The 270,943-nt window shown below is 43.7% G+C and overlaps 1 protein-coding gene and 1 pseudogene across 2 annotated transcripts; one reads left to right on the forward strand and one right to left on the reverse strand.

The window, feature by feature from the left end:
• Positions 1–38,319: 38,319 nt before the first annotated feature.
• LOC137374044 (U2 spliceosomal RNA) lies at positions 38,320–38,428 on the reverse strand (annotated as a pseudogene).
• Positions 38,429–106,819: 68,391 nt separating this feature from the next.
• Positions 106,820–227,450, forward strand: spred1 (sprouty related EVH1 domain containing 1). Of its 2 annotated transcripts, none has more exons than XM_068039405.1 (6): positions 106,820–107,507; positions 146,483–146,657; positions 189,346–189,514; positions 194,989–195,041; positions 221,085–221,246; positions 222,207–227,450. In XM_068039405.1, the coding sequence occupies exons 1-6, from the start codon at positions 107,482–107,484 to the stop codon at positions 222,864–222,866; spliced, it is 1,245 nt and encodes a 414-aa protein (XP_067895506.1). In that variant the 5' UTR covers positions 106,820–107,481; the 3' UTR covers positions 222,867–227,450. The 2 variants fall into 2 exon arrangements, with proteins under 2 accessions (XP_067895506.1, XP_067895507.1); XM_068039406.1 differs by having other exon boundaries at positions 194,992–195,041.
• Positions 227,451–270,943: the final 43,493 nt, after the last annotated feature.

Consider the following 270,943-nt stretch of genomic DNA (forward strand, 5'->3'; position numbering starts at 1 on the left):
GTTCTGGTTGTTTCTACACAGGTCCGACTGCTCTCCGCTCATGAAGGCTTATACGTGATTTAGTCTTCCAAATTCCCCTATGTCCTTCAAAAAGAATGTCATGTGCTAACCTAATAATCCCTGGCGATATTTAGGTGGTACCACTATTTGTTCAACAACTGTCCAGTCTTCATCCACAGATCTATGAAGCGGTCTCCATTTCCTCCTCAAAATCCCCTTTGCCGTATAATAGCCTTCTGGAACTCCTTTCGCCTCAGCTTCTGTCAGAGCTGTCTGTGCAATTCGGTATATCTCTGGATCAGCTTACTGTGCTGCAATGATAGAAGATCATTTGGATTATCTAAATCCCCAAATAAGGTTTCAGATACTTGGCTATCTGTTTGTGGTGCCACTTTATCTCCAACAATGGATCCTGTTTAGCCATTGCTCGGATGACTACACACACAGGAAATATTCCTGGAACTTGTTCCTGTAATTGCTCCATTTCCCCTATATTCCTCCGTAATTATAGGAGAAACTGATATTTTTGATCCATTTCATTTCCTAGAGTAGATCAATTCCCTCTACTGACAAACTGTGGACAACTCCTACAGTTACCATCCCACATATTAAGTCACTCTCGAAGTGTACTCTCTATAAAGGTACAGGTATATATACCCCGCCAATTCCATTAACTAAAACTTTAGTGTTCAAAGCGCTCTCTGGTGGTAAAGTTATATCTTTCCCCAGCAAGAGTGTTTGGGTTGCTCCTGTTTATCCCTGAGTATAATGATAGGTTTTCCTGCCTCACTTAAAGGATGTGGAATTACTTTCCCCTTTGACAAAAATTCATTATAACTTTTGGGTATTTTATTCTTAACCTCTACACTCACTTTAGTTTTTGTATCTGGATTTACAGCTGTCATTAAAGCTATAGCTGGATCTGCTATACTCTCAGTCAGAGTCTTTTCCTCTGCATTAGTTTTGCATACCCCAACAAGTCCTATGGGTTTACCTCGCAATTTCCAGCATTCTGAACGAAGATGACCCATTTTGTGGCAATGATAACACTTTGGCTTGTGAACCTCACTTCTACCCTCAGCACCTTCCTTTCTGGCCTGAGGAGGTGATCCTGGGGCATTCCCGGCTGTTCTTTCTTGTCCCCGGCTACTTGCCTTCCTTTCACTCTCCCACTTTCTAACCTTCTCAGGTTTATGGGGGTGACGGACAAAAGGTTTTGGCTTATTTACAAGCTTGAAATCATCAGCAATTTCCACTGCTTGCCTTGCTTTCAAAATATTCAGGTTATCTACATGAGTTCTCACTACAGAGGAATGGAGTTTTTAAATTCCTCCAAGAGAATCAACTCTTGATGGTTCTCATATGTGGTTTCCATCTTTAATGCTCATTTCCAACAGTCAAAATTAATTTGCTTCACCCTCTCAAATTCTACATATGTCTGCCCAGCCAATCTCCGTAAATTCCGAAACTTCTGATGGTAAGCTTCAGGGACTAACTCATACGCAGCGGGAATAGCCTTTTTTGCCATCTCATAATTTGCAGAAGCATCTTCATGAAGCATGGCATAAACTTCATGAGTTCTGCCTTACAACTTGCTTTGCACAAGCAGTGTCCAGCTTTCCTTCAGCCATTTCATCTCTTTGGCTATTTTTTCAAAAGAAATGAAAAATGCCTCTAAGTCCCTTTCCTCAAATTTAGGAAGAACTTGTATAAATTTAAACAGATTTTCACTGGGTCCTGAGCTGAATTCAGATTCTTCCTGACCCAAATTTTCCCTGGCGTCAAGACCACCCCTTTGTCTTAGATCCATCTCTGTTAGCCTAAATTCCCTTTCTTCTCTTTCACTTTCTCTCTGAAATGCTCTCTCTTTTTCCCTTTCTTCTTTTTACAATTCAAGTTTTCTTATTGCTATTTCTTTTTCTGTTTCCTGTTGAAGACTAAGTTTTTTTCATTTCTCGTTCCTGCTCAAGTTTTTTCATTCACAACTGAATTCTAGCCAATTCCACTGTATCACTCTCTGACTTATTATCTTCCTCTTTCTCTAATTCCAAATGTTGGGCTATTAGGTCAATTATCACTGCTCTTTTGGCACCTTATTTCAATTCTTTTAGTTTATTCTTAGTTAAAGTTATCAAGTCACTGAGGGAAACATTTTCCTTACCCAGAAACTCTGGTGCAACCACGAATGCCATTACAATGTTATAGACTGTACCTTACGATACAAGAAATCTGGTTCCTTTTATTTTCATAACTGGCGTTAGATTTGGATCCCAATAATCAAGTTTCCAATTAATATGATCCCAGACATGAGAGCAATTAATATGATGCCAGACGCAAGACCCCAATTTATGTGTTATCCCAGAGATGAGTAATTAATATGATTCAAAACACGAGCCCCCTAATTAATCTGACTCTGATCCCGGACAAGCCCCCAATTAAATATGTTACGACTGCAGCGGGAGTGACGCGCTGTCAATTCAGTCCCATCATTCCACAGGTCATAGCATATTATTAAGTTTTCACACCCAATCAGAAAACAGCCAAATTAAACACTCTAGTAACCCCAAAATGAAACAGACCAAACCAGATATCTTTAGATAACAACAAATTAACTATGTATTAAAAAAAACTAAATCTTAAACGCTATTAAGATAAACCTATGTCTAAAGACTTTTTATTTTAAGCTAACTCCTGCATTTATACACATACACTCAAAAACTAACAGTTAACCAGTTTTAAAAAATTTAGTTTTTAAAATTAGCTGTCTCTTATGAATAAATAAAATAAGTACGATTTTGTAGGTAACGTTCCTGATGGGTCTTCGAATGTGAAAATATAATCAAAGGTCACTCGACGTCTTCACATGGATTTGATGAAAATAGTCCTTCAGTAGATAGGCATTCAACTCTTCAGCTGCAGAAAGCACTAAACAGTTCTTTGAATGATGACCTCAGCAATACAAACAGTTTCTTGAAAAGGAAGGTTTTTCTTCTTTACTCAGGGAATTAACTGGCTTGTAGCTCCTTGTAGAATTTTCTCTGAGAGAGAATAAATAGCTCCTTTCTCTTCAGTTCGCCTCACGGGGAAGTCTCTCAAAATTAAATGGTTTCAGCCGGTCTCTGCCAGTTCCACACATAGCCAAGTGGAAACATTACCATGTGACCTCTCTTGCTCTCCTGCTGTTGCCCAGGGTAACAAAAATGCAGCTGCTGCACACTGTGTCTCAGGAATTCCAGAACCCTCTCCCTCTTAAAGGTGCACTATTTTTAACAGAGTCTTAAAGGCACACACACACACTGTTTTTAATGCGAGGAAAAAAATAATTACAGGTCCATGGCATTTATTACAGAAACCTGGTTGGTGAATTTTATTGTGAATAAAATAGAGTATATAATTGGCCCTATTGGTAACTGGGTAAACACTTAAATATATATTGTGACCTGTGGAGAAGTGGAATGAGAAAAAGACAGTGCACTCCTCCCGCCTTATAGAAACATAGGCACATAGGAGCAGGAGTAGGCCATTCAGCCCATTCAGCCTGCCCCGCCATTCAATACGATCGTGGCTGATCATCCACTTCAATGTCTTTTTCCCCACACTATCCTCATCTCCACTTATGCCATTGGTATTTAGAAATCTGTCAATCTATGCTTTTAACATACTCAATGACTGAGCTTCCACAGCCCTCAGGGGTAGAGAATTCCAAAGATTCACAACCCCCTGAGTAAAGAAAGACATCTCTGTCTTAAGTGGCTTCTCCTTATTTTGAAGTTGTGTCCCCTGGTTCTAGACTCGCCAACCAGGAAAAACATCTTAGTTGCATCTCCCCTGTCTATCCCTTTAAGTATTTCATAGGTTTCAATGAGATCACCTCTCATTCTTCGAAACTCTAGAGAATACAGGCCCAGTTTCCCCAATCTCTCTTCAGAGGACAATCCTGCCATTCCAGGAACAAGTCTGGTGAACCTTTGTTGCACTCCCTCTATGGCAATAATATCCTGCCTAAGGTACGGGTTCCAAAACTGCACACAGTACTCCAGGTGCGGTCTAACCAAGGTTCTATACAATTGAAGCAAGACTTCACTACTCCTGTACTCAAATCCTCTTGCATTAAAGGCTAACATACCATTAACCTTCTTAATTGCTTGCTGCACCTGCATGTTAGCTTTCAGTGACTTATTAACAAGGACACCCTGGTCCCTTTGTATCTACACTTTCTAATCTCTTACCATTTAAGAAATACACTGCACATCTATTCCTCCTACCAAAGTGGATAAGCTCACATTTTTCAACATTATATTCCATCTGCCACGTTCTTGCCCATTCACTAAGTCTGTCCAAATCCCCTTGAAGCCACTTTGCATCCTTCTAACACACATTCCCACCTAGTTTTGTGTCATCCGCAAACTTGGAAATATTACATTTGGTCCCCACATCCAAATCATTGATATACATTGTGAACAGCTGGGGACCAAGCACTGATCGCTGTGGTACCCCACTAGTCACAGCCTGCCAACACGAGAATAATCCATTTATTCTACTATCTGCTTTCTGCCTGTTAACCAATCTTTAATCCATGCCAGTATATTACCTTCTATCCCACGTGCTTTAATTTTGCTAACTACCTCCTGTGGGGGACTGTATCAAAAGCCTTCTGAAAATTCAAGTATACCACATCCACCAACTCCCCTTCATCAATTCTGCTAGTAACATCCTCAAAAAACTCCAACAGGTTCGTCAAACATGATTTCCCATTCATAAATCCATGTTGACTATGCCCAAACAGATCATTATTATACAAGTGTCCATTTATCACATCCTTCAGAATAGATTCTAGCATTTTCCCAACAACTGATGTAAGGCTAACAGGTCTGTAATTCCCTGTTTTCTCTCTCCCTCCCTTCTTAAATAGTGGGGTGACATTTGCTACCTTCCAATCTGCGGAAACCGTTCCAGAATCTATAGAATTTTGGAAGATGATCACCAATGCATCCACAATCTGCATAGCTACCTCTTTCAACACTCTGGGGTGTAGAATATTAGGTCCTGGGGACTTAACAACCTTCAGTCCCATTAATTTCTCCAATACAACCTTCTTACTAATACCATTTTCCCTCAATACCTCATTCTCCCTAATCCCTTGGATATCTAATTCTGGGAGTTTTTTGTATCTTCCTCAGTGAAGACAGACACAAAGTAATCATTTAGCTTCTCTGCCATTTCTCTATTCCCCATTATAAATTCTTCTGATTCTGCCTGTAATGGACCCACATTCGTCTTAGCCAAATGTTTCCTTTTTACGTATCTATAGAAACCTCGGTCACAACAATCTCCAGCAACAAGGTGCCAGATGCATAAATGTTATGAGCCACAGTCACCTTGAAGCTATATGTCCTTTCTCTGCTATGTGGTTGCACTTGTGATGGCTGTTTTCTGTCCTAACTTGTTTAATGAATAGAAGATTTCCCACTGAAGCTGAGGAGAATTGTTCCCTAAAGACTCCCAGTGGATATGGCCTCTTTCTAAGGGTCCTTCTTGCACCCTGCCCCCACACCCCCAGCTCTTCTAGTAGCTTGTCTTGCTATGTTTGGCATCTTTTTATTCTCCCATTCATGCTTGATTCCAAGAGAAAGACCTCCCACGCCAGCCATATCTGGAAACAACCTGTTTCAGCACAAGCTTTTAAATCAACAAAAAACAGTTCAGCGCCAGTAGACTATTGAAACTTTAGGCAAGTACAGAAAAGTTCCAAAGACACATCGAATTACACCACCAGCCAGAAGAGATAATCCAGCAACTAACTAGTACTCCATGATCCCTTTAAGCAGCGCTGGTCGGGTGTCCTTCATGCTATTTGATGTCATGTGCAGCTTTACGAGGTTAAGACAGAAAGCTGGAAAGCGGTGTTCAAAAATTGTAGTGTTGGTGTCAAATCAGCATTGCACAATGAATTACATCATAATCTGTCTGTTCTGCATGCTGCAGAATTTGTCAGGTGCAAGCACGCAAGCCCCTTTACCAAGAACGGCATTGAGTGCACTTCCTGTTGGAAATGTGCTCACACATCACAGATGCCATTTTCGAGTGTTATGGGGGCTGTGTAGCATCTAAAAAACTAGTGGTATGAGTACAATTTTGAGTCTAGATGAAGCAATGTCCTGGTTGAGGGTTTCAGTTGCAATGAGCTGAGGCAAGGATGGAGATGGACAATAAGTGAAGCAATAAGGCTTATCCTCAGTGCCAAAGAACTGAATTACAAGAAGAAATTATAAAAATATGGGCCTATAAACGGGTTCGCACTTGACCTCAGGCACAAGCCCAGTGGCAACTATGATCCACCACGCTGAAACAGATGAGCAAGAGGACCATGTGAAGTTTAGAAGATGAAGATAAGCCAGCAGGGATGCCAGCACCAGACCTACCATGAGTCTGGAGAGGGTGGGGGAGGAGATCAGGAGGGTGATGAGCAGTAGCCAGCAGTGCAACACAGTTCTAATGTGAAACCAGGAAAAGCACTCCTGCTCCTTCTAGTTCCACATTCAGGTTTACTTACCTTTTTTGTCACAGGTTCCAGTGATCCCAGCCCGGGCGAAGGGAACAGCGGGCCGCCCGCGTGGGCTGCATGTCGCAGAGCCAACGCAATCTTCCGTGCGGCGGTTCATTTAAATAGCCGGGCTGGCCGCCCATCTGATCACATGGAGAGGGTGGGTTGTCCATCCCCGGCAATGACATCAGCTACCTGTGTGCAGGCGCTGACGCCATTTTTAAAGGTCTTTAAGCCTGACTGGTAAATTTAAATATTTAAAGTGCAAGTCAATAAAAATAAATAAAGACAGTTCTTCTGCCCCTCTCCCACCCCTAATAACAATTTAATTAATTATTTTCCCTCTCCCCCAAAAACACTTGCCTGATTCATCTGACCTTACCCCCCACAAACTGCATGAACTTTAAATTATAACCCTTCCCACCATCACCTGCACCAAAGATGTCACTTTGAAGCCATTCCCCACCCCTCCCCCACCCTCCGCACTGAAAAATTTACCTCCTCCCCCTCCCCATCTATGTGGTGCCTCATTTCCCGGACGGGGATCCAAATGCACCATAAGTATCATTAATGCATTTATTTTAATTTATTTAAATATGCCAATGGGGGTCCCGTCGCTGAGCAGCGGGGGGGGGGGGGGCTGCCACCACGCAAGCTCGCCACTGCCGGTAATATCAGGCCGGGGCCTCCCAGCGTGGGATGCATGGCGGCCCCCTCCTGGAGGCATCTTCAGGCCACCCCACGTCCCCACCTCCTCCATGGACCCTGACGCCTGGAGGAGAACGATATCCATGTAATCTTCTGGGACAAACAAACAGGAAATAAAAAGGGCCAATAAGGGAATTAAAAACCTGGAAAACTCATCTCCGGTGTCCTCAGGTGATCAAAATCTGTCCAGGAGATCAAATTGACCCTGGGTACGTTAACCGTATCCCATTTATCTTCTATATAATGAGATCTCTGCCCCCGCCAAGAACCATCCAGCTCCCTTCTGAAGCTGTGCAGAGTCAGCACACACTGCACAAGACGGAACCATAATCCAGATGCTCACTGCTCCCTGAGAAATCGCCTAACATCTAGCCTATTCCAACTCTTGTGTAATTTAACTGCATGTCCCCAGTCTGCTCCTATCTGTTAAACCAAAATAATGTATCTATAGACCTGTCAGCTAAGAAACTGATTGCATTATGCATGGTATATTAGAGCATTTCCAGCATTGGAACGGGATCTGAAATAGGCATTAGGCTCTTGATTTGCAAAGAGAGTAAGCTGGTTTCAGGCAGGTCCCTAGACAACCACAGAGTGCTCTAAGTAAAGTATCATATGCAGCACTTCCAGCATAGGTTGAGCGTGTATACAGTGGACCTTTCAGTGCCTGTATTTTGCCTGAAAAATAGACACTACATGATCTAATTTCTGGGCCTTAATCTCTTCAGCCTTTTGAAGGGGATCTTATAGAGCTGTATAAAACACAGAAAGGGATTGACAAGGTTATTTTTAGGTGCTATTTCAAGTTAAACCATGACAGCAGAACAAAGGAACTTTCAAACAAATTGACAAAAGGCAAATTCAGGACTGATGTTAGAAAGCATTGTGTCATATAAAGATGGTTAATACTGGGCAGGAATAGTGAAGAGAAAAGCTCTGGAGTCATTCAAGAGGTAATATGCTGTGATGGAGGAAGGGGATTCTAGGTTTCAATGGATTGATGTGGCAAATGGAATCCCTCATATGTACTTACCTTTGTTAAAAAAAGTGATCATATGCAGACTAATGAACTAGCAGTTGCTAATAACAGCCCTTTGCAAGTTAGTTGCATGGTAGTGTTACAGTGTTCTATTTCTCCTTTCCTCACCAAAGTTCAACTCCTTGCTCACTGGTGCAATGTTCACTGCACTTCTCACACCACCATGCACTCACAAATCATCGACCAAAGCTCCAGCCTTCCCCTGCATCAATATTCCCTCCCATCATCAGACACAGTCCTCACACCCTCCAGATGAATGGTCTCAACATCAACACCATGATGGGCATTGAAATGACATCATTAGGCATGATCAAACAAACACCAATCCAAAAAAATTCTGCACAACAAAAAAATCTGGTTCAAAATGATTCATTTCCAAATTGGAAACTAACAAACTACAAATCTAGAGGTCAACATTGTGAAAACCCTTCGTGCCTGTCTTAACGTCTCTTTTGCCTAATTTGATGCTTCTATATGAGTGGTGGAAAGCTGCTGATCATCCACTGACGGCACTTGAAATGGCTATGGTGGGCAACCTTGAGGAGCTCCAGGTTTAGAAGGCCTGGCTGCAGACTGCAGTATCTCAGCAGCGGCCAGGGTGGTCTGGTCTAGCTGACGGTCTGGCACCAATGATAGAAATGATGAGAAATGATAACTTATGCTTCTCCAATGGCTCAACTGCCACTCTCATGGGGCTGTGTCTCAGCACTCCCAATATTCTGTGAGAACGAGGCCAAGTGTGAAGTGATGGTTTGGAAGCTCCTTTCCATGTTTTGCTTCAGGCTTTTCAGCTGGAAGAGGTGTTGGAACCCAGAACCACAATGGCAGCAATCTGAGATTCCATCAAATCTGTCAGTGCTGGCACCAAAGTGCTCCATGAATAAAGGCCCCACTGAAGTGTGCATAGAGTTGGCCACACACTCTGTGGTTGACTGAATTGTTTCTAGCCCCCTCACAGTGGTGCCACCTGATTTCCTCCCCCCGCACCCCCCCCCCCTTCCCACTGGCATTCTGTCAATAAGGAGAATAAGTGGTGCTGATGGTCGACCAATAATAATTCAATGAGACTTGAACATGAATCTGGGTCATGCCCCTCGCCAACATCATCAGGTGTGTACAGTGATTGCTCTACCCATCTCGCGCCCATTTTTGGCACAAACTGAATTCCTCCCCTTAAGTATTTTTCCATAGCAAAGCAACACTTTAATGCTTTGGACATAGAGATGTGGAAGTGGACAAATAGGGAAGCAAGTTGGTGCATGGGTAGGAACCTAGAACTTTAGGGGAGAGGCGGGACAGTAATTTAAAATAATGATATGCACTTACGTTGTGGTGGAGCATGGGCCCTTAAGTAATTCCTGGCACTTGCGGTCCAGTTCTTTGACATGGTTGGTTCGGCCTATGATGGTGTTTTAAAATTATAGACATGACATGAAGTGGAACTTAGTGGGACCAGGGTCAGGATCTCTGTTTAGGGATGTATTTGAGGTCCAAGGACAGTATGCTTGTGGTGGATGTTTGAGAGAGTAGATGGTAGACAGGTATATTTTATGTTTTTATGAGTTTAATAGTTATATTGTGAATTAAATTCTTTTTGTGTATTTATGCTACAAATTTTGGTTTTAGAAATTTTGCTGAAAAGATGTTTAAAGGGTAATTTGAAGTAATTGCATTGGTTTATCTTTTGGCATTTTATCAGTAGTTTTTACTGATTGTTCATTCTGAATTGGTTGCTTTTTTTATATCCTCAGTAGTTTGAAATAACTGAAACTTCATCTCCAGCATTCAATTGGTACACTGCCTGGAATCTGTTGTGGTTTTATGCATGTGAATTTTGGGAAGACAGGTGTAAGCACATTCCAGTTTTTACATAGTTAAAGTTTGATGCCTAAAGAAGAACAGACAAAATTCATGAAAAACTAGGATACAAAATTAATAATTTCCCATGAAGTTGCCAATGGTGATTTGGATAATATGGCCACTCCCTTAACTGTCTCTGCTGTTTACTGTTTATGGGTTGCTGTTTCACTCTGTATCACTGGGTCAAAAAATCTGCAACACCCTTCCTAACACCACTTTGGGTATCCCTTCATCAGATGACTGCAACTGTTCAAAAAGATACCTCACCACCACTCTCTCAAGGGCAATTAGAGACGGGCAATAAATGCTGGTCTTGTTAGCGATGCGTTGGGTTCAAATCCCACCACAGCAGAAGATGGAATTTGAACTCAATTAATAAATCTGGAATTTAAAAACTCGTCTAATGATGGCCATGAAACCATTGTTGATTGTTGTTAAAAACCCATCTGGTTCACTAATGTCCTTTAGGGAAGGAAATCTGCTGTCCTTACCTGGTCTGGCCGACATGTGACTCCAGACCCACAGCAATGTGGTTGACTCGTTCATGCCCTCTGAAATGGCCTAGCAAGCCACTCAGTTGTATCTAACCACTACGAAGTCAATAAAACAGAATGAAACCAGACAGGTCACCCAGCATCGACCTACGCACCAGAAACGACAAAGGCAGACCCAGCCATGCCAACCCTGCAAAATCCTCCTTACTAACATCTGGGGGCCTGCGCCAAAGTTGGGAGAGCTGTCCCATAGACTTGTCAAGCAACAGCCTGATACAGTCATACTCACAGAATCGTACCTTACAGACAATGTCCAGACATTGCCATCACCATCCCCAAGTATGTCCTGCCCCACCGGCAGGACAGACCCAGCAGAGGTGGTGGCACAGTGGTATACAGTCAGAAGGGAGTTGCCCTGGGAGTTCTCAACATTGACTCCGGACCCCATGAAGTCTCATAGCATCAAGTCAAACATGGGCAATGAAACCTCCTACTGATTACCACCTACCGCCCTCCCTCAGCTGATGAGTCAGTACTCCTCCATGTTGATCACCACTTGGAGGAAGAACTGAGGGTGGCAAGGGCGTAGAATGTAATGTACTTTCGGTGGGGGACTTCAATGTCCATCACCAAGAGTGGCTCAGTAGCACCACTATTGACCGAGCTGGCCGAGTCCTCAAGAACATAGCTGCTAGACTGGGTATGTGGCAGGTGGTGAGGGAACCAACAAGAGGGAAAAACATACTCGACTTCATCCTCACCAATCTGCCTGCTGCAGATGCATCTGTCCATGAAGTATTGGTAGGAGTGACCACCGCACAGTCCTTGTGGAGACGAAGTCCCGCCTTCACATTGAGGATACTGTCCATCGTGTTGTATGGCACTATCGCCATGCTAAATGGAATAGATTTTGAACAGATCTAGCAATGCAAAACTGGGCATCCATGAGGCGCTGTGGCCCATCAGCAGCAGCAGAATTGAACTCAACCACAATCTGTAACCTCATGGCCCGGCATATTCCCCACTCTACCATTACCATCAAGCCAGGAGACCAACCCTGGTTCAATGACTTGTGCAGGAGGGCATGCCAGGAGCAGCACCAGGCATACTTCAAAATGAGGTGTCAACCTGGTGAAGCTACAACACAGGACTATCTGCGTGCCAAACAGTGTAAGCAGCATGCAATAGACAGAGCTAAGCAATCCCATAACCACCAGATCAAATCTAAGTTCTGCAGTCCTGCCACATCCAGCCGTGAATGGTGGTGGACAATTCAACAACTAACTGGAGGAGGTGGTTCCATAAATAGCCCCATCCTCAATGATGGGGGAGCCCAGCACATCAGTGCGAAAGATAAGGCTGAAGCATTTGCAACAATCTTCAGCCAGAAGTGCCGAGTTGATGATCCATCTCGGCCTCCTCCTAAAGTCCCCAGCATCACAGATGCCAGTCTTCAGCCAATTTGATTCACTCCGCGTGATATCAAGAAACAACTAAAGGTACCGGATACTGCAAAGGCTATGGGCCCTGACAATATTCCAGCAATAATACTGAAGACCTGTGCTCCAGAACTTGCCGCACCCCTAGCCAAGCTGTTCCAGTACAGCTACAACACTGGCATCTACCCGGCAATGTGGAAATTGCCCAGGTATGTCCTGTACACAAAAAGCTGGACAAATCCAACCCGGCCAATTATTGCCCCATCAGTCTACTCTCAATCATCAGTAAAATGATGGACAGTGTCATTGACAGTGCTATCAAGTGGCACTTGCTTAGCAATAACCTGCTCAGTGATGCTCAGTTTGGGTTCTGCCAGGGCCACTCAGCTCCTGACCTCATTACAGCCTTGGTTCAAACATGGACAAAAGAGCTGAACTCAAGAGGTGAGGTGAGAGTGACTGCCCTTAACATCAAGGCAGCATTTGACCGAGTATGGCATCAAGGAGCCCTAGCAAAACTGAAGTCAATGGGAATCAGGGGGAAATCTCTCCGCTGGTTGGAATCATACGTAGTGCAAAGAAAGATGGTTGTGGTTGTTGGAGATCAATCATCTCGGCTCCAGACATCACTGCAGGAATTCCTCAGGGCAGTGTCCTAGGCCCAACCATCTTCAGCTACTTCATCAATGACCTTCCTTCAATCATAAGGTCAGAAGTGGGGATGTTTGCACAATGTTCAGCACCGTTCGCGACTCCTCAGATAATGAAGCAGTCTGTGTAGAAATGCAGCAAGACCCGGACAATATCTAGGCTTGGGCCGTTAAGTGGCAAGTGCCAGGCAATGACCATCTCCAACAAGAGAGAATCTAACCATCTGCCCTTGACATTCAATGGCATTACAATAGCTGAATCCCCCCACGAACAACATCCTAGGGGTTACCATTGACCAGAAACTGAACTGGAGTAGCCATATAAATACTGTGGCTACAAGAGCAGGTCAGAGGCTGGGAATCCTGTGGCGAGTTACTCACCTCCTGACTCCCCAAATCCTGTCCACCATCTACAACGCACATGTCAGGACTGTGATGGAATACTTTCCACTTGCCTGGATGGGTGCAACTCCAATAACAGTCAAGAAGCTCGACACCATCCAGGACAAAGCAGCCCACTTGATTGGCACCCCATTCACAAACATTCACTCCCTCCCCCACCGACGCACAGTGGCAGCAGTGTGTACCATCTACAAGATGCACTGCAGCAATGCACCATGGCTCCTTAGAAAGCACCTTCCAAACCTGCGACCTCTACTAACTAGAAGGACAAGGGAAGCAAATGCATGGGAACACCGCCACCTGCAAGTTCCCCTCCAAGCCACACACCATCCTGACTTGGAACTATATCGCTATTCCTTCACTGTCGCTGAGTCAAAATCCTGGAAATCCCTTCCTAACAGCACTGTGGGTGTACCTACCCTACATGGACTGCAGTGGTTCAAGAAGGCAGCTCACCCTCCACCCCCCCCCACCCCCCCCACCACCTTCTCATGGGCAATTAGGGATGGGCAATAAATGCTAGCCTAGCCAGCGACGCCCTCATCCCATGAATGAATAATAATAAAAAAGGGCCATTAACGACTGCAAGCTGTTTTTGGGTCGGCATTGCAGGGAAAATGTAGCCCTCAGCAGCTCTCTTCACATCTGCTGCTCCAATTACTTGTACCTTTCCTCGACTCCTCTCCACTTCCTACCACCCCTTCACTCCCACCACTACATTTACCTCTTCTCTTTTGATCTATCTACTGAACCCCAATGCCCTCCACTCCGTCTTCCTCCAATATTATTTACTGCCCCTTTAACCCTCCATCAACTCGTGCCCCATTCTCACTTGCTTCAAGAACAGGTGGCAAGTGGCCAGAGTTCTCATCGCCCTCAAGCTGTTTCCTTCCAATTCCTACCCTCCCTTCCTATCTGTTTCCATAAGATTCAACTTTTTTTTTTAAATGTCAAATTAGAATTAGGAAACTGCTCAACTGCTTTTCTCTCCTCCTGTCTCTTTCTCTGTCTCATCAGTATTAGAATCTGTCTCACAAGTGATCCAACTGTGCCTGTCTGATAGCTGCTTCTCATCCTCTCTCTCTGTATGACCCCAGTGTGAGTTTGTCTCTCTCACAGATATAAAAAAAAGTTTGATCTTTCTAACTGCCAATGAAACAGTTTGATTCAAAACCAACCGCTGTTTTTTTTAAATTGAATTAACATAAACATGAAAACTGCCTCTCTTTTGTCTCTCCTCCCAAATTTATATTCTTTATGCTTTGTCTGCCTTTCTCGCACACACACACAGACCACTTTCACAGTGGCTCTCCATTTTTTAAAAATTTAAATATAGATGATACTGGAAAGAATTTTTAAATTTGTCCTTTTGTTTAGCAAAACTATTTGAAGGAAACTTACAGAGTAGAAAGGGCAGGAACTTAAAGGAAAACATGTTATCAATACAGTTGACTGGTACTGATGCATGCTGGGTAATTGAGCAAATGACACATGATCAAACTTCACAATCCAAATTCAGCTCACAGAATCACAACTGAAGCAGTGTCACTTGGTGCGAGGGTATAATTACAGTGCGAAAAGTTTAGTCAGTGTATTTTATAAATGTTGGCATAGGTGCTTCTAATGGACAGAAAATCATGAGGGGTCTATACAGAGCAGATAGGGAGAAACTATTCCCATTGCCGGAAGGGTCAAGAACCAGAGGACACCGATTTAAGGTGCTTGGCAAAAGAACCAGAGGCGACAGGAGGAAAAATTTTCTAATGCAGTGAGTGGTTAGGATCTGTGTTACGAACAGATGAGAAAGGTGTCTCGGGGTCCCTTTCAGCCTTCACCTGGTCTTACTGTAACAGGGTTTTATTTTTAAACACATTGCGTTTGAGCTCCCCCTTAGTGAATCCTTGTTCACCACTTTCCAATGATAATGTAAAGAAATGAGCACAAGCAGGCTTTCTTAGGTTTAAAGAGGAAAGGTGAATTTTATTAAAACTTAAACTTAAACTCGAATTAGGTTGATGCCTACGGATACACAACCCACCCACGCTAGCATGCATACGCAATACACATGCAAATAGAGACAGAAAAGAGCAGAAGGAAGATAAAGTGGAGAGGTTTGAGGCAATATCTGAAGAGTTTGTTTTGGTTCTTCGAGTTCACTGTCGAGTCCTTGCTTGTAGGTAATTCTTGCTTTTTGTTGGGGCCCAGTATTCTTCTTGAACCTTTTTCACTGTAGGAGACTTTTCTCTCTTGGGGTTCAGGTGTCTTCAATGGATTCCAAAGCTGGTGAGAAAGAGATGGGAGCAGACAGGAGGAGAGGAGGTCTGCTTCGGTCCAGGAGCCAAGAGCTTTCTATCTTCAAACACTGTTTCTCCAATTTAAAACTCTCAGTTCAAAACTCTGCAACAGCCAGTTAGTCATGTGACTAAACTGGTCTGACCATGTCCGCTCTGTGTATTGGGAGCAGGGACTGGTTTCTTTGTTCCAACAATGTCTGCTAGTATGCAAAAATGTCTTTCCCGCTAGGGGCCTGGCAATTCCTTATAATAGACCTCTTCTCTACCCAGCAACAATTTGAAGATTAATGTCCATGTAGCGAAATTAATGTGCCTCATTCTGGGCAGGTGGGGGCCTGCATGACACCTCCACATCCAGGGGAATGAAATGCAATTTGGAAAAAAAGGCACATTTCATTAAAAGGATTGAGAGAAATATATATATAAGATACAGAATGCCATGCATTTCTCTCATTCATTTCTATTCATTCATGAATCCTAAAGCTTATTAAAATTATCTTTTCTGGGTGCCAGTGCTGCTTTAATTTCCCCTTTTTGGCATCCCAGTAACCATGTGGATCTTTGGGGAAGCTTTTCTTCAGTTTGCCCATTGCTATGACTGCCTAGCGTCTTGGTTCCTGTTGAGGTCATTTTTTTTTCAGGAGAGTTAGCAGTGGGTGGGTCTCTCCTGAACTCTCTTTCAGTGCTTTGATGAGTCATGCAAAGGCTTTTGACTTCAGGGGATGGGTGGTTCCCATTTTCTCTGACTGTGGGGGAGGATTCTTTTGTTAATCTCCCCTTTGTTCTCTGGGACATTCCTGCCTGCAGGTATGTGTGCAAACCCTTTCACTAGGTGAGGCATCGAACTCACAGTTTCTGTGCACAGTCTCTGCAGCTTCCTGTAAATGCTGTTAGCAACTCTGGCGGGGTGCTTCTAGTGTCTGCATTTACATAGGAGGATGTGGGGTCTAACTTTTCACGTTTTCCGGGGTTAGTTGACTGGAGAGTCAGGGTTTTTATCCGGAATTCTTCCTGGACTTCCTTTAGCCTGTCCTCTTGGTCACTTTTCCCCCTTCTCTTTCTAAACTTTTGCCAGCCATGTGCCTGCCTGTCCCCTTTTGTTCTCAACAGGATCCCTTACAGTCTTACAGTTCACCAGCCCTCTGCTGGAGGGTCCTCCTAACACTGGTGCAGGACTTAGAGGTGCTGGTATCACTGTAAGTTGGGGTTTCCCCTCAACTTAGCACATGTGGCAACTCTTGCAGTACTCCGCCACATCTTTGTGGAGTTTTGGCCAGTCAAACCGTTGTCTTATGTGGGCTTTGGTCTTTCATATACCAGCATGCACAGCCACTGTAATCTCATGGGCCCTTCTTAATATTTCTCCGTTGCACCTCTGTGGAACCACTAACTGGTGAATTACTGTCCACTCCTTGATCTCAGGTCCATGAGGAGAACTGTATTTCCTCATCAGAACCTCATCTTTTAAATAGGAGCCATCAAGGACCCTTTCTGCTTCACTTTCAGACTCGGCAGCCTGTGCTAACTCTCGCAATACTGGGTCGGCTCGCTGAGCCTCACCTAGGGAAAACCCATTTAATTAATTCCCTGTGTCTCCTAACTTTCCAAAGAAAGTCTCGAATAGGCAGACCTCATAGTCATCTGCCTGCAGTGCCAATGCAATCTCCTCTGGGGAAGCTGGTTTGATCATGGCCTGATCCACTACACATTCAGGGAAACTTCAGGGAACCATCTCCTGCCACTGCCCTGTCTCTCTGACCTCCTGCGGTCTGTCTTTCACTACTGGGGCGGCTACCACCTTCACCCCTACCAGATCATTACCTAGGAGTAGGTCAACCCCGTCCACAGGCAAACTAGGGACAATCCCTACTGTCACCAGTCCCAAAACTAGGTTGCACTCCAAGTGCACCCGATATATATGTTGAGGCAGACACTGCCCTCCAATACCATTTACCACCATTTTGGTGTTCACTGCACTCTCTGGGGGAAAGGTCAGGCCTTTTCCCAGTAAAAGGGATCTAGTGGCCCCTGTGTCCCTGAGAATTACTATGGACTTGCTGGCCCCATTTGAGTGGTATAGGGTTACTTTCCCTTCAAACACAAAACCCTGATAGCCTTCAGGAATCCTATTAGTTTTTCCTGCACTGGCCATAGTAAGCTTCCTGGATTGCACTCTTACTGCAGTTAAAGCCACAACTATTTCTGCTGTGCTTTCCATCAGGGTCCCATCTTCACTGAGTGGGTGTGACCTGATTAACCCTAAAAGTTTTCCTTTTAGTTTCCAGCAGTCAGCTTTCAAATGCCCTGCTTTATTACAATGGAAGCACACAGGTCTTGCTCACAGCACCTTCCTTTTTGGCTGGAGGAGGGCCCCCCTGTGTCTCCTGCTTTCCTTTCTCTCCCAGGACTGCCTGGGCAGATATCACCTTCCCACCCTTTGCCCCTTGTCAGATTTGTGGGAGTGATTAGGAAAGGCTGTCCCCTGGGAAACCAACTTATAAATTAAAGCAAACTCATCAGCCAGAACAGCTGCTTGCTGATTCTCTGGACCTGCTGTTCCTCTACATGGGTCTTTATTGAGAATGGGAGAGAGTCTTTAAATTCCTCTAACAGAACTACTTCCTGAGATTCTCACCGCTGAGCAGTATTTTAAGAGCCCTTAGCCATTGGTTAAAAGCCAGTTGCTTACTTCTTTGAAACTCCAGCTAAGTTTGATTAGCTTGCTTTTTGAGGGTTCTAAAGTTTTGGCGATAGGCTTCCGGTACTAATTCATATGCCCCGAGGATAGCATTTTTGGTCAGTTCATAATTTGATGAACTCTCATCTAGCAACAGGGAATAAACTTCATGGGCTCTTCCAGTTAGCTTGCTTTGCAGTAAAAGAGACCAGGTCTCAGCTGGCCATTTTAGCTGCCTTGTCAGTTTCTCAAAAAATACAAAAAATGCCTCCATATCTTCCTCATTGAATTTTGGAATTAGTTGAGTGAGTTTTAGCAATTTTGTACCCAGCCCTGAATTATGCTCCTCCATATTGACCATGCTTTCACTGGGGTTACTCTATCGCCCCCTAGTTAATTCAAGCCACTTCAACTCTCTTTCTTTGCATTCTTTCTGGATTATTCTTTCTCTCTCTCTCTCCTCCCTTTCATTTTCTTCACATTCCTTCTGGAAGGCTCTTACTTTCTCTTCCCGTTCCTTCTGGAAGGCTCTCTCTTTCTCCCTCTCCTGCCTTGTCTCTCTTTTTCTCTTTCCTCTAATTCAAGTCTCTTTTGTTCCAACTGTATGTTTGCTAGTAGTACCCTGTCTGGGTCTACTTCTAACACTGCTCTGCTTCTTCAGATTCAAGGGAAAAATAGTTGGCCACTAGCCTTAGGAGTTCAGACTTCCTAGCCTTGCCACGTACAGTGATCCCACACTGCTCAGCCATAGAGTCATAGGGTTATACAGCTCAGAAACAGGCCCTTTGGTCCATCATGTCTGTGCCAGCCATCAAGCACCTAACTATTCTAATCACATTTTCCAGCACCTGGCCCGTAGCCTTGTCTGCTATGGTGTTTCAAGTGCTCATCTAAATACTTCTTAAATGTTGTGAGGGTTCCTGCTTCTACCACCCCTTCAGCGAGTGTGTTCCAGATTCCAACCACCCTCTGAGTGAAAAGACTTTTCCTCAAATCCCCTCTAAACCTCCTGCTCCTTACCTTAAATCTATGCCCCCTGGTTATTGACCCATCTGCTAAAGGAAAAAGTTTCTTCCTATCTACCCTATCAATGCCCCTCATAATTTTGTATACCTCAATCATGTCCCCCCCCCCACCTCACCCCCAGCCTTCTTTGCTCTAAGGAAAACAACCCTAGCCTTTTCAGTCTCTCCTCATAGCTAAAATGCTCCAGCCCAGGCAACATCCTGGTGAATCTCCTCTGCACCCTCTCCAGTGTAATCACATCCTTCCTATAGTGTGGTGACCACAACTGTACATAGTACTGCAGCTGTGGCCTAGCTAGAGTTTTATATAGCTCCATCATTATCTCCCTGCTCTTATATTCTATGCCTCAGCTAATAAAGGCAAGTATCCCATATGCCTTCCTAACCACCTTATCTACCTGTGCTGCTGCCTTCAGTGATCTATGAACAAGTACACCAAAGTCCTTCTGACCCTCTGTACTTCCCAGGGTCCTACCATCCATTGTATATTCCCTTGCCTTGTTAGTCCTCCCAAAATGCACCACCTCACACTTCCCAGGATTAAATTCCATTTTCCACTGCTCCGCCCATCTTACCAGCTCAGCTATGTTGTCCTGTAATCTAAGGCTTTCCTCCTCACTATTTATGACACCACCAATTTTCGTGTCATCTGTGAACTTACTGATCATACCTCATATATTCATGTCTAAATCATTAATGTACACTACAAACAGCAAAGGTCCCAGCACTGATCCCTGTGATACACCACTGGTCACCAGCTTCCACTCACAAAAACAACCTTCGACCATCATCCTCTGCCTCCTGCCACAAAGCCAATTTTGGATCCAATTTGCCAAATTGCCCTGGATCCCATGGGCTCTTACCTTCTTAAGCAATCTCTCATGAGGGACCCTATCAAAAGCCTTACTGAAGTCCATGTAGACTACATCTACTGTCTTGCCCTCATCCACACATCTGGTCACTGCCTTGAAAACTTCAATCAAGTTAGTTTGACACGATCGCCCCCTGACAAAGCCATGCTGACTATCCCTGATTAATCCCTGCCTCTCCAAATGGAGATTAATCCTGTCCCTCAGAATTTTTCTCAGCTCCTCCATAGACAGTGCTTTTAACTTATCCCAAGTTACTTCACCCTGGCTTGGAGAGCTACTAGCTTCAGTTGCAGACATGTTAGTATTCAAGCACACACAACCACAATAAAACCTGTATTGAAACCTTGCTCTTTTTTTTTGCTTGTGAACAATTTGGCTTCCCACTTCCAATTTCTCTAATTTATCTGTGGGTCAATTCCGGACGCTATCACCCAAACTGCCTCTCGACGCCGCAGGTCGCGGTGCGGGGGCTGGTAAAATGCTACGGGGAGAGGCCCGCCTTGACCTGCGACGCCGAGACGGGCGCACCACATTTTACCGGCGGCGGCGGGACCTCGGTGCGGCCCCCCACGCCGCATGGCAGCGGCACCACAGTTAGCATATGGTAATGCTTAATTACTTATGCTGATTATGCAGCCCACCCCCTCTCCACCGATACTGCCGGATTTTTCGTTGAACGGGCGGCCGCCACATGCCAGCCCATTCATGATCCGAAAACCCGGAGGGTCCTCACTCTGCATTACAGAAGGGAGGAGGGAGGGGGGATACACAGGGGTTTAACTCTGCATTCTGGAAGGGTGGAGGGAGGGGAGATACACAGGGGTCTAACTCTGTATTCTGAAAGGGGGGGCATACACAAGGGTCAACTCTGCATTCTGGAAGGGAGGAGGGTGAAGGGATACACAAGCGTCATACTCTGCATTCTGAAAGGGAGGGGGTCTTGGATTATTGGACGGAAAGCTGTGCTGGCATGAAGGGAGGTACCATGTACCATCCCTCTGTTAACAGTGTACACTCTGTGTTTATGAGGGGACAATGGCACCCTGTGTGTGGGGAGGGTGCCAGAAAGGGCAGGAGCATTATGTTTTTATGGATGGTGGGGGCAATCGATTCAGCTGGTAGGATCTTGATGTGGTCATGTTGTGCCACTCTGAGTGTTGGCCAAGATGTGGCACGCCACATAGTTGATCCAAGAAAGCAGCTGATGTACCCGTCAACGCCAATCCCTGCCCTGTTAGGAACCTGCGAATACATGCAGGGTTCAACTTTATTTATCACATGGAAATAGTTGTGGCTCATCCTACATTGTGTGATCCTCTGCACGTGAGGATCCGTATGCGCCAGAGGCAATACCAACAGGCAGGTGCGATCCACGTAGAGGCCCCCGGTCATGAGCAGCAGCCCCCAAGGGGAGCCCACCATTATGGTTGCCGTGCATCTAAAGGCCCCACATGACATGCCATCGGATGTCAGAGCACCAGTGTCAGGGGAGATTGCTCATATAGGGAGAGTGGTGACACATCTCTGTACCCTGCTCAAGGATGACCTGCAGCCCATGGGCTCCAGTGGACATCCCATGTCTTTGTTCCTCATAGCAGCAGCAGTTCTCAAGCCTGACACCTCTGCAGTCTTTTAGGGGCCCACCAGAGACCTTTGTGGGGTCACACAGTCAGCAGTACACTGCTGCATCAGGGAGGTCACCAATGCCCTGCACCGGAGGGCCAGTGAGGATGTCCACTTCAGAATGGACTCTCACAGCCAGGCCCAGAGGGCCATTGGTTCTGGCACCATAGACTGCACTCATGTGGTCATCAGGCCTACTGCCAGGCTACCACCTGCAGACGTCACTATTAAAGGAGTCCTCTCAATCTAGGTGAAGCTGGTATGTGAACACCGCAGATGCTTGCAGCGAATGTGTGACCGCTTCTCAGGCAGCTGCTATGACACCTGGGTCTTGCACCAGTACCGGCTGCCACTGCTGTTCACTGAACTGGCTCAGATGGAGGGGTGGCTTCTTGGAGATAAGGGCTATCCTTTGCAGACATGGCTCCCGACACCAGTGAGAGACTCCACCACTGCTGCAGAGGAGGGATACAATGCCAGCCACTGAGCTACATGAGCCACAACTGAGCAGGCAATCGGCAAGCTGAAAGAGCTCCTTCAATGCCTGTATGGATAGGGTGATGCCCTGTACTATGGGTCAAAAAGGCCAGCTCCTTTCTTTGCTGCTCTGCACAACTATGCACCCAATAGGCCTGGCATGATGAGGAGAGATGTCAACAGGATTCCTCCTCGGACTATGAGGACGCTGAGGACCTACAATATGAAAGACGCATGGGAGGGCAGATGGCACCCAGGCTCTGCACGCAGGGCTAGCAGTGAGCTAGGGACGTACGGAAGTGGCTTATCAGACAAAGGCTGCCTGCTCCATAGGAACCGACATGAGCTCTGCAAGCCACACATCACCCTTACTCACCTGCTTGCACCAGTCCACATCTGCAGCATCCCTGTGCAAACCATTAGAGGCAGCAGCTGACTGAGCCAATGTCCATGTCACTGCATCCATGGAGACACTCATGTGTAATGGTGGCAAAGCAATGATGTTATTGCATGTGTTGGCTCTTCTGAAGGGCCAACGATCCAAAGGGATGTGACATTGGCGCTACATTCTGGCACACATCATTCGCACAGTGAAAAGGACACACATGTTGATGAGGAACATTTAGTGAAAGACGTATTTACATTGCTGTGACACCCGTGCATTCCCATTTGTGTCAGTGTGTTCTCTGTAAACCTCGGTAATACCTTTACGGTGTATTTAAGTCTCATGTCCTGGAATGTGCAAAATTAAGATTATTCACCCAGGTGTGGCAGGCCTACAAGAAGGAATGTTACACTTGAGTGGGAGAAGAGGATCGCAACTTCACAGGACACTGGGACACAGCAGGGTAAGTATCTGGCAGCAAAGCGGAAAGTACTGGGGTCATTCAGCAGGTCAGGCAGCATTTGTGGAGAGAGAAACAGAGTTAACTTTCAGGTCTGTGAACTTGGACAAGTTAACTCTGCTTCTCTCTCCACAGATGCTGCCTGACCTGCTGAATTTCTGCAACACTTTCTGCTTTGCTGCCAGATTGACAGCAGCCCCACTCTTCAGCAGTCAGGTAAGTATTCTTTGACAGCTATCAAGAAGCAGGTGCTGGGGCGCTTAAAATAGGGCCCCAATACCTGCTGCACAGCTGTCAAAGACTCTCTCACTGTGCCGAATATCCCACCTCTCCCCATGTAATATGGGGAGGGCGGCTTGGCACTGTGATTCTAATGAGAGCGAGCGATTAATATCGAGGGGGCTCGGCAGTGGCCGGCAAATGCAGACGCGCCGCCGACTTCAAAGAGCACTGCCGCAGACGGCGGTGCCCCAATAAAATTCAGCCCACTGTGTTTTGAGCTCCCCTTTATTGAATCCTTGTTCACCGCTTTCCAATTATAAAGTAAGAAATAAGCACAAACAGGCTTTCTTAGGTTTAAAGAAGAAAGGTGAAATTTATTAAAACTTAAACGTAAACTCTAATTCGGTTAATGCCTCCAGATACACGACGCACCCACGCTAGCATGCATACACAATACACACATGTGTTGTGTCGGCAGATTCAATCATAACTTTCAAAATGGAATTGGATAATTATCTGAAGAGAAAAAATTTGCAAGGCTACCAGGAAAAGGCTACACAGAGGTAAGATTATGAGACTAATGAGACTATGAGACAAATCCCTTGAGGAATATAAAGACAGTAGGAAGGAACTTAAGCAAGGAGTTAGGAGGACTAAAAGGGGTCATGAAAGGTCATTGGCAAACAGGATTAAGGATAATCCCAAGGTTTTTTATACATATATCAAGAGCAAGTGGGTAACTAGGGAAAGGGTTAGCCTGCTCAAGGACAGAGAAGGGAATCTATGTGTGGAGCCAGAGGAAATGGGCGAGGTACTAAATAAGTACTTTGCATCAGTATTCACCAAAGAGAAGGACTTGGTGGATGATGAGCATAGGGAAGGGAGTGTAAATAGTCTCAGTCATCTCATTATCAAAAAGGAGGAGGTGTTGGGTGTCTTGCAAAGCATTAAAGTAGATATGTCCCCAGGGCCTGATGGGATCTACCCCAGAATACTGAGGGAGGCAAGATAGGAAATTGCTGGGGCCTTGACAGAAATCTTTGCATCCTCATTGGCTACAGGTGAGGTCCCAGAGGACTGGAGAATAGCCAATGTTGTGCCTTTGTTTAAGAAGGGTAGCAAGGATAATCCAGGAAATTATAGGCCGGTGAGCCTTACGTCAGTGGTAGGGAAATTATTAGAGAGGATTATTCGGGACAGGACTTACTCCCATTTGGAAACAAACAAACTTATTAGCGAGAGGCAGCGTGGTTTTGTGAAGGGGAGGTCGTGTCTCACTAATTTGATTGAGTTTTTTGAGGAAGTGACAAAGATGATTGATGATGGAAGGGCAGTGCATGTTATCTATATGGACTTCAGTAAAGCCTTTGACAAGGTCCCGCATGGCAGACTGGTACAAAAGGTGAAGTCACACGGGATCAGAGGTGAGCTGGCAAGATGGATACAGAAGTGGCTCTGTCATAGAAGACAGAGGGTATCAGTGGATGGGTGCTTTTCTGAATGGAGGGATGTGACTAGTGGTGTTCTGCAGGGATCAGTGCTGGGACCTTTGCTGTTTGTAGTGCATATAAATGATATGGAGGAAAATGTAGCTGGTCTGATTAGTAAGTTTGCGGACGACACAAAGGTTGGTGGAGTTGCGGATAATGATGAGGATTGTCAGAGGATACAGCAGGATATAGATCGGTTGGAGACTTGGGCGGAGAAATGGCAGATGGAGTTTAATTCAGACAAATGTGAGGTCATGCATTTTGGAAGATCTAATGCAGGTGGGAAGTATACAGTAAATGGCAGAACCCTTAGGAGTATTGACAGGCAGAGAGATCTGGGCGTACAGGTCCATGGATCACTGAAAGTGGCAACACAGGTGGATCAGGTAGTCAAGAAGGCATACGGCATGCTTGCCTTCATCAGTCGGGGCAATTTGTATAAAAATTGGCAAGTCATGCTGCAGCTGTACAGAACTTTAGTTAGGCCACACTTAGAATATTGCATGCAATTCTGGTCGCCACACTACCAGAAGGACGTGGAGGCTTTGGGGAGGGTACAGAAGAGGTTTACCAGGATGTTGCCTGGTCTGGAGGGCATTAGCTATGAGGAGAGGTTGGATAAACTCGGATTGTTTTCACTGGAACGACGGAGGTGGAGGGATGACATGATCGAGGTTTACAAAGTTATAAGTGGCATGGACAGAGTGGATAGTCAGAAGCTTTTTCCCAGGGTGGAAGAGTCAGTTACTAGGGGACATAGGTTTAAGGTGAGAGGGGCAAAGTTTAGAGGGGATGTGCGAGGCAAGTTCTTTACACAGAGGGTGGTGAGTGCCTGGAACCTGCTGCCGGGGGAGGTGGTGGAAGCAGGTACGATAATGACGTTTAAGAGGCATCTTGACAAATAATGAATAGGATGGGAATAGAGGGATATGGGCCCCGGAAGTACAGAAGATTTTAGTTTAGGCAGGCATCAAGATCGGCGCAGACTTGGAGAGCCGAATGGCCTGTTCCTGTGCTATACTGTTCTTTGTTCTTTGACTATATATAGATACATATATATATTATATATAAAATATATATATAGATGTAATGTCAATCTATTAGATCTAATGCTACTCTATTTGCTTATAGCTGATTGAACATTATAACCTGGTATATGAGTTGAGAGCTGGTAGTACTAAAAGCTGTTAATTGTTTGGATGAACTTCAGGCCTGGCAGCACAATTCATCTGACATGTTATAGGTATCAACTTGTCAGAAAACTTTGTATAATCTTCATCTTTCAGATGGTCCACCAGATCATTTATCAACAGAACAAAAAAAGTAAATGATCTGCAATGGATAAAACTAAGACATAGAATATATGCATACTTGGTGTGTTCATCGTAGTGAGGAGAATGAAATATTCTACTATTTGAAATCAGAATCGATATTAACCAGTTCCATAGCCAGTCATACACAGGGTAAAACTTGTGTTTTGCTATCTCAACATGTTCATATATGCACTCAATTTGACAGCTACAAACGTGGAAGCAAATCTGCCTTCTTGGTAAATTTGAAATATTTTGGTTAAGAAATAATCTTGAAACGAAAGAAAAGTACATCATGAAATTCAGCTCTTGACCTTTCAGAAAACAACAATTCAACATGACTTTTTTAGGAAGTGTCATATAACACAACACAGGAAAAAGTTGGGATTCGTCCTTTGCAAATGTTTTTCTTTTGTTATCTCCATTTTGTATAAATGTAATGCTTTGAATAGTTTGGATTGTCTTCTGTAAGTTTACTGTGTATCTGGTTTATTTTTTCAATAATAGTGTTGGGAAGTGTCATATTTTTCATTTTATTGGAAATGTTTTTGTTCTTGCTCTAGTCACATTATGAGAACTAGACAACACAACATAATTAAAGCAGAACATGATGCAATTGCAAATATCTGTGAGCCTCTGTAAACAATAATAATAAGTTAATGTCAGGTACAACCCCTTCAGCCTTTCTTAATCAGCGCTACATTTGCAGGCTCATATTTTCTGCTTCAGCATAATCAGCAGTGGAAGTGAGTTGGGTGCGACTTCTGCCCAACTGACTGACCCACTGCTGACTGCGGTGGGGTTCTGCTTAAAGGTTTCAGGCAGGCCTCTTGTGGTATTACCTCCTGCACTTAGGAGCTTCCCACAAGGGAAGGCAAATATAGCTCCTGCTGCAGGATTCAAATCATTGCCCCAGTTTAAAGGTTCCAAGCAACAGCTAAGAAAAGCTAGTGTTGCTGCCTCTGATGCAGATCCAATAATAAAACATATATAGACTACATATTGATAATTTTGTTACTGACCTGAAGTCCTGATTTGGCTATTTGTGATTTTTCGAGTTTCCCACTGCGCTTAGGAATGCTGGGCGCTTGTTGTCCACTGGCATTCATGACATGCAGCATTGCCAAGGCAGTAATGATGGAAAATGTGAGTGATTACCTCATTTCATATTTACCATCTAATTAGGGAGTATGCCAGGCCATATTAGAGCAGGCATTGTTGGCGCTGCCTGGCATTTCAAAACAGAAAATACAATAAGCGCAAATCTGGGCATCGATCCAGTGCAGTGAGTCACCACCAAACTTTCCACTACCGCTGTCCCAGCACCAGCAAAAGAAACTAGTGAGGAATGAGAAGAAAATCCTACCTATTGTGCATTTCCTATTTTTATTTCATATTTTGGGCACTTACAATTATCAATGACCACAATGTATTTCTATACAATGACAGCACCATCTTGACTGATATGATACCATATTTCACATGGCCAATAAACTTCACCCCACAGAAAGCTGTCAACTCCAGGTAATTCCAGGTTATCTGGGGCTGGTGCAGACATGATGGGCTGAATGGCATGCTTCTGCACTGTGACATTTCTTTGATTCTGTGATCAACCAAATAATTTTTTTTTACTTTTGGTTCACACCATAAAACAGAAACAATTATTGCTGTAATAAAGCTATTCAAATGTTGAGTAGTTTTATTATTGTGATATTGCCATGTTATTGGAAAAATTAAAAACATTTTATCCTCGTTCTGTCTTTGCTATGCTTTCCACTTATTCTATCTTGCTCTCTCCTTCTCTCACCTTTACTTTCTATTTTACTCTTAATCCATTCTTATTTTTGTTTCATTCCATCCCCTCCCTTTTTTTAAGTTTGAATTATTTTCTCCTCCCTGCTGGTGTTTTTCTTGCATTCTCCAATTTGTATGCAGTTCCATATCACCTAAGTTTAGACAGTTCTTGTTGACTGCACAAAAAGCTTAGAAGGCTAGTTTCCAGCCATGTTAAATTCATTGGCCAGACACCGATTCATAACCAAGACTGGTTGACAATACTGAAGTCTCCTGTTTTTTGTAAAAGACCCAATGAACAAAATCAACTTTCTGTAATGATTATCACTATTTATGGCCTTGAAATAAATCTTTAAAAATGGTCATTCCAGATAATTGTTCTTCCTGTTTTGTTACATTGTAATTTGTTTTAGTCAGTCTGAGTGCTTGAATTGAAGACTTGTTACAGATGTTATTTTAGGGCAATGTTAAATACAACCTCCAACAGTCACAAAAATAAAATAGTCTGAGGCTTTTCCTTGTCCATTCTAATGCCCTCCCTAAAGAAGATTTCAGCATTCTAGAGTGCCAACAGTTTTCATCCACAATGTTTTAACTGCTCCTAAACCTCCAGAAGTCCATAAAAACATAACATTTTGTTCAATCATATCTGAAATATTCAGTCCCTTAGATCTCTTCACTGCTAACTATCTTTACCTGATATTTTTATCCATTCGTCCAATATATACAAGATATCTTTAACCTTTCAGAGTCAGAATAAGTTAAGAGAAAGCATCAATAGAAATGTATTGTTACAGTCTGAGAGTTTGAGAGATTTGACTATTTTTTGAAAAATAACTGGGTAGCAATGAAAACTGGTTCTCTGATGTGCAATTCTAGTCAGTTACTAGTGAAAATAAACAGAACTATACCTTCCATTATGTTTTACTAAGAAGGAAGCATTTTTGGTATTTTCTTCAGTTGTCACAGATTGAACCCCTTTGCTCCCACACCCGTTATTTTTTAAACTGTTTTTCTTCCTTCATCTCTTAAAGGTCTGTAGTCATTTAACAGTTCACACGGTACGAGGTGCTGTCCTTCCTTCCAGCAAAGTGGTCATTCTTCATCTGTGAGCCTAGACAGTGGAAACCCCAACTGACTTTATTCCCCCCTTTTCTGGGAATGTACCTTTATCTTTTTCTGAGACATGCGGCACAGAAATGATTTAGTCATTGGATTAACAATGATCAGAAAGTTGCCTTTAACTGATTGTATAGAAATTCATTATATTCAACTTGCAGAAAATTCACTTATTTCTGATTTCATCGCCTATGGTGAACAGTGAAAAATTTCACCCAAACTGTTTACACATTACATGTTGTCAAGAAGTAACAATATTAGCATTTTTCAGCACTTTATTAACTCAAACCAATTTTGAATGTCTTTCTAAATTACTGACAATTTAGTGGAGTATAATGGGTTTCTTTTTGGTTCATGTTTGAATCTACTCTACCAACCCATTGCATTGTTTCCAGATATTTTTCATTAATGTATTCAGAGGAAATGGGCGAGGTGCTAAATGAGTACTTTGCATCAGTATTCACCAAAGAGAAGGACTTGGTGGATGATGAGCCTAGGGAAGGGAGTGCAGATAGTCTCAGTCATCTCATTATCAAAAAGGAGGAGGTGTTGGGTATCTTGCAAAGCATTAAGGTAGATATGTCCCCAGGGCCTAGCATACTGAGGGAGGCAAGGGAAGAAATTGCTGGGGCCTTGACAGAAATCTTTGCATCCTCATTGGCTACAGGTGAGGTCCCAGAGGACTGGAGAATAGCCAATGTTGTGCCTTTGTTTAAGAAGGGTGGCAAAGATAATCCAGGAAATTATTGGCCGGTGAGCCTTACGTCAGTGGTAGGGAAACTATTAGAGAGGATTATTCGGGACAGGATTTACTCCCATTTGGAAACAAACGAACTTATTAGCGAGAGGCAGCATGGTTTTGTGAAGGGGAGGTCGTGTCTTACTAATTTGATTGAGTTTTTTGAGGAAGTGACAAAGATGATTGATGAAGGAAGGGCAGTGGATGTTATCTATATGGACTTTAGTAAAGCCTTTGACAAGGTCCCGCATGGCAGACTGGTACAAAAGGTGAAGTCACACGGGATCAGAGGTGAGCTGGCAAGATGGATACAGAACTGGCTCGGTCATAGAAGACAGAGGGTATCAGTGGATGGGTGTTTTTCTGAATGGAGGGATGTGACTAGTGGTGTTCCGCAGGGATCAGTGCAGGGACCTTTGCTGTTTGTAGTATATATAAATGATTTGGAGGAAAATGTAGCTGGTCTGATTAGTAAGTTTGCGGACGACACAAAGGTTGGTGGAGTTGCGGATAATGATGAGGATTGTCAGAGGATACAGCAGGATATAGATCGGTTGGAGACTTGGGCAGAGAAATGGCAGATGGAGTTTAATCCAGACAAATGTGAGGTAATGCATTTTGGAAGGTCTAATGCAGGTGGGAGGTATACAGTAAATGGCAGAACCCTTAGGAGTATTGACAGGCAGAGAAATCTGGGCGTACAGGTCCACAGGTCACTGAAAGTGGCAACGCAGGTGGATAAGGTAGTCAAGAAGGCATACGGCATGCTTGCCTTCATCGGTCGGGGCATAGAGTATAAAAATTGGCAAGTCATGTTGCAGCTGTACAGAACTTTAGTTAGGCCACACTTAGAATATTGCGTGCAATTCTGGTCGCCACACTACCAGAAGGACGTGGAGGCTTTGGAGAGGGTACAGAGGAGGTTTACCAGGATGTTGCCTGGTCTGGAGGGCATTAGCTATGAGGAGAGGTTGGAAAAACTCGGATTGTTTTCACTGGAACGACGGAGGTGGAGGGGCGACATGTTAGAGGTTTACAAAGTTATGAGCGGCATGGACAGAGTGGATAGTCGGAAGTTTTTTCCCAGGGTGGAAGAGTCAGTTACTCGGGGACATAGGTTTAAGGTGCGAGGGGCAAAGTTTAGAGGGGATGTGCGAGGCAAGATTTTTACACAGAGGGTGGTGAGTGCCTGGAACTTGCTGCCAGGGGAGGTGGTGGAAGCAGATACGATAGCGACGTTTAAGAGACATCTTGACAAATATATGAATAGGAAGGGAATAGAGGGATATGGGCCCCGGAAGTGCAGAAGGTGTTAGTTTAGGCAGGCATCAAGATCGGCGCAGGCTTGGAGGGCCGAATGGCCTGTTCCTGTGCTGTACTGTTCTTTGTTCTTGTTCTTTGTTCTTTGAATGTATGGCATCAGTCTAAACAAAAAATCATGGGTTTTTTACAGTGCAGCTTGAAATGATTTGGTGTATATTTTCCATGTTTGCATTCTCTGTGGCAATAAATATATTAAAATTTAACTAACCAAAGAGTGTGGGAGCAACTATATTAGTACAATTTGTTAATAGTCTATGCAACTATTAATAATCTGTGGCTGTATTGAAAAATATTGTACAAGAAATCTGAATAATTACCAAAATGGGCTTGTATATTTATTGGTGCTTGACTTGCATGAAAGTTATGTTCCCACAATGTGCGGGTTCATTGCTTAAATTTTATATTTTACCCAAAGTATTTGCATTTGTTTCAATTATATAAAAGCAACACCAGGAAATGAACAAAGTGGTTGATCTATTCAACTTAAATTAGATCCTGCAATACTGGTGGGTGAAATTGTGTTGTAAACTTAGCATTTGGATAAGTTTTGCCACCCCCACCCCTACCCCCCAAAAAATCTGTCAGCAGCACACTGTGGTGAAAGTCCCAAGCTGTGCAACCCGAATGTTCACTGCTAGCCCGTCAACTTGTGTGCCTTCAAGAAAAGGCTCCTTTATTTGTTTACTGTGGGCAAGTGCCCATGCCACTGGGGATCCACTGTAAAAAAAAATGTAAAAGAAAATTAGGTGGCAAGGTTTTAGGAGTACAGGCAACAAATCTGGCCTAATTCCCTGGGAATTTCCACATCGGCCTCTTGATAGAGTTCTGCAGAAACCATCAGTCACCAACAGTAACAGAGATCCAAAAGACTTGCAGGTGATAGGTAAATTGGCTGTTGTAAATTTCCCCTAGTGTTGGGAGGTGATAGGGAATATGGGATTACTGTAGGGTTAGTATAAATGGGTGGTTGTTGGTCGGCACAGACTCGGTGGGCCGAAGGGCCTGTTTCAGTGCTGTACTCTAAATAATAATAAAAATAAATAAATAATAAAAAAGATGACTGAGGGAACCAATAATCAAGGATGACTGGCAGAAGCTGATTAAGTGTAGCCATCTCTCTTTACAATAGTTCATATTCTGCAACTGTTCACAACAAAATCTGCTTTATCTTTAAAGATTACAGCTGGATCTGCATGAAGGGATTATAAATTTATAAAGACCACTCAGAGTTGCTCTTAATAATGGTTGCTCTAAACTGTGTTGCAGTTTTGAGCATTCATGTATTCACACCTGAAGGGCCCAGAATAGAAAAGGTGGCAAAAAAAAGTTGTGTCTGAATAAGTATGTCAGGTTCATTGTTTCAAATCCATCTAGAATATTACCTGTTCTCCCATGATATTGTTCACAGGTAGTCTAGGATCTGGAGAAAAGTTGTGAGATTTGACTTCTAAACTGGCCTGTTCCTTTAAAACTACTGCTCAAGTATCACCTGTAGGAAAGTGGTCAAAATAGATAAATCCATGTAGGTGCAGCTGCTTGCAAATTCCTGAGGTCATTGAAAAGACTGTTACTGCTTGTAAATTTCAGGTTCCAGTTTAGAAGCATTCATGTTTCTCTTTAAAGATTGTATTGTATTAATAATGCATGACCGAAGGACACCAGATAAAATACTTTTATATCTATACTAGTAGATTTCCCATGGGTTTGCTGATGGTGAAATTAGAGTTTACCCAGTTGCAAAGGAGTGGCTGCTCAGGTCTGAAAAACAGGTGCACATCTTGAGTAGAACAATTAGAAGGGTTTTTTTTTAATAGTTCTGCATAAAGACAGTGCAGCAAATGTTTTACATTACTTAGTACTTAGAAAATAAATTTTCAGTGTTTTGCTTATCTGCTGCAGCTGGATCATTTAGAAATGTCACAACTGCATAAATACCTTATCAACAATCATTTTCAAATTATGAATATAAATACAAAGGCAGATGTTGCAACAATTTGGAATAAATTAGAACATATAAATATTGGACTCTCTAGTCCAGATTTTAACTCAGGGCAGGAATTGGGCAGGTGGGCAGGGGCCAAGCAAGCAAACTGACCTTAGCTCAGCAGCGAAAGACCCTGGTGATTTTAACTGCCAGGCCTCAACTACATTTTTTTTTAATTTCCAAAATATACTTTATTCATAAAAATTTGTAAAAAAAATACATTGCCAAACAGTTTCAAACAGCACCAAGTCAAAAAATACAAATAGTGCAAAGGTGGTCAGTTTCCTTCAATACAATCATGAGTTGCCTCACAACCCTTCCATTTCATTTGTCATGCCAAATACATTTTTACATTTTTACATTTTACAGCACACAAAATTTTCCCGATATAGTTCGAGGGGTTTCCCATGGATCCAGCCCCTCAGTTCAGCTTGGCGGGAGGACCTTACACAGTGGTCTTTCCCCATTGAGCCTTTGTTGCGGCTGCCCCAAGCTTTAGTGCGTCCCTCAGCACGTAGTCCTGGACCTTGGAATGTGCCAGTCTGCAACATTCGGTCGTGAACAACTCTTTGCACTGGAAGACCAGCAGTTTCGGGCAGACCAAAGGGTGCCTTTCACCGAATTGATAGCCCTCCAGCAGCAGTTGATGTTTATCTCGGTGTGCGTCCCTGGGAACAGCCCGTAGAGCACAGACTCCTGTGTTACAGAGCTGCTTGGGATGAACCTCGACAAAAACCACTGCATCTCTTTCCACACCCGTTTTGCAAAGACACATTCCAGAAGGAGGTGGGCAACCGTCTCTTCCCTACCACAGCCACCGCGGGGGCATTGTGCGGAGGGGGTGAGACTTCGGGCGTGCAGGAAGGATTTGATGGGGAGGGCTCTTCTCACCACCAGCCAAGCTACATCTTGGTGCTTGTTTGAAAGTTCTGGTGATGAGGCATTCTGCCAAATGACTTTGGCAGTCTGCTCGGCGAACCATCGGACAGGATCCACCGTCTCCTTTTCCCGTAGGGCCTTGAGGACATTCCGTGCAGACCACTGCCTGATGGATCGGTGGTCAAAGGTGTTTTCCCGCAGAAACTGCTCCACGAAGGATAGGTGGTACGGCACAGTCCAACTGCATGGAACGTTCCGCGGCAATGTGACCAGGCCCATCCTTTGCAACACCGGGGACAGATAGAGCCTCAGCACGTAGTGACACTTGGAGTTTGCGTACTGGAGGTCTACACACAGCTTGATGCAGCCGCACACGAAGGTGGTCATCAGGATTAGGGCCACATTGGGTACATTTCTCCCGCCCTTGTCCAGAGGTTTGAACATCGTGTCCCTCCGGACCCGGTCCATTTTAGATCCCCAGATGAAGCGGAAAATGGCTCGGGTGACTGCCACAGCGCAGGAGTGGGGTATGGGCCAGACCTGCGCCACGTAGAGCAACAATGTGAGCGCCTCGCACCTGATGACCAGGTTCTTACCCACAATGGAGAGAGATCGCTGCCCCCACATGCTCAACTTGTGTTGTACCTTGGCTACTTGCTCCTCCCAGGTTTTGGTGCACGCCCCAGCCCTTCCGAACCATATCCCCAGCACCTTCAGGTAGTCTGACCTGACGGTGAAGGGGACAAAGGATCGGTCAGCCCAGTTCCCAAAGAACATGGCCTCGCTCTTGCCGTAGTTAACTTTGGCTCCCGAGGCCAGTTCGAACTGGTTGCAGATGCTCATCAGTCTGCGCATGGACAGCGGATCCGAGCAGAAGACGGCGACGTCATCCATGTACAGGGAGGTTTTGACCTGAGTGCCTCCGCTGCCTGGGATTGTCACCCCTCTTATGCTCGCATCCTTCCGAATAGACTCAGCAAAGGGTTCAATACAGCAAACGAACAAGACCGGGGAGAGAGGACAGCCCTGTCGGACTCCAGATTGGATCGGGAAACTTTCCGATTCCCACCCATTGATTGAGACTGCACTACTGATGTTTGCGTAGAGCAGTTTGATCCAATTGCAGATTCCCTCCCCAAACCCCATTTTGGAGAGCACGTCCATCATGTAGGTGTGCGATATCCTGTCAAAGGCCTTCTCCTGGTCCAGGCTGATGAGGCAGGTGTCCACCCTCCTGTCCCGTACATAGGCGATCGTATCCCTGAGTAGCGCGAGACTATCAGAGATCTTCCTGCCGGGTACAGTGCAGGTCTGATCAGGGTGAATCACCAACTCCAGAGCAGACTTGACTCGACTGGCTATGACTTTGGACAGAATCTTGTAGTCAACATTAAGCAGTGAGATGGGTCGCCAATTTCTGATTTCTGCCCTTTCCCCCTTCCACTTGTAGATGAGGGTGATGATGCCTTTCCACATGGATTCTGACATGCTGCCGGCCAGGAGCATACTCTCGTATACTTCCAGCAGGTCCGCGCCGACCCAGTCCCACAGGGCCGAGTATAACTCAACCGGTAAGCCGTCGCTTCCGGGAGTTTTACTCGTCTTGAAGGACTCGACGGCCTTTGTCAGCTCGTCCAGAGTTAGCGGCTTGTCCAGTCTCTCCCTCGTGCTGTCCTCTAAGACCTCTGTGATAGATGACAGGAAGGACTGGGAGGCTCTGCTGTCTGAGGGCTTCGCGTCATACAGCCCAGCATAAAAGGATTTGCTGATCCTTAGTATGTCGGACTGCGAAGACGTCACCGAGCCATCCTCTTCCTTCAGGCTGCTGATAACAGAGCTCTCTCTGTGTACCTTTTGGAAGAAGTAACGCGAGCACGTCTCGTCCTGCTCGATGGAGCGGACTCTGGACCGGAAGATGATCTTGGAGGCCTCCGTGGCAAAGAGCGAGGCCTGCTGGCTCTTCACCTCATGGAGGTCCTCCTTGACCTCTACCCCCATCGACTGCAGCCGGAGCAGATTTTGCATACTTTTCTGGAGTCAGGGCATTTCCCTCTGTCTCTCTCTCGCCCTCTGAACACTTTGTGGAGAAAGAACCTCTTGATGTTCTCCTTGATCGCTTCCCACCAGTGAACTGGAGACTCAAAGAGGGATTTCACGGTCCTCCAACCTTTGTAATCCCTTTTGAGTTCCTCAACGTTCTCTGGGGTTAGAGTGTAGCATTGAGCCTCCACGTCCCTCTGCCAACCTGCTGGTCATCCTGTAAGTGACAGTCGGCCAGTAAGAGGCAGTGGTCGGAGAAGAACACCGGCTTGACGTCGGTGGATCCGACCGTGACAGCACGGGACACAAACAGGAAGTCAATCCTGGAACGGGCAGACCCGTCCGATCTTGACCATGTGTATCTGCGCTGCGCTCCGTCTGCAGGTTTGCTGAAGACGTCGTGCAGTTTGGCATCCTTAACTGTTTCTATTAGGAATATGGACGTAGCGTCCAGTTTGCTGTCGTCACTGCCGGATCGTCCAGCTGCATTGATGATGCAGTTGAAGTCACCGCCTAGGATGACTGGCCTGGATGTCGCCAGCAGCAGTGGGAGCTGCTGGAAGACGGTCAGCCGCTCGCTGCGTTGTACCGGGGCGTACACATTGATCAACCGGAGCGGAGCGTTGTTGTACATTAGGTCTGCTACAAGGAGGAGACAGCGCACCACCTCGGAGATGGTGAAGTTACCTCCCCGCAGCAGAATACCCAGGCCGGAGGAACGGCAATCATTACCCCTCGACCAGATCGATGGCCCGTGGGACCACCATCGCAACCATTGTCTGTAGGTGCTGAGGTGTGGTATTCCACACTCCTGCAGAAACAGTAGGTCGGCTTTGACCATGGCGAGGTAATCCAAGATTGAAACACATCGCGTAGTAGATTTAATGCTACGCACATTAATGGAAGCAATCCTTACACCCATTTTTTTAAAGTTAGTTGTTGCTTCCCATACCATTTGTTCTTGCTAGTCCCAGTCCTTCGGGATGTTCCTGCATACCCATCGTGTGCGCAAGCTGTTTCACATTAGTTGGGCTCAGAAACCCCTCCTGATTTTTGATGCAGGGTTTGTTCCGCTGGGGTGACATCGGGGGGTTCTTGTAGGCAGCAAGGATTGGGTTGTCCTCTACTGCTTCCCTCTGTTCATCCTCGAAAACATCACTGCTCCTGGCTTCCCGCAGCTGAGGTGCGCCAGTCGTGTCTTTGCTCTCAGTGTCCCAGAGTTGGGATGCGTTGGCCGCGTCGTTACGTGTGGCGCTTTGGGGTTGGGACACGCCGGGCCCATCACAGCTTCCAGTGCCCGGGGGCTGGGGGACTTTATCTTCCATCTCCTTGGAGTTCTGCCGCCTCTTTTGAAGGGGCTGTTGTTCCAGCATTTCCCCGTCCAGTGAAGAGGCGCTGTTGTAGTCTGTTTCAGAAGGTAGCCTCCTCTTGCCACTGGTTTGGGTGGTAGCCTGTTCCGCTTTTGGAGGTTTTTTCTTTGTGGTTTTCCTTTGTACCACTTGCCACTGACCTGTTTGTCCATCTGCTGCCTCCTCCTCCATTGATACTGTCTGTGGAGGAGGGGTTTCCGGGTGCAGGGTAGGTGCTGGGTCACTGGTTTCAGCTGCCTCCCCTTTCTTCTCCTTCTCAGGTTGAAGTTCCTCACTGCGGAGAAGGTTGCTGGTCTCCTTTCGAACACCGGACGCCTTCGTCGAACCTTCTCCTGGCCTTTCCTTGGATCTTGCCGTCTGTGCAAAACTGAGGCAGCGTTTGGGGCAGGTTTTGTAGAGATGGCCTGCCGCACCGCACAAGTTGCAACACTTAGTCTGCTTACAGTCCTTGGTCTGATGGCCTTCCTCCTTGCAGTTCTTGCAAACAACCGTGCTGCAGTTGGCTGCCATGTGACCAGATTTGCCACAGGTGCGGCAAACTCTGGGCTGCCCAGCGTAGACCAAGAACCCTCGACTTCCCCCGATAGCAAAGCTGGAGGGAGGGTGGATGATGGCTCCACTGGGATCGACCTTCAAGGTCACCTTGACCTGCCGCTTGCTGGTCCAAATGCCAAAGGGGTCCTTGACATCAGTGCTGCTGCCGGCCACCTCGACGTACCTGGCGAGAAAGGTGAGTACATCCACCACTGGAACGTGGGGGTTGTAGAGGTGAATCGTCACCACCCGGTCCCGTTGTGACGGGAGCATGAAGAGCGGCTCCGCTGTGAGGATCGACAGTGGCGCCCGGTCCTCTTTCTCCTTGAACGCCTTCAGGAACTTGATGCACCCCGCCACGTTCCGGAACGTCACATCCACTGCTGAGGAAATCCTGCAGGCAGAGGACATCCATAGCTTGAAATCCACAGCAATCGAAGAGGATTTTCTTGATGAAGAAGGTGCGATCGACCGCTGCATCTCCTTCCTTGTCCTTCACGACCACCCGAACGGTGTTGCGCACTCCCTGGCCTGAAGCTCGAAGATTGGTTACAGCCATTTTACTCAAAGCCTACCCAGGATCAAAAGGCAATGATCATGGTCTCTTCTCTGCCAAGTAAGCACAGATAAGAACAGATACTACACTTGATCTTAGCCAAAAGGCCGAGAAGCGAGAACGTTTGAACTGCATGCCCTCAGTCAGTTGCCAATCTGAAACCACCAGGAAGTGGGAGGTGGCCAGCTGGAGTGAGCAGAATTCTGCTAACACTCTGATAAATCATGGTGAGGGAGTTTTGGGAATGCTGCACGAAGGAGGGGACAACCTAAGGCAGGGGAGGCCTAAACCTTCAATGCAGGCCCCAAAGAAGCATTCCTTTCCTCCTGTCACCACAGGGAGCTTCTCTAAGCCCCACAAGGAAAGTTTTTTTTTTAGTTTTAAAAGCATCTCTTTCCACTCGCCTGGCAAGAGAGCCACAATGGCTTTCCTGCTTAGACCGCTGATTAAAATAGTTGGGTCTCAATTGCAACATTGAAGTCTAATCTGCATATTTAAATAAGGTACCTAAGGGTGTCATTCCTGCCTGCCCAGAAGAGCAGGTTAAACTTAAAGACTGTGGAAAGGGAGTGGGTGTCGGCCAGTAAGTCTCCCTGGCAATTTTAACTACCAGCCTACCTAGTTTCTATCAGATGGGCAGGATTAGAATCGTCCCTATATGTCTCTCTCTTTCTTCCTTCTCTCTGTCTTACAGCCAGCCTCTCTCTCTCTGATGTAAAAAAAATACTCAAATAGATTTCCTGCCAAACCTTACCTGAAAAAGATTTTAAAGTTCATGCTCCATTCTGTTTTGAAATCATTTGGAAAAATTAACTATTTTTTACTGTTATGGCCTGAATAAAGGTTTTCGTCAAGTTGTTGCTCTGAGAGAATTGCATTGATTCATATGAGAGATTCTCCACACTACATATGCTCAGACTATAGTCAACTGGGATTTACAGGTGCAAGTTTCACACTTCTCTTCTGACAAAACGTCCACACCTAAAGCACTTAAATTAGCCTTTCTCTTTTCAGATGCTCATGGGACTGCTAAGTATTTGCAACACTCTCTAGTTTTGTTTCAAATTTTCAGTATTTAAAGTCTTATTGTGTTGCCATAAGGAAATAGGTGACAAATTCAAACTGCACCAACTTTTAAAACCTTGAATAATCTCCAACCCTAATATTTTACATATTTAAAGGTACAATGGTAGAATTTAATGATGCAATGTTCTGAAAATGGTGCTTGTTGCTTTCTGGCATGATTTCAGAAGATTGACAATGATGCCTTTATCAGAGCCAAGTTCAATCTGTCATCAAAACAATTACTTCAAGGTGTGGAAACAAAGTTATCCATAACATTTCAAAAATCACTGCTGAAACCAGCTAAGAATCACAGACAACTCTTGAAATATACCATATTTATCACTGCTGTACAAATCGGTATATTTTATGTTTGAACTGATCATCTGATGTACACCACAACTGCCTTCCGGCCTATATACTAACAAGGAAGGCCCATTTGTGAAGAAAATTGAATTATCTATGCTTTGGTTCATATCTAGGAATGTTCCTAGGGTACAAAGACATTTTTTAAAAACACCATCTTCTTTGTGTAGGCTTGATGGCACCCTGACCTAGCTGTATGTGCTGCTCCTCAATGGTGTGGGCTTCCTAAATTATCATGCAATGTATAGCATAGAACCAATTTCAGTGTCAGTTACTAAAAGCTACATTGGGATATACACTCTGGACCAAGTACTATCAACTAGTTTTCTTCCCCCCTGAAGTATTTTCTTTCACTTCCTATTTATGTTGTTGTTTAATTCACTGAAATTTCAGCATACACATGGCCATAAAATTCTCTAAACTTTGTGGTCAGATTGAAGTTATGTTACATTCATGATCTTGTATACTATACTGCTAAGCTTTAAATCTTGAAAGATCTTTATCTTCTGTAATTGGCAATGTTCCCACTGGGAACAGTTGGCGTCCGTTAAAAAAGGTTTGCTGTTTCTGTGGCGGGGAGAAATGCAGCTTGTATCACTGCATTTTTACATCGGCAGTGGGACGCTATTCCTTTTCCTTCCTGTAGTCTGTTCTGACCAGGGGACCACATGTGCTTAGTCAGGTTGCTATAAATAAATTTCTACAGGATTCAGCCTCTCAAAAACTAATAATGGTCGATGACACATGCTTCATGCTACTTAACAGAATTGTGCTTATGAGTCAACTCATGGAATTTGTGATTTAAAATAAAAAGTTGGGTGAGTTGGGTGAAACAAACTTGGCAAGGGGGATGGGAACTTGAGAGTAGATTCAGAAGGTAGAGAAGAAACATTGGAAATGGAAGGCATAAAATTAGTAAGCATGTTTGGAAGGCAGAGGAAACAAAGGCTAGAAAATAGACAACAAGGGAGTTTGGCAGTGCTAAATGGTATGTATTTCAATGCAAGAAGTCTAGGGAGTAAGGGAGATGAACTGAGAGCATAGATTGACACATGGGAGTATGCTATTATAGCTATTACTGAGACATGGCTGAAAGAAGGGCAGGAAGGGCAGCCCAACATTCCTGGTTACAGAGTTTTCAGATGAGATACAGGGATGAATTTTACCAGCCCCTCGATGCCGTGGGTCGCGGTGGGGGTAGGGGCCAGTAAAATTCTGTGGGGAGAGGCCTGCCTTGACTCTCAATGTCGACAAGAGCCCGCCACATATTACAGGCGGCGGCGGAAGGACCTTGGTGAGGCCCCCACCACTCCCTCGGCCGCCTGGCGCAGGCCCTTCATCTGTATATTTAAATCAACCTAAATGATATGTAAATAAACTTACCTGCAGGCAGAGGCCATCCCGCGCCAATTTTACGGCCGTCGTTTGTATCTCACATGCCTTCGGAACTTTGGAATTCCGAGGCAAGAACCTGGTGGGGAGGGGGGAGGAACAAAATTTACAGGGTGGGAGGGGTGGGGGAGGGGGAAACCAATTTTTATTGGCTGTGGGGATGGTGGGAAGGGGTTGAAGGGCAAAAGTTTGTAAGTTGGGGGGGAAAGTTAGGGTAGGGAACAATGTAAGCTTTGCAAATATGGGGTAGTGAGATGACCATGGGAGAGTTGGGGAAGGGCTTCCATATCATTACTATTTGTTAATAGTAACAAATACTGTACCTTTAAAAATTAAAATTACTTCTAAGGGCTTAAAGCCCTTTAAAGATGGTGTTGGTGCCTGCGCGGTGTCACCAGACACCGTTGCCAGCGATGCGACGGCCACCCCCTCTATGTCATTGGGGGCAGCCATTCCGCCCCCTCTATTTAAATCAGCCCCCGCGCGTAATATTGCAGGGGCTGTGCGGTGGCTCTTCCATGTCGGAAGGCAGCTGAGTTCAAAGTTCAAATAAAATCCAGCCACAGAGGGAGATAAAAAAGGAGGGGAGGGTGCTATATTGATTAAATAAATAATTATAGTTGTGAGGTAGGATGATATGGTAGAACGATCATGAAATGAGGCCATATGGGTTGAACTGAAGAATAATAAAGGGCAATCACACTGCTGGGAGTGCACTCTAGATCCCCAAACAGTCAGAGGGAGATAGAAGAGCAAAGATGTAGCCAAATCTCCGAGAAGTGCATAAACAGTTGGGCAGTAATAGTGGGGGATTTCAACTACCCTAATATTAACTGGGATAGAATTAGTGTGAAAGGCACAGAGGAAGCAGAATACTTAAAATGCATTTAGGAGAACTTTTTTAGCCAGTAAGTAGCAAGCCGAACAAGACAAGGTGCGGTTCTGGACTTAGATTTAGGGAATGACGCTGGGCTGGTGGAAGGGGTATCAGTTGGGGAGCACTTATGTGGGAGTGATCATAATTCAGTTGGATTTAGGGTAGTTATGGAAAAGGACAAAGATAGAACAGGAATAAAAGTTCTCAATCGGGGAAAAGCTAATTTTACTCAGTTGAGATGTGATTTAGCTAAAGTGGACTAGAAACAGTTACTTGAAGGTAAATCAGTGCCAGATTAGTGGGAGGAATTCAAGAAAGAGATAGTGAGGATTCAGAGCAAGTATGTTCCCTTGAAGATCAAGTGTGGGGCTAACAAATCCAGAGCCTCCAGATGTCAAGGAACTTAAAGGAGAGGATAAAGAAAAAAAAGGGAAGCTTATGACAGATACTGAGGGCTCAATACTGCAGAAAACATAGATGAGTATAAAAAGTGTGGGGATGAAATTAAAAAGGAAATTAGGAAAGCAAAGAGATGTCATGAAAAAATATTGGCAAGTAAAATAAAGGAGAACTCAAAGATATTTTATAAATACATAAAGAATAAGAGGATAACTAAAGAAAGAGTAGGTCCTATTAGGGAACATAAGGCTAACCTGTCTGTGGAGCTAGAGGATGTTGGTATGGTTCTTAACAATTCCTTTGCGTCTGTTTTCACAAAAGAGAGGGATGATACAGGCATTGAAATTAAGGAGGATAAATGTGAAATATTAGATGAAATTATTGTAGTGAGAGAGGAAGTATTAAGGGTTTTAACATCTTTGAAAGTGGATAAATCCCCAGGCCTGGATGAAATGTATCCTAGGCTGTCAAGGGAAGCAAGAGAAGAAATAGCAGAGGTTCTGACCATCATTTTCCAATCCTCTCTGGCTACCGGTGTGGTGCCAGAGGACTGGAGGGTAGCAAACTTTGTACCATTGTTTAAAAAGGGAGAAAGGATAGACCAAGTAATTACAGGCCAGTCAGTCTAACCTCGTGATGGGAAAATTATTAGAAAAAATTCTGAGGGACAAGATCAATCTTCATTCAGAAAGACACAGATTTGTTAAGGGAAAGTCGTGGCTGACTAACATGTTTGAATTTTTTGAGGAGGTAACAAGGAGAGTCAATGAGGGTAGTGTATTTGATGTAGTCTAAATGGATTTTAGCAAAGCTAAGGTTGAATAGACGATTTGCAGTTACTCCATGTGAATTGCTCTGAACGACGAGTCCTTACAGTTCTTCTAAGAACTCTTTGTTCAAGAAAACAACTGCTCTTTTCAGAGCAATTCACATGGTGTGACCATAAATTGTCTTACTCAACCTTACCGCTCTCACCATGAAAATCTTCAAACAACATTAGCAAAGCTTTTGATAAGGTCCCACATGGAAGGCTGGTCATTAAATTAAAAGCTCAGGGGATCCAAGACAAGGTGGCAAGTTGGATCCAAAATTGGCTCAGAGGCAGGAAGCAAAGTGTAATGGTCGATGTGTTTTTATGACTGAGTGGGACTACTTCCAGTGAGATTTCGCAGGGCTCAGTACTAAAGAACAAAGAACAGTACAGCACAGGAACAGGCCATTCAGCCCTCCAAGCCTGCGCCGATCATGAAGTCTATCTAAACTAAAACCTTCTGCACTTCCGGGATCTGTATCCCTCTATTCCCTTCCTATTCATGTATTTGTTAAGATGCCTCTTAAACGTCGCTATCGTACCTGCTTCCACCACCTCCCCCGGCAGCAAGTTCCAGGCACTCACCACCCTCTGTGTCAAAAACCTGCCTCGCACATCCCCTCTAAACTTTGTCTCTCGCACCTTAAACCTATGTCCCCTAGTAACTGACTCTTCCACCCTGGGAAAAAGCTTCCGACTATCCACTCTGTCCATGCCACTCCTAACTTTGTAAACCTCTATCATGTCGCCCCTCCACCTCCCTCGTTCCAGTGAAAACAATCCGAGTTTATCCAACCTCTCCTCATAGCTAATACCCTCCGGACCAAGCAACATCCTGGTAAACCTCTTCTGTGCTCGCTCCTAAGCCTCCACATCCTTCTGGTAGCGTGGCGACCAGAATTGCATGCAATATTCCAAGTGTGGCCTAACTAAGGTTCTGTACAGCTGCAGCATGACTTGCCAATTTTTATACTCTATGCCCCAACCGATGAAGGTAAGCATGCCGTATGCCTTCTTGACTACCTTATCCAGACGCGTTGCCACTTTCAGTGATCTGTGGACCTGTACGCCCAGATCTCTCTGCCTGTCAATACTCCTAAGGGTTCTGCCATTTACTGCATACTTCCCACCTGTATTAGATCTTCCAAAATGCATTCCCTCACATTTGTCCGGATTAAACTCCATCTGCCATTTCTCTGCCCAACTCTCCAACCGATCTATATCCTGCTGTATCCTCTGACACTCCTCATCACTATCCGCAACTCCACCAACCTTTGTGTCGTCCGCAAACTTACTAATCAGACCAGCTACACTTTCCTCCAAATCACTTATATATACTACAAACACAAAGGTCCCAACACTGATCCCTGCGGAATACCACTAGTCACAGTCCTCCATTCAGAAAAGCACTCTTCCACTGCTACCCTCTGTCTTCTATGACCGAGTCAGTTCTATTTATTTATTAATTTAGAGATACAGCACTGAAACAGGCCCTTCGGTCCACTGAGTCTCTGCTGACCATCAACCACCCATGTATACTAATCTTACATTAATCCCATATTCCTACCACATCCCCACCTTCCCTCAATTCCCCTACCATCGACCTATACTAGGGGCAATTTACAATGGCAAATTTACCTATCAACCTGCACGTCTTTGGCTGTGGGAGGAAACCGGAGCACCCGGCAACAGGGAGAACTTGCAAACTCCACACAGGCAGTACCCAGAATGAAAGCTGGGTCGCTGGATCTGTGAGGCTGCGGTGCTAGCCACTGCACCGCCCCTGAGTATCCATCTTGCCAGCTCACCTCTGATCCCTTGTGACTTCACCTTTGTACAGTCTGCCATGAGGGACCTTGTCAAAGGCTTTACTAAAGTCCATGTAGACAAAATCCACTGCCCTTCCTTAATCATCTTCGTCACTTCCTCAAAAAACTCAATCAATTTAGTGAGACACGACCTCCCCTTCATAAAACCATGCTGCCTCTCGCTAATAAGTCCATTTGTTTCCAAATGGGAGTAAATCCTGTCCCGAAGAATCCTCTCCAATAATTTCCCTACCACTGATGTAAGGCTCACCGGCCTGTAATTTCCTGGATTATCCTTGCTACCCTTCTTAAACAAAGGAACAACATTGGCTATTCTCCAGTCCTCTGGGACCTCACCTGTAGCCAATGAGGATACAAAGATTTCGGTCGAGGCACCAGCAATTTCCTCCTTTGCCTCCCTCAGTATTCTAGGGTAAATCCCTTGCTTTTTGTGGTTTCTATCAATGACTTGGACTTGAATGTACGGGTTATGAGTAAGAGGTTTGCAAATGGTACAAACATTGGCCATGTGGTTGAGAATGAAGAAGAAAGCTGTAGACTGCAGGAAGATATCAATCGACGAGTCAAGAGGGCAGAACAGTGGCAAAGGGAGTTCAATCCAGAGAAGTTGGGGAAGACTAACAAGGCAAGGGAATACACAATAAGTGGTACAATACCAAGTTTAGAGGAACAGAGTGACCTTGGAGTACATGTCCATAGATTCCTGAAAGTGGCTGGACAGGCAGATAAGATGGTCAAGAAGACATAAGGGATACTTGCCTTTATTAGCTGAGGCATAGAATATAGGAGCTGGGAGGTTATGCTGGAAATGTGTCAAACACTAGTTCGGCCAAAGCTAGAGTACAGCATGCAGTTCTGGTCACTGCACTATAGGGAAAGATGTGATTGCACTAGAGAGGGTACAGAGAAGATTTATAAGGATGTTGCATGGACTGGAAAATTTTAGTTATGAGGAAAGATTGGATAGAATTAGAATTAGAACATTACAGCGCAGTACAGGCCCTTCGGCCCTCGATGTTGCGCCGACCTGTGAAACCATCTGACCTACACTATTCCATTTTCATCCATATGTCTATCCAATGACCACTTAAATGCCCTTAAAGTTGGCGAGTCTACTACTGTTGCAGGCAGGGCGTTCCACGCCCCTACTACTCTCTGAGTAAAGAAACTACCTCTAACATCTGCCCTATATCTATCACCCCTCAACTTAAAGCTATGTCCCCTCGTGTTTGGATAGGTTAGGGTTGTTTTCTTTGGAACAGAGGAAGCTGAGGGGAAGCCTAATTGAATTGTATAAAATTATGAGAGGTCTAGATAGAGTGGCCTGAAAGGGTGGTAGAGGCAGAAATCCTCATAACAATATAAAAATACTTGGATATGCACATGAAGTACTGTAACCCACAAGGGTACAGACCAGGAGCTGGAAAGTGGGATTAGGGTGGATGGCAACTTGTTGGCCAGCGTGGACACGATGGGCTGAATGGCCTCCTTCCATGCTGTAAATTTCAATGATTCTATGATTTCAATGTTGTGGCCCAAAAGTTTGAAACCTTTCAAAGTTCAATCTCTGAGATACAGACAATAGTGAACAATCACAGAAAACGTCGCAAGCACTCAGCAGATTCATCAGGATCTGTGGAGAGAAGAGAATCACAAAATTCGGTTGCATAGCACAACGCCACACGTGCACACTTCTGGTCCGAGCCAAACAGCACACCATTTTGATGAAATCATTAGTACGGGCACCGAAATTGTGCAGAGTAGGCAAATGGTAATGTCAATCAACGTATAATGCTCATTTGACTCTAGCAGTGCCATTTTCAAAACAAAGAACAAAGAACAAAGAAAATTACAGCACAGGAACAGGCCCTTCGGCCCTCCAAGCCTGCGCCGATCCAGATCCTCTATCTAAACATGTCGCCTATTTTCTAAGGGTCTGTATCTCTTTGCTTCCTGCCCATTCATGTATCTGTCTAGATATATCTTAAAAGACGCTATCGTGCCCGCGTCTACCACCTCTGCTGGCAACGCGTTCCAGGCACCCACCACCCTCTGCATAAAGAACTTTCCACGCATATCCCCCCTAAACTTTTCCCCTCTCACTTTGAACTCGTGACCCCTAGTAACTGAATCCCCCACTCTGGGGAAAAAGCTTCTTGCTATCCACCCTGTCTATACCTCTCATGATTTTGTACACCTCAATCAGGTCCCCCCTCAACCTCCATCTTTCTAATGAAAATAATCCTAATCTACTCAACCTCTCTTCATAGCTAGCGCCCTCCATACCAGGCAGCATCCTGGTGAACCTCCTCTGCACCATCTCCAAAGCATCTACATCCTTTTGGTAATGTGGCGACCAGAACTGCACGCAGTATTCCAAATGTGGCCGAACCAAAGTCCTATACAACTGTAACATGACCTGCCAACTCTTGTACTCAATACGCCGTCCGATGAAGGAAAGCATGCCATATGCCTTCTTGACCACTCTATTGACCTGCGTTGCCACCTTCAGGGAACAATGGACCTGAACACCCAAATCTCTCTGTACATCAATTTTCCCCAGGACTTTTCCATTTACTGTATAGTTCACTCTTGAATTGGATCTTCCAAAATGCATCACCTCGCATTTACCCTGATTGAACTCCATCTGCCATTTCTCTGCCCAACTCTCCAATCTATCTATATTCTGCTGCATTCTCTGACAGTCCCCTTCACTATTTGCTACTCCACCAATCTTAGTGTCGTCTGCAAACTTGCTAATCAGACCACCTATACTTTCCTCCAAATCATTTATGTATATCACAAACAGCAGTGGTCCCAGCACGGATCCCTGTGGAACACCACTGGTCACACGTCTCCATTTTGAGAAACTCCCTTCCACTGCTACTTTCTGTCTCCTGTTGCCCAGCCAGTTCTTTATCCATCTAGCTAGTACACCCTGGACCCCATGCGACTTCACTTTCTCCATCAGCCTACCATGGGGAACCTTGTCAAACGCCTTACTGAAGTCCATGTATATGACATCTACAGCCCTTCCCTCATCAATCAACTTTGTCACTTCCTCAAAGAATTCTATTAAGTTGGTAAGACATGACCTTCCCTGCACAAAACCATGTTGCCTATCACTGATAAGCCCATTTTCTTCCAAATGGGAATAGATCCTATCCCTCAGTATCTTCTCCAACAGCTTCCCTACCACTGATGTCAGGCTCACCGGTCTATAATTACCTGGATTATCTCTGCTACCCTTCTTAAACAAGGGGACAACATTAGCAATTCTCCAGTCCTCCGGGACCTCACCCGTGTTTAAGGATGCTGCAAAGATATCTGTTAAGGCCCCAGCTATTTCCTCTCTCGCTTCCCACAGTAACCTGGGATAGATCCCATCCGGACCTGGGGACTTGTCCACCTTAATGCCTTTTAGAATACCCAACACTTCCTCCCTCCTTATGCCGACTTGACCTAGCGTAATCAAACATCTGTCCCTAACCTCAACATCCGTCATGTCCCTCTCCTTGGTGAATACCAATGCAAAGTACTCGTTTAGAATCTCACCCATTTTCTCTGACTCCACGCATAACTTTCCTCCTTTGTCCTTGAGTGGGCCAATCCTTTCTCTAGTTATAGTGCTCCTTATATATGAATAAAAGGCTTTGGGATTTTCCTTAACCCTGTTTGCTAAAGATATTTCATGACCCCTTTTAGCCCTCTTAATTCCTCATTTCAGATTGGTCCTACATTCCCTATATTCTTTCAAAGCTTCGTCTTTCTTCAGCCTCCTAGACCTTATGTATGCTTCCTTTTTCCTCTTAGCTAGTCTCACAATTTCACCTGTCATCCATGGTTCCCTAATCTTGCCATTTCTATCCCTCATTTTCACAGGAACATGTCTCTCCTGCACGCTAATCAACCTCTCTTTAAAAGCCTCCCACATATCAAATGTGGATTTACCTTCAAACAGCTGCTCCCAATCTACATTCCCCAGCTCCTGCCGAATTTTGGTATAGTTGGCCTTCCCCCAATTTAGCACTCTTCCTTTAGGACCACTCTCGTCTTTGTCCATGAGTATTCTAAAACTTACGGAATTGTGATCACTATTCCCAAAGTAGTCCCCTACTGAAACTTCAACCACCTGGCCGGGCTCATTCCCCAACACCAGGTCCAGTATGGCCCCTTCCCTTTTCGACTTGAATGTTCCGGCTATTGCCCTCTCTTAAACACGCACAGCTGAGCATGCAACAACAGGAAGGACCACCAGTGATGTTTAATGGGATCGCTGACCACTTTCAGCTTAGTTGTGATTGATTAGTAGAAGTGTTTGGCAGTTTGTACTGCTACTTAAAGTTGGTGAAGTTTACAGGGAATGGTATGGACGTGGTGAAGGTTTTGTTTCTTACTTGAAGGGTTCTGCTCAGACCTCTTGCTCCCAGTCATGGGTGCTGTAGTTTGTATCCCCTATCCTGCAGGATAACAGGAAGAATAAGCAGAATTGACACACAGTAGGGTAAGCTCCTTGAAGAGGGAGGAAGAGGAGGGGGAGATGGGCTCTCAGCCAAAGGCTACATCCAGACAGGGAGCAATTCTCCTATTTCAACCTCAGTGAGTAACAGTGTGTGTGACGTCTCAGTTTCACTAAGGAGGTGTTCATTGAAATCTGCCACCTCTTGCAAGCAAACTTGCAACTTCACAGCACGGCGAGGACGACATTGCCAGTAGCTGTAAAGGTGACCGTGGCCTTGAACTTCTTCGTCTCAGGCTCCCTCCAGGCTGGAGCAAGCAGCATCTCCAACATCTTTGGAGTACACCATCCATTGTTGTATAAGCAAGGTCACTAATGTTCTGCATGCAAAGAGAGGGGAATGCATTGCATTCCCTTTAACCAGAGAGAGGTATGCAGAGCGAGCATGCAGTTTCATGAGGACAGCAGACATCCCCATGATGCCATTGACTACATACATGTCACTTTGCAGGCGTAGCATCTCAATGTAGAGACATACTGCAATTGCAAAGTCTTTTACTCCCTCAAGGTCCAGCTTGTGTGCAGCCTTACACAGCATATCATGTAGGTCTCACAAACAACAATGTGACAATGATCAGATAATCTCATTTTTTAATGATGTTGAATGAGATAAATATTGACCCACCCCACGCCCTTTCAAAGAGCACCATGGGTATCTTTCAGAGACAGGGCCTCAGTTTGACATTGCATCTGAAAGACAGAACAGCTCTCCCTCAGTACTGCAGTGGTGTATCAGCCAGATTTTTGTGCTCAAGTCTCTAGTGTGGGACGTGAATGCACAACCTTCTGAGTCAGAGGCAAGGATACTACCAATTGAGCCACAGTTGATACTGTGAAGAAGAGGATTTCTTCACACTTGCCTCTAATCACTGCCAACCCTTATGCTACACGACATGATTGTTGTCAACTAAGAATTGGGGAAATAATGCAAGAAAAATTATGACTCCAATATTTTCATAAAATCTTACATTTTCTTCCCATAGGGAAAAGCAATGTAAATGTAACATTTGGCACTATTATTTTAAATAAAATATTTTTTCCCAAAACAAGTGACAAGTTAAATCTGCAGTATTTGTTCATCATTAAATGAATAAACATGGGGTCTTAGTCACTTGTTCCAATGGTGATGGATTGACAACAGTTGCACGATTACACAAGGATACTTATTCTGATTCAACATGTTGTGAGTTCCTCATGCTGGTGGGAAAATGTTTCTGATCGCTGTTGCTTGCCAGTTACCTTTGTAAGACTGCCAGTAAAAATATTGGATAAAAACAAATAGGCTTAGAAATTGGATCATAACCAAATTGGGGTTCAACCCCGCTGCAGCGCACACTGCACGTGCCTAATGAGGCAGTAGCAGGGCCATGCAGAATTGGTCCACTGGCTCATTTATTTACTAGCGGTGAACTGCAGGCGCCAAACACGGCTCTGAGACCCCACTCCGGAAGAATGAAAATCAGGCGGCTCAGACTCTGATTAAGGCAATAAGATGAGTCTAGGGGTTGGGGGTGTGTTGGGGGTTGTGGTGGGGTTCGTTGAATGGTATTTGGCAGCAGCCGGGATCATATGTGGACCCAGGAGGAGCATTGCTGCTCCTGTCGGGTTCACAATAAGGCAAGTTAAAAAAAAATATATATTTTGGGGTCCCTTAAAGGACCACTGGCTTAGCTGCCAAGCACCTGAGAACGTCTCAACATTAAGATGCATCCTGTGGTCAGTCGCTGATGATGTTTGGACAGGGGGTCCTCAAACAAGTGTTAAGCTACGTATTTGTATATGCAAATGACCCAACCCATGTTTCAGGAGTGGAACCAGCACACCTCTGCAGGAGCCTTTACCAATATGGAGGACAGTGCACTTCTGATACAGAACGTGCATGCAAACATATTGGTGCTTAGGTGCCCGTTTTACATCTGAAAATGGTGCGATGCTAATGAATTTCTTGCTATGTTGTGTAAATGGATAAATAATTAAACCTCACAGCCCTACAGCTGCATGTTTGCATGGTATGGAAAAGAATTCTAACATCGGATAAATTTTCCTAGTCCCCACTTTGAATAAAGTTGGCAAGTTCAAAGTACGTCTTCCTCCTTTAGTTCAGTATTTTCTCATTAGATCTGCAACAACTTAAAAGGGGCAAACAATTTTTTTGGATGGTGCTTACAGATACGGTGACAGCAGCCGTGAAAAATGTCTGGGAACTGTTCTGGCAGCAGAAAAGCACCTGCCTTTGAGAAAGAGATAGTTGACATTTTCTGCAGCAGGATTTACTCCTCTTTCCCCACCATAGCAGTCAGGTGAGCCAATGGGTGAGTCAGAGAGGCTGGCGGGGCAGTGATTGATCAAGACAATCTCATAGTTATGTCAGGCAAAAAGATTACCTCCATGAACTGTTCCCTCTTAATACATTCTTTCTTTTGGAAATTAGTTCAGATTCTCCACGGTTGTCCACAGGCTGTAATGTACAATCCCAGTAACTCCCTGGGTTGCAAATCTCGTCGCAAAAGGTGACACAGATCTGTGACCGCCTCCCTGGAGCAGCGCTACCTTCTTTGTAACTTGGGACTATACAAACTATTGCAAGGATAAATAGCTCTCCTCCTCTTCTGTGGTCTTCCTGCAGCTGCAACTCCATCCGCCTTCCACTTGTTGCAATTACTCTTCTTCCTTGAACCAAAATCAAATGTTCAGAAGGATTCCCGTGTACAGAAACAAGGGGTTGCCAGTGGACGGTTAATATTCCTGAAAGTTGTCCAGTTTTACAAGCAAAAATTAGCAATTCTGCACCAAAAGCAACTGGAAAAAGAACTCTTAGCATTCAGGTTCTGTATTTCTTGTTTCCTGTGATGGATATGGTCAGAGATTTATGTTTCAAGAGGCTAATAAGATGCTGAAAGAGGAGCTGATTTTTTAAGTGGGCACTCTAGATGTGTATGCGCTATAAATTATTACTTTGTTCCATAATATTTGCCTGATATTTTTCGACAGTAAATGAATTTAATTTTGTAACAATTGTATTAGAATCCCCACCACTTAAGCCAGTTACATATAAATCAGGCAATCATTTCAATCAGCCACAAAGCACTAACTATTCTTCATTTCCACTATAGTTAGTTACAAAGTTGCCGCTCTGTGTATTTTCGGTAGAAATGGGCATTTAATCAATAGTTGACTGCGACAATAAATATGTTTCTTGGATAATTGCTACAAATCATTGGTGTTGACTGTGATTTATTAATGATATTGTTTGATGAATTTATCGAGTGTTTGAGAGTGTTCAATTTCACTCCTCTAAGATCTCTTTCCCGTCTTCTTACTCTGAATCCTCGTCAACTGGCTCATTCGTCCCCTCCTCTCCAATATTGCCTCTAATTTCTCTTTGCTGTGTACAGACTGTTTGTAGCACTGCGTGGACCCTTTAATATTGCTGCGTGGCTGTGCATGGGCACATCTTAAAGGGAACGTTGGTTGTGCATGTTCTGTTCCCTGCGCATTACGTTCCAGAGTGCTGCACGGCCACGTACCCACACAGTTTAGAGGGAACATTGCTTCTTTCCCCGTACAGCTGTGACTTCCTTCCCTCTGAGAATCATTCCCCATGCCAATTATTCCTCCGTGGTCTAAATCCCAGTAAATCTGCAGTCATCTCAGTTGCCAGACACCATGAGGTTGTTGCTGGGCCTGTATAGTGCCCCTGCTGCAAAGCACAAATGTGTGGGCCTCAGGCGAGAACACTGGGATTTCCCCACATTCTAATACTCACTGTCATGCATTTCTACTTTGAGTTGCCCAACATGTAAAGTGGACAAATCAAGTTTGCATCAATGAACCTACTATAAGGGGTGGGGACTGTAGTAATTTCAGCCTGTGAAAGGCCAGTTTAGTGCATGATACAATTAATATATTATGTTAATGCTATACTCCCAGGGGAACTAAGCTCACAGGAAGTGCAGATGGGAGCCCTATCTCCAAGGCATGCTCCCTGTGAGTGTAGCTGACTTACTGGGAACACAGAATAGCAGAATGACCTTTATAGTGTGAATCCTGCATGAAGTAATACATCACAATTGGAGTTAAGTTTTAGAAACAGATTACATTTTGGTTCTGAAAGATGGTTTGCAATTTTACTTTAAAAAATGCCATCAAGCTGTTTGAGTGGAAAAATACTTGATTAATCCAAACAACTGGGGGGTTATTTTAGCCAAAGGGTAAAAACTGGTGCTAAGTAGGTGCAATGCGAATAAGACTAGCCTGTTTGAAAGTCTGGATTTAGTGCACACTTTTGGTCCTAACCTAATTCCTGATTGGCATAAATGAACTTGCCTGGAGGGGCTAAATGGCCCCCTGCAGGTTTAGCACTCAATTGCTGATTAGACACAATTGTTGTGGAGCAGTATATATGGGCTCCTTGAACTCACTTCCACTGAATGTGTGGACTGCTTTGACTGGAACAAACAGCTGTTGTGTCTTGGCTCAGGGAGAGCACGCACAGGTTCTCAGATGTAGCAGTGGAGGTCCTGGTGGAGGAGGTCTAGAGGAGGAGGGATGTCCTTTATCCTCAGAGGATAAGAATGCTCTCCTTGCCATTCTGTCCCTTTCTCCTGCAGCAATTGGTGTTGTTCTGCCTGGCCTCTGTCTTCCTCCCATTCCTTGTCCAGACAAAAGAGCTAGCAAGATGCCCATGACCAAGCAGTCCTCTTCTCCTGGTGACTCCTATAAAGTGTCCAATAGGATGTAGTGGCACAGCATTTATTCTTTTTATGTGAAGTCCTCAGAGAATTTCTGGAATAAATGTTGCTCAAGTATCGGTGAAGCCTTGACAAAGTGTCCCAGAAAGTCTCCTGTCTGTTTCAGAAGTCCTGTTCACAGCAGTAATAAGCAGTACCCCTTTAAGTGGTCAGTATCCCTTAGAGTTGCGCATGAAATTGATGTCAATACCATGTTTACTCCCAACAGCTTGTTGTTTTGTTGTTGTTAGGAGAGGGTGTTAGTTGAAGCACTGGCCATACAGTGTCCTTAATGAGGGCCGGAAGTCATCTTAATTGGCAATCAGCAGTTTAACAGGCCTCTGGGAAGCTGTTCCTAGCACTGGCTTCAACTCCTTTATAAAGATGTAATCTTGCACCTAAAGTAGGTTCAACAGGCGTTCAGCTTAAGATTCCATCTTGGACACCTCTTTATCATTTTATGGCCAAAAGTATTCGACGGAAATCGCCCTAACTTCAGCACAAACCTTGCAGCAATGCTGCAATTGGGTAGAAATGGCTATGCAGATGCTTGAAGTAGTGCCCTGACTCTCTATTCCAGCACCCAGCTGCATTCTGAACATCCCTGATCTTTTTGCCTTTACTAGATTTTTTTTTAAAATTACATAGCCATTTTTGCAAAGGATGCATCAGAACTGATGAAAGGTCATTGACCTGAAACGTTAACTGTTTCTCTCGACAGATGCCGCCAGACCTGCTGAGTATTTCCAGCATTTTCTGTTTTTATATCAAAATGGCATCAGTGCTAACCCGATGCTTCTTAATAAACAAGAAAGTTTTGGGGTTTTCCCTACACTCAGGAATATGGCTAAACAATATTTTCATTTTTATTTGAATGATATGGTAGACTGAAGCAAGGACAGTAAGATATGGAATGTGGGACAATACAACATTAGCAAGGACAGTGGATGGGAAAACAGAATAAAAAGACAATTCTGGAAAAATAATTTTTCTTTTATTCTTTCATGGGATGTGGCCATCGCTGGCAAGGCCAGCATTTTGCCCCATCCCTAATTACCTTTGAACTGAGTGGCTTGCTAGGCCATCTAAGAGTCAATTACATTGCTGTGGGTTTGGAGTCACATGTAGGTTAGACCAGGTGAGGAGAGCCGATTTCCTTCCCTCGAGGACATTAGTGAACCAGATGGGTTTTTACAACAATTGATGATATTTTCATGGCACCATTACTAAGAGTAGCTTTCAATTCCAGCTTTTTATTCTTATTATTTTTTAATTTATTCATTGAATTAATTGAATTGACACTGAGCGAGACCGGCAGAGTTTCAAAGAACAGCGGCAGCGGGAAGGAGGGAGACTGAGTGAGACCAGCAGAGTTTAAAAGTGCAGTGGCAGCGGGAAGGAGCAAGACGGAGTGAGACCGGCAGAGTTTAAAAGTGCAGCGGCAGCTGGAAGGAGCGAGACTGAGTGAGACCGGCAGAGTTTAAAAGTGTAGCGGCAGCGCGCCAGAGTTTTGAAAAAAAAAGCCAACAGTGATGTTACAGGAGAGCTGTAAGGTGATTGGTTGGTGAGTCACTGCTGTTAGGGAATAGCTCTAAATAGCTGGGTAAGTATATCAGGTAAGAAAAAAAAGGGGAAAGTTTTTTTTTGTTGAAAAAAAAACCTCTGGTGATAAAGGTGAGTACTACTAAAGTGTTTTTTTTAAATTCAGTGTAGCTTAATAAGGACTTTAGATTGTAGTGGGTAGAACAAGGCCCCGAGTGTAATTAGTATTTTTTAATTAATTGAGTAACTAATTAATCTAAGGGTAAGTCATGACAGGAGAGCTCAGCCCCGTGATATGCTCCTCCTGCGCTATGTGGGAAATCAGGGACACTTCCAGTGTCCCTGATGACCATGTGTGCAGGAAGTGTATCCATCTGCCGCTACTGGCTACCCGCATTATGGAGCTGGAGTTGCGGGTGGATTCACTGTGGAGCATCCGCGATGCTGAGGACGTCGTGGATAGCACGTTTAGTGAGGTGGTCACACCGCAGGTAATGGCTGCACAGGCAGAAAAGGGATGGGTGACCACCAGACGGAATAGTAGGCACAGGCAGGTAGTGCAGGAGTCCCATGTGGCCATCCCCCTCTCAAACAGATATACCACTTTGGATACTGTTGTGGGGGATGACCTCCCAGGGGAAAGCAGCAGCAGCCAAGTTTGTGGCACCACGGAGGGCTCTGCTGCACAGCAGGGGAGGAAAAGGGTTGGAAGAACTATAATGATAGGGGATTCTATCGTAAGGGATGCAGATAGGCGTAGTCTGTAGTCCAGTGGCATTACCACTATGCCACCATCTCCCCGAGAACTGAACATCGAGCAATGACTCAAGTTAAGAGAAGAACCAGAGTCAAAGTGATTGAAACATCAATGCTGCGAAAAGGGCAGGAAAGTGAATCAGGGACATAGAGAAACAGGTTCAGACAGGAGAACTAAAGTTGGAAAATATTCAAAAGGTTTAATAAAGGAAAATTAATCAGCAGTAAGGCCCAATGATTTGTTTTTTTTAAAGAATGAACAGTATCTTCAGCTGTGAAACCCCTTCGACAATGGTTCCTTTTAATCTTTGGAGATTACATTACTCAAAGGCTTTATAAAAATTGTGATAAAAATGTGGTACCAGTTTGTTTGTAAACAGTTGGAATTTATACAGATCTGAGTCATATTTAAACAGCATTTTTTGTTAGGAAAAAATTGGAACTAGAGATAAACTTAATTCACATTTATATTATCCAGCTGCCCTACAATATAACAGAAGCACCAGTGTTGGTTCAACCTGCCTGTAGAGCCCAACAATGTAATTTATGCATTTGTATTGCTAGCCTTCCTCAAAAAACACACGGGAGGATCTGTGAACAGAAAACTAAAGTTGCTGTTCCGACCAGGTGAGAAAGAGGTCTAGGAGTTCCCTTTCAGCCTTCGCCCGGTCTTACTGTAACAGGGTTTAATTTTAAACACACTGTGTTTTGAGCTCCCCCTTGGTGAATCCTTGTTCACCACTTTCCAATTATAAGACAAATAAATGAGCACAAACAGGCTTTCTTATACTTAAAGAAGAAAAGTGAAATTTATTTAAACTTAAACTCTAATTTGGTTAATGCCTACAGATACACGCCACGCCCCACGCTAGCATGCATACGCGATACGCACATGCAAACAGAGACAGAAAAGAGCAGAAGAAAAATAATGAAGAGGTTTGAGGCAATCTCTGAAGAGGGGATTTTGTTACTGTGCTTCGAGCTTGCTGTAATCCTTGCTTGTAGGTAGATCTTGCTTTTCTTTGGGGCCCAGTACTCTTCTTAAACCTTGTTCACTGTAGGAGGCTTTTCTCTCTTGGGCCATCTTAGCAGTCAACCTGGAATGCGTGCTCCTCCACCTTCATCCTCTGGTAATCAAAAGTCCATTGTGTATTGAATGTGTCAGGGCATGGTCTTTTGTCCCTTTTAAGCACTGTCTGTACATATGCAAATAGCTTTCCAGTCAAGGGTCTGGTGTGTGTTTTTTTTAAAGCAAGTTCTTTCTTTACTCCAGTGGCAGTTTAAAAATCAATGTTTATGTGGTGAAATTAATGTGACTCATTCTTGGCAGGTGGGGGCCTGCATGACAGTTGCAATCACAACTTTTCAACAACTGCATGAGTACAAACATTAAATGTCCCCATTAGAATGTTTTTGGTTTGAATGATAAAGTCATTAATGCAACTAGGTAGTAATTGCAGCACAGAAAGGTGGCCATGTGTCTCATCAAAGCTGTGCCAATGAATGCACCTGCAGATGCATAACTGTTCTAATGTCCAAATTCGTTTCAAAATAACATTCATTTGCTTAGTACATGAATCAGGAATGAAATCTTTGCACTGTTAACAGGGATTTACACCAGATCTCACTTTCTGACAATATTTGTCGCATGATTAGTTGCATGTGTCAGATAAGCTATCTGTGAGATACTGAGGAGAGGGGAGAAAAATCAGAGGCCAAACCAAGACATACTGTTCTAATGCAGTCCTAATAGTTGGTAGAAAAGAGATCCAGAAACATCTTTGCACCCTATATTTTCCTTCATGAATAGTGCATGGAATAAGGAGCCTAAAATGAATAAGGAAATAGATTACAAGACTGGGAAAAAATCACAAAAACAACTTCAGAACTGTGTTTCAATGCACAGAGGTCACAAAATCTGTTCTGTACAGTAATCTAGATACAACAAAGTGAAATCCTCATCGCATGCTTCAAAACATTACCTTCTAATTCCCTAATGTACCTCAACCTATTCCCAAAAGCCACAAACCCAGTCTCATCCTCATCCTGTTTACAATACCGGTGTGTGTAGAGTCTGAAAATAGGAACCCATACGGCAAAATTTGGCAGCAGTTGAAGCTATTTACTTTGGCAAAGCTAAAGCTTAGAGAGGATATGATTTGAGATTTTTTAAATGAAGGGAGTAGATTCAGTCCAATTAGATAAGTTACTTTAATAGATAAGGATGATAGAACTAGAGGTCATCCTGATTAAATCTGTGGGTAAAGAGTTAGGTTAGGTGCCAGAAAACCTTTTTTTTTGCAAAGAGTCTTTGGCCTCCGGAAGGAAGTTCTGAGACATGTGGGCCCCGATATTTACTCGGGGCCTTTAAGAGTGCAGGAGGTGGGGGAGGGGTGGGATAGTGGTTTCGGGACAATTTCCAAACAGGAAACCCGGAAGTAAGGGCTTCCTGGACATCCTGCAGGATTTAGCTGCAGGACATCAGTTATATTTGTTCAGTAGCTTTCCCTCGAGGATTGACAGGTTGGCTGCCTGCCGAGTGGAAAAGCAGCCGAGGGAATGCCAGGTAAGTGATGGGGAGAGTCGGAGATTGGGGTGGGGGTGGGTCACAGATCGGAGGTGTGGGGGGCGGGGGTCAGAGATCATGGTGGGAGGAGGTTATTGATCACGGGGAGGTACAGAGGTAAGTTTGTTGGGCCTAAAGGAAACACTCTTGCTCCTTTTAGCCTACAAGTAGTGCTATAAGTGTGCTTAGCTTATGGATATGGCCCTTCCCGCCTCCTTTTACCTGCTGGGATTCCTCAGCTCCAGGAAACATGGCCAACATTAGTTAAAATTTTAAAAACCTGTTAAAATAGAAGTGCACAGCTTCCTTAAAAGATTTTAGTGAAATATCGTGACAGCAGTTTGGTCACCGCACCCCCATAGTGTTTTATTTTCCTTATGCTTTCTATGACTTCAGAAATCAAGGCACTAACCACGCATCAGGGGTCATTTAACACTTAAATAGTGGGTTCCTTCATTGAGAGTAGTAGCATGACATTATATTGCAAGAGAACATCCGTACATGTCTGGTCTGTTTGGTGATCAGCAGCAGACTGAGAGTGAGACTCAGTCACATGGTATGTTACATCATTTCCTCTCTAGCAAGGTGTCCTGAAAATGTAACCACACCCCCTTAAAGGTGTACTACAACAGCCCCCTTTTTTGAACTAAAAAACTCCCCCTTATAATTAAACATAACTATTTACATTGTAAGAAAAATGTGTCTATCGATTGCAGAATGATGAGCTAGAAGACTCATAAAGGTTAAACATCTCTAAATCTTGTGCCGATTGGCGCTCACACTCTGACTTAGTAACAGTAATGTTGATTTGCGGTTGTTGGATCTCTGCAGTGATCCGTGGGAGTAGTATGCTTGGATGTCGCACAAAATGTTGTCTTGAATCTTGTCCTAGATGCAATGGAGTTACCTGGGTGTTGAGAATGAGGTACTCCTCTGATTTCCCCTCTGTTTCTTCTCACAGTTGCTCTACTGGGTGTAGTGTGCTTGTATGACCTAGGCTCTGGACAGAGTCATGTTACTTCAGCTCACTGCCACGTACCTTCCGTAGGAAGCTGAACTCTTATTTACTGTCCTATCCTTAGACCTGGCAATTCGTTACATGCTTTCTTGTCATGCATATCTTTCATCCTGCCCTGTTTTTCCAAAAATGCCTCTCTCACTTCTGGAATGGTTGAGTGAATGGAAGTGAGATCTGCCAAATAATAGTTCTGCTGGTGAAGGTATCATTGCGCTCAGAGGCGTGGCTCTGAGGTGAAACATAGCAACGTGTAGATGCTGCTTGCTTTTCCCACACTTCTAAATTCGTGATTTTACTGTACAAACCATTCTCTCAGCCATGTCTTTGGATCTTGGGTAGTGCAGAGATAATGTCATGTGGTCAATTCCCCACTTTTCGCACATGTACCTGAATGGCTTCCCCATGAACTGAGATTCATTGCCCAACATGATCTCCCTGGGTGCTCCAAATAGGCTGGAAATGGCACTTACTGTTTCGGCGACCGTTGTGCTTGACAAATTGTGCAATTGACGGATGACAGGATACTTTGAGAAGTAGTTAGTGACAACTAAGAAATCATCCCCATGGACATGGAATAAATCTGACCCGATCTTGTCCCATGGATGAGTAGGCATGGCATGACGAATTAGCTTTTTGCTGACTTGGCATGTTTGCTTGGCATGCCTCGCTGTGACCTTCACTGTGACCTCAATGCCATCGTGGTGCCTGGCCAACAGACTTTATCTACTAGTCTTCTGGTCCAATCAATGTCCATATGAGATTGGTGTAGTTGTTGTAACTTGTCACATCTTAATGCTTCCAGTATGATGACCTGGTTACCTTTTTTAAAAAAAAAATCACCTGGATAAACCAAGTTCATCTCAGTTTTTCCAAAACTATCTCACGTGCTCATGGACATCCTGAATCATGTCTGACCATGCTTCTATGATAGTGTTCCAAAGAAGCTGTAGTGTTGAATCCTTCGTTGTCTCAACCTGCAATTGTAGACATTACTGCTGTGTGAAGTTCGCAGATCCACATGGAGTACATCCTCTAGCTCCACGTCTATCATTTCGACTTGTAAATTGACGTTTACTTCTGCAGTCTTTGCCGGATTGGGTAACCTGCTTAGCATGTTGGACATAACCATCAGATTGCTAGGTTTGTACCGCACATCGCAGTCATAACCCTGTATTTTTACCAATAGGCGTTGCAATCTCATCAGCGTGCTAGTCAATGGCTTCTTCCAAATCATCTCTTCCCAAATAGGTATATGTGAAAACGCATAATTCCAAACACCAAGGCTAACATTTATCTCTTGATGTTCGAGTAGTTTGACTGCACTGCAGACAAAGATTTCGATGTGAATACAATGGACTTGACTTTCTGCAAGATACATGCTCCTTATGCTTTCTGAGATGCGTCGACTTCAAGAGTGGTCACCTCTCTGGGGTCATAAAACTGTAATAATAATACTTCTACTATCGACTTCTTGAGTTCCTGGAAAAGATGTTGGTGGTCTTCATGCCAAAGAAAAGGCACCTCCTTCTTCAGTAATTCCTGTAGAGACAACACTTTCTGCACAAAATTTGGGGTACACGGAGGTTAAAAGTTGAAGAGACCTAAACAACATTGGAGATCCTCCTTATCTTGGGGTGTTGACATCAAGCGAACATCCACAAGCTTGCTGGGGTCAGGACGAATACCTGCACTTGAGTATATTGACCCAGAAAATTGATTTGTACATTGATCTCACATTTGTGACTGTTAAATACCAGCCCTTCTTTACATGCTGCTTGCATCAGGAGATGTAGATTTCTGACATGCTCCTGTTTTGTCCTTCCCACTATGGCAATGTCATCCGCTATGCACACGCAACCTGGTACTGTGCAGCTAATATGATCCATATGCACCTGAAAGAGATCTTGGCTAATTTACAGCCCAAAAGGAAGATGTCGAAAACAATACCGATCAAATGGGGTGCAGAACGTAGTCCACTCTTGAGACTTCTCAGCCAAATGTACCGACCAATAGCTATTCTTTGCATCTAGCTTGGAGAAAAATATGGCTCCCATGAATTTCGGGTAAAGCTCTTCCAGTGTGGGAATCTTGTGTGGACAACACTTGAGCACTTTGTTCAACCTTCGCAGATCCAGGCAGACTCTAAGTGATCCCTCCTTCCTGACTACACTCATGATCGGGCTCCACCAATCCTTGTGTTCTTGTACCTTTCTGATGATCCCATTGGCTTCTATCTTGTCCAGTTCGACTTTCAACTTGGACTGAATGTGGATGCGGCATTTGCATGGTGGGTCGATTGATAGTACAGCAAAATTGCAGCTGTCTTAAAGCTGCCAATAACATCAACGCAATCTGGGTACTGTGCTATTAGATCACTGACCCTGAAGTGATGGGCATATCTTCTGATACTGGTTTATCTTCCGGCACCTGGTTGATCCCATGTATCGTCACCAAGGTTAGACCTCGGCACGCACGAACCGCAATCGCTGGACCTTTTGTCTCTACTGTTATGACCGAGTCCCACTTCTCCACAGGTCACAATATATATTTTTTAAATGTTTACCCAGTTACCGATTTTGGTCAATCATATACTCTACTGTTTATCCCAGAATAAAATTCATCAAACAGGTTTCTTTAACAGCAAACTTATTAGTTTATTATCAAACAATATTTATCCAGTAACGAAGCAGAGCATTAACACACACAGACTGAAATATGAACGTTCCCTTTTTAATGCCACACACACACACACTCTGGAAAAAATAGAGAAATTCTCTGCAGAGATCTGTTACAAAAAAGACAAAGAAAAGAATACTTTGGCCAAATATTTGTTAATTCTTGAAGAAAAAAAGAGAAGATATGGAAGGAAGTCAGTTGTCCCTTTTTTTGATCCGGCGTCTGGGTATATAGAGACGAGTCACTGGGATCTTTTCGAAAGCAGTTCCTTTCAGGTGGCGTTGAGAATTAATCTGGCAGGTTTTTCCAGCTTCTTAGGAGAGATGCAGCACCAGGGATTTTAGCTCTTCCACACTGGATCTTTGCAGGGTTTCTTCAAAGAGGTAGAGAAAGAGGTGAGCTGGATGGTTTTTCCTTGGTAAGTTGAAACACCAACTGTCTTCAAAACAGTTCACACCCCGACTGACTTGAAAACAATAATCAAACCCCAAAACAGAAAATCAACCTCATCGCCTCCATAAACCTCGACATGTGGCTTCTCTGTAAACATCTTCTCTGGGTCACCAAGGTTTATGTTTACTGTGCCCAAAGCACATGATTTCCAGGAAAGGTTCTTTTCCTTTCATGAGAGGTATAGACAGGGTGGATAGCAAGAAACTTTTTCCCAGAGTGGGGGATTCAATTACAAGGGGACACGAGTTCAAAGTGAAAGGGGAAAAGTTTAGGGGGGATATGCGTGGAAAGTTCTTTACGCAGAAGGTGGTGGGTGCATGGAACGCATTGCCAGCGGAGGTGGTAGACGCGGGCACGATAGCGTCTTTTAAGATGTATCTAGACAGATACATGAATGGGCAGGAAGTAAAGAGATACAGACCCTTAGAAAATAGGCGACAGGTTTAGATAGAGGATTTGGATCGGCGTAGGCTTGGAGGGCCGAAGGGCCTGTTACTGTGCTGTAACTTTCTTTGTTCTTTCAAACAACATCTCGGTGTCCTTTCAGTGAGCTGTCAACAACAAAGCAAAGTCCAGCATTTATGAATTTTTCAGCCTTCCAATGAATCCATCTCCACAGTTTAAATATGAGTCCTCAAAAAAAAATACTGAACAAAAAATATAGAAGCATCTTCATAACACTACGATGTAAAACGTTTGCATGGTCCAGGACGATGGATCCTAAGCATGGAATGGCTGATCTGTTGTATGCAGACAATTTTACAGCAGTTGGTTTTGCCATGGCCTTCCATTTGTTTGGGTACATTTCTTGTAGAATCCACAGAGGGAGTATGTTTGCACTTGCCCCTGTATCTATTTTGGTCAATAACGAATGTTTGCCAAATTTTTGTGGACAGATGATCTAGATCATGGCAAAACCTTCAGATGATGCAATGGCATCTATGTGTTCTGTGATATGAACAGTATGCAAAGTGTGCTCATCTCACCTTGCCTCGCATCAGCTTGGTCTTCATTGCCACTGTCTGCATTGTCTGCTACCTCGTATGCTTTGCCTGCCGGATCTGCTCTGGTCTTTATTGCTGCCTGAAGGTTCTGTCTGCTTGTGGTCCACTGCAACCTTTGCATGACAGCTCGCAGCTTTTTCAACCTTTACTCCTCTGCATTGTTTTTGCCAGCGACTCTTCATGCCGCATACTTTGCAGAAATCAAAGAATACTGGGCAACTCTTTGGCGCATGTAGAAGTCCACATCTCCTGCACGGCTTCCCAGGCTTAGATACTCTCGTCAGTATGTTCACCCTCGAGGTTGTACATAGACCTTGTAGACTTGTCGGCCCACAATAATGACGTCATATTTGCGTCTGCCCTTAAGCAGCTCATCAATGCTGTAACCTTTGGGTTTATCTGGCAGGTCTTTCTGAAATGCATACATCAGTGTAGATGCAATCATCAGCTTGGCTGCTAGCTTAGTGTCTGAAATGTCGCAGTATGCACCCTTTTTCCTGCACCTGCTAATAAAGTGTCTCTGGATTCGGGGGGTTGTTGACAAAATGCCATAAACTCTAGTCCATGGATACAAAAATTAATTTGGACTCTTATCTGGTCTTCTAGTATTGTTCAGATTTTTTTCAGATCCTCTTCTATGAGCCCAGATGTATTTAATCGATTGTAGGCCTTTGTTTCCAATCATAATGCAGATTTTGATAGCCTGCTTATCTGGCTCAGATCTTGTCCCAGGTCGACAAACCAAAGCTCTGTTCTTTGTTTGACCAGCCCGATCTCCAATAATAAATCGGCCGCTTTCCATTTGACATTCGGAAATTTTGCAGTCATTTTTCCGTTTTTTCAGGACTTTACTGCCGCTTTCTGTCTTTAAAAACAATATTCCTGTCATTTTGCTGCTCAGCATCTGAATGCTGCAGTCACTGTAGATGCTGTCGTTCCTCAGCTTGTCCTATTGCTGAAGCACTAGTTAAGATGGATGGCGCTGTTGTCACTTTCGTGTGGTTTTTTTTCTGACTCCTCTCATGAGACCCACCACAATGCTTGCAAAACCTGTAATGGCAATGTAAACTTTTCCTGAATTTTTTACTTTCGTTTTTGCTGTTTAACTTTTGCGACCCTTTTTGGCCCAATTTCTACAGCGGCTCCGATTTCCCTTGTTTGCTTGATCCGGCGGCCCATGTCCCAGTAACTCGCCTTCCCTAGCTGAGCACTGCCCATCTCTATACCTTTTGACGCGCTGTTCCAATAGTTAAATTTACAGAACTTGCTACATAGCAGTCTTCGGTCCATACACCACACACTTTGTCAACCTGAGCGGTTTTGACTTGGAAGTTCGTTAGTGCTTACCAGCCACTTCCAGTTTCTCCACTATCAATGGTTTCACGCTGCATATGGTGAGCTTGAATTTCGAGAAGCTTTGAGTCTTCAACTCTTCAAACTTTCAAAACCACTGGCTAGATTTCGCCACTGCCACTACATTATGTTTTCTTTTCCTTTGTGCTTACTACAACTTCTGACATCAAAGCACTAACCATGCGACAAGGGTTAGACAACACTTAAATAGTAAGTTCTTTTTATTGAGGGTAGTAGCATGGCATTACATTGCAAAAGAACATCTGTAAATGTCTGGTGATCAGCAGCAGACTGAGGAGTGAGACTCAGTCACATGGTATGTTACATCATTTCCTCTCCAACAAGGTACTGAAAATGTAACCACATCTCCTTAAAGGTGTACTACAACATTTTTACTGAATTGGCAACAATGTTTTTTGCTGTTTTTCTGCCTGTCCCAAAAGACAGCATTGCTTGGGCTGGGAGGACATGTGTGAGGTTATAACATTTATTGGATTGGGCAGCACTTGATGGGTTGAAAGGTCACTTCTCATACTTCTTTACCTATATTCATTAGTCCATACTTTTTGAAGATAATGGCAAAATTCAATCAACAAAAATGTTGGCATTAACCACAGAAATCAGTCAAAAAGCTATATTGGCACAATATCATTATAAAGTACATGTTATTTCCACAGTTTTATATAACACAACAGTTATCTTGGAGCATTTGCTCCTGTTTTAGAATTTTGATGACTTTCTAAATTCCTCAGGGTTCATTTCATTGCTTTATGGTAGCTGAAGACCTACTTAATTATGTAGCTGACTTATAATTTCATAACATCCCATCATAGTATCTGAGTGTGTGGAATATTTGCGGGAAAATTGTGACCCCATACTTTGCAACTATAGTAGAAATGCACCAGAATGAACACAGGAGATTTTGAATACTGAACCTTCCTCTTCTTTCTGTGACTCTAAGCAAATTTCTCTCTAGTACCCTTCAAGTGTTGCATCTCTGCCCTGATCACACTTAATAACACCCCACTGGAAGTGTTTAGTAGATTCTGCTACTTTGGGTCCATGGTGACAGACAATCTGTCCCTTGATGTAGAACTTGATGCACACATTGTGAAAGCAGCTATCAGCTTCGGCCAACTCGCAAAATGTACATGGGATAACACCACTCTGACCCTTAGGACCAAGTTGATGGTTTATAAGGCCTGTGTTCACAGCACCTTGCTGTATGGCTGTGAAACATGGGCGACTTCGTAGTAAGCAATCGGCTAACGCAGTCAGTTGCGTCACCACTAGCAACCTTGGAGCGCCTCATCTCCCTATGGTTATCATCCAATGGAGGTACAGTCAACATCAAATGCATCTACGCACGAACTCTGAGCACTAGCATCTCAGATAAAGAGCATCTCTATGACTGTCAAGGTGACGTTCTGAGGTACATCCCAAATGGAGAGAGGCTATTCATCCTGGGTGGCTTCAATGTAAGTGTTGGGGCAGACAGTGATTCATGGCCAATGTGCCTCGGTCATCATTGGTGGGCAAGAGCAATGATAACAGACAACAACTTCTTGGGCTTTGTGCCCTGAATGATCTCTGCATCACCAACACCTTCTTTCAGGGCAGACATCACCACAAGCTATCATGGCATCACCCAAGTTCTGGTCATTGGCACCAACTAGACTTAGACATCACAAGGAGATGTGATCTGCCCAATGTTCTTCACACCCGCACCTACCAGAGCGCAGTGTAAAGGCTGGCCCGGGTCTGGAAATGAAACCCGACCCGAGCCAGACAGAACCACATCCGAGCCCGAGCCGGCCCGAGTACTTTAATTTATTCCCATGCCTGACCCGACCCGACCATCAGTTAACCTACCTTCCATTTTTCACTTTGTTGCTTATCTGCACAAGCTTAAAAAACTGTAACTAAACCACCTTTCAAGTCCAAAAAGTATATTAACAGTGGAGCCACTTACCAGAGGTGATAGAGCGTGTCCGACCCAGTCTGATCTGACCCGAGCCCGAATGCCAGACCCGGAAGTGCGACCCGACTGGACCCAAACCCGACACATATACTCGGGTCCCATCAGGTTCGGGTCGGGTATCCAGTCTTTAGCGTAGTGTTATGACCGAGGTGGGAGAAGTGCACTGTCTTTTCTAGTTCCACTTCTCCACAGGTCACAATATTTTGTTTTTATTCATTCATGGGATGTGGGCGTCGCTGGCCAGGCCAACATTTATTGCCCAACCTTAATTGCCCTTGAGAAGGTGGTGGTGAGCTGCCTTCTTGAACCCCTGCAGTCCATGTGGGATAGGTACACCCTCAGTGCTGTTAGGAAGGGAGTTCCAGGATTTTGACCCAGCGACAGTGAAGGAACGGCGATATAGTTCCAAGTCATATATTTAAATGTTTACTGTTACCGATACCGTCAATCATATACTCTACTCTTTATCCCAGAATAAAATACACCAACCATGTTTCTTTAACAAACAACAAAATTATCAATTTATTATCAAACAGGACTTATCCAGTAAAGAAGCAAAGCAGAAGCACACATATTGAAATATGAAAGTTCCTTTTTTAAATAACCCACATATATACACTCATAAACATACTGGTTAAAGAAAAAAAAAGAAATTTTCTCTGCAGAGCTCATTTACAAAAAACAGACAAAAAATAATACTTTGTCCAAATAATTGTTAATTAATTCTTGAAGAAAATGGATGAGGTATGTTGTGTCCCAAAATGGCATTCAGTCTGGCGTCCGAGAACACGTAGACGGGTCACTGGGATCCCTTTAACAAATCTATTTTTGTAAGAAACATGGCACTGCCCATTCTGTCAATACAGTCTTCCAAGTGAAGAATTGGGTAGGAGTCTGCCGTTGTTACTGCATTGACCTTTCTGTACTCTATGCAGAATCTAGTGGAACCTTCAGGTTTAGGCACTAACACCACTGGGGAACTCCAGCTGCTTTGACTGGGTTCAATTAGGTGGTTTTCCAACATATATTGGATTTCTGCTTTCACCTGGGCCTGTTTCTCTGGACTTAAGTGATAAGGATGCTGTTTTATAGGAAAAGATTCCCCTACATCCACATCGTGTATGACTAAAGTTGTACATCCTGGTTTGTCCCTACAGCCTCCTTTAAATGCTGTGAGTAGCCTTGTTAGGTCTTCTCATTTAATATAAAATAAAAACAAGAAATGCTGGAACCACTCAGCAGGTCTGGCAGCATCTGTGAAAAGAGAAGCAGAGTTAACGTTTCGGGTCAGTGACCCTTCTTCGGAACTGACAAATATTAGAAAAGTCACAGGTTATAAGCAAGTGAGGTGGGGGTGGGGCATGAGATAACAAAGGAGGTGTTGATTGGACCAGTCCACATAGCTGACCAAAAGGTCATGGAGCAAAGGCAAACAATATGTTAATGGTGTGTTGAAAGACAAAACATTAGTACAGATTAGGTGTTAATGCACTGAATATTGAACAGCAGCAAGTGCAAACCTGAAAAAAACAGTGGGTAAGCAAACTGAACAAACTAAGATGAAATGAAATAAATGCAAAAAAAAATAGTAAAAAATGTAAAAAAGAATTTAAAAAAAAGAAAAAATAACTAAAAATGAAAGTAAAATGGGGGGCTGTCATGCTCTGAAATTATTGAACTCAATGTTCAGTCCGGCAGGCTGTAGTGTGCCTAATCGGTAGATGAGATGCTGTTCCTTGAGCTTGCGTTGATGTTCACTGGACACTGCAGCAATCCCAGGACAGAGATGTGAGCATGAGAGCAGGGGGGAAGTGTTGAAATGGCAAGCAACCGGAAGCTCAGGGTCCTGCTTGCGGACTGAGCGGAGCTGTTCCGCAAAGCGGTCACCCAGTCTGCGCTTGGTCTCCCCAATGTAGAGAAGACCACACTGTGAGCAGCTAATACAGTATACTACATTGAAAGAAGTACAAGTAAATCGCTGCTTCACCTGAAAGGAGCGTTTGGGGCCTGGGATAGTGATGAGAGAGGAGGTAAATGGGCAGGTATTACACCTCCTGCGATTGCAGGGGAAGGTGCCATGGGACGGGGACGAGGTGGTGGGGTAATAGAGGAGTGGACCAGGGTGTCGCGGAGGGAATGATCCCTTCGGAATGCTGACAGGGGAAGAGAGGGGAAGATGCGACTGGTAGTGGCATCACGCTGGAGGTGGCGGAAATGGCAGAGGATGATCCTTTGGATATGGAGGCTGATGGGGTGGAAAGTGAGGACAAGGGGAACCCTGTCACGGTTCTGGGAGGGAGGGGAAGGGGTGAGGGTAGAGGTGTGGGGAATGGGCCGGACACGGTTGAGGGCCCTGTCAACCACAGTGGGGGGAAATCCTCGGTTGAGGAAAAAGGAGGTCATATCAGAAGCACCGTCATGGAAGGTAGCATCATCAGAGCAGATGCGTCGGAGACGGAGAAACTGGGAGAATGGAATGGAGTCCTTACAGGAGGTAGGGTGTGAAGAAGTGCAGTCGAGGTAGCTGTGGGAGTCGGTGGGCTTATAATGGATATTAGTAGACAACCTATCCCCAGAGATGGAGACAGAGAAGTCGAGGAAGGGAAGGGAAGTGTCAGAGATGGACCATGTAAAGGTGAGAGAAGGGTGGAAATTGGAAGCAAAGTTGATCAAGTTTTCCATTTTGGGGCGGGAGCTTCTCATTGTTCTGTACCTAAATATGAAAGCATAATGTCCAATCTCCCTAACAATTCTGTATTAGCTAACCGGATAGTAGGAGGTTCAATTTGAGAATTGTCTAGGCCTCCTTCTGCCTCATCCTCACCATCCCTTTCATCCTTCATTGTCCTTAATGCCTGATATATTTGTGCTTGCTTATCGCCCTTCCAGCGATAATATTGTTTCAACATATTGCTATGACATAACTAATTCGTTTTCCGGCGATCTGGGGTGTCAATCAAATAATTTACTTTACCAATTATTTTGACCACTTTATATAGACCACTGAACTGTGCTTTCAGTGGTTCACGCTGTAAAGGCAGTAATACTAACACTTCATCCCCTGGTTGAAATGTTCGGGTCTTGGCATGCTTGTCTGCCCATTTCTTCATGGTTTTTTGGGAAACTTTCAGGTGTTCCTGAGCCACTTTGCAGGCTCTTGTGTGCCACTCCTGGAACACGGATACATAATCTAATATGGGAGATTCGTCCCTCTGTTCTAAAATCCTTTCTTTAATTAGTTTTAGAGGACCTCTTATCTCATGTCCATAAACTAATTCAAAGGACTAAAACTGGTAGACTCATTAGGTGAATCCCTAGTAGCAAACAAAAGAAATTTCAGCCCTTTATCCCAATCATGGGGGTATTCATGACAGTATGCCCTGGTTATCGTTTTGAGGGTTTTATGGTATCATTCTAAAGTCCCTTGTGTCTGTGGGTGGTATGCTGAAAACTTTAGCTGTGTTATACCTAAATTACCCATAACTTACTGAAAAGTTTTAGACATAAAATTGGAACCTTGATCTGACTGAATCTCAATCGGTAATCCATATCTAGTGAAGAACAGGGTTAACTTCTCTACCACTACCTTAGCAGTAATTGTTCTTAAGGGAATGGCCTCTGGGAACCGAGTAGCCATATCCATGATAGTGAATATATATTGGTGTCCCGCTTTTGTTTTCGGTAAAGTCTACCAACACCCTATGAAAGGGTTCCCCAAAAACTGGTATGGGAATCAGAGATGCCAACTTTATGGCAGGTTGCGATTTTCCCTCAATCTGGCACATATGGCACGTTTTACAAAACTGCACCACATCCTTGGAAAGACCTGGCCAGTAAAAATCTTGACCAATACATGATTGGGTCTTACGGATCCCCACATGTCCTGCCATAAGAATTTCATGGGCTATCCTTAATATTTCCTGGTGATACTTGAGCGGTACCACTATCTGGTGAACAACCATCCATTTTTCATCCGCAGGTCTGTGAGGAGGTCTCCACTTCCTCATTAGAATCCCATTTTTGATATAGTAGCCTTTTGGAACTCCTTTTGCCTCATCTTCCATTAGAGTCGATTGTGCCACTTTATTTCACTCTGGATTGACTTGCTGAGCCTTGATCAGAGAAGACTTACTGAACATTTCCTTCGGATTATCCAAATCCCCAAAGAAAGTTTCAGATATTCGACTATCTGTCTGTGGTGCCAATTTCACCTCCGACAATGGAACTTGTTTAGCCATTGCTCGGGTCATGACACTTGAAGGAGTGGCGCAGTGAGTAGCACCGCAGCCTCACAGCTCCAGCGACCCGGGTTCAATTCTGGGTACTGCCTGTGTGGAGTTTGCAAGTTCTCCCTGTGTCTGCGTGGGTTTCCTCCGGGTGCTCCGGTTTCCTCCCACATGCCAAAGACTTGCAGGTTGCTAGGTTAATTGGCCATTATAAATTGCCCCTGGTATAGGTAGGGAAATATAGGGACAGGTGGGGATGTGGTAGGAATATGGGATTAGTGTAGGATTAGTATAGATGGGTGGTTGATGGTCGGCACAGACTCGGTGGGCCGAAGGGCCTGTTTCAGTGCTGTATCTCTAAACTAAACTTTTCATGAAACCGTTCTGTCTTTTTGACTTTACTTGGTCTTTCCGTGACTACTGGAGAAGCTACTACCTTCGCTCCAGCCAAATCCTTCCCCAGGAGTAGGTCAATTCCCTCTACAGGCAAACTATAGACAATTCCTACAGCTACTGTTCCAGACATTAGTTCACACTCCAGGTCACCCAATACAAAGTTACAGGTATATACTGCCCACCGATACCATTTACTAAAATCTTGGCATTCAGTGCGCTCTCTGGTGGAAAAGTTATGCCTTTCCCCGACAAAAGAGTTTGGGTGGCTCCTGTTTCTGTAAGTATAACTATAGGTTTACCTGCCTCACTTGAGGGATAAGGAGTGACTGTTCCTCTTGACAAGAATTCCCTATAACTCTCAGGTATCTTATTCACGTCCCCCGCACTCACAGCAGTTTTTCTACTTGGCCTTACAGCTGCAGTCAGAGCTATAGCTTTCTCTGTCGTACTCTCGGTCAGGGCCCCTTTCTATGCATTGGCCTTGGGTACCCCAATAAGTCCATGGGTTTACCCTGCAACTTCCAGCATTCTGCACGAAGGTGTCCCAACTTGTGGCAACGCTCACACTTAGGCTTTCGTACCTCACTTTCACCCTCAGCATCTTCCTTTCTGGCCTGAGGAGGAGATCCCGGGGCATTCCCAACTGTCCCTTCTTGTCCCTGGCTACTTGCCCTACTTTCACCCTCCCACCTTCTATCCTTCTTGGATTTGTGGTGGTGATGGACAATGAGTTTGGGCTCATAAACAAGCTCATAATCATTAGCAATCTCAGCTGCCTGTCTGGCTGTTGAAACCTTCTGTTTCTCTATATGGGTCCTTACTAACAGAGGGAGTGAATTTTTTTAATCTTCCAGGAGAATTAATTCCCTAAGGTTCTTATACATGGCCTCTACCTTTAGTGTCTGCATCCAACAATCAAAATTAATTTGCTTTACCCTCTCAAATGCCATATAAGTCTGCACAGACAATCTCCGGAGGTTCCGAAATTTCTGTCTGTACGCTTCAGGAACCAACTCATAAGCCGCGAAAGTAGCCTTTTTTGCCATCTCATAATCTGCAGAAGCCTCCTCAGAAAGCATGGCATAAACTTCATGAGCTCTGTCCATCAACCTGCTTTGCATAAGCAGTGTCCAGCTTTCCTTCAGCCACTTCATCTGTCTGGCTATCTTTTCAAAATAAATGAAAAATGCCTTTACATCCCTTTCCTCAAACTTCGGGAGGGCTTGTATAAATTTAAACAGCTCTCCAATGGGTCCTGGGCTGGAGTCAGATCTTTCCTCACCAGAATTTTCCTTGGAGTCAAGGCCACTCTTTTGTCTTTGTTCCAGCATTTTTAATTCTAATTCCCTTCCTTCTCTTTCTTTTTCTCTTTGAAATGCTCTCTTGTTTCCCTTTCCTCTCTTTCATGTTCAAGTTTCTTTATTGTCAATTCTCTTTCTTGTTCAAGCTCAAGTTTTTTTCATTTCCATTTCTTTTTCTTTTTCCTTTTCAAGTTCAAGCTGCTTCATCTGTAACTGAATCCTAGCTAATTCAACTGAACTATCATCTGGATTGTCTTTTTCTTCTTCCATTTGCAAATGCTGTGCTATTACTTCAATTATGACTGCTTTCTTAGCTCCTGGTTTTAATTCTAACCCCAATTTTGCTGCCAATACTATTCGCTTAACCTCGGTTAAGATTTTCAAATCACTCAGGAATATGTCCTCCTTTTCCAGAAAGGTCATAGCAACTGACACATCCATTCTGATAATGGAAGCTTTACTCTAATGCACAAGAAACCTTTTTTTTAACTTTTCCTCTTTTCAATTACTATTACCCCACTTACAATTGCATGTCACCAACTTTGCGTTATCCCAGACAAGTCCCCAATTATAGTTACGACTGAGGCAGGAGGAGTGCACCAGTTACCGATATGATCAATCATATACTCTACTCATTATCCCAGAATAAAATACACCAACCAAGTTTGTTTAATAAACAACAAAATTATCAGTTTATTATCAAACAAGACTATCCAATAAAGAAGCAAAGCAGAAACACACAAATTGAAATCCCTTTTTAAATACCTTACATTCACAAACACACTGGTTAAAGAGCAAAAAAAAAGAAATTTTCTCTGCAGAATTCTTTTACAAAAAAACAGACGAGAAAAGACTTTGGCCAAATACTTGTTAATTCTTGAAGAAAATGGATGAGATATGTTGTGTCCCAAAATGGCATACAGTTTGGCATCCGAGAACACATAGACGGGCCACTGGGATCTTTTCTGGAGCACTTCTTTTCAGGCGGCATTGAGAATTAATCTGGCAGGTTTCTCAGGAGAAATGCAGCATCAGGGGTTTTAGCTCCACACACTGGATCTTTGTAGGGTTTCACAGAGATAGGAGGAAAGAGATGAGCTGGGTGTTTCTCTCTTGGCAGCTTAATCTCCAACTGCTTTCAACTACAGTTCACACCACAACTGAACCAAAACAATATCTCAGAAGCCAAACCAACTCCTGACCCTCATAAATCTTGACATGTCATTTCTCCATAAACATCTCCCCCAAGTCACCAAGATTTCTGTTGTTTATTTATCTTAAGGCATGTGATATCCAGTAAAGATTGTTTTCAAACACAACATCTCAAGTGTCCTGCCAGTGAACTTTCAACAAGAACAATGTCCAGCATCTATGAAATCTTCAGCCTTCCAAAATGAATCCATTTCCATAATTTAAATGAGTCCTCAAAAAATATTTAACAAAAAATGGAAGCACATTCATAACAGCAGATTGCAACACCGACCACTCTTTTATCAGCAGCAGAGTGAACGTGCACCCCGAAACGTTCCACAGCTCAAACATGACGGCCGGCCACGCATCAACATTCCTTGACCAGAGTCCTAGTGGAAAGGATAAATAGGGCCGCCAAAAGAACTTTAAATGAAGAAATAATAGGATGGGCTCAGGTGGAAAATGTAATAGAGATAGTAGTTCAAAAGTAAACAAAAGGAAAGCGAATAGAGTAACAGTCAGATATTGTGATTTGGGCACTACAAGTAATGGGGAAATTAAAGGATGTTAAGTAATTAAACCAGGAGAGAGAAATAGGAAATGTGTAAGTAAACCATTAGCGCAGAAGGGCAGGTTAGGGTGTGTGGCTCAAATAAGTGTTCTTTATACAAACATCTGGAGTATAAGGAACAAATTTAATAGATTACAGGTACAATTTCAACTTGGAGGGTATGACATCGCAGCCATTAAGCAGGCTGCAAGACGGTCAGGACTGGGAACTAAATATACCAGGTTATAAGGTTTACAGGAAAGACAGGGAAAATGGTAGAAGAGGAGGAGCAGCTTTCGTGATTGAGGATGAAATCACGTCAATGATAAGAGAGGATATAACAAGAGGTAAGCAGGCACAGAAGACTTTATGGGTAGAATTAAGAAACAGAAAAGGATTTAAGTCTGTAGTGGGAGCTGTGTATAGGCCCCTGGTAACACCTGTGAAGTGTTAGCTTGTATAAATGCTGAGATTAGACAAGCATGCAGCAAAGGCAGCATGGTTTATGGGCGTTTTTAACTTTTACACAGATTGGGATAAGCAGACCAGCACATCTCAGACAGTTAGCGAATTTCTTGAGTGTGTCCAGGATAGATTTCTACAGAAATATATCCTAGAACCAATAAGGGGATGTGCCATATTAGATTTATTAATGAGTGATGAGCTACATTTAGTTAACAGCCCAATGGTACGTAAATCTTTATCAAATAGTGATTATAATATGATCGAATTCAATGTAGTGTTTGGAAGGGAGAAACATGCAACAGATTCTGGATTTAGGTAAGGCTGCCTTCAATGGGATGAGATATGGTTGTCCACAGTAAATTGGGCAAGTCCATTAATGGGTGAAATGACAGAAGAATAGTGGGACGTGTTCAAGAAAAATTTAAAATGATGCAGAACCAGTTTATACCCTAAAGGGCAAGATTCTACATGCGAAAAAGATAGCCATGGACAAGTAAAGAGGTAAGAGACAACATAACACTGAAAGAAAAAGCATACAAAAATGCTAAATGTAGCACTGATCCTGGCGCCTTGGAAAGATACAAAGAACAGCAAAGGGTGACAAAGCATACAATAAGAGCTACAAAAAAGAGGTTTGAAAGGAAACTTGCAAGGGATATCAAAATCAACACAAAAAAATTTTACAATTGCATTCGGAAAAAGATGGTCAGAAGCAATGTGGGCCCCTTGAAAACTGATAATGGTGATGATGTTAATGAAAATAAGGAAATGATAGACTTACTGAATAATTACTTTGAGTCAGTATTTACAGTAGAGGAAGAGGTCAGCATGCCATGCATCCCAAGGAAACAATTATTGACTCAGGGACAGGGACACAACAAAATTAACATAAGCAAGGTAACAGTAATGGAGAAATTAATAGCACTAAAGAGTGACAAACCCCACGATCAGATGGTTTCCATCTGAGTAGCAAAGTGGATGTAAGTGGCACTGGCAAGCATGGCAACAGTCACCTGGAAGATGCACTTGTGGGCAGCAGATTGTGAAATCCTGCAGGTATTAGCAGCAAATCCCTGGAAGGAGCCGAAGATAAAGGAAATCAGGACTAGCATGACCTTGATCGCCATTGGCAATGCATGTGCACCTGGTCCACATGGCAGAAGGAGTTCTTGTTCCACAAGACCACAGATGTCAGCAAAGACCTGCTGAGAAATTCTGAGCCTCCTGAGGCACTGGTGCTCAGTCATGTCCAGAAAGCTGATCCACTGCCAGTAAACCCAGTGTTGGGGTATCACCTCTTCTGAGCTGCAGCTCTGTGCTCATCCCCTCTGCCCTGTGGAGTGGCAGGTGGCTGAGGGGAAGGCAGCTACTGCTCCTGCTGGTGTTGCTCCAGCTGCTGCTGGTGTTGTTGGTGCTTGTTATGTTGACGCGGGGCTGCTGGATATTTTTAGGCATATCTTCTGTGAGTTGTTTGAATACTTGCTGGCCTGCTGTTCCAAGGCAATGTACGAGTACCGCTTTCTTACGGTTTGTTGTTACATCTTGGTTTTCCATCCCCATAGCGAGCAAGTAGGTAGTGAAGCCTGAAATCAATCGCTCCCAGCACAAGGGAGGCTTTCCCGGCATTGAAACAAATGGTTCTCAAGCTGGGTTCCTGAATTTTTTTTTATATATATATGATTTATCTCAGAGCAATGCAGATATCACACTTGTATTAAATCACAAACTGGTTTATTCACAGTACTTTAAAACATCTCAGCACTTGCAAGATTTCAAAACCATGCCTTTCTCAGAACAGTCTGTTTTAGTTTCAGTTTCAACTAGGCTTAAACAATCAAACATAGTGAACACTGGACAGATTCATACAATCAAACCCAGATCAATCAAACACTACAGTATCAAACTCTACAGTGCTGCTCCTCTTGTTCCTGATCAGAAGTCCAAGGCAGAGCAGTATAAACGTCTCTCAAGCTGCTGAGAAGGCTAATAGCTGGAAAGTGCAGATTAAAATCAAGAAAGACCAAGGTAGCAGAAACGACCCCCAAAGTCTTGGACCTCACCTCCAAAGCACTGAAAGCATACTCTCAGAACATGTCTTGTGAACAAAAACCTTTCATTTAAGCAAAGAAGTTGGTATCCTGGTTCAGTATTTAAAAGCCTTCCAGCCTGTCAATTTCAGAGTTCCATCAATCGCCACTGTGCTCTTGCCTTGTTGACCCTGGCGAGTTTCAGACAGTTCAAGCCATGCACTGGCAGTTATAAGTCAGAATGCAGGATTAAATATTCAGTCAATTGGCTGAAGGAGCGCTGCAATGTTGGACATGCTGTCTTTTGCGTAAGATGTTAAACTGCGGTCCCATCTGCCTGCTCAGGTGGATGTAGAAGATCCCATAGCACTGTTTTGAAGAAGAGCAGGGGAGTTATCCCTGGTGTCCTGGCCAATATTTATCCCTCAGTCAACATCACAGAAAACAGATTATCTGATCATTATCACATTGCTGTATGAGGGAGTTTGCTGTGTGGAAATGAACTGCCACGTTTCCTACATTACAACAGTGACTACACTTCAAAAACATTTCATTCGCTGTTAAGCGCTTTGAGATGTCTGGTCATGAAAAGCACTATATAAATGCAAATTTTTCTTTTGTTTGTGAAACACAATTTCCCTTTCATAAATCCGTGTTTACTCGACCTTTATCATATCATGATTTTCTATGTACCCTTTTACCACATCCTGAACAATACATTCTAGCATTTTTTCTACCATTGAAATTAGGCCAACTAACCTATAGTTCCCTCTTTTCTCTCTCCCTCCTTTCTTGAATAGCAGGGTTAGGTTTGCTACCTTCCAATCCATGGGGCTGTTATAAAATCTAGGGAATTTTGGAAGATCAAAACCAATGCATCCACTATCACTGCAGCTACCTCTTTAAAACTCTAAGATGTAGGTCATCAGATCCAGGGGGTTTGTCGACTTTTAGTCCCATTAATTTCTCCACTACTGTTCCTTTACTAATACCAATTTCTTTAAGTTCCTCATTCTCACTAGACCTTTGGGCAGAATCTTACCAGTCCCGCTGAGGTGGCTTTGATGGCGGGACTGGAAGGAAGGTAGAATGGGAGGGCTTCAGGTTGGTGGGCCAACGAGTTCTCGCCTCCAGCCGATCTTGCCAAAAGCAGGGTGCAAGCAGTGAGGGCTACCCACGCCATAGCAACAGGTAGCCACTTTGCACATGTAAGTGTCCAATTGTGTCCAGTATCTTTCCGGCAGCAAACAGGCCCCCTGCTGAGGCCAAAGCCCATCTGCTGCCTGGAGGTGCTTTGCTGATGTCTGGCTGGGGTGCCTGTGGGAACTTCTATTCTTACCACGCCACCCCCACCACCCTCCCACTGCGTCCCCATCCTCCCCCACCCTGTCCACCAGAGCTTCAGGGATCAGTGGGCTACAGCTTCGGCTGCAGGCCATCCTGTGGAGATGTTTCCCTCCACAGTGGCCTGGCAGCTGTGGTCACAGTTCATTTTAACAAAGGTGAGATGTCTTCAGAAGGCACCTCAAGATGGAAGAGCCTTCGAGGTCTCCTCCTACAACAGCAGCGCAAACCTCGGCCTCTGATTGGGCCTGCAGCCTCTGGAAGCCCCTGCTGTTCTTAATTGGACAGCAGATGTGGAGGCAGACAATTAAGAGGCTGCCTCCTGGAAGATCTGGCGGGCGGGCGCACTGCCAGCAAATGCAGATTCAGGACCCAGAAATGGTCCCGACAGCGATAATTTTTAAAGTGCTTAAGATTCTGCCCTTGGTTTCATAATATTTCTGGAATGTTTCTTGCATCTTCTACCATGAAGACAGGTACAATGTATTTGTTTAATGTTTCTGTTATTTCCTTCTTCCTTATTATTATTTCTCCTGTCTTTGCCTCTAAGGGACCCATGTTTACTTCCACTAAGTTCATCGTCTTTATATAGCTACAGACACTTTTACAATCTATTTTTATGTCTCTTGCTAGTTTACTCTCATATTCTCTTTTGTCTTCCTTTATCAATTTCTTGGTCATCCTTTACTGAATTTTAAAATTCTCCCAGTCCTCAGGTTTACTAATCCTGTTGGAAACCTTATAAGCCTCTTGGTTTAATCTAACACTGAGTCAGTATTATAGTCACCACATGAGTCAGTGTCTGTAGACAGAAAGCGTGACCCAAGGGATGGTATCCCAACAGATCAGTGTTAGGACATTGCAGGCATGAGACCTTGATTTTCCATCCATTTAAATTAATGGATGAAAAATCAGGGATTGTGGACCTATAATTTCCCAACCAGCATTCCCTCCTGACCAAGAGAACCTAAACTGGGAAGCAGCCCTATGTTTTAGACTTTTCACATTACAAGTACCCTTCATGGTCACACAATGGTTCATCATATAATTTTGTTTTCTGAAGAAGCGCACAACTCAACATGTGAATAGACAGGAGTACTCAGATACCTTAAGAAAGTTCCATGCTCCACCTTTGCTCCACCCTACCTCTGCAAGCTTCCTCCTGCTTTATTTTTCAGCTCACACATTCTGCTCCTCTTCGTCTTGACGCCTGTGAATTACCCCTTCCTTCCTCTCTCATCATGGCTTTGCTGTTGGGATTACTCTATCTAATCCCCAAATCCTTAATTCATTTTTCACCTTCAGAAGCCTCCTCAGAACATATGTCTTCAATCACACCTTAGATCACCTCTACCTGCTACGTATCCTATTTTCCTCCTTTCTTATGAAGCAACTAACATTGAAAGTGTTATGCATAGTGTAAGATGACAGGAAATCCTACAAAGCCATAACTCATAGAAAACATATAAATTTCAAAACATTTGGTCATTACCTCAGTTTCACATTAGAGCTATCTAACCCATTTTACCACTGTTTCTCCATACCCTTTCATATCTTTCAAGTGTTTATCTAATGTCCGGTTAAATGTTATGATGACTTGGCTTTTGGTACTCGCAACAAAACTATATACACTAGATACTGAAATCAGTTCCCTTTTGGCAAATATCTTGTGTTTTTCCCTTTGAAATATATACTGTTATGACCAGGTGAGAAAGAGGTCTAGGGTTCCCTTTCAGCCTTCACCTGGTCTTATTGTAACAGGGTTTAATTTTTAAACACACTATTTTTAGCTCCCCCTTGGTCAACACTTGTTCACTACTTTCCAATTATAAGGCAAAGAAACCAGCACAAACAGGCTTTCTTAGGTTTAAAGAAGAAAGGTGAAATTTTATTAAACTTAAACTCGAATTCAGTTAACGCCTATGGATACACGAGGTGCCCACCCTAGCATACACACGTGATACGCACATGCAGATAGAGACAGAAAGAAAACAGAAGAAATAAAGTGGAAAAGTTTGAGGCAATATCTGAGGAGGCTTTTTGTGAGGAGGTTACGGTTCTTCGAGCTCATTGTAGTGTCCTCAGGTAGATCTTGCTTTTCATTGGGGACCAGTATTCTTCTTAAAAGCTTGTTCGCTGTAGGAGACCTTTCTTTCTTGGGGTTCATGTGTCTTCAGTGGATTTGGAGTTCTGTGAGAAAGCGATGGGAACAGGCAGACAGGAGAGGCAGTGGTGAGCCAGTTGGAGAGATCTTCTCAGTCCAGGAGCATTCTGCTTTCTGCCCAAACAGTTTGTACAAATTCAAAAAACTCAGATTGCCCAACATGTTAGTTATGTGACTAGCTGCTTTAATCAGGTCCGTTTGTGTATTCGGCCATCTTAGCAATCAACAAAAGAAAGAACAAAGAAAATTACAGCACAGGAACAGGCCCTTCGGCCCTCCAAGCCTGCGCCGATCCAGATCCTCTATCTAAACATGTCGCCTATTTTCTAAGGGTCTGTATCTCTTTGCTTCCTGCCCATTCATGTATCTGTCTAGATACATCTTAAAAGACGCTATCATGCCCGCGTCTACCACCTCCGCTGGCAACGCGTTCCAGGCACCCACCACCCTCTGCATAAAGAACTTTCCACGCATATCCCCCCTAAACTTTTCCCCTCTCACTTTGAACTCGTGACCCCTAGTAACTGAATCCCCCACTCTGGGAAAAAGCTTCTTGCTATCCACCCTGTCTATACCTCTCATGATTTTGTACACCTCAATCAGGTCCCCCCTCAACCTCCGTCTTTCTAATGAAAATAATCCTAATCTACTCAACCTCTCTTCATAGCTAGCGCCCTCCATACCAGGCAACATCCTGGTGAACCTCCTCTGCACCATCTCCAAAGCATCTACATCCTTTTGGTAATGTGGCGACCAGAACTGCACGCAGTATTCCAAATGTGGCCGAACCAAAGTCCTATACAACTGTAACATGACCTGCCAACTCTTGTACTCAATACCCTGTCCGATGAAGGAAAGCATGCCGTATGCCTTCTTGACCACTCTATTGACCTGCATTGCCACCTTCAGGGAACAATGGACCTGAACACCCAAATCTCTCTGTACATCAATTTTCCCCAGGACTTTTCCATTTACTGTATAGTTCACTCTTGAATTGGATCTTCCAAAATGCATCACCTCGCATTTACCCTGATTGAACTCCATCTGCCATTTCTCTGCCCAACTCTCCAATCTATCTATATTCTGCTGTATTCTCTGACAGTCTCCTTCACTATCTGCTACTGCACCAATCTTAGTGTCATCTGCAAACTTGCTAATCAGACCACCTATACTTTCCTCCAAATCATTTATGTATATCACAACCTGGAATGCAAGCTCCCCTACCTTCAACGTCTGGTGATCAAAAGTCCATTGTGGGTTGAATGTGTCAGGGAATGGCTGCTTTGTCCTTTCCAAACACTGTCTGTTAATATGCAAATGTCTTTCCAGCCAAGATCTGGCAACTTTCTTTTTTAAAGCAAGTCCTTTCTTCACTCCAGTAACAGTTTAAAATGAATGTTCATGACAAAATTACTGCGCCTCATTCTTGGCAGGTGGGGGCCTAGCATGACCATACTTATTGGGCTGCTAGCTGTGGGCGGCACAGTGGCACAGTGGTTAGCACCGCAGCCTCACAGCTCTAGGGACCCGGGTTTGATTCTGGGTACTGCCTGTGTGGAGTTTGTAAGTTCTCCCTGTGACTGCGTGGGATTTCGCCGGGTGCTTCGGTTTCTTCCCACAGCCAAAGACTTGCAGGTTGATAGGTAACTTGGCCATTGTAAATTGCCCCTAGTGTAGGTAGGTGGTAGGGAATATGGGATTACTGTAGGGTTAGTATAAATGGGTGGTTGTTGGTTGGCATAGACTCGGTGGGCCGAAGGGCCTCTTTCAGTGGGCAGCACAGTGGCGCAGTGGTTAACACCGCAGCCTCACAGCTCCAGTGACCCGGGTTCAATTCTGGGTACTGCCTGTGCAGAGTTTGCAAGTTCTCCCTGTGACTGTGTGGGTTTTCGCCGGGTGCTTCGGTTTCCTCCCACAGCCAAAGACATGCAGGTTGATAGGTAAATTGGCCATTCTAAATTGCCCCTAGTATAGGTAGGTGGTAGGGTGGATGTGGTAGGAATATGGGATTAATGTAGGATTAGTATAAATGGGTGGTTGATGGTCGGCACAGACTCGGTGGGCCGAAGGGCCTGTTTCAGTGCTGTATCTCTAAATCAAAATAAAATAAATAAAATGAATTGTCACACAGTTTCTTCTCTGAATTTATTTCATCCTCTCACACTATTTGTTTTAACTGGATTGTAAGGAAATGAATCTAATAACTTGATATTTTGACCAGTGCCACTGTTGCCTAAAAGAATGAAATTGAATACAATGGAATAGATAATGCCTATGATGTCACTAGCATGAAACCACTCCTAGTATCAGAAGGTGAATACAACAGTCAGTCAGACTGCTATTAAAAAATCTGTATTGTCCAAATATTGACTCTAAATCCTTTCATTCCTGGAGCCAATTGATAATTGTATTCTTATCCAATCAAATTCTTTGATGGATTCACTGATTCAGAAGGTCCACAAAATTACAGTAGAGACATGAAGCAAAAATATGTCTTCTTGCACTTGTCTTTTGACTCATCAGCTCTGCCCAGAAAATAGTTTTCAGTCATTCTTCAATAATCATATGCCTGACTTGGCAAATATACTATAATTAGGCGACTAGTTCAATTCAATGGCAGTGATTTACTCTGGAAAACTGAATGGAAATGTGACAAATCATGTAAACCCTCTCACTAATTAATATAATTTAGTGGTACAGAATAGCTTTTGTGCCGAAGCTCTGCATAAAGTCCAGCATCAGAAATCATGTGTAGTACAAATGCAGGCATAGCACTGGAGGAAAAGCTTAGCCCTATATAGAACATATGACTCATTATTTACAGCTTATAACCGAAGATGCAGAGACCTTTCCAGTGTGACACTACTCCGACAGCAATGTACAATTACACTCTGAGATCACTCTCTGACTAATATAATCTGCTCCAATAAGTCAGTGGGCAACAGTGGAAACTTTATCCAAACATATTTCAGTTTGTTGCATTCAGAATTCCAGTAGTTGCAGAATTTGTAAATTAAAAGATCGTTAACCTCCTGCACAATTTTATGGTATGTTCCAAAAATATAAAGCAGAAATTTTAATTCTTACTGGAAGTTAGTCCTCTGTAAATGATTTTGATCCTTGGAGGACAAAGGACTAAAAGAATTTGCATTTCTATCGCACCTTTCAAGGAAATATGAAGCATAAATCACAGGAGTAATTATTTTTTAAAATTCTCATTCTTGGAATGTGAGCATCGCTGGCAAGGCCAGCATTTATTGCTCATTCCTAATTGCCCATGAGAAGGTGGTAGTGAGCCACCTTCTTGGACTGATGCAATCTATGTGATGTAGGTTCACCCACAATGTTTTCTTCTGTAGCAATTTGATACAACCGAGTGGATTGCTGGGCCATTTCAGAGGGCAGTTAAGAGTCAACTATATTGCTGTAGGTCTGGAGTCACATGTAGCCCAGACTGGGTAAGGATGGAAGATTTCCTCCCCTGAAGGACATTAGTGAACCAGATGAGTTTTTACAACACTCCAGTAGTTTCATGATCATTAATGGGATGAGCATTTTAATCCACATTTATTCAGCCATGTTGGGATTTGAACTCCTGTCACTGCAGCATTAATCCAGATGTCTAAATTACTAGTCCAGTAACATTACCATTATACTACTGTCCCCTGTAATATAGGAAACGCTTCCATTTCCCCAACAAAAAATTAAAAAATTATAGAATTGCATTTTTTTTAATTAGTCAACGAATACTAAGGGAAGACTTTTTTGTGCTAAATGTAGTAATATTGTAAATCCATTTCTAATAACAATTTTGTAGCACTTAGCATACAGAGGAAATCTTTTCCCATATGCTTTGGTTCTGGTCATTTACAGAAATTTGATGAACCAGATGTTACATGAAAAATATATGTTTTGAAGCTGAAAATCATGGGAGATCCCATGGAACTATAATACCCAGAGCACATTGTAACCTAGGTGGCAAATTTACAAGCAAATAGGAGTCATAAGTGGTAGAGAAGTAGTTTATATTTATATTTCTGAGGATCCTTCTGGATGTGTGAGGTATATAACATTTTAATATTGAGTCAGTCAGTCTTCTGAGAATTGAACGTTGTATGTGTGTTTCCCAGAATTCTCATTTGATTTCTTTTCCCAAGTACATAAACTTCTAACAAGTGGAAAGTCCTTTCCACAATGACATCATCACAGCTGAAGAAAACTTCAATGTAACATGGGACATGCTTATCATATAACAAAAGGAAGTCTGTGTGTAATTTCAAATACCAGCAATAGTGGCATGCTACACTTTGGTTCCCCATTGAACAGAAATGAGAAATGCTCTATTTTTGCTTTACCATATCTTTTTATTGTTGTCAACTTTAAAATCAGTTATTCCTGTTTTGGAAGCATGATTATTAGTTCTGAGGTTTGGAAAGAAAGCACCTAAATGACTCATTGCACGCTTCTTGTAAACTTTTATCATTTTTTCAGAATCGTGAATGGGAAGACTGCTTACTCAGTGGCATCATACTGTGTATATTTGTCTTGCCATAAAAAGAGAAAAAGGACAAAGAAATTAGAACGTTTTTTGCTCATCATGGCGTCCGAAGAAATGGAACACTTTTGCACTCTTGGCACTATTTAAATTATACAATGGGTCAAGTACAAAACTAATTTAATACCAACTGTGCTGACCTATGGTTGATTTTGTGCTGCGCACTTGCACCAACAGTTGACGTCACTCAATTCCACTTCACTTTCAGCCATACAGTCACCAGAGAGGAGATTACATCCCGTTCGCTTCAGATAAATCTAGATACCTTTCGCAGAGTCAAAGGACAGCATTTAATTTATTATTTAAACTCGACATTCATTTTTCATCATTTAATTTGTCTTTTAAACAATGCAATTATTCAACACCATGCCATTCATATATAATATGGTTGTTAAAACCTACAAACAACTCCAAGCAATTACTAACCATAAAGAAGTATTTAATTGAAAGTTTTTGTGGTGGTATCATAATCCCAGAAAACAACTGGTTATTACTTATTAATTGACTTGGAGCAATTATAACTTTCAGCATGAACAATATTAAACAAGAATGATATGAAGTACAATAACCATCAACCATTGTCAAAAAAAGAAAAATAATGAATAAAACCCACAACCCAGAAACTGACAATATATATTACAAAATAAAACCCTGAGTAAATTTAAGGCTGAAATCACACCTCAGGGGTCCAGTTGCAAATGTAAATCAGTTGAGTTTCTATTTTGCAGTTTAGGATGGCATCTGAACACTTTGTGGTCAGATTCCATCTTTATGACCACTCCAAGATAACTATTATAAATTCCTCATACAAATGTTTACATCAGACCATCGACTGTCAATTATATGGCACAACTGTAATACGAGTATCAATGAAGGCATTGGTAAGGTTTGTTTTTGTGTACAGAATTAATATTCTGGCTTCTTTGTATCTGTGACAGGGGAATTTATACAATTTCTTTATTTCTCCTCCTTTAGGCCTATTAGACTGAATTTAATGAGCCTTTCGGTGTTGGGGAACGTGGCAGGGGTGCACGGACAATTCTTCTGGGAGAGGCCCGCCACGACCCCCTACGTCAAGAAGGCCCCACCGCATTTTACTGGCAGCGGTGAAGTCTTGGTGGGCAGCGGGGCCTTCATTTGCCGAATAAAACTTAAGCAAATACAAGGTAATTAACTTACCTGGACCTGGCAGTTGTCCCACGCTGATATTCCGGCCAGAAGTCACGTGCCCTCCGATCCCCATTTGGGGGTTCAAGGTGAGACACTGATGGGGAGGGGCAGGGAACGGAGGAAACTTACACCATTGGCTGGGGGGGATGTTGGGAAGAGGTTGAAGGGCAAAGGTAATGAGACTCGGTGGTGGGGGGGATGTTCGGGTTGGGAATTAAGTTTATTTTAGATGGGATAGGCCCAAAAACACACATTGGGGTGGGTGGGGGGTGGGGGGGGGGGTGGGGGGGGGGGGGTTGGTGGGAGAGGGGTTCCAGCTTTTATTTAGTTTTTATCACATGTTTGAAATGAATGTCACTTTACAGTTTCAAATGTTACTGCAAGGCTTGAAGATCTTTAAAAATGTCACTGGCACCGGCTTGGCACCAGACGCCATTGCCGGGGACGGAACAGCCCCCCCTGATAATGTAGAGGGGGCGGTTGTTCCGCCCTCTCCATTTAAATGAGCCCCCGTACAAAATATCGTGGGGTCTCAGCGGTGGCTGCCGCGACTTGCAGCGCACTAATAAAATCCAGCCTATTATGCCTAAGTATCCTGTGTTGCTGAGATGATTGGCTGAACATTTCCTTTCGAGCCTTTCCAGAGACACTAGGCTGGATTTTACCAGCCCCCTGACGTCGGGGGTCATGGTGGGGCAGGGGGCCTGGAAAATACCTCTAGGAGAGGCCCGCCACAGGCCTCGACACCAGGAAGGCCCTGCCCCATATTGCCAGCATTGGCGAGGCCTCATGGTGGACCCCCTGCCGTTCAGCGACTGAAACTTAATTTAAATATTGAAATAAATCTTAATCAATGCATAATTACTTACCTCATTGCAACCGCCGCCCCATGCCATTATTCCAGCCAGTTGTCAGGACGCCCGCGCCATTTGGAGATCTGAGGCAGAACACTGGTGGGGAGGGGGAAGGGGTGAAGTTTTCAGGGTGGGGGGGGGGTCGCGGAGAGCGGGGAAAACTCTTGCTATTGGTTAAGACGATAGTGGGAAAGGGTTGAAGGTCAAAGTTAATAAAGTTCGGGGAGGAAAGTTCGGGATCGGAAAAAAAGTTTTTTGAGGGGAGAGGGCAATTAATATTAGTCATTAGGGAGGTGGGAGATGGGATTGGAACTTCGAAAATAATTTAAATTTTTTAAAAACTCACTTTAAAAATTGAAATGCTTCGGAAGGGCCTGAAGCCCTTTAAAAATGGTGCTGGTGCTTGTGGGGTGGCACCGGATGCGTCATCAGGGCAGGAGGTCTGCTCCCTCCATGTAAATGAGCCGCTGCGCTAAATATCACGGCGGCTCTGTGGAACACATCTCTTGCGTGCACCACGCCATTTTTGAAGCTCACTGCCGAGATAGGCAAGATGGAAAAATCCAGCCCACTGTATAACCATTAGAAGGTCTATGGAGTAGATATGGTTTCCTGGCACTTAGATTCTATTTCTCTGTGTTGTTACGACCAGGTGAGGGGCATTCTCAGGCTCCCCTTTCGCCCCTTCTCTTGTTTGACCGCAACAGGGTTTATCCGTTTTGAGCACAGTGATTTTTATAAATTTGAGCTTACCTCCTCAGTGAGCATTTGCCCTTGATTGCAACGTGATTGCAAAAGAACCAATCAGACAAGTTTTCTTGAGTTAAACAAGAAAAAGGTAAGTTTATTACATTTAACACTCTAACCCGATTTTAAAGTACTAAAAATATGCTACACATTCATGTACACATTTACATGAGAGTCACACACACACACACAAATACACATAGATTACAGAGAGAAACAGATTTGGTGGTTGGATTAAAGTCCGGAATAAATGGAATTTAAATACAGTATGTGAGTCCAATAGTCCTAGTTGAAGTTGTAGTCTTGAAGTCCTCACTGGGCCACGTGCATAGTCATTGGCTTGCTTTGCTCAGGGCTCCTGAAGGCAGAAGGGTGGTGGTTGATTCTCATCCCTTGGTTGCTGGCTGTAGTAGTCTGTAGGCTTGGGGGGGGGGGGTTCCCAGTCGCAGCCGGATCTTCTCTTGATATTTTCTGGGGTGAAAGAGAGAGAGCTTGCTTCATTGCTGACTTTTCAGTTACTGCCTCTGCTGTCTGTGACAAAGCTTGTAGTTTCTTCAGAGCTGTGCAAGCAGTCGCATGGATCTATCAATCCCCTTTGTTTTTAATGAGATTTTTTCTGGAATCTTCTCTGAAATGCAAGGTGCTGCATACCATAGGATGACTTTGAATGGCTCGCTAATGAGGATCCTCTGGCTAATCTACTCAGTTAGCCAAAGCTTGTTCTGGCTGGGCTTCGTTAGACTTTTCGTCTCCAGTCCCACCTCCTGGTGTTTCCAATGTAAATTGCAGTGGCCATCTTGGCTGCCAGTTTTTTAAAATTAATTTGTAGGATTTTTCTATTAAAAGTCTAATGTAAGGTTCCAACCGATAAAATAAATAGTTCCCATTTGGCATATAGGGTTTTCCTGACAGTGGAAAGTACCTGGTTTCTCCTTATCTTTTGCTATAATCTCACAAAATAACATCAAAACATTTAGTAATGATTAATGAACCAGAATGAATTAATAATCTGACAGTGATCATTTTGCAGTGACCATAAGATAGAGTTTGACATCAATTTCGAGAAGGAGAAAGATCACACATTAACCAAGATTTTAAACTTAAGTAAGACTGGCTCTGAATGAATGAGTTGTAAACTGAGCATGTTAAACTGGGCTGCGCTGTTAACAGATAAATCTACAGAGAAACAGTGGTAGGCATTTACGGAAGTATTTCGAACAGCACAATACAAATACATACTCCTTAAACAGCAAAACCTCCACTTGTACAGTCACGAAAGCATAATCAACCTGGGAGGTAAGATGCAGTATAAAGCTAAAGAATATGACTTACACAAATGCCCAGAAAAGTAATAATCCAGAAGACTGAGAATGATAAGGGACGCACAGAAAATATTAAGAGCTACAAAAAGGGAATGTGGATAAATACTTGCAAGTAATATAAAGGCTAATAGTAAAAGATTTTTTATAAATTATGAGTACAGGAGTAACTAAGGGGATGTGGGCATATTAAAGACAGACACAGGAGATACGGTAACAGATAACATGGTAATGGCAAATTTATTAAATAAATACTTTGCATCCTTTTCACAATAGAGGAGCTGATAAAATACCAATGATAGAAAGGAAAGTAAATAAATCAAGGAGAGAAAGTTACTGTATTGGGTTATGGGTGCTTACATTTTTTTGGTAAATTTTGAAGATTTGTGTTTCAAAACTGAAAAGATTCCGTATATGCTGGAACTTTGTGTGTGTGTTTTTTTTTAAAGGGAGGTCACCAGAAGGTTTTTGGACTGAGCTTGAAAACAAATAATTACTGGATGGCACCAGCAGATAATTATCAAGCAGGGGTTGTTTTTGACTTGAGGAAAAATGTTTGCAGAGAAGTGACAGGTCAAGGTTTATAGGGGTCAGGAGGCTTGACTCTTGTGACATTGTTTATGGTTTTTGCTTTGGACAGTGAGTTGGGATATGGACAATGGTTTTAAAAAGACAGTTGGAGAAAACTTGCCAAGAAGCACAAACCACCCCAACTCAGTCTGTTCCAGCAATTTGGAAAAAGACTGCTAATGTTCCATCTCTCGGGGAGCAAGAGTAAGAAGCAGACTGAAACTATGGCTGCATTCCTCCTGTAAGGCCTCTGTCTGAAACCTCTGTTGCTGCATTTCCTGGAAGCCTACCCAAACTGATCTTCAATGTCGCCTGAAAAGAACTATTCTAGGAAGATCCCAAAGACAGCTGTCTTTACGCATTTGGGATGCCAAACCAAAACAAACGACATCTTTCCATATCTTCTCTTTCTTGTTCAAGAATTAGCAAGTATTTAACCCAAGTGTTTTTTATTGTCTTTTTTTTGTCAGAGCCCTAAAATGCAAATCCTTTTATTTTTCTGCTTAACCGGTATTTGTGAGTGTGTGAGTGTGAGGGGCTAAAGTGAAAAGGGAACTTTAATATTTCAATCTGTGTGTTTATGCTTTACTTCATTACTGATTAAGACTTGTTTTATAATAAACTGATAATTTTGTTCTTTATTAAAGGAACACGGTTGGTGTGTTTTTTCTGGGATAAAAATAGAGGCTATGATCAACCATATCGGTAAGCTGGAAAAAATTTAAATATATGTTGTGACCCGTGGAGAAGTGGAATTAGAATAAATAGTGCACTCCGCTCACCTCAGTCGTAATAGTATTCAATTTTAGTAGAAAAATGATAATGGAGAAAATAATGGGACATGGAAAGATAAATCTCCAGGACATGATGGTTTCCACCCCAGGGTGTTAAAAGGACAAAAATCCAACAAATCCCCTGGGCCTGATGCCCTACATCTTAGGATTTTAAAAGAAGTGGTTATAGAGCTAGTGGATGCATCGGTTTTGTACTTTCAGGATTCCCTCGATTTTAGAATGGTTCCCATGGATTGGAAAGTAGCTATCCAAGAAAGTAGGGAGAGAGAAAACAGGGAACTATAGGCCAGTTAGTATGGCATCAGTAGCAGGGACCATCATAATAGGGCACTTAGAAAATCATAATATGATTGGGAAGAGTCAACATGGATTTATGAAATGAATGAGTTTAATAAGTATGTTGTGTTTTTTGAGGGTGTAACTAGCAGGATAGATAAAAGGGTCCCAGTGGCTGCTGTGTATTTGGATTTTCAAAAAGGCATTCGATAAGGTACCACACAGGAAGTTATTACATAAAATTAGGGCTCATGAGATTGGGGATAATATAGTAGCATGGATTGAGGTTTGAAATTCAGACAGAAAACAGAGAGTAGGACTAAATGGGTCATTTTTAGGTTGGCCCATTGTAACTTTTGGGGTACCTCCAGGATTAGTTTGTGGACCTCAGCTAGTTAAAATCTATATTAATGACTTGGATGAGGTGACTGAGTGTAATATATCCTAGTTTGCTGACGATACAAAGCTAGGTTGGAAAGTAAGCTATAAGGCAGATGCAAAGAGGCTGCAAAGGGATATAAACAGGTTAAGTGAGTGGGGAAAAACATGGCAGATGGAACATGATGTGGGGAAGTGTGAAGTTATTCACTATGGAAGGATAAACAGAAAGCAGAATATTTTTAAATGGTGAGAGGTTGGGTACTGTTAGTATTCAGAGGGACCTTGATGTACTTGTACCTGAATCACAGAAAGCTAACATGGAGGTACAGCAAGCAATTAGGAAAGCACATGGTATGTTAGCCTGTATTACAAAAGGATTGGAGTATAAGAATTAAAGAAGTCTTACTGCAGTTGAGTAGGGCCTTGGTGAGCTCACACTTGGAATAGTGTGTAGAGTTTTGGTTTCCTTACCCAAGGAAGGATATAAATGCCTTTGAGGGCAAGGAAAGAGTGCCTTTCATGACCACCAGATGTCTCAAAATGTTTTACAGCCAATGAAGTACTTTTTTGAAGTGTAGGCACTGTTGCAATGCAGGAAACACGGCAGCCAGTACGCACAAAACAAACTCCCACAAACAAATATGTGATAATGACCAGATAATCTGTTTTTTTTGTGATGTTGATTGAGTGATAAATATTGACCAAGACACTGGAGCTAACTCCCCTGCTCTTCTGCAAAACAGTGCCATGGGATCGTCTACACCCACCCAGGCAGGCAGATGGGACCTCAGTTTAACATCTCCTCCTAAAGACAGCACCTCTGAAAGTGCAGTGTTCCCTCAGTACTACACTGAAGTGATTTTTGTGCTCAAGCTGTGGAGTGGGACTTGAACCCAGAACCTTGTGGGTTGAGGCAAGAGTGCCACCAACTAAGCCACAGCCTAATGAAGGCTTACTAGATTGATTCCCCGGATTGTCCGATGAAGAGAAATTGAGTGAACTAGGCTTAGATTCCGTTGAGTTTAGAAGAATGAGAGGTGATCTCATTGAAATATATAAAATTCTTAAGAGCTTACCAGGGTGGATATTTGGAGATGTTTCCCCTTGTTGGTGAGTCTAGAACTAGGGGTCACAGTTTCCGAATAAGGGGTTGGCCATTTAGGACTGTAATGAGGCAAATTTTCTTCACTCAAATGGTTGTGACTCTTTGAAATTTTCTACCCCAGAGGACAATGGATGTTTGATTGTTGAATATATTCAAGACAAAGATCAATAGATTTCTTGGATACTAAGGGAGTCAAAGGATATAAGGATAGGGTGAGAAAGTAGAGTTAACTATGACCTTATTGAATGGCAGAGCAGGCTCGAAGGGCCAAATGGCATACTCCTGCTTCTATTTCTTATGTTCTACTAGTATTGAAACGGAAGCTGGAACTGCAAAATTAGTGTCCATGGAAATACAACAGTCAGAACAGTTAGGTTAAAACTGCCCATAAAGCAATATTTTGTCTCACCAGACTGAGCAAGAATTGTGCCCTAACCTCCCTCCCTGACTGAACAAAAGTTCATCTGACATAACCATCCATTAGCCCTGCAAATTACAGCCCTCAAACAACTCCTGTGCAAAATTTCAACTTCATTTGATGAACAAGATTTTGAGCTCCTGCATTTTTCGTTTCAACCCCCCTGCTGGTTGATAATCACTTCCCTTACTTGGATTCATTTTCCCATTTACAGTAAACTATCCATATGCACTTTCAATCCATAGCACCACCGCCTCCAACCCCCCTCCCCCTCCCCCAATCCGCTGTACTACTTCTTCCCAATGGTTGACTGGTCCATACTACAGATCCCCTTCCCCCACTGAGATGAATGACTTAGTCTGAATACTTCTTCCTGTTCCTTCCTTTTCCAATATCTTCTCCCTCCCATCCTCTATTCCACCTCCCTCACTTCCCTTTGTCTCACCCACTTTCTCTCCCTCCTTTTCCCTTTCCTTCCCTCTCTCTCCTATTTACCTCCTCCTCCCTTTCCATTTTTCCATTTTCTCAACTCTAGTTCCATAATCCCCTCTAACTCCCTTTGACGTGAAAAATTAAAATTGGTTTGGCATACCCATGTGTGTTGCCATGGAGACCAACTCGTAGATTAGAAGTCTTACCTCCGCACACATTTCCTGCCAGTTTTTTCCATCATGAATTTATATCATAACATTTATAATGGAAAGTGCCTGTGTAAACTTTCCCTCAGTGGAGTTGCCCAATGGTACCACTGGCAGGATGAGGTATTTACAGTGTGGCAAGTTTACATTATTAGTGAGGACATGAGGATCTGTAATGTAAATATAAAAATAAGGACAGAATACCTAATTTTAGAATGGGGATTGAATTATATATGCATGTCCTGGTCCTACTGTTCCTGGGTCTCTAATATCCTGTGCCTGAAGGAGTGGCGGCAGGTGAAAAAAATGGCACACAAGGGCCACACGCCACCATACCTCCGCGATCTTGCATCTGGCGGCTCATTAGCATATGCATGGGTGGGGGCAGCTGCCAATCACGTGGCGGGGCGGCATTGGCGACCTCAGATGGGAGCTGGTGCTGGTGCTGGTGCTGGCGCCATCTAGGGCTGCCAGCCCTACGTTCATTCTCTCCCTGCATTGCAGTGACAATTCTGGCAGCAACATTGTAGGAGTGTGGAAGACATTGCAAACTCAGCAAGAGGCTCCACTGATCAATGCTTGTATGATGGCTGAGGTCTGACCAAGGGTGGCTCCACGGTTCAGTGATGCCTGCCTGCTTATTCTCCTCCAGGCTGCAAGGGAAAGGCGGGAGGTCCTTTTCCCTAGTGATGGCAAGAAGACATCCTCCCGCCAGACCAAGCAAGCCTGGACGAAGGTTGCAGAGGAGGTCAGCAGCCATGGGTTCATCAGATGAGACTGGGTCCAGTGACATAAGAGGATCAATAATCTCCTTCGCTCAGCAAAGGTAAGTGGTACATTTCCACATTGCTTGGTGTGATCTGGTTGTCTCCACATGGTATGCCACATGGGTGCCACTGCTATTTCATAGACAGGGAGGTCAGGGAGGGTTGATGTCACATGACTGGCTGCATATGTACGAACACACGAACATACAAATTAGGAGCATAAGTAGGCCATTCGTCCCCTCTAGCCTGCTCCACCATTCGATAAGATCATGGCTGATCTGTTTGTGTCTCAGATTCCACATTACTATCTACCCCCGATAACTCTTGATTCCCTTGCCTAAGAGGAATCTATCAACCTCTGTCTTAAAAATATTCAATGACCCTGCCTCCACCACCTTCTGAGGCATAGAGTTCCAAAGTCGCACAACCCTCTGAGAGAAATATTTTCTCCTCATCTCTGTCCTAAAAGGACAACCCCTAATTTTAAAACAGTGCCCCCTAGTTCTGGACTCACCCACAAGAGGAAACATCCTTTCCAAATCCACCTTATCAAGACCATTCAGGATCTTGTAAACTTCAATTAAATCTCCCCTCACTCTTCTAAACTCCAGTGAAAACAAGCCCAGTCTGTCCAACCTTTCCTCATAAGACAACCTGTCATTCCAGTTATCAATTTAGTAAACCTCCTCTGAACCACTTATTTACATCCTTCTTTAAATAAGGAGACCAAGACTGCATACTGTATTCGAGATGTGGTCTCATCAATGTCCTGTATAACTGAAGCATAACTCTCCTTATTTTTATTTTCAATTCCTCTCGTAATAAAGGATAGCATTCCATCAGCCTTCTTTATTACTTGCTGTACCTGCATACTAACTTTGTGCGACTCATGCACGAATCATTCGCTTTACTAGTGCAAAAGGAAAGGCTGAAGCATTTGCAACAATCTTCAGCCAGAAATGCCAAGTGGATGATCCATCTCAGCCTCCTCCTGAAGTCCTCAGCACCACAGATGCCAGTCTTCAGCCAACTCGATTCACTCTGTGTGATATCAAGAAACGACTGAAGGCACTGGATACTGCAAAGGCTATGGGCCCTGACAACATTCCAGCAATAGTACTGAAGACCTGCGCTCCAGAACTTGCCGCGCCCCTAGCCAGGCTGTTCCAGCACAGCTACAACACTGGCATCTACCCTGCAATGTGGAAAATTGCCCAGGTGAGTCCTGTACACAAAAAGCAGGGCAAATCCAACCTGGCCAATTACCGCCCCATCAGTCTACTCTCGATCATCAGTAAAGTGATGGATGGTGTCATCGACAGTGCTATCAAGCAGCATTTGCTTAGCAATAACCTGCTCAGTGATGCTCAGTTTGGGTTCCGCCAGGGCCACTCAGCTCCTGGCCTCATTACAGCCTTGGTTCAAACATGGACAAAAGAGCTGAACTCAAGAGGTGAGGTGAGAGTGACTGCCCCTGACATCAAGGCAGCATTTGACCGAGTATGGCATCAAGGTGCCCAAGCAAAACTGGAGTTAATGGGAATCAGGGGAATACTGTCCACTGGTTGGATTCGTACCGAGCACAAAGGAAGATGGTTGTGGTTGTTGGAGGTCAATCATCTCAGCTCCAGGACATCACTGCAGGAGTTCCTCAGGGTAGTTTCCTAGGCCCAACCATCTTCAGCTGCTTCATCAATGACCTTCCTTCAATCATAAGGTCAGAAGTTAGGATGTTCGCTGATGATTGCACAATGTTCAGTACCATTTGCGACACCTCAGATACTGAAGCAGTCTGTGTGGAAATGCAGCAAGACCTGGACAATATCTAGGCTTGGGCTGATAAGTGGCAAATAATATTCATACTACACAAGTGCTAGACAATGACCAGCTCCAATAAGAGAGAATCTAAGCATCTCCCCTTGACATTCAATGGCATTATGATCGCTGAATCCCCCACTATCAACATCCTGGGGTTACCATTGACCAGAAACTGAACTGGAGTAGCCATATAAATACCCTTCCAACAAGAGCAGTTCAGAGGCTGGGAATCCTACAGCGAGTAACTCACCTCTTGACTCCCCAAAGCCTATCCCCCATCTGCAAGGCACAAGTCAGGAGTGTGATGGAATACTCTCCACTTGCCTGGATGGATGCAGCTCCAACAACACTCAAGAAGCTCGACACCATCCAGGACAAAGCAGCCTGCTTGATTTTTTTCATTCGTGGGATGCGGGCGTCGCTGGCTAGACCAGCTTTTATTGCTCATCCCTAATTGCCCTTGAACTAAGTGGCTTGTTAGGCCATTTCAGAGAGCATTTAAGAGTCAACCACATTGCTGTGGGTCTGGAGTTACATGTAGGCCAGACCAGGTAAGGATGGCAGATTTCCTTCCCTAAAGGACATTAGTGAACCAGATGGGTTTTTACAACAATCGTCAATGGTTTCATGGTCGCCATTAGACTAGATTTTTTAATTCCAGATTTACTAATTGAATTCAAATTTCACCATCTGCCATAGTGGGATTCGAACCCATGTCCTCAGAGCACTAGCCTGGGCCTCTGGATTACTTGTCCAGTGATAATACCACTACGCCACCGCCTCCCCTTGGCAGATTGGCACCCTATCCACAAACATTCACTCCCTCCACCACCGACACACAGTGGCAGCAGCATGTACCATCTACAAGATGCACTGCAGCAACGCACCAAGGCTACTCAGGCAGCACCTTCCAAACCTGCCACCTCTACCACTTAGAAGAACACAGGCAGCAGATGCATCGGAATGCCACCACCTGCGAGTTCCCTTCCAAGCCACACACCATCCTGACTTGGAACTATATCACTGTTCCTTCACTGTCGCTGGGTCAAACTCCTGGAACTCCCTTCCTAACAGCACTGTGGGTGTACCTACCCCACATGGACTGCAATGGTTCAAGAAGACAGCTCACCACCACCTTCTCATGGGCAATTAGGGATGGGCAATAAATGCTGGCCTGGCCGGCGATGCCCATATTCTATAAAACGAATAAAAAAATTGCACTAGAACACCTCTGCACCTTGGAATTCTGCAGTCGTTCTCCGTTTAAGTAATACTCTGCTTTTTTATTCTTCCTGCCAAAGTGAACAACTTCACATTTTCCCACATTATACTCCATCTGCCATATTTTTGCCCACTCATTCAACCGATCTATATCGGTCTGCAACCTCCTTATGTCATCTTCACAACATACTTTCCTACTTATCTTTGTGTCATTGGCAAATTTTGCTACCATGCCATCTAATGTGTGAAGCAAGTCTCCCTTGTTAGTACCTCAGAGCAAGTCAGATCCATGGCAGGGTGAATCCATATGCCAGACCAAGCAACCCCCAGGTGTTGCTGACGTGCCCATGTTGATACAACAGTGATGTTGACATTTGGAAATGTTCATTATCTGCATCCTTACTTTTTCAGGAGAAGAGGGCCCATAACATCAGGGAATCGGCCAGGACCGGAGGCAGTGTGCCCGACATCAGGCTGCTGTCACAGGCCGAAGAGGAGGTGATGGAGCTAGCCAGGAGTCAAGGAGCACATGCCATTTCGGGCATGATGATTGGGGTCCCAGTGAAAGAGAGTGATTATCGCCAAATACAGAATGACTCAAAGTTACATCTCCTATGCTGTCATCATTGCGACATATGAACCTTAACACCTAAATGTCTGTTCTTCTCATCGTATCTTTCAGCGCGATGCTCGCCAAACCCCCAGGGACTAAGGGAATGATGACTACCTCTGAGGATGAGCTACACTTAAAGGATTCACTGTCCCATAATTCTCATGCACCTTCCACCAGCACAAATACTCTCACCTCGGTGGGTGTCTGATTAGCAGTAGAATCAGGGTCACAGGCTGGTGAGAACACAGTACACACACCCGAGCAGCTGGCTGAGGCTGACAGCCGTCTGAGGCTGAGACAGCTGAGGCCTCTGACAGTTGGAGGACTGTGGGTGTCCAGGCCCATGCTAAGCCCCAGGCTGATGATGAGCCTCTGGTGTCGGCAGGTCAGGGCATGCCGGAGAGATGGACGTTACACAGGCAGAAGACTTCAGATGAGATGCAGGATGGTGCTTTGTGCTCTGAGGAATGTGTGGAAATTCAGTGATTGTGGAAACACTCAGTATTAGTTGCCTTGCCTCCCAAGCTCGCTGCTCGCCATGTTGACCCTTCATCACTGCTCTCTGTGCTCCCATGAGTGGTTGTTCTTGGTTGCCCTCTGTGTCGTCATCGTCGGAGGATGTGTCCTGCTCCCGTACCTCTTCATCCTTCCCCCTCTGGACTGCGATGTTGTGCAGACTACAACGATGCACCCACTCTGGTCTGGTATATACTGTCGGGCTCCACCAGATATATCAAGGCAGCAGAAACACATCTTCAGCATACTGATGGCCTGCTCGATGGTTACTTAGGTGGAGCTGTGGCACGCGTTGTAGCGCTCTTCTGCATCATTGCTGGGGTTCCTCACCAGCATCAGAAGCCATGTCATCTTGTCCCCAAGAACCTACCCCTGAGGCTGATCAGGGGGAGTGAACAGAAGCAGCACCTGGAACAGCTGCAGTATGAACAAGTCATGGCAGCTGCCTGGGAAGCAGGCACACACTTGCAGGAAGCACTTCCTGTGGTCGTACAAGAGTTGGTGGAATGAAAGCCCTTTCTCTTTATGAAGACAGCTGGTTGCTCCATGGGAGCCTTGATGGCCACATAAGTGCAGTCGATGACACCCTGTACCTATGAGAATCCCGTAATGGCCCCAAATCCCATGGTCCTCTCGACTTGACTTTCAGGGTGCGTCCTGAAGTGAACATAGTCACCGGCCCTCCTGTACAAAGCATCAGTGACCTCCTTTATGCAGAGGTGCACTGCGGATTGAGAGACCCCACACATGTCACTGGTGGATCCCTGGAATGATCCAGAGGTGTAGAAGTTTAGGGCCATAGGTATGGGTGACACAAAGCCCACTGGTTGCAGGTCATTATTCAATATTGCGCATAGCTGTTATCTGGTTATCTGCAGTTGTCTCTGACACTGGCGCTTGGACATCGGCAGGTCTGTCATGCGAGACCTATAGACTCACTGGTGTATGTGGGTGACTGTGCCTTGGTGGTGGCTGCTGATGCTGCATGCATCTAAGGTTCCTCATGGGCTGCACCTGCCTCTTAGGCTCACCTCGGGTTGAGATGCCTTATGACAGCAAGGGGATCCAGGAAGACAGAGTGGATCATACCCATCTCTATGCTCCTTGTAACTGTGGGTTCCTTCACAAGGTCAATTTCACCTATCTGGGCAGAGATTTAATTCCTGCTTCAGCAGTGTTCCAGATTGAACTGTACGGTATGGCATGAAGTTGCGTGAACAAACTTTGAAAAAGTGCGAGCCAATCATTGCAGTTGCCTGCACTGGACTACCAACAACAGCAACCTATACAGTTTCCCAGTTGCTTCCCCCCACAACAGTTTATCCACTTGCAGAGCTGACCCTTTCTCCCCACTTCACGATAGAGCAGTGCAGAGTTCACCCCTTCCACCCACCTTGCCGATAGAGCAATGCAGAGTTCACCCCTTCCACCTCTTTGCCGATAGAGTAATGCAGAGTTCACCCCTTCCACCCACCCCCCACTTGCTTAAAGGATGCAGAGTTCTAAACCCCATCCCCCAACCCCTGCCCGCTTATTTCTGGCGAATTAAATTTAATGCAAATGACCCATTTCGCTGCAAAAACAGATAAAAGCAGGGTATTCCTTACCAACCTTTGCAGGCACTGAAGACTCTCGCCTTGGTGGCACCAACTTTTCAAGGACAGGAACGTGAAGGCACGTGAGTATCGCACATGAAGCTGAAGATTGGAAACGACTGGTCGGATTGTGGCGAATTCCATTAAAGTGTATCCCAACAGGTAATTTCAATATTTAAAGCATAGTCCCAACACAGAGCAGCTGCCACAGAGCTTCCCCGCCACCAGCAAGATTGGGCCCGGCAATACCGGCGTCGAGCTCCCTGGAGGGCCACTGCTGCTCCGACCTCCCAGCCCCCCACCCACCATGGAACATGGCGTCGGGAGGAGAACAAGATCCTGGCCTCAATGTGCAGTGTCATGGGGGATTGACTTGTAAGTTATATGTTTCCAAGAACGGTGCTGGGGCTCATTGTCAAATACTCAAACATAACTTGTTACAAATTATGTTCTGCCTTTAACAAATCTTTTACAATGGGTCTCATTAGGTTTGCAATCTTTCCTCTCCAATTCCATTCTTACTCCTCATCTCCTGAAGGTGTTGACTCACGGTGAGGTACAATATGATGACAGCCCTTTGGCACCTCACACAAAAGGTCCTTCTTCATGTGTATGGCTGAACAGTTAGTGTTGAGGATATTTAATTTTGGAGGACATGATAACTGAGCCTAATTCTGTCCCTATTTGATATATGCACCTGAACTTCCTAAAGAAATCATTACTTTTCCTTCCCTTTACTTACTGTCTCCGCACAGTAAAACATTTCAAGGTGCTTCAAATAACAAATTTAGATTTTTTGGGGGAAGTAGTGTGACCATTGTACGCAGACAGACTTACAGTTGAAAAAGGGCATGAGTTCTAGCCAATTGTTAATTTCCCTAGCTTGGTGCTTCTAGCCCTGACTGAAGATTGGCTAACGAAGTACAGACCATCAGTCAAATCTGCAGTCTTTATCTTGGTGGTACATTTGCAGTATAGGAGTGCCGGGATCACTGCTGCCTGGTACACCATGATCTGACACATTGAAGCTGGAGGCGGATTTTGTCATTTATGTCTGCCTTCGTTGAGAGGAGACTCCCGTGATATGGAAAATGGTCCATGTTTTTCAGGGTCTTACCATGGATCCTGATCAATGGAGGATGATGTTGTGCTCGGGAGTGGGTTAGAAAAGGACCTTAGTTTTCCACATATTTAAAGTAAGGCCCATCCTCTCGTATGCTTCAGTGAAGGAGTCAATGACATGAAGCTCAGTCTCCAAGTGAGCACATACACAAGCGCGTCCATGTACTGAAGCTCAGTGACTAAAGTTGGAGTGAACTTTGTCTTGCAGTGGAGGCAACAGAGATGGATGTTGTCCTGTCCATCCTGTAGGTTATCTCCACTCCGCTGGGGAGCTTGCTGGAGATGACGTGCAAAATTGCAGCAAGGAAGATGGAGAAGAGGGTTGGTGAGATGACACAGAATTGTTTGACACCACTCTTCACTGAGATAGGGTCTGTGGCGGTCCCGTTGGTAAGGATTACAGCTTGGATGTCACCATGTGGTAGGTGACAAACCCTGTCTCTGCAAACTCCTTCACATTCATTGACAGGATAGACGGTCTAATGTCAGCATCCTCTCCCAAACCAACATTCTCAGCACTGAGATGCTAATCACCCAAAACCAGCTTCGCTGTCTGGGCCACGTCACTCACAAGCCAGACACCAGGCTCCCAAAGCAACTGCTCTACTCTAAGCTTCGCCACGGCAAAAGGAGAACAGAGGAAATGCATTAGGGACGTTCTCAAGGCATCCTTGAAGAAATCCAACATACCCACCAACTCACGGGCGTCCTGCCCCTCGACCACTCAATGTGGAGAAGGTGCATTCAGGAAGTTTTTTTATATTACTCGCTTGGGGGATGTGGGTGTCACTGGCTAGACCAACATTTATTGCCCATCCCTAATTGCCCTTCAGAAGGTGGTGGTGAGCTGCCTTCTTAAACCACTGCAGTCCTTAGGGTGTAGGTACACCCACAATGCTGTCAGGAAGGGAGTTCCAGGATTTTGACCCAGCGACCGTGTAGGAACAGCAATATAGTTTCAAGTCAGGATGGTGTATGGCTTGGAGGGGAACTTGCAGGTGGTGGTGTCCCCATGCACTTGCTGCTTTTGTCCTTCTAGGTGGTAGAGGTCGTGGGTTTGGAAGGTCCTGCCAAAGGAGTTTATTTAGAGATACAGCAGTGAAACAGGCCCTTCGGCCCACCGAGTCTGTGCCGACCAACAACCACCCATTTATACTAACCCTACAGTAATCCCATATTCCCTATCACCTCCCTACACTAGGGGCAATTTACAACGGCCAATTTAACTATCACCTGCAAGTCTTTTTGGATGTGGGAGGAAACCGGAGCACCCGGCGAAAACCTACGCAGACACAGGGAGAACTTGCAAACTCCGCACAGGCAGTACCCAGAATCTAACCCGGGTCCCTGGAGCTGTGAGGCTGCGGTGCTAACCACTGCACCACTGTGCCGCCCATAGTCTTGGTGAGTTACTGCAGTGCATCTTGTAGATGGTATACACTGCTGCCACTGTGTGTCAGTGGTGAAGGGAATGAAATGTTGAAGCTGGTGGATGGGGTGCCAATCAAGCGGGCTGCTTTGTCTTGGATGGTGTAGAGCTTCTTGAGTGTTGTTGCAGCTGCATCCATCCAGGTAAGTGAAGAGTATTCCATCACACTCCTGACTTGTGCCTTGTAGATGGTGGACTGGCACTGGGGAGAAAGGAGGTGAGTTACTCGCTGAAGAACTCCCAGCCTCTGACCTGCTCTTGTAGGTCAACATTTATGTAGCTGGTCCAGTTCTGTTTCTGGTCAATGGTAACCATAGGATGTTGATAGTGGGGGATTCAGTGATGGTAATGCCATTGAACATCAAGGAGAGATGGTTAGATATCGAGCACCTTGGGATATTTTGACGGGAGTAAGCAGAAGCCAAGTACAGGCAACGGAAGGAGCACACAGCCCCCCAAATAACTCACCTATCCAACTCCTCATACACCATCTGCCCCACATGTGGTAGAGTCTGTAGTTTGTGCATTGGACTCATTAGCCATGTTAGAACACATTGAATTGGAGTGGAAGCAAGTCATCCTCGGTCCCAAGGGACTGCCTAAGAGGAAGATGACATTTGCAGCGCATTTAACATTTGAGCCACCAGTGACACTACTGGACCTCAATTGTAGTCAGTCAATGAATTCAAACCTTAATGAGATGAACCTTCATATAGTATGAGTTCTATCGGCCCATGAATTAGAAATAGTGAGTTTCAACTGGCAGGACTCATTACTAATTTACAGTTGTACTTTACAGATGTATAGGTAACCCAGAGAATTTTTCTAGATTTTACATATGTTCAAAATATGACCCTCATGCAGCCCTACATGCTTTATCATTAATGAGCCGATCTTGCCAGATAATGTAAAAGACTACTGGTTGTCTGTTGGGCGCTGGGTGATTTTCCTGCATGGGAGCAAGGAGTATGGGGCAGGGAGCACCAAAGTGGGCATCAAAAAAAGCAGGGAAAGCCAAGATTTGTATGCGGCTTCCCCTTCACTGCCTGTTTCAAATGGACCCTGTGCAGCTAGGGCACAGCTCAGGCACTCCAATTACACTATGGGACAACTGCCTAACTTAAATTAGAGGAGTCTAATGAACCTTGGACCTAGTTTATGCAAATGCTGCACCAACATTGGGCACCTTGGAATGTCAGGCCCCTCATTGTATTATCTAACCCATAATATAATATTTATCTATTTATATTATTATGTGAATAAAGCACAATACAGACTGCAGACTGGTACAGATTTCCATTTTTAGTAAGTTCTTTGTGAAATAAGTTTAATAATTTAAGAATTCCAGCAATGCAAAATAAGGTTAAAATATTTGAAACTTATAGAGTTCCTCTTTTTCATTGGACAACTTAGTGGGGCCTTTAACACATGCATGACGTCTTGGCCATATCCTGTATGTAAACTTTTACTGAGTCTACGTAACTTCTACCCATCAGGACAGGCCTGGGATCCATGAAGAACAAGAGAGAAACAGGAAGTGGGCACGTACAGAAGCTTCAGATCAGACATATGATTATTAAAGCCACTTCCAAATCTGGCAATGCACTTCCAATGCATCTTTCATTCTCCTAGAAACGATATGAGAAATAAATTGCTGTCTGATAGGTATTCCACTCTCATGCCAACTCTCTTGTCTCCCCACTGCGACCTTCCTGATTTTTCTCTATGTATTGATTCTACTTCGATCAATACTCCTCTGAACTTCCCTCCTATGATCCAAATGTACTACAGTGCACAATCTGTGGTGTTGAACTGAAGACTTATTGCACTACTTTTTAATTTAGTTCATTCTTTCCCAGATCAAAACAATTGACTTCACTCAATCTTACTTTCCCATATAACAATCTTCATGCTTTTAAAATCCAAGCTTAGCGTCACCCTTTTGATGTATTTCCTCTTTTTTTTAACCTGAATAGAGACCTTCAGCCCTTCACCACAGATTCTCAATAAATATAAAATAAATGAAACTTTCTTACAACTGTACAATTCATATCTTAAATGAAAGTGACTAAATACAAAAGATACTCCATAAAGAATATCACTAAAAATATATTCATGATAGGATTGTCAAGAAAAAGAGCTGAAAGATTTACACTTCTAGCTAGCTGACTTGATGGAGCAGTGTATGCTCTGGGATGGAAGGTTACAGCTTTGCAACTATGATTTTTTTTTTCATGTTTTGAATTCACAGTCTTGGTTGTGGAGGGATGGAGCAGATTCCATGTGCTTACCCAGAGAGGGAGATAAAAATTCAGAGGATATGTTATTCCAGAATCCAGATCACTTTCCAGCAGCTTGTTACCTTGTAACAGTGACAAACGTGAAAAAGCCAATTGAGCTAAATAAAGAATGCATTGAAAGACCTAACAGTGTAAGAAAGAAACCTGAATAAAAGGGAAGAACAATCCAAGTGATAAGTATTAGTTCGCTAGTTATTAATTGCTAGTTCTAAATGTTGGAATAGGATATAGTTTTATTTCTCTGAGGGCATTAGGATATTGGATCAGAATTGGTGCATTATTTCACGAACCAAAGCAAAATCATTCTTCAAAGAATAATATTCCCTATTATTTTAATTTACGTTTCTCATATTTTCTAATCCTCGTGCTCCCTATTTCTCAACTAAAATGGCAGGCAGGCCACTTGCTCCTCTCAATCAGACAGCTCCTGAACTGATTTTGAGGAAATGCACGTGAGCTGTGATGGTAGATGTACCCTACGTTTTCTCTCAGTTTCTGTGGTAAAATAGCCTCTATTAGAGGAGGAACTAATCATATAGGGAACCAAAAGAGAGAACCCACATCTTACAATCGTGTGTTACTGCACCAATTAACTCTACAGGCATTCGTGAAAAATATTTTTTTTTCAAATTTCTGAGTCAGTTACGTTTTATCTCCACATTGAGAGTTCCGTTTTCCCATTAGCTTCCGATTATTCTGTCATTCTAGGTCTATGCTTGGTAAGTTAACACTTTCACGTAGTATTGAGAATCAAGCGGCGACTTCTAGATATCATTAACATGCCCAGAAAAACTACAAAAATCAAGAATGTATAATCTATGTTCCCTACCTAATCAATTGCGAAGTTAGAAAATGTATTTTAAAAATTGGCGTCGTAGGCCACTTCAGCACTCAATGTATCTTTGATCTAAAATACACTTAAAACTTTTATAATAAAGATTGTGTTTGGAAAATAAAACAAACTTCAGCTCTCAGTGCTTCGGGCAAAGAGTTGTTTTCAGCAACATCTCTAAAATCCTGCAATATGATTTCAAAGCGAGCTACACAAATGAAATAGTTTAAAAGATGTGAATTTGGGGAGAAAGAAAAAGTTGTTTGCTAGTGAATGGATGAGGAGAAATATGTAAACTTGATCTGGTTAGTTTTGAGCCATGAGAATATGTCTCTGGTTTGGCTGGTTCACCAGTTGCTGAGCTCTCCCTGTACAGTGAAGCGATGCAACCTCACTCACATTGAACTCAGCTCCACTCTCTCTCTCTCTCTCTCTCTCTGCAGATAGATCAGTGCGCGCTCTCCCAGGGGAGAGACAGAGAGAAAAGCTACTGCCATTGAGCTGACTGTGAATAAAGACACAGTACTTCCTCACAGTCCAGCAGGGCGGATTTGTTTTATCAATGATCAAACCTGCCAGCCCGGCTCTGGGAGCAGACGTGAGCAGTTTGCAGTAAGGGATGAGTGGAGGGATACCACTCACAAAGTCTGCGTGTGTTGGTCATTGCTTCCGCCCAGATGATTTTTTTTCCTTCCCTCTTCTCTTGTCGAGTGAAAAAAATGGAGTGAAAGCGGGGATGGAGAGTCGGACCCGGAGCGGGAGCGGCACCCGGACCCGGAGCAGAGCAGCGGCGGGGCCGAGGAGCGGCCACTGAAGCCGGAGCGGAGTGCGGCCAGAGAAGCCGGCGCCGGGGGTCTCCACCAGCCCAGCCCGGAGAGCCGCCAGGCACCCCTCGCTCGCTCGCCCACCCACCCGGGGCTCGTTATCGCAGCCCGCATCGCGCTCTCCCAGCCCGGCCTGGCCGGGGCAGCTTCTTCCACAACCCTCCCCCCACACTCCGGCCCCCGGCCCGATGTGGATGCCAATAACAGCGGTCGAGCGGCTGCCCGGACGGCGAGGAGCAGCCGCCACAACATGAAGGGGATGTTGTTGCTGCTCAGGATTAACGTGGCCATGATCGGAAGCCGCTGAAAGATGAGCGAAGAGGCGAAACCGACCGAGTAAGAAATAAACCCCCGGCCGAGAGGGCAACTCCCCCTGTCGGGTCGAATTTACCCTCTCTACACCCTCCCCTTCACCATCCCCTCCCTCTCTCTCCCCCCCGCCCCCGTCCCCTCCCTCTCTCTCCCCCCCCCCCCCCCCCCCCGTCCCCTCCCTCTCTCTTCCCCCCCCCCGTCCCCTCCCTCTCTCCCCCCCCCCCCCCGTCCCCTCCCTCTTCCCCCCCCCCCGTCCCCTCCCTCTCCCCCCCCCCCCCCGTCCCCTCCCTCTCCCCCCCCCCGTCCCCTCCCTCTCTCCCCCCCCCGTCCCCCCTCCCTCTCTCCCCCCCCCCCCCCCCGTCCCCTCCCTCTCTCTTCCCCCCCCCCCCGTCCCCTCCCTCTCTCTCCCCCCCCCCCCCCCGTCCCCTCCCTCTCTCCCCCCCCCCCCCCCCCTCCCTCTCTCCCCCCCCCCCCCCCCGTCCCCTCCCTCTCTCTTCCCCCCCCCCCCCGTCCCCTCCCTCTCTCTCCCCCCCCCCCCCCCGTCCCCTCCCTCTTCCCCCCCCCCCGTCCCCTCCCTCTCCCCCCCCCCCGTCCCCTCCCTCTCCCCCCCCCCCCCCGTCCCCTCCCTCTCCCCCCCCCCGTCCCCTCCCTCTCCCCCCCCCCCGTCCCCTCCCTCTCTCCCCCCCCCGTCCCCTCCCTCTCTCCCCCCCCCGTCCCCTCCCTCTCTCCCCCCCCTCCCTCTCTCACCCCCCCCCCTCCCTCTCTCACCCCCCCCCCTCCCTCTCTCACCCCCCCCCCTCCCTCTCTCCCCCCCCCTCCCTCTCTCCCCCCCCCCCTCTCTCCCCCCCCCCCCTCTCTCCCCCCCCCCCTCTCTCCCCCCCCCCCTCTCTCCCCCCCCCCTCTCTCCCCCCCCCCCGTCCCCTCCCTCTCTCCCCCCCCCCGTCCCCTCCCTCTCTCCCCCCCCCCGTCCCCTCCCTCTCTCCCCCCCCCCGTCCCCTCCCTCTCTCTCCCCCCCCCCGTCCCCTCCCTCTCTCTCCCCCCCCCCCCCGTCCCCTCCCTCTCTCTCCCCCCCCCCCGTCCCCTCCCTCTCTCTCCCCCCCCCCGTCCCCTCCCTCTCTCTCCCCCCCCCGTCCCCTCCCTCTCTCTCCCCCCCCCGTCCCCTCCCTCTCTCTCCCCCCCCCGTCCCCTCCCTCTCTCTCCCCCCCCCGTCCCCTCCCTCTCTCTCCCCCCCCCCGTCCCCTCCCTCTCTCTCCCCCCCCCCGTCCCCTCCCTCTCTCTCCCCCCCCCCGTCCCCTCCCTCTCTCTCCCCCCCCCCGTCCCCTCCCTCTCTCTCCCCCCCCCCGTCCCCTCCCTCTCTCTCCCCCCCCCCGTCCCCTCCCTCTCTCTCCCCCCCCCCGTCCCCTCCCTCTCTCTCCCCCCCCCGTCCCCTCCCTCTCTCCCCCCCCCGTCCCCTCCCTCTCTCTCCCCCCCCCGTCCCCTCCCTCTCTCTCCCCCCCCCGTCCCCTCCCTCTCTCTCCCCCCCCCGTCCCCTCCCTCTCTCTCCCCCCCCCGTCCCCTCCCTCTCTCTCCCCCCCCGTCCCCTCCCTCTCTCTCCCCCCCCGTCCCCTCCCTCTCTCTCCCCCCCCCGTCCCCTCCCTCTCTCTCCCCCCCCCGTCCCCTCCCTCTCTCTCCCCCCCCGTCCCCTCCCTCTCTCTCCCCCCCCGTCCCCTCCCTCTCCCCCCCCCGTCCCCTCCCTCTCCCCCCCCCGTCCCCTCCCTCTCCCCCCCCGTCCCCTCCCTCTCTCTCCCCCCCCGTCCCCTCCCTCTCTCTCCCCCCCCGTCCCCTCCCTCTCTCTCCCCCCCCGTCCCCTCCCTCTCTCTCCCCCCCCCGTCCCCTCCCTCTCTCTCCCCCCCCCGTCCCCTCCCTCTCTCTCCCCCCCCCGTCCCCTCCCTCTCTCTCCCCCCCCCGTCCCCTCCCTCTCTCTCCCCCCCCCGTCCCCTCCCTCTCTCTCCCCCCCCCCGTCCCCTCCCTCTCTCTCCCCCCCCCCGTCCCCTCCCTCTCTCTCCCCCCCCCGTCCCCTCCCTCTCTCTCCCCCCCCCCGTCCCCTCCCTCTCTCTCCCCCCCCCCGTCCCCTCCCTCTCTCTCCCCCCCCCGTCCCCTCCCTCTCTCTCCCCCCCCCGTCCCCTCCCTCTCTCTCCCCCCCCCGTCCCCTCCCTCTCTCTCCCCCCCCCGTCCCCTCCCTCTCTCTCCCCCCCCCGTCTCCTCCCTCTCTCTCCCCCCCCGTCCCCTCCCTCTCTCTCCCCCCCCCCGTCCCCTCCCTCTCTCTCCCCCCCCCGTCCCCTCCCTCTCTCTCCCCCCCCCGTCCCCTCCCTCTCTCTCCCCCCCCCGTCCCCTCCCTCTCTCTCCCCCCCCCGTCCCCTCCCTCTCTCTCCCCCCCCCGTCCCCTCCCTCTCTCTCCCCCCCCCGTCCCCTCCCTCTCTCTCCCCCCCCCGTCCCCTCCCTCTCTCTCCCCCCCCCGTCCCCTCCCTCTCTCTCCCCCCCCCCGTCCCCTCCCTCTCTCTCCCCCCCCCCGTCCCCTCCCTCTCTCTCCCCCCCCCCGTCCCCTCCCTCTCTCTCCCCCCCCCGTCCCCTCCCTCTCTCTCCCCCCCCCGTCCCCTCCCTCTCTCTCCCCCCCCCCGTCCCCTCCCTCTCTCTCCCCCCCCCCGTCCCCTCCCTCTCTCTCCCCCCCCCGTCCCCTCCCTCTCTCTCCCCCCCCCGTCCCCTCCCTCTCTCTCCCCCCCCCCGTCCCCTCCCTCTCTCTCCCCCCCCCCGTCCCCTCCCTCTCTCTCCCCCCCCGTCCCCTCCCTCTCTCTCCCCCCCCCGTCCCCTCCCTCTCTCTCCCCCCCCGTCCCCTCCCTCTCTCTCCCCCCCCGTCCCCTCCCTCTCTCTCCCCCCCCGTCCCCTCCCTCTCTCTCCCCCCCCCGTCCCCTCCCTCTCTCTCCCCCCCCGTCCCCTCCCTCTCTCTCCCCCCCCGTCCCCTCCCTCTCTCTCCCCCCCCCGTCCCCTCCCTCTCTCTCCCCCCCCCGTCCCCTCCCTCTCTCTCCCCCCCCGTCCCCTCCCTCTCTCTCCCCCCCCGTCCCCTCCCTCTCTCTTCCCCCCCCCCCCCACGTCCTCTCCCCCCCCCACGTCCTCTCCCCCCCCCCCCCCCCACGTCCTCTCCCCCCCCCCCCCACGTCCTCTCCCCCCCCCCCCACGTCCTCTCCCCCCCCCCCCACGTCCTCTCCCCCCCCCCACGTCCTCTCCCCCCCCACGTCCTCTCCCCCCCCCCCACGTCCTCTCCCCCCCCCCCACGTCCTCTCCCCCCCCCCCACGTCCTCTCCCCCCCCCCCCACGTCCTCTCCCCCCCCCCCCACGTCCTCTCCCCCCCCCCCCACGTCCTCTCCCCCCCCCCCCCACGTCCTCTCCCCCCCCCCCCCACGTCCTCTCCCCCCCCCCCCACGTCCTCTCCCCCCCCCCACGTCCTCTCCCCCCCCCCCACGTCCTCTCCCCCCCCCCACGTCCTCTCCCCCCCCCCACGTCCTCTCCCCCCCCCCCACGTCCTCTCCCCCCCCCCCCACGTCCTCTCCCCCCCCCCCACGTCCTCTCCCCCCCCCCCCACGTCCTCTCCCCCCCCCCCCACGTCCTCTCCCCCCCCCCCCACGTCCTCTCCCCCCCCCCCCACGTCCTCTCCCCCCCCCCCCACGTCCTCTCCCCTCCCCCCCCCGACCTCTTCTCCCCTCCCCCCCCCCGACCTCTTCTCCCCTCCCCCCCCCCGACCTCTTCTCCCCTCCCCCCCCCCGACCTCTTCTCCCCTCCCCCCCCCCGACCTCTTCTCCCCTCCCCCCCCCCGACCTCTTCTCCCCTCCCCCCCCCCGACCTCTTCTCCCCTCCCCCCCCCCGACCTCTTCTCCCCTCCCCCCCCCCGACCTCTTCTCCCCTCCCCCCCCCCGACCTCTTCTCCCCTCCCCCCCCCCGACCTCTTCTCCCCTCCCCCCCCCCGACCTCTTCTCCCCTCCCCCCCCCCGACCTCTTCTCCCCTCCCCCCCCCCGACCTCTTCTCCCCTCCCCCCCCCCGACCTCTTCTCCCCTCCCCCCCCCCGACCTCTTCTCCCCTCCCCCCCCCCGACCTCTTCTCCCCTCCCCCCCCCGACCTCTTCTCCCCTCCCCCCCCCGACCTCTTCTCCCCTCCCCCCCCCGACCTCTTCTCCCCTCCCCCCCCCGACCTCTTCTCCCCTCCCCCCCCCGACCTCTTCTCCCCTCCCCCCCCCGACCTTTTCTCCCCTCCCCCCCCCGACCTTTTCTCCCCTCCCCCCCCCGACCTTTTCTCCCCTCCCCCCCCCGACCTTTTCTCCCCTCCCCCCCCCGACCTTTTCTCCCCTCCCCCCCCGACCTTTTCTCCCCCCCCCCCCTTTACGCACATCTCGGCTTTCCTTTGTTCAGGATTCGGGGCCTTGTGGGATTTTTTACCGGTCCGTCTCTCCTGAAGCGTCCACAGACCGGTTCTGAGAACGTGGGGGTGGGAGCTGCTCTGGGCCCCGGGCTGCTGCTTTTCCCCAGGGCTCGGGGCTCCATCCCATCGCATCGGGGTTTAATTTCCCGATGATGTTCGGTGTCAGGTTGTTAAATTTATTTTGTTTTTGTTTTCTGTTCCCCGGGTGGTTTAATCAATGACATTTCCTCATTGCGGTGATGCCAGTGACCAACGCCACCGCCGCTGTGCCTTTTATCATTCTCATTTGCATACCGTATTTTCATTCATAAAAATAACCCGATAGGTAAATAACTATAACTCCTCAAAGCTTGGGAAATGGGGCCCCTTCAGGCGGTGCATAAATTGCACGCTGCCCCTGGCACATTGGATGTTGAATGCGACGCTGTGTTTGTCAATGTTTGGTTTGCGGGAGATATTTCAGTCAGGGAGGTGCGGCCGTCACGTGATCGCGCCATTCATAAAATACCTGTTGTGCATTCAGAGCCTTTGCCTCCACTCGGCTTGTGCAGTGTGATCAGAGGCAGTGCAGAGAGAAACCAGCACTGGGAAAGCTTGCGGCACTTAGTTTCTTACAAAAAACAGTAGACAAAGAGCGGCGGCCAAGTTATATCCTGTAACTGTAGATGTGTGAATGGCTGTAGAGAATACAGTACGTCACTTTGACCTGTGCTGTGATAATCAAAGTAAATGAGCTTTCGCTTTGCACATTTATGCTTGGTGATTGATTTCCAAAATATGAAACATAAGTGACGGAAAATTGTTATTGTCGTCTTTAACGCACAGTACCAATTTATTGCAGCTTTTTAAAAAACAGTCTATGTTGTGAATATGCTGCATGTTTTAAAAATTTTTTTTTATTAAAGTGTTCACACTCTGCCCAATGCAAATATTTATTTTATTTACTTATTTAGAGATACAGCACTGAAACAGGCCCTTCGGCCCACTGAGTCTGTGCCGACCATTAACCACCCATTTATACTAATCCTACACTAATTCCATATTTCTACCACATCCTCACCTGTCCCTATATTCCCCTACCACCTACCTATACTAGGGGCAATTTATAATGGCCAATTTACCTATCAACCTGCAAGTCTTTTGGCTGTGGGAGGAAACCGGAGCACCCGGAGGAAACCCCATTTATACTAGCCCTACAATAATCCCATATTCCCTACCACCTACCTATACTAGGGGCAATTTACAATGGCCAATTTACATTGGGGGTGAATAAAATTGAATTTTTATCTTGGATTTAAAGGTCCATTTGAAATGGGATGATTTCATGAGCTAAGGATAAATATGGTTTAAACTCAAATCGTTGGGTAATTCACATACCTACTCTCCTCAGACACCAGTTGTTCTGAAATTGAAACAAATGGTTACTGCAGTTCAAAACCACTTCCACTGATAAATGAATGTGCTCAAATGTTGCATAGGATATCCGCTTTGATATCATCTGTGCGCTCTTAGTTTTGAGGTTGACTTTTCTATCAACATGACTAAATATGTTGAAGGCACTAGCAGTTCACAGCTACTTTGAGAACTGTGGACAGAAATTTTTTCAATTATTTCCTTGTTAAAGGGGAGAATGAAAACTGTATGTAGTAGATCCATTCATTTGTGGTCCTTATGTTTCTTTTTAAAATGTTAACTTCAAAATCTGAGGTGCAATATGGCTTTTAAAATTAAAACGTGCTTACAAAATTTAGATCATGCTATACCCACGTAACAGAAAATTTGTCTCATGGGATATATATATTTAACACGATTCACTTAAACAGGAATGATTCTAGCATGACTCATGCCCGCAAATAACTCCATCTTGCTGTTTACAAAGATATTACCAGTTCTGGTTTTGTGAATTAGTTCCTAGGACCCAGCCCTTTGGCTTGTTTTTTGTGCCTCCTTCTGCCAGCATTGAGTTTGCAGGCAGCTTCAACCTACATTCAGCCCAACTGCAGTTCCTATTTTAAAATTTAATTCATAACTGTCAGTGCTGCCATTTTATTATGTGTTGCACTTCAGTTTGTGTTTACATGGCCTATAATAGTATAATATATCGTTTGTAGCAAAATTGTAGGTCGCACACTTCCTAAGGAGCTTTGATTAATTTTCACTTTAATGTAGAAGTTATAGAATTCAGGATCTTCTGTCTAAAGAGTGGTAATTTTCCTTTAAATATACACATACACGCCTGTTCTAAAATGGGCTTATATATATAAAAAAATCTGTTTAGAGAGCCGATATGGTGAGATTCCCAAGGGCTATGAGTTTAAAACTATTACCCATTTGTTTTTAGAAGCAGTGAAAGAATGATGGCCTTTTTTTGTGCAGGAAATGTTTCAGTTGACTTTTGGGATGTTTCAAATGGTTTTTTAAAATGTTTTTGAGAAGATACAAAATGACGGCTGTGACTCACCCACTGTAGTCTTAGCTGTACTTGATTTGAATACTTGTATTGGGAGTTCTTTGTGATAGCAGACCAGTTATCCTGCATCTCAATTTCTGCATGATTTTCTCACAATTATGATCACTGTGAAAGACTTGTCTGCTTTCATTTACTAATAAAAGTAGATCCAGTATTTTCCATTCTATGAAACAAGTAGAAGTGCACTAACTCAGCATTGTTCACGGAACTGGAAATGTACTGTATCTTCCTCAAACTGAATTTTGCAAAGAAAACACAGATGTGCATTCTTGATTATCAATCTAGTGTTGGCTGATTTGCAAAAGCTTATATATTGTACTTGGAAACCAGCTAGGAGAGTTGTGTGAAATACTGTATTATAATGGCTGTTCCTGTCTCCAGTGATGCACCTGATATATTATTTATTAAATTGTACTGTAGTTGATTGCTGTGCACGTGATGGATTCAATTCATGTTTTTTAAAGGCAAATGTATTTATTGGGCTTGCAGACATCACATAGGAAGTAGGGAATTATTAATTTTATTTTAATCATAGCTAATCCAGCATTTCCAATTGTAAAATGTAATGTATAAATTGTACCAGTGGATTTCCTATATCACAGCAGTGACTACATTTCAAAAGTGCTTCATTTGTTGTAAAGTGCTTTGGGATGTCCTGAAGTCATACATGGTGCTATATAAATACAGCTTTATTCAACATAGTTTTAAGTTTTCTAAATATAGAAATGTAACTTGCACGCTGGTATATGCTATAATTTCTTTTGGTCAACTTGGTGACTTTTTATGTTCGATGAATATACCTATTTGCATGGTATTTGCCTTACAGGTAACATCCCAGTGAGAAAGAAATACTGCAGAATAAGACTCTTAACAAAAAATCATCTTCTTTGTCCTCCTTATCTTGAGAGACAATGGATAAGCGCCTGGAGGTGGTCAATGGTGTGTGGAGCAGCGCCTGGAGTGGCTATAAAGGCCAATTCTAGAGTGACAGGCTCTTCCACAGGTGCTGCAGAAAAATTTGATCGGGGCTGTTACACAGTCGGCTCTTCCCTTGCGCCTCTGTCTTTTTCCTGCCAACTGCTAAGTCTCTTCGACTTGCCACACTTTAGCCCCGCCTTTATGGCTGTCCGCCAGCTCTGGCGAACGCTGGCAACTGACTCCCACGACTTGTGATCAGTGTCACAGGATTTCATGTCGCGTTTGCAGACGTCTTTAAAGCGGAGACATGGACGGCCGATGGGTCTGATACCAGTGGCGAGCTCGCTGTTCAATGTGTCTTTGGGGATCCTGTCATCTTCCATGCGGCTCACATGGCCAAGCCATCTCAAGCGCCGCTGACTCAGTAGTGTGTATAAGCTGGGGATGTTGGCCGCCTCGAGGACTTCTGTGTTGGAGATACGGTTCTGCCACCTGATGCCAAGTATTCTCCGGAGGCAGCGAAGATGGAATGAATTGAGACATCGCTCTTGGCTGACATATGTTGTCCAGACCTCGCTGCCATAGAGCAAGGTACTGAGGACACAGGCTTGATACACTCGGACATTTGTGTTCCGTGTCAGTGCGCCATTTTCCCACATTCTCTTGGCCAGTCTGGACATAGCAGTGGAAGCCTTTCCCATGCGCTTCTTGATTTCTGCATCTAGCGACAGGTTACTGGTGATAGTTGAGCCTAGGTAGGTGAACTCTTGAACCACTTCCAGAGCGTGGTCGCCAATATTGATGGATGGAGCATTTCTGACGTCCTGCCCCATGATGTTCGTTTTCTTTGAGGCTGATGGTTAGGCCAAATTCATTGTAGGCAGCCGCAAACCTGTCGATGAGACTCTGCAGGCACTCTTCAGTGTGAGATGTTAAAGCAGCATCGCCAGCAAAGAGGAGTTCCCTGATGAGGACTTTCCGTACTTTGGACTTCGCTCTTAGACAGGCAAGGTTGAACAACCTGCCCCCTGATCTTGTGTGGAGGAAAATTCCTTCTTCTAAGGACTTGAACGCATGTGAGAGCAGTAGGGAGAAGAAAATCCCAAAAGGTGTGGGTGCGAGAACACAGTCCTGTTTCACGCCACTCATGATAGGAAAGGGGTCTGATGAGGAGGCACCATGTTGAATTGTGCCTTTCATATTGTCATGGAATGAGGTGATACTATTGGATAAATATTATTGGATAAAACTTAAGAATACATTTTTGTGAAGCTCTCACATTTAGGAAGCATTTTGTTTAATTGCTTGGCTTCCTTCTTTCAATTTCTCCATTTCATCCCAAGCTCAACCATTTTGTTGCTTTTATGGAACATGGGGGAGTAGGCAGAGACAAAGCTAAGCAACAAGATCTTTCCTTATATCTCATGCCATGGAGATGGATGTTCTGATTAGGTGTTCTGCTATCTTATGAATTTTTGGAAGATGAGGGCTGACGTTGCTGCTGAAGGCTAAATTTAGGCTTTTCTGCCTAGCTGTTGGTATAGAGCTATGAGTGCAGTGCAGTGAGCTCACTTAAAACACCATCGGTTTCTGCTCTCATCTGCTAAAACTGCTCACTATTCCAGGATCATCTTGGAATGCAAAGCTAACCCTCAGTTTCTTTTCTCTACTGCAGACTGTCTTCTTAAACCCCTCCCCTGTCACCTCCACCCTCAATACCAACAATACGTGCAAGGAGCTCATGGACATCTTTGTCACTGAGAGCGAAACCATCTAATCAGCTGCCTCTCTGTGTCCCTTCCTTCCACTGGTCCAACCTCCTCTCATGCTCCCCAGTGCCCTAACCCTGAACTCACCATCTTTCTCTAGTTCCTCTCCCATCTTCCCTCATGCTCTCTCTGAGCTCATCTGATCCATGAGACTGAGACCACCACCTGTTATCTCAATGCTAAACTGCTGACTACCCAACTTCCCCTCCAGGTCCCCATGTTAGCTGGTAATATAAACAGTTCTCTCTCTTCAGGTACTGTCCCTCCTTTAAATCTGCCATCATCACCCCTCTCCTCAAAAAAACTGCCCTTTCATCTCCCTTTCCTCTCAAAGTCCTTGAATGTGTTGTTGCCTCCCAAAATCGTGCCCATCTTTCCCAGAGCTGCATGTTTGAATCCTTCCAACCAGGTTTCTGCCCCTGCCACAGTACTGAAACAACTATCAAAAGTCACAAACGACATCCTGTGTGACTTTGACAAAGGTAAACTTTCCCTCCTTGTCCTTCTCGACCTGTCTGCAACCTTTGACGCAGTTGACCACATCATCCTCCTCCAACACCACTCCACTGTCATCCATCAGGGTGGGACTGCTCTCTCTGGATCCATTCTTATCTGTCTAATCGTAGCCAGAGAATCACTTGCTTCTCTTCCTGCTCCCACCTCTGGTGTTCCCAAGGATCTGTCCCTGGCTCCCTCCTATTTCTTATCTACATGCTGCTCATAGGCGACATTGGCATTAGTTTTCACATGTACACTGACAATACCCAGCTCTACCTCACTACCTCTCTTGATTCCTCCACTGTTGCTAAATTATCAGACTGCTTATCCATCATCCAGTACTGGATGAGCAGATAGTTCCTCCAGTTAAATATTAGGAAGACTGAAGCCATTTTTCTTTTGATCCCCACTTCAATCTCTGTTCCGTAGCTACCGACTCCATCCCTCTCTCGGGCAACAGTCTGAGATTAAGCCAGTCTGTTGGCAACCTTGGTGTCACATTTGTGCTTCAGATTTCGTATTCATGCCATTACAAAGACCATTCATTTCCACCTGTGTAACGTTGACCGATGTTGTCCCCGTCTCAGCTCATCTGTTGAAACCCTCATTCATGTATTCGTTACCTTTAAACTTGACTATTTCAGCGCACTCCTGGCTGGTCTCCCACATTCTATCCTCTGTAAACTTGAGGTCATCCAAAACTCTGTTGCCATGTCTCAACTCACAGCAACTCCTGTTCCCCTATCACCTCTGTGCCCCCTGTCCTACGTTGGCTCCCAGTTAAGCAGTGCCTTGATTTTAACATTCTCATCCTTGTTTTCAAATCCCTCCATGGCCTCACCCCTCCCTATCTCTGTAATGCCCATGTGACCTTATATCCCCTTATGTGGCTCAGTATCATACTTTGTTTTATAATGCTCCTGTTAAGCGCCTTAGGACTTTTTTGTATTATGTTAAGTATTATATAAACATAAGTTGTTGTTGGTATAAGGCTAGTCAGCAGTGCAGTGAACTCACTGTACCAAATTTCAATAGTCTGTTTGTTTGAATAATTATAGCTACCTGTGCAGCCTTGGCTTTGTTCAGTATTGTGAAAAATCTGGCCAGCAGGTCAAATGGCAGAAGGCTACTTCCATTGCAAATACCAGCATGCAAGATAACTGTAGAACTTTATTGTGGAGCTTGTTTCTAAAACAGTGACCTGTTAACTTTTTGTTTATTCATTCATGGGATGTGGGCATCGCTGGCAAGGCCAGCATTCGTTGCACATCCCTAACTGCCCTTGGGAAGATGGTGGTGAGCTGCCTTCTTGAACCACAGTGGTCCATGTGGTGTAGGTACCTAACCGAATAGGCAGTTAAAAGAAATAACCAAACAAATTGGCATTTATATAGTACAGTACCAATGAACAACTAAGTGTAGTCACTGCTACGTAGGCAAACAGGGCAGCCAGTTTGCACACAGGTCACATCAATGGCAATGATCAGATAATCTTGTTTTGGTGGTGTTGGATGAGGGATATATGTTGGCCAGACACGGTACACTCACATGCACTATTTTAAGTAGTATTATGCAATCTCTGTGCATCCACTTGAGCAGATGGACAGAGCCTTAATCTCATCTGATAGACCTCCAAAAACGTGTCAGTCTAGATCATATGCTGAAGTCCTGGAGTGGGCCTTAAACCCACAATCTTCTCACTTAGATAGGAGTGCTACCACTTGGGTAAGCTGACATTTGGCAATTTAAAAAATAACTAATCCTTTATTATTTAGTATGAATTATGGGGAAACTATTTTTGCAGACCAGATTTGATGACAATCTTCTAATACTGGACTATTCTGGCGTAAGAAGCTTTCGATCAGTCATCCCATTTTTTTAGCATGGAACAATTCAAATGACTTGTGTTATATATAAAAGAATGTTGCAAGGGTATTGCAGATGGAGCTGACCATCTGGTGATATTCATGATGCTTTTAAAGTTACTTTACATTGATCAACTAGAAGCAGTATGTTAATAGTGATCTGGTATATTAAACATCTCTCATGGGGCATTCTCAAGGTTATGGCTGCCACAGTAATTTAATTACTTCAAGTAATGTTAGAAGGCCATTGTATGCCTTAGTAAATCAATGGAATTGATTCCTTTCTGCAGGATAGTTGAGGAAAATGGTAGAGATGGGAGGAGTAGCCTTGGTGATTAAGGATGAAATCCCTTCAATTATAAGAGAAGATATAATGTGAGGTAAGCAGGCAGTGGAGACTCTAAGTGGAATTAAGAAATAGAAGGTTTAAGACTTTAGTGGGAGTTGTGTATAGACCCCTTGCTAGCAGCTGTGAAACGGTAGGTTGTATAAATGCAGAAATTAGACAAGCATGTAGCATAGGCAAAGTGCTTTTAATGGGCGATTTTAACTTTCACTCAGATAGGGATAAGCAGAATAGCTCATGCCAGAAAGGTGGTGAATTCCTTGAAGGCGTTCAGGATAGTTTTCAGCAACAATAAGATAAGCCATAATAGATTTATTGATGAGGGATGAGCCAGATTTAGTCAACAGCATAATTCTTTTGGGCCTCCTTATCTCGAGAGACAATGGATACGCGCCTGGAGGTGGTCAGTGGTTTGTGAAGCAGCGCCTGGAGTGGCTATAAAGGCCAATTCTGGAGTGACAGGCTCTTCCACAGGTGCTGCAGAGAAATTTGTTTGTTGGGGCTGTTGCACAGTTGGCTCTCCCCTTGCGCCTCTGTCTTTTTTCCTGCCAACTACTAAGTCTCTTCGACTCGCCACAATTTAGCCCTGTCTTTATGGCTGCCCGCCAGCTCTGGCGAATGCTGGCAACTGACTCCCACGACTTGTGATCAATGTCACACGATTTCATGTCGCGTTTGCAGACGTCTTTATAACGGAGACATGGACGGCCGGTGGGTCTGATACCAGTGGCGAGCTCGCTGTACAATGTGTCTTTGGGGATCCTGCCATCTTCCATGCGGCTCACATGGCCAAGCCATCTCAAGCGCCGCTGACTCAGTAGTGTGTATAAGCTGGGGATGTTGGCCGCTTTAAGGACTTCTGTGTTGGAGATATAGTCCTGCCACCTGATGCCAAGTATTCTCCGAAGGCAGCGAAGATGGAATGAATTGAGACGTCGCTCTTGGCTGGCATACGTTGTCCAGGCCTCGCTGCCGTAGAGCAAGGTACTGAGGACAGCATAATGGTGCGTAAGAAACATCTAGTAGAGATCATAATATAATTGAGTTCACCATAGTAGCTGTTTCACATTTCTCCCTTTCAAACACAGAATCTAGATTTAGGTAAGGCTGACTTCAATGTGATGAGACAGACTGTCCACAGTAAATATGTTAATGGGTAACCTGACAGGATCAGTGGGAGGTGTTCAAATAATAAATTATGTGGAGTGGCTGAGTGTTAAAATGTGCAGAGAGGTTGAGCAAGGACAGTGCACTATGTTCTTGAATATTAATTATGACTTTGGTCAGGGTCGTTGCAGTGCTGTGGGATGGATGGAAAATGGAATGGAGGAATTTAAATTGAGTTGCGGGAGAGATTGACATGGAGCTGAGAGGCAACAACATGTTGAAGAACTTTGGAAAGGAAAGAGATGTTGGAGGTAGGGCCATTGGTTGTTAGTGAGGACAGAAGTTGAGAGTGTTTTTGAAAAGTGGCTGATGATTTAAAAGGGGAGACAGTGCCTGAGGAGGAAAATCCATTTATGTTCTTGGTTAGCATAGGGGCTGGGAGGTGAATGAAGGGCTGGGGATATTTGGCTTAGTGGGGTGAAGGAAAGGCCTCTATTTTGGTGTTAATTTTGCAGTAACTGCCAAAAGGTGCACTGTTTCATATTTCTGAAACTTCTGTACAGATTTTTTTCTTACTTAGTACTTAGTCTATTCCAGTAACTCAGGTTAGACCATTTCAAATATATTAGCTAGATCAGCTTATATATAAGAATATTATTCCGTGATCTGACTTTTAATGTAACTTTAATGTGAAATGAGTGTGGCACTTGCAGTTCAGGTGCTTTCTTTAGTAAATCTTGCTTTCAACTGGCTGTTGCAGTCTAACGATAACTTAATAATTGTGCAAAGAGTAACTGTACAAGAACGGCCCCAATGCACGCACAATGGTATGCTTCAAAGAATGTAACTTTTTTTTAGCGTTTCTAAAAAAAAAAACTATATTATGCATGTACTGGTCTTTTTATTCTTTCACAGGTTGTGGGCACAAGAACACAAGAAATAGGAGCAGAGGTAGACCATAAGGCCCATCGAGCCTGCTCCGCCATTCGATAAGATCATGACTGATCCCCATATCTCTTGATTTCCTGCAAGACCAAAAATCTATCTATCCCAGCCTTAAATGTATTCAATGATGGAGCATCCACAACCCTCTGGGGTTGAGAATTCCAAAGATTCACAACCCTTTGAGTGAAGTAATTTCTCATCTCAGTCCTGAATGATTGACTCCTCATCCTGAGACTGTGTCCTTATGTTCTAGATTCCCTGACCAGTGGGAACAATCTTGCAGTTTCTACCCTATTAAGCCCTTTCAGCATCTTGTATGTCTCAATTAGAGCGCCTCTCATTCTTCTAAACCCAATTTACTCAGCCTCTCATCATAGGACAATCCCCTCATCCCAGCGACCAATGTAGTAAATCTTCACTGCATTGCCTCCAGTGCAAGTATATCCTTTCTTAAATGTGGAGACCAAAACTGCACACAGTATTCCAGGTGTGGTATCACCAAAGCCCTGTGCAATTTTAGTAAGACGACTTTATTCCTGTACTCCAACCTCCTTGCAATAAAGGCCAACATGCCATTTGCCTTCCTAATAGCCTGCTGCACCTGTATGTTAACTTTGTGCGTTCCTTGTATGAGTACGTCCAAATCTGTCTGAACATCAACACTTACCAGTTTCACACCTTTTAAAAAAATATTCTGCTTTTCTATTTTTATGACCAAAGTAAACAATTCACACTTCCCTACATTATACTCCATTTGCCATCTTGTTGTCCACTCGCCTAACCTGTCTATATCTCTTTGCAGCCTTTCTACATCCTACCCCAGCTTACCTTTCCACCAAGCTTTGTATCATCAGCAAACTTAGATACATTACTCTCTCTCTCTTCATTCAAGTCATAGAGTGTAAGTAGCTGAGGCCCCAGCACTGATCCTTGAGATACTCCACTATTCAATGCCTGTCAACTTGAAAACGTCCCATTTATGAATCGCTGGCTAGGCCAGCATTTATTGCCCATCCCAAATTGCCCTTGAGAAGGTGGTGGTGAGCTGTCTTTTTGAACCACTGTAGTCCATGTGGTATAGGTACACCAGCGCTATTAGGAAGGGAGTTCCAGGATTTTGACCCAGTGACAGTGAAGGAATGGCAATATAGTTTCAAGTCAGGATGGTGTGTGGCTTGGAGGGGAAATTGCAGGTGGTGGTGTTCCAATGCATCTGCTGCCCTTGTCCTTCTAGATGGTAGAGTTCACGGCTTTGGAAGATGCTGTCGAAGCAGCCTTGGTGAGTTGCTGCAGTGCGTCTTGTTTACGGTACATACTGCTGCCACTTTGCGTCGGCGGAGGGAGTGAATGATGAAGGTGGTGGACGGAGTGCCAATCAAGCGGGCTGCTTTGTCCTGGATGGTGTCGAGCTTCTTGAGTGTTGTTGGAGCTGCACTCATCTAGGCAAGTGGAGAGTATTCCATCACACTCCTGACTTGTGCCTTGTAGATGATGGACAGGCTTTGGGGAGACAGGAGGTGAGTTATTTGTTGCAGAATTCCCAGCCTCTGACCCGCTCTTGTAGCCACAGCATTTATATGGCTGGTCCAGTTCAGTTTGTGGTCAATGGTAACTCTCAGGATGTTGATGTTGGGGATTCAACAGTGGTAATGCCATTGAATGTCATGGAGAGATGGTTAGATTTTCTTTTGTTGGAGATGGCCAGTGCCTAGCACTTGTGTGGCACGAATGTAATTTGCCGCCTCATCAGCCCAAGCCTGAATGTTGTCCAGGTTTTGCTGTATACGGACACGGACTGCCTCTGTATCTGAGGAGTAGCAAATGGTGCTGAACATTGCGCAGTCATCAGCAGTTCACCACCTTCTTGAGGGCAATTCGGGATGGGAAATAAATGCTGGCTTAGCCAGCGACGCCCACATCCCATGAACGCATAATAAAAAAAAAAATCCTCACCTCTGTCTTTATGATGGAGGGAAGGTCATTGATGTAGCAGCTGAAGATGGTTGGGCTTAGGACACTACCCTGAGAAACTCCTGATAAAAGTTCAGTTTGTGAGCACTTTGGTTTGTAAATAAATTGTTGGTTTAACAGGGGCTTAAGTAAAAGGTGAATATACCTGACCAAGCGTAAGTGGTGAGGGACAAGAGGTCTCCCTCCCTCAACCTGATTCATTTCTCTTCCACTTTTCCTCCATTGTTTTTATCCCCTTCCGAGGCTTTGCTTGCTTTCAAAGTTCATCCGCTTTTTTAAAAAAAACACATTGGCAACTAGGATCTCTATTTTACAGCTGTAAAGAATTAGCCATTGTCCTTTCTAATTCCCACCAGAAAAACTTGTGGGAGTGTTCTTTTGAAAATTGAACTAACATGAACGTGGGGTTCTTTCCCCCTCCTACCCCCCACCACTTTCTCTTCTCTCTTTCTTCATCCATCCCAGCTTAATAAAACAAAAGCTCTAAGTGTGTAATCATGTCCTTTAAGCTCTAAGTGTGTAATCATGTCCTTTAGCCGGTACGTTGCAAGCCCAACAAGTGAAGGGGCAGTTCTGGATTTAGTTTTGGGAAATGATCCTGGGCAGCTGGAAGGGGTATCAATGGAAGAGCATTTTTGTGCTTGTGATCACAATTCAGTTAGATTTAGAATAGTTATGGAAAAGGACAAAGATAGACCAAGAGTAAAAATTTTAAATTTTGGAAAGGTCAATTTTACTAAACAGGCATGTGATTTGGCAAAAGTGGACTGGAAACAGCTACTTGAAGGTAAATCAGTGTCTGAGCAATGGGAGGCAGTCATGGAGGCAAAAACGAGGGTTCAGAGCAAATAAGTTCCCACTGAAATAAAAAAGGTGGGACTTGAGTTTGTCTTCTCAAAAGAGGGGGATGATGCGGACGTTGTAGTTAAGGAGTAGGAGTGGGAAATATTGGATGGGACGAACATAGTGAGAGGAGCTATTAAGGACTTTAGCATCTTTGAAAGTGCATAAATCACCAGGCCCAGAAGAAATGTATCTCAGACTGGAAACAGAAGGAAGGGAGAAAGTTTTGACTGTCATTTTCCAATCCATTCTGGCTACAAGCATAGTGCCCGAGGACTGGAGGAATGCTAGCATTATACCATTGTTTAAAAAGGGGATAAAGGGATAGACAGAGTAATTATAGGCCAATCAGCTTAACCTTGGTGATGGGCAAATTATTGGAAAAAATTCTGAGACATGGTATAAAATTGACATTTAAAAAAAATTAATCAAGGACAGTCGGCATGGATTTGTTCAATCATGTCTGACTAACTTGATTGAATTTTTGAGAAGGTAACGAGGAGGATCAAGGGTGGCCACTGCCCGAGGTCAAGAATACTGGACATCAGACTTGGTAGATCAGCAGCGTGGGGGGTGGAGAGACACCGTTGCGTGTGCAGGTCATCAGGGGCCTCCCATCCACAAGCCCGCAACAAAGAAATGTACCAGAACCACCTGTGCTTTTGAGTATAATGGATTAATTTCAAGTGGAAAACATTGATGAGAACAGCAAACTGAACTGAATCGCTGTATATTCCTGGCTAGTCATTGTCTTTTAGACTCCTGTATTTTGCGAGATTACGTGCATGGCTCTGTAAATGATTCTTCCATCCTAATCCTAGTATACTGGTACCAGACAGTGGACTGACAGGCTAGAATCTGGACTGTACGGTATAAAACTGGACGAATGACCACCCTAGGAAGATCAATGAGGGTAGTGTGTTTGTAGTCCACATGGGTTTTAGCAAAGCTTTTGACAAGGACCCACTTGGCAGGCTGGTCAGAAAATTAAAAACTCATGAGATTCAAAATTGGTTCAGTGCCAGGAAGCAAAGGGTAAGGTGTTTGTGTGACTGGAAGGGTGTTTCCCGTGGGGTTCTGCAGGGATCAGTACTGGGCCCCTTGCTTTTCATGATGTGTATCAATGATTTGGACTTGAATGAAGGGGGCATGATCAATAAGTTTGCAGAAGATTCAAAAATTGGCCATATGTTTGATAGTAGAAAATATAGACCACAAGAAGATAGCAATGGACTGGTCAGGTGGGCAGAAAAGTGGCAAATGGAATTCAGTCGAGAGAAGTGTGAAGTAATGCATTTGGGGAGGGCAAACAAGGTAAGGGAATACACAAATTGTAGAATACTGAAAAGTGTAGAGCAACAGAGGGAGCTTGGAGTACATGTTCACATATCCATCAAGGTACCAGGGCAGGCAGATAAGGTATGGTCAAGAAGGCATACGGGATACTTGCCTTTATTCATCAAGGCATAGAATATAAGATCAGGGAGGTTATGCTGAAACTGTGTAAAACAGTTGGGCCACAGCTAGAGTACTGCCTACAGTTATGGTCACTGCTTTACAGGAAGGATGTGATCGCACTAGAGAGGGTGCAGAGGAGATTTTCAAGGATGTTATCTGGTCTGGAGAATTAGAATTTTAGCTATGACGACAGACTGGAGAATTAGAATTTTAGCTGTGAGGACAGATTGGATAGGCCAGGGTTGTTTTCTTTGGAACCGAAGAGACTGAGGGGTGCACAAATTTATGTGGGCCTAAATAGAGTGGATAGGGAGGACCTAATTCCCTTATTGCATCTAAAAAATACTTGTATATGCACTTGAAGTGGTGTAACGTACAGGGCTATGGACTAAGAGCTGTGAAATGGGATTAGGCTGGATGGCTCCTCTTCGGCTGGTACAGACATGATGAGCCAAATGATGGCCTATGGTGTAACTTTTCTGTGGTGCTTGTTACATTTTTTTTTTCTCATAGGCGATTTAAAAAAAAGTCTCAATGCAATTTTTGGCTTGTTTTTGATATTTGCCCTCATTTTTCAAAATGTTTTGAAGTAAAGCTACTGAGCACAAAGCCCTGGAATATTTTAAAGAAAAATATTTCATTAGTAGAGTTGCTCCTCGTGCATCATGAGAAATTTAAATATTCTATATTATCCAAATTCAGCTCAGAGTGACAATTTTGGGGATATATATCAAGGGGCGGCGCAGTGGTTAGCACCGCAGCCTCACAGCTCCAGCGACCCGGGTTCAAATCTGGGTACTGCCTGTGTGGAGTTTGCAAGTTCTCCCTGTGTCTGCGTGGGTTTCCTCCGGGTGCTCCGGTTTCCTCCCACAGCCAAAAAACTTGCAGGTTGATAGGTGAATTGGCCATTATAAATTTCCACTAGTATAGGTAGGTGGTAGGGGAATATAGGGACAGGTGAGGATGTGGTAGGAATATGGGATTAGTGCAGGATTAGTATAAATGGGTGGTTGATAGTCGGCACAGACTCAGTGGGCCGAAGGGCCTGTTTCAGTGCTGTATCTCTAAATCTAAAAAATCCAAGTTTAGGCATTTGGAAGATGCTGAGGCCTCAAGTAAAATCTTCAATGCAGGTATTAAAAGACCCTAAATGCAATTCAGTGGATAATTTTAATTATGTTGGGAAATGTCTAATGTTTAAAAATTTTGTTTGAGCCCTTATTTTGGAAACTTAATTGTATTATTACTGGTGGGGAAAGGGTGGATGAAAACTAAATTCAGAAAGCATTTTGAGTGATGTATGGACCTCCAGGGCGGCATGTTTCGCAAATGCAAGGTAATATACTCTTGCTGTAAATAAACATCTGTAAGCATGGAAAAGGCCTATCACAGCAGTGGGGAACAGGTAAGGCAGGTATTTACTTGTACTGAGTTTTCAATTACGCCTGTCCCGTGTACAGAATGTAATATATAAATAGATATTTATAGATACAGTCAAGACTAGTGTAGTTGTCAAGTGAAGTGGAATTACAAAGCAGTTGGATAATTGGATAAGACAGGTAAAGATAACCCAGTCATCTTGAAGTCATGCATTCAGCTTTTATTTTTATGCAGTGCTGGTACATTGTCATTTATAAATAAATAATTTAAAAAAATAGGGCAATTTGGAAAGCAGTGAAGGAAAGTTGATTGGACCAGCTCATATTCAGGTGGAAGGAGATGCAAGATTGAGACACTAAGTGCCACCAGTGGCAGGAGAATGCAATTGTAGAGTGACAAGTTTGCAAAGGCAGTTTCCATTATATATTTATCACAGAAAGGTGGATACAGAAGTGTGTTATGAAATATGACAACAGGAAGCAAGAAGGTATGTGTGTGTGATAGATTTTTAAGGTATGGATAAATAATTAATTTGACCAAGCTTTTCGTCACTCCTAATATCTCCTTTGGCTCAACATTGATTTTCATCTGATTACTTTTCTGTGAAGCTGTTTGGATTGTTTTCTCACAGTAAAGGTGATAGATATATGCAAGTTTTTTTAAAAATAATGTCTGGGGGCCTTCTATCTCTGCTGGATGCTTTTTCTGATGCAGCAAAATATGGTTTACTGCCAAGAGGATTACAAGATATCTTACCAGTCTCGGCTCTAGTGTAGACCAAGTCTTAGTTTGAAAGGCTACGTATGTTGTGCTCAGATAATAAAAGCTAACTGCTTGTTCCTGACTTACTTAGGAAGCACCAGCTCTTTGTACTATATCATGCACGTTATGTTTGAATGGTATAGTTGTAAACTATGTGGGTTGTGATGCTGAAGACCAAAGGTTATATTGCACAATTAGTAATACGAAACTGTCCAACAACTTACCACTTGCTGCCCTTTCTTATTAGACCAGTTGAAAATCAGCAGGAGTCCAAAAAAACACAATAAATGTTCGCGTGAATGTGTGACATCAGTGTGTGAAAGCTTCTGTTTTTGCCGGCTAATGTCATTCTCGGCAATGGCAAAAACTATTTTTGTAACACATGATTGTCCTTTAGTCAGTCATGTTTGGGTTTTTAGGATAAGGGCGTGTCTATTTGCATAGAATACAGTACTAGCTATATGACTTGAGTTGGCAAAGTTGGCACTGGACTTTCAAAGTAAATGTCATCAAAATTCTTTGAGCACTTTTTATAGTTCCATAAATACTAATGGGTCACTCTAATTGAAATATTATAGGGCTAGTCCTCTCTAATTACATAATTCCATAACATGCAACAGACAGCCTCATTGTACTTTCCAGTGAATCAAGTTATAGTGGTCTGCTTTAGATATAGTCCACTACTATTACCCTTTTGTGAATGTCTGTGGCAGCACTTCCAGTTGTCATTAACATTCCCATGGAAGTCCTTTTCAAGAACGATGCATTTTTTTAACATTGCCATTTTTATCTCCTGTTGAAAATGTATATAATAAGCACCTGCTTGGCAGAAGTAATAACTCTGTAATCTGATTCCCATAAACCATATGAAATGTGCTTTTTTGAATAGTTTTTCAAAGCCAGTCAATTGAATTCACTTTTCATTCTGTACTGGACAATCCACCACTTTTTGGCCTACTGAGGAGTGCTTTTGTAAATGAAGATACTGGTACAATAAGAAATTAATTTAACCATATTTAAATTAGTTAAAGATGCGTTCACATGCCATATTTAGTGTTGCTTCACAGGGTACAGTAGTCTTGTGGTCATGGTATTGGATTACCAACCCAGAGGCTCTGAGTTCAAATGTACCATGGCACGTTTGAAACTTGAATCCAATAAATTTGGTAATTTGTGGATCAGCAGCAGAAAAAGACCATAAAATTGACCAGTTTATTATAAAAGCCCAACTGGATTACTAATGGAACCTGCCATCCCCTACTTAGTCTACCTGTGTGGGATTCTAGTCTCACATTATATGATTGATACTGAACACCTCGGTAACTGGAGATGGGCACTAACTGTTGTATTGCTAGTGCTGTCTATAACCCCAAGAACATTTTTCATAAAAGCACAATTCCCACTTTGCAATGATGCTGTAGATTGAACTGTCTAATCCAACCGCCTGATCATTACTGATCTGCGTTTGAGTCCTAAAGGAGAAAGTTCAGTGGGCTGGGAAGGAAATACCTTTTACTAATTCCCCAAAATCATTTCTTCATTGCTTGTTCCATCTGAAATGATGAAATTAAAAGTAAGTTTTTGTACCTTCAAAATTTATCTGTTGGTGCATGTGCTCCATGATATCACTATCTCCACTGGAGGAATCCCAGGAACTCGGACCAAGTTCAGGAGGTGCCTGTGCTACTGCGGCCTGGGAGTGATTTTTGTTCATGTTCAATCAGTGGAGCATGAATATACTGTAACTGATCAAATTTGTGAAGTTGTTAGCCCACTGTCATATGTTAACTCATTATATTAAAGGAAACTGAACATAAAAACATCACAGTTTGAATTCAGTGATTGTGATTTGCTAATAGCATTTCCCTTCTATTCCCTCCCCAGTACTCTTGTTAACATCACAGTAATTGTACACAATGCTAATAACCCACAATAATAGTATTTAAAGTGGCACTGACAAAAAAGCATATTATAATAAAGCAAATGTGTAAAATATTTGGATTCCTGTGGCTGCCAGGTCAAAAATTTGTCCATGTTGAATATTGATTTCACTCTCAAGTTTTTGACACCATTGCACTAACTCATGTGAAAGATTGTTCACTTTGTCTAGTCAGGCCAGTGTTTCTCTAAACTTAAAAAGTTTTTAAGAGTTCCTGATCAGACCCATAAGCTCTGTAGACTTAACCTTTGAAGGTGGCGGGACAAGTTGAGAAGGCTGTGGAATCCTTGACTTTATTAATCGGGGCGTAGAATGCAAAGGCAAGGAAGTTGTGCTAAACCTTTATAAAACGCTAGTTAGACCTCTGCTGGAGTATTGTGCTCAATTCTGGGCACCGTACTCTAGGGTTGTTAGGGCCTTGGAGAGGATGGAGAAGAGATTTGCTAGAATGGTACCAGGGATGATGGACTTCAGTTATGTGGAGAAACTGGAGATGCTGGTGGTGTTACCCTCAGAACTGAGAAGGTTAAGAGGAGATTTCATAGAGGTGCTTGAAACTATGAATAGTTCTGATGGAGCAGATAAGGAGAAACTTTTCAGTGGCAGAAAAGTCAGTAACCAAAGGACATATCGTTAAGGTGATTGACAAAATAACTAGTGGCAAATGAGGAAACATTGTTTTCACACAGCGAGTTGTGAACTGAACTGCACTGCACTGCCAGATAGGAAGCCAATTTAATAGTAACATTTAAAAGAAAATTGTATAAATACTTGAAGGGGTATAAGTTTACGCAGTTATAAGGAAAGGACAGGGGAGTGGGATTAATTGGATAGTTCCATCAAAGAGCTGGTATAGGCACAATGGACCAAATGAGCTCCTTCTGCTGTATCATGCTATGATTCTGACTGATTCCCACCATGTCAGTTTGTCGATGTTAATTCGTTTTCGAAAATCTGGAAATAAAACAAACTACTGGTATCAGTAAAAGTGACTATGAATCTTATTGGATTGTTGTTAAAATCTCAACTGGTTCATTAATGTCCTTCAGTGAAGGAAGCCTGCAGTCTTTACCTGGTCTGACCGATGTGTCAGTCTAGTCCCACACCAAAGCGGTTGACTTTTGACTGCCCTCTGAAGTGGCCTAGAAAGCCATGGAGTTGTGTCAAACCGTGCAGTAGTACAAAAAGACGGCCCACCACCACCTTCTCAGGCGACTGGGAATAGGCAATAAACACCGGCTGTCTCAGCAATGCCCGCATCCTGAGAATGAACATTTGTTTTAAAATAAAATTGGTGCGAGTGCCTTTCTAAAGTTGGTTTAACTATTCTCTCTTTAATTTATCACTAAATGATGTATGAAGATTGAATAATCTATAATCAATTCATAATGGATTTTGGGATCTGCCACTAACTCTGTTTATACAACATCTTTAGCATCATTGTCAATGGCAAGTCCCAGAAGGTTGATGGGAGATTCTGAGACAGTAATGCCATTGAAAATCATGGGGTGATGGTTTGGCTCTCTCTCTAGTTGAAGATAATCCTTGTGTGGCACAAATGTTACTTTTCAAGCTTGGATGTTGTGCAGATCTTGCTGCATATTGGCATGAACTATTTCATTATCTGAGGAATTGCGAATGGGGCTGAGCACTGAATCAGCAGCGAATAGCCCCATTTTTGACCTCTGATCTAAGTAAGGGCATTTATGAGGTAGCTGATGATTAAGCTACCCTGGGAAACTCCTGTTGTGATTTATGGGGCAGAGATGATTGGCCTCCAATAACCACCAAACAACAAATGAGCAATTAATGTGACCTTGTACTTAGTATATGGTACACTTTTATTTCAGCTAGTATATTTTAACGTGGTACAGGTGAATTTCCACCTGGCGGTATTCAAATAGAATATCGGCAGTGTATAGGTTAGGAGAAATATAGACTGCTTTTTAATTGCAGTCACCATCCTTCAATTGCTTAGGCTTCCTCAGAACTCTTGTCCATTAAGTTTAACTTTGTAGAAATTGATATTTAGCTTTGTTGTAAACTTGAAATTAATACAAAATTATGTTTCTTGTGGGCAGAGGGGGCATTTTTCAGTGGTCAAAATTGAAATTTCTTCAAATAACCACTAATGTAAACTGGTTTGCATGTTCAGGCTTAACCATTTTTCCACTCTTCATAGAATCGTAGAATGGTTATAGCACAGAAGGAGGCTATTTGGCCTGTTGTGTCTGTCGGCTCTCTGCAAGGGCAACTCGACCTATCCCGCACCCCCTCCCTTTCCCTGTAGCCCTGCAAATTCTTTCTCTTCAGGTGCTTATTAAATTCCATTTTGAAAGACTTGATTGAAACTGCCTCCACCACACTTTCGGGCAGTTTTTCCTGGTGTCACCTTTGGTTCTTTTGTCATTCACTTCATATCGGTGTCGTCTGGTTCTCGACCCTTTTGTTAGTGGGAACAGATTCTCTGTATCTGGTCTGTCTAGCCGCTTTGTGATTTTGAACACCTTATTAAATCTCCTCTCAAGCTTCTCTCCTCTAATCTAGCTTCTCCAATATATCCATGTAACTGAAGTCCTTCATTCCTGGAACCATTCTCGTAAAACTTCTCTGGACCCTCTCTGAAGGCTTCACATCCTTCCTAAAGTGCGGTGCCCAGAATTGGAGACACTACAGTTGAGCCCGAACCAATGTTTTATAAAAGTTCATCATAACTTCCTTGCTTTTGTGTGCTATGCCTCTATTTATTAAGCCGAGGATCCTGCATGCATTTTTAACTACTTTCTCAACCTGCCATACCTCCTTCAACAATTTGTGCACATGTACCCTCAGGTCCCTCTGTTCTGCACGCCCTTTAGAATTATGCCCTTTGTTTTCTATTGCCCTCCTTGTTCTTTCTACCAAAATGTATCACTTGACACTTCTCTGCATAAAATTTCATAGGTCTCATGTCTGTCCATTCTACCAGCTTATGTCCTCATGAAATTTATTACTATCCTGCTCACAGTTCACAATACTTCCAAGTTTCGTGTCTTCTGCAATGTTTGAAGTTGTTCCCAGCGCACCCAAGTCTAGGTCATTATGTTGGCAGTTGCTGGGAACTGCGAGGATGTATTGGAGTTTGGCAACACTGGCTCGACCTTGACTGGACAATTGTGTTGAATTCTGGGCACCACACTTTAGGAAGGATGTGAATGCTTTGGAGTGGATGCAGAGAAGATTTACAAGAAGGCTTCCAAGGATGAGGGACTTCAGTTACATGGATAGATTGGAGAAGCTGGGGTTATTCTCCTCCTTAGAGAAGAGAAGAAAAGCTCTCCAGATTTGCAGATGAGACAAAACTGGGTGGAAGGGATGAGTTGTGAGGAGGATGCAGAGAGGCTACAGGATGATTTGGGCAAGTTGAGTGAGTGGGCAAATACATGGCAGATGCAGTATAATGTGGATAAATGTGAGGTTATCCACTTTGGTAACAAAGACAGGAAGGCAGATTATTATCCGAATGGCTATAAACTGAGAGAGGGGAATATGCAACGAGATCTGGGTGTTCTCATACACCAGTCGCTGAAGGTAAGCATGCAGGTCCAACAGGCGGTTAAAAAAAGCAAATGGTATGTTGGCCTTCATAGCGAGAGGTTTTGAGTACAGGAGCAGGGATGCCTTGCTGCAGTTATACAGGGCCTCGGTGAGGCCACACCTGGAATATTGTGTGCAGTGTTGGTCTCCTTATCTGAGGGAGGATATGCTTGCTACAGAGGGAGTGCAGCGAAGGTTTACCAGACTGATTCCCGGGATGGCGGGACTAACGTATGAGGAGAGATTGAGTCGTTTGGGATTATATTCGCTGGAATTCAGAAGAGTGAGGGGCGATCTCATAGAAACCTGTAAAATTCTAACAGGACGTGAGAGAGTAGATGCAGGAAGGATGTTCCTGATGGTGGGGGAGTCCAGAACCAGAAGTCATAGTCTAAGGGTATGGGGTAAACCATTCAGGACTGAGATGAGGAGAAATTTCTTCACCCAGAGTGGTAAACTTGTGGAATTCGCTACCACAAAAAGCAGTTAAGGCCAAAACATTGTATGTTTTCAAGAAGGAGTTAGATATAACTCTTGGGTTTAAAGGGATCAAAGGATATGGGGCGAAAGCGGGAACAGGTTACTGAGTTGGATGATCAACCATGATCATAATGGCGTAGCAGGCTCAAAGGGCCACCTCCTGCTCCTATTTTCTATGTTTCTATGTTGAGAGAAGTTTTGTTAGAGGGTTTCAAAATCATGAGGGATCTAGACCATATGTAGAGTGAAATTATAGGAGTTGTGTAAATTTGGCGTATTGGCAGGAGTTTGAATTGACGCTCAAAAGTGAGTTTAATTTTATGTTGCTAGTTGTTAAACTTTAATTGTGATGAATGGCAAATAAAATTAGGTTTATAGAGAAAACCTGAGTATAATTATGCCCGCAACTGACCTAGAAGTGATGTGCAGTACAAAAAGTAAAGAAAGAAAAGTTTCCTGTCCATGGCACCATTCTAACTTGCTTTGGTGATCAAAACTAATTCAAAAGGAATGCTATTTCATGATCAGAGCACCAAGTATTAAGTGAAAATTCAGTGAAAAGGCCAGCAGCTGTGCTATTAAGTAGAAAACATAAGGGAGCTTTGTATGTAAATTGCGTATCACACTAAATTAGACAGGCATTTCTTAAGTGTTTAACAAATAATGGGGAAAAACCTAATCTTAAAGGTCTGTTATATATTTGTACAGTATTAAAGAATGTAGGAACTTTCTGTCTAAGAAAATATATACTGAGCATGCAAGGGCAAACCTCAGGCTCATTTGTGGTTATCTCATTGGAATGCTGCTACAGGTTTCAATTTACTGAACTGCTTTATTTTGGTTAAAAGCATAGCATTATCTACTAATGGATTCTCAGCAGCAGATGTGGGAAGAAGTAAGAGGACCACCTTTCAGTTTGAGGGAATGGGCAAAAAAACAAAAAGTCACTATAGTTAACTTGAAACTTACTGAATGCAGTTGTGATTTTACTGATATCTGGCAAATAGCACTTTAATATTCCCCAAACTCATTGCTGTCTCTCTTTTTTTTTAAAGTTATATGCCTTCTAACTTGTTTCTTGGATTCTGGTTAGTTCTAACTTGTAGTACAAAATCGTAATGTGCAGTATATCTAATTTATTTTGAGGTGAGAGTAACTTCTATAATACTGTTGTCTACTTGGTAGACTTTGAAAGTAGTTGAAAGCTTTGTGTATGTGTCTCTCTTTTCTTCCTTCTCTGCCATGCTCCACCACATGATTGGCTTAATGGATAAACTCTTAATTTGGTTTGGCATTGTGCCCTACAGACTAGGTCCTCCTCTTGTATTAGTTGTGTATCATGCTAATGTGGTCAGCTCCAATGCACAGGTCTTTTGCAGTCAGTGGTGCTCCCAAAGCAAACCTTTTGTTTTCATAAAGGCTAATGGCAGGAAGAGCCATAGTTTCCCAGTGGCTGGATTTGAACAGTCTGGCAAGTTTACTTTTCCTTGCTGTGTGAGACCTACCTATGTGTAGGGAACTGTGACATGTAAGCAGAGTAGCAGTTTTGGTTTTTATTTGGGAGGTTTGGGGTGAAGGCACATATGAGGCAGTTTTCCAGGCAGGGTAGAAAAATGTCGCCAAAGATTTCCATTGCTATTTGTTATCCTTGCTGGAAAAGCTCATGTATAAATGGCTGAGGAAAGGGAGGGGTTTGATCTTAACACCTTCATGGATAAACAGCATTTACTGCAATTCAATTGATGTGAGTTTTAACATCATTATAACCTGTAAGTTCTTCTCCCTTGCCCCATCATCTCAGGAAATGTTTGGGTAGAGTGCTGTTGAATTGTAAGGTATCTGAATGCTGCTGAAAAAAAATTCTTTAGTTATGAACCTAGAAAATGTGTAGGTGGTATTTGACTGTTGGGGCCACACCTGAGGCTGATCTTGTGCTTAGCGGGTGTCCATAGTTCTACACTTTCAAGCAAGAGTCAGTGGTAAATGATTAGGAATAGGAAACCTGGCTGAATGTATATTCCAGCAGGAAAGAGCATCACGACTGAAGCATGTGTTGTTTGAGTAATTGGAGAATGGGGAAAATAAGCTCATGAAGAAGCAGAAAGTGTGCAGTGGAACGCATGTCTAGATGAGAAGCTGTGATGCGTTTGAATGGGTACATAGGATCTTTGTCAATTTGCTGGAACAAAAAGTGTTGGTAGAGCCTGGTAGTGATTGGCATGATGGGTGTGTTGGCCTTTTTGTGAATGGCAAAATGAGCCATGACAATCTAGATGAGATTCAATTAGTTGAGGGAAGAGGAGCACATCTGGGAGAGGATTAGAGAGATCAAATTTCAAGGTAATAGTGAAAATAACTTGCATAAAAATGTTATCTTTTAGTTTTTTTAATAAAAGCATCCCCTGATGCTTCACAGGCATAATCAGACAATTTTGGATGCTGAGCAAAAGGAGGAGATGCTATAACCAAAAGCTTGGTCGAAGAATTAGATTTTAAAGAGGACCTAAAAGGAGATGGAGAGGCAGAGAAGTTGAGGGAATTAATTCAAAAGCATGGGGCTTAGATGGTTGAAGGAATAGCCACCAATACTGGGATTGGGAGGTGCAGAGGGGGCAGTGCTGCACAAGTAGCCAGAGTAATGGAGAGTTAAGGGTGACCTAGGACTGTAGGTTACAAAGATAAAAGGCATGAGGCCATAAAGAGATTGATATATGAGGAAGAGAATTTTAAATTGGACGCATTGGGTGGCCAGGAGCTATTAGAGGTCAATAGGAATAGGAGTGATAAATGAGTGGGACCTGGCGTTTTGGAAGAACTCAAGTTTATGGAGGAGGGGAAGCCAGCCAGGAAAAGTATTGGATTTGTGTAGTCTGGAGGCAACAAAGGCACAGATGAGGGTTGCTGAGGCAGGTGGTGACAGAGATGGAATTAAGTGACCTTTGTGATGGAGAGGATTTTTTAATTCTTTCATGGGATGTGTGCATCGCTGTCAATGCCAACATTTGTTGCCCATCCCTAATTGCCCTTGAGAAGGTGCTGGTGAGCTGCCTTCTTGAACCACTGCTGTCCCTCTGATGCAGGTACACCGATAGTGCTGTTAGGGAGGGAGTTCCAGGATTTTGATCCAGCGACAGTGAAGGAATGGCGATGTATTTCCAAGTCAGGATGATGTATGACTTGGAGGGGAACTTGCTGGTGATGGTGTTCCCATGTGTCTGCTGTCCTTGTTCTTCCAGATGGAAGAGGTCGCGGGTTTGGAAGGTGCTGTCGAAGGAGCATTGGTGAGTTGCTGCGGTGCATCTTGTAGATGGTACACACTGCTGCTACTGTGCATCTGTGGTGGAGTGAATGTTTAAGATGATGGATGGGGTGCCGATCAAGCGGGCTGCTTTGTCCTGAGTGTTGTTGGAGCTGCACTCATCCAGGTAAGTGGAGAGTATTCCATCACACTCCTGACTTGTGCCTTGTAGATGGTGGACAGGCTTTGGGGAGACCGGAGGTGAGTTGCTCACCACAGCTCTGGCCTGCTCTTGTAGCCACAGTATTTATGTGGTTGCTCCAGTTCAGTTTCTGGTTGATGGTAACCCCCAGGATGTTGATAGTGAGGGATTCAGCGATGGTAATGCTATTGAATGTCAAGGGGAGATGGTTAGATTCTCTCTTATTGGAAATTGACATTGCCTGGCACTTGTGTGGCGCGAATGTTACTTGCCACTTACCAGCCCAAGCCTCAATGTTGTCTAGGTCTTGCTGCATATGGACATGGTCAGCTTATCTGAAGAGTTGTGAATGGTCCTGAACATTGTACAGTCATCAACAAACATCCCACTTCTGACCTTATGATGAAGGGAAGGTCATTGATGAAGCAGCTGAAGATTGTTGGGTCTAGTATACTACCCTGAGGAACCCCTGCAGCAATGTCCTGGGCTGAGATGATTGGCCCCCAACAACCACAGTCATCTTCCTTTGTATGAGGTATGACTCCAATGTTTGGGTTTTCTCACGATTCCCATTGACTTCAGTTTGGCTAGGGCTCCTTCATGCTATACTCGATCAAGTGTTGCCTTGGTATCCAGGGTAATCACTCTCAACTCACCTCTCGAGGTCAGCTCTTTTGTCCATGTTTGGACGAAGGCTGTAATGAGGTCAGGAGTCGAGTGGCCCTTGCGGAACCCAACCTGAGCATTGTATTGCTGTTTAAGTGCCGCTTGATAGCACTGTCAATGATACCTTCCATCACTTTGCTGGTCGAGAGTAGACTGATAGGGTGGTAAGTGGTCGGAGTGGGTTTGTCCTGCTTTTTGTGAGTAGGACATAACTGGGCAATTTTCCATGTCGGGTAGATGCCAGTGTTGCCGCTGTACTGGAAAGGCTTTGCTAGGGGCTCGGCTAGTTCTGGAGCACAAGTCTTAGTACAACAACTGTTGTCAGTATCCAGTGCCTTCAGCCATGTCTTGATGTCACGTAGAATGAATTGAATTGGCTGAAGATTGGCATCTATGATGCTGGGGACTTCAGGAGGAGGCCGAGATGGATTCGCCACTTGGCACTTCTTGCTTAAGATGGTTGCGAATGCTTCAGCCTTTTCTTTTGCACTGATGTGCTGGGCTCCCCCATCGTTGAGGATGGGATATTTGTGGAGCCTCTTCCTCCTGTTAGTTGTTTAATTGTCCACCACCATTCACGATGGGTTGTGGCCGGACTGCACAGAGCTTTGATCTGATCTGTTGGTTGTGGGATTGTTTAGCTCTGTTGCATACTGCTTGGCAGGCAAGTAATCCTGTGTTGTAGCTTCACCAGGTTTACACCTCATTTTTAGGTATGCCTGGTGCTGCTCCTGACATGCTCTCCTGAACTCCTCATTGAGCCAGGGTTGATCCCCTACCTTGATGGTAATGGTAGAGTGAGGGATATGCTGGGCCATGAGGTTACAGATTGTTTTTGAATACAATTCTGCAGCTGATCCACAGCGTCTCATGGATGCCCAGCTTTGAGCTGCCAGATCTGATCTGAATCTATCCCATTCTCATTCAGCACGGTGGTTGTGCCACACAATACAGTGGAGGGTATCCTCCCTGTGAAGATGGGACTTGGTTTTCACAAGGATTGTGCAGTGGTCACTCCTACTAATATTGTCATCGACAGATTGGTTAAGACAAGGCCTAGTAGTTTTTTCCCTCTTGGTTCACTCACCACCTGCTGCAGGCCCCATCTGGCAGATATGTCCTTCAGGACTCAATCAGTAGTGGTGCTACCGAGCCGCTCTTGGTAATGGACATTGAAGTCCCCCACCCAGTTCCAGTGCCTAGGTCAGTTTTATTCCTTTTCAAGTTTTGTGTAGAGGTTTTGTACAACTGAATGACTTGCTAGGCCATTTTAGAGGACAGCTAAGAGTCAATCAATTTTCTGCCGGTCTGGAGTCACATTGAGGCCAGACCAGGCAAGAATGGCAAATTTCTTTCCCTAAAAAACATTTGTGCATGGTCACCAATATAGACTAGCTTTCAGTTCCAGATTTTCATTAAATAATGGAATTTAAATTCAATTAATAAAGTCAATCAGTTGTGGTATTTGAACCCATGTACCCTGTTACTAGTTCAGTGGCATTACCACTATGCCACCATCTCCCCATAAATTTGTAGAGTCAGAAGCTCCACTCAAAGTTGGGTAGAATTTGAAGATTTTTAACAGTCTGGTTCAGAGGGAGACTGTGGCTAGGGAGGGGATGCAATGGATTGTTAGTGGCAGTGGCTAAGGACAATGATTTTGGTCTTCCCAGTGTTTAATAGCTAATCCACGACTGGATATTGGCGATTAATCTGACAGCACAGGCAATGAAGGAGTCAAGAAGTAGTGGAGATGTAGAGCTGTGCATTGTCAGCATGCATGTGGAGGTTGACCTGATATCTTTGGATGATATTGCAAAGGACAGCATAAGGAGGAGAGAGTCCAAGGATAGGGCAACCCCACTGAGCTGGACAGAAGGGAAGTTGAGTATCCAATATTCAAAGGAAGGCATGGATTAGGGTTTTGTCAAGAGGGGCAAATGTAGGAGTGGAAGCAGTCAATGTTCAAGATAAAGGTAGTTGTAATCAATTCACTGAGCTAATGGGGAGAGGAGAGGAGGGGAGGGGTGGGGGAAGCCTGAGTTTGTGGTCAAGCTGTGTGGAAAAGTTTTGCATCTCTGGACTTCGCTGGTTGTGGCAACTGGAGAGGTTGAACAATATGAGCTGTAAGTACCTGACACGTGACTTGTCCAGCATTGCCAGTGTCAAAGCAAGTGCTGAAATGTTTCACTTGGTACGATTATAGTTATAATACAGCAGTGTGAAATATTGATTTTGCGATATCCTTAGCAACAGATGATACTTCACAAGTAATTTGAGCCTAATTTGTGCTTTTCACAAGTAGCCTGTTGGTTGCAAAGTTTTAACTGCTAAAATTTGCTATTAAAATGGGTAGACACTACAGTCTTGTAAAATGCAAAATATTGAAAATCAATTGTCAAACATGATGCAAACTATTTAGTTTTATGAGAATGAACCAAAATTGTGTCCATGAAATGCACAAATTGCTTCATTCAGCTGTTCAGACATTACTGCAAATGCAGTTAGGATATTGTGGGTAATTGAATGTAATGGTTTCATCAATAAACCTTGGTACCACAACACTGAAATAACAGTGCAATTATTTTACTTCAGTACTTCATTTCCTGGAAATCCTGAAAGCAGACTAAATTAGTGATGTGACCTTTTCATGCCTGGGTTTCCTAGTGGCCAGGTGGCTGGTGTGTAAAAGTCGGGTGTGGACAATGTTTGGAGGAGGATTGCCTCGTGCCCTTTTGGTGTGATTGACATGGCTTCTGGTTTCCTGGTCCTTCCTGTGAATTGAACTGAGGTATTGAAAATATTTGGTTTGCTTATGGTATTACTCGCTTCCATTGCAAGGACAGCAGCTGTTTATATTATTTAACCAAATACTTGAAAGGGAAGAAATGAGTTACCAGCAAAATGAAAAATCTATTATTAATGGTTATTGCTATAAATTGCATCAACTGCTTGATTTCTCCCCTCTAGACTAGCTGGATAGTGGATTAAGTACTGGTTTAAATCAACAAGCAGCAAATGTCAAAATGCCTGGATGAGTGCAGTTCCAACAACTCAATGTATACAAATAGGACCTTACGTAACATGAAAATTGCATATTATCACGGATCATATAATATGTTTTCAAAAGCAAAATAGTACGATTCCTGGAAATTGAAGTAAAAACAGAAAATGCTGGAAATACTCAGCAGGTCAGGCAGCATCTGTGTAAAGAGAAATACAGCTAATGTTTCAGGTCGATGACCTTTCATCAGAACTGGAAAAAGTTAGAAATGTAATGGGTTTAAGCAAGTACAGAGACCCAGCATACAACAATGAATGGTTACAGACTAAAAATTGAACTGATTAGATTTTTAAATAACTGACACAAATTCAGTTGAATCATGCATAGTGAAATGAGTTTACTACAGCTTTAAAATTCAAAGACACGTTCAAGAAGCACCACTGTTCATGTAAGTGTTCTATATAAGCCAACTGTTCAGCATTACTTCCACTATAGTACTGTGTTAAAATATTTATTCACAGAAATGGGTATCTAATGTGATATGCTGATGGGGGTTCTGTGAGGTTAATTTGGATCAGTGGCATTTATATAAAACTGAAAAGTAATGTTACTTTATTTTTAGAACATGGCAAACCTTCACTGCTGAGTTAACACTGTTTCCTACCTCATTAAGATATTTTGCTTCCTAAAGGTGATAGCATCTTTGCAAATAGCTAGAATGTTAATGTTTCAGGTCGATGCTCTTGAAAAGGTCATCAGGTTGAAACGTTAGCTGTTTCTCTCTCCACAGATTACTGCCAGAGCATCCTCCGTAGTATGCATTTGCAAATAGCTATATAGTTATTAGGACTTTAGAGAACAAAAAGATCAGTGAGGGAGATTTTGAATCTGTTTCTGTCCAGTGATTTCAAGACCTCTTTGTACGCCTAAACAATTGCATATTGTATACAAACCACTACCAATTTTGGAGAGAGAATCCTTTTCCATTCACCCATCCTGTCTCAAGCTTTTGATGAATACATTTTCTCAAATGAACACAAAAAAGTGAGTTTTGAGAGAAATATTTTTCTGTAAAGGGGCCTCTATGAAGCATTTTAATTCATTTCAGCAGCTACAAGGAGTAGAGGAACAAAGGAGTTTTAACTTGGGAAAGTGGAGAACTGCAGGAAGAAACAGGATCTTCAGTATATCCTCTCGGGTATCTCCCTTTGCCATCTTGTATAAACTAGTCGAGATTTCCTGTTTTTCCCCTCTTTTCTTCCTTCTGTCTCAAATGTTGGGAAATACTCTACACAAGTTTGGCATTGATACAGCAGGGGATAAAATAATCATGCTTGGTAATTAATTGACATAAAAGCATCAGAATAAACTGTTTGGGGTGAATGGCCATTTGACATTTGTGCATGGTCTCTCTTCTGCCCGGTCTCTTCGATTCCCACCAAGTTTCAGTCCTCTTGGTACTTTTTAACCCCAGTTTCACATTGACTTCTAGTTTTCACTCATGCAGTGGTCAATGTTTAGTGAAAAGTGCAATACTTTGAAGACAGATTTATCTGTATTTTTCTGACATTAACAAATTGAACCTAAGACAAAATGAGTTGGAGATGGAAGGATAGTTTTCCCAATAGCACTTGTGTATTCAAATATCATGATAGTCCATTCAGGTTGGGATAATAGTAGAAGCAGCATTTTGTCATTACCCAACATTACAGTAAAACCTTGATATTGACACAAACATTTATACAATTAGAACCTTCAGTAAGTTGAAAATTGCATATTATCTTGTCCCACCAACTTACTTTGTTGAATGCTAATTTTTTTTAATCCACTGGCTCGAGATCTGAATTTATATTTTTTGAAGAAATTTTAAAAAGAACAGGTTAAAAAAAATGACTTTTCTGGTAGCTTAGGATGGCCACTTAATTTGCAACATTGTACCCTTAATTGCAAGGCTTGTGAGGAGGGAGACAAAATGTCTGCTCATTTCTCAGCAAGAACCAAGACCCAGGAACTTTAAGGGAACTACTTGTTCTTTTTAGCAAGAAGGAGGAATACTGCGAACTGCTATGTTTGAATCACTGAGTGACAGTCATGTGACGAGCCCCTCCCATCTGTGGTTTGAAGCTTGTGTCTTTCTGCAGCAGAGAGGGGAGAAGTTTCTGGACTCTGTTATGAGCAGACCCAAGTGGGGGGGGGGGGGTCCTTTTCTCTCTCTCTCTCTCTCTCTCTTCCCCCCCCACCCCCACTTCCATCCATTCCAGCTTGAAAGCTTCAAATCCTGCTTGTTGACTGACCACCTTTGCATGCTCCAGCTACAATCATAAACCCCGTTGGAGGAAATCATCTGCATCACTGTCTCCAAGAGACCCACTGAACCAGTCATCTGCCTCTTTAAACTAAAAGCCTCAGGACTACTGAATTCAGCTAGAAGCTGGCTGAATCACCAAACCTCACAGACTGTAGACCCCTTTTTTTCTATGGACTCTAACTCAACCAATCTATCCTTCCCACTCTGTAACCCTGTTTGTGTGTGTGTATGAGTGAAAGTTGGCGCGTAGTTTATTATTTTCATTAGTTTAGGTACAATAAAGTTAACCCCTTTGTTAAACTCAAGAAAACCCGTCCAGTTGGTTCTTGTTCTGATCATAGCAAGTAAGTAATCAAACACCTACTGAATTGGCCAGCACATCCACTTTATGAAAGAATTAAATCTGTTATGGTCAAACAGGGAGAAGTAAACCCTTCAATCCCTCCTCACTTGACCGTAACAATCTCAAACCATATAAAATATTTTCAGATCACTGAGTAAACAATTGGTGTAAAGTGATTCGGCCTACAGCACAAAATAGAACTATATCTTCTTTGAAAACAAGCACAAAATGGTCCATTTGATTTTATTGTAACTTTCATGTAATTTTGGAGAAATAGCATAGGTTACTGTGGTAATGGGATACCCTTGCTCCTTTGATTACTATGGAGTCGATCAAATTTAGCCGTCAGTTAAATAATTTAAAAGCAGTTTTATTCAGCACGGGGATGAACATTTGATTTCTGGTTTGCTATTTTCACTATGCCATATAATTCTTTTAGCTATATTGTAACTTTGTGATGAAACTTTAAACGGAGGCTCCCGTCTTCCCTCTTGGAGGATGTAAAAGATCCCATGGCAGTATTTGAAGAGCAGGAGATTTCTGCCCAGTATTTATCCCTGAACCAACAGCACCTAAAACAGATGATCTGTTCATTATTTCATTGCTGTTTCTAGGAGCCTGATGTGCGCAAATTGGCTGCCGTGCTTCCTACATTCTAACAATAACTACACTTTTTAAAAAAAAAACTAATTCATTGGCAGTAAGTGTGAAGTGTTCCACTTTGGGAGAGAAAACAGAAAGGCAGAGTATTCCTTTAATGGCGAGAGGTTGGGAAGTGTTGATATCCAAAGGGTCCTGGGTGTCCTCCTTCATGAGTTTCTAACTGCTAGTATGCAGGTGCAGCAAGCAATTAAGAAGGCAAATGGTATGTTGGCCTTCATTGCAAGGGGATTTGAGTACAGGAGTAAAGTTGTCTTGCAATTGTATAAAGTCTTGGTGAGACCACACCCGGAGTATTGTGTACAGTTTTGGTCTCCTTGTCTAAGGAAGGATATAGTTGACATATAGGGAGTGCAACGGAGGTTCACCAGACTAATCCCTGAGATGGTGGGATTGTCTTATGAGGAGAGATTGCAGAAACTGGGGCTGTATTCTCCAGAGTTTTGAAGAATGAGAGGTGATCTCATTGAGACTTATAAAATTCTCTCAGGGTGCAACAGGGTAGATGTGGACAAGATGTTTCCTCTGGCTGTTGAGTCTAGAACCTGGGACACAGTCTCCGAATAAGGGACAGGCCATTTAAGACCAAGGTGAGGAGAAATTTCTTTACTCAGAGGGTGGTGAATCTGTGGAATTCTCTTCCCCAGTGGGCTGTGGAAGCTTAATCATTGAGCATGTTCAAGACAGAAATCGATAGATTTCTGAATACTAACGACATCAAGGGATATGGGGATAGTGGGGGAAAATGGGATAGAGGTAAATGATCAACCAAGATCAGTTTGAATGGCGGAACAGGCTCAACGGGCCTATTTCCTATGATCCTAAAGTGCTTTGGTACATCCTGAAAGTTACTATATAAATGCAAATTTCTTTTTTCTAACTCATCTCACGTTTATTTTTCCAAGTTTTCGTTATTCATTCAGGGGATGTGGGCATTGCTGGCATGGCTTATTGCCTATCCCTAATTATCCTTGAGAAGATGGTGTTGAGTCACCTCTTGAACCACTGCAGTCCATATGATGTAGGTACACCCACAGTGCTGTTAGGGAGGGAGTTCCAGGATTTTGATGGAGTGGTGATATATTTCGAAATCAGGATGGTGTGTGACTTGGAGGGAAACTTGCAGGTGGTGGTGTTCCCATGTGCTTGCCACCTTTGTCCTTCTGAGTGGAAGAGGTCGTGGGTTTGAAAGCTGCTGTTGAAGAAACCTTGACAAGTTCCTACAGTGCATTTTATAGATAGTACTGCAGCCATGGTGCACCAATGGTGGAGGGAGTGAATGCTTGAGGTGGTGGATAGGGTGCCAAACAAACGTTCTCTTGGGTGGTGCTGAGCTTCTTGAGTTCAGGCCCTTGCTGAATAAAACTGCTTTTAAGATATTGAACTGATTGCTAAACTTGATGAAAAGAGCAAGAGTATCCTGTTACCACAGTAACCCTATATTACAATATGCTGTGTATTCACTAAAATCTGACGACAAAGTTTCTTTGTAAAACTCTCTGTTTCATGGTATGTGTTCTTTAGTTGCTGCAAATTGTGTCTCCTAATTTTTAGAGATTTGCCTGGGCAGCAGTTCCCCTATGTTGCTGTGGGGAGTTGCTGGATGGGGTGTATAAGGAGGACAGTTGATTCTCATGCACTTCCTAGCCACTGATATAGAGCTGCATTGTTGGAGGCTTAGGAGTGAGTCACCTTCCCTCAAGGTTGATTTGTACGTAGGCTAGGAAGAAAATGTGGGTAGGGGCAGGAAATTGAATCTCTTCTGAGAAAGAGAAAAGTCTAATTTTCTGCCTCCTTTTTGCAGTGATAGTTACTTTGCACGTGTGCGAGCAGTGGTGATGACCCGTGATGACTCGAGTGGAGGATGGGTGCCACTGGGAGGGGGTGGCCTCAGCTGTGTCACTGTTTTTAAAGTTCATCTGGATGAAAGTGGCTGTGATGATTTTCTTATCCACGGAGAAAGGCTTCGGGACAAAACGGTAGGAACTCATTTTTTTGAATTATATAGTAATTTGCTTTAATCTGTAGTGATGTGTTGAAACAATAATATCCTACTTCAGATAAGTTATTAATAACATTATGGTGTCAGGAGTAAAGCTTCCATTTGCGGTATTACTTCATATATTTGATTTTTATTTTATTTATTTTGTTTGTGTATATATGTATTTATTGTGTGTTCCTAATGTAATATTTTGTTAGGTCTGGGAGGTTTATATTTCCTGAATGCAGTCTACTGATGGCAATTTGCTGTTCTTCGTTTAAAAAAAAGTCAAGTTGTTCAGTGTTACAGATTGGTCAATTTTAATAAAATTGTACAAAGATATTATTGTGAGATTTCATTTAAATTGCACAACTTTGAATTATGAAGAGTGGATTGTACTTCTAATGGCCTTGCCATTAAATCTTCTCAACTCCTGAGATTGGTGCTTTCAATGTATAAGGTGCTGTGACGCAATGCACCCCATAACCATCCCCCTTCAATTTCTTTTCTTTTTCTCCTTGCATGATCTCCTCCTATCCCTATCCTCAAAAAAAAAAACCTTGAATTTATATAGAGCCTTTCATGACTACTGGACATCACAAAGCACTTGTAGCCAATTAAGTACTTTTTGAAGTGTAGTCATTGTTATAATGTAGGAAATGCAGCAAACAAGTTGCACAGCGCAAACTCCCACAAGCAGCATTGTGATAATGACCAAATAATCTGTTTTAGTGATGTTGATTGAGGGATAAATATTGGCCAGTGTATGATAAAGCTATGTTAAAAAAAAATGCTAACAAGCATCTCAAATAGCCACAGCACTTAAATATGACTAAATTGTGACACATGAAATGTATGCCAGATTCAAAATTTTTGATTAGTTTCTACCAGATCTCTTCGAAATAGGGCCATGGGATCTTTTGCAACCATCTGACAGGACAGGTGGAGCCTCGGTTTAACGTCTCATCCAGAATAAGACAGCTCTGACGATGTAGCACTAGAGGTTTGAACTAGATTGTTGTGCTCAAGTTCTGGAGTGGGACTTGAACCCACAACTTTCTGACTCAGATACGGGCGTGCTGCCAACTGAGACGCAGCTGACGCCACACGTGTCTCAAATCTCATGGCCTCCCACTGATGGCCATTCTTCCAAACAAAACAAAAATGTGGTCTTCACATTCCATCACCTGAAAATGTAACCTCTTCCCTTGATGCACCGTCCAGCAGTCTGCAGGTCCATTCCCTCCCCGCCTTCCAGACACCACCTGAGGCCCAGAAGTCATCCAAACTGAGAGGGAGGGAAAAAAGCAGAATAAAAACTTAAAAGAAACACACAAAAAAGTAGAGGAAGAGGAGATGCAGAACCTTTTATTTCAAAAAACATCCAAAAAGAAAAAGCAACAAAAGCAGACATACGAACATATGAACTAAGAGCAAGAGTAGGCTATTCAGTCCCTCGAGCCTGCTCTGCCATTTTATAAGATCATGGCTGATTTGTTTGTGAGCTCAACTCCACTTTCCTGCCTACCCCCAATACCCTTTGACTCCCTTGTTTGCCAACAATCTTGTCTACCTCTGCCTTAAAAACATTCTATGACCCTGCCTCCACCGCTCTCCGGGAAAAAAGTTCCACAGACTCACGACCCTCCGAGAAAGAAAATGCCTCCTCATTTCTGTCATAAATAGGAGACCCCTTATTTTTAAACTGTGCCCGCTAGTTTTAGTCTCTCCTACAACAGGAAACATCCTTCCAGCATCCACCCCTCAGAATCTTTATATGTTTCAGTAAGATCACCTCTCATCCTTCTAAAATCCAATGAATACAGACCCAACCTGTCCAACCTTTCCTCATAAGATAATCCTCTCATCCCAGGAATCAGTTGAGTGAACCTTCTCTGAACTGCTTCAAATCCAATTATATCCTTTTATTATGATCAGGTGAGAAAGAGGTCTAGGGTTCCCTTTCAGCCTTCACCTGGTCTTACTGTAACAGGGTTTAATTTTAAACAGTGTTTTTAGCTGCCCCTTGGTGAATCCTTGTTCACCGCTTTCCAATTATTAGGCAAAGAAACCAGCACACACACACAGGTTTTCTTAAATTTCAATTTTTCTTCTTTAAACTTATTAAACTTAAACTCTAATGCGGTTAACACATACGGATATGCGACGCGCCCACGCTAATGCATATGCGATACATGCAGATAGAGACAGAAAAGAGCAGAAGAAATGAAGTGGAAAAGTTTGAGGCAATATCTGAAGAGTTGTTACGGATCTTTGAGCTCACTGTAGAGGCCTTGATTGTAGGTAGATCTTGTTTTCATTGGGGCCCAGTATTATTCTTAAACCTTCTTCACTGTAGAAGACTTTTCTCTCTTGGGGTTCATGTGTCTTCAGTGGGTTTTGGAGTTCTGTGCGAAAGAGATGGGAGCAGACAGCAGGGAGAAGAGGTCTGCTTCAGTCCAGGAGCATTCTGCTTTCTACAGGCGCTCCGCTCAAACTCCATAATTCGGAAAAAAACCAGACTGCCAAGCAGGTTAGTCATGTGACTAACTGGTCTGACCACGTCTGTTTGTGGATTGTATTGGAGCAGGGCATAGCTCCTTTGTTCCAAACATTGTTGATTTGCAAAAATATCTTTCCAGCCAGGAACCTGGCTTGTTACAGGCCTTCTCTTCTTCCCAGCAACAATTTGAAATTCAATGTCCATGTGGCAAAATTAATGTGCCTCATTCTTGGCAGGTGGGGGCCTGCATGACCCCTCCACACCCAGGGGAGTGAAATGTGATTTGAGAAAAGTGCATTTCATTAAAAGATTGAGCGAAAAATATAAAATACAGGAAAAATCTATGCATTTCTCTCATTTCCATTCATTCCTAAATCTTAAAACCTATTAAAATTACCCCTTTTTTGGCATCCCAATAAACTTTTTTTTGGGAAGTTTGTCTTCCGTTTGCCCATTTCCATGGCTGTCGAGGGTCTTTGTTCCTGCTGAGGTAATTTTTTTTTGAGAGTCAGTAGTGGGCGGGTCTATCCTGAACTTTTTCAGTGCTTTGCTGAGTCATGCAAAGGTTTTAGACTTCAGGGGATGGGTGGTTCGCTTTTTTTCTGACTGTGGGGGAGAATTCTTTGCTAATCTCCCCTTTGTCCTCTGGGACACTCCTGCCTGCAGGTATTTGTGCAGACTCTTCTGCACTCCCCTGTGACACTTGACTAGGTGAGGCATCACCCTCACAGTTTCTGTGCCCCTGGAAATCTCTTTTGTCTCTGCAGGTTCCTGTAAATGCTATTAGCAACTCTGGTGGGGTGCTTCCAGTGTCTGCATTTACATAGGAGGATGTGGGGTCTAACATTTCACACTTTACAGGCTTGGCTGACTGGACAAGTAGGGGTTTTCATTCAGGATTCCTCCCGGACTTCTTTTAACCTGCCCTCTTGGTCACTTTTTCCCCCTTCCCTGTCCAACCTTTTACCAGCCGTGTGCCTGCCTGTCCCCTTTTGTTCTCGGTGGGGGTCCCTTACAGTTCACCAGCCCTCTGCTGGAGGGTCCTCCTAACATGGTTCAGGACTTATGGGTGAAGGTTTCACTATAGATTGGGGTTTCCCCTCAACCTGGCACATGTGGCAACTCCTGCAGTACTCCACCACATCTTTGTGGAGTTTTGGCCAGTCAAACTGCTGTCTTATGGGGGCTTTGGTCTTTCGTATACCGGCATGTACAGCCACTGTAGTCTCGTGGGCCCTTCTTAATATTTCTCCCGGTACCTCTGCGGCACCACTAACTGGTGAACTACTGTCTACCACTTGTTCTCAGGTCTGTGAGGAGAACTCCATTTCTTCATCAGTACCTCATTCTTTAAATAGTAGCCATCAGGGACTCCCTCTGCTTCACTTTCAGACTGGGCAGCCTGTGCTAACTCTCTCAATACTGGGTCAGCTCGCTGAGCCTCAGCTCGGGAAAATCCATTCAATTCATTCCCTGAGTCTCCTAACTTTCCAAAGAAAGTCTCAGACAGACAGACCTCATGGTCATCTGCTGCAGTGCCAATTCAGTCTCCTCTGGGGGAGCTGACTTGATCATGGCCTGATCCACTACACATTCAGGAAAACTGCAGGGGCCCATCTCCCACCACTGCCCTGTCTCTCTGATCTCCTGCAGTCTGTCTTTCACTACCTAGGGCTACCACCTTCACCCCTGTCAGATCATTACGTAGGAGCAAATCAACCCTATCCACAGGCAAACTAGGGACAATCCCTATGATCACTGGTCCCAAAACTAGGTCGCAATCTAGGTGCACCCGGTATACAGGTACAGGCATACACTGCCCTCTAGAAACATTCACCACCATTTTGATCACTGCACACTCTGGGGAAAGGTCAGGCCTTTACCCAGTAAAAGGGATCAAGTGGCCCTTGTGTCCCTGAGAATTACTATGGGCTTGCTGGCCCCACTCGAGGGGTAGGGGTTACTTTCCCTTCAGACACAAAACCCTGATAACTTTCAGGAATACCAATAGTTTTCCTGCAGTTGCTGTAGTAAGCTTCTTGGGTCTCACTCTTACTGACATTAAAGTCACAGCTTGTTCTGGTTTGCTTTCCATCAGGTCACCTTCTTCACTGAGTGGGTGTGCCTTGATTAACCCTACTGGTTTTCCCTTTAGTTTCCAGCAGTCAGCTTTTAAATGCCCTGCTTTATTACGATGGAAGCACACATGTCTCCGGGTCTCTGTCTTGCTCAGAGCACCTGCCTTTTTGGCTGGAGGAGGGCCCCCTGTGTCTCCTGCATTCCTTTCTCTCCCAGGACTGCCTGGGCAGATGTCACCTTCCCACCCTTTGTCTTTTTCAGATTTGTGGTGGTGATTAGGGAGGGTTCTTCCCTGGGAAACCAACTTATAAATTAAAGCAAACTCATCAGCTCGAAAGGCCGCTTACTGGACTCTCTGAACCTGTTGCTCCTCTACGTGGGTCTTTATGGAGAGTGGGAGAGTGTTTTTAAATTCCTCGAACAGAACTACTTCCCTGAGATTTTCATAGCTGAGCTGTACTTTAAGAGCCCTCAGGCACTGGTCAAAAGCCAGCTGTTTACTTCTTTCAAAGTCCTGATAAGTTGGATTAGCTTGCTTCTTGAGCATTCTGAACTTTTGCCGATAGGTTTCGGGTACTAATTCATATGCCTCGAGAATATCATTTTTGTTCAGTTCGTAATTTGATGAACTCTCATCTGGCAACAGGGAATAAACCTCATGGGGTTTTCCACTGAGCTTGCTTTGTAGTAAAAGAGACCAGGTCTCAGCTGGCCATTTTAGCTTCCTTGCCAGTTTCTCAAAGGACAAAAAAATGCTTCCACATTTTCCTCATTGAACTTTGGAATTTGTTGAGCTATTTTTAACAATTTTGTACCCAGCCCTGAATAATTCTGCTCCATATTGGCCATGCTTTCACTGGGGTTACTCTGTCGCCCTCTAGTTAACTCAAGCCGCCTTAGCTCTCTACGCATTCTTTCCGGAAGGTTCTTTCTCTTTTTCTCTCCTCTCTTTCTCTTTCCCTGTCTTCTAATTCCAATTTCCTCTGTTCCAATTGTATCTTTGCTAGCAATACCCTGTCAGAGTCTACTTCTAACCCTGCTTCTGCTTCTTCAGATCCAAGGGAAAAATGGTTGGCCACTAGCCTTAGGCGTTCAGACTTCCTAGCCTTGCCACGTACTGTGATCCCACACTGCTCAGCCATTTTCCTCAGCTCCTCCATAGACAGTGCTTTTAAGTTATCCCAAGTTGCTTCACCCTGGCTTGGAGAGCTACTAGCTTCAGTTGCAGATATGTTAGTATTCAATCACACACAACCACAAGAAAACCTGTATTAATTTTGCTCTTTTTTTGCTTGGGAACAATTTGGCTTCCCACTTCCAATTTCTCTCATTTGTCTGTGGGTAAAATTCCAGATGCTAGTGCCCAAATTTCTGTTACGAGCAGGTGAGAAAGGCATCTAGGGTTCCCTTTCAGCCTGCGCCTGGTCTTACTGTAACAGGGTTTAATTTTAAACACACCATATTTTAAGTTTCCCCTTGGTGAAACCTTGTTCACCACTTTCCAATGATTAGGCAAAGAAACCAGCACACACACACCGGTTTTCTTAAGTTTAAATAAGAAAGATTGAAATTTATTAAACTTGTACTCTAATTTGGTTGACGCCTATGGATACACAACGCGCCCACACTAGCATGCATATGTGAAACACACCTGCAGATAGAGACAGAAAAGAGCAGAAGAAATAAAGTGGAAAAGTTTGAGGCAATATCTGAAGAGTTATTGTTACGGATCTTTGAGCTCACTGTAGAGGCCTTGATTATAGGTAGATCTTGCTTTTCGTTGGGGGTCCAGTATTCTTCTTAAACCTTGTTCGTTGCAGGACTCTTTTCTCTCTTGGGGTTCATGTGTCTTCAGTGGGTTTTGGAGTTCTGTGAGAAGGAGATGGAAGCAGACAGACAGGAGAGGAGGTCTGCATCAATCCAGGAGCATTCTGCTTTCTCCAGGCTCTCCGTTCAAACTCGACAATTCAGAAAAAACCCAGACTGCCAAGCAGGTTAGTCATGTGACTAACTGGTCTGACCACATCTGTTTGTGGATTGTAATGGAGCAGGGGATAGCTCCTTTGTTCCAAACATTGTCTGTTGATTTGCAAAAATGTCTTTCCAGCCAGGGGTCTGGCAACCCCTTGTCACAGGCCTTTTCTTCTTCCCAGCAACAATTTGAAATTCAATGTCTATGTGGCGAAATTAATGTGCCTCATTCTTGGCAGGTGGGGGCCTGCATGGCACTTTTTTTTTTAAAAGTAAGGAGATCAAAACTGTACACAATACTCTAGATGTGGTCTCCAATTCCCTGTACAATTGTAGCAAAACCTCTCTACTTTTATATTCCATTTCCTTTGCAGTAAACAACAGTGTTGCATTTGCCTTCTGAATCACTTGCTGTACCTGCATACTAACTTTGTGTTTCATGTACTAGGACACCCATATCCCTCTGCATCTGAGTTCTGCAATCTCCATTTAAATAATATGTTGCTTTTCTATTTTTCTAGCAAAAGTGGACAAGTTCACACTTTCCCACATTATACTCCATCTGCCAGATTTTGCCCACTCACTTAATCTATCTATATCTCTTTGCAGACTCTTTATGTCCTCTTCACAACTTAGTCTCCTACTTATCTTTGTGTCATCAGCAAATTTAGCAACCATACACTCTGTCCCTTCATCCAAGTCATTGATATAGATTGTAAATAGTTGAAGCCCCAGCACTGATCCCTGCGGCACTCCGCTAATTACAGCTTGCCAACCAGAAATGACCCATTTATGCCTACTCTCTGTTTCCTGTTAGCTAACCAATCTCCTATCCTTTCCTGTTAGGTAACCAACCCTCTCTCCTATTAGCTAACCAATCCTATATCCTCAATCTTCTAGACAGAAGGAGAAAAAGCCAGAGATTAAATACCAGAAGAGGAACAGAGCTAGAATAAACCAGAAATGCTGGAAATACTCAGCAGGTCTGGCAGCATCTGTGGAAAGAGAAGCAGAGTTAGCGTTTCAGGTCAGTTTTTGTTTCAGATTTCCAGCATCTGCAATATTTTGCTTTTATGCTAGAATAAACCAATTGCACTGAGACACACCAAGCAGGCAAGAGTCTGTATGAATATAAACATATTCATAAATTATATATTGAAAGTGTTGCATGCATGATATTTCCTGTATCATTTGCTTTGCCTTGCACTTTCTGCCCCCCATAATTTTCCTTGTTGATAATATTCCTGTCATAAGGCTATGTCAACTGACTCAGTGAGTAACTCCACAGGAGATCTGCTAGTAACTAGTTAAAAACTTTGCCAATGGCATGCACTTCCTGTGTCACAGTTTATTCATATCTAGGTGCTGTGGCTCTTCAAGATGCTTATTAGCACTCTTTACATAGCTTTATCAGACCCCTCTGAGGTTCCTGTTTTGGCACTAAGACCAGTTCCTTTCCTCGGTCACTCCTGCTTGGTCCACAGCAAGTTTTCATACGGCCAATTGTATTAAAACTTCATTTAAAATGAAAAATTTGATTTAAAAATTTTTTTTTAACCTCCTACTTCTCTCCGAGCATGTTCTCATTCAATCAAGTAATTCACTACCAGCCCACTCCTATGCAGACTATCAATTCTCATTTTTAAAAAAAGTTACTTTTTAAATTTTCTCTCAATTATTTAATTTCCGTTCTTCTAAATTAGTTTGCAGCAAGACTGTTACCAGCTATGATTCTTTTATTGATGCTTCATTCGTTTACTGAGGGATGAGTTGGGAGGGAAACCCCATTCCCTAAACCCTTCCCACGTTTTATATTGCGAGCTGACTTACTGGAGGTTGATTGTTCTTTCAACACTTAAAGCAAAAATTCAGGCAGAAGGCGAGTTTTATATAATTATTTTCACTGGAGCCCATTCTGAACACTTGTAAATTGCCAGGCTACTGACACCTGATCTATATTTTCCCAAAATCCATTCTAAGGCTGAAAGGCACTTCTGTTTATTTGGGAAATCCCTTGTTTTATATTGCCAGGCAGTCTACTACACTCCTGTTTTAATTTATTTGTTGGGGTGAACGCCTTCCTTTCCTGCTGCTTTTATATCTTGTACATTAATTTGGGGAAACCCTCTTCCTGTGGTTTATGTTGCCTGGTAGTCCACTAGCTGGTAATTCATTTGAGAGAAACCCATTCATCTCTGCTTTATAGCTCCCTGCATTCACTGAGTCCATACTTTTTATCTTGTTCTCCATTCCTTTCTTCTATTCAACTCTACTCCAGTTACATTTATTTCAAACTGCAGCCTTCAGTTCTCTGCCTTCCTACCTACATTGCCTCCACCATGTCCCTTACTTCCCTGTACTTCACCCTGATTGCTTTCACCCCTCCTTTCCCATTTCCAAACTATTCCCTTTTCTCAACTACCTACTCATCTTCCAATTAGTCATTGCCTCAGTACTTCCAACCCAGCATCCAAACTTATCACTCACCATCTCAGCTGTCTTCTCTTTGCAACCTTCAGTAACTCATTACACTTGTACACATTACTGTTTCCCATATGCTAGCGACAACTGCATTATTACTTACTTCTACTATCAGAGTTCTTACTGCCTCACACTACTCATGTCATGATTGACTCATTCCCCAAATACTCACGACCCACAGAATTCCTTAACCTTCAACTACTCACTGTCAATTATGCTGTCTCAACATCTCTTACCCCAAAATAATTTATTCCCCCAATTTATCACCACTCTCCATCAAACGATTTACTACCATACAGTACACTTTGCAACTCCCATAAGCATTTGCCGAATTAATGCAAAGGCAACATCCCCATCCCAAATACTGTATTCTCTCAGACGTCATTGACATAAGCCTTGCCTACTTCTTTTATAAAGCACCATTCTCTAGCTTCACATTGGCTATGTGATGGAAGATCCAGTAGTAATAGATTAGAAGTTTTGTACATAACAGTCAGTTCTTGTGCCACTTTCTTCCAGTAGCACTTTCCCTGTGACCGATTGCTAGCAGAACTAGCCATTCACAAAGGATGCTTTTGCTTTCCAAGATACTGAGTTTTGCTATTTCAGAGTAAAATAACTTTTTAAAGCAGCCATATGTTTACTGTTCCACAGAGGCACTGAATGGAATCTGAATGTTTGTTTATGCTGCTGTGATATTATTTAAATTTCTGACAACCATTCATAAAACACTTAATACAATGCTTATATAAAACTTACAAACCTATACTGCCAGGATTGGGATACCCCTTAACTCCCTAGTGCTGTCAGATGTGGTTACTCTCTTTTTCTCCTTCACCCCAAAAATCCACCAGGACTACCCTATTTACCCCTACCCCTATCCTCCGCCACCCTCCTCCCTCTCCCCACACAAACACAGTTTCTGCTGGATACCGGGTACCTATCAGCAGTCTGGTACACCTTGCATACCATCTTGCTTTGTATCCTTAGGGCTTTATATTCACTCCCTTTCTTTTGCATGTTTGTTCTTCCTCACGTGCCCCTGCTTTTGTGCATGTTTATCACTTTCACAAATAATAGCCAGAGTCATGGAATTCCATCATTAAAGCACTAATGAAAATTAGGGTGGGGGGAAGGCGGTGGATGACAGAAGAAAGGTTAGGATGGATGATCGAAATTACTTAGCTTTGAGAACGTTTTTAAAACTTGGAGAGGAGCGGTGGAGTGATGTAGAGGAATCCTCAAAAGTTGCGCCAAGGCAACTGAAAGCTCCGTTACTAATGGTGGGCAGAAGGGATGGGCATGGCATAACACTGCTATTGTAAATAAAAGCAAAATACTGCAAATGCTGGAAACCTGAAATAAAAATGAGAAACACTGGAAATAGCTGGTCTGGCAGCATCAGTGGAGAGAGAAGCAGAGTTAACGTTTCAGGTCAGTGACCCTTCTTCAGAACTAGCAGATATTAGAAATGTAAAAGATTTTAAGCAAGTAAAGCAGGGGTGGAGCAAGAGATAACAAAAGAGAAGGTGTTGATAGGGCAAGGTCACAGAATAGCTGACCAGAAGGTCACGGAGCAAAGGCAAACAATATGTTAATGGTGTGCTGAAAGACAAAGCATTAGTATAGATAGTGTTAATGGACTGAAAACTGAACAGCCACAAGCACAAACATGGAAAAAAAACCACAGTGGGAAGGCACAGTAGAAACAAACTGAACAAACGAAAATAAAATAAATACAAAAAAAAGAAAAAATAGCTAAAAATAAAATGGGGAGCACGTCATGCTCTGAAATTATTGAACTCGATGTTCAGTCCGGCAGGCTGTAGTGTGCCTAATCAATACATGAGATGCTGTTCCTTGAGCTTGCGTTGATATTCACTGGAACACTGCAGCAATCCCAGGACACACGTGAGTAGGGGCGTGGGGGTGGGTGTTGAAATGGCCAGCAACCAGAAGCTCGGGATCATGCCTTCGGACTGAGCGGAGGTGTTCCACAAAGCGGTCACCCAGTCAGCGTTTGGTCTCACCAATGTAGAGGAGACCACATTGTGAACAGTGAATACGGTATACTACATTGAAAGAAGTACAAGTAAATTGTTGCTTCACCTGAAAGCAGTATTTGGAGCCTTGGATAGTGAGGAGAGAGGAGGTAAATGGGCAGGTATTACACCTCCTTGCAGGGGAAGGTACCGTGGGAGGGGAAGTAGAGGTGCGGGAAATGGGCTGGACACAGTTAAGGGCTCTGTCAACCACAGTGGGGGGGGAATCCTCGGTTGAGAAAAAATGAAGACACATCAGAAGCGCTGTCGTGGAAGATAGCATCATCAGAGCAGATGCGTCGGAGACAGAGAAACTGGGAGAATGAATGGAATCCTTACAAGAGGCAGGGTGTGAAGAAGTGTAGTCGAGGTAGCTGTGGGAGTCGGTGGGCTTATAATGAATATTAGTAGACAGCCTATCCCCAGAGATGGAGACACAGGAGTTAAGGAAGGGAAGTGTCAAAGATGGACCATGTAAAGGTGAGAGAAGGGTGGAAATTAGAAGCAAAGTTGATAAAGTTTTCCATTTCGGGGCGGGAGCAGGAAACAGCACCGATACAGTCATCACTGTACTGGAAAAAGAGTTGGGGGAGGGGGCCTGAGTAGGACTGGAACAAGGAATGTTCGACATATCCCACAAAAAGACAGGCACAACTAGGGCCCATGCAGGTACCCATAGCAGCACCTGGTACTTGAAGGAAGTGAGTGGAGTTGAAGGAGAAGTTGTTCAATGTGAGAACAAATTCAGCCAGGCGGAGGGTGGCAGTGGATGGGGACTGGTTGGGCCTCTGCTCAAGGAAGAAGCGGAGAGCCCTCAAACCGTCCTGGTGGGTGATGGAAGTGTGGCGAGATTGGACATCCATAGTGAAGAGGAGGCGGTTGGGGCCAGGAAACTGGAAATTGCCCAAATGACGTAGGGCGTCAGAAGAGTCACGGATGTAGGTGGGAAGAGACTGGACCAGCGGAGAAAAGATAGAGTTAAGACTGGAAGAAATAAGTTCAGTGGGCAGGAGCAGGCTGAAACAATGGGTCTGCCAGGGCAGTCCTGTTTGTGGATTTTGGGAAAGAGATAGAAGTGGGTTGTCCGGCGTTGCGGGACTATGAAGTTGGAAGCTGTAGAGGGAAGATCTCCAAAAGAGATGAGGTCAGTGACAGTCCTGTGGACAGTAGCTTGATGTTCGGTGGTGGGGCCATGGACCAGGGGGAAGTTGGAAGAAGTGTCTGAGAGTCGGCGCTGAGCCGCTACAAGGTAGAGGTCGGTACGCCATACAACAACAGCACCACCCTTGCTATTGTAAAGCAGCACATACTTTGACAATAGCAATATCATTGGGTGTGTCCATAGATATGATATTGATCAGTGTCAGGATATACTGCTTTATAATGGTAAACATCTTGTACTTTGTAAGATGCAAAATATTATTAGGGCCACTGATGTATAGTACTGACTAAGTCAAATCATGTTTTCCTGGTGTTTTGAGGTTAACTTTATTGACTATTATTCTGTGAAAACTGTAAATGATTGGCCCTCTTTTATTATAATGCTGATTAAATAGAATAATTAATGGCAAGAAGTAAGGAAATTAATGAATTATGCTAGTGAATCAAATAAAATGGAATGGGGGAAAATGTTTTAATTATTGGTATGAACCAAATAAATTGCGATGGGGAATGAGGCAAAAGTATGTTAAAATAGAAGGTGTCTTCTGTGACATGGGCATGTCAAGCAGGTGCTATAGTGATGAATGAACTAATCAGACCTAGAAATAAATCAAGCTCTTCAGCCATTGCAGCAGTAGTGGTGAATCCAAGGGAATGGGTCATGGAATAGGGAATTGAATTAATTATTGGAATTAAACCATAAATGGAGAGGGGATAAGGAACAGTGCAAGAAATAAATTAATGAATAAGAGGCTTTTACTGTGACTTCTCTGACCATGTAGGTAAGGAGATAAAACATTTTTAGTCATTTACGGCATAGAAGGAGTCCATGCCAGCTTTCTGCATAGCAGTCCAGTCAGGCCCACTCCCCTAATCGATCCCCATAGCCCTGCAAGTTTATTTCCTTCAACTGCCCATCCAATTTCCTTTTGAAATCATTGTCTCTGCTTCGACCATCTTCATGGGCAGAGTGTTGCAGGTCATTACCACTCGCTGCATAAAAGAAATCCTTCCTCACATTCCCCCCTGCATCTCTTGTTCAAAACCTTCAATCTGTGTCCCCTAGTCCTTATACTGTCAGTTAATGGGAACAGTTTTTCCTTATCTAACTTTGGTACTTTATCAAACGCTTTCTTAAAATCCATACAGACAACATTCACCGCATTCCGTTCATCAACTTTCTCTGTTACTTCACCAAACATTTCAATTAGTCAAGCATGATCTGCCCTTTACAAATCTGTGCTGGCTATCCTTAATTAACTCAAACCTCTCTAAGTGCCTGTTGATTTGTTCCCTGATTATTGTTTCTAAAACCTTGCCGACCATTGATCTTAAACTGACTGGCCTGTAGTTGCTACGACTGTCCTTAAACCCTTTCTTGAATAACAATGTCACATTTGCCACTCTCCAATCCTCTGGCACTCCTCTGGATCTCGGGGAGATTGGAAGATTCTGGCAAGCCTTTCCACTATCTCCACCCCTGCTTTCTTTAGCAACCTGGGATGCAAGCCATCCGGACCAGGTGACTTATCTACTGTAAGCATAGCCAGCCTTTCCATTGCCTCCTCCCTTTTAATTTTTACCCTATCCATTGCCTTCACTCTCTCCGCTTCTACCGATATTTTGTCGAATTTCTCTTCCTTAGTGAACACTGATACAAAGTACTCATTAAGTATTCTAGCCTTGCCATGTGCTTCAAGTATGTGTTACCTTCTTTGTCCCTAATAGGCCCCACTCCACCTCTTACTACCTGTTTACATGCCAGAAGATGATTATTGGGTTCCCTTTTGTATTGACTGCCATTCTGTTCTCATATTCTCTCTTTGCCAGTTTTATTTTCCGCTTTACCTTCCCTCAGAACTTTTTGTATTTGGCCTGGTTCTCATTTGAAGAATTCACCTGACGTGCATCACACACCTCCTTTCTTTGTTTCATCAGAATCTCTATCTCCCTTGTCATCCAAGGAGCCCTGTTTTTGGTTCCCCGACCTTTCACCCTTGTTGGAATATACCTGAAGCATCTCTTCGTTTAAGATAGCCCATTGTTCGGTTACAGTTTTTCCTGTTAGTCTTTGATTCCATTTTATCCTGGCTAGATCCCTTCTCATTGCATTGAAATTAGCACTCTTCCACTCTAGATAGTCTACCTTTTATATCATTCCTTGCTTTTCTGCGTTGAGTCTAAATCTTATGATACGATGATCACCCACAGACACTTGGTTCGCTTGGCCCACCTCATTTCCCAGCACCAGATCGAGCAATGCCTCCTTTCTGGTTGGGCCGAGAACATACCGATCAAGAAGGTTCTCCTCAACACTTTTCAGAAATTCCTCCACCTCCTTTCTCTTTACTCTAAAATTATCCCAATCGATATTTGGGTAATTAAAGACACCCAGTATCACAGCTCTGTAGTTCTGTGATTTCCGTGTAGGTTTGCTCCTCTATCACTCACTGTCTTTGGAGGCCTACTATAGAATACCCCTAGTAGTGTGATCATATCTTTTTTGCTTCTCAACTCTAACCAGATGGATTCTATCCTTGCCGCTGAAGGAGCTCCCCTCTTTCCAACATTGCATTGTCTTCCCTAATCACCCACCTCCCTTTTTTCTCATTCTCTCTCTTTTCTGAACATTTTCTATCCTTGTATATTAAGTGTCCAGACCTCACCATTTTTAAGCCATGTTTCCATTACTGCCACTGCATCATATTCCCATATAGCCTACCTCATTGCCCTGTTACATTAATATTTTCGTGAAATGGTGGGCTTGGATAAAGGTGGAGGCTTCTTGCACAGCAGGGAAATAAACAGAGGAAAAGATGAGTTAATAAAAGATTAGTGGAGCAGGCTTCTCTGGTGAGATTAACCAGAAGGAACAAAAGTTTAGTTTGAACCTGGACTGCACGAGAAGTAATTTGAACATGGAGCTGGTAAAATCACTTAGTCGCCATGAAGTTTGAGTGAGTAAGGAGAGATATGGTCAAATGGACGGAAAGACCAAAGAGAAGGATATACTTACCATAGAGTGAGTGCAACGGAGATCCACCAGACTAATCCCTGGGCTGGCGGGATTGTTTTATGAGGAGAGATTGAGGAATCTGGACCTGTCTTCTCTAGCGTTTCAAAGAATGAGAGATGATCTCATTCATTGAAACTTACAAAGTTCTTGCAGGGCGTGACAGGGTGGATGTAGATAGGATTTTTCCCTGGCTGGTGAGTCTAGAACCAGGGGATATAGTCTCAGAATAAGGGGTTACGACTGAGATGAGGAGGAATTTCTTCACTCAGAGGGTGGTGAATCTTTGGAATTCTCTTCCCATAGGGCTGTGGAAGCTCAATCATTGAGCATGTTCAAGGCAGAAATCGATAGATATCTAGATACTAATGACATCAAGGGATATGGGGATAACGCGGGAAAGTGGTGTTGATGTAGATGATCAGCCATGATCTAATTGAATGGTTAAGCAAGCTCGACAGGTTGAATGGCCTATTCCTGCTCCTATGTTCCTAAGTAATTGAAAGAAAATAGCTCTTTTTAAAAAAAAAAGTTATTTTTTGTTTTTAACTGGAATAAGACATATTCTGGAATGTGCACAATATTCTGGAATTGTTACTGTGGATATTGAATTTTGCAACTGTCCATTTTTCTGGGAGACAATTAAATGATAGTCCTTTAATATGTTTCTTTCCTTAGATGATCTCTTGGGTACAGAGATATAGCCAATTCTATGAGATCTGAGTGTTTTCTGTTTGAGGGTATGTTGTACAAATCAATATTTAACTATATGATGGTGTAACGCAGTAGTGCTCCAGAATGATCTGAACCGGATTTTTGTCTTTTACATATGTCCTCACATACCTGGCCAAACTTTGAGGCGGTCTAGTCAAAAAATGGTGTGAAATAAGTGAACATTTGGAAAGACGCAAGTCAGAAGTTGAAGTTGTTGTGCGGATGGGAGCGAGAAGTTGCAAAGGGACAGAGACAGACGATGTAATTGGACAAAATATATCTGGTGTTCAGTGTGGGGAAGTGAGGAAATAGTCCCAGTATCTTTCATCTCCCCCTGTAACTATAGTTTTCCATGCTTGTAAATGTAGACTGTATGCTCTCTGGCTTCAATATCCTTTTTGTAATGGAGCACCCGTAATTGCAGTCTCTACCATTCCTATCTGCTTCAAGTAATGTTTTGAATAAATTAATTCCCTTACTCTTGTTCTCTTCTACCCATCTATATAAACCCAACTTCATTATCTGTGAAATGCTTTGGGGAGTCCTCAGGTGATGAAAGGCATTATACAAATGTATGTCTGTCTCTGTCCAAACCATATGCCTAAACTTAACTAAAATCATTCTATATTTTATTGACACTTTCTGAAAATCAATGTGCACTACATCAATCTCATTCCCATTATCCAATTCTTCAGTTAAAGGTTCTATTAAATTTGGTCAAAAATGGCTTGCCTTTAACAAATCTATGCTGGCTGTCCTTGATTAACCCAGATATTTCTAAATGCTTACTAAATTAATTTGGAATTATGGATTCAAAGAGTTTGCCCACAATTGATAAACTAATTGTTCTTAAATTACCAGGTTTATCGTCCTTTTCCCTCATTAAACAAGGGTGTTACATGAACCACTCTCCAGCCCAAAGAATAATTTGCATTTTTAATGATTCAGAACTTGAGCTTTTTAAGGAAATTGATGTATCAGTAAAGAGAATGCAGTGGAGGTTGTACATATAGATTTTAAGAGCACAGAATCATGGAATGAGACAACACAAAAGGAGGACATCATGTTTGTTCAGGCTTTTTGGTGGAACTAGTCAATTATCACACTGCTCTGCTGCAGACATAGTGGATGTATTGGTTGTAATCTTCCAAAATTCCCTAGCTTCTGGAAGGGTCCCAGCAGATTGGAAAACTGCAAATGTAGCACCTCTGTTCAAGAAAAGAGGGGGATAGAAAGCAAGAAACTATTGGCCAGTTAGCCTAACATCTCTCATTGGGAAAATGCTAGAATCCATTATTAAAGAAGTAGTAGCAGAACATCTAGAAAATCATAATACAATCAGGCAGAGTCAACATCATTTTGTGAAAGGGAAATCGTATTTGGCAAATTTATTAGAGCTCTTTGAAGATGTAATAAGCAGGGTGGATAAAGGGGAGCCAGTTGATAGTGTATTTGGATTTCCAAAAGGTGTTCAATAAGGTGCCACAAAACAGGTTACTGCACAAAATAAGAGCTCAATGTGTTGGGGGTATTATATTAGCATGGATAAGAGGATTGGCTAACTAACAGGAAACAGAGTCGGGGTAAATGGGTCATTTTTAGGTTGACAAACTGTAACTAATGGAGTGCCACAAGGATCAGTGCTGGGGCCTCAACTATTTACAGTCTATGTTAATGACTTGGATGAAAGGACCAATTGTATTGTAGTCAAATGTGCTGACGATACAAATCATTGAGTCATAGCGTTATACAGCAGCGAAACAGGCCCTTCGGCCATCATGTCCATGCCGGCCATCAAGCACCTATCTATTCTTTAGTTTAGTTTAGAGATACAGCACTGAAACAGGCCCTTCGGCCCACCGAGTCTGTGCCGACCATCAACCACCCATTTATACTAATCCTACACTAATCCCATATTCCTACCACATCCCTGCCTGTCCCTATATTTCCCTACCACCTACCTATACTCGGGGCAATTTATAATGGCCAATTTACCTACCAACCTGCAAGTCCTTTTTGGCTGTGGGAGGAAACCGGAGCACCCGGAGAAAACCCACGCAGACACAGGGACAACTTGCAAACTCCACACGGGCAGTACCCAGAATTGAACCCGGGTCGCTGGAGCTGTGAGGCTGCGGTGCTAGCCACTGTGCCGCCCATTCTAATCCTATTTTCCAGCAGTTGGCCTGTAGCCTTCTATGCTATCACATTTCAAATGCTCATCTAGATACTTCTTAAATGTTGAGGGTTTCTGCCTCTACCACCCCTTCAGGCAGTGTGTTCCAGATTCTAACCACCCAGCTGTGGCCTAACTAGCGTTTTATATAGCTCCATCATAACCTCCCTGCTCTTATATTCTTTGCCTCAGCTAATAAAGGCAAGTATCCCATATGCCTTCCTAACCACTTTATCTACCTGTGCTGCTGCCTTCAGTGATCTATGGACAAGTACACCAAGGTCCCTCTGACCCGCTGTACTTCCTAGGGTCCTACCATTCATTTGTATATTCCCTTGCCTTGTTAGTCCTCCCAAAATGCATTACCTCACACTTTTCAGGATTAAATTCCATATGCCACTGCTCCACCCATCTTACCAGCCTATCTATATCTCCCTGTAATCTAAGGATTTCCTCCCACTATTTACAACACCACCAATTTTCATGTCATCTGCGAATGTACTGATCATACCTCCTATATTCACGTCTAAATCATTAATGTACACTACAAACAGCAAGGGTCCCAGCACCGATCCCTGTGGTATACCACTGGTCACAGGCTTCCAATCGCAAAAACAGCCCTCGACCATCACCCTCTGCCTCCTGCCACTAGGCCAATTTTGGATCCCATGGGTTTTTACCACCTTAACCAATCTCCCATGCGGGACCTTATCAATAGCCTTACTGAAATCCATGTATACTACATCTACTGCTTTACCCTCATCGGCACATCTAGTCACCTCCTCGAAAAATTCAATCAAGTTAGTTAGGCATGATCTCCCCCTGACAAAGCCATGCTGACTATCCCTGATTAATCCCTGCCTCTCCAAGTGGAGATTAATCCTGTCCCTCAGAATTTTTTTCAATATTTTCCCAACCATTGATGTTAGACTCACCAGCCTGTAATTACCTGCTTTATCCCTGCTACCCTTCTTGAATAATGTCTTCCAGCCCTCTGGTACCTCTCCTGTTTAAAAAAAAAATGTTGACTGCTGTTCACATATCTATGAAAGATGGTAAAACTCTTCAGTGACTAGTTTGAATCTTTTTTGTGGAATCATTACATATAACCTGTCCTAATACAGGCATCTGTCAAAGGTGACTAGAAATATGACATTTCGGTGGTTATTTTCAGGAACAGTTGGCCATGTTTTGTCACTATCAGCAACTTGAATTCTACAAAATACACATCTGTACATAGAAAATCCATTTTTTTTCCAGGATTCAGTATGATTGAAACCCATGCAAAACGATGGCAGCCTACTCCGTGGTAGAAACCATGCTTTCCAACATCATAGACATAGATGGGTTATCAATTCCTTTGTACAGTTATGATTAGAGCAGCAGTGAAGAGCTGGTACCAGTTTAAAAACACATCAGGTTTTACAGCTGTTCAACATTTGAACTAAGCCAATGAGGTCTTCATAGAAGATATAAAAACATGTATATAAATCATATATCATTTTTAGATATATATTTGAATTTATATACGTCAAAGCATATGAAAAATGCCAAGTATGTCTTGAGGGTGATCACATTATCAGATACAGCATTAGGCTGTATTCAGCCATAAAGTGTTGATCCTTTTGGACCAGTTGGGAGAGAGAAGGAGTCCATTCCCAGTTCTTAATTGTCTATTCTAGGACCTCGGCAAGGGAAGTAGAACAGCTGTTGTTTTCATTTACAATCGCCATCAACTAGTGAATCCCAATCACAGTTTCCTGTTACTGGATTAGATTACATGGAGAGGGGGAAACTGGGTGGAGGATTGCTTCTTCTCAGCTTCATAGAGCAGCATCAAATTTCTTTAGATCCATGGATGAGGAAGCCTTCAAAGGAGAATTATGCTTATTGTTATGGTTTGCATGTTAAAACTCTGTTTTACCAAACAATGATTAGCAATAGACTATCTACTTCTCAGTACTGCACAAATAATTGTGACCAATGAAGTTCTTTCAAGGTGGTTCATTAACTCTGCTGATGGTAATATATAAAATCTGAATTGTGTGGAATAGCAGAATGTTTGGAGAGAGAAGCCGTTCAGAGATGCAGAGGCACATGGAACCTAAACTAATGAATAATACATTGCATTTAAAATAGAAACATGTAAAGTAATGTATATCAGTACTGAAAAGAGGAAACTTAATCAGTGAAGCAGATGTTGGAGTTTTTAAGGAACTGGGAAGGGAACCAAAAGAAAAATTCAAGTGACCTATGACTTAGAGTAGCTGTCAATTGTAGACTAGACTGTCACCTTGTGCAGTAACTGAGCTGCCTCAGATTATTCAAAACAAGGGTCATATCCCTGATTATATCCTTCCACTCCCTTTTAGGAGAGAGCTGGGATGTGTAGATGTGAATGATGGTAAGTTAGACTGCACTTGATGAGGGATAGTAGATCTAAAAGAGAATTTCTTTTTAAATTGTAGATTACATTTTTTGGGAAATCTATGAAAGACATATTTTCAAATGAGGTTATTGATGAACTGTTAATTAATTACTAATTAACGCTAAAATTATTCTGTTAAATTTCCTATCTCCGTTGATGCCCTTTGCCATCCCCTCACTGATTTGCTTCCCACTGGTTACACCATTTATGAAACAGTGCTTGGAAGGCATATGAGTGTTTTGGTTGAGTAACCCACGAGTATTTTTCTCTTCATTCTCTACCCCATCCCCTTCAAAAAAAACATCCTTGGCTTCAGTCAGTACCTTCTTCCCCTTGCAATCTGGCTAAGTTTTGAAACTGTGGGTAACCGCAAGGGGAGAATCCCATGTCTTGACACTGCATGATGCAGTGCATCGCTATGCTGTACATCTGGGCTGCAGCTGGAATCTTTTTGATGTGGCTTAAAATCATTTCCTGGCAGAGACTGTAGATGGGAAACTCATCTTTAAATAAGTGTAGATGTAGAGAAACATTTCATAAGGACTGTCAGATAAGCAGTTAGGGTTCAGAGATAATGGGCAGGATTTTCCCGGCCCTGGATTGGCGGGCTAGGAGGCAGGGTGGGGCTGGGAAAATAGCGGCGAGCCACATTGGGTCATCTGCCCGATGTATTCCTGCTGTCTGGAAAGTTTCCTAGGGGCAGGCTGGCAAGTGGATTGGCTGCCTGCTCAATGGAGGTGGGCAGCAAGTTGAACTCATTAAGGCCCCCAGAATTTTGCCGGTGGTAAAGTGGACCCCGCTGTGTGTGGAGACCACCAGCTTCATGAAGGCGGCCTTGCTGCAGCAGTCTGGGGGCCATCGGAGCTGAATGCTCCATGACGCAAAGGGGGTGCCACAGGCACAGAAGGCTGGTCCAAGTGGGTCATCCAGATGGGTTTCCCCTCTGATCAGAGGGGCCTGATAGACTGTGAACTAAATTATAGTTTTAAAAAAGCCAGCTAGTGGCCTAACTGCAGAAGCCTTCAATTGTGATGCTTGAGTGATTTGTGATTCTTGACTGGTGAATTGAAGATTGATAGCATTCATGACCCCCTACCACGTGACGTGAAACTGTAGGCAAACTTTGGTATTTTCAAAGCTTCGTTTTGAGAAACAAAGCTTTGTTCCTTTTGGATATGGTTCATTACTGTAAATTAACAAGTGTAGAGTTTCATTCATTTACATTTTCATTATTGTTGAAGATTTTTTTTTAAAAACGCTCTCAATCCCTCTATCCCTCTCTTTTGCTTTTTGTGTCTGATTTGGCTATGAAGAGAGACAGAAAAGGCTAGGGTTGTTTTTCTTTAGAGCAGAGAAGGCCAAGGGGGGACATGATTGAGGTATACAAAATTATGAGGGGCATTGATAGGTTAGATGGGAAGAGACTTTTTCCCTTAGTGGAGGGGTCAATAACCAGGGGGCATAGACTCAAGGAAGAAGGTTTAGAGGGGATTTGAGGGAAAAAAAAGTTACCCAGAGGGTGGTTGGAATCTGGAACACACTACCTGAAGGGGTGGTAGAGGGAGGAACCCTCAACATTTAAGATGTATTCAGATGAGCACTTGCAACGTCATAGCATACAAGGCTACGGGCCAAGTGCTGGAAAATGGGATTAGAATAGTTAGGTGCTTGATGGCCGGCACAGACACGATGGGCCAAAGGGCTTGTTTCTGTGCTGTATAACTCTATGACTCTATGACAATGAATTCATTATTCTAACTTGTGGTTCCTAGTTTAGGCTCTGCTGCTCGTTATTGATCCTTCATTTTGATTGGTTAAAGAGATACACAGTTGCTTGCTCTGTTCACATAGGTCCAAGCTTTGTTTTTCCATAGTTGATTGACAGGAATGTGCAGTGCAAAAGCTCATAGAAAGTCTATGGGCAAGTGCAAGTGTAGCAAATGGCTGACTGCATTCATTTGCTGCTGACTGTGATATCCGGCCCAACGTCTTAAATAATGTACAAGCAAAATACTGCGGCTGCTGGAAATCTGAAATAAAAACAAAATGCCAGAAATACTGAGCCGGTCAGGTAACATCTTTGGACAGAGGAACAGAGTTAATGTTTCAGGTCAACGACCTTTCATCAGTCTTGAATAATGTGTCTAGTTCTGATTACCAAGAAATTAGCTATTCGAGTGCTAGGGGCAATGTGGAGAAGAGCCTCTAGGCTAGTCCCCAGTTTCAGAAGTCTGAGTTGCAAGGAAAGACCGAAGAAACTTCAGTTTTTCATCCAGGAAATAATTTGAGAGGGCAGAGAGGTGGCTGATGGAACTTAATACTGACAAGAGATGATGCATTTTGGCAGAAGGGATAGGGTGAGGCAATAGAGACTTAATGGTGCAGTTCTAAAGAGTGTGCAGGAACTGAGGGACCTGGGGATGTATGTGCATCGATCTTTGAAGATGGCAGGACATATTGAGAGAGTGGTTAGCAAAGCATATGGGATCTTGCATTTCGTAAATAGAGGTATTGAGTACAAAAGCAGGGAAGTTATGCCGATCCTTTATAATGCTCTGGTTCGGCCCCAACTGAGTATTGCGTCCAGTCCTTGTCACCACACTTTAGGAAGGATATGAGGGCCCTTGAGAGGGTGCAGAGGAAATTTACCAGTATGATTACAGGGATGAGGGATTTTAGTTACAAGGTTAGGTTGAAAAAGCTGAGGTTGTTTTCCTTGGAGCAAAGGCAATTGAGGGGAGATTTGATGGAGGTATACATGATTATGACAGGCTTACATAGGTTAGACAAGGAGAGACTATTCCCATTAACTACAAGGACTAGGCGAAACAGATTGAAGGCTTTGGACAAGAGTTGCAGGGGGAATGTGAGGAAGAATTGTTTTATGCAGCGAGTGGTAATGACCTGGAACTCACTGCCCACGAGGGCGGTGGAAGCGGAGACCATCAATGATTTTAAAAGGAAACTGGATGGGCATTTGAAGGAAATAAACTTGCAGGGCTATGGGGATGGATCAGGGATGTGGGACTGACTGGATGGCTCTGCAGAGAGCCGACATGGACTCCTTCTATGCTGTATGGGACTCTATGATGCTAGTCAATGGTTATTTTAGCACTGACATTAAGGAATTCTTCTCACATACATCAACATGCTGGAGCCCAATCATCTCAGCCCTGGGCATCACAGCAGAGGTTCTTCAGGGTAGTGTCCCAACCATCTTCAGCTGCTTCTTCAATAACCTTCCCTCCATCATGAAGTCAGAAGTGGGGATGTTCACTGATTATTGCAGTGTTCAGTTGCATTTGCAGCTCCTCGGATACTGAAGCAATCCATGCCTATGTGCAGCAAGACATGGTTAACATTCAGGCTTGAGCTAATATGTGGCTGTTAGCATTCACACCACACAAATGCCTGGCAATGACCACCTCCAACAAGATAGAGTCTAACCACCACCTCTTGACATTCAGTGGCATTACCATCATTGAATCCCCAACCGTCAACATCCTGGGGAATCGCCAAAGACTAGAAACTTAACTAGACCTGCCACATAAATACTGAGACTACAAGAGCCAGTCAGAGACTGGGTATTTTTCCCTGTGTGACTCACATCCTGACTCCCCAAAATCGTTCCACCATCTACAAGGCATAAGTCAGATGTGTGATGGAATGCTTTCCACTTACCTGAAAGAATGCAGCTGCAATAACACTCGAAGCTCAACACCATCCAGGACAAAGCAGCTGGCTGGATCAACACCACATCCACCACCTTAAGCATTCTTTTTAGGCAGTCCCTCGGGAACGAGGATGACTTTCTTCCACTCCAGGGTTGTGGGTGCTGAGGTGACTGAATAGTCCATTTCTGGATCCGCACACTCTGCCACAGATGGGGCAGGTGGTGTTTGGTGAGGCAAGTGAATGGGATGCTTGAATTTCAGAACGTGCTTCTGCTGTTTGCACTTGATCGCTGCCTGGGTATGTCGGCATTGTTCAAACTGGCTGGTGCCTTCACGAATGCTTCTCCATTTTGGGTGGTCTCGGGCAAGAGATTTCCACAAATCAGTGGAGATGTCGCATTTTTATCAGGGAGGCTTTAAGGACATAAAAATAAAAGCAAAATCTGCAGGCTTTAAGGACATCCTTGACCAAGGACAGCGAGGCAGTCAGCGCTCGTTGGAAGGAGCACTTTGAAGATCTCCTCAATCGCGACTCAGTCCTTGATGAGAGTGCCCTTGACTACATTTCACAGCATGCTACCCACCACGACCTCAGTACAACCCCAGCCCGACATGGGATCGAAAGGCCATCTGACAGCTAAAATACAATCAGGCTGATGGCGTAGACAGAATTCCTGCTAAAATTCTAAAATATGGCAGAAAAGCACTCTTGACACAAATACATGGTCTCATTTCCCTATCTGGAAGGAGGAGAGCATGCCAGGGAATCTCCGAGACGCGTAATTGTGACCATCTTCAAAAAAGGGGACTAGACCGACTGCAGTAACTACAGAGGGGTATCCCTTAAACATTCACCCCCTCCACCACTGGCTTACAGTAGCTGCAGTGTGTATAAGATGCACTATAGCAACTTGCCAAGGATTCTTCGACAGCACCTCCCAAACTTGAGACCAAGGACAAGTACAGCGGGTGCATGGGAACTCCACTACCTCCAAGTTTCCCTCTAAGGCACACACCATCCTGACTGGAAATATATAGATGTTCCTTCATTGTTACTAGGTCAAAATTTTGGAACTCTCTATCTAACAGCACTAAGGGAGTACCACCACCCCTGAAGGACAGTTAGAGAGGTGCAATAAATGATGGCCTTGCCAGAGACGTCCACATCCTGTGAATGAAGCTTTTGAAAAAAACATTTCATTCCACACCAGTTACCAAATGAGCACAATGGACCATCCATTACTTATAACAGGATGAGAAATATAGCTATTCACATTGAAGCAGCTACTCACTGTTTATATCTCATTAATCTCATTCGATTAAAGCACATCTTTAGTCTGTGGCTGTTTGAAAGTAAAAGCAGTCTTTAACTATGATGAAATAAAACTGATGCCCAGCTTCATTTTAAAAGGACAAGTTCAGTCCTGTAAGGATATGCTTCTTATGGACTGAGAATTGGCCATTGAGAGAAATTTCCAGTGAGACAGAATTTTGTTGCATTCTTCAGCTTCCTCCCTTTTATATCTGGGTGTTTAAATTTTTTTAAGCAGTATACAGTATTACCTTTTTTATTGTAGGTTTGCTACTGGAAGTGATTGCATAATGCGTTCATTCTGCTGATGTTCCAAATTCACCGTGTTAATTTTATATTTGCAACTTTTAAAGCAGTCCATCACCGTTCTGCATTGTTTTTGTTGAAGGGCCCCTACCAAAATGTCAATCACCTTCCTTTATCGCTGCCTGTACAATGGCAATCCCCACACTGAAGTTACTTATTAAAGTCAGTGTTTAGGTCAGTAGGCTGCATAGTGCCCAGGAGGAAGAGAATATATTCTCCCAGTAAACCTCAATGCAAACTTTAGGAACAGTGTAGGAAACCATAGATGTACAAAAAACACCTGTTGTGTTTGTAAACCAGATAACCTGATCCTGTCTCGGCAGTTTACCAGTTGACAAGTGCATCGTATACTTTTTTTCAGATAGATTTTCTGCCTCTACTTTTTTTTTCATTTGTCTTCTGTTAATGTATGACTTGAAAGGAACTTAACGTGCATTTATCTTATTGCACACAAACTACTCTTGAAAGTTGGATTGTCTTTTCTATTGCTCTCACATTAATGGTGGCTCCACTGAGTCTAGTTACAACAATCACTCCAGCGCTGCTGCCATTTTCAGTTATGTATACAAGTTTTTTGATCTTGAAACATCATCTGCATTAATTTCCTTGTGTACGCAACTCTTGGAACTCCCCATGTCTCCCCCAGCACCTCCATACCTCTGTGTTTAATTGCTTGTCTGGCATCCAGTTTTGAAGGAGCCACGATTTCCTCTAGTTCAAAATCGACAACACTGCGGCTATCGTCTTTCAACCTCGACACAAACTCCCCCATCTTCCTGTCCACCATCTTCGGCTGAACCAGACTGCTTGTGACCTGAGTGTCCAATTCAAGCCTGTACTGTATTTTCCACCCCAACTTAACACATCTCCTACTGGAAAGGTCATCCATGCCTTGTCACCTCCAGACTTGACTATTCCACTGCTCTCCTGGTCAGCCTCCCATCCACCGCCTAAACTCCAGCTCATCCAAAACTCTACCTATATCCTACCTTGCACTTAGTGACGTTTCATCACCACCTTGGCTCCAGTAACCTGCGATTTAAAATTCTCATTGTTGTGGTTGTAAGGAACCAGATATATAGTAGGGGTTACTGAGACTTGGCTGCAGAAGGATCAGATAATTCTTTGGTTGGGGAATAAATATTGGCCAGCACACCATGGGTAAAATCTCTTAATGCTGTGTATTAATTAAGTGACTTCCCATTCTGCTTTATGTAATGACACAATTTTGGTCTGCTTTCATTTCTGGCTTTAGAAAAAAGTTTTGTTTTTGTTTGTTTTACAATCTAGCTCTTCTCTCCACACTCAAGTTCTGTACTGACTTTTTTTCTTTGAATATTTTGCAAAGATTTCTTGTTGGTTATGGTTATATTTTTTGGAGGATATCCCTGTGCTGATACTTGCTGCATTGAGGCCTACCTACATCAGTACAGTTATGATTTGCCCCATGGCTTTTCATCGACGCGAATTCTTCATTGCATGACACTCAAGATTTTGAAACAGTCACAAATGTGTAAATTTTGCTTGCCGGTTTATAGTGACGTTCAAATGGTGGCTACTGTTCCAACCATCAGAAGGGTTCTTTGATCGTCAGTCAGATTGAGTCTTACTGTCCAGTTGCTAATGGGTGTATACTTATCACTGCCACAGTTCATATGATCTGAAGGAGCTAATTGTAATGTCCAGAAAACATGTGATTTATGTAAACCACCAGACAGAAGTGGATGTTCAGATGTAATGATGTGAATCTTTGTCGAGCTTCAAACTTGTTGAATTGTTAAAAGAAGCTTCTGTTTTATGAATTTTGATTTAGCTAAGTTTTGTCCGGTCACCAGATTTCTAACTGCAAAGTATGTTTTTATTTAAACGTTCTAAGTCCAAGAGTTGTGGTTACCTTCTGAAGTCCTCAACAATAAACATGCTGGAAAGAAATTGTTGCAATAAATTAACTGGGGCTTTGACAAATGAATGGAGCAACATGAAATATTTGAGACTTGATGTTTATATGCAATAATTTCTTGCAATCTTAATTGAAAATATTTTCACCAGAAAATCTTCCCTATGGTTGATATCTGTAGTTGTCAATTGCCTACAATTGTGTAGCACAAAGATAGGTTTAATCCAGTAAGAATATTACTGGAAATTGGGATATTGTTAATCCTCAAATTTGTGCAACACTGCAAGGACAGATTACTGAAAAGCTGCAGCTTCTGGATTGTAGTTGAGAATGTCCACTTACAGGACTATCTGAAACTATTGAAACAAAAAGGAACTATTTAAAAATTCAAAAAACTGAATGGCATATTTGGCTGGGATTGAGAAATGACTTGGTACCCTGCATTCTTAATTCAATATCATGCAGATTAGGTATTTGTTTTGGGGTCTGAGTTCTCAAACTTTCCAACTAGCCAATATTGTGTCAGAGCGAATCTTCTGACTCTGGGGCATCAGATTTGGCTTTTGCTGGTCAGTGTTTATAAATTCCTCTCTGCTTTCTAGCTTAGACAGTTTGTCTTCTAATCACTATTGATCTTGCAAGTATTCACTCCAGCTGTTGAAGAAACTGAGAGTTTTTGTCAAATGCTTTCTGAAATGTAAAATCAATACATTGACTTCATCTACTAACTTTGTAGCTCAAGATGTATCTTAATAGATGTATTAGGTGTGCCTTCTCTCTTTATTGATGTGGAAATGTTTTGATAAATATTAGAGGCTTTAATGGAATAATAAAATAATAAAGCAATAAAGGCGAGGCTCCAAAGTTAAATTGGATATTTTTCCTGTTTGTTTCGCCCCCTCAAAAAAGGCAAGTAGTCTTGCTTTGGGGTTTTGAAACTTTGGTAATAAAATAATTAGATTCTTGTCTGATAGCAGTGGCGAATATTAATATAGCCTACTATAAATTGTGATTTAGAATGCTGTAGGGAATTATAGTCACCATTTGAAATGAAAAGGGCATCGAAAAGAGTAGGAAGACTGATCTTGTGTAAAATGGCTTGACTAAGGGGAAAGATTGGAGAAATTTAAACTGTCCAGTATAGAAAATAGGAACAAAAACAAGAAATGCTGGAATCACTCAGCAGGTCTGGCAGCATCTGTGGAAAGAGAAGCAGAGTTAACGTTTCGGGTCAGTGACCCTTCTTCGGAACTGACAAATATTAGAAAAGTCACAGATTATAAGCAAGTGAGTTGGGGGTTGGGCAAGAGATAACAAAGGAGAAGGTGCAGATTGGACCAAGCCACATAGCTGACCAAAAGGTCACGGAGCAAAGGCAGTGTTCCAGTGAACATCAACACAAGCTCGAGGAACAGCATCTCATCTACCGATTAGACACACTACAGCCTGCCGGACTGAACATTGAGTTCAATAATTTCAGAGCATGACAGCCCCCCACTTTACTTTCATTTTTAGTCATTTTTAGTTATTTTTTCTTCCTTTTTTTTTTACATTCCTTTTTACATTTTTTACAATTTTTTTTGCATTTATTTCATTTCATCTTAGTTTGTTCAGTTTGCTTACCCACTGTTTTTTTCAGGTTGTTTTTCTTCAGGTTTGCACTTGCTGCTGTTCAATATTCAGTATATTCACACCTAATCTGTACTAATGCTTTGTCTTTCAACACACCATTAACATATTGTTTGCCTTTGCTCCGTGACCTTTTGGTCAGCTATGTGGCCTGGTCCAATCTGCACCTTCTCCTTTGTTATCTCTTGCCCAACCCCCACCTCACTTGTTTATAATCTGTGACTTTTCTAATATTTATCAGTTCCGAAGAAGGGTCGCTGACCTGAAACGTTAACTCTGCTTCTCTTTCCACAGATGCTGCCAGACCTGCTGAGTGATTCCAGCATTTCTTGTTTTTGTTTCAGATTTCCAGCATCCGCAGTATTTTGCTTTTATAGAAAATAGGAAGTTCGGGACTGTGCTCATTATGTAGAGATTTTTTCTCCCCACCCTCATTATTTTACTGCCCTTGCTATCTGAAATGAGATGAGCAATTTGCCCCCAAAGGGCTGATTAGATGCAGCAAATGAGTCACAGCTGAGTCAGAAGGACAGCAAAATCTTGTCATATACAGGTAGAACCTCCTGGCTGACTGAAATGTAATAGGCAGGGAGGGAAATAAACATGAACTGTAATGATCAAGCCAGTGTTGTATGACTGAGCTGCTGCATTTATTTTAAATTGACTACTCAGTTTGTTTAAATTATCTCAATTGAATGTAACCGCTTACATTTGTATAGAGCCTTTAATGTAGAAAAACTGCATAGAGGCATAATTGGGCAAAAATCAATGCCCAGCCAAAGCAGGAAATATTAGGTGGAATGACTAAAAGTTTGGTCAACGCAATGAGTTTTTAAAAGTTCCATAAAAAAGGACGGGGAGATGGAGAGGTTTAGGGAGGAAATTTTAGAACGTACAGTTGAAATAGCTGATCGCACAGTCACTAATGGTGGATGACAGAAGTGGGGGGATGCACAAGAGACCACAGTTGTAAAGATGAGAGTCCTTGTGGGTTGGAGAATGTTACAAAAATAGGGAGTGGCCAGACCATGAAGGGATTTAAACACAAGGATGAGGAGTTTAAATTTGAATACTCAAATTTGTTACAGAAGAGTTGTTATTTCTGTTTTTCTCTGATTTAAAATTATTTAAATGATTTAAAATCCAGTTCAACCTTAACTGGAGTATTGCATCCAATTCTGGGCACCGCACTTCAGGAAGCAAATGAAGGCTATAGAGAGAGTGCAGAAAAGATTTACAAGAAGAGTTCCAGGGATGTGGGATTTCAGTCACGTTGAGAAATTGGAGAAGCTGGGGTTATTCTCCTTAGAGAAGAGAAGGTTGACAGGAGATTTTATAGAAGTGTTCAAAATCATGGGGGGGTGGTCTTGCCAGAGTAGAGAGAGGAACTGTTCCCATTAGTAGAAGGGTTGAGAAACAGAGGACACATTTAAACTGATTGGCAAAAGAAGTAAAACTTTTTTTTTGCTCTGCAAGTGGTTGCATGAAAGGGTGGTGGAGGCAGATTCAATCATGGCTTTCAAAAGGAAATTGGATAAGCACCTGGTGGGAAAATAATTGCAGGGCTACAAGTGAAGGGTGGGGCAAGTGGGACCAGCTAAATTGCCCCTGCAAACTGCCGGCATGAGCTTGATGGGCCAAATGGCCTTATTCTTTAATTAGGTAACATTTTTTTTTATTCATTCAGGGATGTGGGCATAGCTGGTCAAGCCAGCATTTATTGCCCACCCCTAATTGCCCTCGAGAAGGTGGTGGTGAGCTGCCTTCTTGAACCGCTGCAGTCCATTTGGGGTAGGTATACCCACAGTGCTGTTAGGAAGGGAGTTCCAGGATTTTGACCCAGTGACAGTGAAGGAATGGCGATATAGTTCCAAATCAGGATGGTGTGTGACTTGGGGAGGAACTTGCAGGTGATGGTGTTCCCATGCATTTGCTGCCCTTGTCCTTCTAGTTGGTAGAGGTCGCGGGTTTGGAAGGTGCTGTCTAAGGAGCCTTGGTGCATTGTTGCAGTGCATCTTGTAGATGGTATGCACTGCTGCCACTGTGAGTCGGTGGTGGAGGGAGTGAATGTTTGTAGATGGGGTGCCAATCAAGCAGGCTGCTTTGTCCTGGATGGTGTCAAGCTTCTTGAGTGTTGTTGGAGCTGCACCCATCCAGGCAAGTGGAGAGTATTCCATCACACTCCTGACTTGTGCCTTGTAGATGGTGGACAGGCTTTGGGGGGTCAGGAGGTGAGTTACTCGCCTCAGGATTCCTAGCCTCTGATCTGCTCTTGTAGCCACGGTATTTATATGGCTACTCCAGTTCAGTTTCTGGTCAATGGTAGCCCCTAGGATGTTGATAGTGGGGGATTCAGTGATGGTAATGCCATTGAATGTCATGGAGAGATGGTTAGATTCTCTCTCATTGGATGTTGGATCCCATTAGTTACACAAAGTGAGACAAAGTCCGACTGTAGCTTTAAGAAACTTTATTGCAGTACTTCTTGGTTACATCATCAGCAAAGCAAACAACAACAACACCTGGGCTCTTCTCTCCTCTCCTTTTCTCTCCCTTGTCTCCTCCTGCCCTCTCCTGCCTGAGCAGGGAAAACAAGCCTTTCCTTATAGTTCTTCATACACATCAGTGACACCCCCTTTATGTTCCCAATTGGTTTACAAACTTTGCAGTTTCTTGGTGTCAGGGCCTGATTGGGGTTATGCCTTGTCACCCTCTCCTCAAGCAGTTTCTTATTCCCCCATCTCCTTGGAACGTTGGGCTGATTGTAGTACAATAGGCTACTCTTTGGCAGGCTGCAGCTGTCCTGTTAGTTTTTAGCTTGTTAGTCTATTTCTACTGATAAGCTGTCTGTGCAGCCCTGAAGCTATGAAGTTATTTCTGATAAGCTGTTTGTGCAGCTCCGAGGTTAGTTTGTTAGTAATACATGATTGATTAATTATTTCATCTTAAGTGTCCCCATATTATTCTGTTCTCAAATTCTGTTCCCACAGTCCCCCCTTTGATTCTTCAAAACAATTTTAAGAATCATTCCCTTGATCCCACCTAGGTGCCTTTAATGGTCTCTATTTGTCTAGAAACAGCCTTCAACACCCGGAGGGGTCACACTTAATACGTTGCCTGCTTGTGCCACAGGAGGGGCCCGCGGGAGCTCTGTAAAGGCATACGTTTTGCAGGGGCTTCAGTTACTTGTTTACAACAACACTTAATAAGCAAAAACATCAAATACAGAATTACAATCATCACTAAAAAGAAGCAATTAATAATTAGCAGCAATTAATCATTCTGCGTTCAATCACGGGTCGCTCGTTTTACGTGAGAGGCGTGTATCCATGCTTTCTTTCCTTCAACTTTAACTGCTGACTGGGTGGTCGGTAGTATTTGGAAAGGTCCCCCCCACTTGGCGCCCAAAGGTTCTTTGTGTATTTTCTTCACGTAGGCCCAGACTCCCGGGACGATGTCGTGCCCTCCTTCTGGTGGGTCACCCCAAGCTGCCGATACCTTAATCCCTGCTTCTATCCAGGTCCATTTTTCATCTTTGGAACATTCACTCTGCATCACTTGTAGGTTTTGTGTCAGATGGTTTTGTGTACATATTTGCGTCCGGGGGATCACCTTGTGAGGCGGCTTCCTTGGCTGCCTTGTCGGCTAGGGCATTCCCCTTTGCTATTCGACATGCTTCCGACAGGGCTCGCAGTTCGGCTTGTTGGGCCGATGTCCCTGAAGGCAGGCATCCCGCTTCCGCAACTTCATGTAAGGTTGTAACTGCCCATCTTGCTTTCCGTGTACCGTTGTCAACAAAGGATGAGCCGTCTGTGAAAAGGATTAAATCTGGGTTGAGCAATGCTTCCTCTGCTGCTCGGGCTGTCTCCTCTGTTTCTTCCATAATCTCCACACAGTCATGTTCTTCTTCCTTCATCTCTTCAGGCCACGGGAGCATAGTCGCTGGATTTACTGGGCTGGCCCGGACAATGTGGAGATTGGGAGCCTCTAGGTCTGTTGTCCATCGGGTCCATCTGGCTGCTGTCACTTGGGATACTCTGTTCATAGATAACAAAGTGTGGACTGTGTGCGGACACTTAACGGTTAACTTTTGATCTAACACCAGACCTGCAGTAGCCATTACTGCTTGGCATGTAGCTTCCATAGCTCTTAAACAACTGCCCCATCCTAGGGCGACAGTGTCCAGTCTTTTTGAATAGTATCCAATAGGTCTCTGTTTGTCCCCGTGCTCCTGTGTCAGTATGGCAGTCATATATCCCTCTTTTTCGTGTACAAACAGGGTAAACGGTTTCCCGTTGTCGGGGATTCCCAGGGCTGGCGCTGAGCACAAAGCCCTCTTTGAATTTTCAAATGCTTCTTGTTCTTTAGTTAGAGTAACGGATTCTTTAGAGGCCCGCTTTCCCTTCAGGAGATCGGTTAATGGTTGAGCCAGCTGTGTGTAGGAGTCGATCCAGTTTCTGTTGAAGTTGCACAAACCCAGAAAGGACCTGAGCTCTTGGATAGTGGTGGGCAGTTTGGCAGCTCGAATGGCGACGGTCCTGTCCTGGGTTAGTTCCCTTTTTCCTTTCGAAATCTTTTGTCCCAGGTACACGACCTCTCCTTCTGCTATCTGTGCTTTGTCGATACTGGCTTTGTGTCCTCTCTGATGAAGGTGGTCCAGCAGGGTACGCAGATCTTGCTCGTGCTGTTCTTCTGTCTCAGAGGCTAACAGAATGTCATCCACATACTGGATGACTGTGGAGTACATGGAAGGTAACTCCCTCAAATGGTTTTGTAGGGCCATATGAAATACCGTAGGCCTATTGTGAAAACCCTGCGGCAGGCGAGTCCAGGTGTACTGTTGTTGTTGTACAGTAAAGGCGAACCACGGTTGGGTGCCAGTGGCACTGACCAAAATCCGTTGGCCATATCGATAACAGAGAACCATTCATGTTCCGGCTTCAGGGCATTAAATACCGTAGAGGGGTCAGCTACCAGAGGGGCCTTTTGATCAATACACTGGTTAGCCTTTCTATAGTCGACAGTAAGCTGCCAGGTCCCGTTTGGTTTCCGTACTGGCCACACAGGGCTGTTGGAGGTACTGTGTGTTTTAATCAGCACACCTCGCTCTTCTAGCTGTCTAATTACGGGTAGGATTCCTGCAATAGATGTTTGACTGATGGGGTATTGCTTAGTACAGGGCGGAGCAGATCCCGTAAACGTTGCCGATTCCATCTGAAGTAGCCCACAATCATTCTTATCCTGGGCCCATATTGGGTGCTCCCTCAGTTGCTCTTTCTTCAAACTACTGATAGACCAAGTTACCTGGCCGCCTTCAAAATGCAACGAGGAGTTCAGCTGAGTGAGAACGTCCATACCGAGGAGTGCTTGGTCCACCGGACCTACCCAGACCGGTGTTATCGATTCGTGCGGACCAAGGCCGATTCGTACGGACTGGGTCCTCTTAATTACCAACCCATTGCCCCCAGCTGCCTAAGCTCTTTTAGTCTTACCGTCCATCGGTAGGGAGTTTCTGTATTGTTGAGGTAGACATGTTAATTCGGCTCCAGTATCCAATAAGAAGTCAATGTCTTCATCGTCCACCCTCGCAGTTACATTAAATCCATCTTTTCTATTTTCTACTAGCGCTAGGAGAGGCGCCGAAAGGGCGAGGGCGGGCTCCTCTAGTTTTTTGTCGCATCGAGTAAGGAGGACATCTCCTTCTGTTGCTGGGGCGTCAACCGTTTGAACTTCTCAAAGATGTCGTTGGCATCAGGGGAGGGAGCTGGTTTGGGTGCCGGATTGCGTCCTTGGAATCCTCTGCCTCGTCCTCTCACTCTACACGCCTTAGCCCAATGGCCTTCCTTCCCGCAGTAATAACAGGGGCCGGGTCGCCTATCTTGCTCTTTGTCAGGCTCTTTCGGTACTGGATCCGTCTGCACGGCTCGAAGCTTGACTCCCATGTCCCTGTCCAGCTGAGCGCAGTATTTCACTCTTACCGCGTCCCACTCCGGTAGAGTGGCCTTCAGTATTTTAGACAGTTCTGACTTTAGTCCATCGACAAAAGCGGATTTTAAGGGTCCAAAACTGGTGTCGTCCAGATCCTCTGGAGTAGGGTCTACTATCCCTGAGTATTCCACCCAGGTGGACCTAAACCTCTCTTCATACTCCCGCACTTCCTCAGAGTTCTTCTGCTGACAGGCTGCAACTTTGCCCCAGTCCGTTTTTGCAGGACAAAACACTCGCCACCACGTGTTAATCGCAATCCATCTGGCGTCAAGTAGCTGTCCATCTGCACCCAAAGCAATTTGGACCTCTCTCCTTAGCTTTCGGCTCGCTCGCCCGGGCACCATTACGGTCAGAATCTGTACCCCGTCCCATGGGTGGAGATCGTAAATTCCCTTCAATCGTTCCAGCTGCTCTCACGTTTTCAGACCCCCTTTCTTCGGGTCGGGCAATCTTGTGGACCACTTGTCGATTTTCTCAGGGGAAGCCAGGACGTGTGTCCAGTACGCGTTGTGCTTGGCCGTGGTGACCTCGCTACCGTTCACAGTCGTCTTTTCCGTCTTGACCTTAACGCGTTTCTGTTTAAGGGGAGCTAGTCGCGGAAACGGTAACCCATCATCATTGTCACTTTCTTCACTGGAAGACTCTGCTAGACCTGCTTCACGCAGTTGCATCTTCCGTTGTTCCTTTTGTAACGACTTCAAACTCGAATACAAGTTAGTTGGAGGTTGTCGGGGTTTGCACAGCTGTCCCAGTTCCTTCGGTTGGGTCGTCTGCTGGTCTTGTAATTGTTTTTTAAGCTCTTTAATTTCAATCTGTAGCCTTTCCTTTTCAGATTGTGTTTCAATTTCTAACTGTTCCAATTTAAGTTTTTCCTTTTTCAGTTGTCCGCAGACCGCCTTCAATTGATCCTTTGCACTCGTTAGGTCGCGATCACATTGGGCTTGTCGCATAATCTCATTGCGCTGCCGAATCTGGCCCATTACGGCCAGGGACCATTGGGTGCGTTCTTTATCCTTTAAATGGGTTGTTTTTCCCCAGACTCTCTTTATATCTTCCAGGGACCACTGTCTGTGCAGCTCCGAGGTTAGTTTGTTAGTAATACATGATTGATTGATTAATTATTTCATCTTAAATGTCCCCATATTATTCTGTTCTCGAAAATTCTGTTCCCACGTTGGAGATGGTCATTGCCTGGCACTTGTGTGGCGCGAATGTTACTTGCCACATCAGCCCAAGCCTGAATATTGTCCAGGTCTTGCTGCATTTCTACACGGACTGCTTCAGTATCTGAGGAGTCACGAATGGAGCTGAACATTGTGCAATCATCAGCGAACATCCCCATTTCTGGTCTTATGATTGAAGGAAGGTCATTGATGAAGCAGCTGAAGATGGTTGAGCCAAGGACACTACCCTGAGGAACTCCTGCAGTGATGCCCTGGAACGGAGATGACTGACCTCCAACAACCACAGCCATCTTCCTTTGCGCTAGGTATGACTCCAGCCAGAGGAGGGTTTTCCCCCTGATTCCCATTGACCTCAGTTTTGCTAGGGCTCCTTGATGCCATACTCTGTCAAATGCTGCCTTGATGTCAAGGACAGTCACGCTCACCTCACCTCTTGAGTTCAACTCTTTTGTCCATGTTTTGAACCAACGCTGTAATGAGATCAGGAGCTGAGTGGCCCTGGTGGAACCCAAACTGAGCATCACTGAGCAGGTTATTGCTAAGCAAGTGCTGCTTGATCGCACTGTTGATGACACCTTCCATCACTTTACTGATGATTGAGAGTAGTAATTGGCTGGGTTGGATTTGTCCTGCTTTTTGTGTATAGGACATACCTGGGCAATTTTCCACATTGCAGGGTTGATGCCAGCGTTGTAGCTGTACTGGAACAGCTTGGCTAGGGGCGCGACAAGTTCTGAAGCACAGGTCTTCAGTACTGTAGCCGGAATATTGTCAGGGCCCATAGCTTTTGCAGTATCCAGTGCCTTCAGTCGTTTCTTGATATCACGCGGAGTGAATCGAATTGGCTGAAGTCTGGCATCTGTGATGCTGGGGACTTCAGGAGGAGGCCGAGATGGATCATCAACTCGGCATTTCTGGCTGAAGATTGTTGCAAATGCTTCAGCCTTATCTTTCGCACTGATGTGCTGGGCACCCCCATCATTGAGGATGGGGATATTTGTGGAGCCGCCACCTCCAGTTAGTTGTTCAATTGTCCACCACCATTCACGGCTGGATGTGGCAGGACTGCAGAGCTTAGGTCTGATCCGTTGGTTATGGGATCGCTTAGCTCTGTCTATCGCATGCTGCTTACGCAGTTTGGCACGCAGATAGTCCTGTGTTGTAGCTTCACCAGGTTTACACCTCATTTTGAGGTATGCCTGGTGCTGCTCCTGGCATGCCCTCCTGCACTATTTATTGAACCAGGGTTGGTCTCCTGGCTTGATGGTAATGGTAGAGTGGGGGATATGCCGGGCCATGAGGTTACAGATTGTGGTTGAGTACAATTCTGCTGCTGCTGATGGCCCACAGTGCCTCACGGATGCCCAGTTTTGCATTGCTAGATCTGTTCGAAATCTATCCCATTTAGCACAGTGGTAGTGCCACACAACACGATGGACGGTATCCTCAATGTGAAGGCGGGACTTCGTCTCCACAAGGACTGTGCGGTGGTCACTCCTACCAATACAGTCATGGACAGAAGCATCTGTGGCAGGCAGATTGGTGAGAACGAGGTCAAGTATGCTTTTCCCTCGTGTTGGTTCTCTCACCACCTGCCACAGACCTAGTCTAGCAGCAATGTCCGTTAGGCCTCGGCCAGCCCAGTCAGTCGTGGTGCCACCGAGCCACTCTTGGTGATGGACATTAAAGTCCCCCACCCAGAGTACATTTTGTGCTCTTGCCACCCTTAGTGCTTCCTCCAAGTGGTGTTTAACATGGAGGAGTACTGAGTCATCAGCTGAGGGAGGGTGGTAGGTGGTAATCAGTAGGAGGTTACCTTGCCCATGTTTGACCTGATGCCATGAGACTTCATGGGGTCTGGAGTCGATGTTGAGGACTCCCAGGGCAACTCCCTCCCTACTGTATCCCACTGTCCACAACCTCTGGTGGGTCTGTCCTGCCGGTGGGACAGGACATACCCGGGGATGGTGATGACAGTGTCTGGGACATTGTCTGTGAGGTATGATTCCGTGAGTATGACTGTCAGGCTGTTGCTTGACTAGTCTGTGGGACAGCTCTCCCAACTTTGGCACAAGCCCCCAGATGTTAGTAAGGAGGACTTTGCAGGGTCGACAGGGCTGGGTTTGCCGTTGTCATTTCTGGTGCCAAGGTCGATGCCGGGTGGTCCGTCCGGTTTCATTCCTTTTTATTGACTTCATAGCGGTTAGGTACAACTGAGTGGCTTGCTAGGCCATTTCAGAGGGCATGTAAGAGTTAACCACATTGCTGTGGGTCTGGAGTCACATGTAGGCCAAACAAGGTAAGGACAGCAGATCTCCTTCCCTAAAGGACATTAGTGAACCAGATGGGTTTTTGCAACAATTGACAATGGTTTCATGGCCATCATTAGACTAGCTTTTAATTCCAGATTTATTAATTAAATTCAAATTCCACCTTCTGCTGTGGTGGGATTCGAAACCATGTCCCCAGAGAAATACCCTGGGTCTCTGGGTTACTAGTCCAGTGATAATACCACATTACTCCACATTACTACCAACCTTTGTGTGAAGAAATGTTCCTAACTTCTCTCATCAGTGGCCTGGCTCTGATTTTAAGGATATACCCCCTTGTCCTAGACTCACCCCCAACCTGACCAGAAAAAGTTTATTTCTACCTACCCAATAAATTTCTTTCAGAATCCTGAAATCCTCAATCAAATCACTGCTTAATCTTCTATGCTCTAGGGAATGCAAACCTAGTTTATGTATTCTCTTCTCATAATCTGACCCATGGAGACCCGGTAACATTCTGGGGAATCTGCACTACGCTTCTTCAATGTAACCTTTCTTTAGGTATGGTGTCCGGAAGTGTATCTAGTATTCCAGGTATGAACTAACCCAAGCTTTGTATCGTTGTAGCAGAACATCCCTGCCTTTTATGTTCTGTCCTTCCAGTTATGAAGGTTAACTTTCCATTGGCCTTTTTGATTTTTTTTAGTATCTGGCTGTTACATTTTAGTGATCTGTGCATATCGATCCCTAAATCTCTTTGGACCTTCGCTGTTTCTAGCTTTTCACCATCTTGAATAATACTTGGGCTTATCCTTTTTTTGTCCAAAACGGATAAGGTAGTCAAGAAGGCATACGGCATGCTTGCCTCACATTTACCTGTGATTAAAATCCATCTGCCACAGTTTCAACGACTCACTTAATCTATCAATGTCTCTTCATAATTATATCTTCCCATCTACACTACTTGCTTTACCACCAATCTTTGTGGCATCGGCTAACATGGATGTATGCCACCTCTATTGTGTTATGTAAGTCATTTAATAGATATAGTGAATAGTTCAGGCCACAGCACAGATCCTTGTGGACATCACTAGTCACATTCTTCCAATTTGGGTGTGTACGCATTATGCCTACTATTTTTTCTATTGCCTTACAAAGAACAGTACAGCACAGGAACAGGCCATTCGGCCCTCCAAGCCTGCGCCGATCTTGATGCCTGCCTAAACTAAAACCTTCTGCACTTCCGGGGTCCGTATCCCTCTATCCCCATCCTATTCATGTATTTGTCAAGATGCCTCTTAAACGTCTCTATGGTACCTGCTTCCACCACCTCCCCCGGCAACAAGTTCCAGGCACTCACCACCCTCTGTGTAAAGAACTTGCCTCGCACATCCCCTCTAAACTTTGTCCCTCGCACCTTAAACCTATGTCCCCTAGTAACTGACTCTTCCACCCTGGGAAAAAGCTTCTGACTATCCACTCTGTCCATGCCGCTTATAACTTTGTAAACCTCGGTCATGTCGCCCCTCCACCTCTGTCGTTCCAGTGAAAACAATCCGAGTCTATCCAACCTCTCCTCATAGCTAATGCCCTCCAGACCAGGCAACATCCTGGTAAACCTCCTCTGTACCCTCTCCAAAGCCTCCACGTCCTTCTGGTAGTGTGGCGACCAGAATTGCACGCAATATTCTAAGTGTGACCTAACCAAGATTCTGTACAGCTGCAACATGACTTGCCAATTTTTATACTCTATGCCCCGACCGATGAAGGCAAGCATGCCGTATGCCTTCTTGACTACCTTATCCACCTGCGTTGCCACTTTCAGTGACCTGTGGACCTGTACGCCCAGATCTCTCTGCCTGTCAATACTCCTAAGGGTTCTGCCATTTACTGTATACCTCCCACCTGCATTAGACCTTCCAAAATGCATTACCTCACATTTGTCCGGATTAAACTCCATCTGCCATTTTTCCGCCCAAGTCTCCAACCGATCTATATCCTGCTGTATCCTCTGACAATCCTCATCATTATCCGCAACTCCACCAACCTTTGTGTCGTTCTCAAACTTACTAATCAGACCAGCTACATTTTCCTCCAAATAATTTATATATACTACAAACAGCAAAGGTCCCAGCACTGATCCCTGTGGAACACCACTAGTCACATCCCTCCATTCAGAAAAACACCCATCCACTTTTACCCTCTGTCTTCTCTGACCGAGCCAGTTCTGTATCCATCTTGCCTGCTCACCTCTGATCCCGTGTGACTTCACCCTTTGCACCAGTCTGCCATGCGGGACCTTGTCAAAGGCTTTACTAAAGTCCATATAGATAACATCCACTGCCCTTCCTTCATCAATCATCTTTGTCACTTCCTCAAAAAACTCAATCAAATTAGTGAGACACGACCTCCCCTTCACAAAACCATGCTGCCTCTCACTAATAAGTTCGTTTGTTTCCAAATGGGAGTAAATCCTGTCCCGAATAATCCTCTCTAATAGTTTCCCTACCACTGACTTAAGGCTCACCGGCCTATAATTTCCTGGATTCTCCTTACCACCCTTCTTAAACAAAGGAACAACATTGGCTATTCTCCAGTCTTCTGGGACTTCACCTGGAGCCAATGAGGATGCAAAGATTTCTGTCAAGGCCCCAGCAATTTCTTCCCTTGCCTCCCTCAGTATTCTAGGGTAGATCCCATCAGGCCCTGGGGACATTTCTACCTTAATGCTTTGCAAGACACCCAACACCTCCTTTTTGATAATGAGATGACTGAGACTATCTGCACTCCCTTCCCTCAGCTCATCATCCACCAAGTTCTTCTCCTTGGTGAATACGGATGCAAAGTACTCATTTAGCACCTCACTCATTTCCTCTGGCTCCACGTATAGATTCCCATCTCTGTCCTTGAGTGGGCCAACCCTTTCCCTGGTTACCCTCTTGCTCTTTATATATCTATAAAAAGCCTTGGTGTTTTCCTTAATCCTGTTTGCCAATGACTTTTCATGACCCCTTTTAGCCCTCCTTACTCCTTGCTTAAGTTCCTTCCTACTGTCTTTATATTCCTCAAGTGCTTCATCTGTTCCTAGCCTTCCAGCCCTTACAAATGCTTCCTTTTTCTTCTCACAATATCCCGTGTTATCCAAGCTTCCCGAAACTTGCCAAACTTGTCTGTCGTCCTCACAGGATCATGCTGGTCCTGGATTCTAATCAGCTGACGTTTGAAAGACTCCCACATGTCAGATGTTGATTTACCCTCAAACAGCCGCCCCCAATCTAAATTCTTCAGTTCCTGCCTAATATTGTTACAATTAGCCTTCCCCCAATTTAGCACCTTCACCCGAGGACTACTCTTATCCTTATCCACAAGTACCTTAAAACTTATGGAATTATGGTCACTGTTCCCGAAATGCACCCCCACTGAAACTTCGACCACCTGGCCGGGCTCATTCCCCAATACTTACCTTATTTACCGTAAACATTTATTGGACATATATCGTCAATCCTAGTTACAGTCACCAGCAGCAGTGGATACTGCAGTTGCATGGTATTAGTTTAAAAACTGTTGAATGCTCAATGAGACTAATCACAAGTTTTTTTTTTACATTATACAACCTCCAGGTTATTAATTGATATTTTAGATTATGAAACCTTTAAAGTTGATTTAATGTTTTTCACTTGAAATTGTAATCTGGAACTTTTTTTCTTGCAGCCATTTAATATCGACTTGGAAATATAATGATTAGAATATCTTAAGCACAAGTGTAGGTTACACTTAGTTTATTGGTTATAAGCATGTTTAACGCATGTGTTGAAAGTTAATTTTAAAATAAATCCTTTAAACTATTTTGATATGCAGGTGGTTTTGGAATGTGCCCTGAAGAAGGATCTAGTTTACAACAAAGTTACGCCAATATTTCACCACTGGAAGATAGATGAAAAAAAGTTTGGACTTACCTTTCAGAGTCCTGCTGACGCTAGAGCATTTGACCGTGGTATTCGCAGAGCTACTGAAGCTATCTCGGAAGGTACAGGCTCTTCTATTTTATAAATAGTGGCATTTTCAGCAATTTATTACTATGATTCATCTGTAAAATATCTTTGGAGAAGAAAAAGAACTTCTGGAAAAGTCAAAGTCTGCTTCAAATGCAATATGTACCTTTCAACCACTGGTTAAGGGCATTCAGGATAGGGAGGGGAGAGGGAACAAAAATGAAGGTTTCTCTTGTTTTATAAACCTCTCCCTTCCCCAAATTAAAAATCAACAGTGAGTTGGGTTGATACACGCCTTCTGCATGTTAATCCACAGAGCAGCAATGATAATTGAACACTGGGGATGTTATAACTTTCTGCATGTCAAGCTTTCTGCCTGAAGGATAATAATAGCAGTTACTGTACATGGCCATGGGTAAAAGAGAAGAGCAAAAGTAGAGACTTTTGTTTCAGATCTGTTGCAACAATCAGGACTCTGCAATTGGCCGAATAATATGCAAACGTAGATTGAAAAATGAAGAGTAGGTGTTTGAAAAAAGCAGGCAAGAAGACTGTTTACTGATGGCCTTGTTGATCGAGGCTTCTCATTTAAAAGTGGCTGCCATCAATTTGAATCAGTGAAGGATGTTGTATTGTGATAGATAGTATAATTCTGTGTACTTAACAAATGAGGCGGAAGAAAAGTTGAATAAAGCTCTGCTAAATTAACCACTGTCTGGTGGAAAAAAAGATGTATGCAAGCCTGGTAGACCTGAGTTAATGGCAAAAAGCAAAACAAGATTGTTTTCACGAGCACTTCTTCAAAGCAGTACCAAACCTGAAGACAAGAAGCAGTAAGGTTTTGCAGGCAATAGAAGCCAAGTTTTCTGGCTGCTGGCAGGCTGAGCAGTCTGCCTGTGCATGCCAGCAAAGTAGCAGTTTTGCAAGAGGCCTGTTTTGTAGTTTCTCTATGACTACACCAATCAGCTGAAAATTATGATTAATGATGTAAAAATACAGAGCTCTTCTGTTCCAATTGCTGTGGAATTCCCTGATGCCTATTTCTACTTCTGTCCTTTTTCTCCTCTTTTTTTTTTTCCCCCAACACCCAAAACGACACTCTCTCACCCTCCCTAGTATACACAGCAAAAAAATTAATAAACAAATGTCTGCATAAATATTAAAAGCTGAAGCATTCCCACTAAATTGGTTTCAGTAAAGTTTTAAAAGAAATGAAACATAAGAGCACAGAGAAGAGAAATGGAGGAACGAATAACTGATTATACTGCTATGAAGTGCCTTGGAATGCTCTACTTTAAAGGCTCTAAAGGGAAATTTTTTGTTGGAGAGTGGCAGAAAGTTACAAGCAGAAGGGATTAAAAATAGAATGAAAAATTGGGAACAGCTGAGGAGTAGGGACAGAGAATTTGGAAAGAGGCAATGAAAAAAGGCAGCTAAGTAAAGCAATAATATTATAAAGACTGTGGGATGGGGAAGAGAAAAATAGTAGATGGACAAAGAAGAATAGAAAAGCAGGGATAGAAACACCCCAGAAACTGCAGTGTGGGAGAAGATATGGACGCAACTGATCTATTACTGTATTCTCACTCATTTTTGGAACATTTTCTCTATCAGAAAATACAGAACTCATTTGCTGCTGTTTGATTAGAATAATACTGGGTGAAATTGTATTCTCTCAAACTATTTATGTGGGTGGGCTTTGTTAAACAGGCAGATATCCATTCACCAAAATCACCGATGACAGTCTCTGATCCACAACTGTTTTATTGTCAATTCATAGTTCAGTCCAAATATCAGTTCCCGAGATAACTCTGTCCAGAGATAACTCCCCACTGGGCAAAACCCTAATGAGCATCACCTGCTTTCTCAACACTGAAACGAGTCCTGTTTAATTAAATGGATCAGCATTTTAAATATTGTCTGGCTTTATTTTGATAAAATCCATTTGAGGACTATTTTTGTATTGAATTTTAAAGGTTATTGCACTAAGATTTGAAACCTTAACAGTTAAGCAACTGTGCTGAGAGAACTTGGGAATAGGTGAGGAAAAGAAAAAAGACTGACTCTTTGAATGGGGAGAGGGAAAAAAGAGAGAGGCCCTTTTTGGGGTCAAGTTTATTGTGGAGGAAACTACTTATCCCTACTTGGGGATTAAGAAACAGAATTCCTTGTCTAGTGGGAAGAAACATGGAGACCGGTTCTCTTGAAGAAAGTGGAGAAAGAAAGCTTGTGGAGGGTTGCAATACCCTGTTTGGGAGGGAGAAAGGGAGGTAGCTTATTGACTAGAATGGGGTAGGCAGAGAAAGGATGCTAAAGGCATCACTGATTTGGTAGTGGAAGGAATGATTATGATTGGGGTTTAACAAGCCCAGCTTAAATTGCTATTGAGCCAAACAGGAAAGTCACTAGTGCCTTTTCTAAAGAGGAACTCCAGACAAGAAAGAATGAAGATGGTTTCTACTGATGATTTGTGTTCTGTTTTTAATGTACTAACAGGGGTTAACCGTCAGCATGTATTATGTTTGCATGTAATGTTCGTAACACTTTTTGTTATGTTTAAGATGGTTTAATTTAGATCATACTTGGTCACTTCGTGTCAGTTTGGTATTGTCCAACAAATACATGTAGCTCCTTTTTTTTCCCAACAAAAATTAAACTCCCCCAACCACCCCCACCCCTGCACTGAGTTGATGTTTTTCATCACAACTCTGTTCATGTTTGGTATTTAGCAGCCATTTCAGTAACTGACCAGTTTTTTGTAATGGTATGTGCACTTTCAAAGGGGAACGCAACCTGCTTAAGAAGATAACTTTCAATAAAAGCTGAACCTTCTGCCAAGTGCTCTCAGTCACATGCAGCTATGTTGTAGAGGAATCCAGCTTGTATCTTTTTTTTTTTGTTTTGTCATGTGGGTGTTGACATTTTGTGTGTTTCTGCTTATTTAGCTCAGATGTGGATTATTTCCCAGTAAAAGTGCTGCCATGTAATGAATGTTCAAAGAGCTGGGTTGGAAAGTACTGTTGCATGTAATAATTGGTGCAGAAAATAACTATCTGGTCAGCAGCTCACAGAAGAACTTATAATTTATTCCACCATAACTGTTATTACCATGACAGCATAAAGTTGTTATAACAGTCATGCTGTAGAACATGAAATTAATTGAATATTAATAATAAATGGGAAAAAATTACTACTTGTGCCCCAATAACTTGCTTTTGTATCTTTGGTTCCTTCTCACTGCTGAAGTAGGGACTTTTGTTTTTGTTGTGCTCTTAGCAGCTATGATTTCTTATGCATTGATGGAACTCGTAGATATAACATAATTTGGATGCCATCTTATAACTTTAATGTGACAAAGGTCACCTATTTCAGAGAGTGATTTGGAAATACTAAATTTCCCTGCAATTTATTTGAAATGAATTGGCAAATATTACTTACATTGTGGATACAATTTATTCAGTACCTGAAATCATGGGCATAATTTTAGATGTTAAAATGGAAAACAAAATATTTAGATTTTTAAAAATCATAGATGTTGGTCTGTATGGAATGGGTCTAATTGTTCACATTATCTTATGTGTTCTTGCCCTTTAGCTAGTGCCTGCTTTTTTTAAAATTGAAATTTGGTTAAGAATGCCTCTGGCAACCTGGAGCCATGCAACATCATACCAAAGCTGTTTGTCAAAAGTTTTGTCTTTCCTATTAATGTGCGATGAGGCCTGTAGATCCAAACTACTAGGAAACCATGTTTCTCCTGTTGCACCTTTTTGTACATTTTTTAAAATGATCATTCTCCATGCATAAATATAGTTTGCTGCTGGTTGCTGTATACTTGACTGGACTGTTTAGCCCAATTCTACCTTGTGCACATGACTCTTCCAGTAATTGTCACTGGATCGCAAGCAGGAATGAAAAAACAGGTTGCCTTTATTTTCTTATAGCCTTAGAATTCAGCATTTATAACAGCATCCTACCTGAAGTCAGCCAAGCCAGAAGAACCCCAAGATAAAACTTCTGACCTAGATGGAGTACTTACCAATTGAGCAATTTGGGAGCCCTGAATCCACATTTCTAAGCAAGAAGGCTATTTTGATTTAATTTTTTTTTAGAAGTAATTAAATGCCACATTATAACTGAGAAAATCTCTCAAGAGTACAGCAGAATTTTTTGCAATCTTTTTAAAGGTATTGCGTCATGTCAAGGTGCACTCAATATGATGGACAGTGTTCATATGATCATTATATCTTCACTTGCATCCAAAATGTGAAGTGCAGTACTTTGAATGTAGCCCACAAAGAACAACAATCATGAGAAAACCAAGGTCATATCTTCATATCCCATCATGGCAAGTAATGAAATTGAATTCAAAAGAATCTATCATTTGTGAGCCGGCATCAGATAAAAGCTGTCGGATTGTTGTAAAAATCCAACTGGAGCATTCATCAGGGAGGGTCCAGTCACCCCTACGGGTGACACCAGTCTCGGACTATGTGGTTTCCTGTTTATGTCCTTGGGGCAACAAGGGATGGGCAATAAATACTGCCTTATGTCACACATATCCCAAGAGCAAAACAAAAATGAACAGGCGAACCAAATTGATGAAACATCACCTGTATGATTGTATTCTCTTCCCCCGCCACACACCACCCCAGTTCAGTGTTAAATTTCTTCGCAGCATGGCTATGCAAAGTTGAGAGATTTCTGCAAGTGAACTGTTGAAAGTTGTAGCTTAAATAGGGATTAGGGCCTCCTTCAATTTTGGTATTCTGTATATTGAAGGAAACTTGGAAGTTCCCCGGTAAGTGTGGGCTAATGTAATTGCTCACTTTTTAGTCATAATCTTTGCCACCAGGTTTCAGCCTCCTCCTCTAAATAACATTATAATTCCCAATGCTAAACAATATTTTCAAGCATGTATTATACAATAGGTAAGATCTGTGGTGCACAATTTTGAACTTTTTGAATGACAGTGCATCCCATGTGATTTCACTTCCATTATCTGGTCTGATGTGAAACTTGACTTAAGAAATAGGACTTCATCTAACTTCTCCGATGTTACTTCTGTAACCTTTTACATTAAATTCTGTGATTTTGATTGCATAAATATCTCAATTTTTACTTGGATTGCGAGAAAGCTTTGTTCTGACTTGGACCATAACATTTCAATTGCAGATTTGTTAGCGCTGCTTTCTCTCAGCGATTGCCATTCATGGTAAGGGTTTTGAGAGCAGTTTTTGCTGATAGTTTCATTTAATGTGTCACTAAAATGTCAGTAAAGGAAGTGCCAGTAATCTAAGTACCTGCAGCCTTTTACATAGTGGTCATTGTGAACTTTATCCATAATAATTTTCTGCTTTATTAGCATTTTATCCCAACTGCCAATAATTCTTTTAGGCATAGTTGAATGGATATAATTGAGATACTTTTATCATGGTAAATTTCAACCTTTAAAGAATGACTGTTGGTGAAGTAAGTTGGAGTCTGTTAACATCAATGTTTTATTTGTCAGCAGGTTGCCAAGAACCTTACAGTGAAGCAACAGTTCCTGATGATGGTTTTCAAGTAAGTAATACAAAGAAACATGTAAATTGATTTGATTAAGGCCATCTCTGTCAAAGATTTCCCAAACAGGTGTCTGTTGGATCTGCTCGGTATTAACAGTAAGAAGCTAAAGTATTGTTGTGGAACTTGAGGACGAACCCATTAATTTGGTGGATTAAAAATTAATATTTCCAAATTAAATAATGACGAAGTAGATGTTGATCATTTTGCTCAGTCATTAAAATTTATTAAGAGTTTTTAATGCCATTAAAGTAAAGGTTTTTAAATACTTCGCAGCATTTCTTCCTTTTTAAAAAATCTATTACAAGGGTTCTGTGGGAGGAAATTACTTAACTTTAAATGGATATAGTAAAGGAATAGTGGGAATGTACATGAGAGTAAAGTTGTATTGAGATGTAGGATTTCAGAAGCTCAACATGAGCGTATAATCTTTGGAATGGCTTGACAGTATTGGTCTATACAGTTTATTTTCGCACTTTTTGGACTTTGTGACCTTGATCTGTGATTGCAAAAAGATAGCATTTTTATCCACAAATGGTTTACTGAGGCTGATTACTAGAAATGTCAGGTGCTTGTTGATATGTGTACGTTTTTGTGTAAATGTATTCCAGAAGGCACTTGTGGAAATTCATTTTTAGAAGCTTCAGTAGGCTTAAAAGCCTATTGACCATGTTTGGTTCAAAAATTACATCAAATTCTATAGATCAAATAATACCTTTTATGTAACATTTCTTGCATATTAGCTATAGATTAAAGGGAAACTTAACCTTCGAGAAGCACATCATCAAAGTATTCCCATTTAATATTGAAAAACAATAGAATTATCAAACTGAATCTTCCTACTTGCTGACAGGAACAAGAGATCGCATTTCCCTCCTTGCTGGGGTGCTCCTGACGTTATCAACAGGAAATGGTCTGTAAAATACTTCATAGAAAACAGGGATCACAACTTCAGAGAGGTCCAGGAGTCAAATGAAAGTTGTGGAATCCTGGGAATCCACTCTGTCAGCAGGGTATACAGGGTATCCAAGAGCTGGCATGGAATTCTGGGTGAGTGCCTGTAGAATTATACCCCAGCAAGTGTTGGTGCACCCAGGAAAAGAAAAGTTTGGCAAAGAAAAATAAGCTGCATTATACTAAATGTAGTTTAAAAAAAACCTAAATGACCATATACTTCAAGATGGAGTAGAGTTGAAGAAATCTCCTATAGCTGGCATAAGTCTATGGATCTTAGTATGGACAAAATCTGCCTATGTATGCCAAGGAAAAAAGTACTATAGCTTTCAGACTGTGTCAAGCTATTAATTCATCCATGACTTCTTTCTGATAGTTCACATTATAATAAAATAAAAAGATTCTTTGAAAACTTAGCAAATTACATGTATTAAGTAACCTACCTAGATGAAGATTAGTGTTATTTACTTTGTTCTTCCCATCAGATTAAAAAAAAAATTGCTGCACAGTGTTCATTGGTTTATTCTAGAAGGTAATTAAGATTTCTAGTTCATAATGCAATCCAAAGTAAGCTTTGCTGGCAGGTGTTTTGGCACGGTTGCCATCGATCCTTTGTGAAGGGTTGAGGCAAAATAGAAGTTCTAAGATTTCTGGCTGTAGGCACAGGAAAGATGAGTAATACATTGGGCAAAATATCAGTTTAAAATTGTCAACTTTGTTCTTTTGCCCCAGGCAATGTTTTGTCTAACTCTTTTGTTGATACGGGGCTGTCCAGCATTGCACCAAAAATTTGAAAGACTTATGATTTACTAGCACTGTCTGAAGTGGTTTTGCTTTAGGCAGGCAAGATGCATGTTTTAATGGGTTGCTCAGCAGACAAAGGTAATCTCTACTTCTGAGGGCATATCATCTACCTTAAAATTGTTTCATTAAGAAAGAAAGGATGATTTTAAAATTCCATATGCAGTACTTAACCAGTGTAACTTTATAAATACCTAACTTCCTTTTCATTTTTAACTGATTTTATTACACAGTGAGCTTCATCATGATCAGAAAGATTACAATAGAATTATCTAATTGTCCAGAATACAAAGAAAATAGGCTGTTGTCTGTCATTATATAATAATGGAGAAGATACTGAAGGTGCTAAAACTTGATAATATGACAACGGACTGGTTTATTTTGTGCCTTCCTTTTTATAAAAGCCCAAAATGTAGATGAAAATGGTAGGAAAGATGCTACAGTTACATAGGTGGGAACTGTATATAGCCATAGTGGGGGGCTGGTGAGAGTGCTGGAAGATGGTCTTGGGCTTTAGAGTAGAGATCATGGCGTGTGGGAGTACTGGAGAGCGAGGAAGGATGTTAGAGCACGGGTAGGTACTTGGACTACAGAGAATAGGGTAATAGGACCTGGTGAGAGCAGTCGAACAGTGTTGGAGTATGTGTGGCAGCACTGAGGAGAATCCTGAGATGTTGGAATACTGGGTTCAGTGTTAATGTGATAATGGACTGGCGATTGGCTGCTTTTAAGGAATGAGTTGGTTAGTTTGAGTATTGAGAGAAGGTTTATGGGTGTCGCTGACTATTGAATTGACAGGTTCTTTTAAGGGAGGGTCAGTATTAGGGAAGGATGTCATGGGTACTTGACTTCTGAGGTGAAAGTATTGAGAGGCGTTAGGCTAGGGGTGCTACTAATGCTCATGGAAAGGATTGGGTCCAGTTGCAGCAGTGTAGAGGTTGGAATTTCTTCAAAGGGTTACCAAACCAGCAACTTGGAGAATCTTGCATTTTAAAAAAACAAAGCTGAGTATGTTCCATGTTTTCCCAAGTCATTACTGGGAAAATCCTTTAAAGTAATATTTCCACTTCATTCCCGCTTTATCCTTCCATGAGCACTGATGGTAAAGCTGAGGATCTGGATGGGTTCAGATAGGGAGAATACAGAGGAAACCGTTTCAACTAATCCCCTTTATGACCAAGTCCCAAGCTGACCTAGAGATCTAGTGTTGTGGATTGAGGCAAGTCATTGAGTTTGACGCAAGTTACCTGATGAGACTTATTTATTAAAAAAATATATATTTCCCTAAAGTTGGAAATGATTTTTTTCAACAAATAAGAAAGAAACGACTTACATTTATATGGCACTTTCCATGACCACGGGATGCCCTAAAGTGCTTTACAGCCAATGCAATACTTTTGATGTATAGTCACTGTTGTGATGTAGGAAATGCGGCAGCCAATTTGCACACAGTAAGCTCCCACAAACAGTGATGTGATGATGACCAGATGATCTGTTTGTTGTGGTTTTGATTGAGGGATAAATATAAGCCAATACACTGGGGATAACTCCCCTTGGCTCTTTTTCGAAATAGCGCCGTGGGATCTTTTACATCCACTTGAGAGGACAGGCAGGTTTAACATCTCATCCAAAAGACAGCACCTGCAAGCTTGCAGCACCTCCAACATTGTAGCAGTCCTTCAGTACTGCACTGGAGTGTCAGCATTGATTTTTGTGTTCAAGTCTCGGAGTGGGACTTGAACCCACAACCTTCTGACCCAGGCAAGAATGCTACCAACTGAGCCACAGCTAAAATTAGTTTTAAAAAATTGCCAATTTTGAAAGCAATGAAGAACTTGTGTCTGACTCTCCACATGCAAGGTGGGTATTGAGGAAGAGGATTGGCTGATTACTGGCAGGGCGAGGAGCCAGTGAAAGAAACTTGACGTCAGTTGGAAAGTTGTGACAGGGTTGCAAGGGTCGGGTGATGGTGTCAAGCTTGTGGCCCAATTTTTTGATCCCAAGGTGGGTGATGATATGGAGAATAGCACTAGCTATCTTACTAGAGAGAGAGAGTCCTGAGCTAAGTAGACAGTGCCAACTATCTTGGAACCCATTGTTAGAGTCATAAGAATAGGTAAGTTTCAGAGTGATGAAAATTAGCGTGACAGGAAAGTATTACAGTAAGTATGTGCAGATGAAAGGCTACTTAATTATACATCCAGAATAGAAGAATATTGGCCATTAGAGGTTCTGCAAAGAGTTTACATTGCACTGAAGAGCAATTTGTTCTGTTTCATTATCATGCTCCAAAAAAAAATCTGCATTGCAGCGGGTATATAAGAACATACGAAATAGGTGCAGGAGTAGGCCATTTGGACCTTCGAGCCTGCTCCACCGTTCAGTCCAATCATGGCTGATCATCTACCTCAGCTCCACCTTCCCGCACTATCCCCATTTCCCTTAAATCCCTTAGTACCCAAAAATCTATCAACCTATGTCATGAATATACTCAACAACTACGTATCCAGAGCCTTCTGGAGAAGAGAATTCCAAGGATTCACGACCATATAAGTGAAGAGATTTCTCCTCATCTCAGTCCTAAATGGCCAACCACTTATTTTGAGACTTTTACCCCATGTTCTGGATTCCTCAGCCAGGGGAAACATTTTCTCAGCATTTACTTTGTCAAGCCCCTTAAGAATTTAATTGTTTCAATTAGATCGCCTCTCATTCTTCTTAACTCCATGGAATATAGGCCTCGTCCACTCAACCTTTCATCATAGGACAATCCCCTCATCCCAGGAACCAGTCGAGTGAATCTTCATTGCACTCCATCTATGGCAAGTATGACCTTCCTTAAGTAAGGTGACCAAAACTGCACAGAATACCCCAGGTGTGGCCTCACCAATGCCCTGCATAATTATAATAAGACTTCTTTGCTCTTATACTCAATTTCTTTGTAACACAAGCAAACATACCATTTGCCTTCCTAATTGCTTGCTGTACCTGCATGTTAACTTTCTGTGATCCATGTGCAAAGACATCCAGGTCCCTCTGAATGCAAACATTTCTCAGTCTCCCACCATTCAGAAAAATTCTGCTTTTATTATTTTTCCTACCACAGTCGATATCTTCAAACTTTGCCACATTGCATTCCATCTGTCATGTTCTTGCCCACTTATCCAACCTGTCTATACCCCTCTGCAGCCTCTTTGCATCCACTTTACCACTTACTTTCTGCCTAACATTCTATCATCAGCAAATTTTGATATGTTACGTTCAGTGCTCTCATCGCAGTCATTAATGTAGATTGTAAATAGCTGAGCTTCAAGTACTAATCCTGCGGTACCCCGCTAGTTACAGCCTGCCAACCCGAAAATATCTCATTTATTCCTGCTCTGTCTTCTGTTCATTAACCAATCCTGAATCCATGTTAATACAATACCTCAAATCCCATAAGTCCTAATTTTGTGCAATAACCTCTTGTGCGGCACGTTATCAAATACTTTTTGAAAATCCAAATACATTACATTTGCTGGCTCTGCCTTATCCATCCTACAAGTTACATCCTCAAAAACTCTTAACAGATTTGTCAAACACATTTTCCTTTCACAAATCTGTATTGACTTTGCTTAATCATATTATGACTTTCTAAGTACGTGATTACCACGTCCCTAATAATAGAACTGTACTCCAGGGAGAATGCTGTCACTGAGACTGCCCTCAATGCAGCCCAGCCTCTACCAGTCATGGATGAGCTGGACATACAGCCAACCAAATCGGAACTCAGTGATGCCATTGATTCCCTAGCCAGCGGAAAAGCCCCTGGGAAGGACAGCATTACCCCTGAAATAATCAAGAGTGCCAAGCCTGCTATACTCTCAGCACTACATGAACTGCTATGCCTGTGCTGGGACGAGGGAGCAGTACCCCAGGACATGCGCGATGCCAACATCATCACCCTCTATAAAAACAAAGGTGACCGCGGTGACTGCAACAACTACCGTGGAATCTCCCTGCTCAGCATAGTGGGGAAAGTCTTTGCTCGAGTCGCTCTGAACAGGCTCCAGAAGCTGGCCGAGCGCGTCTACCCTGAGGCACAGTGTGGCTTTCGTGCAGAGAGATCGACTATTGACATGCTGTTCTCCCTTCGTCAGATACAGGAGAAATGCCGTGAACAACAGATGCCCCTCTACATTGCTTTCATTGATCTCACCAAAGCCTTTGACCTCGTCAGCAGACGTGGTCTCTTCAGACTACTAGAAAAGATCGGATGTCCACCAAAGCTACTAAGTATCATCACCTCATTCCATGACAATATGAAAGGCACAATTCAACATGGTGGCTCCTCATCAGAGCCCTTTCCTATCCTGAGTGGTGTGAAACAGGGCTGTGTTCTCGCACCCACACTTTTTGGGATTTTCTTCTCCCTGCTGCTTTCACATGCGTTCAAATCCTCTGAAGAAGGAATTTTCCTCCACACAAGATCAGGGGGCAGGTTGTTCAACCTTGCCCGTCTAAGAGCGAAGTCCAAAGTACGGAAAGTCCTCATCAGAGAACTCCTCTTTGCTGACGATGCTGCTTTAACATCTCACACTGAAGAATGCCTGCAGAGTCTCATCGACAGGTTTGCGTCTGCCTGCAATGAATTTGGCCTAACCATCAGCCTCAAGAAAACGAACATCATGGGGCAGGATGTCAGAAATGCTCCATCCATCAATATTGGCGACCACGCTCTGGAAGTGGTTCAAGAGTTCACCTACCTAGGCTCAACTATCACCAGTAACCTGTCTCTAGATGCAGAAATCAACAAGCGCATGGGTAAGGCTTCCACTGCTATGTCCAGACTGGCCAAGAGAGTGTGGGAAAATGGCGCACTGACACGGAACACAAAAGTCCGAGTGTATCAGGCCTGTGTCCTCAGTACCTTGCTCTACGGCAGCGAGGCCTGGACAACGTATGCCAGCCAAGAGCGACGTCTCAATTCATTCCATCTTCGCTGCCTTCGGAGAATACTTGGCATCAGGTGGCAGGACTATATCTCCAACACAGAAGTCCTTGAAGCGGCCAACATCCCCAGCTTATACACACTACTGAGTCAGCGGCGCTTGAGATGGCTTGGCCATGTGAGCCGCATGGAAGATGGCAGGATCCCCAAAGACACATTGTACAGTGAGCTCGCCACTGGTATCAGACCCACCGGCCGTCCATGTCTCCGTTATAAAGACGTCTGCAAACGCGACATGAAATCGTGTGACATTGATCACAAGTCGTGGGAGTCAGTTGCCAGCATTCGCCAGAGCTGGCGGGCAGCCATAAAGACAGGGCTAAATTGTGGCGAGTCGAAGAGACTTAGTAGTTGGCAGGAAAAAAGACAGAGGCGCAAGGGGAGAGCCAACTGTGCAACAGCCCCAACAAACAAATTTCTCTGCAGCACCTGTGGAAGAGCCTGTCACTCCAGAATTGGCCTTTATAGCCACTCCAGGCGCTGCTTCACAAACCACTGACCACCTCCAGGCGCGTATCCATTGTCTCTCGAGATAAGGAGGCCCAAAAGAATAATAGATTCTAACATTTTACCTACTACTGATAGGCTAACTGGCCTATAGTTCCCCGCTTTCTCTCTTCCTGCTTTCTTAAATAGCAGGAATATGTTTGCTACTTTAGAATCCTTGGGAACTGTTCTAGAATCTAAGTAGTTCTGGAAGATCAAAACCAATGCATCCACTATCACTGCAGCTTCCTCTTTTGAAACCCTAGGATGCAGGTTGTCGGGTCCAGGGGATTTGTCGCCACTTAATCCCATTAATTTCTCCAGTACTATTTCTTTACTTATACTGATTTTAAGTTCTTCGTTCTCACTAGATCTTTGGTTCCCCATTATCTTTGGAATTTTTTTAATGTCTTCTACCGTGAAGACAGATGCATAGTACTTGTTTAATGTCTTTGCCATTTCTTTATTCTCCATTATAATCTTGCGTATCTCTGCCTGTAATGGGCCCATGTTTACTGTCACTCTTTCTATTTACATACATATCGCATCTTTTATGTTTCTTGCTAATCTACTTTCATATTCCCTTTCCTTATCAATTTCTTGGACCTCCTTTGCTGAATTCTAAAATCCTACCAATCCTCAGGCTTATTACTCCAACATTATAAGCCTCTTCCTTGGATCTAATACTATCTTTAGCTCCTCTTGTTAGCCACAGCGGGATGATTTTTTATGTGGGAATTTTGTGCCTTAATGGAATATGTTTGTTGCAAATTATGTATTCATTCTTTAAATACTAGCCATTGCTAGTCTACTGTCATATTTTTCATAGTTTTCCAATCTACTTTAGCCAACTTGCTCCCCATACCTACATAGTTTGCTTTGTTTAAATGTAAGATCCCAGTTGCAGACTTAACGAAATCACTTCAAACTCAATATAAAATTCTATCAGATTATAGTCACTCTTCCCTAGAGGCCCCTTTTACTACAAGGTTATTAATTAACCCTTTGTCATTGTGCAATACTATATCCAAAATAGCCTGTTCCCTAGTTGGTTCCTTGACATACTGACCTAGAAAACTATCTTGTATGAACTCGTCCTCCAAACTATTACTGCAGATTTGGTTAGCCCAGTCTACATGATTAAATTCGCCCATGGTTACTGTACTGCCTTTATTACATGTGCCTCTAATTTCCTGATTTATACTCTGTCCGACACCCAAACTGATTCTGCTTTTTGTTTTTCCTGAGCTAAAATTCTTCCTCTCTACTGTCTTTTTCTCATCCTTTATTACCCTTCTTTTCCATTTTGCCTATCTCTTCTGGAAGTGCTTTCCTGATCCACTCTACTTATTTCTACCCAAAACACTGTTCTGCTGTAGAGCTTTGACATTTTCCATTTACCCTTACCTGAATCCTCTCAACCCCCCCCACCTGCCCTCTTATTATTATGGAGAAGAGCAACAAAGCTGCTGTCTAGAGTGGGGGTGGGACAAAAGAGAAAGTCAAGTGTGTAATAAAAAAAAAGAAACTTGGCTTTTTAGGATCCAAACATTTCCAGTCTGCATCTTTTGCATTTTTAAGGTCCCTAGTACTTTTGTCTATACTTTGCTGCTGGCAGGTTACTCTAAAAATGATGTCTCTTAATATGTTCCTTCCAATATATCCGTTTTAAAATTATTTACTAATTTAGATTTGTGGCTTAAATTTAAAATTCTTATGGTCATATTTAAGTACCTGTATAGTTTTGCCCCTCCCTATTGCTGTCCAGCTACAGAAAGCCCATGCCTTCACATTCTTGGTTCCGCTGACGCTAGCATCATCTTGTGCATTTCCTCACCCTCCACTCTACATGAATCATTGGCAGCCATGGTGTCAGTTGCCTTGGCCCAAAGCTAAACCTCTTTGACTCTTTTTCCTCCTCTAAGATCGTCCTTAAAACCTACCAACATCACCTCCACATCCTTTTTTTGCTTGGTGTCCACTTTTTGGATTGTGCCTCTGTGAAACATTTTGGACATACTTCTATGCTAAAAGTAGTATAGTGGATAATATTTTAACCTAGCCAGTCATGATCTGTTGCTTCAGTAAATTCCCTGTATTCAAACAGTGTATTTCTCAGTTTGAGTATAAGTCTATTGATTCATAACCGCAGCGGTTCAAGTAGGCAGCTGGGCAGTAAATACTGTCTTAGCCAATGATGCCCACATCCCATGAACGAATAAAAAAATTCCGCCGTGAAGTAAGGCCAGTAAATTACTATATTAGTAAAATACTCTACTTGCCGCAGCTGAAATGTGGAGAGATGGAAAACCAATGAAACAGTTTTAAAATTTAAGCTAGTTTGCAATTGATCACTTTGGCTCCCATAAGGTTAAGATTGCAGATTTATTTTTGATGGTCTTTTTGTGACCTCTCTTGCATGTACTTAGCTATGAGGGATTTGAAACATAAGAAATAGGAGTAGGCCATATGTCCTCTTGAACCTGCTCCGCCATTCAGTGAGATCATGACTGATCATCTACCTCAACTCCACTTTCCTGCTTGATCCCCATATCCCTTGTTTCCCTTAGAGTCCAAAAATCTGTTGATCTGATCCTTGAATATGCTCAACGGCTGAGCTTCCACAACCCTACTGGAGTAGGGAATTCCAAAGATTTGCAACCATTTGAGTGAAGAAACTTCTCGTCTCAGCCCGAAATGGCCGACCCCTTATCCTGAGACTATGCCCCCTAGTTCTGGGCTCTCCAACCGGGGAAACAGGCGCTCGGCATCTACAGTGTCAAGTCCTCTCAATCTTGTGTTTCAATGAGATTGCCTCTCATACTTCAAAATGCCAGAGAGTATAGGCCCATTCTACTCATTTTCTCCTCGTAGGACAACCCACTCATCCCAGAAATCAATCTAGTGAACCTTCATCGCAGCCCTTCCAAGGCAAGTATATCCTTCCTTGGATACAGAGCCCAGAACTATTTACAATACTCCAGGTGTGGTCTCGCCAAAGCCCGATACAATTGCAGTAAAAATTCCTTATTCTTGTACTCCAACCCCATTGCAATAAAAGCCAATATACTATTTGCCTTCCTAATTGCTTGTTGTACCTGCATAGTAACTTTGTGTTTTTTGTATATGGACACCTAAATCCCTCTGAACAGAAACATTTAATAGTTTCTCACCATTTAAAATCTGCTTTTCTATTCTTCCTACCAAAGTGAATAACCTCACATTTCCTTACGTTATACTCCGTCTGCTATCTTGCCCACTCACTTAATCTGTCCATATCCCTTTACAGACACTCTGTGTCCTCCTCACAGCTTACTTTCCCTCTTACCTTTGTATCATCAGCAAACTTGAATGCAATACACTTGGTTTCTTCATCTAAGTCATTAATACAGGCAAGCAGAGACAGCAAAACATTTGCAGTCAAAATTAGTACCTTTATTGCAATGGGATTTCTGGTTATTCTTTCACCAAGACTTTAACCGAATCAAAACCTCTCACTCTAGAAAAAGCTACATAAAGCTGTCCATGTGTGTATATAAAAAAAAAAAAATCAGGCCTAGGAATATAAATACAAATTTTGTTAAGAGTCTAGCTTTGTGACTTGTTTATAATCATAGAATATGAAAGTCTAATTAGGAACTGTTTTCTCCTGATTTGAAAAGGCAGGTTTATTATTTGAGGAATAAAAACAATATTCCCCTGAAATCCGCCTGTTATAATTTCCGCACCTATCATCGAAGAAAACAACTTCCTAACTACCAATTCTGTTCCATGACACAGTCCTTGTTTAGCATTTAAATTTCGTAGCGACATTATAACTGCTGCTTCCTTGAGTCTTAAGTTTGTGCAGTGGCATGCCCATTGGAGTTAGACTGTAGAAACTCTGAAGGGTATAGACTGTTATCATCATCTCCGTCTATAGAATCAATGCTGATGTATTCTTTTAATTGACCTAGGATACACCCTTGATGTAAGTCAACAAGTGCGGGGGTTTATTATTTAGTCCCATTAATTTCTCCAGTACTTTTACTAATAACTTTACGTTCTTCACTATCTCATTAGACCCTTGGCTCCCTGCTATTTTTGTTTATTTTTGTGCCTTCTATTGTGAAGACTGATCCAAAATATTTGTTTAACATCTTTGCCATTTCATTATTCCCCATTATGATTTCTTCTGTCTCTATCTTTAAGGTACCCACAGTTACTTTCGCTACCCTCTTTTTGCATACCTATAGAAGCTCTTACAATCTGTTTTTATATTTCTTGCTAGTTAACTGTTGTTCTGTTTTCTCCCTCTTTATCAATTTTTTTGGTCATCCTTTGTTGGTTTCTAAAACTATTCCAGTCCTCCGGTTTGCTACTCTTGGAGATATTATCGTCTCTTTTAATCTAATACTATCCTTAAGCTCTTAAGTTAACCTCGGCTGGATCACTTTTCCCATGGAGTTTTTGATTCTCGAAGGAATGTGTATATGCTGAGAATTATGCAATATTTTCAAATGTTCGCTATTGCTTACTTACCGTCATACCTTTTAATCCAATTTCCCAGTACACTTTAGCCAACTCCCCCCTCATAGCTGGTAATTGGCTTTATTTAGATTTAAGACTCTAGTTTCAGATTTAAATACGGCACTCTCAAACTCGATCTGAAATTCATCATAATATGACTGCTCTTCCCAGAGGATCCCTTACTATGAGATTACTAATTTACCCTGCCTCATTACACAAGACAAGATCTGAAATAGCCTGCTCTCTGCTTGGTTCCACAACGTATTGTTTGAGGAAGCTGTCTTGAATGCATTCCATGAACCTATCCTCCAAACTACTTTTGCTGATTGAATTTGTCCAGTCTATATGAAGATTGAAGACCCCCATGATTATGATGTTGCCCTGTTAAAGCTCCTTTATATTTCTTGATTAATACTAAGTCCAACAGTATAACCACTGCTAGTGGTTATCTGACCTAATACCTCCTTGTGTGGCTTGGTGTCATATTTTTTATAATGCTCCTATGAAGTGCCTTGCAATGTTGTATGTTAAAGGCTTTATATATTTGTTGTGAGGGCCTATAAACTCCTGCCCAGCGTTTTCTACCCCTTAGTTCTTATCTCCACCCATACTGGTACTACTTCCTGATCTTCCAAGTCAAGATTTTCCCTCACTACTGTCATTATGTCATTCTTTATCATCAGGTCTACTCACCCCCGCCATTTTTCCATTTTGTCTGTCTTTTGGAAACGTCAAATGCCCTGCATTATTTAATTCCCAACCTTGGTCACCATGTAGCCACGTCTCTGTAATGCCTATTAGATCAAACCCATTTATTTTTATTTGTGCCATTAATTCATCCAGTTACAAATTCTTTGTGCATTCAGCTAAAGTAGTTATGGATGGTTTTTGATGGTGAGAGGTACAACTATTGGTTTTCTGATCACTTCTGATATTCATTTGTGCCTGCCTGTCTAGTTTATGCACCTTTGCTGCTTGCTTTTGTAAATTCAGCCTCAGTTGCCTAATATGGACAATTTTATAGCACATATTAAACCTTGTTTTGGGAGTTCAACCGAGACTGCTCACGAGGAGTGATGGTGAATAGTAGAGATCCAGTGAAACTGGTCTTCACCTGTATATGCTGTCAGTAATACCTGCTGTGTCAATTTGTCAGCCATAATTTATCATTACTGATAAATGTGCAAGGAAATCTATCCTATTGTGACTTATTACGTCTAAAGATGGTGAGGGTTTTGTAATTTCAGCAGTCAAAAAATCTTTTTGTATTAAGTGCGTGGATATTGAGTTTCCAATCAAAGACCACGCTATAACATGTTCTGAAGCTGATGGCTGGATCCATAGTTGAAGTTTGATTTCCTTTCAAAATGATCATTTAGCTTTGGTTTTTCTTTCCTTGCCAGCTTTCTGTATCTGTTGAAAAGAAAGTGGAAGTTTTAGATGGACATGGAGATCTGTTAGGTTGTGCTTTTGTTGATGCATTTTGCTCAAAATCAGCCAAATCATTAAAAAAAAATCACGGAAATTCAAGTGTAAACTGTCTTGCACAAATCAAGTTTTTAAAAAAAAACACACTAGAAGTTGGCCCTGACCCCAAGACCTGCCCCACCCCCAGATCAAGTTAATCAACATTGTAAGTTCCTGCTTATTATGCCTATTTGCAGGCCTTAAAAGTAAGGGGTTTTTAGACGCATTTTAAAAGCTTTTTTTTTGGTTTATTAAGAAACTGACTACTGTGCAACAATATAACTAGCAAGTTGTTTTGTATAGTTTTTGGCCATTTTCAGTTATTTTAAAATTGGGTTACATAAGCGTTGTGGGCTAGACACCGATTAAAATGCTTATTTTTTGTGATAAACCCATTTTAAGCTGTATTAATTAAACTGCAGCAAGTTACCATTCTTGAATATATCAAATAATTTGTGAAGTACAATTTTGTTAAAGTTCTAAAATGCTCCTGATAGTGCTGGTGGATTTTACGTTCGGCGATAGACAGATGAGTTTGAAACTGGAGGGAGAAAACACTTGTGAAAACTAGCGCGGTTAGCACTGGGATTGCTGATTGCATCCAAAGTGGAAGTCCAGACTGTAGGATAACATCTTGCAGATTGTGCCAGAACTCCGGTTCTTCACAATTGTTCTTACACAGTATAGTTATGAATTTACTATAAACTGGTACTTGAGGGAAAAACTAGTAAGTTGCAAATGAGAAAGAAAGACTAAGCATAAATCTGAACAAATCTTAACCTTTAATCTCATTTGAACTTTTGGTATCTTCAGCCTTGCTACTTGAATGAAAGTTAAATTTGGCACTCAATGGCACTCCGAACTGAGCACATTTATCTTTCTGGCTTATGTTCACTTCAAACTCTTAATCTCTTAGATCCTTTAATATAAAAAGTATAATGGGAAGTTTAAACACTGACTTAAGCAACTCAGTTGTTTTATTAGATAAGCGAACTTTGTATTTTTGTTGAAATTGTTTCCAATAATTGAATTTTATGTTTGATCTGACCCACATTCAAATTAAGTGATTTGTGTCTACTTGCCAATCAATCTGCTAATGTTGAAGTAATATGCTTCTTTACATTTCACACAATAACTAACCTTGTTTCATAGCAAGTAAAACATAAGAATCCAAAGACTTGAGGGAAGTGTACTCCACTAATCTTTCCTGTTACTAAATCGCATCAGGAGCTAAAATAAAAGAACATTTTTTTGAAAGCTGTTAATGATTTTCTTCTTGAACTCAAGTCTGCAGAAAGGGGAAAAGGAAGGTCCAATACTTTGAAGAAGGGGAACTGAGTCTGGATCCCATTTTCCTTGCAGCTGTTTTTTTTTTTTTGTCCCAACTTTTTGCAGCTGGAATCAATCTTATTACTTTACCCATCATCCATCCAAACCATTTTAGTACTTTGAAGGAAAGAAAAATCATAGGAAACATCTCTTAGCAACCACAGGACAGTAATTACTATAACAGCAGCTGGGAGAAAACCAGATTTCCGTTTTACATAAAAGTTGCCATGGGTTGCTTTTTACAGACAGAACCCAACAACCTATGTCAGAGCACAGTAATATAGTCACAGAATGTGGGTGGTGGTTGCAGATTTTAATCACTCAGCTGCTTTTTAAAAATGTCCATATTGCAGCCTGCTAGGTATAAAATGTACATGCATTATGCAATGCCAGTTTGCTGGTTTAAATGAATTGAGAATTTGGAAAATTGTGCTTAATTTGATAAAGAAAAGGAAGTGGGCTCCTTGCTTAGGTAGTGACATGATATAAAATTGCATGTTTAAAAATGTTTCCAACAAAATGGATAGGAATGAGTGTCATAATATGCTAAATACTAGTTAACCAGGTAAACTTGAGTAGTTTGAACTATTTCTTCAGTTAATCAATGTTGTACAAAGCTATCAAGGCTCAGCCTTCCTGCATGGCAAGGCCACAGGCCAAGTCATTAAAGCACCAGAGTTGTTTCCTGAAGATTCAATCTGTCAATGTTTGTTGCTATTCTGATTGTAGCGTATACGTTTTTTCAAGGTTTAAATCTTTTTTAAAGAAAGAAAAATAAGTTGAAAACATGGACTCTAAATTTTAACTTAAATCTGCCTTGTTTAGGATGCAGCAGTTACATACAATACATGGAATGGTGTATATCGTTGCAACTTTTAATGAGGGGCCTTGTGATTTGCTTTTGTTTTATTAGTTGTAAGCTTTTATCAGTTCTCAGCCAAGTTGACTGGAATTGGGTTGTGGAGAAGGAGAGAGATTGCAATTGGCAAATTTTCATGTTGATTTGAATTTTATTAAAGGACCTTCGGATAAATTGGGCGTCATCTAGTCGTGCTTGTTTTTTTTCGTAAATGGGAATTTATGTCTAATCAGATTTTGCCTGAGCTGGATTTTTTTTTTAATTTGATTTTTTTCTCTAATAAAAAGCCAGCAGTCTAGAATTAGCCGTCAAGGTGTTGAAGTGTTCATTGATTATCCAATGGGAGGATTTTGTATATAGTTAATATCAAATATAGTATGTAAAGATGATGACTCCTTGCAATGCTTGAGGGTCCAGGTGTTGTTTTAGTCTATTCACACAGTGAGGAGCTTAGCTAGAGCAGATGCATGAACCTCATGCTTCCAGAGGGATAGCTGTCGCCTGAGGATAGCAGGTGTGATTGATAGCTTGATGGGCTGAGCTCCTATCGTGTCAACTTAGAACCCTCGCCCTCAAGCACACAGCAGCAAGAAATTGTTTTAAGAGTCTGACCCAGCTTAGCTCTGAAAAGAAAAGTAAAATACTGCGAATGCTGGAAATCTGAAATGAAAATTCTGGAAACACTCAGTGGGTCAGTGAAGAGTGTAAAACAAAGTTAACGTTTCAGGTCAATAACCTATCGTCAGAACTAGCATTGAAAAATGTAGCTAGTAAAATGATCTCCCATTTAGAGAGCTGTAAATTACAAAATGCACTAAAAACTATACTGTAAAATAGACCAGTATGATTTTGTTCTGAAGCTCTGCTGCTTTATGTTCTACCTTCCTTAAAGAGTGAAGAATTCGTATAGTGGCACATGGTACATTTCAATAGCTGACAGAACACATAAACAGCAATACTTTGCATTTATTTAGTTCCTTTAACATAGTATAACATCCCAAGGCTTGTCACAGGAGCATTATCAAACAAAATATGACATCGCATCGTATAACAAGATATTAGGACAGGTGACCAAAAGCTTGGACAAAGTGATGGATTTTAAGAAGTGTCTTAAAGGAGAAGAGAGAGATGTACAAGTTTAAGGAGGAAATTCTAGAGCTGGGCACAGCCACCAATAGGGGATCGATGAAAATGGGGATGTGCAAGAGGCTGGAATCGGAGGAGTGGCGTAAGTTTGGACGGTTTTAGGGCTGGAAGAGGTGCAAGGCCATGGGAGATTTGAAAACAACAATGAGCATTTTAGAATCGAGGCATTGCCAGATTGGGAGCCAATGTTGGTGTGGACCAGGAAGAGAAGCCATCGCAGGTGATTCTCTGGTTACGACTGGATAGGTAGGAATAGAACCAGGCAAGAGGAGTCCCACCCAGCTGGACATTGGAGAAGAGGCATTGGAGATGGGTCGAGAAGGATGAGGAAGGAGAGTATGCTGTCGTCATTTGTGATTTTGATGAGGGCTATTTCAGAACTGTGGCTGAAACCTGATTGGAGGAGTTCAGACATGGAGATGTAGGAAAAATGGGCATGGTCTTGGGAGGGAACAACATGTGCAAGGACTTTGGAGTAGAAAGAGAGGCAGAGGGTGATGTTCCAGGGTTGTTTTTGCGAGTGGAAGCCTGTGACTGGTGGTGTACTGCAGGGATCAGTGCTGGGACCCTTGCTGTCTGTAGTGTACATTAATGATTTAGACGTGAATATAGGAGGTATGATAAGTAAGTTTGCAGATGACATGAAAATTGGTGGTGTCGTAAATAATGAGAAGGAAAGCCTTAGATTACAGGATGATATAGATGGGCTGGTAAGATTGGCGGAGCATTGGAAAATGGAATTTAATCCTGAGAAGTGTGAGGTGATGCATTTTGGGAGGACTAACAAGGCAAGGGAATATACAATGGATGGTAGGGCACTAGGAAGTAGAGGGTCAGAGAGACCTTGGTGTACTTGTTCATAGATCACTGAAGGCAGCAGCACAGGTAGATAAGGTGGTTAGGAAGGCATATGGGATACTTGCCTTTATTTGCCGAGGCATAGAATATAAGAGCAGGGAGGTTATGATGGAGCTGTTTAAAACGCTAGTTAGGCCACAGCTAGAGTACTGTGTACAGTTTTGGGAACCACACTATAGGAAGGATGTGATTGTACTGGAGAGGGTGCAGAGGAGATTCACCAGGATGTTGCCTGGGCTGGAGCTTTTCAGCTATGAAGAGTGACTGGATAGGCTAGGGTTGTTTTCCTTAAAGCAGAGAAGGCTGAGGGGGCACCTGATTGAGGTATAAAAAATTATGAGGGGCATTGATGGGATAGATAGGAAGAAACTTTTTCCCTTAGTGGAGAGGCCAATACCCAGGGGGCATAGATTTAAGGTAAGGGACAGGAGGTTTAGAGGGAATTTGAGAGAAAATCTTTTCACCCAGAGGGTGATTGGCATCTGGAACACACTACCTGAAGGGGTGGTAGAGGCAGGAACCCTCACAACATTTAAGAAGTATTTAGATGGGCGCTAGAAACGTCATAGCATACAAGGCTACAGGCCAAGTACTGGAAAATGGGATTAGAATAGGTGCTTGATGGCCGGCACAGACACGATGGGCCGAAGGGCCTGTTTCTGTGCTGTATGACTCTGAGATAGAGTGGCAGTTTGCAATGATAGAGGGGTCAAGGGTGAGTGTTTTTTGTGGAGGAGGATGATGGCAGATTTGAATGGGAGGGGGACAGTACCGAGGTGCAAAGGTTCACTGTTACAGTCTCTGGGTCGTGTGATTATTTGTCCTGATATTGTGCAGAGAAGGGTGCATTCTGCATCATAGGAGCATGAGGTCTGCCTGCAGGAGTAACAGATGACTGATGCGGGGAATGTATCTAGTGCATACAACCTAAAGATTGAGAAATGTACATGCATTGCCAAACTAACAACTTAAAAACACAAGCTGCTGTAAACTTCTCAAATCTACTTATGGTGATTTTGGAAACTAATGCACTATAAAACATCCTACTGAACCCAATATCCTTTACCCTTTACTGTTGTACTGATGCACTAGTTATTTGCACACGATTCATCATCTCAGTTGTTCCCAGTGCAAATCACCACAAGGAGTCTCTAATTGAAATGTTAATTAACTCGAAACCTGTTGGTCTAGCGAACTTGAAATCTGTAATTGTACTCCTGAATGTTTTGCACAATTCAAGTGGAAGTAGTGTGAAAATTTCATATGAAGCCATAATACACTAGTGAAATGCTTGCGACAAGACTGATGTCTGAACCCATGCATGTTCAAGCTTTGACCACAGGAACTAAATTCGTGATGGAGGTGCTCATTTTGCATGATTGATATATTAAATTGATGAAACTTTCTCAGCTGTTTGTTATTCCCATGTTGGAGCACTCTGTTCAAATTCATTTGTGAAGGCACTCTGTATTCCTTAATATAACCCACCTGAGATACCAAGATTTGCTGAAAATTATGGGTAAATGACCAGTGGAGAATGTATCTAAAACCTATTCCAGTGGTTTCATTATCATTTGGGATGAGCTACACAAAGGGGCTGAGTCTGCAGCAATATGAAAACAAAATTGCTACCTAAGGGATTTTTCCACCAGGGTCACTCTGCTCCAAATCTCATCACAGCCTTGGTCCAAACATGGATAAAAGAGCTGAATTCTAGAGGTGAGGCGAGTTAAGAGTGACTGCCCTTGACATCAAGGCAGCATTTGACCGAGTGTAGTACCAAGAAATTTGCGTCTGCCTGCAATGAATTTGGCCTAACCATCAGCCTCAAGAAAACGAACATCATGGGGCAGGATGTCAGAAATGCTCCATCCATCAATATTGGCGACCACGCTCTGGAAGTGGTTCAAGAGTTCACCTACCTAGGCTCAACTATCACCAGTAACCTGTCTCTAGATGCAGAAATCAACAAGCGCATGGGTAAGGCTTCCACTGCTATGTTCAGACTGGCCAAGAGAGTGTGGGAAAATGGCGCACTGACACGGAACACAAAAGTCCGAGTGTATCAGGCCTGTGTCCTCAGTACCTTGCTCTACGGCAGCGAGGCCTGGACAACGTATGCCAGCCAAGAGCGACGTCTCAATTCATTCCATCTTCGCTGCCTTCGGAGAATACTTGGCATCAGGTGGCAGGACTATATCTCCAACACAGAAGTCCTTGAAGCGGCCAACATCCCCAGCTTATACACACTACTGAGTCAGCGGCGCTTGAGATGGCTTGGCCATGTGAGCCGCATGGAAGATGGCAGGATCCCCAAAGACACATTGTACAGCGAGCTCGCCACTGGTATCAGACCCACCGGCCGTCCATGTCTCCGTTATAAAGACGTCTGCAAACGCGACATGAAATCGTGTGACATTGATCACAAGTCGTGGGAGTCAGTTGCCAGCATTCGCCAGAGCTGGCGGGCAGCCATAAAGACAGGGCTAAATTGTGGCGAGTCGAAGAGACTTAGTAGTTGGCAGGAAAAAAGACAGAGGCGCAAGGGGAGAGCCAACTGTGCAACAGCCCCAACAAACAAATTTCTCTGCAGCACCTGTGGAAGAGCCTGTCACTCCAGAATTGGCCTTTATAGCCACTCCAGGTGCTGCTTCACAAACCACTGACCACCTCCAGGCGCGTATCCATTGTCTCTCGAGATAAGGAGGCCCAAAAGAAGTACCAAGAAATAGCAAAATTGAACTCAATGGAAATCAGGGGAGGACTCTCCACTGATTGGAGTCATACCTAGCACAAATAAAGATGGTTGTGGTTGTTGGAGGCCAATCATCTCAACCCCAGGAGATCACTGCAGGAGTTCCTCAGGGCAGTGTCATAGGCCCAACCATTTTCAGTTGCTTCATCAATGACCTTCCCTCCAACACAAGGTCAGAAGTGGGGATGTTCACTGATTCAATGTTCAGTACCATTCTTAACTCCTCAGATACTGGAGCAGTCTGTGTCCACGTGCAGCAAGAACTGGACAACATTCAGGCTTGGGCTGGGAAGTGGCAAGTGACACTCATGCCACACAAGTGCCAGGCAATGACCACCTCCAACAAGAGGGAATCTAAGCATCTCCCGTTGACATTCAACAGCATTGCCATGGCTGAATCCCCCACCATCAACATCCTGGGAGTCAACATTGACCAGAAACTGAACTGAACCAACCATATAATTCCTGTGACTACAAGGGCAGGTCAGAGGCTGGAAATTTTGCAGCAAGTAATTCATCTCCTGACTCCCCAAAGCTCGTTGTTATGACCAGGTGAGAAAAGGGGTCTGGGGTTCCCTCTCCGCCTTTGCCTGGTTTGACCGTAACAAGGTTTAATTTTTAAAAATACTGTTTTTAGCTCCCCCTCAGTGAATCCTTGTTTACAGCTTTCCAATTGTAAGGCAAAGAAATCAATCAGACAGGTTTTCTTAGATTTAAACAAGAAATGTGGACGTTTATTAATCTTAAACTCTAATTAGGCTAACGACTACGAATACACGACGTGACCACGCTAGTAAGCATACGCGATAAACACACAGCTAGTGACAGAAAAAGTAGAAAGAATAAAGGGGAAAAGTTTGAGGCAATAGCTGGGATTTAGTTACGGTTCCTTGGAGTTCGAGGTAGAGTCTTTGGTTGCCAGTAAATCTTGCCGTTTCGTTGGATTCCAGTGCACACTTTAAAACCTGTTTCGATGTAGGAGTCTTTTCTCTCTCGAGGTTGAAGTGACTTCATTGGATCCGGAGATTAGTGAAAAAGAGAGAGCCAGACAGGAGAGAGGCTCTTGTTCCAAGTTCAGTTACAATCTGCAGTCTGACCCAAGCTGTCCTGTGAGCTGTTCAAAACTAGACCTGGGCCAGCAGGTTAGTCATGTGACTCGCTGTTTAAATAAACTGGTGCATTAGTGGATTTCAAAGCTCTCAGTTGGGGGGGGCGGGTGGGGGCATGTGGTGTAGTGCTGTCTCTTACACTGACAAGACGTGGATCACCATTGCCCAGACCAATCTCTCTTAATTGAATCAGTGAGCAGTTTGCATTGTCTTTTCCTAGGCGACTGTCTCTTAGAACACAAATTCTTTCCAACCACTGCTGATCTCTTCAAACAAGTCATCTCTTCACTCCAGCAACAGTTTAAAATTAATGTTCACGTGACAAAATTAATATGCCTCATTTTTGGCAGGTGGGGATCTTCATGACACCATCCACCATCTGCAAGACACAAGTCAGGAGAGTGATGGCATGTTTTCCACTTGCCTGGATGAGTGCAGCTCAACAACATTCAGGGAGCTCGACACCATCCAGGACAAAGCAGCACATTTAAACATTCACTCCCTCCATCACCAGCACACAGTGGCAGTAGTGTGTACCATCTACAAGATGCACTGCAGCAACTGTCGGCTCCTCCGACAGCATCTTCCAAACCCATGACCTCTACCGTTTAGATGAACGAGGACAGCAGACGCTTGGGAAGACCACCACCTGCAAGTTCCCCTCCAGGTCACACTCTATACTGACCTGCAACTATATTGCCATTACTTCACTGCCACTGGGTCAAAATCCTGGAACTCCTTCCTAAGAGCACTGTGGATGTACCTACACCATATGGACCACAGCGGTTCTAGAAGGTGGCTCACCACCACCTTCTCAAGGGCAGTTAGGGATGGGCAATAAATGCTGGCCTAGCCAGCGACACTGATATCCCAGGAACAAATTCTAAAAAGCAAGCAGGTTGTTAGGCCTGGTGGGTTTAGAAACAAATATGGAGATTTCAATGATTTAAGTAATGAAAGGAATAACTGATACTGGAGCTCCACCAAAGTTCGAAAGTAAATTTCTTCAGACCCTGCCTTTTTAAAATGGATGTACATCTCTGCACATCTATCAATACTGATCAGGATTGCCTAGCATTACAGGATAAACTTGCTCGTTTTAGGAGTTGCTGCCCAGTCAGCAGTGGTAGCCACAATGTACAGGTTTGTTTTTCATTTACTGCCTTTATCGCTTTTATTTGCCTCAATTCTTCTATCTCCAAAAGTTGAGAGTTCCAGTTTTGTCCTAATCATCAACTCTACCTTCATTATAAGTGAAACCGCTCTATACCTTGCAGCAATTATAAATTAACTTCACTTGCTAACTAAAGAATTCTGCCAACATTAACTTGAAACCTCTGGATTGCTGGCAGTCTGCTCAAAGGAGACTAATGATTATGTAGATCCAAATAGCTCTTAAAAATTTGGCATTCTTTGACCACATAATACAATTAGGGTTTTTTTTAAATGGCATCAAAAAAAAAGCATGTGATAGATTCCTGCTTTGTTGGGGCATTTAACCAATGTGTTTTACCATTTAATTTTGTCATATGTTCACCAGGCCCTCCAGGTTTATTTCCCTTCTCTCTTTGTTTCCTTACACTCTGCCCCTCCCCATTCCCCCCACCACCACCTAACATACTGCCATGCACTGTCAATACAAGAGTGAGGGAAATTACGATTTTCTCATGTTTTTTGTGATTCTGATTAAATAACAGATTAGGTGTACCTACATATATATAAGGTGCAGAAATAAGCCATTTGGCCTAATTAATATGGTTTGATTTTCCCTCCTATTGCTGTCCTGCCTTTCGTTGCCACCTCCCTTATGCAACTTACCTGTAATTGCGAACTGAAAGGAGGGGGAGAAAAGAGAATGTTGGGTATTGTGCCTTGTGAACAAACACTGATTTTAGCCTGCATTATACATTGGGCATATGACATGAAATATCACTATTTCTTACCTACTATTGCGATTCATCATTCAGATTTCCTTTCACAAGACCAGTTTGGCAAATATGGCAAGTTGCAAAAGTGTGATTTGGACAACCTCCTTTCAGTAAACCAGCTCTACAACGTGCATTTATATAGCACCTTTAACAAAGAAAAATATCCCAAGGCGATTCGTAGCCAGTTAAGTTTGAGAGACCTGGTAACTCTCCAAGATTACGTTAGGATAAATAAATAGCGACCCATTGTTTCCACTGATCAGAAAGGCAATAAGTGGTCACGATTTTAAGGTACTAAAGAATTAAAGGAATGGTTTGAAACAAATTTCTTCAGGACAGTTAAATTGTTAACCGGGTTTAAAAAAGATAGGAATTGGAGTGTGGGGAGCAAGCAGGAGAGTGGGATGAGACTAAGGTGGCTTGTGGAGAAAATCATCAGTGCACAAGTGATAGACCAAATGGCCTGTTTCTATGCTGTAACATTCTAGGTTTAGATAAAGGCCATTCAGTGCGTTTGATCTCTTCCAGAACACCAGCTCCACTGCTTTCTTTATAACATCTAGCTGTTGAATAAATCTTGTTTTGCCTTCAATAGTATTTCCTGGTAACCCTTTTCACTAAGTAATCATCCAATACCATTCTGTTCCTATCTTTCATTGCCATTGGAGTTTTATTGTATAGACTCCTGGCACCAATACTGTCATACCAATGTCATGGCAGGCATTGTTCGTGAATATGATCTGTCAGTGTCTCATTCCTTTTTCCAGCAGCACTTGTGTGCTGTGCTGAGGTGAGATTCCATTTATGTTAATGTTTTTATTTACCATTTAGAATGGGCACAGTTATGAAGAGGTATGTGGCTGAAGTGACATTTTGTCACTAGCGTATCCAGTAACTTTTATGCGATTCATCTTGCACTCACCTTAATGGGGAAGGAAGCAGCCTGTGCTTGGCACTGATAATTTCCAGCGCAGAAACTTGCAATCTGAGCTACTTTAACAAATCCTGCTAATTTTGCTGTAGTTGGGCAATGTTGGCTGCACTTTATACTTTGCAGTTAAATAAGATGTAAAGGCAGATTAAGCTGTGTACACTAAAATAGCAGTATTAAACTTCTGTATTCAGACAGATTGACACTATAAACATACAAATGTAGTATGATGGAACTTTACAGATTGTAAGAATGCTGCTGTTCGGCACCACAAAATTTTAATTTGGCTGCCCCTGGGAAGATACATGGGGTCAGCACACAAAACATTCGGGTGCGTGTTTATAACGCACCGCTTAATTGATGGCACAATGTGAGAATTTGCCATAATGTAAAAATTGGCCTCACAGCTCCAAAGTTTTGGGGTGGAGGATAAAGATGATGGGGAGGCGTGTGGCAAGGGTTCCTACTCCCAGTTGGTATCCAGTAAACCAGCTGGAAGATTATTAGGGAACAGATTCAGCCTGTGAGAACAACTGTAATGGTCCACATTGTCTGCAATACACTGCCAATAGATGCCGTACTGGCTTGCTTGTGCAGAGTGGCCACTGGAATGATATAGCAGAGGACTTCTTGTCGAGCAGTATCTCAGTGGAAGTTGTCTGTCAGCTGTAGAACTGTAGGGTGATTAAAATCAGGGAAAATAAACTGCAAACAATGCAGTGCATAAATCATTGTCTTTTGGGAGCAATTTTAAATTTCTAGTACATTCAGAATGATTCTTGCAGGCTTCTAAACTAGTCCAAAAGACAAAATTAGAGCAGCGAAGTTCACTAATTCCTTATCCACATCCTTTATTTAACTTCAGTTTTACTCAAAAGTTTGCATTCATTTAGGTACAGTAGAAAATGAAAAATGGTTATACCATCGCTTTGAGCTAAAACTTAAGTTTCGTTATGTCAAATTGTTCAACACAAACACTACAAAGTGTACATGCTTTGTTATGTTCAAGGTATTTATGTAGTTATGGGGCTGGATTTTGCAGTCAGCGGCAAAGCAAGGGCGCTTGCTGCTGAACACAGAGTCTCTCCAGCGATCACTCTGGTGAGAATCTCACCTCTGTCACCGTGCAGTGATACTGCAACTGGTTGCAGCGTTCTTTATTGGAGAATTCCCGGCATGGAACTGGAGTGATATCATCAGGATGTCCAAGCAGCCAATCAAATCAAAGGATTTTCACAACCACCCAAACAGGAGACAAAAAGCAACAAAATAAAATCACTTTAAAAATTTTTTTACTGAGAGCAAATTAAAGATTGGGACATACACATGGGGTGAAAGTAGAAGCAAAACTTTTTGAAAAACATTTTTTAAAATTAGTTTAAATCTACTAATTAATCATTTAAAAGAACTCCACGGTTATAAAATTATTTTTTCAAGGTCAGTTCCATTGTTCATTAAATTTTATAAATCACAATGTGGGGGGTAAAAAACAGTTGCACCTGATGGAACAAGATATAACTTGTTATGCATTTTCTAATGGATGCGGGAGTGGGAGAGTTGAAATTCTCTCAGATTGTAGGAATTTTTGGCTCTGGGGGGACACAGCGCAGCCTGTGTCAGAACCCAGAGTGACACATGCAACTCCAGGGTTTCTGCACATGCCCAACGTCCTGAAGTTTGCGGTGAGTTGCAGAGATATAATGATGGCAAACACCGACAATACACTGTCGACACCCTAGCAAACCACCTCTCCCCACCACCACCGCCCCAACCAAAAGTCCGGCCTATGGTATTTCAATGGAATGTTTGCAGATATTGTGATAGGATGACCTCTAGTGGTCAGTATGAAAATGTATCATTCTGGTTGCCAGACTGCTTGCCTTTCAAAATAAGTAATGAAAGATTTTTGTATTTTTTTCAGCCTCCACAAGAAAATGATACTAATTCTTTGATAAGGAAAGAGAGAATTTCACGACATGACACTGTGGTGATCAATGAACCTTGCAGAAGCTGCTATGTTAGAACTCCTCCGCTTGAGGAATTCAGTTCTCGAAGATTGTACTTTCCTGCTCAGCAGAATCAGGTAACTTTTCACATTTAAAAGAGGAGGAAGGTAAATTGCAATACATTAAACCATTTTATAGAGATGAAAATGGACAATGTATTTTTTGGTATTTGGTTTTCCATAATTAAATTCAGAATATTTCACTCAGTCTAAGCATTTGGTCAGAATAAAGCTGTAAAGTGCATCGTTATAAAGTGCTATTTGTATGAGTTCCTACTAGTCCAGGGATAAGGGACTTCAGTTACTTGGATAGATAGGAGACATTGGGGTTCTTCTCCTTAGAGAAGAGAAGTTTGAGAGGAGATTTGATAGAGGTGTTCAGAACCATTAAGAGTCCAGACTGCGTAGTTGCCATTAGTGGAAGGGTCGAGTACCAGATTTAAGGTGATTGGCAAAAGAACCAGAGGTGGCATGAGGAAAAACCTTTTTTACGCAGCGAGTGTTTAGGATCTGGAATGCACAGTGAGCGAGTGTGGTGGAGGCAGATTCAATCATGGCTTTCAAAAAGGAATTGGGTAGGCGCCTGAAGAGAGAATTTGCAGGGCTACGGAGAAAAGGGTGGAGGATTGGGATTAGTTGAGTTCTTGCAGAGAGCCAGCATAGACACAACAGGCCGAAAATCATCCTGTGCTGGAACCATTCTATGATTCTATAGTGTATTATAGTGAGGACAGTAAATTTTCTCAAATTTCATTTAAATTTCAGAATCTTGAAACCTGAAGTCTTAAAGTGGCTTTGCATTTATTGTGGGGGCAGCAGGGAGGAGTCTGGAGTCATACTCCTGCAAAAAAAAGTGCCTTGGCCAGTAACTGAGATATTACCATGCTTGCACAAAGCAGCTGTAAAAATTAGTTCCATTGGAATCTGCTGGATAAGATATTCGAAGAATGGTTTCTATTTGTCTTTTTTCTTGAAGTTGTATAATTCAACTACATGGTTTGCATTTCCTCTAATAAGAAAACTTTGAATCTCTTTCAGATTATGTTGAAATCAACTAGGCATGTCAGTTTTCAGGATGAAGATGAAGTAGTGAGGATAAATCCTCGAAAGGATATATTAATTAGGGGCTATGAAGACTACAGACATCCTATTGTACGAAAAAATGAATTGGAAACTGAAATAGATTCATATGTGTGTTTCAAACCTGAATCTAAAAAACACGATTATGTATATCCTTCTGTGGAAGGGCTTGAATCTGAACACATTAAAGATTCAAAAGGTTCTTTTGTATTAAAAGCACAGCCATCCCCTTCACTAAAATCAAAAAAATCCAAGCGAAGGAAAGAGGATGGAGAACGCTCTCGTTGTATATATTGTCGAGACATATTTAATCATGAGGAAAACCGGAGAGGACAGTGTCAGGATGCTCCAGACCCTATCAAGAGATGCATTTATCAAGTGAGCTGCATGCTGTGTGCTGAGAGTATGCTCTACCACTGCATGTCGGACTCTGAGGGAGATTTCTCTGATCCATGCTCGTGTGACACTAGTGATGACAAGTTCTGTTTACGATGGCTGGCACTTATAGCTTTGTCTGTCATTGCACCATGTATGTGCTGCTATCTTCCTCTGAGAGCATGTCACCACTGTGGTGAGATGTGTGGGTGTTGTGGAGGGAAGCACAAAGCAGCTGGATGATGTGACCAGTTGGGAGCCAAGCTGTGCTTAATAGTTCCTCTCCAGGCAGCATCAACCCTGGGTCTTGAGGGTTTGGCCCACTGGTATTTAAAGCCAGCACCAATTGCAGAGCTGCGCAAGTTTCCAAGGCTTGAGGAGAAATGATGTGTTTTGAATGATCGTGACAGTTCACAAGGGCACCATGTCTAATACTTTACATGGCACAGCCTAATTTGAGAAGGTTTTGTGAAAGAGAGTTCTTTGCTTTTGGGCTGTTTAGTGAATACTGTATGTGATTATACAGAAGAGATTCATTTTGCAGTTTTGTACATTGAGTTGGCTATGGGGTTGTTTCTCACATGAAGCTTTTACAGATGAAACTCACGTATTAGACTAAAGCACTAGGTAACTGTTTGATTTTTGTTCAGAAAGATTTCAACTTGTTTTAGGCTTTGGTTCTAATAAGTATTTACTTACTGTGCATTTACAGTATCACTTAACTGGCAGTACAGGTGAATTTACTGTTTATGAATAATTAGATATATTTAATACATGTAAAGTGTCAAACTCTATATAACTAAAATTGAGATGGCTTGTACTTTCTCAATAAAACCATTTATCCTTTCAGTTCTTCTATGTCAAGAAACAAAAAATTGACACATAATGGACCCATAGATCTTTTATTTTAATTCATTGTAATATGCATGCTTAATATTCACATATGATTTTGCTTCAGTTTGAACATTTTTTTCATCTTCCTCTCAAGCCTACAAATTGGTGACTAATTTTATTGTGATTAAGCACATTTTTTTTCCTGCATGTATGTGCATTGTGTGTGAACCAAATTGCAAGCTAGTGGCATATTTTGATTTTTAGATATCTTTAAAAACACTTCTAATATTTTTGCTCAACCAGCAAGTTTTCTGATAGTGGCCCAAGAATATCAAATTACTTTTTTTGCATTGACATAACTGGGAATGTATTATTAAAACCTAAAGTTTGGTGTATAACCAATTCATGTATTTCAGACTTATCTTCGTCTCAGCAATCTACTGGAAACAGTGTAGATGCAATTTTAGAAAAATCCAGGTTTAATTTGTAAGTTAAATATACTCTAGAATATTTTATGCAAGATAATACTAAGCTATGCTAGTTTTTTTTGTTCTGAGATTATTAAGTGAATGCTATTAGTTAAAACAACCACTAGGTGCTACATTTCCCTGGATACTTATGCACACAGGCATGCCCACATTTTCAGTCTGCAGTGGGTCGTGTAAATGGACATGGTTTATACTTAAATGTGTATTTTAGTACATAGGTATGCATAGACGAGATAAATGTTCGATTTTTAAATTTACAATGTGGACTGGGTCTCGTACCTAAACTATTCATAATGAAGACAAATTTTGAGCCTGAATAGATTAAATTATTAGATTCAAAATAGAACTATCTATCTTACAACTTAAAAAAAAAATTAATTGGGGTCATTCTTCGCTTTGTGCAGAGCCTATGGTCATAACTAGTCAAACAAAATGTAGAATAAACCTACTTATTTAAATTAATTCATTAGTGCACAAGGGCACATTTGATTTTTTAATACATTTTCTACGCACACCTTTGTACCCTGTTTACATGTCTGTGATTATGGAGGGGAAAATCGAGCTCTTGTGGTTGTGCCAAGGTCATCTTCATCCTAAGATTTAATGCTTCTAAATTTTATCAAATATTTATTCACGAAAACTACAGTTAAAATTTAGGGCTTTGGCGAAGTTGGTTGCACAGGTTCTAATTTTTAAGTATGTAAATAAATAACCTCACTTGTAAGATACTCCACATTAGAATGCATTGATATTTATCAGCTGTGAGTAGATGGAATGAACTGACAGCATTCTGTACATAAACCGACTTTGAGTATTTGTTTCACATTGAAAAGTAGAGGCTAAAGATATGAGACTTAATTTTTAAAAAGAGCTTGTTTCTAGTTTTGTACTTGATAGCAGAATGGCTTCACTAGGAAAATTGTTTGGTGATGGGGGCACTTCTTTCATTTTGCTGTTTGAGTATTTAAAGGTTGTGCATAATTCTTCTTACAGAATTGCATCCACATGCTTATGAACTTTGATTTCATCAATATTCTTCACATTGGGGAACCCAAAATAAATTTTGAATTGCGCCCAGGGTACTGTTGCATTTTCTGCCATTCCCTGCTTATCTTGCTGTATTCATATTTCTACTTGCAAGTTTTCATTATCCAAGTTTTGGAAAACTGTTTTCCAAAGCTCAATTAAATAGTTCTTAATTTACCTGAACTTTTTGTAAGGACTGCAAGCTATCCAAGGAAAACAGTCTGTTTGTGCTGGCCTGCCAACTGCAATTATTGATATAACTAAAGCTGAAGAATCTTTTCCGTCCCTGTCCTGGCGTTAGAACCTCTGACTCAAGATTCAGTTCAGTTCAGAGATACAGCACTGAAACAGGCCCTTCGGTCCACCGAGTCTGTGACGACCATCAACCACCCATTTATACTAATCCTGCACTAATTCCGTATGCCTACCACATTCCCACCTGTCCCTATATTTCCCTACCACCTACCTATACTAGGAGCAATTTATAATGGCCAATTTACCTATCAACCTGCAAGTCTTTGGCATGTGGGAGGAAACTGGAGCACCCGGAGGAAACCCACGCAGACACAGGGAGAACTTGCAAACTCCACACAGGCAGTACCCAGAATTGAACCCGGGACGCTGGAGCTGTGAGGCTGCAGTGCTAACCACTGCGCCGTCCTCAGTAAACTGACTAGTGTCTCTCAGTTCCTCTCTCTCAGGGAGATACCCGTACACTGACTGGTGTCTCTCAGTCTCTCACTCCCAGTGTGATGTCTATATAGTGACAGGCGTCTCTCACTCTCAGGGAGATATCTGCAAATTGACGGGTGTGTCTCATTCTCTCTGTCTGAGGGAGATATCTGTAAACTGACTGGTGTAGTTGCATGCTGTCTGAAGGATAAGGTTACTATTGGATGCTAGTATGATCCAGTACATAATCTGAGTGGAAACACTCTATTCATGAGATTTCAAAGGAATCAACAGGTTTCCACACTTCATCCATTGTGGCTTTTAATATGGACATCTGGACCCAGTCTCATTCTATGCAGGAATTCCTGAAGATTTTGAGTACTTAAAGGTTTTGTGTTTTTCCTGCCTTCTGGGGTCTGGTCAAGAGCATGTGATGTAAATCAGCTCATCTGTCTGCCTTTTTGCAGTAAATAGATAGTATGAAGTACCTAGATCTGACTGAATTCTTTTCGCTTTCCCATATGTTGAGCTGATAGTCATATTGTAGATTACAAATTAAATAGCGTATTGAAGCCAGATTTTTTTTTTTTGTAAGCCCTATATTCCTAGTTAGCAGTTTACAGATATGAATCACCAACTGTCACATAAGTCTTAACCTCTCAGTTTCTAACTCAGTTTTAGATTGATGTCTCGCTGCTTGTGATCAAGTGAGCACTTTTTGTAGTATAATTTCTCTGTGAAAGTGAGCTTCTGTGCAAATCTGGTTGGATGTTTTCATGCAGACCAATTACATTGTTTTCTATTCTGATTGTGTTTAGATTTTAAGTTCAATCAAAATTTCCCTTTTCATCATCCTTTCACACCCCCATGTGCAGATGGGATCAGAGTTTGTAACCATTCTTTGGAAGACCCTTAATGTTAAAAAAAAAAGTCACTATCATAGTGGAAACCATTTCTTACTCAGTTTGGAAATAACATTTAACTTGTCAGTAGACTGTTAAACATAAGTAACTCATAACACAAAGTTAAGCTGCTTTTATTATTTTTTCTTTGGATGGAGGGAGGGTCTGACGTTGCTTGTATTCTGGAATGTAAGAAGGTGTGACTACCCCCAAGAGAAGAACTTGCTGGCTGTAGCAAAGTGTTTTGTTTGTTGTCATAGGTACACTTTGACCTTAGAATGATGAGGCACTACTAACTAGTATGGTACATCTCCTAGCCATGTACTGTTATTTATATGCAATGTCTGCTTTATGGATTTAAACAACCTAAAAGGCATGCTAATAACTCTAATTTTAAGGGAATTGACCCTGCTGAGTACTGATGGTGCATTTATGTACCGAGAACTGTCGTGTTATTTTTGTTCTACTTCCAATTAAATTTTTTAGATGTTTAAGTTTTTTAGAATTTGAGACGTTATCTAATAGAAAACATTAAGCTACAGAATGCTTAGTACCTAGAGGGGTTTTATTTTTTCTAAATACTGCCTATTGTTTGCTTAGTGCCACTTGCTTGATACCCAGCCAACTTCCAAAAAGTGCCTCGCTTGTACATTTTAAAAACTCCATTTAAATCTAACTGCTATTGTATTTGTTACTTTTTGTTTTTAGGTATTTTTATCTTTGTGTTGAAAAGATACCAAGTATGTGATGTACAATTTAGTTTAACTCCTGCCATAGGTGTAATTTCTTAAATGTATGAAGGTGTAGCTTCTTAATTTCTTGAATATATATATATAATGTAAATATGCATATATAAGTTTGTAACTGATTTTGTTACATCATACACTTGTAATTTGACATATCAAATAACTATCATAATAAAACAGTAAGTTTTAATTTCTTTATATTCTGTCAGTTGTAATATTCCCTCATGTCAGTGTGTATCCAAAGTGGCAAGCAGTTGACAGCAAGTACAAACTATGTTTGACACATTTTAAAGAAGGATGCTCAAAGCAGCCTTGCAATTTAAGACCAGGTAGAACTAAAATAATTACTGCCCCTTATTCCAGGTGCATAGTTTGAAATTGGCAACCAGAATGAGGGCAATGGTGTAATGATATACTGAATATAGTTAAGCAAGGTCACAACATTTTGCAGATGATTAATTGTGATTTTCATTACTTAAGGGAGAAAACAGACAATGGGAGATCAACCTATAACAAACTAAAACTGGTCGAGATTCCCTCAATAGCAAGGAGAAACTATTTTAAATGCCAGGTGACAAAGGATGGGAAAGGCCCAAGAGTTACTGAAACCTCTTTTGAAAAGAACAAAACGATAGCCCATTATAGTTTTAGTGCAAGCATTTCCCATTGGAATTTGGAGAATCCTACAACTAAATACTGCTTACTGTATTGCCAAAATGGACACCATTTTCTTTGTCTCATTTTAGCTAGAGAAAGTACATAGAGTTGCATATTTTACCACACAGAAACAGACATTTTCCAACATGTCTATGCTAGTTTGTTATGCTCCACATAAGCTTCCTCACACCATACTTCATCTCACCCTATCAATGTATCCTTACATTCCTTTCTGCTTCATATACTGTAATTGCGTAGCTTCCCCTTAAATGCATCAATGGTATTCGCCTTATCCACTCCATGTGATTGTGAGTTCCACATTCTCACCACTGAGTAAAGTTTCTCCTGAATTCCTTTAGTATTATTAATGACTACCTTTTTTATAACCTCTAGTTTTGGACTCGCCCACAAGTGAAAACGTATCGACATCTACCCTATCAAAACTCCTCATAATGTTAAAAACCTCTCATCAAGATAGCCCTCGGTCTTCTCTTTCCTAGAGAAAAACCCCAGCTTGTTCAGACTTTCCTGATAGTTGTATGTAAATCTCATTGGCTGGACTGTTCTCCACATCATCTACACTGAGCCAGTTAACCAAAATGCATCACAATACAGGAAGCTTCATCAGGCACCTTATACCAGTGACTTCAACTGTAGTGCAAGCAAATGGTAGGTCCTAATTAATTACAATCCTAATCCTAAATCGGAACTCAGTGATGCCATTGATTCTCTAGCCAGCGGAAAAGCCCCTGGGAAGGACGGCATTACCCCTGAAATAATCAAGAGTGCTAAGCCTGCTATACTCTCAGCACTCTACAAACTGCTTTGCCTGTGCTGGGACGAGGGAGCAGTACCACAGGACATGCGTGATGCCAATATCATCACCCTCAATAAAAACAAAGGTGACAACGGTGACTGCAACAACTACTGTGGAATTTCCCTGCTCAGCATAGTGGGGAAAGTCTTCGCTCGAGTCGCTTTAAACAGGCTCCAGAAACTGGCCGAGCGTGTCTACCCTGAGGCACAGTGTGGCTTTCGAGCAGAGAGATCGACCATTGACATGCTGTTCTCCCTTCGTCAGCTACAGGAGAAATGCCGCGAACAACAGATGCCCCTCTATGTTGCTTTCATTGATCTCGCCAAAGCCTTTGACTTCGTCAGCAGACGTGGTCTCTTCAGACTACTAGAAAAGCGGATGTCCACCAAAGCTACTAAGTATCATCACCTCATTCCATGACTATATGAAAGGCACAATTCAGCATAGCGGTGCCTCATCAGACCCCTTTCCTATCCTGAGCGGCATGAAACAGGGCTGTGTTCTCGCACCCACACTGTTTGGGATCTTCTTCTCCCTGCTGCTCTCACATGCGTTCAAGTCTTCAGAAGAAGGAATTTTCCTCCACACAAGATCAGGTGGCAGGTTGTTCAACCTTGCCCGTCTGAGAGAAGACCAAAGTACGGAAAGCCCTCATCAGGGAACTCCTCTTTGCTGACTATGCTGCAGTAACATCTCACACTGAAGAGTGTCTGCAGAGTCTCATCGACAGGTTTGCGGCTGCCTGCAACGAATTTGGCCCAATCATCAGCCTCAAGAAAACGAACATCATGGGACAGGACGTCAGAAATGCTCCATCCATCAATATTGGCGACCACGCTCTGGAAGTGGTTCAAGAGTTCACCTACCTCAGCTCAACTATCACCAGTAACTTGTGTCTCAATGCAGAAATCAACAAGCGCATGGGAAAGGCTTCCACTGCTATGTCTAGACTGGCCAAGAGAGTGTGGGAAAATGGCACACTGACACGGAACACAAAAGTCCGAGTGTATCAAACCTGTGTCCTCAGTACCTTGGTCTACGGCAGCGAGGCCTGGACAACATATGTCAGCCAAGAGCGACGTCTCAATTGATTCCATCTTTGCTGCCTCCGGAGAATCCTTGGCATCAGGTGGCAGGACCGTATCTCCAACACAGAAGTCCTCGAGGCGGCCAACATCCCCAGCTTATACACACTACTGAGCCAGCGGCACTTGAGATGGCTTGGCCATGTGAGCCGCATGGAAGATGGCAGGATCCCCAAGGACACGTACAGCGAGCTCGTCACTGGTATCAGACCCACCGGCCGTCCATGTCTCCGCTTTAAAGACGTCTGCAAACGCAACATGAAGTCCTGTGACATTGATCACAAGTCATGGGAGTCAGTTGCCAGTGATCGTCAGAGCTGGCGGGCAGCCATAAAGGCGGGGCTAAAGTGTGGCGAGTCGAAGAGACTTAGCCGTTGGCAGGAAAAAAGACAGAAGCACAAGGGGAGAGCCAACTGCGTAACAGCCTGACAACCAATTTTATCTGCAGCACCTGTGTAAGAGTCTGTCACTCTAGAATTGGCCTTTATAGCCACTCCAGGCGCTGCTTCACAAACCACTGACCACCTCCAGGCGCTTACCCATTGTCTCTCGAGACAAGGAAGCCAAAGAAGAAGAATGGTAGTTTTGATTCTTCTCACCACAACAGCTCAGTAGGGCTGGATAAAGACAAGTGCAAAAATATGGACACAGTCACTACTAATGCTCCACACATCCCTGAGGTACAGATAAATTCCAACAATGTAACTCTAATGAGGCTTGTTGCAATATTTTATTGGCAATTAAGTTCATGCAAACCAATGCAGATTTGTGTTGCTCATCAATAATGTTTATCGCTTCCTATTCCCAAGTATTAGTGAAGCTGGTTTCACTAAAATCATTTGATATTTTGATTGACTTCAAGATGACAGGTGTGGCAAGTAGGAAAAATTAGAATTAAAGCATTAAACATTCTTGAAGCGGAGTAGAGGGAACTTTTCTTTTCAGCTGGCTATTCTCTGACTATGGGAGTGCTTAGTGTTGGAATGGCAAAGAAACGTTCCATTCCTCAGCATTGACATCCTTCGGACTTGCTGCCAAGTTCATTCATTAAATTTCACGGAAACAACTTGGTGAGAGTAGCTTTTCCCTTGCCATACCAAAGATAATGGGTCCTTTGGTGACTTTTGTTGAATATCCACCTCTGGCCTAAAGTGATGAATATAAAGATGATTTAAAAATGAAAATCTCTCAAGTTGTTTTGATTTTGAGATTTATAGGATCAAGTTAACACTTGCAAGCATCCCTGGGAGGTGTCTTAGGCTATTGCCTTGTGAAATCCAAAAACTGAACAACTGGTCCAAGAAAAATCTTGAGCTTGCCCAAGAGGCAAATTGAGTAACAATCCAAGCAGATTATAGTGGTGCTGCCGAACATTGTGCAGCAAAGAGGATTAGAAATTAAGGATGACCAAGGCATTTGTCAATCATTTTCTCATTGGAGAGAGGGAGAATAGCTAAATTAAGCGTTGGTCCCTTAGAGGATGAGAATGGGAAACCAGGAAATGGTAGAGACTTTGAACAACTATTCTGTATCTGTCCACAGAAGAAGACACACAAAAAATCTCAAGAATAGTAGAAAATCAAGGGGCAAAAGGGAGAGAGGAACTTAAAACAATTGCTATTCGAGAAAAAATACTTGGCAAACTAATGGGACTAAAGGCTGATGGCCTGTATCCTAGCGTCTTAAGAGAAATGGCTTTAGATGATTGTAATCTTCCAAAATTCCCTAAATTTGGGAAAGGCCCCCGCAGTTTGAAAAGCAGGAACAATAGGCCAGTTAGCCTAATATCTGTCATTGGGAAAATGCTGAAATCCATCATAAAGGAAGTAGTACCAAGACATTTAGAAAATCATAATACAATCAGGCAGATTCAACATGGTTTTGTGAGAGGAAACTCTGTTTGATGAATTTATTAGAGATCTTTGAGGATTTAACAAGCTAGGTGAATAAAGGGAAACCAGTAGATGGTGTGCGTTTGGATTTCCAAAATGCAATTGATAAGGTGCCACATAAAAGGTTACTGCACGGGCGGCGCAGTGGTTAGCACTGCAGCCTCACTGCTCCAGCGACCCGGGTTCGGTTCTGGGTACTGCCTGTGTGGAGTTTGCAAGTTCTCCCTGTGTCTGCGTGGGTTTTCGCCGGGTGCTCCGGTTTCCTCCCACCACCAAAAGACTTGCAGGTTGATAGGTAAATTGGCCATTATAAATTGCCCCTAGTATAGGTAGGTGGTAGGAGAATATAGGGACAGGTGAGGATGTGATAGGAATATGGGTTTGGTGTAGGATTAGTATAAATGGGTGGTTGACGGTCGGCACAGACTCGGTGGGCCGAAGGGCCTGTTTCAGTGCTGTATCTCTAAATAAATAAAACAAGATAAGAGCTCATGGTGAGAACAGAAAGTGCTGGAAATACTCAGCAGGTCTGGCAGCATCTGTGGAGAGAAACAGAGTTAACGTTTCAGGTCTGTGACCTTGACCTTTTATCAGAACTGGCAAAGGTAAGAAATGTGAACGTCTTTGAGCAAGTGAAAGGGAGGAGGGGAGGAAGAAGAACAAAAGGGAAGATCTGTGATAGGACAGAAGGCAGGAGAGATTAAATGACAGATGTCATACAACATAGGCAAATGGAGTGCTAAATAGTTGGAGTAAAAGACAAAGCATTAGTCCAGAGAGAGTGTAATGGCAGAATAATGAACAGCTCTGTCCAAAAGCAAAAACATGAAAAAACAATTTAGGACTAGCACATGATTTTAAAAAAAGATAAATTAAAAATAATGGGGCTCATAGTCTGGAATTATTGAACTCAATATTGAGTCCAGAAGGCTGTAAAGTGCCTAATCAGAAGATGAACTGCTGTTCCCTGAGCTTGCGTTGAGCTTCACTGGAACACTGCAGCAGGCTGAGGACTGAAATGTGGGTGTGAGAGCAGGGTGGTGAATTAAAATGGCTAACAACTGGAAGCTCAGGGTCATGCTTGCGGACTGAGTGGAGGTATTCTGCAAAGCGGTCACCCAACCTACGTTTGGTTTCCACAATGTAGAGGCAACCGCATTGTGAGCAGCGAATACAGTATACTGATAGCCGTTTGGTAGTACAGAACATGAGTATTGCTGAAAATAGAGACATTTTGTTGAAGCTTTTCGTCTTGCACTCATCAGGACAATTCACAAGAATACCAATGTAAGGGAAACAACAAATACTGTATGAGAAGAGAGTGATGATTGGTTGGCAAGTGGACTCTGGTAGAGGCATTGCCATGGAGAATGCACCAGGTTATGGTGACTGACAGTTAACTGCCAAGCTTTGTATGAAATTTAAACCAGGCAGTTTGACTCAGGTCAAGGCATTGCCCTAAGGAATGAACCAGGGAATGACTCGCTTGTTTAGCTGAAACAGGCGCAATGTGTGTACATGTTCTTTCCGTCTGAAGGTGACAACACATTCAAGGGCTTTGGAGAGAAAAGAGAGGTTCGTGATGTGGCGGTAGTTTGTAGGTCAATGGTTGTGTTTTGAGGAGAGATGTGATGACAACAGATTTGATGAAGAGGGGAACAGAACCTGAGATGAGAAAACTGTTAATATTGTTTAATATGACAAATAAGGCCAGCACCCAAAATCAATGATGCTTCCCTGCAATGACTGCTGGTTGCAGTCAGGAGGAGGAGGGGCATAATTTTCCTCAGCAATGGCAGGATGGAGCCTGCAGTTGTAACCAAGGCGGCATGGTTGAAGAAATAAGCAGCAGGAGAATTTGTGCCTGGTCTTGGATGCAGTGCAGGAAGTGGTTTAATTAGGTAATTAAACCTGCAGTAGCTGATGAGTGTCTTTCTTTTATATCTGACAAGTTACATTTTCCTAGTGTTTTGCCAATGTGCTTTGTTGAATGGTAATTTTCCTTAATCCACTGACTGGAGATCTGAATTTGTACTTTTTTAAAAAACACTTTAAATAGACAAGCTGCCAGCAAAGTTATCCTTTTGTCTTATGATCACCTGGTTTGCTACACCCCACCAGCCTCCACATCCAAAGGATCATCCTCTGCTATTTCTGGCCACCTCCAGCATCATGCCACCACCAAACACCACTTCCCCTCCCCTCCCGTCAGCATTCCGAAGGGACTGTTCCCTCCGTGACACCCTGGTCCACTCCTCCATCACCCCCAACACCTCATCCCCTTCCCATGCAATTGCAGGAGGTGTAATACCTGCCCTTTTACCTCCTCTCTACTCATCACCAAGGCTCCAAACACTCCTTCCAGGTGAAGCAGAGTTTTACTCGTACTTCATTCAATTTAGTACATGGTGTTTTGCTGAAAATAGAGGCATTTTGTTGACGCTTTTTGTCTTGCACTCATCAGGACAACTGGCAAGAATACCAATGTAAGGGAAACAACAAATTTATACTGTATGAGAAGAGAATGCTGATTGGTTGGCAAGTGGACTCTGGTACAGGCGTTGCCATGGAGAATGCAGCAGTATTCATTAAACTTATGAACTCGGCAACTCGCACAGTTGACTTCAGTTTTCTGCCCAAATCGATGGTGTTGCCATGGGATCCCCTCTAGGTCCGGCTCTCGCAAACATCTTTGTTGGGTTCCATGAGAAATGTGTCTTCGAGGGAATAACACCTAAGCAGGTCAGGAAAAGTGAATACATTTGCCGATTCACTTACATCCTGTGGTGTACACCCCATCCCTCACTGCATAGCCAACCATACTCCATAAAGTCTCTCCACACACCCAATTATGCTTCAGCAGCACCCATCCTTCACTTTTTACACAAGTCCTCACCTCACCATGTATCCAGCTACCACCACCACTCACCCCAATCTTTAAGCAACAGATTCCATCAGGTGATGAGCGCACAAAAGGTAAGGGGGTAGTGGAGGTAGGCCACCACAATTCTGCAGCTCGCAGATGGAGAGGAGGAAGCCATTGAAATAAGTGGCATATCTGTGTCCCCCTCAATCAGACACGGAGAACCTGGGAACTCACATGTCTTGCATGAGAGTATGGAGCACAAAGTGATCGTGAAAGAGTTCGTTGTTGACAGTGCCAAAGTCAGGAATTTGGTGTAGCGGGAGAGGAGATGCTTACTTTTTTTTTTGACTCCATCTTTCCCAGAATGCCATATTTGAATCCCTCCAATCAGGTTTCTGCCCCTGCTAGAGTAATCAAACAGCTCTTATCAAAGTCACAAATGACATCCTATTCAAACATGTAAGATTCTGAGGGTCTTGACAGGCTGGATGCAGAAAGGATGTTTCCTCTTGTTGGAGAATCTTGAACTAGGGGTCACTGTTTTAAAAAAAAAAAAGGGTGGCGCAGTGGTTAGCACTGAAGTCTCACAGTTCCAGCAACCCAAGTTCAGTTCTAGGTACTGCCTGTGCAGAGTTTGCAAGTTCTCCCTGTGACCGCATGGGTTTCCTCCGGGTGCTCCGGTTTCCTCCCACATGCCAAAGACTTGCAGGTTGATAGGTAAATTGGCCATTGCAAAAAAAAAATTGCCCCCAATGTAGGTAGGTGGTAGGAGAATTGAGGGAAGGTGGGGATGTGAGAGGAAAAATGGGATTAATGTAGGATTAGTATAAATGGGTGGTTGATGGTCAGCACGAACTCGGTGGGCCGAAGGTCCAGTTTCCGTGCTGTATGACTATGTGACTGACAAAAGCAAACTTATACTCCTCATCCTTCTCAACCTGTCTGCAGCCTTTGACACAGTTGACCACACCATTCTCCTCCAATGCCTCACTCCCATCATCCAGCTGGGTGGAACTGTACTCACCTTGTCTATTTAATTGTAGCCAGACAATTGCCATCAATGGCTTCTCTTCCCATTCCCACACAGTTATCTCTGGTGTCCCCCAAGGATCTATCCTTGGCCCCCTCCTATTTCTCTCTACATGTTGCCCTTGGTGACACCATCCAAAAACACAACAGCAGTTTCCACATTCTTACAGGCACCCAGCTCTACCTTACCAGCACTGCTCTTGACCCTGCCATCATCTCTGAATTGTCAGTTTGCTTATCCAACATCCAGTACTGGATGCACAGAAAATTCCTCCAATTAAATATTGGAAGACTGAAGCCATTGTCTTAGGTCTCCACCACAACCTCCACTCCCTTGCCACCAACTCCATCCCCCTCTCTGCCAACTGTCTGAGGCTGAACTAGATGGTTCACAACCTCGGTACCATATTTGAGCCCAAGATGAGCTTTCAACCACATATCCATGCTATCACTAAGACTGCCTATTTCCACCTCTGTAACATCGCCCAACACCAACCCATCTCAGCTCTTCTGCTTCTGAAATCCTTCATGGGATGGTGTGTGACTTGGAGGGGAACTTGCAGATGGTGATGTTCCCATGAATTATTAATTCATTGGTTGAAAACTTACAGTAAACTTTTAATGGAAAAAATCCTGCAGTTAACTTTTTAAAAAAAACTAGCAGCCAGGATGGCCACCACAATTTGTATCTGAAACATCTCTTCACATTCCAAAGACCCACCCGGAGACAGAGGTCTGGGTAGTATGGAACCAGAACAATGGCTTGCTCTAAGTGACTGAATTACCTAAGATTTCTTCATTAGCATGGCAGTCAAGGCAATCCTAACACCATGACTTTGAAAGAATAAAACCCCTCCAAGCGTAAGTATTGACATCCTGGGGACTGGGGAGCCAATTCCAAACCTTGAATATCATTAGAAGGTTCCAGTGAATACACGGAGGCCGTGATGTGACTCTCGCTCTCGCGTTCTTGCGCTCTATCTCGAACAAGTAAAGTCCGAGGACATTTTCCCCAGGCTAGGCGGACGCAGGTTTTCCACCGACTTGTACGTTGGTGGGCAGCTCCCGTCCGCCCGACGTAAAATCCAGCCCTGTGTCTTCAATTTCCATTTATTCTAGACTCTAATCCAACCACAGAATTTGCTTTTATCTCTGTTATCTGTTTGTGTGTGTGTGAGAGTCTCATGTGAATGTGCAGTGTAAATTTATAATTTTTTCTAGATCGGTTTTAGATTAAGTTTTTTTTTTTTTTTATTCATTCATGGGAAGTGTGCGTCACTGGCTATGCCAGCATTTATTGCCCATCCCTAATTGCCCTTGAGAAGGTGTTGGTGAGCTGCCTTCTTGAACCGCTGCAGTCCATGTGAGGTAGGTACACCCACAGTGCTGTTAGGAAGGGAGTTCCAGGATTTTGATCCAGCGAAAGTGAAGGAACGGCGATATAGTTCCAAGTCAAGATGGTGTGTGACTTGGAGAGGAACTTGCAGATGGTGATGTTCCCATGAATCTGCTGCTCTTGTCATTCGAGGTGGTAGAGGTCGCAGGTTTGGAAGGTGCTGTCTAAGGAGCCTTGGTGCGTTGCTGCAGTGCATCTTGTAGATGGTACACACTGCTGCCTCTGTGCGTTGGTGGAGGGAGTGAATGTTTGTGGATGGTGTGCCAATCAAGCGGGCTGCTTTGTCCTGGATGGTGTCGAGCTTCTTGAGTGTTGTTGGAGCTGCACCCATCCAGGCAAGTGGAGAGTATTTCATCACACTCCTGACTTGTGCCTTGTAGATGGTGGACAGGCTTTGGGGAGTCAGCAGCTGAGTTACTTGCCACAGGATTCCGAGCCTCTGACCTGCTCTTTTAGCTATGGTATTTAATTGGCTACTCCAGTTCAGTTTCTGGTCAATGGTAGCCCCTAGGATGTTGATAGTGGGGGATTCAGCGATGCTAATGCCATTGAATGTCAAGGGGAGATGGTTAGATTCTCTCTTGTTGGAGATGGTCATTGCCTGGCAATTGTGTGGCGCAAGTGTTACTTGCCACTTATCAGCCCAAGCCTGGATATTGTCCAGGTCTTGCTGCATTTCTAAACGGACTGCTTCAGTATCTGAGGAGTCGCGAATGGTGCTGAACATTGTGCAATCATCAGTGAACATCCCCACTTCTGACCTGATGATTGAAGGAAGGTGAAGATGAAGCAGCTGAAGATGGTTGGGCCTAGGACACTACCCTGAGGAACTCCTGCAGTGATGTCCTGGAGCTCAGATAATTGACCTCCAACAACCACAGCCATCGTCCTTTGCGCTAGGTATGACTCTAACCAGCAGAGAGTTTTCCCCCTGATTCCCATTGACTCCAGTTTTGCTAGGACTCCTTGATACCATACTCGGTCAAATGCTGCCTTGATGTCAAGGGCAGTCACTCTCACCTCACCTCTTGAGTTCAGCTCTTTTGTCCATGTTTGAACCAAGGCTGTAATAAGGTCAGGTGCTGAGTGACCCTGTCGGAACCCAAACTGGGTATCACTGAGCAGGTTATTGCTAAGCAAGTGCTGCTTGATGGTACTGTTGATGACACCTTTCATCATTTTGCTGATGATTGAGAGTAGACTGATGGAGCGGTAATTGGCTTGTCCTGCTTTTTGTGTACAGGACATACCTGGGCAATTTTCCACATTGCCGGGTAGATGCCAGTTTTGTAGCTATACTGGAACAGCTTGGCTAGGGGTGCGGCAAGTTCTGGAGCACAGGTCTTCAGTACTATTGCCGGAATATTGTCAGGACCCATAGCCTTTGCAGTATCCAGTGCCTTCAGTCGTTTCTTGATATCACGGGGAGTGAATCGAATTGGCTGAAGTCTGGCATCTGTAATGCTGGAAACTTCAGGAGGGAGCAGAGATGGATCATCAACTCAGCACTTCTGGCTGAAGATTGTTGCAAATGCTTCAGCCTTATCTTTTGCACTGATGTGCTGGGCTCCCCCATCATTGAGGATGGGGATATTTGTGGAGCCACCTCCTCCAGTTAATTGTTTAATTGTCCACCACCATTCATGGCTGGATGTGGCAGGACTGCAGAGCTTAGATCTGATCCGTTGGTTATGGGATTGCTTAGCTCTGTCTATCGCATGCTGCTTATGCAGTTTGGCATGCAAGTAGTCCTGTGTTGTAGCTTCACCAGGTTGACACCTCATTTTGTGCTTTGCCTAGTGCTGCTCCTGGCATGCCCTCCTGCACTCTTCATTGAACCAGGGTTGGTCTCCTGGCTTGATGGTAACGGTAGAGCGGGGGATATGCCGGGCCATGAGGTTACAGATTGTGGTTGAGTACAATTTTGCTGCTGCTGATGGCCCACAGCGCCTCATGGATGCCCAGTTTTGCATTGCTAGATCTGTTCGAAATCTATCCCATGTAGCACGGTGATAGTGCCACACAACACGATGGACGGTATCCTCAATGTGAAGACGGGACTTGGTCTCCACAAGGACTGTGTGGTGGTCAATCCTTCCAATACTGTCATGGACAGAAGCATCTGCGGTAGGCAGATTGGTGAGAACAAGGTCATGTATGTTTTTCCCTCTTGGTTCTCTCACCACCTGCCGCAGACCCAGTCTAGCAGCTATGTCCTTTAGGACTTGGCCAGCTCGGTCAGTAGTGGTGCTACCGAGCCACTCTTGGTGATGGACATTGAAGTCCCCCACCCAGAGTACATTTTGTGCCCTTGCCACTCTCAGTGCTTCTTCCAAGTGGTGTTCAACATGGAGGAGTACTGACTCATCAGCTGAGGGAGGGCGGTAGGTGGTAATCAGTAGGAGATTACCTTGCCCATGTTTGACCTGATGCCATGAGACTTCATGGCATCCAGAGTCAATGTTGAGGACTCCCAGGGCAACTCCCTTCCTACTGTAGACCACTGTCCCACCACCTCTGCTGGGTCTGTCCTGCCGGTGGGACAGGACATACCCAGGGATGGTGATGGCAGTGTCTGGGACATTGTCTGTAAGATATGATTCAGTGAGTATGGCTATGTCAGGCTGTTGCTTGACTAGTCTGTGGGACAGCTCTCCCAACTTTGGCACAAGCCCCCGGATGTTAGTAAGGCGGACTTTGCAGGGTCAACAGGGCTGGGTTTGCCGTTGTCGTTTCCGGCGCCTAGGTCGATGCCGGGTGGTCCGTCCGGTTTCATTCCTTTTTATTGACTTCGTAGCAGTTAGGTACAACTGAGTGGCTTGCTAGGTCATTTCAGAGGGCATGTAAGAGTTAACCACATTGCTGTGGGTCTGGAGTCACATGTAGGCCAAACAAGGTAAGGACAGCAGATTTCCTTCCCTAAAGGACATTAGTGAACCAGATGGGTTTTTGCAACAATTGACAATGGTTTCATGGCCATCATTAGACTAGCTTTTAATTCCAGATTTATTAATTAAATTCAAATTCCACCTTCTGCTGTGGTGGGATTCGAACCCATGTCTCCAGATCAATACCCTGGGTCTCTGGGTTACTAGTCCAGTGATAATACCACTACGCCACCTCTTTCTTGTTTAAGCTCAAGAAAACCTGTCTGATTGTTTCTTTCATGATCACATTAAAGGTAAAAGGTAAACACTCTGAGGTGGTAAGCACAACCACTGTTTAAAAAGGAATAAACCCTGTTGTGGTCAAATAAGAGGAAGGGCAAGAGGGGAGCCCGGAAGCCCCTCCTCACCTAGCCATAACAATTCTCAAAATTATTTTTCTGTCCCTCCCTATCTCTGTAATTTCCTCCAGCCCCACAAGCCTCCAAGATATCTGCACTCCTCTAATTCTGGCCTCTTGAGCATTCCTGATTTTAATTACTCCACCATTGGTCGCACACCTTCAGTTGCCTCGGCCCTAAGGTCTTTAATTCCCTCCCTAACCCACTCTGCCTCTCTTCCTTGCTTTCTTCATTTAAGGCCCTCCTTAAAACCTTCCTCCTTGACAAAGCTTATGGTCATCTTCCCAATATCTCCTTTTGTGGCTCATATTTCATGTTTTGTTTCATAATACTTCAGTGAAGTGCCTTGGGATGTTTTATTACTTTGATGGCATCAAAGGGGATTTAAGGCAGAAATTCAGGGAGCTAGGGTGGAAGCTTAGAGCGAGAACAACCAGAGTTGTTATCTCTGGGTTGTTGCCTGTGCCACGTGCTAGCGAAGAGAGGAATAGGGAGAGAGAGGAGTTGAACACGTGGCTGCAGGGATGGTGTAGGAGGGAGGGTTTTGGTTTCCTGGATAATTGGGGCTCTTTCTGGGGTAGGTGGGACCTCTACAAACAGGATGGTCTTCACCTGAACCAGAGGGGTACCAATATCCTGGGGGGGAGATTTGTTAGTGCTCTTCGGGGGGGTTTAAACTAAATCAGCAGGGGAATGGGAACCTAAATTGCAGTGCCAGTGTACAGGCTGTTGAGAGTAGTGAGGTAGGGGATAAGGTTACAGGGACGCAAGAGGGCACTGGCAAGCAAGAACTTGGTTTAAAGTGTGTCTACTTCAACGCCAGGAGCATCCGGAATAAGGTGGGTGAGCTTGCAGCATGGGTTGGTACCTGGGATCCTGATGTTGTGGCCATTTCGGAGACATGGGTAGAGCAGGGGCAGGAATGGATGTTGCAGGTTCCGGGATTTAGATGTTTCAGAAAGAACAGAGAAGAGGGTAAAAGAGGGGGGGGTGTGGCATTGTTAATCAAGGAAAGTATTACAGCGGCAGAAAGGACGTTTGAGGACTCGTCTACTGAGGTAGTATGGGCCGAGGTTAGAAACAGGAGAGGAGAGGTCACCCTGTTGGGAGTTTTCTATAGACCTCCGAATAGTTCCAGAGATGTAGAGGAAAGGATAGCGAAGATGATTCTCGACAGGAGCGAGAGTAACAGGGTAGTGGTTATGGGGGACTTTAACTTTCCAAATATTGACTGGAAATACTATAGTTTGAGTACTTTAGATGGGTCTGTTTTTGTCCAGTGTGTGCAGGAGGGTTTTCTGACACAGTATGTGGACAGGCCAACCAGGGGCGATGCCACATTGGATTTGGTACTGGGTAATGAACCCGGCCAGGTGTTCGATTTAGATGTAGGTGAGCACTTTGGCGATAGTGATCACAATTCGGTTAGGTTTACCTTAGCGATGGGCAGGGACAGGTATATACCGCAGGGCAAGAATTATAGCTGGGGGAAAGGAAATTATGACGCGATTAGGCAAGATTTAGGATGTGTAGGATGGGGAAGGAAACTGCAGGGGATGGGCACAAACGAAATGTGGAGCTTATTCAAGGAGCAGCTAATGCGTGTCCTTGATAAGTATGTACCTGTCAGGCAGGGAGGAAGTTGTCGAGCAAGGGAGCCATGGTTTACTCAAGAAGTTGAAGCGCTTGTCAAGAGGAAGAGGGCGGCTTATGTTAGGATGAGACGTGAAGGCTCAGTTAGGGCGCTTGAGAGTTACAAGCTAGCCAGGAAGGATCTAAAGGGAGGGCTAAGAAGAGCAAGGAGAGGACACGAGAAGTCATTGGCGGATAGGATCAAAGAAAACCCTAAGGCTTTCTATAGGTATATCAGGAATAAACGAATGATAAGAGTTAGAACAGGGCCAATCAAGGATAGTAGTGGGAAGTTGTGTGCGGAATCAGAGGAGATAGAGGAAGCGTTAAATGAATATTTTTCGTCAGTATTTACAGTAGAGAAAGAAAATGTTGCCGAGGAGAATACTGAGATTCAGGCTACTAGGCTAGATGGGATTGAGATTCACAAGGAGGAGGTGTTAGCAATTTTGGAAAGAGTGAAAATAGATAAGTCCCCTGGGCCAGATGGGATTTATCCTAGGATTCTCTGGGAAGCCAGGGAGGAGATTGCAGAGCCGTTGTTGTTGATCTTCAAGTCGTCATTGTCGACAGGAGTAGTGCCGGAGGACTGGAGGATAGCAAATGTTGTCCCCTTGTTCAAGAAGGGGAGTAGAGACAGCCCTGGTAATTATAGACCTGTGAGGCTTACTTCGGTTGTGGGTAAAATGTTGGAAAAGGTTATAAGAGACAGGATTTATAATCATCTTGAAAAGAATAAGTTCATTTGCGATAGTCAGCACGGTTTTGTGAAAGGTAGGTCGTGCCTCACAAACCTTATTGAGTTTTTCGAGAAGGTGACCAAACAGGTGGATGAGGGTAAAGCCGTGGATGTGGTGTATATGGATTTCAGTAAGGCGTTTGATAAGGTTCCCCACGGTAGGCTATTGCAGAAAATACGCAAGTATGGGGTTGAAGGTGATTTAGAGCTTTGGATCAGAAATTGGCTAGCTGAAAGAAGACAGAGGGTGGTGGTTGATGGCAAATGTTCATCCTGGAGTTTAGTTACTAGTGGTGTACCGCAAGGTTCTGTTTTGGGGCCACTGCTGTTTGTCATTTTTATAAACGACCTGGATGAGGGTGTAGAAGGGTGGGTTAGTAAATTTGCGGATGACACGAAGGTCGGTGGAGTTGTGGATAGTGTCGAAGGGTGTTGTAGGGTACAGAGGGACATAGATAGGCTGCAGAGCTGGGCTGAGAGATGGCAAATGGAGTTTAATGCGGAGAAGTGTGAGGTGATTCACTTTGGAAGGAGTAACAGCAATGCAGAGTACTGGGCTAATGGGAAGATTCTTGGTAGTGTAGATGAGCAGAGAGATCTTGGTATCCAGGTACATAAATCCCTGAAAGTTGCTACCCAGGTTAATAGGGCTGTTAAGAAGGCATATGGTGTGTTAGCCTTTATTAGTAGGGGGATCGAGTTTCAGAGCCACGGGGTCATGATGCAGCTGTACAAAACTCTGGTGAGGCCGCACCTGGAGTATTGCGTGCAGTTCTGGTCACCGCATTATAGGAAGGATGTCGAAGCTTTGGAAAGGGTGCAGAGGAGATTTACTAGGATGTTGCCTGGTATGGAAGGAAGGTCTTACGAGGAAAGGCTGAGGGACTTGGGGTTGTTTTCGTTAGAGAGAAGGAGGAGGAGAGGTGACTTAATAGAGACATACAAGATAATCAGAGGGTTAGATAGGGTGGATAGTGAGAGTCTTTTTCCTCGGATGAGGATGGCAAACACGAGGGGACATAGCTTTAAGTTGAGGGGTGAAAGATATAGGACAGATGTCAGAGGTAGTTTCTTTACGCAGAGAGTAGTAGGGGCGTGGAACGCCCTGCCTGCAACAGTAGTAGACTCGCCAACTTTAAGGGCATTTAAGTGGTCATTGGATAGACATATGGATGTAAATGGAATAGTGTAGGTCAGATGATCGGCGCAACATCGAGGGCCGAAGGGCCTGTACTGCGCTGTAATATTCTAATTCTAATTCTAATTCTAATTCATCCGTCTTGGGAGACGATGGACTGCGCCCGGGGTGTATATCACGTCTGGATTGAACATCATCTGTTGTGGCTGTAAAGGCCGACTCAAGAATGGCAATCCCTTCCGCAGCTAACACAGATGAATAACATTGGCCTGAGGTCAACTGATGTTTTTTCCTTCCACTGGGCTCTCTTTTCTGCCATCTGGTATTTATTTTATCCTCTGCTTTTTCCACGCCCTTCCTGGCTGCTTGTCTCCAGGCACTCTAACCAGCATCAACTCCAATCCCAGTCAACTTGACATGTCACTTGCAGACATCCTTGTATTGAAGACATGGGCGACCTGTTGGTCTTGTGCTGATAGCAAGCCCACCATAGAATATGTCTTTGAGGATGCAGCTGTCATCCATTCAGCTCACATGACGCAAACACCGAGTTGCCACTGACTCAAGGGGGAAAACATGCTGGGGATCCCTGCACACTGGTGTACTTCCGTATTCAGCACTCTGGCCTGCCAGGAGATGCCCAATATTTGGCTGAGGCAGCAGAGGTGGAAACTGTTCAGCCGTTTCTCTTGGCTTGCATAAATTCTCCATGCATCATTACTGTAAAGGAGGCTGCTGAGAACACAGTTCTGATGAAAGGTCAGTGACCTGAAAGGTTAACTCTGTTTCTCTCTCCACAGATGCTGCCAGACCTGCTGAGTGTATCCAGCACTTTCCGTTTTTATTGCTGAGAACACAAGCCTAGTACATGTTGAGCTTTGTATTTTCAGTTCGTTTGCTGTTGGACCACACTCGCCTTCTCAGGTTTGACATGACAGCTGCAGCCTTGGCAATCCTGGTGCTGATTTCGGCATCAAGGGACAGGTTGATGGTGATTGTTGATCCAAGATGTGTGAAGTTGTGAACAACCTCCAGAGTAAGGTTGTCCGTGTTGATGAAAGGTGGAGTCTCTATGTCCTGGCACATAACTTTGTTCTTCCTGACGCTAATTGTCAGTCCAAATTCATTGCAGGCCTGGGAGAACCCATCTACAAGCTGCTGCAAGTGAACTTCATTATGGGATGCCAGCGCAGTGTCATTAGCAAACAGCAACTCTTGGACTAGGACTTTACTCACTTTGACCTTTGCACACAGTCTTGCCAAGTTGAACAGTTTACCGTCAGCTCTGCCATGTAGGTGGACACCTTCATTTGAGTCGCTGAAAGCATACAATAGCAGCGTGAAGAAAAATATGCCATAGAGAGTTTGTGCCAGGACGCATCCCTGCTTTACCCCACTGCTGATCTTGAAAGCGTCTGATGCTGCTCCATTGTAACTGACAGAACTGTGCATGTTCTCATGGAAAGAAGAAATCACGTCCAGGAGGGCAGCCTATTTTCCGTAACAGTTTGAAGAGTCCGTCTCTGCTGACAAGATCAAAGGCCTTGGTGAGGTCTATGAAGGCAATGTAGGGTGGTCTGTACTTCTCCTGTAACTGCCGAAGTGAGAAAATCATATTGACACTCGATTTGCCAGCTCTGAAGCTGCCTTGAGACTCCGGATGATGTGCCACGCCAGGGTCTGTAATTTGGTCAGAGCAAAGACCTTCCCCACAATACTTAGCAAGGAGCTGCCTTAGTAATTGTTACAGTCACTGCGATCCCCTTTGTTTTTGTACAAGGTGACTATGTTTGTATTCACACATCTTGAGGCACAGATCTTTCCTTGCAACAGAGACACAAAAGATCGTGGAGATGCTGCAGCAGTGCCGGTTTTCCACTTTTGATGATTTCAGGTGGAATGCCATCATTTCACAGGGCTTTACCACTGGCAAGACTGTTACGACTGAGGCGGGAGCAACACACTGTCAATTCCGTCCCATCACTCCACAGGTCGCAGCATATTATTAAAGCTTTCCTACCCAACCGGAAAACAGCCAAATTAAACACTCTAGTAACCCCCGGGATGAAACAGACCAAACCAGGTATCTTTAGACACAACAGATTAACTATTTATTAAGAAACTAAATCTTAAACATTATTAAGATAAACCTATGTCTAAAGACCTTATAACTTCTTATTTTAATCTAACTCCCACATTCACACACACACACATACTCAAAGATCATGGTTAACTTTTCTTTAACGGTTTCTTTTAAAAAATTATGTTTTAAAAATTAGCTGTTTCTTAAGAATAAATAAATAAGTAAGCCTTTGTGGGTTACGTTCCCAATGGGTGAGGTATTCTAATGTGAAAATTATCAAATGCTACTTGAAGTCTCCACGTGGATTTGATGAAATAGTTTCTTCAGTAGATAGGCATTCAAAACACTTAGGCTGCAGCAGGCATCAAGACCACCGGTGAATTCCAGAAAATACAATCAATCAGTCATGAGAGATTCAATCTTGAAGCAAATACTTCCTGGCTTGGAGGTAAAGAAAGGGAGATTTGATACCTTCAGCAATACAAATGGTCTCTTCAAAAAAAAAAGGCTTTTTTTTCTTCTTAGGCAATTAACTTGGCCTGTAGCTCCTTGTAGAATTTCTGCTGAGAGAGAATAGACAGCTCTTTTCTTTAGTAGCACGCCTCACTGGAGAGTCTCTCAAAAACTGGTTTCAGCCGTTTTTTTGCCACAGTCAAATTGAAACATTATACCATGTGACCTCTCCCTCCTGCTGTAGCCTAGAGACAAGTGCAGCTGACACCCTGTGCTCAGTCTTAAAGGCACACTGTTTTCAATCAGAGTCTTAAAGGCACACACTGTTTTTAATCTGAGGAGAAAATAAATACATTCTGTGACAAGACAGTCAATGGCCCTGTTGAGCTCTACTGTGGCGGGCTCGCTGTCCAGCTCCTCCATGACAGGAAAGTCTGGAAGGGCGCTGAGAGCTTCTTCAGTGACAACATTCTCCGTTGCATAGAGTTCAAGGTAATGTTACACCCACCATCTGCTTGCTAGGTTCAGTGATGATCCCCCCCGCCCCTGGCTTTGGATCAAAGGAGCTGCTTTAGTTACTGCTGGGTCTGTTGCTTTCTTAATTCCTTCATACATCCCTCTAGCACCCTGGATTCAGAAGCAGATTGTATGCTGTTGTAGAGTTTCAACCAGTATGGATTGGCACAGTGCCAAGCAGTCTGCTGAGACTTGATTCTGGCAGCTCTGAGAGCATCAATGTTTTGTTTGCTGGTGACTTGCTTGTAGTTCAAGAGGGCTTTCCTCTTGTTTGCAGTAACTGACTCCATTTCAGTCCAATAAGCCTCAAATCAGTCAGCATTCCTCTGATCTCTTTCCCATACACAGTAAATGCAGAGTTACAGATGATGATGTGCAGATGATCCCACTTTTACACCGCACTCTGGCCTTGGGCGTTGTTGTCCGAAAGAGCCTGATTGATGATGATGATGACGAACTCCTGGGTCCTTTTTGGGTCAGTGATATGGCAGGTGTTGATCTGAGGAGGACCTTTTTTCTTGGGTAGGGAAAGCTTCCTTCGCTGAAGCCTGACCTTGCTGCACACCAGGAAGTGGTCAATGTCACAGTCAGCACTATGATAGCTATGAGTGATAAGTCTATTGATGATGAGATCTAGCTGGTGGTAAGGGGCATGATCTCAGATGTCTCCAGGACACCTTGTGGCACGCCTTGGTTTGGAAGTAGCTGTTCATCACGCAGAGTCCATGATAACAGCATAGTTCCAGCAACCTCTATCCATTTTTGTTCATCTTGCTGATTCCCTGGTGCCCAATGCACGTTGGCCAAGCTGTGTAGTTGGTACCCACCTTTGTGTTGAAGTCCCCTCAAAGGTACAGTCGCTCAATGCTGGGAATTCTGCTGATGGCAGCATCAGATGGCCCATAGAACTGATCCTTGATACATAGGGTGGAGGTGAGTGCCAGGGCATAAATGCACATGAGGTTAACTGGACCCGCGCTTGTTGACAAGCGAAAAGTAAGAAGACTCTCTGAATCTTCTGTTGGGGGGAGTGGGGGGAGATTCAATCATCATAAGTAGTGTGTTTTTTACTCCCTGCTCAGGTGTTGCCTTTTGGGCTTTCCCCCTGCCAGAAGAACGTGTAATATTTCTCTTTAAGGGATCCACTTTGAGCAAGCCTAGTTTCTTGCAGCACAGCAATGTCCACATTGAGCCTTGTAAGTTCTTTATCGATCACAGCCGTCTTGCATGCGTCATCAACCTGCAGAGCGTCATTGGTAAGGCCAGGATGCATGGTCCTTACATTCCAGCTTGTGATGCGAAAGACTGGCGTCTTCTTTGTTGAGTTAGTCTTGCCTTGTGCATAGAGTATCGATCTGCCTGTTGAGAGAAGACTCTCTAAGCTCCAAGCACCAATTGAAACAAGCAGGTCGTGGTGGGACAGTACCTAACTGACTAGGGGTCTGCCCAGCTTGGGGCAGGTGGTAGCTGTCCAATGAGATGCAATGATCTCTCCCACTGTTGGAAGTAACGCTGGCATTCATGCTCTGCGCCAATCGAGCGAGAGCTTATAACCTTTAACTGTTGCTTCCCATGTTGTGCCACTGTAAACCACGATGCTGGAGTGTCTTCTCCAGAGTGTAGGCCTGGGCAAATAGTATGGAGACCCTGAGTTTCCCAAGCATCAGGAGCCCCCTCTCGATATTGCTGGTATTGTCCAAAGGAAAGGAGGAAACCCGTACTGCTTGGCACCAGCTCTGCCGCAGGAGTTGCAAGAAAGTCGCCTGATAAATGACAGATAATCGCCTGTGGGACACCATTCCAGATTTTCTGTCAAAGTTTGCTCCCTTTGCCTTCCTTTCTCCTCAGACACCCACAAGGCAGTGAGGCTATTTACCACAACTTGAGGGCTTGGTTCATGGGCGCCAGGGTGGAACCACATACCGGGGGCCTGCATGTCACGCGTCTGGAGGCCAGGTCTCCTCCAAGACCCCTGTAGTTCAGCCTGGGATGCAGGGTACCCAGTTTACGTATGTCAACGCAGGGCTGCACTACATAGGGCTTACTGATGGAGAGGCTATGTTCTGGCAGGGAGAGGCTTACACACTCAGCTCTCATTTTCGCAGTGCTGTATTTTAAAGGCACTTTATAAATACAAGTTGTTGGGTTGCTGTTGTAATCATGGGCGAATCGAAAGGGTGGAGTTACAGTTGAAATCCACAGGGACTAAGCTGGAGCTGAGACAAATGCTGAGGAAGATCCAGAGAAATATATGCAGGAGCTTTTGACCAATTCCATATTTCCCTTATACTGTGCACTGCAGCCTATGAGAAGTGAGTACAAAAAGGCTCCCTGAGGTGTTCAAACTATGTGTTAAGAACATAAGAAATAGGAGCAGGAGTAGGCGATTCAGCCCCTCAAGCCTGCCCCACCATTAATAAAATCATGGCTGATCTGCCCCAGACCTCAACTTCTCTTTCATGCCAGCTCCTCATAACCCTCAACTTCCCAATATTTCAAATATCTATCTACCTCCTCTTTAAATACTTTCAGTGATCTAGTCTCCACAATTCTCTGGGGTAGAGAATTCCAGACATTCACTACCCTCTGAGAGAAGAAATTCCTTCGCATCTCAGTTTTAAATGAGTGTCCCCTTATTCTGTAGCTATGTCCTCTAGTTCGAGATTCCCCCACTAGTGGAAACATCATCTCCACATCTATCCTGTTAAGCCTCCTCAGAATCTTGTACATTTCAATAAGATCACCCCTCATTCTTCTAAACTGTAATGAATAAAGGCCTAACCTGTTTAGCCGTTCTTGATAAGTCAACCCCTTCATCCCAGGAATCAGCCTAGTGACCCTCTTTTGAACTGCCTCCAATGCCAGTATATCCTTCCTTAAATACAGGGACCAAAACTCTACACAGTACTCCAGGTGCGGCCTCGCCAACACTCTATACAGTTATAACAAGACTTCCTTATTTTTAAACTCCAACCCCCTAGCAATAAAGTCCAAAATTCCATTTGCCTTCTTAATCACTTGCTGCACCTGCATGCTATCTTTTTGTGTTTCATGCACAAGAACACCCAGATCCCTCTGTGCTGCACTTTTTCTGAAGTCTCTCGCCATTTAAATAATAGTCTGCCTTTTGATTCTTCCTACCAAAGTGCATGACCTCACACTTTCCTACATTAAACTCCATCTGCCAAGTTTTTGCCCACTCACTCAACCTATCTATATCCCCTTGCAGATTCCTTATGTCCTCATCACAACATGCCCTCCCACCTATTTTTGTATCATCAGCAAATTTGGATATATTACACTCATGTTTTAAAACAAAGATAAACTTATCTTTATTTTTAAGCCAAAAATCCTTTAATCTGTCAGCAACCCTAGTGTTGGTCTTGAGCAAAACGTAAAAGTTCATGGTTTGCATATTGTTACTTCACATTTCTAGGTCTTTCCATTTGAGTGCATAAATGAAGGGCTTATGAACAGCAATATTTATGGAAGCTGATGTTTTAAATACTGAGAATAAACAAACAAGGCTCATGCTTTCTCTGCCTTGTACTTCGGAAGAGTAAGGGAACACACAATTGTTATAATAAAAATATAAGCTAAAATAACTAAACACAATTATCTCTTGTAATATCCAAATTAAATGTTTTCCACTCTTTATAAGTGTTAGGTTTTTGGATCTTTAATTAGACATTTTCTTCGCCCTTGTTCCCTATGAGCTGGAGTGCTGCTTTATGTGCATAATATCTGATAATGTAACAGCCTTAGGGCTTGAACTGAAATCTGGAGATATCACAAGTTTCCTCATGATTGCCTAGATAAAAGTAAGTGGTAGATTAAATACTTAATAGCAGACTGTGGCTTAGACTACAGGCTACAGAACAGCTTTATTAATAGATAAGCATCATCAAAGATAGCTGTTTGTACTGTTTTACAGATACATCAAATACTCCCCAAATACAGAATATAATAAACAGACAGGCTAGTTAACTAATATTTTCATTAAGAATAATCTTATACAAGTGCTTTTCATGTTCCTTTTTGTCTCTAGCCTTCCTTTTGATGGCCTTATCCTTTGACAGCCAACTAAGAGCAAATGTGAGTTTAAAAAAAGCAGATTTTTTGATTGAGAAATAGAAACCTATTTAAAGATGCAAAAATGTCTGAAACTTCAAGGATGCTCCACTGGCATTTCAACAGTTTCCATCTAATAGATATTGGTGACAAATTCATTTGTCACCTAGTTGAAAAGCTCATTTAACTGGCCATTTCTCCTCTGCAAAGTGAATAGATAACAAAAGCAAAATACTGAAAATGTGGAATAAAAATAGAAAGTGCTGGAAACATGCAGCAGGTTAGGCAGCATCTCTGGCAAGGGAAACAGAGTTTAGCATTTCAGGTCGATGACCTTTCATCAGAAATTCTCTGTTTTTCTTTCTCCACAGATCCTGCCTGACCTGCTGAGTATTTCCAGCACTTTCTGTTCTTATTTCAACCAAATAACAAGTTTGCAATTAATATTAGCATATGCCTTTCTGACAAGGGAGTTGGACTTCTGTTCCTGGGGTGTTGTGTAATAACTAGCCTGGCTTATTTCTTTAGATAAATTTGGATTTGACTCGAAAAGTATGCTACAGAAAAGTCAGGAAAAGAAAATACCATGGACAAAATAACACAATTTGTTAAACCATATTTTATATTTAAAAAAATGCATTTATTTTTCCCTTGAAACCCAAAATGGTTCCTAAATTTGTCCCATCAATGGTTTTCAATGGCCTGGGAAGTGGAGGCAGCACCTACAATCGGCAACTTCTGGTATGGCTCCGAATGATTATATTTCTATCAATCATAAACATTACAAGAATTTTTTTTAAATAAACACAGTGTAGTATACACATGTAGGGGTTAATGTTGGAAACAGTGAGAGAAACCCCTCCCACTGTAAGGATGATAATGTAATAGTTTTATGGTAATAGGTTTGGGGAAGAAGAGGTAACAGCACAATGGATACCAGCTAAGGAGGCTTAAGGAGAGTGTAAATAGTAATCTGTACATATAATAATTATTATTTGTCCTACTATAGACTCCTAGACTTTATCTACAATGCCCTAGCTGTGGTACAACAACTACAACAACAACAATACACATATGATGGTACCGATTAAAACAACCAGCAAGTTTTGAAGATCACCTTACCTCGTGCAATAGTGCCAAGTGAACAGCAGATCTCTTCATGGGACTGTTATCAGCTACAGAGCTGCTCCGCAGCTGAAGAAGACACGGACAGTCGGTGAGTCAGCCATGCAGGCTTTCAGACTGCACCACAGAAGCATTGTGGTCTGCAATGAAGCATCCAGGTCCAGCAATTGGGTTCCGAGTTTAAGTGCCGGGCGACAATCCAGGATTGAGTAAGAGAATTTCAAAACGGCCATTCTTGGCTAATGGCGCACTGGGTTGAGAAAAGCAGGGAGAGAGTCGATCAGGCAAAAGGTTGATTCAGGAGTTGGGCAGAAAAACCAATCCGCAGAGAGAAAGCACAGGAACGGTCAGAAAGCGCAGGAAATACCCCAGAAAGAGCGCAAACACCTCCATTGAAGCCATTACAATTTTAAAAGAAAGGGGAACACTCTACATAGCCGAACAAAGCATAAGAAACAGAATGTATTCAAAATTGGGAATGCCTGAAAGCTTCCACGATCAGGAAGGACCCATTCAGGTACAAAATTGGGCGTTATGGAGGAAAAGATTCCTATGATTTAGAATTGCTTCCCAACTCCAAACTAAATACCCTTTTATATTCTATGGAGTCAATTGCAGACGACACGATTCTGAGGCAAGGGATAAATGAGCCTTCTGATATATTTGAAGATGTACTTCAAGACTTTGACAAATATTTTAAGCTACACAGTAATAAAGTTCTGGAGAGACAAAGTTTAACAAGAGAGTCCAGAGAAGAGGCAAATCCATAGATTCCTTTATAACTGATCTATATAGATTGGTAGAGGGATACAAATATGCAGAATTAAAGGCAGAACTGATAAGGGACTGAATAGTTGTCAGCATAGCTGATGAATCTCTGTCAGATCTCTTGCAGTGCAAAGATGACCTTACACTCGAGAAGGCAATTCAGATTGTATGACAAGTGGCAATATGAAGACAAAACAGAGCAGTTCTGCGGGCTGAAGAGCAGCCTTGAATTTGAAGGAATCCAATGTCCATACAGTTTGCAAAGCCAAAGAAGGAGAGGCAATTTGTAGAGAAGAAGACACATACAGGTGAGAAGGTGCATGACACCAGGAAACCATGCCAGCACTATGGAGCCAGGAAGACCCACAGATGAGAGCAGTGTCCTGCTAGTAAAGCAGAGTGCTTCAAGTGTAAAAAGACAGGACATTATGGGAAAATGTGCCAGAGCAAAACCTCTTCACGCAACGTTGTTAAGCAGAACACCTTCACACAGAGAACACCTTCACACAGAGAACAGTGAATGAAGTGCACCAAATTCTAGAAGGAAAGGAACCAGGAGATATCCCAGGAGAAGTGACTGACCCAAATCAAGGATTTTGGATGGTGGACATCTACGTAAACAGAGACGTAACAAATTTTAAACTGGACACAGGTGCTAGTGTCACAGTTCTGTCAGACCAAAAGCCATGGTTGATGAGACTTGCCTACAACCACTGGACACACAGTTGAATAGTATTTATGTGGCTGGTCCAGTTCCGTTTCTGGTCAATGGTAATCCCCAGGATGTTGATAGTGGGGGATTCAGCAATGCTAATTTGATTGAATATGAGTGAGAAGTTGTTAGGTTCTCTCTTGTTAAAGATGGTCATTACCTGTCACTTGCCACTTATCAGCCCAAATCCTAGTCCAGGGCTTAAGCCCAAAAATTAAGGCTAATGCTCTAGTACAGCATAGAAAGTGTGCTGCACTGTTGAAGGTGCCATGTTTTGCTGCATGAACGCATGGACTGCTTCTTTATCTGAAGAGTTGTCAATGGTACTGAGCCCTCTGCAACCATCAGCAAAGATCTCTAGTTCTGACCTTATGATAGAGGAAAGGTCATTTATGAAACATCTGGAGATTGTTGAGCCTAGGGCACTATTGTATTGGAATTGCACATAATAGAGTAGGACAGAAGTAGAAATAGAAGCAGAATTATCACCTTAAACAAGGGGGGCTAATTCTAACCGTTAGAATCATGGAATGTTTTCCCAACATTCTGGTGCAAATTCCAGAGGACCAAGTAATAAAAACAGAATTTGTCTTGTCCAGTCACAGTCAATATAAATGATGACCTGTTTTATACGATATAACATTATTATCAGTTGTGTTTCAATCTGAGCTTTATCAGTCATCAAACTGGAAATGCATGCATCAATAGTAGCATGAAACTTGCATTACACATTCAACTGGAAAGATATACAATCACATGTAACTGTGTTGGTAAATTCCCTTTCATATGGACATGTAGAAATATAAGCAATGAATCTACATTTGAACATAGAAAATAGTCCACTGACTACATAACTCAAGCACTCTTTCAATTGGTGACTTATTAAGTCCAACAGTATTGTACAGCATATTTTGAATATCTGGTATACACTTTTATTTTCTGCCCATCTGCTGTTGATTGTAGATTGATAAACTGGTCCTAACTATTCCTTGGGAGTTGACTACACAAGGAAAGAATGAGAAAACAAGTTCCAAAGATAGCACGATTAGAGATTACTGCAATGAAACTAGTTGCCTTTAATATGTTTTGATTGTAAAGCAAGTAGAAATAATTTAAAGTATAAAGGAAAAACTGCAAGTGCTAGAAATATAAAATAAAACAATGTTTGAAATATACTGTAGATTAGTAAGCATCTGTACAGAGAAAATAGTGGCTATGAATTCCTGTCTTCACATTGAGAACATCCTCCACTATGATGTGTGGCACTAATACCATGCTAAATGGGTTAGACTTAGAACAGATCCAGCAGCTCAAAAATGAGCATCCATGAGGTAGTGTGGGCCATCAGCAGTACCAGAATTGTATTTCACCACAATCTGTAACCTCATGGCAGATTGGGTGTCGGTTGTGGCTCGGTTGGTAGCTCTCTTGTCTCTGTGCTAGAAGGCTTTGGGTTCAAATCCTACTCCAGGGCTTAAGCCCAAAAATTAAGGCTGATGCTCTAGTACAGTATGGAAAGTGTGCTGCACTGTTAAAGGTGCCACCTTTTGGATGAGACACTAAACTGAGGCCTGATCTGGTTGATGTAAAAGATCCCATCGTGCGATTTTGAAGAGCAGGTGAGTTTTCCCCGGTGTCCTGCCCAATATTTATCTCTCAGTCAACATCACAAAAACAAATTATCTGGTCATTATCACATTGCTGTTTGTGGGAATTTGCTGTGCGCAAAATTAGCTGCTGCGTTCCCGGCATTACAACAATGACTACACTTTAAAAGTATTTAATTGGTTGTGAAAAGTGCTATATAAATGCAAGTCTTTCTTGTTACCCCTCACTCTATCAATACCAAGCCAGGGGACCAACCCTGGTTCAAAGAGGTGTGTAGGAGAGCATGCCAGAAGCAGCAAGTAAACCTAAAAATGAGGTGCCAATCTGTGAAGCTAAAACACAGGACTAGATGCATGTTAAACAGCAGAAACACCATGCTACAGACTGAGCTAAGCATTCCCACAATCAACTGATCAGATCAAAGCTCTGCGTCCTGCCACATCCAGTTGTGAATGGTGGGTGAACAATTAACAACTAACAGGTGGAGGAGGCTCCAAAAAAAATGTCATCCTCAATGATGGAAGAGCCCAGCATGTGAGTGCCAAAGATAGGGCTGAAGCATTTGCAACAATCTTCATACAGAAGTGCCGAGTTGATGATCCATCATGGCCTCCTTTTGAGGTCCTCACCATTACAGAAACCAGTCTTTAGCCAATTTGATTCACTCCACATGATAACAGGAAATGGCTGAGTGTACAGAATACAACAAAGACTATGGGCCCTGATGACATCCGGCTATAGTACTAAAGAAATGTGCTTCAGAACCAATGTTATTCACGGCAACCACGTCTGCTGTGTCTACGGCTCGAGAAGCTTTGGCTCAGAGTCAATAAGCTGGAGGCCGAGCTACAGACACTGTGATGCATCAGGGAGGGGGAAAGCAACTGGACACATTGTGCCAGAAGGCAGTCACACCCATTAGGATAGGGTCTTCTGATTTGGTCAGGGACAGGGGGGCGTGACTGCAAGTGAAGCAGGTATGGAGATCGAGAAGGTAGAAGTGGAGGAGCCTCAGCCCTTACAATTGTCCAACAGGTTTGAGGTTCTTTCAGCTTGTATCGATGAGAGCAAGGGTTGCATGGTGGATGAGCAAACTGACCATGGCACCGTGGTACAGGAAGCCATTCAAGCGGGAGGAGTGAATAGGAATATAGTGGTAATAGGAGACAGTATAGTCAGGGCGATAGACACAGTTCTCTGTAGCTGAGAGCGAGAATCCAGAAGGCTGTGTTGTCTGCCAAGTGCCAGGGTTTGGGACATCTGCTCAGGACTGGAAAGGAACTTGCAGTGGGAGGGGGAGGATCCAGTTGTTGTGGTCCATGTAGGTACCAACGACATAGATAAGACTAGGAAAGAGGTTCTGCTTAGCGAGTGTGAGCAGCTAGGGGCTAAATTAGAAAGCAGAACCACAAAGGTAATAATCTCTGGATAACTACCTGAGCCACAAATGAATTGGCATAGGATAAATAAGTTTAGAGAGTTGAATGCATGGCTCAAAGATAGGTGTGGGAGAAATGGGTTCAGATTCATGGGGCATTGGCATCAGTACTGAGGAAAGTGGAAGCTGTACCACTGGGATGGTCTTCACCTGAAACGTGCTGGGACCGGTGTTCTGTGAGTCATCTAACTAGGGTGGCAGAGAGGGCTTTAAACTAAATAGTAGTGGAGAGGGATCATGTGAGGAAAGATGTGGTAAATTAAAGGGAAAGGACAAGGCAATAGAACAGGGCAGCAATAAGGGTAATGGTAATCAGAATGTGGCAGGAAGGGACAGGGCATACAAACTTAAGTGTGGGCCAGCAGATAAGTCCAGAATTTGCAACAATAGTAAAAAGACTGATCTAAAGGTTCTGTACCTCAATGCGCACAGCATTTGTAACAAAACAGATGAATTGACAGCACAAATGGAAATAAGTATGTAAGACCTGATAGCCATTTCAGAGACATGGTTGCAAGGTGACCAAGGCTGAGATCTGAATATTCAAGGGTACTTAACATTTTAGAAGGACAGGAAGCTAGGTAAAGGTGGTGGGATAGCTCTGTTAATTAAGGATGACATTAGTACATTAGTGAGAGATGACCTTAGTTCTAAAGATCAAGATGTAGAATCAGTTTGGGTAGAGCTAAGAAATAGCAAAGGAAAGAAGTCACTTGTGGGATGAGTTTATAGGCCCCATAACAGTAGCTATACTGTAGGACAGAGTATACAGGAAGAAATAAGCGGGGCTTGTAAGAAAGGTACCGCAATAATCATGGGTGATTTTAATCTTCACATAGATTGGACGAATCAGATTGGCAAAGGTAGCCTGGAAGATGAGTTCATAGAGTGCATTCAGAACAATTTCTTAGAACAGCACATTCTAGAGCCAACCAGAGCGCAGACTATTCTAGACCTGGTTGTGTGCAATGAGACAAGATTAATTAATGGCCTCATAGTAAAGGAGCCTCTAGGTAGCAGTGATCATAACATGCATTTCGCATTCAGTTTGAGGGAAAGAAATGTGGGTCTAAGACTAGTGTTTCAAACTTAAATAAAGGGAATTACAGGGGTATGAAGGTAGAACTGGCTAAAGTGAACTGGGAAATTAGGTTAAAGGGTAGGACAGTAGAGATGGAGTGGCAGACATTTAAAGAGATATTTCTTGACACACTCAGCAAAGATTCATTCCAGTGAGAAAGAAAGACTCTATGAGAAGGTCATACCATTCGTGGCTAACTAAGGAAGTTAAGGATCTATTAAATTGAAAGAAAAAGTGCTCAATTCTGCGAAGGTTAATGGTAGGTCAGAAGATTGGACAGAATTTAAAAACTAGCAAAGAATGACTAAAAATAGGAGGGAGAAAGCTAGCTAGAAATATAAAAACAGATAGTAAGAGTTTCTACAAGTATTTAAAAAGGAAAAGAGTAACTAATGGGAGCATTGGTCCTCTAGAGAGTGAGTCTGGGGAATTAATAATGGGAAATAAGGAAATGGCATTTGTGTTCAACAGATATTTTGAGTCTGTCTTCATTGTAGAAGTCACAAGTAACATCTCAGAAATACTTGTAAATCAAGAAGTGAAAGGGAAGGATGAACTTAAAACTATTTTAATCACCAGGGAAAGGGTACTAAGAAAAGTATTAAAACTAAGGCTTACAAGTCTCCAGGACCTGATGGCCTGTATCCTAGGGTCTTAAAAGAAGTGGGTGCTGAGATAGTAGATACATTGGTTGTAATTTTCCAGAATTCCCTAAATTCTGGAAAAGTCCCATCAGTTTGGAAAATAGCAAATGTAATTCCTCTATTCGTGAATGGAGCGAGACAGAAAGCAGGAAACTACAGGTCATTTAGCCTAACATCTGTCATAGGGAAAATGCTAGAATCTATTATTAAGGAGGTTATAACAGGGCACTTAGAAACTTTTCATGCAATCAGGCAGAGTCAACATGGTTTTATGAAAGGGAAATCATATTTGACTAATTTATTACAGTTTTTTGAGGAAGTAACAAGCAAGGTGGATAAAGGGGAAACTTTAGATGTGATGTACTTGGATTTACAAAAGTCATTTGATAAAGTGCCACATCAAAGGTTACTACAAAATAAGCGTTCATGGCACAGGGGATAACATATTCACAAAACATTAGTATGCAAGTACAGCAAGTGATTAGGAAGGCAAATGGAATGTTATGTTTATTGCAAGGGGAATGGAATATAACAGTTGTACAGGATGTTGGTGAGACCACATCTTGATATAATTGCATTAGAAGTAGTTCAGAGAAGGTTCATTCGACTGATTCCTGGGATGAGGGGGCTATCTTATGAGGAAAGGTTGGACAGGTTAGGCCTGTATCCATTGGATTTTAGAAGAATGAGAGGTGATCTTATTGAAACACATAAGATCCTGAGTGGACTTGACAGGGTGGATGTTGAAAGGATGTTTCCCCTCATAGGCGAAACTAGAACTAGGGGACACAGTTTAAAAATTAGGGGTCTCCCATTTAAGACAGAGATGAGGAGAATTTTGTTTCTCTCAGAGGGTTGTAAGTGTTGTGTGATTGTCTGTGCAGTTCTCTTCCCCAGAGAGCAGTGGAGGCAATCATTGAATATTTGTAAGGCTGAGTTAGATGGATTCTTGATTGACAAGGGAGTCAAAGATTATAGCGGGTGACAGGAAAGTAGAGTTGAGGCCACAATCAGATCAGCCATAATCTCAACAAATGGCGGAGCAGGCTCGAAGGGCCAAATGGACTACTCTGACTCCTAATTCGTACGCCCGTGTGTATGTTAGCCACACCCCTAGGTATGTCATGTCCACAAAAAGCAGGACAAATCCTATCTAGCCAACTACCACCCCATCAGTGTACTTTCAATCATCAGCAAAGTGATGGAAGTTGTCATCATCAGTGCTATCAAGTGGCACTTGTTCAGCAATAACCAGCTCAGCGATGCTCAGTTTGGGTTCCATCAGGAACATATGGCTCCAAATCTCATTACAGCCTTGGTCCAAGCATAGACAAAGGCGCTGAATTCCAGAGGTGAGGTGAGATTTACTGCCCTTGACAACATGGCAGCATTTGACCAAGTGTGGCATCAAGGGGCCCTTGTAAAATTGAAGTCAATGGAATTCAGGGGGCAAACTCTCCACTGGCTGGAGTCCTGCTTAGCACAAAGATAATTATTGTGGTTATAGAAGGCCAACCAGCTCCTCTCAGGACATCGCTGCAGGAGTTTGTCAGGGCAGTATTCTAGGCCCAAACATCTTCAACTGCTTCATCAATGACCTTTCCTCCATGAAAAGGTCATAAGTGGTGATATTCACTGATGATGGTACAATGTTCACTTCTATCTCCAGTTCCTCAAATCATGAAGCAGTCTGTGCCTGCATGCAGCAAGACCTGGACAACATTCAGGCTTTGACTGAGAATTGGTAAATAACATTTGTACCACGCAAGTGCCAGGCAATGACCATCTACAGCAACCACCTCCCCTAAACATTCAGTAGCATTAGCATCATTGAATCACCCAGCAACAACATCCTAGAGGGACACAGAAACATAACTGGAACAGCCACATAAATATTGCGGCTACAAGAGCAATGCAGAGGCTGGGTAGTCTGCGGTGAATGAACCACCTCCTGACTCCTCAAAGTCATTCCACGAGTCAGGAGCATGATGTAATACTCTCCACTTGCCTGAATGAATACAGCTCCAACACTCAAAAGGGTGGCACACCCATCCACCACATTAAACAATCAGTCCCTCCACCACTGGTATAACATTGCTGCAGTATGTACCATCTACAAGATGTACTGCAAGCTTCTTCGACATCACCATCCAAACCTGCAAACTAGAACAAAAGCAGCTGGTGAATGGGAACACCACCATCTGCAAGTTGCCCTTCTAGTCACACACCATCCTGACTTGGAACTATATCACCATTCCTTCACTGCCACTGGGTCAAAATCCTAGAATTTCCGACCTAACAGCACTGTGGGTGCACCTACACCATATGGACTGCAGCATTTCAAGAAGGCAGCTCACCACCACCTCCCCAAGGGCAATTAGAGATGAGCAATAAATGCTGGCCTTGCCAGTGATGCCCATATACCATGAACAAATAAAAAGAAAGACAGGTTACCACGTGAGTTGTCTGGAAGTTTCCAAAACATGAAGCTTACAGTATACAATTTTTAAACAGTAAATAAGTCCATCTCTCTCCCTTCCCTTCTGTGTCTTATGAGATGAAAGCATTATATCTTAAATTTTCAATGAATTTCGATTAACAAGGAAAGCCTCAGAACTGAAGCCATGCTTCTCCCAACCATCAGCAGACTCTTTTTTTGTGCTACCTGCTGCCGCCTTCCTTGACACCCTCCCAACTCAGCTCCTGACCATTCAGCTATCCTTCCTCAGCACATTCCTCACCAACATTAACTACATTATCATGGATAGTTCCTACAAAAGAAGATTGACTACACTTCAAAGGCAATTCATTAACTGTAAGTGCTTTGGGACGCCCTGAAAACCTGCTGAGGTGTAGAAGTTAGTTTGAACTTTCTTTTCTTTTTCATTATCAATTTTTCCCTCTCCTCAGGCATTGTTCCTCACTTTCAAAACTGTTATAATCACTTTGCTCCTTAAAAAGCATGTCCCACTAACCTGTACCCCACCATTACCCCACCCCCATCATCCTCTCTAACTATCACCTATTTCCAACCTTCCTTGCTGCTCTAAGGTTCTGAAACACAACCTCACCACATAAATCTATGTCCAACCCTCTCTCTAATACCAGTTTGAATCTTTACAGTCTAGCTTCTACATTGCACAAAACAATGAAACAAAATCACCAATACCAAACTGGAGGAGGGCTATTTTCAGTGATTTGAAAAGGGACCTGGCCCACATGGATTGAATTGAAAGATTGACAAGTACAGGAGTAAATGAGCAATGGAAGACCTTCAAGGAAGAGATAGTTTGGGTACAGACTGGACACATCCCATGAAGGGGAAAGGAAGGCCATCCAAAGCTAGAGCTCTCTGGTTGCTAAAGATATAGAGATTAAAATGAAACAGAATGAAACAGTAAAATGTTCATCAAAACAGCAACCCTTGACCCCTCTGTCCTTGCAAATTACTGTTGGATCCTCCAGTAGCATGACTGAGACTTAACTTACCTTACAAACTTTATTCAACCATCTTCACTCAAATACACAAATACAGTCCTTCAACATCTGCTATCTGATCTTTGACCCTGAGGTCAGATAACCTTCTAACTAGTACAAAATGTAACTTATAGTATCTAATATGTGAGTGCCGTATTGTATCTAATATGCAAGTCCACATAACACTCGGGTATCATCGTGACATCCTTCCTTTATCAGACTAAAAACATGTCCATGATTTTTCTGGAATTATGCAAATGAACACATGCACATTAGATAAAATCCTCATATCTATTGGGTGGTCTCCTGGCTCTGCCTGCCATCTCAGAAACTCTCGTTCTCGACCATGGACTTGATGGTAACAACTTCCTTTCATGAGCCTTCATCTGTGCCTCTTAACTGCAAGCTGTCAGTCTGCTGTCAGAAACTCTGCAGTTTCTGGTCCCTGGTCCCAGTGCCTCATCAGTTCCTGCCACCAGCTGAACATCATCTCGATGCTGATCTGCTATTTGGTGTTCCACCATCTGCGCATCTTGATCAGAAACCAGACTTAGCTTAGACTATGGGTTCTGCATCACAAAGCTATTGTAACACTGATATTTTTTGACATATGACATATTTCTGCCATATTCTACTCCTTCTGGTGACCTCACAGTCACCCTATTTCCAGTCTTAGAAATACATTATATGGTTCTGGAAAGAATGTTGTGTCCATCTTGCTCAGACTTTCTCATCTAAACAACATTTCATCACCTGGCATCACATCAGATTCTCTGGCATCCCTTTTATGATCAACATAAAATTTCGACATACCCTTTTTCTCAGCATCATGGTCTTGAACTGCTTAGCATCAATTATGTCTCTGATTTCTGGCATCTTGGTGAGTATTTTGCGTCTGAACAGCAACTCTGCTGGGCTCTTTCCTGTCGTATATGTGGAATTGCTCTGTACATAGCCACATATGACAGACGTCATATACCAACCGTAGTTGAGATACTCCAGGAGATGTTGGCAAGTAAGGTGTTTTCCAAGTTGGACTTAAAGTGAGAGTACCACCAGCTGGAGTTGCACCCAGATTCTAGGAAAATGTTCCAAATTTCCACATTTGAAGCACTCTTTCTCCTTCTTACTTGGACTACTTCTATCTTGCCCTCTGGAGGATGTAAGCCTGTTCACTTGGCTTGAGTTTGATCTAGAACACCCTGAAGCATGTGCGTCCAATTTCATCAACTGGAACTGAGCCTCCATAGCTTCAAACAAAGCAGCCACCTTCAATGTTTTCGCCAAGGTTAACACATCTTTTTTGAGCAACTCGCACCTTAAACGGTTTGAATGGTAACTTTGTACAACTTGATCCCTTATCTGATTATTCAAATAATTTCCATAACTTGGTGCAAACATCATGGTCTTGAACATCTTAGCATCAACAGTTTCCCCATTTGTCTGCTTCATCTGTCGAAAAACATGTTGTTGAAATGTCGCATTCATGTAAACCACATTCACTGTAACGACGGAGGTGGAGGGGCGACATGATAGAGGTTTACAAAGTTATGAGTGGCATGGACAGAGTGGATAGTCAGAAGCTTTTTCCCAGGGTGGAAGAGTCAGTTACTAGGGAACATAGGTTTAAGGTGCGAGTGGCAAAGTTTAAAGGGGATGTGCGAGGCAAGTTCTTTACACAGAGGGTGGTGAGTGCCTGGAACTTGCTGCCGGGGGAGGTGGTGAAAGCAGGCGTTATAGCAATGTTTAAGAGGCATCTTGACAAATACATGAATAGGATGGGAATAGAGGGATACGGTCCCCAGAAGTGCAGAAGGTTTTAGTTTAGACAGGCATCAAGATCGGCGCAGGCTTGGAGAGCCGAATGGCCTGTTCCTGTGCTGTACTGTTCTTTGTTCTTTGTTCACATAACGATTGTTTAATGCATCTACGGCCTTATCATAATCATCCTGTTCTCCTGTGCCATTAATTGTTTTGACTGTCGCTCTCACCGATGCCCCAGCACTTGTTGCGCTCGCTGCATCAATGTTACCCCATCGAGAAACAGGCCCCTGCTGTCTGGGTAAGCTTCAAACACTTCCAGCTATGCGATCCATTGCACACTCACTACACTGTCGTCACCATTGGGATCAAATAGATTTACACCTCTAATGTCAACAGATTCCAAATCGCCAAAATCCATTTCTGACTATAATGGTTCAGCAACCTAATCCAATATTTTACTCCTCGTCATCACTGTTGGATCCTTCAGTAATGACACGTAGCAAGACTGAGATTTAACTTGCTTCACAGACATTTTACAGCCATCTTCACTCTCCAGATACAGTCCTTCAGCATGACCCCCAAGTCAGATGATCGCCTAACAAGTACAGAATGTACCTTATAGTATCTAATGCGTGAGTACCATATTGTATTTAATATGCAAGTCCACATAACACTTACTTATCATTATGACAATTACCACCCATCTCCATCCTCCCTTTTCTCTCCAAACTACTTGAACATGTTGTTCCTTCCTAAATCCTAGCCCATCTTTTCTGTAATTCCATGTTTGAATCCCTACAATCAGGTTTCTGATTCAGCCACAATACTGAAGCGGCCCTTGACAAAATCATTGAGTGTTTTCCAGACTGGAGGGAAGTATACAGTGGTAATCACAGGGGTCACTTTTAGGACCACTGCTCTTTTTGATATAAATTAATAACCTGGACTTGGGTACACAGGGCATAATTTCAAAGTGTGCAGATGACACAAAACTTATAAATGTAGTAAACAGTGAGGATAGTAACAGACTTCAGGAGAACACAGACAGCCTGGTGAACATAGAACATAGAACAGTACAGCACAGTATAGGCCCTTCGGCCCACGATGTTGTGCCGACCCTTTAACCGACTCTAAGATCAAACTACCTACATACCCTTCATTCTACTATCATCCATGTACCTATCCAAGAGTCGCTTAAATGTCCCTAATGTATCTGCTTCTACTACCACCGCTGGCAGTGCATTCCATGCACTCACCACTCTCTGTGTAAAGAACCTACCTCTGACATCTCCCCTAAACCTTCCTCCAATCACCTTAAAATTATGCCTCCTGGTGATAGCCCTTTCCGCCCTGGGAAAAAGTCTCTGGCTATCCACTCTATCTATGCCTCTCATCATCTTGTACACCTCTATCAAGTCACCTCTCATCCTTCTTCACTCCAATGAGAAAAGCCCTAGCTCCCTCAACCTTTCTTCATAAGACATGCCCTCCAGTCCAGGCAGCATCCTGGTAAATCTCCTCTGCACCCTCTCTAAAGCTTCCACATCCTTCCTATAATGAGGCGACCAGAACTGAACATGATATTCCAAGTATGGTCTAACCAGGGCTTTATAGAGCTGCAGCATAACCTCGTGGCTCTTAAACTCAATCCCCCTGTTAATGAAAGCCAACACACCATATGCCTTCTTAACAACCCTATCAACTTGGGTGGCAACTTTGAGGGATCTATGGACGTGGACCCCAAGATCCCTCTGTTCCTCCATACTGCCAAGAATCCTGTCTTTAAGCCCGTATTCTGCATTCAAATTCGACCTTCCAAAATGAATCACTTCACACTTTTCCAGGTTGAACTCCATCTGCCACTTCTCAGCCCAGCTCTGCATCCTGTCAATGTCCCGTTGCAACCTACAACAGTCCTCCACACTATCCACAACTCCAGCAACCTTTGTGTCATCGGCAAACTTACTAACCCAGCCTTCCACTTCCTCATCCAAGTCATTTATAAAAATCACAAAGAGCAGAGGTCCCAGAACAGATCCCTGTGGAACACCACTGGTCACCGAGCTCCAGGCTGAATACTTTCCATCTACTACCACCCTCTGTCTTCTATGGGCAAGCCAATTCTGTATCCAGACAGCCAAATTTCCCTGTATCCCATGCCTCCTTACTTTCTGAATGAGCCTACCATGGGGAACCTATCAAACGCCTTGCTAAAATCCATATACACCACATCCACTGCTCTTCCTTCATCAATGTGTTTTGTCACATCCTCAAAGAATTCAATCAGGCTTGTGAGGCATGACCTGCCCCTCACAAAGCCATGCTGACTATCTCTAATCAAACTATGCTTTTCCAAATAATAATAAATCCTGTCTCTCAGAATCCTCTCCAATAATTTGCCCACCACCGACGTAAGACTGACTGGTCTGTAATTCCCAGGGTTATCCCTATTCCTTTTCTTGAACAAGGGAATAACATTTGCCACCCTCCAATCATCTGGTACTACTCCAGTGGACAGTGAGGACGCAAAGATCATCGCCAAAGGCGCAGCAATCTCTTCCCTCGCTTCCCGTAATAACCTTGGGTATATCCCGTCTGGCCCCGGGGACTTATCTATCCTCATGTCTTTCAAAATATGCAGCACATCCTCCTCCTTAACATCAACCTGTTCGAGCATATCAGCCTGTTTCACGCTGTCCTCACAAACGACAAGGTCCCTCTCACTAGTGAATACTGAAGCAAAGTATTAAAATGGGCACACACATGGCAAATACACTTTGGTAGGAAAAATGAGGAGAGGCAATATAAAAAAATGGTACAATTTAAAGTGGGTGCCAGAATACAGAGATCTGAGGATGTACATACATAAATCTTTGAAGGTGGCTGGACAAGTTGAGAAGTTAAAAAAAAGTATATGGGAATTGTGGCTTTATAAACAGAGGGATAGGGTACAAAAGCAAGGAAGCTAAGCCCTTAGAAATCAGTGGTTAGGCCTCAACTGGAGTATAGTGTTCAATTCTGAGCACCACACTTTAGGAAGGATGTCAAGTCCTTAGACAGGGTGCAGGGAGATTTACTAGGATGGTACCAGGGATGTGGGACTTCAGTTATGTGTAAAACTAGAAAAACTGGGATTCTCCTTAAAGCAGGGAATGTTGAGAGGAGATTTAATAGAAGTGTTCAAAATCATGAAGGGTTTTGACAGTTTCCAGCAGAAAGATCAGTAACCAGAGGACACACATTTAGGGTAATTAGTAAGGAATGAGGGGTGAAATGAGGAGAATTGAGTGAGTAGTGATTTGGAATTCACTGTCTGAAGGGGTAGTGGAAGCAGATTCAATAAAAAATTTCAGAAAGAAATTGGATAAATACTGGAAGGGGAAAGAATTGCAAGGCAATGGAAAAGGGTAGAGGAATGAGACTAATTGGATAGCTCTTTCAAAGAGTTGGCACAGGCATGATGGGCAGAATGACCTCCTTCTGTGCTGTATCATTCTATGATTCTAGTTTCAGTGTCATGGTGATCACAGTGCATTATGATTCATCATTTTCCTCAAACCCTCTGTGTTTCTTGGCATAATCAACCAAAGCATCTTCTTCCAATGTCTTTCTTCCATGTTCAGTTTGGTGACACTCTCTTATGGTTCCACAACATTGCCAGCACAACTCCTGAAAAGGCTTTTCTTTTAATACTCACACAGTTACTTCTGATATTCCCCAAGATTTTATGTTTGGCTCCCTCTTATTCATCTATTTGTGACAATATCTGTAAACATGAAGTCAACTTTCACACTTAAGATGGCAATGTCATCTCCACTACCGCCCTCAATTCCACGATGGTTGCAGTGCTGTTAGACCCCTTGAGCAACCTCAAGTTATGGATGAACCAGAATATTTTTCATCAGCTTAACATCAGAAAAATTGGAACTATTTTAATCTTTGCGCTGTTATTTATGGATAAGGACAGCCATTTGACTTGTATTAATTCATCCATCCAAAAAGACCCTAAAGTCCCCCTATTTGTAGTATCTGATTCAAAAACAGAAAATGCTAGAAATACTTAATAGTTCGAGCAGCATCTGTGGAGAGAGAAACAGAGTTAACATTTCAGGTTGTGACCTTTCGTCAGAACTGGTAAAAGTTAGAAATGTAATAGGTTTTGAGCAACTGAAAGGGGGTGGATGGAGGGGGGAGACAATAAAAGGGAAGGTCTGTTTCCAGCATTTTTAGTTTTTGTTTCTGATTTCCAGCATCTACAGTATTTTGCTTTTGTGCAGTATCTGATTGTTGCTAAGACTCCAGGTTTTATCCCTCCAGGATTCTGGAAGTCCATTCCAAGTGTTGATTACTCAGTGTGAATAAGTACTTTCTGATAGACTCAATCCCACAGGATCAAGCTGCCCCTAAAATCTCCCTCAGATTGGCTGTTGGATGACTGATATGGGAAATGGGGAAAAGGCCTTAGTTTTCCAGCACATGGTATCCTTGCACATTATTGGCTCTTTGCTTTCTCAATGAAATTGATCGCAGTCCGGATGAAATTGAAAAGTACAGCTGGTGATACTTTGATCTCTGATCCTGCTGTCTTCACCGTCCAGAGTGTCCGCGGCCACGGCGTGCGGTAAGTCCATTGAAGAGAAGAAGGAGCAGCGGGACCCTAGGGAAGCCTTGCGAAAAGGTGCCCCGAACACCCAAAAATCCACGAACGGTTCCTCGGCCGCAACTTCAAAGCGCCCGCGGGAGATGGCTCGGAGAGCATCTGCAGCGCACTGTCGGCAATGCTGGTATCGGCGCCCGAGGATGTCGCTCACCTCCCGAAGGATGCGGAGAAGATTTCCAGGCGTCGATGGTGGGAACTGAGGAAATGGCTTATTACCTGCACCCCCTCTCCCCACCCTTCCCCTTCCCCCCCCTTCCACCCCCCTTCCCAGCTCCACTCACTCAGCTCACCCCCCCCGCACCCCTCTCCCCCCTCACAAACCCTTCCCAGCCACCCCCTCGCCCCATTTTTCCCCTGCACCCCATTCCCCTGCACTCCCCACCCCCTTACAGCCCCCTTCCCAGCTCCCCCTCACACCCCCTTCCCTCCACCCCTCCCCCTCCTCCCACCGGCATCATCCTACACCTGTGTAGGGGCCCTAACAACCCCACTGCACTTTGGGCGTCTCGGGAGGGACCAAGGCTAAGGGAGTAAACCCGAACAGAAAATCTGGAGCGGAACCCCGTAGACGGTCATGTGTCACCTTTGGCATGTTTCCGGCAGTTCCTGCAGCCATACCGGTGCCAAACATCATGCTCTGCACTCCTTTGGACCCCACCAGAAAGGCCGAGAGGAGGGTTTTGACGATTAGGCAACTCTCAACCTCCATACTCCAGGCATGCGCCATGGAGAGGTCACTCCATAGTTGCCTCACAGCGACTGAAACAACATGGAAGGCAGCAGTTACGGGTTATAAGTCCAGCTAAATTGGCGTAGAGATTGGGCGCCACGGGTTGCCTTTGTCGGTGGGAGAGCTCATCGCACCTCACTGGACAGCTACCGCCCGCCTCAAACCGGGCAGCCCACGGTCAATAAGGTTCTGTCCCGCCACAGTCCACCTGCTTCAATGGGTGCTTGGAGCTCAGGGTCATTGCCCGAAAGGTGGACTGCAACACCGCACCAAACAACATGAAAAAAGGAAAGAAGGTACCAGCCCTTCGCTTTGCAAGCTGGAACGTCAGAACTATGTGTCCTGGCCTGTCGGAAGACCTTACACAAATCAACGATTCTCGGAAGACTGCCATCATTAACAACAAGCTCAGTAGACTCAATGTAGACATTGCAGCACTTCAGGAGACACGTCTCCCCGCGAGTGGATCTCTAGCAGAGCAAGACTACACCTTCTTCTGGCAGGGCAGGGATCCTGAAGAACCAAGACAGCATGGAGTGGGCTTTGCCATCAGAAACTCCTTGCTCAGCATGATAGAGCCTCCTTCAAATGGCTCGGAACGCATACTGTCCATCCGACTGCTCACCACCTCTGGTCCAGGACACCTACTCAGCATCTAGGCTCCAACACTCTGTTCCCCACCTGAAGCTAAAGACCAGTTTTACGAGGAACTCCATAACATCATTAGCAGCATCCCCAACACCGAACACCTGTTCCTGCTGGGGGGCTTTAATGCCAGGGTTGGGGCCGACCATGACTCGTGGCCCTCCTGCCTTGGGTGCTATGGCGTTGGAAGGATGAATGAGAACGGGCAGAGACTGCTTTAGTTGTGTACCTATCATAACCTCTGCATCACCAACTCGTTCTTTCACACTAAACCCTGTCACCAGGTTTCATGGAGGCACCCAAGATCGCGTCGTTGGCACCAGCTAGACCTCATCGTCACAAGGCAAATCTCCTTAAACAGTGTTCAAATCACACGCAGCTTCCACAGTGCGGACTGCGACACCAACCACTCCCTGGTGTGCAGCAAGGTTAGACTCAGACCAAAGAAGTTGCATCATTCCAAGCAGAAGGGCCACCCGCGCATCAACACGAGCAGAATTTCTCATCCACAGCTGTTACAAAAATTTCTAAATTCACTTGTAACAGCCCTTCAAAACACTCCCACAGGGGATGCTGAGACCAAGTGGGCCCACATCAGAGATGCCATCTATGAGTCAGCTTTGACCACCTACGGCAAACGTGCGAAGAGAAATGCAGACTGGTTTCAATCTCGTAATGAAGAGCTGGAACCTGTCATAGCCGCTAAGCGCACTGCACTGTTGAACTACAAGAAAGCCCCCAGCGAGTTAACATCCATAGCACTTAAAGCAGCCAGAAGCACTGCACAAAGAACAGCCAGGCGCTGCGCAAATGACTACTGGCAACACCTATGCAGTCATATTCAGCTGGCCTCAGACACCAGAAACATCAGAGGAATGTATGATGGCATTAAGAGAGCTTTTGGGCCAACCATCAAGAAGATCGCCCCCCTCAAATCTAAATCAGGGGACATAATCACTGACCAACGCAAACAAATGGACGGCTGTGTTGAGCACTACCTAGAACTGTACTCCAGGGAGAATGTTGTCACTGAGACTGCCCTCAATGCAGCCCAGCCTCTACCATTCATGGATGAGCTGGACATACAGCCAACAAAATCGGAACTCAGTGATGCCATTGATTCTCTAGCCAGCGGAAAAGCCCCTGGGAAGGACAGCATTACCCCTGAAATAATCAAGAGTGCCAAGCCTGCTATACTCTCAGCACTACATGAATTGCTATGCCTGTGCTGGGACGAGGGAGCAGTACCTCAGGACATGCGCGATGCCAATATCATCACCCTCTATAAAAACAAAGGTGACCGCGGTGACTGCAACAACTACCGTGGAATCTCCCTGCTC

The sequence above is a fragment of the Heterodontus francisci genome, chromosome 9 (genome assembly GCF_036365525.1).
Source record: "Heterodontus francisci isolate sHetFra1 chromosome 9, sHetFra1.hap1, whole genome shotgun sequence".
NCBI classification, from domain to species: Eukaryota; Metazoa; Chordata; class Chondrichthyes; order Heterodontiformes; family Heterodontidae; genus Heterodontus; species Heterodontus francisci.

Bases quoted from the DNA above. Each gene is read 5' to 3' on its own strand.
- spred1 (XM_068039405.1), top strand. From the start codon at position 107,482: ATGAGCGAAGAGGCGAAACCGACCGA. The intron at 146,658-189,345 runs GTAGGAACTCAT...TTTGATATGCAG, and splicing joins AAAGGCTTCGGGACAAAACG to GTGGTTTTGGAATGTGCCCT. The intron at 189,515-194,988 runs GTACAGGCTCTT...TTTATTTGTCAG, and splicing joins TACTGAAGCTATCTCGGAAG to CAGGTTGCCAAGAACCTTAC.